This window comes from Anopheles gambiae, chromosome X (assembly GCF_943734735.2).
Source record: "Anopheles gambiae chromosome X, idAnoGambNW_F1_1, whole genome shotgun sequence".
NCBI lineage: Eukaryota > Metazoa > Arthropoda > Insecta > Diptera > Culicidae > Anopheles > Anopheles gambiae.
Genome location: NC_064600.1, coordinates 547,515 through 804,968, shown reverse-complemented (window position 1 = coordinate 804,968; position 257,454 = coordinate 547,515). Strand labels below are relative to the sequence as shown.

At 49.7% G+C, this 257,454-nt stretch overlaps 6 protein-coding genes across 25 annotated transcripts; 3 read left to right on the top strand and 3 right to left on the bottom strand.

Moving 5' to 3' along the window:
• The first annotated feature begins 24,277 nt into the window (after window positions 1–24,277).
• LOC1272228 (cuticle protein) lies at window positions 24,278–27,099 on the top strand. Its single transcript, XM_311111.6, has 2 exons — window positions 24,278–24,577; window positions 24,825–27,099. The coding sequence occupies exons 1-2, from the start codon at window positions 24,566–24,568 to the stop codon at window positions 25,875–25,877; spliced, it is 1,065 nt and encodes a 354-aa protein (XP_311111.4). The 5' UTR covers window positions 24,278–24,565; the 3' UTR covers window positions 25,878–27,099.
• Window positions 27,100–32,738: 5,639 nt separating this feature from the next.
• On the top strand, window positions 32,739–38,474 carry LOC1272229 (galactose-proton symporter). The gene is made up of 3 exons (XM_311112.6): window positions 32,739–34,039; window positions 36,162–36,611; window positions 36,691–38,474. Exons 1-3 carry the CDS (start codon window positions 33,874–33,876, stop codon window positions 37,740–37,742), a joined length of 1,668 nt encoding a protein of 555 aa, XP_311112.6. The 5' UTR covers window positions 32,739–33,873; the 3' UTR covers window positions 37,743–38,474.
• A 2,825-nt stretch (window positions 38,475–41,299) lies between these two features.
• LOC1272230 (octopamine receptor Oamb) lies at window positions 41,300–136,376 on the bottom strand. 8 transcript variants are annotated; one of them, XM_061652877.1, is made up of 6 exons: window positions 136,254–136,376; window positions 90,063–91,323; window positions 81,110–81,571; window positions 63,253–63,489; window positions 61,632–61,875; window positions 41,300–43,789 (listed from the first exon to the last, which is right to left on the bottom strand). In XM_061652877.1, exons 3-6 carry the CDS (start codon window positions 81,359–81,361, stop codon window positions 42,744–42,746), a joined length of 1,779 nt encoding a protein of 592 aa, XP_061508861.1. In that variant the 5' UTR covers window positions 81,362–81,571; window positions 90,063–91,323; window positions 136,254–136,376; the 3' UTR covers window positions 41,300–42,743. The 8 variants fall into 8 exon arrangements, with proteins under 8 accessions (XP_061508861.1, XP_061508867.1, XP_061508889.1 ...); XM_061652883.1 differs by having other exon boundaries at window positions 136,228–136,339; XM_061652905.1 differs by having other exon boundaries at window positions 90,063–91,375; window positions 136,254–136,325.
• A 14,901-nt stretch (window positions 136,377–151,277) lies between these two features.
• On the bottom strand, window positions 151,278–153,374 carry LOC1272231 (thioredoxin domain-containing protein 5 homolog). Its single transcript, XM_311114.6, has 2 exons — window positions 152,860–153,374; window positions 151,278–152,657 (listed from the first exon to the last, which is right to left on the bottom strand). Exons 1-2 carry the CDS (start codon window positions 153,021–153,023, stop codon window positions 151,547–151,549), a joined length of 1,275 nt encoding a protein of 424 aa, XP_311114.5. The 5' UTR covers window positions 153,024–153,374; the 3' UTR covers window positions 151,278–151,546.
• A 3,143-nt stretch (window positions 153,375–156,517) lies between these two features.
• On the bottom strand, window positions 156,518–232,129 carry LOC1272234 (serine/threonine-protein kinase tousled-like 1). Of its 9 annotated transcripts, XM_061652828.1 has the most exons (12): window positions 231,739–232,129; window positions 228,636–228,706; window positions 228,091–228,272; window positions 227,123–227,187; window positions 226,958–227,043; window positions 166,326–169,198; window positions 165,704–166,199; window positions 165,432–165,610; window positions 165,149–165,341; window positions 164,850–165,055; window positions 164,219–164,438; window positions 156,518–164,123 (listed from the first exon to the last, which is right to left on the bottom strand). In XM_061652828.1, exons 4-12 carry the CDS (start codon window positions 227,151–227,153, stop codon window positions 163,800–163,802), a joined length of 4,608 nt encoding a protein of 1,535 aa, XP_061508812.1. In that variant the 5' UTR covers window positions 227,154–227,187; window positions 228,091–228,272; window positions 228,636–228,706; window positions 231,739–232,129; the 3' UTR covers window positions 156,518–163,799. The 9 variants fall into 9 exon arrangements, with proteins under 9 accessions (XP_061508812.1, XP_061508818.1, XP_061508804.1 ...); XM_061652834.1 differs by lacking the exon at window positions 228,636–228,706; XM_061652820.1 differs by having other exon boundaries at window positions 228,091–228,706; window positions 232,065–232,106.
• A 4,178-nt stretch (window positions 232,130–236,307) lies between these two features.
• LOC3289600 (histone-lysine N-methyltransferase Suv4-20) lies at window positions 236,308–254,882 on the top strand. 5 transcript variants are annotated; one of them, XM_061655004.1, is made up of 5 exons: window positions 236,308–236,615; window positions 236,739–236,804; window positions 243,986–245,166; window positions 245,248–250,578; window positions 250,662–254,882. In XM_061655004.1, the coding sequence occupies exons 3-5, from the start codon at window positions 244,786–244,788 to the stop codon at window positions 250,731–250,733; spliced, it is 5,784 nt and encodes a 1,927-aa protein (XP_061510988.1). In that variant the 5' UTR covers window positions 236,308–236,615; window positions 236,739–236,804; window positions 243,986–244,785; the 3' UTR covers window positions 250,734–254,882. The 5 variants fall into 5 exon arrangements, with proteins under 5 accessions (XP_061510988.1, XP_061510979.1, XP_061510996.1 ...); XM_061654995.1 differs by having other exon boundaries at window positions 236,308–238,272; XM_061655012.1 differs by lacking the exons at window positions 236,308–236,615; window positions 236,739–236,804 and adding an exon at window positions 239,895–240,054.
• The last annotated feature ends 2,572 nt before the right edge of the window (window positions 254,883–257,454 follow it).

The following is a 257,454-nucleotide window of genomic DNA, read 5'->3' as shown; positions in this document are numbered from 1 at the left end:
GATGATCCTGCTCGTCCACCTGAGAGGCTGCTGATGTCAGGAATGACGTCTTGCAATCTGGGTAGAACGTTATTCATAGCAAAAGCAGAAAGAAAATAAAGGAGACGTATTTGCGTACGGTAACGTGTAAAGCTTCTGTAAACTAGCCGTACGAACCAAGCCGTCCGGTCAGGTCTCCGGCACTTGAGGCAAAGAAACAAAATGGAGAGAAAGGATTTTAAAGTTGAAAAGCGCACGCCGCGCCACGCTAGAATCTGCTACGCTGAACTTTGCTCATAATTTATTTAAATGACCCGTTTGTCCGTTGTTAATGGACCTTGAGTGAAGTTTGTGTGTGTGTGTGTGTTTGATATCCATGTCGTTGTCCTGTGATGCGAAAAAACGGTATGACTTTTCTATGCCTTTTTTTTATTATTTTGGTTGAGATAAGTAACGGCGTGCGGACTGACGGCGGGTGAAAGAAGAGTACTCGACTCGCTCAGGTCAGCGATGTTTACCGAGCGGCTAAGTGTAGAGCTTTTTGTCCTTTTTTTTTGTCTCCCCCGAGTTCTCTGGACTTTGACTCAGGGCTTTGGTGCTTTCGAACTCCACTGAAGCAGCGCTCAGACACTCGTACCTCGCCGGAGCCACCTGGCCCGGGAGCTTCCCAGTATTGGTGCTGATAATTAATGCAAACAGACCGGACGGAGGCAGCCTAACACACTGTCGCAAGTTACCACCAACCCACCGTACATTGTGCACATTCTATTTGCGGGCAGGAAGGAACACTGTTCAGGCGCAGTTCCATCTCGCCGGCTGCATTGCTGCTGGTTGCAGGCGAAACATCGTGCACACTCTAATTCAATAATTGCATGTATGCAAGTTTTTAACCACCCGATGGGAGTGGGAGTCGTACGGGTCGCCCCGCCCAGCATCATCAGCCGCTCACCGCTCGTGTGGGGTGTCCATGCGCCCAGTGCCCTGAACTTTCTAATTAAATCAATCGCGCGATGATAAATTGACATTGATTAACGGAGATTGAGAGTGCCGGTGTCTATCGATCGGCCGCCGGGCCCCGGGGAGACCGACCACCGCAAAAGTACACACACACACACACACACGCACAATGTGCATCACGTACCCGGCTAGGCTAGATGAAAGGACAGTGTGTGCCAGATGGTTTTAAGGAACCGAAGGGCCTTTGCGCCTCCGCAACTGGATGTGCCCGCAGGCACCCACGGCGGATGCCGGGCTAATGTCAGCGCCCGGCCAGGGAATTCAAGCCTGCAAGGCAACGGCTCAATTAGAGGCGCGTTTGTTTGGTTAGAGCAGTGCTGGGCCTGGCTCGGAGGTGGGCGGAGCGGTGTCGGAAACGGCAACAACTTTACCGGCACGGGATGTGTGTTGATGTAAATGAAATTAATTGTGAGTAGCAGTGTGTCGACTAATGAACGCTGCATACTTCGGTTGGAAATGGTTGAGCGCTTTTCAATATCCCTGAAGACAGAAGCCAGAAGCTGTCTTTGCATTCAATTTGAAGAATTGATCCTGAAGCCGTTGGTAGACAGTGCTTAGAGCCGTTGTTGATGTGCCGTTCTATGTGCAGGGATGCCTAGGGAGATGGCATCATCAACTCCTACCGTAGTTTTGGAGGCTAAGGGCATCCTCACAGCAAGGATTTATTGATCAGGGTGATTCGGGCATCAGACGACCTTATGTTTGCGAATGTACTGGTTGGGAACTAACCAAAACAATTATTCAATTAGAAAGGCATTCAAGTTTCAGTACATACCAGGAAGATTCCTAAGTCTCTAAGTAGAGCATTTAATAAGCTTTACCGACAGAAGTTCTCTGCTCTGGATAGGGCCGGTAGTGGTGTGATTGCCAAGTGTAGTAAACCTATGCCACGGGTAGTAGGTAGCAGATCTATCCAGTAGACCACTGGACAGTCGGTGTAAATGAAACAATATTTTTGTTCTATTGCTCGATCTATAATAATCTTGATACCTAAGGTACATTGATGAGCTCAAAAGGTAAAGGTTTAGAGTCGTTTGTTGTTGTAGTTTAAACTACAATGAAAAACTTCTAGGTCCAATCATTTCTGTAAAAAAACTGTGCATTTTAAACCAAACCGTCAAATCAGCTAAAAGTAAACTTTTTTGATAACATTTGATAACAAAGTTTTCGCAAACGACATCATTGTTAAAGTAATGTACTTAACATATCTTCTTAATTTGAGAATTCTAACATTTCGCCATCAAAAGCCCGCTCCGCGTGCCGGGATAACGTGCTAAAGTTAAATTAATTATCGTAATTAGACTTGCTGCCGCCACAGGCACACAGGCAAATGTAAACAATGCTGTACAGTTTGACAGAACCAACACTGGCATTGCTAGCGCAATTTTCTTAAGAACTGAGCTGCTTTTTTGGGTAGCGCTGGGACGATGTAAAAGTTTCAAGCGAGTTTCTCAATAATGTTTGACTGTTTATCACGTATGTTTGAACCCCCTTTGCTACAATGCTTTATCCGTTTCCAGGGAAATCAACCTCAGAAATGATTCCAGATTATCAGAAAAAACATTCAACTGCCAATTGTGCTTTGAGGGAAAAAGTGAAAAGGTCTCTTTCAAACCCCGAATATGCGAAGACCCGAGAAAGATGGCGTAAGATTACAGAGCGAGTGATTTAGCCAGGGGTCGTCAAACTTTACAAGCAATCGGTAGGATTGAAGAAATACATCGCCTGCAGGGTGCAGATTTTCGGCTCATTAGCTATGAGACATCAAGCTGTGGAACAATTTTCCAGAGAAGTGTATCCAGCTGTTAGAGGTCACCATGAGAGCAGAGCAAGGTGAGAGTATCGAACTTGATGTCGTTCGAATCTCACTGGGGTCTGAGACTGAGGTGACGGACTCCCGTCTGCTTTTCAACATTGCCTTGAATGACATGACATCGAGGATGACATCGATAACATCGGCAAGATGACTGTGAAGATGTGTGAGGCCAACTCAAACATGAAGTAGCAAGTATTGGATTGGATAGAGAATCAATGCTAGCAAAACGAAATACCTGCTTGCCGGTGGTTCAACCCGTGATATGCCTAACCTTGGAAGCAGCGTAGTAGTTCCAACGCAACATCCTCGAGATGGAAAAGAAGTTCTGCTATCTTGTGACGGTCGTAGCTTCGAAGGACGTTATCAGCAGTGAAATTCTGAGCCACACTGTGCAGGTAAATTGTGAAAACTACCGGATTCACCATCTGCTGAGATCCAGAAGACTGGGAGATATGTGCGTCTCTCCTTTCACCCCGTTGGTGCCGTACCAGTGTGTGCTCAAACGCGAAAGGTAACATTGTATTTGCTCAAACTCAAATCAAGCAAATCAGTGTTGCCGGTAAGCCGAATGTCTTTGCAAGCAAAACGGTAGTGAGCTACCTCGAGCTGACTGGACAAACGGACGCTCGCCCAAACACCTTCCCAAACACTAATGAGCAGGATCTGTGCTAAACTTGCCGAACTGGTGCATGCCAGTGACAGGTGTACTGCTGTGCGGTGCTGTGTCTCGTTAGCTGGCGTTCCTCGCTTACCCACGGCAAGCTAAGCTTGCAATGAAGCGGCACTAAAAGTTACGCCAAACTTCAGACTGACCCACCCGAGCCGTCTCCCGATAAAGTGCAGCCGTTGCTTGTGCTTGTCTTTTTTTTCGGCAAAAGTTTCTGTAACCGTCTGTTACGGTGGGCGACGAGACTCTAAAAAAAAATTGGTTTACTTATGCAGTTAGCAAAAAAAAAAAAAAAAAAACAATCCACCCAAGTGTTGCCTGTTCTTGTTTCTTGTTTTCATCGCGCTCTGCAGCAGACACTCTAACGGCTGCTTATGAAGGCATAACTTTAAAAGGAAACGTGTAAAGCGTGCGTAAGCGACGAACTGCAACGCACCGAAACGCACCGATCCGCTACCGAAACTGCAAATTGCAGTTTCGTCACAGCACAAACGGGAACTAATTGCCACCACCTTCCCCTCACGTTTTGGAACCAAGTGGTCGTTTGAGTGTGTGTGTGTGTGTGTGCTTTCGCAGAAAACATTTCGGAACGGTTTCGGAAACCGTCGATGGTTCCGGTAGGTTGGCTTTCCTCAGGCTATACGCTGCTCTCTGTCGCGTCACCAAACGGCGCTCGCAAAAGGCGCTTGAAGGCGCCTCCCGCTTCAGGCGCACCCCAAACCCCCCCCCCCCCCCCCCTCTCAACCCTCAACTCCCGCTCTCCAAAACACATACTTTGAGCGACGGAATTAGAGCCTTCGCCGTGTGAGCGAATCGATCATTTAGAATGTAAATTTTTATGGCGATAATAACCATCGGGCGCTGGTTAGTGTAACAAGATAATGGGGCACCATTAAAGGCAGCGTTACGGTTGTTTTTTTTTTGTATGTCCTCGAGACACCTGGCCAACCGTGTGCGGCTCCTTTTTTATGGGGCTCGGGTTAAGATTTATGTGTAATTGCGTCGCTTCTTGCCAACTGCATACGCATGAGCGCTGGGTCGCGTTGAACTGTTCTGCCCGTTGAAAGGATAAACATTACTCATTGTTTGTGTTGGGCTTTTCAGGCAAGTTATGACAACTGAAATCATCGTAAGGCTGAGTTATGCACCTGAAGCATGACTGGAGCGATCGTAAGTGTCTGGAGTATGGCGAGGAGATGCAAGCTTTTAGCATCAGTGCTGATTAGCTTCGCCGCTCTCGGCTTCCAGCAGCTGGTTCTCTGACCAACTGACAGATAGGCATCGTAAGCCTGTCAAGAGGGCACGAAATCGGCCGCCTGTACTGCTCTGGCAACGGCGTCAGTGTTGACGCATTCCATCGCACTGTAAAAGTGTCAAGAGGCGTACAACCTTACAAGCGAATAATTCTTTCCCCAATCTCCAAGTGAGGGGTTGAAGAATTCCCTGTCCCTACCCACGGGAGTGCCGTGCAATCTGGCTGGTATGCAGATGGTCCAGAACGGTGTGTCCCCGCTGTGCTCAGCCCGTCGTCTCAAACGATCGCGCGTGCCTGCGTTACGACTTCATTTGCAGGCGCCATTCCACCAACAACTCACACACTGCCGGTTCAGATTCGGGAAATGATCGAACCCCTTTTTCGGTTTGCAGCGGTACGGGGGCTCGAGCTAATCTTGCCGGCGCCACACTGCCGGTTGCACTGCCGTATCTTTCGTGTGCGATCATGGCCGCGCCCTGGACCAACCGTCCGCGTGACGGGTTGACGCGTGTGGCCGTCGGACGCGTTATTTACCGTGCAGTATGGAACACTACTCCCTCTAGCCCCTCTAGACATTCCAACTTCATCGGTGGCGAATGGAAGGAAACAGAGCGCCGCACATTCCAGCGTGCACACTTGGAAACGCGTGTCGCCGACTTTCGGTTTCGGTTCTTTAGCGCTGGCGCTAGAAAGGAAGGACATTCGGTGCCCTCCTGTCACCCGGGTGCGAAGCCCCGGCTTGCCATTGTGGGGTGAACGTTGGGCTGGAGCTTGTCATCTTACCAGCTGCAGTCATCCTGCCGGTACGACGCAATTCGCTTGGATGGAGTGATACACGCATTTGCGTCAGCGGAAGATTTAACCTGGGCGGGTGGAACGGATCTGCCGCTAGAATTACTTCGCCGGTCAAGATCATGGAACTTTTCCGTACAGCATTTCAATTCGCTGCATTTGTTCTAATGAAGTGGCTAGGAACTGTTACTACGATGAAGGTACAGCTCAGTAGCAAAAATCGCAAGGAAGATGAAAGGTGGCACTCCATTTAGCAAATTAGCCGTAACATTCCCAGCAAGAAACTTCCACACCGGACGACAATAGAACTCGGGCCACAATGCGATTGTAACTTGTTCAATTACATCCATTATCATCAATCAATTTTGAAGTGTGTTAGGGCATTAGAGCGATAAAGCGAATTAAATGAAGTTTCCCTTTAACCGAGGTGAGACTCAACGAAATGGGTGAGGGAATCAATTCTAGATTAAGCTGGTTTTGCGTCACGCTCAAAGGTTGTGTTTTATGTTTGAAACGATTGCTAATTGCATGAAGAGTCCTGCTACACATCATGTCAAACTAACATTTCCAGTGCAATTAAACTATGCCCAAGTATAACCCCGGATTCATCAACCGTTGTTTGCTTGAAATTCTCGGGCACAATGCAAGAAGCAATCGTGCCTAGCTCCTCGACTCGACTCAGAATTTCTACAAAATCTCTTCAATAAAAAAAAAACACTTACACTTTAACACAACAACAATCTTTTGCTCATACACCCTCATACACTTTCGTGTAACATTTATTGAAGATCTGTGGACTAATCATTTAAATGTCATGCGTCATTATGTCATATATCGAAATGTTCTTCCTAAATTTCCTAAATTCTTCGTGATTGTTAAGAAAATGTTTCAATATCGTGTAGAAAACCCGAGCGTTCATGGAAAAATAGCTAGAGTTGAAGCTCCTGCCGGGCACCGGCAACGGGACTATCGATTGATTTTTTGGCAGGCTCTACTCCCAGTCCCTCGGCCACTTCCGGCAGGTGCTCATGCACGAGCATTCAGCCTCCGCAGCGCAGTCTGTTCCTCGGTGTATTTTCGTGTGTTACTTCCGACGAATGCCGCCGCGCAAAACTAGGTGAAGCGAAGTAAGAAAATATTCATGTGCCGGGCGCTGTGCCGTCATTTTTACCTTTGCCGTAGCAGGCACGTCCCACTGACAGGCTAATCAACTCGCACCGAGTCGCTGCCAGCACCCGGTGGTGCAACCCAGGGTGCGTGCGAACAAAGCGGTGACGCAGCTCGAGCGATTTGTATAAGTAAATTAAACTTCGCTTAATTTTATTTCCGCTTCGGGGAAATAAGCCAACCATCTCCTTTGCAGCCACCGCCGCCCCCCCCTCCCCCCCAAAAAAACCACGCACGAGCACACCCGCTAGTGGGAGTTATTTTATTGCGCGTGGTTTTCTTTGGCCGGGTTGCTGGAGTGGCAACGGCACCGAGCACCAACTGGTCGCTGTTGATTAAGGACGATCTTTTTTTTTTCTTTTTTTACCGTCCCACCGTTCCGGTACCGAACATTTCTCCCGGGTGACATCCGGGGGGGGATTTTTTTTTTGGCTGCAAAGATTTCCTTCCTGTGCACCGTGCCGGAAGTTTCATTCGTCCGTAGAGCGATTGAGCTTTGTGAAGCTGGAAGCTGGAAGGAATGGCAAGTGGTGTGGGCTGATGTGTGTCACCTGTGACCCTCTTCTGGGGACTTGGTGGCGGTTGGAGGACTGTTAGCTTCACTTAACTGCACTTCACTTGGCGTAGGAACATCGTCCTCGTGCCTTCGCTCGTCCGCTTCTCCGGCGGAGATCGCTAAACGAGCTAATTTAGGTGACAGTTATATCTAGATCAAAAATGTCGGCACGAAAACAGATGACAGGGAGTGGATTGAGGATTGACGTAAGCATAAAGCAGCGGAAGGTGGAAGAAACAAAAAAAATAAAGTCAAATAAACGTTTCTACACGTTGAGTCAAATTTCTTAACGCTCGCTTTGCTCGCTCGCCCATCCCGCCCAAGAAGACGCAAACGTTTCAATTTCTCCGGCAAACAAATATTAGATTACATCCACGGAAAGAGCCGCCCGTTCGTTCCGGTGGGCGAGAGGTTGCAAAGGTTAGCGTTGCGGGGCGGTTTGGGAGCAGCTCGAGGCGCGCGAGCTAACGATGGATTTTATTTAAACTTCTTCGTCTCCTCTCCAGCGCCATTCCAGCCAGTTATTATTATTATTATTGCTACACATCCCTTCACTACCCTTCAAGATGCGCAAGGGACACCGCGTTCCCGGCGAAAGACTGAAAAGGGTGCGTGCTGTGCGGTGCTCTTCCCACCGCCAAATCCTCACAAATCCTTTCGCGCTAGCAGCGCCGCCCACGGGAAGTGAAAACATTTTTCTTAATTAAAATGACGAATGGGGGCCGCCCTTCGTCGGGTGCTTGCACGCTGCAAAATGGCACCGAGTGTTGCCGTCTGTCGCGACGGCGCTGACGGTGATGCTGATGCGTTCTTCTTGAGCCTTCGGTTTGGGGATTGGGGATGAAAAGACGCGTGTTCTCGCGCTTTCTATTCAACGCGCTTTTCTTGCCTTCTTGCCTTGATACCCGGGCGCCAGGAAGCCGTCGCTTGAAGAGTGCACTGCAGTCAGGGCTGCCCGAAGAAGGACGACAGCGCCAGCAAGTAAGCTGACCTTTCGGAGGGCCTTTTGAAGGAATGGTTCGTCGCGTGGGTGGTTTTGGCCGCGGTTGGTGGACGCATCCATTGGCGACTCACACCTCGCAGTCCGAGTATGGGCGAGCATTGGCTGCAAGTTGCTACAGGTGTTGGGTGGGGAACTTTTCTTCAATGGAATTAGGCATCAGGGAGTCAGGATGATGAAGGATTAGTGCTCGATAGTGCTAATGGGATGTTTTGACTTTATGCAGTCGTGAAGAAGTCCAGACCGCTGGGAACTTGGTGGAACAATGGGAGGTTGGACTTACTTTTTCTGTTAATCTGATAGTAAATATCATGAATAGAGATTAATCAACAAGGGTAATGAGGGTTTCAGGAGCATTATAGGTGGAACACAAAGAAGGTAGGCGTAAACGAGATCTTTTCTACTGCGGACGTTAGAGATGGACAACCGGCATGAGATCTTTGTCGTTTTGTATGTATTGAAGGGTTTCTCAGTGGTTCCGTTACACATTGAACACTTTCTGACCAAAATCTGACATAAAATCGTATCATTTGATGTAATCAAAAGTCCAATATCACCTGTCAACTAAAAATATAGACAGAGAGCGACTCATGCAACAGAGTGAAATCGATTGAGACGAGGTTCGGTCATCATAACGCCTAATTACAATCTCTGGTCGCTGTTTTTTTTCTCCAAAACACCTCTAAAACCCTTAATCAGGGCTTATTATGTGACACGGGTGTTGGAGAAAAAGTGCCTAACTTGTTGATTGCTTTTATGATGCGTGTAAAGCAACTTAATTTGTCCGTAGTGTGACGTCGCTAACCTCTCTAACGAAGGATTTCGCAAGCGCTTGTATTACTTAACACCTGGTTTGTCAGATCAACGCTACGGACAGGGTTTTGGTTTTCCGGGCAATGGGTACTGCTTCAAGCTGCCAAACAATCAAATAGTTGTGCGTAATCTATGGACGACCCCGTTTCATCACTGAATCATTACGAATGACTTACCTTTTCGTGGAAATTGTTGTAAACACTCTCCAGCAGATCTAGAGGACCTTTCCAAAAAAAAACACCGAAGCGCATGTAGTTGGTAAACATTGTCCCACACTAACGATGCGTAAATGATTGATTCACTAAATTTGGAATGCAGTTGGCCAAACAGTTGCAAACGAAGCGGCGTCGTAACACGCTGCCAATGCCGCGCTCTCGGGCTTGAGGTTTGGTTTTGCTCGGGTGCGTAATTGTATCGACCGGGCGTATTTGCATCGTACGCTAATCGATTTCCAGCGCCCGAGAGCCCGATTGGCAAACACACACACACACACACACGCACATGGGCTCACACGGGCTCGGTTGCAACCCGCTTTCCGGGGCTGGGCGCTGGGTTCGACGGCCGCGAAATGGCAGACCTTCGCCGCCCAAAACTTACACACAAAGAACGGCACCCCCAAGCCCGCCCTCATCCCGCCGGGCCCCGAAAGAAAAGAAACAAGTTGGAGCCCCAGAACCACCCACACGCCGAGCCGCGACTTCCCTTTCGCAGCCAGTTCGGGGCGCCGCATCGTCGGCCCCAAAGGTGTTGGGATACGATTTTGATTGGTTTTGCGAGCGCCCCACAACGCTTGGGGCCCGCTTGGCACGCTTGGCAGCCGCGCGGCACGTTGCATTCCAACCATTTCAGCCATTCGGAAAGCGTTTTTGTGGGGCGAGTGCAGTTATTCCTACACCCTCCCTGCCCGCGGACAAATAATGCGGCCAGCAGTGCTTTTTTTTTATCTCGTGTGGCTGCGCGCGCGCGTGTGTGTGTGTGCGTGCATAGTGCATTTAAGGTAACACCGAGCGAGCGCTTTAGAGCGCGCGATAATTACGATCGATTGGATGCAATCATGATAGCGCGGCGCGGACGCACGACTGGCTGCCCGAAACTAATTTCAATACCAGGCTCGGGGTATGTGGGGAAAATGGTTCGGGCGTTTCATTTTCGGAGGTCTGGTAGCTTGGTAAACCGTTTTACAACCTTGCTGGTGGCACGCGAAATCAAGCGATGAACGTTATACTTTTACCACAAAGTAGCTGTTGGGTTTTCCAACAATAAATCAACTGGAAATATTTTTTGGAGCTGGAACTCTGTAAAAAAAATCGTAATAAAATAGTGATGCATAAATATAAAATATGTGTAGCCAGTGGCGGATAATATTTCACCAGACCATTCCATATGGTTACCCATGGAAATTCAGATTTTTAAGAAGTGTTTTTATGTTTCCTGAAATTGTAATTTTTGCTAAAAGTCGTTTTGGCTGATAATTGTATTATATGCCTAATTTTCTACGCAAAAAATTTTGTAGAATCAACTGCCAAACAACTTACCAACAATAATTCACTTTTGATAGTGATAGATGGTAGACACTCAGAGGAATACACAAGATAGGTATTATAATAAAGGTAATGTTTCAGCCAGTAAATTCAAGCAGTTTGCTACGGTGAAGGATTCACAAGACTGCTTGTGTCTTCTGCAGGTATTAAATGTGGTGTCTTTATAATGCCCTGTACTTGTTCTTCCAGGAATGTCGTGTTATTTCGTTCGATAGGACTAGACAATCATTAATCTTTAATCACATCATAGACAACTAAACTCTAGAAAAAAGTCTTAGCTTTGGATCCCAATTTGAATTCGTGATATAAAGAGCACGCTACGTTCCTTGAGCGTCTTCGGTTAATGTAGAGAACACAAGTTTACTGTTAAGAAATTCATGGAGAACTTGTCCGATGAACAAATGAGCTCAATTAAGTATGGTTTCCTGAGCAACTATACATGGATTTGAAGCTATTAAACAAAAAAATTCGCGTATACTAATTATGCGTCTTCCTTAGTCACGTAGTGTCGCCTGTCCGCAATATAGAACTAGCTGTTTAGTATTTGGTTGACTGCTCTTTTCTATAACTTTGTAAGCTCCACTTAGACCCAGATCATTATTAGAAGCTGGGTTCTCTGCCCCTGCTTTAGGTTCTAGGGACACACAGGCCAGTATCATTTAATCTTATAACGATAACGATAACGATAGGTAATAGGAATGATTTTAATATTAATATAGAATATGGCGTTATATCCCTCAACTCTTGACAGGCTCAGTTCCGATTGAATTCTGAGATCCCTGCTCCAAGGTCCCCATGCGGGTGTGCTTTGTGTATGATCCGCTGTTGGATGCAACTCTAGATAGAATATAGAATAATTCAATACTATATGGCGTTACATCCCTCCATTCTTGACAGGCTCAGAGATCCCATTGAATTCTGAGATCCCTGCTCCAAGGTCCCCATGCGGGTGTGCTTTGTGTATGATCCGCTCTTGGCTGCAACTGTTGAAAAACATCTCTGGAGATGGAGCAATCCTCCAGAAGCCTAAAATGTTGACACATTTGTCACATTTTTATTGCCTTAATGACAATGAATTTGAGTGCATTTGAACATGTTTTCCCCTGTACTCATTCGTTTCAATTATTTGTGGCCGCTTATCAGATCAAAGCAAGTTCACTTTTATTACTCCCTGGACATTCTTTCACTTGCGGTACCGTGTTCGTCCGCATCCGTAGCTGCGTACATTGGCTACATCAAAGCACATGTTCGCACGTTCGAAGCATCAGCGCTCGACTCACAATGACACTTGCACTAGCTGCCCAGGCAGCCTCTAGACCACTTCAATGCTTCAGTGCTTCCTGCCTGGCAGCACAGGCGACGGACGCCACAAACCATTCGCACACACACACACACATACATACAAATAAAATAAACGGAAAAATAGCCCACCGGTTCGAACATTTACATTCGCTTTTTCGCGCCCAGACCTGGAGGCCGCCCACTAGCCGTCGGCTGACCGTGTACGGGGTATGGGTACCGATATCGGTATTCGGCAATCTATTGGAGCATTTTCCGCGTCCTCCCACGGGCGCTTGTTTTCGCTTTTCACCAACGTGTTTGCTCAACTGGGTTTGGCCAGCGAGGGAAGGGTCCGGGGGAATTTAAGGGTTAACTCAACGCCCGTCCCGATGGCGATGGTTCCGAAAACCTCTTCACAAATGAGTTATGTGACCGCAAGGCTTCGCTCTCTCCCCCCGGCATTGTCGCGCGAGTTTTCCAGGGCCGCGCGCATCGCGTATGTAGTATGTTGTAGGTGTAGGTGCGTTTGTTGGAAATCTGCAAATACTCTCCCAGCCCTACCTTCCTGGGAGCCGTCGCTCCCTCTCCTAGATGTTGCTGCTAGTATATTCGGTGTCCGCCCGGCCGCTGCCAGCAGCACGGCGCGGTTAGCGCGGTTGGTAATTAATTTTAACAGGCAAAAATAATTGGATGCCAGCTGAGCGAGCTGAGCAAACGCGAGAAGCGGGAAGCTGTGCGGGCGGGAGCGTTGTGGTTGCATCGATTGCGTTTTATTGACAGTGGCGCGGTGGCGTTAGAGCAGGGCCAATTTTCGAATTTTCGAACACGCTCGTTTTCACCGCGCCTATCGCAGGGAGTCGCTGGGGAGGGCTTGGTGGAGAGGGGGTTAGGGGGAGGGTTGTCTGTGGAGGAGCAAGAAGAGAAAATTGTGGCAGTGAATTTGACAACACTTGGCGCCATCGCGGTCCCTTCCCGCTACCGCTGCAGCCTTCCCAGGCGTCCCATCGCAGCGCGCTGGTTAACGTGCTATCGCTGTCGCTTAATAAGCTTCCTTCCTACGCTGCACCATTCGCTCTTCCTCGCCGGCCTCGCCGGCGGCTGCTTGCCGTGCCGCGGCATGTCACCAGCGCACGCTGCCAGTGCGATATAATGCTAGTTAAATGAGCGTTAAATTGATACGGTGATTGAGATGTTTCTTGCGCGGTTGCCTCCGGGCGCGCTCCGCGCATACCTTCGAGCCCTCGCGGTGGGTTGCGAACAGAAGGAAAAGAAAAAGTGAAGCAAAAAATGAAAAAAAAGGTAGTCGTGGTTGGTAGTTGCGCCACAAAAGCCGGCAATATCCCAAGACCGTGTACGAAGCCTTCTGGTATCGAAAATGTTAACGACTTGTTCTCATGCCAGCTGTCACATTTGCGTGAGCCGTCACCGAGGGTGGGGTGTTCTGTTTTTTTTTTTTATTCATTTCACTGGTTACGGTGTTGCCGAGTGAAACAACGGCAACAAAAAAAACCCGAAACATTTCAGGGGAATTTATAGCGCTCATCCGCTGTATTGACATTGAACTTGTCCTCCTGCTTGCGGGTAATGGGAATTGCACGGTATACACTCCACAAGCCGCAATAGTGTGCTGCACGCTAAAAGTGAACAGGTTGCCCGGGTGTGCTGATGTTCCCTTTTTAGGAACCAATCGAAGTGGTCCAGCTGGACCTACTCCGGGGAGTCGTATTTATTGCGTGATATTTAGCGAATGGAGCGGCTCAGCAAAGTGCACCACACCACCGCCCCGGTGCTGCGTTAAATAAACGCCAAATAAACTAAGGCGCAAGGAAGGTAGGTGCAGTGAAGCGAAGAACGGACCGGTCACGGCTGCTGCTCGAGATCGATTTTCGGTTGCGACTGTAAATTCGTCGAACTCGTTAATGGGACCCACTAGCGCTGCTCGACGGTGGCCAAATTCAGCTAGCGTTCAGCATTCTGCTTTTTGTCTTTGCATTTGCTTCGAGGAAAGTTCGACTTCCCGACCATTTCCATGTAACTGGCGGCCGTCCATGTTCTACTTACTTCTTTGCGCCGAGTTTCGGCGAAGTAAACGGTCCTGCCAGGGCCAGTGTGGTCCGGTTCGTGTGAAAACTACAGCTTGAATGCAAGGATAAGATAATCTTCTGTTGCTGAGCATAGCAGATACTAGTGAATTGTTTGCGTTGTCGCTACAGTTACATTCCTAGTCTCACAGATACTAAGATTTCATGGTAGAGATGTGCAAATGAACTTGAGAAGCGTGAAAGTAAAATAGTAATGTTGCTACGCCTATAAGACATGTTGATCAAAGATCATTAATAGAGATCTTGATTCCAAAAAAACAATTAATTTATGCAAATCTACTGTTATTGAGTGTGATTGATGTAAAACAACTTCAAGAATTTTGGTTAAAAAAAAATAAAAAAAAGCTTGAAGTTTGGTTATGAAATACTAAGCATTTTACTAGGGCTCTAACACATTTGCACTACACTGAGTTTTTGAGTCACAGCGTATAGGAATGCTACCATTTGTATGTTAAACGCTTTGGAAAAGGTCAAACATTTTAATCTTTTTTTTTAATGTTTTTCGCAAGAAACGTGTTTTAGTGCACTACAATCATCAGCTAATCGATAACTCCTAATATTCTCTCCGTGATGTGATATAATCACTTACTTAAGTAATCAATTATCTTTTCTTATTTTTTTCCGCGAGCGAAGCTACTATCACTACCGACAGGCAATACTGTATTCTTATTCTAATTAATTAAATACACAGAACTCGGCAGCTCCGATTGCACTACCGTGGAAATTAAATCCTATTCGCGTCGCTCGAACGCTGCCGGGAGGTTGTGGAGGGATGCTAATTGATCCGAGAGGTATAAATAAATCATCATTTACTATTCGTGGAAGGGACGAAGCCTGACACTCCCAGGAACCGACGCAGAAGCGACTCCACCCAACATTTCACCCGAAAGTGCTCCTCCAAGCGCACCTGTTCGAGCAGCGCGTTTCCGAGCGCTTCTTTGACGCAACACTGTAGGGGCACCAACTTCATCCCTCAAGTTCATCATTAGCACAGCTGCACCGAGACTGTGCGACCATTCGAGAGTGGAGAATGGGATTTGCGGTAGTGTAGAATAATTTAGCTGTAAAAAAAAAAGATTGTAGCCCATCGGTAAAGTCCATCGAACCGTGAAAGCTGCGGCAAAAAGTGCAGCAATGCAAGTCCCCATACCTACCGAACTACACACAAAGAGTCTATTAAAGGGATCAGTGTGAGTTTGTGTGTGTTAGAGAGAAAGGGCGAAAGTAATGGAGATAGAGGGTGTTTACGTTGCGGTGTACATTAACAAGCCATCGGAGCCTCTAGCGTAGGGCGTTCGTGTTCATACTAATTACATCCGGTACGTGCGAGATCGGGTTATTGAATTTTGGAGTTCCTTTCCACCGCCGTGTATTCCTCCCTTTGCCCGTCAGCCGTTTCGATTTAATTGGCCAGTAGCATGGGGACGCTAATTAGATGAATGAAAATTCTACCTCCAGGAAGCGTGGGCACAGTCAGCCTCTTTCTTCCATATCGTAATTGAATGCCCCGGTATCGGATACTTCTGGGTATCGGGTTGTGTTTCAGCAAGCATGGCGAAACCAGGAAGCAAAAGTGGCGCGTTCTAGAGCGTGCGAGAACGCTTTGACAGCCACCAAATGGCTGTGACCCTTTTTTTTTTTTTTGGGAGGATTAGAACGCACTGGTACTAGCCCGGCCCCAGGGACAATGTAATCGAGAGTATGCTACGGTGGCCTTGTACGCTAGACGGCTAGAGAGTGTCCCAGCAGGGCCAGATTGGCGCCTACGATAGCAACCGCAACGAGATAAAGTGCCGGACAGAAAGGGCAACATGAGCGAGTGATAGTCAATACAACGGCGGCACGGTATAATAAATGAAGTTCAGTTTTCATCTCTCTGCTGGTGGCCCCTTCAAGGTCCGGCTCACACGCTACTGGGAGCTCTGTCGTCACAAAACAAAAACAAAAAAAATCCTTCTTTTTTGTGCGTTTGACTGGGCTGAAGGAGAACCAGAGCTAGAAGTGCCCGGGCCGGCCGGCTACTGCAAGTCTGTAATTAAGAAAACAAACCAAAGCCCCCTACCACCCCCAAGGCGGGGATAGAAGCAGTTCAATTCAGCGAACCGTTCCTTACAGATAATAAATGACAGCCCGCTAATCTCGAGCCGCTTATCTAGATTTCAAATCACGCGAACGGATCTCTTTCAGGAAAGCCTCGAAACCTCGCGAACTCCTCGAAAAAAAACACACACAGTCATGCCGATGTCCACGGCCACCATCGCGCGCGGTTGACAGACGCTGACGGGCGTACTGACATTGATGAATTGAACCTGATATCTCTCTCTATCTCTCTATCTGGGCCGGATCTTTGGGCCGGGACTTTCGGGGCACGGTCGCGACCAACCTCAATCTCCGCGCTTGGAAAGGTACACACGCATGCTCGAGCCGATCGGCTTTCGAAACCGAAATGGTGCATTGTTTGCAAAACATTCCCGGAAGGGGTGGAGCCTAACCTAGAACGACGACTCCTCCACCATTTGCTCAGGTATGGAGCGCTCGAGCATGGAACAGAAGTACTGCGTATGCATACCAGACACAGGCGCTATTACACCTTCACCTTCAAGCGGGCAACCGTCATTCCGGCTCAAGATCATCGAGCCAACGCGGCCCTGTCAGGTTGGCGGCAGCGTCACGTTGGGGCCCCGGAAGGTGACACCTGACTCTTCTGACAAGTCAATCTGCTGACGATTACATTCAAATAGCACCGCGGGCTGTATGACGGCGCTGCAAAACTGAAGGGGCTCTTGGGATTTGAACAGTGCCACTACATTCCCATGCGAAGCCTTGGCTGCTCCGTGACAAATAGAAAGAGAAAGAGAGAGAGAGAGCGAGAGAGAGAGAGATAGGTTAATAAAAAAGGACGATGTTATGGAAATGCTTCCAATATGTCACTCCGAATGCGTTACCGATGTCAGTGCGCGTGTTAACAACCGCAACATCGAAGCCGGCAACGTAGCAACCGAACCGACCGGGGGTTAGGGGTGGGTTCTCGCTTTAACCAAATTAAGTGCGCCGCTTTTTGTCCGACCCGACCCTCACCCGGGCTCTCGTCCATTCACTAGTGGGCAGGCATTCTAGAAAACACGCAAGCGCAGATCTCCATTCACTAGAGTACTGTCAGTTTCGTCCCCTGGACCTGTTGTGCACTCGCGAGGTATGCAAACCGCCACCTGACCACCGGCCATACGCGGGGTCCAGATGCTTATGATTGATCGTGCGAGATATACCCACCTGCCTGGGATTACGTATGGGGATGGGGAGGTAGAAGTAGCGTGGGCGTCATAGCCGGTCTACTTTCAAATAACTTCGAAACCGCGCGCTGGCGAGAACGATATCACCATACCCAACACACACACTGGATGCCTTACAATGTAGTGCGAAAACGCCGTGGCTATTAAATTCCGGGATTAACCTTTCGATGTGGAGAAGCGGGCAACTACAATGTAGGATCGGAAGTGGACTTTGGCGAGCGTTGGGAAGATGTTGGGCTTGAAGATGTTACTGCACCGAAATTGACGACGAACATATATCCGTAGAAGATACTACTGCGCCATGCAATTTTCCTGAAGTTCTACTTCAGAAGTACATCATCCAAGGTTTCATCCAAGGGTTAAACGGTACGAATTGATTGTAACAACTGGTTCACGGGTGTCGCGGGTGATCTGTCGCTCTAATTAATCACTAACATATCACCCCTTCCCCCACTCCCCCACCCTCACTCCAGAGGACCTGTTGGCTTGCATGTGGAGACTAATATTGATCTTATGCTAATTGGTGATAGATCGTTCCGCTGCCACATTGCAAACGGTTATCTGTGTGGTCCAGCCATCCTCTCCCACTCTGTTTTTAATGTACCCAGTACCCTCTCCTTCCGTAGCCCGCTTTACTCCTCCGTAATGTCATCACATTGATCGCCCGAGCGAAAGGCGGCACTCGATCGCGCGAGAAGGAAGTCGGTTAGGCCGGCCTTTGATGGTCCCAGCGCCTGTCAGAATGAAACATAAGCGAGCCCGGCCAACTTGCCGCCCCGAGACCGTGTCACCGTCCCTCACTGGATCCAGTTTGCTACAGCGGGAGAGGGTGGTCCGTAAACATTCCTAAAATGTGTCTCAAGAAGGGCCGGTTACGGTTTGGACATTAGCCTTTTTAACGGCTCTGCGTCGTTTCCTGCTAGCAACTGGGCAAGTGCGCCTTTGTGCGCCCGGGGCTTATGCTCACCACTTATGCTCGCTCTCCGATCATTAAATTGAGCACTGACACACACACACAGCACAAGGCTTCTTTGTGGACAGTAGCGGTAGGTCTCCTTCCCAACTCCGGTCCCACCTCAGGGCATGGGAAAAACGCCAGGTGGAGGCTGCGTGTTTAAGATATTTATTAAATGAAAATTTACTGCTTAAATGTTAGTGCGCACACTCCCTGCCCCCGGTTGCTGTCAAAGGGGGTTTGTGGTGCACTCATTGCAGCTCGAAAGCGCGTTCTACGTAAAATGGGAAGTGGGGTCAGTAATGGTAGGTGGGCGTGGGCAATGCACCGCGATCGACACGACCGTTTATTGATTATTATGTGTTACGGAATGCATCGGAATTCGTACCGAGTGCAACATGAAAGGGTGGAGGCAGAGTTACGCAACACACAAGCACACTCACACACAGCAACGTGAGAGAGAGAGAGAGAGAGAGAGAGAGAGAGAGAGAGAGAGACGACGACGACGCGGAAACTGTGGCTCTCATAGACTCGCGTGGTGGTTTCCCTGCCCTGCATAACCCTTTGGGGCGGGCGAGCAGTCGCAGCGAACCGGCAGCGACAGAAATTCCATCACTTTGGCGATCGCTTCCGTGCCCAAGGTCACGGGATGGTAGTGTGCGTGTGTGTGTGTATATGCTTCTATTTGCAGCAACCGTTAGTGATCCCACCTTCACCCCCTTTTCGGAAAGGAAACGAACACACCGACACACCGACGGACACGGTATGGATGGAACGGTTAGGCGTGGGTTTCCTTTTTGTTTCCAGTGCATTTGCATTTCCTTTCTCCACGCCGAGCGCGCGCTCCCGCCCCGATACGTGCACCATTCTTGGTAATGGCTTAGGTTTACTTGTTTTTGTTGTTGCTATTGGAAAGAATAATGGTACCTGGTTTACGCAAAGGGGTTTCAGAAGAGGGAAAACACGCGGTGGATCGGACCAGAGGACTTAGGAACGATAACTCGAAATAAAAAAAAAAAAACATTTACAAAGCATCCATTCACAATGACATAACGAGTGTAATCCGTCTTAGTGAGTGCCTAGAATAAACATTCTTTTTCAATCATAAAACGTAGAAAGTCCTACTACGATGTATTTTTTTAAATACATTTAGCAAGCTATAGTCTAAAGTGTATTGGAAAAAGTCAAAATTTCTTCCAAGAATGTCAAACAAAAACATGGGAAACTTTGTAGGACTTCAATTTTCTTATAAATCCAAGATACAGTATTATAAACTCAGAAACATTTATTCTGTTCATTAAATGTCTCCACAAATACGACCTAATAAAATCCTTGAAGTAAGTTTTTTCCAGGCTCGAATGCATTTTCGTGCGGATTCGACAATTACTGCACTTACATATATCTATTTCTTCCTTAGTTCTCCTGTTCTCTGCTGAATATCTGTGTAAACTATTTAGTGATAGTCATCTCCAACAGAAGAAATCAAGGTCACTGGTAAGATCTGAATACGGTAAAACTGACTCCGGAGATATTCCACGGGATGACATAGGTATATGATGATTCTGATATGATCTTCTACTTTGAAACAACAATCATAGTTGGTCTAAGTTGGTCAAAATTACTTTTCGATATCTCGGGCTGAGTGGAGTACCTGGATTTCTTCCCACCAACATAGGCATACGAAGAATGTTGGTCTGGAACCAATCATGGATATGTTTTTAACTTGTATGGTTTGGTCTTTAACATGAGAGTTTTTAAATCTATACTCCCCAAGGGCCTAAAAATCTGATCTGTACTTACATACTTCAAATGACACAGTTATTGTTTGAACAAAGACAATTGCACGAGAATTAAGCCTCTTAGCAAATCTCCTTTTTTTGTCAAATAATTCTTTCCTCACAGGTCCAATCTACCCTTTGCCTTCACACCTTCGTAAGCCGCTTAGGTCCACAAAGATCCGAAGGGTGGCGACTAGAGTTTGTAATGAATTTCCGGAAGGATAAAGGTACAATAACCGTCTCCCAACGAGCGCTTCCGCAATCACCACTCGAACCGCACTGGGCCTCCGTCAATTTGAATTCAAGTTGCATGCAGAATACAGAAAAGCAGAACGGAAACCACTCCCCCCCCCCCCCCCCCCTCTTACTCCTAGCCAAAATTGGAAGCCAACCGCGCCCCAAAAGGGCCCGTATATTGCCAAATTCCTTCTTAAAAAAAAAGTCCAGCACGAAACCGACTCATCTCTAGTCGTGCATGAAAATCTCCTACCCTGCCAGGTGTTGTCATGCTTCAGGTGTGTGTGTATATGTGCTTTGTTGGTTTGGCTGTTCGGTTTTGCAAATTCAATATGGTGCCGAGGTGCCGCCACGAAATTGGGTTCGCTTTTCGGTTGGAAAGCGACTCGGCTTTTGCACGCTTTCCTTCTTCGTTTGCTCACGCATCACCGCCTAGTGCTCAATTAAAATAATGAACGAAAGAATAAAGGAACAAAAAAAAAGCCATACACATACACCAAAAAGCGCATACACCATACAACTTGACGCTTCGGCTTCGGAAGGACGGAGGAGATGGTAGCAAATTAACGCAGGTGCTGTTTCACCAGCGCTCTCCAAACCGCTTCCAACTTTGGATACAGCTCGTCCCCCACTATCTCTCTCCGTTGCATTCGCATTTTAATAAATCGGTTTTCGATTGCTGGAACGAAATAACAATAAAAAAAGAGATTGAATCCGTTCCACTAACTTGTGAGCAGATCGCAGATCTCCGCTCGGCCGAAGCAGGAACACGCAGAAGGTTGATTAGTAACTGTATCACCTTGAGCGGAGATGCGAGGGGAACCGCGCGATGACGGCGATGACGCTGCGCTGACAATAACGGCCACCGGATGGATAAAGAACTTGTTTGCTGGTTGATTAATTTCTGGTGATTTCTTGCGTACCAGTTTCCACCGCGAGTGGAAAGGGGAAGCGAAAACGAGATCAAAAGTTGATTTGTGATCCGCTAGATGCTCGAGCTCGTCCACGATCATCTGGGTGACGTTTGAGCGCGTAGAGTACAGCTAGTAGCCAGCATGTAAGGGTGCCCTCCTCAGCCCTCTGCCACACGCATGGTACTCACCGGGCGGAATGTGCACGCCTCTGCTGTCCGTCATCCGCGGCCGGCGCTGCGTCTTCAATGCGCCGCAAATGATAAGGAGGACCTCCCGATGGATGGATGGAATCTGGTTCTCAGCACTCGAGGGGAGGAGCTCGTCATGGGCTCAAGGTTGAGCTAGTTTGAAGCAGCAGCCGCAGCAGCAGCCGTAGTGATGGGAGCGAAGGTGGCGATTCAGCATCGCCGGGTTCGCGTTTCCGCGTACCGAAAGCGAAAGCAAGGCCACACGGCTAGGGCCGCACAATTTCCATACTCACCTGTTGCGATTTATTGCGGGTACGCAATCAAATGAGTGCAGTGTCAATTACGGCATAGCTATTACTACTATTTAATATTACGAGTAGTACCGGTGTTGCTGCTGCTCCAGTTGCTAATTGCAGCGTTCGCGATGTATGCAGGGTGGAAGAACACGTGGGAGTTCCGGGCACGCGAGAAGAGGCGGAGGCAGATGCGTCGTGATGGATGCAAGATTCTGACTTCCTTATTGCATTATTAAGTTATCTTCAGTAGAATAGAGCTTCTTCGTTAAAGCTATATTCAGAGTACATGTCAAGAAGTTGATGATGGCTAGAACTTATTCGGCAGCTCGGATAAACGAGCTTTCAGAAATTCCTAGCTAGATCTATTGATTAACCAAAACAAAAAGACATGTTTTGAAATTATATGATCCCAAAAAAACTCCTTTTTCATGATCTTAGTGGATATCAGCATACATTCAAATGATTGCCTATCCAAACAGGATTTGGACTTCTAGTCGTGTACTACTAATTTATAGTCCTACAGTCACAATTGTCTTATATGTCTACTTCTTATGGTTCTGAAGTTTGAATATCACAATATCAAATCTCAACTAATTCGTCTCTTGATTAAATTTTATTATTTGATCATCATTCCCGCTTTGTCCATCGACTTTGCTCTAAATCTTTCGTCTGTAATGCTTGTTTCTTCTACTATAACATATGGTGTTTACCGGTTACAGCTACTTCCCACAGTGTTGAGACAAATCATGTCCAGATAATATTACAGTCATGATTTCTGATCTCCATGTTCGTGTGCTTGGACATACATTTTAGAATGATCTTCAGGTGATTGCGCTGCAGGTATAAGCCTAGATTGAAGAACTGTCTCACCGACTGCCCAATTATTGAAGAATGCACGAGGATCAGACATCTGTAGCGCAGAAGCCATCATCACGAGGACGAGACATCAATTCTTGCTCGGTCGAGCTTCACGTACTGTATGTGTTCACTTTCCAGAAACTGTGAATCAATTCTGTAACCCCATCTCCCACCCACCTGACATTCTGCCATCGGGAGCTCCCAGCACAGAACCACACATCATCCAATTATTCGCCTAAAAAAAAAAATACTCCCCTTTTACTTTCCCGCGCTCGATTTTTCCTATTTCTAAATCGCTGTCAGCGCGCTGCAATTCCCACCGTGCGCCGCGCGATGCATTCCGTTCCGCATACACCACCGCCTGGTCGCCAGCGACGAAAGGCCGTCCAAGAATGGGCCGGATAATTCGATGCACACATAATGGCACCGGCAGCAACCGAAACCGAGCAGGCGGGAGCGCACCCGGGGTGCAGCGTTGCATTAAATAAAGCCATTCGTCGTACCCTCGGGGGTCCCTGTAGCGGCCGGATGGGGGAGTAGTGGCCGGGTGGTGTTCCTGCCTATTGACACTCGATTGCGTTGCGCAGACCCGTTCTCATTACTGCAGCGAATGCACCAACAACACACACACACACACAGACACACACGCTCCGTTCTGCACCGGCTGGTAATTCCTCCCTGGCCCCTGGAGCCGTGTTGCTATGCCCCACCAACCACACCACAGCGTCTTCCAGCTAACCCAAGGCGAGGTCCGAACTTCTGGAGCTGCGTGCCGTTTTCGAAGCTTTCAAATTCTTTCGAATTCTTGCCCTTCCTGCTTGCGGCGCCCGGTTTTGATCACCCCGCTTTTCTGGCGTGTGAGATTGCGAGCTCCCGATACACCTCCCTCTTCCGATGCACTCTCACAGGGGGGGGGGGGGGGCCCTCACTGTCGTTGGCGTCCTGCCGTACAAAACCGAGCTTGCCTTCCGTGTCGGCGACGACGCTGTACGTAGTCTAACTTTTTCTTGAAAGAGGGCGAAAACAAGGGGTCGGGTAGTGGGGGGGGGGGGGGGGGGGGGTGGTTACTGGCACCTGCATTAGTTCCATAATTTTGCGATCCCCTAAGTGCGAGCGGGACGGCACAGCTTGAGCCCATGTTTTCCCTTGTACCACCAAAACAGCGCTCATTTTCAGCACTCTCCCCCAATCTCTCTCTCTCTCTCTCTCTCTCTCTTTCACTCACTCTCACGGTCGTGGCCATTTCTCGGAAGGCGACCGGGCCGCCACATGGCGCAACTGGTGCAGTACGTACGAGCGAACCTAAAAATCGCACAAAACCAATACGCCTCGATCGATGCCGTTCCTCACGCACACTCGCAGCGGCCCTTCGTCGTCGGTTGGCATCAAGATTAGGGAGTAATGGTAGGCTGGCCAACTCAACACACCCTCTTCCCTCGCCCCCGCCCCTTCCGCCCCATCCCTTCCAGGTGCCATTGCACTACCGGGAAGCGCGATCGTCCCCCTTTGTACCTCGAGCGCGCGCGCGCGCGCGTTGGAGAGGAACTCCAGCACGGCAGAACGGAGCGCTAGCCTGGAGTGAGCGGAACCGATACAGCGGCGTTACAGGCGAGTGCGCGTTTGGCTTACGGAGGGAGGGCCGCTCTTCTCTCTCGCTCTTTCGCTCTCTCGCTCTACGTGTGTGTGTGTGTGCCGGTTGGTTGGTGTTCTGCGGGCGAGTGCTCTCTTGAGTTCGCCTTTCGGATTGCCCGAACGCCACCGTTCGACTATAAAACCCGGTCCCGACGCATTGTTGAGGCACAGTCCGCAAACAGTCCTAGAGTCCTACGCTCCTAGGAGGTTTCAGCACTCAAAAGAAAGCGACTAGCTCCAAGCGACAGACGTTCGACGTCATTTCCGCCCGCAAAAACAGCGAAAGAAAAAAAAACAACCAACGCACCAAGTGTCCGGGGAAGTGTCCAACCGGAAGCAATCAAAGACAAACAGTGTGTGTGTGTGCCACAGTGTGTGTTTGCGTGTGTGCAGTGTATTGTTAGAGTGATCTTTGTGAGGCGTCAATCACAATGAAGGCTTTCGTAAGTAGCAACCACTGCCGGTCGTTGCACGGGGAAGAGGCTAGCTCCGGGAGGTGACCGCTCCTCCACCGAACCGCTCTCCAATCAACCGACTTCCCGGCCTGCCGGAAGCTCCACTTCCTCGGATCTGGTCCTCCACCTCTGCAACACTCAACCACCATAACCCCCCCCCCCCCCCCCGGCCTGCCCAGGATAGTGACTGATTGTGCCGTGTTTCCCCCTCTCTGTCTCTTCCTTTCCGCCGCAGGTTCTGGGATCTGCCGTGCTGCTGCTGGCTTCGGCCGCGGCTTCCGGCTCGTACCTTGGCGTGGCGCTCTCGTCCCAGTACCAGGCGCACGACGGTATCGGCGGCTACTCGTACGGCTACGCCGAGCCGAACTCGCAGAAGCACGAAACGAAGGATGCGCACGGCATCACGCACGGCGGCTACTCGTACGTCGACGCGAACGGCCACGTGCAGAGCGTGAAGTACACGGCGGACCCGATCCACGGATTCCAGGTGTCGGGCACGAACCTGCCGAAGGGCCCGGCCCCGCATGCCGTCCCGGTGCCGGCCTGGAACGCGTACGCCTACGCCCCGGTGGTGCTCGGCCACAACGGTGCCCCGCTCGAGACGCCCGAGGTGCAGGCCGCCAAGGCAGCGCACTTCGCGGCCCATGCCGCCGCCAAGGCCCGCCTGCACAAGCGCTCGCTGTACGCCCCGTGGACGTACGCGGCCGCCGCCCCGGTCGTCCTCGGCCACAACGGAGTCCCGCTCGACACGCCCGAGGTGGCGCACGCCAAGGCGGAGCACGCGGCCGCCCACGCTAAGGCCCTCGGACACGCGTACGCCCCGGCCGGTCCCGTCCCGGACACGCCCGAGGTGCAGCACGCCAAGGCCGCCCATCTGGCCGCGCATGCCGCCGCCCGCGCCAACCACCATGCCGTCGCGCCGGTGACCACCGTCGCCCACACGCACCACGCCGTCCATGCCGCGCACTACCCGCAGCACGTCCCGGTCATCAAGAACGGCGTGCCGGTCGAGACGCCGGAGGTGCAGCACGCCAAGGCGGCCCACTTCGCCGCCGTCGCCAAGGCCCAGGGATACGCGCCGGCCCACGCCCACTCCTACTACCCGCAGCACATCCCGGTCATCCACAACGGCGTGCCGGTCGAGACGCCCGAGGTGCAGCACGCCAAGGCGGCGCACTACGCCGCCCTCGCTGAGGCCAGTGCCCGCGCCGGCCACGGTGCCTCCTGGGCTCCGGCCGGCCACGAGGACGACGGTAGCTACGATGGCCGATGGGACAACCATTACTAAACCAGCCAACACGCTTCGACCAACTCTGTCTCACTCTGTCTCTGTTTCTCTCAAACACAAACACACACACATATATAAGCTAACCTACCAATACTCGAACCAAATACTCGAATGCTCCTGAATCGAACTCCGTTGCGACTGCACGGCTCGCCGTGCTGTGACGTCACTCGAAACGCTTCCCCCCCCCCGCCTTATCTTCCAGTATTACTCAACCGCCCCCCCCACCTCTGCCTGCCTTCCCGCTAAACACTGCATCGCTGCGGTTTGCTTTTTATCGCTTCTGGCCAAACCGGAACACCAACCGCTCGCTCCCTCCCCGCGAAGGGTTTTCTGAGCGCAAATTTCGGTAGGTCGCCTGCCGCAGGACCACGCCAAGATCTGTTTCGGCGATCCATCCGACCAACCAGCTAGTTACCATTTTGAGTGCATCCACCATCCACCGTGCGCGCCGATTCGCGCTGCAACCCAAGGGATTGTCCCACCTTCCAGGGCACGGAGTTTTCCACGCCTTGCGCCAACGGAATAGCCGTACTGCCTGCAGGAAGGTGCCAACGGAGAGGAAATTGGATGGATCGCCGCCGAACCACTGCCCCACCCACACCCACGGCTGCAGCAACAGCAACAGCTGCCTCGACAACAGCGGGCCCCGTTCCGGCTCCTTTTTACTGTACCAATCACGCAGGAAAATAAAAGGACTCCTACTCGCGCTCAAAACCCCCCCAAAGCCCGGAGCCCGGCGGGTGAAGCTGCAGCCGTTTGGGTCGAGGCCGCATTCCAACGCCCAAGCGGGATGGGCCGTCGCTGCAGAACCTGCCCGAAAACGTAACACCCAAGCACCGTCGAGCAAACATGGGAGGAGGGTCGATGTTATCGACATGGCACAAATGTAAACAAACACGCAACAACAACAACAAAAAAAAGCAAGCAAGCATGCGCCTATGTTCATGCACTTGTGAACAGGGCAACAGGGGGAGGGAAGGGCAAGGAGGGGTGAGCCCGTGAGCCGGGTGCATGTAAAATAATGTCTTCACCAACTCCGGCCCGGCTTACACTCCCCCTCCCCTTCCATCATGCGCCCCATTTGCCCGCAATTTCTCCCCTCCCCCCCCCCCTCCCCCCTCTACGTGAAATGCGTTACGAACTTGACCAAGAAAAAAAAGCAAAAAAAAAAACATCAAGCGACGAACCGATTTGCTATAATAAATGAAATCAAATGAAGTAAGCCTTGTGTTTGTGTGTGTGGTTTGATTTGCTCGACTTGTTTGTTGCAATCCGCAGCCTAGCCAGTCGTGACATAATCGTGCTATCGTGCAGGAGCGACCGGCGGGGGGGGGGGGGGGGGTTGGCAGCACTGCAATGTGTTCACATCATCAGCATGTTTGATTGAGCGCGCTCCATTTCCTGCATGTTGCATGGGCTACCACCGGCGGCACACGTAACTGGTCCGAGGCACTTTCCCGCAGAGTCGTTGACAGTTTCGGCAACCTGCCGGGGTTGAACTTTTCCGGACAAAGTTCTCCGGCAGGGTGAGCCCAGCAAGGCCATCCCCAACATGGTTTCGGGAACATTCCAGCGAGCCTTTCAGCACGTGGGAGGCTTTTGGATTGTGCATGACAGCCTCTCCCTTCCTATAACTTTCTCGCACGCAAAAGTGCACACATGTTCGGTGAGTTTTTCTAGGTTCAGTGGTCGGCAAACTGCGGGCCGGGAAAAGGAGCCAAATTTCGTAGAAACAATCGGGAAGAGCCACACAGGATCGGTTAGCACAGACATTTATTAGGCGAATCGTGCTTACTACGATCTTCACTCAGTTTCAAAAGAGAGAGAGAGAGAGAGAGAGAGAGAGAGAGAGAGAGAGAGAGAGAGAGAGAGAGAGAGAGAGAGAGAGAGAGAGAGATCACGAACTTCCCTTTTCTCCTTTGTTAGTACATTTTAGGGTTGAGAGAAATACTAGGCGAGAGCAAGATAACGAGAGGAAGAGAGAGAAAGAAAGAGAGAGAGAGAGAGAGAGAGAGCAAGATTATGAAACACTTTTTATCGCTTTGGAACAAATTTTAACGCTACAAAGTAACTCCTTCTTCTTCTTCTTCTTTGGCACAACAAGCGTAGTAAGCGTAACGTAACTCATGGATGGACCCCTGTTCGAGATTCATTTCGATGGTTGGTTGATTATTTCACACGTTTCACACATTTCCCACACAAACGCTCAAATCGAAGCCTACTACCTTATGTTAAGTTCTGTCTTCTTTTCCATGAGCCTTCCTGGGCATGGCTTTGACTAATAATCTCGATTATTTCTTCATACAGCTCTAGTTCCTACTGGTTGCTGTTTTCGCTCACAATTCTTCATCGTTGCGCGCCTGTTTGTGCCGGAAACTAGGCACTAGTCTGGCGAGTTTTACTTATTCTACGCAACTATTTCTTGTCTTTAAATGGCTGTCCTATTCATGAGCACGTTCCTACCTTTTTCAGTGGCTCGAAAGGGAATCGTTTTGGGATTCAGCACCGTAATCCACCAATCTACATACGGCTGCCAGGACCGCACTTTGTTAACCACTGGTGCAGGAGGATAAAGAAAAAAGAATGTACTCAACGAGCAGTGGGCAAAAAGGAACCCTCACTGCCAGCAGGCCACCAAACTCCTTCCAACTGTCCCCGCTGTGGTGGTGCTGTGCAGACCCTCAAACCCTCATCAGTGTGAGCGAGTGGGCACGGAGGGGCGCAGACATTGGATTTGCCTGCAGTTGACATAACATTCTTCTTCCGCATGAGACATCCGACCGGCTCCAGTGAACTCCTCGCCGTTTACTTCACCTTCTCTGTGAGTCTGCCGCTCGCCGGTTGTTCCCAGCACCGGTGCTGCCGGGTTGCCCGAGAACACTTGGCAGGAGAAAAGTGAAATTCGATATCATTCTAATAAATGGTCCCACTCTCGGCCGACAACTGTCGACTGATAAAAGCTGACCGAAACCCGACCGAGGAGAGGGGTGCGGTCCGGGTTTTGCTTCATACATATGTACTAACTCCCACACCCACTGTCGCTACCATCCTTCCATCCGCTCTCGCTCCGATGTACAAAGGCCCTGATGGAGCCCGTTGTCCGAAACATGTTCCAGCTAATTCCGGAGATGACACATTACACACCCAGAGATATGGACATACACACATACCGTCACACATCATGAGTTGGCTTTGCGGTTTAATCGGTTTCCGTTTGTCGATGACACTGACAGAGATATGCCCGGGGCGAGGACACTAAGGGCTGTTGGGCAGATTGTGCCCATGGGGCGGAAGGCGGTGCAGCCATTGTTCGGTTCGGGTGTGCAGTGCCGAGCAGTGGGTCGACCCAGGGACCCTCGATCCCCGGGTACGAGCTCTTAATCATGGCTCCAAAACCCGCGTCACCGTCAGCCGCGTACCGGGCGCCTTCCAATCGCGTTGCGTGTTTGCTCGACCAGTCGAGAGGTGAGTGCCGTTTCGTTGGCGACACACACACACACGTGGATTGGGGGTGGTTCCCGGGTGGTGTTTTGGAGCGGCAAACTCAATTTTGCCAATCGTTCGTACACGCGTTGGTGAGCGCGAGCGCACGCGGGCCGGTAATGCTGGGTCCAGTTAAGAAGTGCAATGCGTGTTGCATACCGTGCCGGGCGCTTGCTCGCCTCGAAGCGTTTCTGACGGGCTTCCACACACCAGCTACAAAGCCGGCTGTTTGGGATGCTGCGAATTCATCGTGCGCTTCATCGTTGCATCCGTTTCCCTTTGCAACCCAGCCGCACAGATAGTGCTTCGCAATCTAATCAAACCACACATGTACACAGTCACAGGAACACGCACCAGACCGCCAGGACCGACAGGGGTGGTTTGGTGGTTAAAAATAGATTTCTGCTCGCTTGCAGCTTAAATGCAATTGAATAGTGCCGGCCGTTCCTCGTGCCCGCTGCCCATTGACCGTGCCGCACACGCAGCAGTAGCTTGCTGTCAGTGCTGTGCAGGACAAATTACTAGCACACATACACACACACACACACACACACACACACACACATACACACACACTTGGTGTGAGCCTCTGAGCCACTGAGCTTTCGCTTCCGGTTCCAGGGGCGAGTGCTAGAGCAACAGCTAGCCGCCAAGGCAACGCTCTAATCGCTCATCCCATCCCAGCGTACCATTGTTTCGACGCTATTAAGCGTCGACATGAAGGTTTATGGTCCTCCCGTTTGCGCCACACACACACACACACACCGAACCAGGTGTTGCGCTTCCGGAGTGGCGAACTGACAGCTGGATGGATTGATCGCCATAATCACTGTCATCGCGGGAGTGGGAGCGAGCGCTAGCGTGTAGAACAGGCCGTCCAAACTTGGAGATTGGCATGAATGCAAATTGTTCCCAACCGTTGGGACGTCTAAGCGAGCTTGGGAAGGGAAACACGGAAGGAAATGAGCTGGAAAACTGTACACCATTCGGGGGGAAAGGGTTCGTTTCCTCCAACCACTCAATATTGTTTTCGTGTGATTTTTTTGCTTGTTTGTCGCTGCTGTTGCTGCACCGAAAAGGATATATGAGCTCCCGGCGGAGGAATTGTCCCATGGGACAATGGGGATTGCTGTCAATACACCTATTTTACATAATTTTGGAGCTCGCGAGATGTTCCCCCGGGCAACGCACGAAACCTCGCAGCCGCCGATGCGAATGTGTGTCCGATAACACGGCACAGATTAACCGTGACAGGTCCATTAGATGCTGGCATGATTCATCAAACCCTGACGGAGGGTACAATGCTTCGACGGGCAGCTCTGTGCGTGTGCGTTTGTGTCATTATAGGCGCATTAAGCTGTTTTGCATTGATAGATTGATACTGTAATCATGAAGTGTAGTACGATGCTGTGACACAATAAAGTTTGTCGGGTACATGTTGGCGAGAGGGGGGAGTTTGGGGGGTTTATGTCGCGAGAACAGTCGCAATTTCGCAATTTCGCGTTCCGTTGAGACAAGACGCAATTCTGCATTCTGGTTTCTAGAACATGGGCTTGTGGCCTGATTTACTTGCCTCGTATTTACATGCCATAGCTATGGCACTGTGCGTTCAAGAGTGTTAAAGAGTGTTCTCTTGCCTAATCAAACTAAACCCGTTTACTAGTATGATTTGAAAGAGTTTAAAGTTTCTCTTAACTGGAGACATTCTTTTTCTTCTTTTTCTTCTTCTTCTTCTTCTTCTTCTTCTTCTTCTTCTTCTTCTTCTTCTTCTTCTTCTTCTTCTTCTTCTTCTTCTTCTTTTTCTTCTTCTTCTTCTTCTTCTTCTTCTTCTTCTTCTTCTTATTCTTCTTCTTCCTCTTCTTCTTTAAACAGTAGAAGTAATGGGGTCGGATGAGCCATAGCCGTTGGAGCATATGATTCAAGTCACTGGAGTATTGACTAATCAGTTCATCTCAAATAACCTGTCGCGACGGACGAAGGTGGGACTATATAGCACCTATATAGTACCGGTACTCACATACGCCTCTGAGACATGGACACTGTCCAAATCTGACGAAACCCTCTTAGAAGCGTTCGAGGGAAAGATGCTCTCAAGGATACTTGGCTCCGTATGTGTGGATGGACAATGGAGGAGCCGCTATAGTGATGAGATGTACGGCGACCTCACTGTCGTGTAGGCGGTCTGAAAGGTGCTAGAGATGCCGGCTTCTATACCACACTAACATATTCCACCAGTGACCGCACAAAACTTCAGTAAACAGCCTTGACACTAGTTGGCTTAGAGGCACTAGTTGGTTAGAGGCGAAACTGCGTACCACCAGAGATAGGAACATATGTCAAAGGATTTTAATCAAGTGAGAGCTACTGGAGGGAATTTTCGTAACTCTTTGCACGATTCAATACAAAGCTCGTTCGAGTATATCATATATGCAGTCCAATATTTGTCAAGTAGGTTAACCTTTGCACTATAGCTTACTTCCTTCTAATTTATTTACATATTGCATAATTTGAATAAAATAATTCCATTCCAAATCCCACTCTAGTGAGTAAGAGTGAGTAAGAGTGAGTTGCCTACTGTTTTTGTTACAATGAAATGAACAGTCATGAATACAGCACGTCGGCAAGGATGGCTAGTGCGCATTAGAACTCGCAGCTGCAACAAACAAATAAAGTCGTCAGCGTCCATTCATATGCGCCAAGCGGGATGCGTCATTTGCGTACAGCGAATGGCAATGTTGTAATATGAGCATGCTTGTTTAGCTTCGCAATCATCAAACTCACAAGCAAGATCATACGACTCAGCGGGTGTCGTCACAGAGCTCTCGAACGATTTGGGAATCAATTTTTCCGAATTCCAGGTCACTCAAAATGGGGAACGCAAAGTGCATCGGGAACGCATATGTAACGCTCCGCACTGTGCGGGACATCCGACCATCACGCCAAAGCCCGTTAATCTTTCCCTCCCATTTCCGACACCTAATTAATGTTTGTTTAATGCATCCTCTGTTACGCGCAGGTTCGCCGCCAAGGCACCACCACTGTGTAAACCATGTCCGTGAGTTGTCAAACAGCCCATTTTTATCGCCCCTCGCACGAACCCTTATCGGTAGGCGGCACGGGCAGGCTCGGCAAGCGCGGCAGCGGACCGGTACGCGGGCGGATAAACATGTCGGCGGCCGTTAGAAGTTTCGCCCCTCCCGACGCACAGAAGCAAACAAAAACATTGACCAACCAACCGACCGTGTGCCTAATCACGCTCGCGTCCTGCATGCTGTCCGCATTCGGATCACATGTTGCGACCAGGTTCGAGCGTTGTTTGCTGACCCGTCGGGCTAACCTTTCCGTTCTAAAACAAGAAACGGCAAGCAGAGCCAGTGCCAGTGCCAGTGCTAAACGCCGCGGTTTGCAAACCGTTTTGTTTGCGTTGTTTTGTTGTTGTTGTGTATAGCAAACGACGGAAATCGCGGTTTCGGATGACTAGCCCAGCCTAGTGCGGGCTGGCACTGCCCGAAGGTCGCCGATCAGTAGGCAGTCACGGATTGGTCAGAACATCGTACGATGCTAGTGTGCCCCGCCAGATCACCCCCGCCGCACGCACTCCCACATGCTTCTACGTCACCGTGCGGAGGAGCGGGTACACACCAAAAACACCGTCACCCGAGCGTAAGATCTTCTCCGTCCGGCGCGATAAGAAATCGGAACGCTCTCGGCTCCGCTGTCAGTTTGTTCTGGAGCTGTTCCCCGCCGTAGAACGCTGATCGGAGCGCGTGGGGAGGGGGTTGCATCATGTGCTCCTTCACCCATCTTCCCGCTTACCCCCTCCCGAAAAAGCCCACCCGAATGGCGATGGACGGATTTTTTCGTGTTATCGCAGCGCGCGCGCCTCGAACTGCATAACTCAACTAAATAATTTATTATTGACAGCTGTCAGCCATCCCGCCCGCCCCCACTCCAGCAGCAGAACGCGTGATCCGAAGATGCGAGAACTGTACTGTGCGCTGGGTCAGCGCCGGTGGCGTCTACGGGCAATATATTGGGCCTGCCCGGGTCTTATCACCAGCGAGCAGCGGCCGAAAAAGAACACGAACCACTGCCCTCAGAACCACGGCACCGTTTCAAACGATCTGGTTATCTGGCGGGTGGGCAGGACTTTCCTAACCATCTCCTTGCGGCGCAGAAGGGTGTGCGAGCGGCGGGACCAGGAACTCGGGGCCCGCGATAACCTTCCCTGTACGTACGAACGATTCGGGACCGGCATTCTTGCTGCAGCGTGCCGCTGGTTCAGTTCAGCGTTGCAGACGTGCCTGCCTCCTTACGGGAAGGGAATCGCGCCAAGGGGATTCAACCTGCGTGAAGTTTGCAGCATTGCCACCGATCAGCCTCCAAGTGTAACCGGAATTCATTACAACCCGGGAGTGCAAGAAGGAAGGCGGCTCAGAAATATCGAACTTTTGGAGTGCATTTTTCAGTGTGTAGCTGTGTGAGTGTGTGTGTGTGAGCAAGTGCTTAAGTTATGGCCCGGGAGGTGGGTAAGATACAGCCCCAGAACTCGTCCCGCCGCATCATCAGCAATCAAAGCAGCAGTGCCAGCAACAGCAGCGTCGACAGCGCAAATTCGGACAAAATGCGCAAACCACTGCTCGACGAACGATGGACGTCCATTCTGTACACCTTGATCGGTAAGTGTGTCGGTTAGGCTTATGTGAGGTGGAACAGAAAAGATTGTTGCACTGCTACTGCAACTCAAAACGTCAGGGAGCTCAAAAACAAAATCAATGCAATCATGTTCAACTCAAATTATATTCTGGTACTATAGTGATAAGATCCTCACACTACAATAGCTCTACTTTTGAGTATTCTTGAGATCTGCTGCAATCCGTTACTATGAATGGTGGGATTCTGTGATATAATCTAAGGCTACTTTCTACTAGTTGGTCAAACTTTAATTCTAGCTCAAACTTCAAGAGCTAGTGGTCTTGGCAGTCACTTTTTGTATATTAGTTTCTGTATTCACTTTTTGTGTACTAGTTTTGTGTACTAGTTTCCAAAAGATTCTGTTCTAAAGACCATATTGACAGAGTATCTCTGGAATTTGTAAACAGATCGTTCGGATATAGAAGAGAGTCAAAAGTTTGGAAGGCTGTGTAGAAATAGAATGAAAATATTGCTCCACTTCCGAAGTCATAAAGTTCCTGGTCATCTGGGTTGCTCTTCAGCATCGCTTTACGTACACTATGTACATTGTAAGCTGTAAGTTTGTACAAATAGTAATAGGAATCTTCAAGATTCTATCTACCAGCTTATCCATCTTATACCTATAAACAGGTCTTTAGGATAAAGAAGAGGGAAATGATTCACTCGACTACTTTTCCTACAAGCATTCCAATAGTTATCCTTATTTTAAAATTTTCTGTAAAGGACTTTCACACACGTTGATAGAGTTTACGTTTGACAACAAATGGCCGGAAAGGGGGAAATACGAGTACACTTTACGCCTTTTCCATGATTCTATCTATTGTCTGTGTGCCGCTCATATCTTGCCAGCCTATAACATATAAAACTAGACGGCTTCTTCTGGGTTTGCAGTCCTTAGAGAGACGAACGGAGGTAGCACAAGCAGTGTTTGTAGCAATTTTAATAAAAGGCAAAATTGATACTCCCGAGCTTCTTCTTAAGATCAATTTGTACACTCCTGATCACGCACTACGTCTTCAGAATTTCCTGATCAAAATAGACCGGGCCCGTACTTACAAAGGAGCTCATGATCAATTTACCTCAATGTGTAAAGCTTTCAATAAGTTCTAATGCTTTTTTGTCTTCAATATAACCGTTGCCACGTTAAAATTCATTCATTCATTATTCATTTCTGAATTCAAAGATATAGCAAGTAAGGTTATCTTAAGTTTGATTTTATTTTTAATATTGCAAAGGCCCCTGCGCACGCCACGCAATCATCTTCAATAAATAAATATCTGTAAATCTCCGATAAAGAAGAGAGCCTGTACTCTCTTGTGTAGATCTGCACTGAACCATAAGGAAGTAGTCAATGAAGGCTTTAGCACGAAATATGACTCCACCACCGAGCTCTGGCGCAAGAAGTTCCTGGTCAATGTACACATACCTGTTACTGTGCCCCCTGGCTGATAAACTCTCCCCGTCGATCCGTCGATGCCTTCATCGATGCACACACCCGGGTCCGAGGGATTACCCCGAAATGGTGCGTGACCTCGTTTGCCGTGCGATGTTGAAATTGTGCCGCTAATGGGCGCATGGTCGATGGAATCTGAGAGATTCTAGATAGTGCTAGGTGGTTACATGTGGCCGACACGGGGCCTCTGCAGTGAACCTTTGCGCAAGGAGGTTATGTTTGTATCAATAGCAGTGTGAATGTATGCCTTGCTATCTCGCGACTTACGACACGTGAAGTAGGTTAGTCGGGAACGCTTATTCCTGCAATAATTTCAACTAGATTTGTTGACTAGGGGATAGAAATGTATATTTTTAACTTTATCATTGTTGTTAATTAATAAACAAATCAAAAGGTCTTCCAAGATTGTTTGTTCGCTCGTTAGAATCAACTGAACGGTGTTAATCTTCTTTTTGTATAATTGGAAGCAAGAAGCGCTGCCCAATCCACTTGTAGACTTTACTATCTGGGCCTGATTGGTGATACCCGTATCAGGTCCTGCCTACGCCCTGTTCCATGCTTTTTCTCAATATTTTCGCGTAAAATTTCTTGCTTGGGAAATTTTACAATGAATGTTAAACCGATAATAATGTACAGCTTACCTTTAATTCCAGTTTCCCTGCTGTACGTCACCGCCGGCACGATGGTGGGTTGGAGCAGTGGCACCTTCCGCCGCTCGCACGGCCCTGGGGCCGAACCGCTCGCCCTACCGCTGCTAGACAACTGGAGCATCTCGCTGGCGGCCACACCGGCCATCATCATTACCGTGACGGCTTGCGTCGTCCACCGCTGCTACCACTGGATCGGCACCAAAGCCTTCCTGCTGACCGCGTCCCTGCTCGCGATCGGTTCCAGCACGCTGGAAGCGTACGGTCTCACCTTTTGGAGTGCCAGCGCCGCCCGCATCCTGGCCGGAATAGCGGCCGGCATCGCCTTCACGCTCGTGCCGTCGTACGTGGACGAGTTCGGGTCGGCAACGGGCAGCAACGGTCCGCATCGTCCACCGCTCAATGAAATCCTTGCCACCGCCTTTCCGCTCGGTGTGCTACTCCGCTTCGCCGCCGGTAGGTGTCTCGCGGACCTTTCCCTTCGGCGGTAGAGATGTTGCTTTGACCACTGACTCTTTTCGTTTTCTTTTTTCAGACTTGCTCCCGCTTCCGGCTGACCCAACGGTAAGCGCTTTAGTTTGGGGCGCTCTGCCAACGTTCGCCTTCGTCGGGTTGCTGTTTCTGCCCGATTCGGCCCGCTTTCTGTGCGCCAACGGGCGTGTAGCGCAAGCGGCCGCCATCCTGCAGCGCACGCACGAACCGGCCGCCCAGCCCGCGCTGCAAGAGTGTCTCGCCCGCTGGCAGCAGCCCGGCCCGGGCCTGGTGGAAGCGCTGCGGCGCCAGGCGAACTTTACGCTGACCGTGCCCCTGCTCGCTCTGTTTGCGCTGCAAGCGTTCCTGGGCGTGCTGCCCATGCTGTTCTATCTGGCCGGGCTGGTCGAGCTGGCGGGTGAGCAGGCGCAGTCACCCGAACGGGTCGCCACACTGCTGGTGGCACTGTTTACCCTTGCCGTACCGGTCAGCCGCTATCTGCACGCGAGTCGGCTCCAGCAGCGGCCCGTCCTGGTGCTCAGCGCGATGCTCATCGCGCTGGCCACGCTTGCGCTCGGCTGGCACTGTCACGAGCGACGAACCCGCAGCCTGGACCTAGCGGAGCTCCCGAGCGAGTGGCCCCTCTACTGCTTCGCGCTGATGTTCGTCGCGTACGCGGTCGGGTTCTACCGGCTGCCCGGGACGCTGCTAGCCGCCGAGGTGGCGGACGAGAACCTGCTGGCCCTGCGCACGGTCGCCACGGCAGTTGGCTGGGGCTCGGTCTATCTCGGCGTGCGGCTGCTGCCCGTGCTGCTGCGCACCATCGGGCTCGGCTGGGTGCTGTGGAACGTGGCGCTGGTCGCCCTGTCAGCCGCCGGGCTGGTGCTGCTTTGCCTGCCCGCCCAGTACGAGTACGCCCACAAAGCGCTGGCCGGCGGGGCCTGCCCCAGCTCGATGACTTCCTCCGTCTGCTCGACCGGGTCCAGCGCGTCGCCGGTGGCCTCGGCCTGCTGGCCCTGCTCCACCACCGACCAGAGCTCGGACGCACCGCAGCACTACAGCTACGCGGAACAACGGACGCCCGGCGAGGTCCTCCGAGGACCGGAACTGGTGTGAGAGCGACTGGAATGTCCCCTAGAGGGGAAAGGGAAATGAGCGGGGGGGGGGGGGGAGTGGGAGGGGGAAATCGGGAAGAAAAAGACTGATCAAACCTTAGCAGCGCTCTGCTGATAACGGTGTCACGAGGCCGGCCTGCCAGCAAACTCTAGAAGGAGGGCCGAAAAAGCGGCTTCTACTCTTACTCTTGCTGGGCAGGCCTTTTTTTGTTGTTGGTTGGCGTGTGTGTGTGTGTGTGTGCTCTGTTTTTGTGACCATGACAAAATTACTCTTTACTTACACACACACACACACACACACACACACATTGGCCACCATTCGGCGCCGTCGCTTCATTAGCGGCCGTGGTTGGCGTGGACGCGAACGATAAGCGCGAGGGGAGCGACTTTCTTTCTAATTAAAGAACGTTGGAGGCACGATTACGACCAATCGAACATGGCGCAGTAGCAGATAAGACGTTCGAGCGAAAGCGGAGAGCGAAAAGAGGGACGGCGGAAGAGGGGAAGAGGAATTAGTTTGACGCTTGCAGTAGAGTACGACGAGTAGGCTTTGATATTGTAATCGGTTGATAAGTAGTGTGTAATGTGCTAGAACGTATACCAGTGAGGCTGGAGGGGTTCTTATATTTATAGCAGAAGGCAAGGGCAGGGGATAGAACGAAGAAAAAACAACAAAATAATAATAACGCACACACCCAGGAGGTTTCATATACATATGTTTGAACAAATTGAATCTATTTATCTGTGGTTTATTGGAATGTTTTTCTTGTTGCACATTTGTTTTCGTTTCTTCCTTCCCCATTACACTGCTGTTTTGCTTTGTTTTTTCTTGTTGTATTCGTTTGTTTGCACATGAGTATGAGTCTGTTTTGTTTGCTCCTATCTTCTCTTCTTTTCCTCTGTCACTGCATTCTGTTGCATTGTGTTTATGCTTTTCTGTTTTCCTTTCTTCCCCCTTTACCCCATGATTGTGATGCTTTGCTTTGATGTGTTTAGTTTGTTTTATGTTTGTTTCTGTTTTGTTTCGCGTGTATGTTTCTCTGCGTGAGTCTATTTGTGGCCTTTATAGCTTCCCATCCAATGCAATGGGAAGAGGAGGAAACCTTAGTGACGGAAATGTGTGCAGTTTTCTTGTTTTATTTATCTTTTAGTTTGAAAATGATGAGGAGTGTGTGGTATGTGGAAACCTTTCCCCTGTTCAGTATCTGAAGACGAAGAATTGGACAGTAAGTCTCCCCTACTGCCGCTAGCCTAGCTCCCCATGACATTGCAAGAATCGCATGATGTTTGACTATGAAAGAAAAACATAACATTGCTATGATTATATTTCAACTATGAATGATTTCACTTATGTTGCTCTTTTTTTTTCTTATGGTGGTTTATTACGAATCTCTTTTTTCTATTATCTATATGTTTCTCCCTTTTTCATTTAGTTTGCATCATTTAAAACATAAAACATACCTTGCTATGTTCGTGTTTTTTTTTTGGTTTTCTGCATTTTCTGTTTGCTCACCGTCTCTCTTACTATATTGTTTTTTTTTGTTTTGTTTTGTTACCATTTCTCCATCACCCACCTGTCTTCAAACTCTTACCGTCTACTGTTGCTAGCAATTCATTTGCCTTATTTTCTTTTCCCATGCATTTTCGTACGTTGTGGGGTTTCCTTCACACACTTTAATTGTTTTTGATAAATGTTGTCTGTTGGCTGCTTTGTTGTTTTGGGGTTGTTTTTCCCTGTTACATTTGTTTGGTTTTATTTTTTTTTATTTTTTTCTTCTTCTTTGAATTGTGCTACATTTACATTTGTTTAACAGGTGTTTCACTGACACTCGGTTCCGCTGAGCTGCCTGTTGCAGCTGCACGGAATCTTCCCTCCACCAAAGCGGTGTGCGCGGACGGGAACCTTAGCCCGTACCAGCCTTACACCCTAACCGCACGTAACGTAACGTAACGTAACAAGACGTAACAGTCTGGAGCGAAGCGTTTTGCATCCTGCGCGCACGTGCGCTGAGCCCGGGAGAGGCACAATCGCACATCAGCCCGGCTCTGTTTCGCTCCATACCTGGAAGCATGTCTGTACCCTAGCATTGGCTCACCGGAGCTAACGGAGCATGTAACGATAATAAATGTTGCCATAAATAAATGTGTGTTTTCTTTTAAATTTTGACCCCATCTCTCGCTATTGCCCGCTTTCAGCATCCATCCTCTCTTCATCTCTCCATCGATTCGCAACTAGACAGCAAAAGGGGAAGTCCAGCTGCCGCTGCGGTGCCTCGGTGCGTTACACAGCGCTCTCGCCGATTCATGCTTCATCGTTTAAAGGCCAGCACGAAACGGGAGATTTGGGCCAGCTCTGTTTGGGAAGTTGCATTTTATGCATGTACGACACGACAAGAAGATCAACTAGACAACAAGAAACAACAATTAGTAGGCGCATATTGTACTCGTTTTTCATTCCTCTTCTTCTGCTTTAGCTGGGTACCGGTGAATGAGTGTAAACTCGGTGTGTATCGGTGTATATATATATATATATATATATATATATATATATATATATATATATATATATATATATATATATATATATATATATATATATATATATATGTGTGTATATGTATGTATATGTATAAAAGTTTGTGCTTAGAAGAGGTGACAGGGAGTGTTAGTTTGCCATGTCGCAAAATTTAATTTACCATTTCTCACTATCGCTTGTTTTTGTGTGGTGGGGCTCTGTGTGTGTGTATATGCCTCCCGTTACTTCGTGGTCGCGTTAAGCGTTTCAGGGGCGACCGCGCTCTTTACCGTGCCGGGCGGATAGACTACCTTGCAGGCGCTTACAGCACGGCTGCAGCAAAACGCTACGCCACCCAGCCGGCGCTGCCCCAAGCGACAGCTTTGATCGAGCTTGTTGCTTGTTTTGTTTTGTTTTGTTTTGTTTGTTGTTGCAGCTTCTCGTAGATACCAGAAGCAAAGCAAAACACTCTCGCACGCACCGTGTACATTTGCTTCTGTTCTGCTGCTTGTGTGTGATGGGATAATAAGGGTTTCTTTTTCTCTAGTATTCTATAATCGTAGTGTAATATGTGTTACAATGTTTTTTTCTTGCTTCACTTCAGCCTGCTCCAGTTCTTTTTTTTTTTTACACATTTTCTCCATTTTTTTCCAGTTTAATATAATGGTATGACACACGAAAGTGGAACGATTTTAATTTACAAAAAACAGCGGCAACTCGTGAGCGTAGCCGCCTTCTATTAGCTGGTTCACGTGTTTACACTGACAAAACAGCAAACTTCTAGCAGCATAATAGTACAGCTGCGAGAACGTTGTGCTCGAACGGCTCCACTCGCTTACACACTTGGCGTGCACGTGGCGTCGTAGGCTGTAGGCTGTGGTGTGCCTTAACGCGGTGACTGAGAGAAATGCAACGGGGTCGTGGAGCGAGCTTGGCTTATCAAACTCAACCCCTTCATGTTCCCTTCTATCGTCCCCGCGCGCTGGAGAGGAGGAAGAGGATGATGTTTTAAAATTATTGTTTTCATTGTTTTGTTGTTACACTCCCCCCCCCCCCCCCCGGTCGACTTCGAAACAACCTAATGATGGCGTTGTTTGCGTGTTGTTCTATCCTTTCGCTCCCCGTTGCTTTCCAGCCATTTTCACTGCTCTTCCCCGAAGAAGCTTCCTTAATCGAAAGCAGAACACACGCCCATACAGTGGTTCGATTGTGCTGCTTTACTTTATTTTACCCTTCCCTCGCGGTTCCACAACAGCCCTTCCCCACCCAGACAGCTTGTTTCAGTGAAGCGTTTGTCCTGCTAATTAGCTGTAATGGTGTTGTGATTTCTGTCTCGAGTGAGCGAGACCATGCGGGGTTGCGAGAGGGATGGCTGTGCAAAGTGTGAGGAGTGTGTTGGAGTAAGAATACCCTCCACGACCCACTTCAAAGGCCTGCTCGTTCGGAGTTGCTTGCTTAGGATTAGCAGGACATGGGAAGCTAACAAGTATGTAAATTGGGTCTTGTTGTTTTGTTGCTGCTACTGCTGCTGTTGTTGCTGCTGTCAAGGAGCCGCTTTTGCAGAAGCTACCCATCTTCCACCATCTCGCGCTGCTACCACACTACCTTGCTGGTTACCCGTATACAATACACATTTACACTTACAATGCTCTACCCTAGTTATCGTGACGTCAAGTTAAGGTAACAAACACTTCCAAACACATGCGCACACACATGCACTCATCCACACATACACACACACACACACATACACTTGCTTATTATTTTCTTTTGCTTAGTTTTTGGGGGCGGCAAAGAGCATGTGAGTGAGGGAGAGAGGCAACACAAACAGTGATATGCTGATGACGTATGGCTTGACGACGTATGTACATGGGGGCTGTTTGCGTCTTTCCATCATTCACTTACATACACACACACACACACACACGCACTTTCACACATACACACATACACACACACACACCGTCCCTGTAGCGTTTTGTAGCGTCCTCTCTAGCTCTGGTCGCAAAAGTGCCAGATGGAGCGCTCCCAAAACGATCAAATGTTTAGCCGCCGCAGGCTGCGGGACGAGTCCGGCTCGAGGCGGCTGCGCAGCGGCGGCAGCGGCGCCAACGGGTGGCCCTGCAGCGGCCCGAGACCACCCCCGCTCGAAGCGGGACTTTCCATCACGAGCGGGTGGCAGATGTCGTACACGTTCGGGGCCCGCACCAGCGTCCCTGTACAGCCGCCACCACTGGCTCCACTCGAACCGGCCGCCGCCCCCAGCGGATGGCTGGCGGCTGTACCGCCCACCGCACTGCTCGTGCCGGCCGTCGTGCCCCCACTACTGATGCTGCTCCTGCCCCCATGCCCCACCTCTCCGGTGGAGCCGCCGGCACCACCAATCCCACCGCCCCCGGCGGCAGTGGTCGCGAGCAGCATCATGCCGCCGCCGCCACCGCCCCCCCGGCTCGAGGTGGAACTGATGCTCGGCGCGTACGACGTTCGTCATCTCGAGTCGGACAGGTCGCCGCCGACTGGATCGCTATCGTCGCACAGCGACTGGGCGGCCGCACTCGGCGAAATGCTCGGCGTGCGGCCCCCGTGCGCCCGCATCTGCGACATGTCCGAGCCGCGCCTGCTGCCAACCGCGCCGGCGAACCGGCCGCCCGAGCAGAAGCAGCGGCAGATGATGCGCTTGAACGCGAACCGAAAGTCCTTCGAGAACAGGGCGTAGATCATCGGGTTGATCGCGGAGTTGCAGTACCCGATCCAGAAGACGATCGAGAAGAGCAGCTCGTTGATGCAGTCGTCGCAGAACGGGCGCACCAGGTACATGGTGAAGAACGGCAACCAGCACAGCACGAACAGCCCGACGATGATCGCGAGCGTCTTGGCCGCCTTCGTCTCCATCCGGAAGCGCTTCACCTGCGCCTTGATGTTCCGCTTGCCCATGCGCTTGCTCGCCCGCGGTGACAGGAAGCTGCTGCCCCGCTCCCGGTGCGACTGCTGCTGCTGCTGCTGCTGCTGCTGCTGCTCCGACACGGTCAGGTACTGGGTGGAGCCGCCCAGCACGCTGCCCATCTGCTGCTCCTTCGACGGGCGGCGGAAGATCTGGGACGCGTTGCTGTCCCGCCCGTTCGCCGACGAGTAGTGCACGGCGTACAGCAGCTTGGTGCCGCCGCTGCCGCCGCCACCGGTCGACGAGGAGCTGGTCGCCATCGCACCCGCCGCCGCCACTGCCGGCGAGGATGGGCCACCGCCCGCCTCGGCATGGCAGCTTTGAGCCACGTTCTCGGTCGACGGGTACGAGACGGAGATTTTGATCTTTTCGTGGTGTGCGGTCGGATGCGGGACCGTGCCCCCGTGCCCCACCAGCTTGCCCCGGGTCGAGTAGCGGGACAGCCGCTCGGGCGACGCGCTGCCGATGCTGGTGGTGGTGCTGTGCGTGCTGCCGTTGCTGTGTGGCGACTCGTGCAGCGGTGCGCTCGTTGACCCGCGCCCACGGTGTATCCGCAGCGTTAGCCGATTGTCGTCGAACCGGTTACCCATGCCTGTGGGAAGTAAAGAGGGGGGTTGAGGGAATGGGAAGGGGGAGCAAGAGGAAAGGGGTGGCCCACGAGCAGCACGGGCCGCAGCAAAGGGGCCAGCACAGGGAGGGGATTTGAAGGCGCGACAGCATCATGACAGGTTCGGACCGGGAGCAAGGATAATGCGATTGAAAGAAAGAGAGAGAGAGGGAGGGAGAGCGAAGGAGACGGACAGAGAGAATAAAAGGGGGGAGGGGGGAGGAAATAATCGGAACAAAGTTTAGTATGAGTATGTATGGAGAAGCTGTTTTGTTTATTGTTGTTGTTGTTGTTGTCTTTTTTTTATTATTATTTTGGCTAGTTTTGTTGGTTGGGAATCAGCTGCAACAGTTTGCAATCGTCACCTGCCGACCCCGAACACAAGATTGCCTACACTGTGGGCGCAAAAGAAGGAAGAAGCTTTCGCATCGTCTGCTGCACCAGCTACTACGCGCAGCTCAGCAGAAGATTACCCGGGGGAACGGCAAAATGATGATAATGTTCTCTTGCAGCTGTTGCGTGGACACTCCGTTCGTTACACAGCAGCATAAACATAAAAATAAAAAAAAAAAATAAAAACCCCCCGGCAAGTGTTCGTTCCTATGCAAGCCGGGCGGTTGCTTCAAAGCCCGGATAAGGGAGAGTTTTTGTGCAACACAAACTGGAAGGTGAAAGGGAGAAAGGGAAAATGGAGAAAGGATCAGGGAGCATACTTTGGTCTAGTACCAGGTGCCGCGTGCTAGCCGCGAGTGTGCGCTGCAGTGTCTGTCAGCTGTACGCGCCTGAAATGTATGCACGCCCGCGGAGCACGTGCGCTGTTGCGGGTTTTAAGCAATATATGCTAGCTCGCGCTGTAGCTGTAGCTAGGAGGGAAAATGCGGGATAAAGAGATAAAAACAAAACGTGAAATCGATGGAACGCTGTCTTTCGTTTACGGGACGGTAAGGACAAACGGACACGTACAGATAATTTTAAATAGTTCTAAATTAATATGAATACGGCGTTCGTGCAATGTGCGCAGGCCATTTTCCCCAGCCACCTTGCATTCGGAAATCTGTTGCATCATGGAAGTTTATTATTAAGTATTGATGATTTTGCAAAGTTTTTTTTTCGTACAATGTTCCGTGTGATGTTCGGGAAAGACAGGCACCTGACATGGGAAGGATGGTCACTGATAGAAATCGTTACATATTGAAGAAATTAGTGGGTGAATTGTGATTCACCACGCTCAATAACTCTCAAGATTGCTGAGCAGAGGCATTATTGAAACCTCTGGGCGCAAGTATCTGTTGTTGCGGCACTTTGGGAGAATGCTTGAAGTAGGTGACCCCAGCAAATCAGACCAACAAGTCTTTGAAATCCCGCCGAAGCTCCTGTCTATATTTCTGCAAGGTGTCGGATCAGTTGCTCTTAGTAGACCGATTCCAAAAAAAAAGGTTGTCCGGCGTGCTCTCCTTCAGACTCGAAGCTGTATTATTAAAATGTGAAACAACTATTTTATCCTTCAATTATGAAACGTGTCCATCTTTCCCAGAGTGTCCGTCTTTCCCTACCTTCCCGTTTTACGTGAGGTAGAAAGCGGCCGCGAGCCTTAACCTCGTAGCTGGTGCGGAAGTGCTCTCGTTTGACCGTTTCGACGACGTTGGCTGTGCACATCCGTCCAATCTTTATGATTTCATTTGTCTCTTTGGGCTTGAAGAAACGCTAAATTTTCTCGTCCATTTGCACACGGGAAGCGCATTTGGTGGGCCAGATAGGAGGGGACTTTAACGTACCTTATGAAGGTTCTTAGTGCAGGTCGTAATCGTTTCCACCTGGCCACTCCGCGTGCTGGAGTTCTGCGTGGAACGAGCACAAAAACTGGGGCACTTACACCCGAACAGTTGCTCCGGTCGAGTATTGACGCGCGGTTTGCTCCGTAAGAACCCAAAACGGCCCAACTTTTGTACATTAAATCTTGCACCGAAAACCCACCGACTGGTTCCTCCTCCTTTGTCTCCTCCCCTTCCCCTCCCCACGCCTGTCGGGCTGTTATGGAAATGCTTTCCCCGACCTCGTGCCAGCTCCAAACAGTGGAAGCACGCTCGCTTCGGATACCACAGGCTCATGTCAGACTCGTAAAATTCAATAATCCCACAACCCCGAGAGCCCGTAAAAATATCGAAACGACTGCGGGCGGTGGGCTGTTTTGCGGTGGGTGGAGAATGACTACAACAATGCAATGCAATGGGGAAAGAGCGTAAGCTCTCGGATAACGCGGCTTATTTACCGCCGGGGAAGTTCTGTTTCCGGAGAACTTCCAATTTCTCACTCCAGCGGGAAAACAAAACTCATCAACCGCTGACTCATCCCGTTGCGGGCTGGAGTGTAGGCTCGGGTCAGCCAACAATATACCCACCAGGCTCGGACAGGTGAGATTTGTTTCGGGACAGCTCAGCATCTTCCCGCGGCCCCTCCCCCGGGACATTAATTTTCCATTTCCCCAAATTTCGCCACCCAAAAATCCATTTAAATGCAGCTCCAAATTCGTTACGTGCCCGGCATTTGTGCGAATGCGGGGAGGGCCGGCAAATGCTTGCCGTGATTGACAAAAGGGTGACAGCACGGTTGCCTACGGTCCACACCGCCGAAACACCAAAGCACAACGAGCCGAACGACAGGAATGTCAATTAGCACGTGGGCAAACCTGGCAGGCCGCCGGGAGCGAGCACGCAGGGCGAAACTGAAGCAACAATCACGTCCAGCAGAATGTGTTTGTTCCTTTCCAGGTCCGATCCCACACCACACCTCGCTACTCCATCCATCTTCTTGGCAAGGGAGATTGTGCTTGGGAAGAGTGTTGCGAGGCAAGGATGTGGATGTGCGGTTCCGTCGGTAGCCCGCTTTCTGATTGTCTGCGAACGATTAGGTCGCTTATGGCTGTACTGGAAGGGTGGGAAGGGGGGGGGGGGGGGGTGTGGTGGCCATTTTTTATCGTTTTATTCACCGAACCGTCACTCGCCTCGCACTGTTTGCCAACGCACTGTTCCGCGTCGCTTCGCTTGATGTAAACAACTGCCAACCATTTTGTTTCCAACGCCGACTGCGTTCGTCGCTCTTGCACGCGTGGTCGTTCGGTTCGTGCTAGAGGGCGCCAGTGTTTACAAATATAGTGGTGTTCCCGCTTTGCGACCCCGCGCTCTTTCCCTGAAACATTGCTCCTCACGACCGACATGGATTATGTGCGCTGGCCGCGTGTGCTGCTGCTTTCGGTTGCAAACGATTATTTCTGCGGCAAACGGGGTGATTTGTTTTGTGCTAGTTTGTTTGTCCGCTTCTACCCATTCCCTGGCCGCTTGTTGTTATATTTTCACCTCACCCTTCCCATCCACACACGCTCTCTCTCTCTCTCTCGTTAGTTTGTTTTGTATCCTCTTCCTTTGCCACCAGTTCTAACGATCTGTTTTTACTAAATAGCGCACCAAGCCGGAGGTATGGCGAAGAGACGCATATACGACCAGCGTAAGCTTCTCCGAAACCAAAATGCAGAAAAGCTAAAGGCAACACAGGAACGACAGGGCAGGAGGGTAACGGACAGCTTGGTACGTTCCTTCCAGCCCGCACAAACGCGCGCGTCGCTTTGCGATGGAAATGGCGACGTGTTTGCGTAACGGCGTGTCTGTCAGCAATGGCCGCCAGTCGTAACGTGTGGTGGCGTCACGATCGGCTGCCGGAAGCCATAACGAAACGAAAAGAAAAACACACACAAACATACGTAACTGCAGACAGCACGGAGGGATGGGGCAAGGCCCCTGTTCTGCTTAGCCGCGACGGCATCACTAATGAAGAGTTTGCGGTTTTGATTTGTTTGATTTGCGCAACAGTACGGCGCCATTTTGCGGAGCAGCGATGGGAAGGGGGGGAAGGGGGGCATGGCGGGGCATCACAATGGGAGCGCTTATCACATCGGCTGATGCGAGCGGCGATTGTACGTGCCCGGTGGACTCGTTAGCCTACGCAGAAAGGAGGCTCAGCACCGGTTCAGCAGGTTCACTGCACCGTGTTTCTTCCAATTTGTCAGAACAAAAGCAACAACAGCTACAACACAAGTTATGCCATTTTGTGTCAATCATTAGTAAACGCCGTTTGAGGAATCGCTCACATCAGCTGGAACAATCGATGCGCAGTTTTGCTCATGCAGGCTTACGAAATGGAACTGCTTTTTGCTGTCAAATTTGACAGTCGTTAAATGCAACGAGACGACCATGTTTGTTTGAAAACTAGATCATTAAGATATGTCGAAAACTATGTCCAGACGATAATGGATCCAGTTCTGAGTTCTGAATCGAGAGCGAGTCGAGGAACAGGGCATTCAGATTTTGTGATGTGCTTGAGATCTTTGAAGATCCAGGCCGTGAAGATAATGCCATCGGGATAAACATAGCTGCTTGGGAATAATATCTATAGGGTGAGAATTAATTGTTCGAAGATGTCTCATTAACAAGAAAGATACTTGTGTAGCAGAATTCTCCACGTTTCCGCACAAGTTTTTTAGCCGAGATAGGAATTTTGCGTAGGAGATACTACAATTTAAGAATTTGTATGATATTAGATATTCAAGATGTCGACCATGCATTACTGGAGAAAGGGTTTCTATAGCATTTTAGATAGCCTTTTTTAGATCACATTTCGATTGGAGTGTTTAAAAAAATCAAGATATTCATCCTGCAAAGAATATTGCAGAAATTCCACCAAAAACCAATCATCGTTGGTTCGAAGTCGCTTAATTGCTTTCGAAGAACTCCAGCATGATCTGTAAGCCGATTTACAATATGAACGACACGCAACGGGACAGCCTATTGCGAAATTGAAGATAAACCGAGCAATCACTACGTACATTCGACAGACGAAGTATTAAATCAAAATTTAATTTCGTGCTTTAATATTTCCCTCGTTCCCGTGCTTTATATTATGACTCTCCCTATGTTTCAATTTCACTAGGAAGAATAGAGTAAAAGCTACAAACGTAAGTATCCCATTTCTAATAGATCTAAACTTCAGTACATCAAATAATAGTTGATGCGTTTCTCTTTAGAAATTTGCGATTCTTCCCTGAGGTTCGATATTCAGGCGGAGGTTTCCCTGATTAAGATACAAGTTTGTCTATTGAAACAGATTACGCTAGTTCCTCAACGTGGAATTCAACAACATTCGTAACAATATGCTTTTATGCACGACTACATTTCAACTTGAGCAATAATACGAGGAACGAGTACCTCGAAATTGTTTGTTTTGTATAAACATTTTACACCAAAATTTCCTCAATGTTGCCATACTTCTTCACCACATAGGCATACGAAGGCATACGAAGTTGTGAAGCATGTGTTTGCTCAACAATTTACTCCCGCTTTCCCATGAACGTTCTTCTCTTGCTTAAATGTATATCTTCACTACGCATAAAATGGGGAAAGCTGTCCCGCAAAGTTCTGCAGCAAAAATTAGTTAGTATTAGCGACTAAAAAATGAACAAAAAAAAAACGCCAACAAAACTGTACTGCAAACAAATGAAACAAAAAAACATACACTTAAAAAAAGAAAACAAAAACAAACCAAACAGAGCAGCATAGATAAGCAGTTGGCCGCTTTGCCAGTGCGGCATCCTGTGCGTTGATTTATTTATCGCGTAAAATGGCAATCGGGGTTGATTGGGGGAGGGCGGGTGGTTTTGTTTATTATTAATATTACTTTGCTTACTTGCTACGGGGATTTTACGCTGAAATTAGTTGCTAATGTTATTTGCTAGTATCCATTAGCCATTTGCGCGCTACGATTATTATTACTTCTTTGTCAGGATTGCTAGAATATGCTTCCGCAACCGGGCGTTTTGCCGGGGCCGGAATTGGTGTACGCCCGTGCTGTGCGGCGTTGTCTTCTGGGCGCTGTTGGGCGTCCGTGCAGGACCTACCGTCGCGGGGGCGAGCAACACCCCTTGCACGCACTCGCGGCAAGAAAATACTGTTTTACCGTCCAGTCGGCTACTAAATAAACACACTCACATACACACACGCACTCACACACGCACACACACACACACACTCGCACTCACAAACGCGGCTGTTACTGTTTCTACTGTCCAACACGATCCACGGCCAGACTGTCGGCAATGGAGGGCACGGGATCCATTGTTGCTGTTTACCGTGCTAATACCCTGTGTTGCTGTAGTTGGCTTTTGCTATATGCTGATTGACATTTCACTCACTAACGTGTTACTACTACTACTACTACTACTGCTACTGCTGCCGGGAGACACTCTGTTCTGTGTGGGCTCTGCTCCTCTGTGATGATGAAAGGTTGGAAGGTGAAAGGTTCGTCGCCCAGTGGCCGTTTCGATACCGTTCGAGCTTCACAGGAACGTAATGGAGGAGTCGCTCTGACGCTGATTGTCACGGGCGCGTTCGTCGGCGGTACCGATCGGGACTGTCGGTGAGATGTCATGCAGCAGTATGACGGTTCGCTCGGAGCTTTCGCCGCGGCTCGGTACGGTCACCTGGCAGCGCTCGAAGATGGCACTCGGCCTGCTCTTCTCATCATCCTTCCGCTCTGTGCCATCGTCATCGTCGTCCTCGTCAATGCTGCTTTCGGTTGTCTGGTCACCCCGGATCGGGGGCCGTAGCCGCATATCATCCGAACTGCCGGAAAGTCTACCGATGCTCGTGGTACCGGCTAATCCTGCCAGCGTCGGTGAAACACTTCCACTGTTTCCTGCCGACGTCTGGACCTGTAGCAATTGCTGCTGCTGCTGCTGCTGCTGACCATCTGTACCGATAGCTGGACCAACCCCACTTCCCACCGGGTGGCTTGCGCGTCATCTGAACACACCACCGACGACGCCACTCTCCGCAATCTCCGTCCGGGGCGTCGAAGCGATCGGCGTGAACGCCGACGGGCTGTACGAGTGGTTCGTCGTGTTGTTGTGCGCCGAGTTCTTCTTCAGCAGCAGGTTCAGCTTGAGCCGCTTCGAGCAGAGGCACCGCAGGATGATGCGCTTGAACGCCTGCCGGAAGTCCTTCGAGAACAGCGCGTAGATGAACGGGTTGACGGCGGAGTTGCAGTAGCCGAGCCAGAACAGCACCGAAAACAGCAGGCTGTTGATGCACTCGGCGCAGAACGCGCGCGTCAGGTACATGGTGAAGAACGGCAGCCAGCAGAAGATGAAGCCGCCGACGATGATGCCGAGCGTTTTGGCCGCCTTCGTCTCCATCCGGAAGCGCTTCACCTGCACCTTCAGGTGCTTCTTGCCGAGCTTCTTGGAGGAGTTGGGCGACAGGTCGCGGGACACGCCGACCGGTGCCTCCTTGAACACGCTCTTGCGCCGGCTGCTGCCCTGGTGGTGGTGGTGGTGGTGCCGGCCGCCCGATGTCTGCTGGGACGCCTGGTGCTGCTGCTGCTGCTGCTGGGAGGGGGCGCCACTGCCCGGCGCCCCATGGTAGCTGTGGTGATGATGATGGTGGTGATGGTGATGGTGGTGATTGTGCAGCGATATCTGCAGGCCGGTCGCGGTCGTGGTCGTGGTCGTGGTCGGCCGGGGACAGGGCAACACGACCACGCTGCCGCTCGAGGCACGTGAGATCGAGATTTGAGGATTCGGCGAGGTGCCGCTGCTGCCACCGTCCGTACTGGTGCCACCGTTCTGTGCGTCGGGCGGCGTCGGCGTTGCCGGTGGCGGCGGCAACGATTGCTGCGTCGGGTGAGACGATGGTGGCGGCGGTGCTCCCCGGCCCGACCCCTCCAGCGACATCCGGACCGCGTTCTGGGCCCGTATCGTCGACTCCATCAGCGAGGCGACACCTTTGCCGCGATGCATCCGCAGCGTCAGACTGTCGTCGAGATTGTTCTTGCCACCTACAATAACAAACAGGGAACAGGCGCGGGGGTATGGTTCGGCGGCGGACATGGACATGGAGTGTAGGGAAGCGGCGGGGAAGGAGGTGCGATGATTTGGCAGGGATGCGCGGGGCGGGCAGGGATGCCGACCGTTCCATCGTGGACAGGGCCAAGCGGCGAACCCCCAGTGGCCATCATTCATCGCGCGCCCATTGACATGAACGCCCACACACATACAAACACGCACACACAGCGCGCGCCCACACACACACACACACACACACGTTCATTTGACGTACGTTAGCGGGCGCATCAAGTCAATCACACATTGGCGTGGGGCAGAAGAGAGAGAAACAGAGAGAGATAGAGAGAATTTATTGTATCGCAATTTGGCTGTAAATCGGTCATGGTGGGATTCAAACAAAAAGAACTGCAGCTAATTATACGTTTTATTATTATTATTATTATTATTATTATTATTGTTTTTTTTTTTTGGAAACTGTTTTACAATGGTAGTAGTGGTGAGATATGGTGGCGATGGTGGTACTGGTTGGTGGTATTGGTTTGGTTGGTAATGATTGGTTGGTTGCGGTAGTGGTAGAGGATCGTATTGTTAGACACGTTTCGGTGTGAGCGTGTTTGTGGTAGTGGTGAGCGGTGTTGGCTGCTCTTGTTAAATACTTCGTCTAACAGGTGTAGTTGGTGTTAGTGATGTAAAGATAACAACGTGTAAAGTGCACACTGTGACACACTGTAGTACTTGGTTGTGTTAGAACGAAAGCGAGAAGAGAACGAGAGAGAAAGATAAAATGAGATAGGATGTAATGGTGTTTGTGAGCGCGATCGGCAAGGAGTGGATCTTTAGCAGACTGTGTGGATTTTCGAGCTTTCTGTCCGGTTGGTCGCCATTACGGGGGCCGCTTCCTCGTACAATTATGGTTTTGATGGGTCGGCTGTGTATGTGTGTGAGTGTGCATTTTACTCCAGAGGGCTGGCAGCGGGCACTGTTCACCATTGTTATTGTGCCGCACATGTGTCAAGTGTCACTTGAGTTACTAAGAAGTGTGCCCTACACACGCTACCATCTCTTGAGCTTGTGTCCCCGATGTGGCCTGCGTATGTGTGTGTGTGTGTGTCTATTTATGATCAATATGTAAGTGACGCGTGTATGCGTGGGCGTGTCCGTGTGTCGCTAGCTCAAGCTAACTACATCCTACAACGGGAGCGTTACAGTGCGGCCGCTACTTGGTCCTGTCAACTTGCACAAGTTTGGCCGACGCAAGCTGCCCGCAGCTTCCGTCCCGTCCCTTGCAAAGGCAGCCAGGCAACGCTACGCGACGTTCCAATAAAAGAAGCGAACAGGCCCGGGCATCCTGCTGCTCGCATGCGACAACACTCTACAGCGCGTCAGCGTTCTATTGTTTGCTGTTAGCTGGTGTTGGTGTCGTGCGTCGTGTTTTTCGCCTCTGACTGTGTACGCGTGGGATGAAGTGTGTGTGTGTGTGTTTGTGTATCGGTTCTATAGTACACGCATGTCACACTCACAAAAGGAAGTGAAGTGTAGCGCAGAATGCATAATTTCAGGCGTGCTACTGCGTTTTCCGAGGCGCGCGCGCGCGCGTGTGTGTGTTTGTTTTGGTGTGGTGGAATTGAGTGGTAATTCTGTTCTGTTTGATGATTATCGCTGTACATGGTGCAGTGGTGTTGACATGTTTGAAGATGCTTTGATCACTAACACTTGCCATAGTTTAATCACGATCTTGCTGTCTGTGAGGTTAAGGTGAGTAGTAGTAGTAGTAGCAATAGTGTAAGCAGTGATAGTAGTAACAGTAGTGGTGGTAGTAAACAAAAATTGTAGAAGTGTTGGAAATGGTGTTTGTTTGTTTTATTGTAACATTAGCTGAAGCTATTTACTACTTGGATTTGACATCTGTAGTTGAGCATGTTGTTGAGAGCTGTCATTTTTGGTGGATTCTGTTTTTCTGTTCTGTTTTTTTTCTTTGTTCTGATGGTTTGTTTAGTATACATTCTGTTGTAGTAGTTGTTGTTGATTTTGATGTTGTTGTTATTGAAGTTTTGTTTTTTTTTTGTTTTTGTTATTTGGTTTCGGTTCATTCTGGGAAACATAAACACTTGCCATACACATTCGAAAACTCAGTACGCTAGATATATATATAAATATAATTAAGGTTTTGGATGTTTATATACATTCCTCATCCGTGTACGGGGCCCATGATGAAAACACATGCACACAAAACACCGCGCGAGCGAGGGCCGCTCCCTCGGATGGGCGGGTACGTAAACTCAGCTACACACATCATTGGCACGTTCCGTTTACTTTTTTTTTGTTTTTTTGCTAGATAAATTTGCCATTTGGTATTGACAGGAATCATACAAAATCATAACACACAGCCTGGCAGTTTAAAAACCCGAGCATAACACCGGTTCACAGGTGAAGTGTAAATAAACGGGTGGCGAATAAAGGGGAGGGCAAACAAAACAGAGAGCAAAACAATGCACGACAGGTAGTAGCGCCCCGTTAAAACAAAACAAAACAACCGAAAACAAAAAGGTGGTAAAGGACACAGAACGAAACAAAACAACCCGAACGAACGAACGAACGTAAAAAAAAAAAAAAACAAACATTCGATACGGTGACGATACTCGCGGCATCATCGCATATATGTAAACGTTCTTGCACAAACACAGACATATGGAAAACGGTTGCAGATATGTAACTGGTTGATCGCAATCATGTAGTAAAACATACGATTATAGATATAAATATTATATATATATATATAAATATGTGAAACACAACTTTCCTTCATTCCAAATGCAAACGCAAACTCAGCAAACAGCATTCCGTTATTTGTTAAAATAGAGGGTTGGTTTTTTTTCAAACAAATTGTTGTGGAAGGATGGGGAATTTGGGGGTTTTGTGGTTTGATTTGGCACGCATAAAACTTTGGTGGTCGGTAAAGATGTTTCTATATGTATGTATAAATTGGTAACATTGCTCCTCATTACTCATGATGGAACATTACCTTGGTGGGTCAAGGAGTCAGGGAGCAAAGGGTAAGTTATGGAGAGAGAGAGAGAGAGATAGCAAGAGCGGGGGAGAGCACATTGAAATAAAACAATAACACTTGGGTTTGAACAGGGGACATTAGCGAGCTAGGAGGAGCCATTCAGTGACGTTGAGCCGTTGCTTCGAACCGTATCGGGTTCGGTTCGAATTTACTGCACAGCGTGAAGGATCTGGATGAGGAACGGGGAAGTAAGGAGCAGAGGGGCAACAAAAATAAACGTTCCAAACGGGTACAACAAACCAAAAAACGGAGCAACTCTATCATAATAACCAACAGGCCAACCAGGGATGTTAAATTGACCAAACAGTTCCATTCCCTCTAAAAACAACCCCCCCATCACGTTCCCCCCCGTTACCCGCAAACAGCCAACTACACTTCTAGAAACGGAGATGGAAAAAAATGAAATATACATTATTACTAGCAATCAAGGTAACAACAGATAGGGACAGGGTTGCGTTCAGTTTGGGAGGCGGGATGGTTTCGGGTTCTGTTGTTGCTTGAACCTTTGGGTGTGTTTAAAAATGAAACAAAAAAAAAAACAAAAATCAAACGAATTCATTTGCCAAATTAGTAAAACGGCCGGGTAGAAACAAACGCCAAAACAAACATTCCATTTTTTTTTTTTACTTTTTTGCAGAAGAAAAAGAGAAAAAGAGAGTAAACAAACAAACTACTGCCGAATAGCAAGAAATGGTATCATCAATTACACGCAAGAGCAGCTAAGACGGGCCGGAATGGGATGGATGGAAGGCTGGTCTGGAGCAGTGTAAGGGAAGGCAATGGGAGGGCCAGGTGGAAATGCAATCCTTACCACAGCTACAGTACGAACATGAGCACAAAACAAAAGGAAGAAACTGGCACAATGGACTGAATGATGGGACAAACAGGCAAATGGTGGGATACTCAGGGGGGGGGGGGGGGGAGGCGGGGTTAAGTACTGAGCATGAGAACTAAAGAAAAACATATGTAGAAAGTTCTAAAACGGGTAGCGCAGCGTCAGAGTATCGTGGTGGTGGGTGCACACTGAGAGGGGTTTGAAGAATTCGGGGAAACGGGTTCAATGGTGGTGGTGAGGTACGTTTCGGCCGATCGATGAGGTTACGACCGGGTGCTACAACGGTACTACGACATGTGGGCGATGAAAAGGGAACGGCAGGGGAAGATGCAAACAGGAACGGCTTATGGAAGGAACAACACAGAAACTTTGATAAGAAAATTAAACTATGGACAGACACACACACACACGTACGGTGGGAATGAGTGCAAAGGGGGGCATGTATTGTGTGAGATGATCTAATGTTTTCCCGATTTAGTTCCCCTCAGCTGAAGAAACCAAAAACTGTACGAGCAATGGTTGAAGATTTGAGGTGGAATTTGTGGAGGAATTCGGAACACGAACGGATCCAACAGTTGAATGCAGAAGTCACAACACGAACAAAGATGCAGAAAGAGAGGGATAGAGATAAGTATAAAAACGAGAAAAAAGAATTAAAAAAAACGTCAAAACGACGTCATTGGCGTGAGTGCGTTCAATCCGCCACGAAGGACCAGCACGATACAGACAAAGCAATTATCAGTTTTCCCCAATGAGGCACTGATTTTTCGTACCGTCTGAGCAGCGAAAAGCTACACAACAGACGTTTGGCAACAGTTCCAACACTGTCCATTCGTATGTAAAGAACGACCAGAATCGTATGAGCATTGAACGTCTGCTGGACAAGAAGGCTTAGCGATGAGTGGCCCCGGCAGGGCGAGCATTCTTTCCCGTCGTTAGCGCCTGCTGCCAACGCCAAGCTGCAAACGAGCCACTTCGATCCCGCTCTGGACACCGGTGCAGGCTTGTACGCGACACTAATCACCTCGCTTACTGATTCATTAGACGCGTTAAGCCCCCGGGGACGGCAGCTAGCCGTCGCGTTGAACTCGGTGCCGGCACCGTGCGGGATTTTCTCACTACGTGAGTGGTCATCGATCTCTTCATCTCATCTCCCCAAGTAGTACCGGGAAACCGAACGTAACGTTGCTCCCGGATTAATGACGATCGAATATTTGATGCACAAGAATACGGAAAGAGGTAGCAAATTCAAAGAACGAAACACTAGCAAAAAGTAGCCGGAAAAGGAGAAAAAAGAAAGAGAGAGAGAGAGAGAGAGAGAGATAAAAAACAACACCATGCAATCATAAAGGAAACAGAGCAAAATCGCTTTGAATAGAATTGGAAAAAGGATAAAAAGAATAAGAAGAAAAAACAAAGGACGAAATGATGCGAAAAAATGCTGAACCCAAAACTTTGGAGCGTAAGCTCAGCGAAGTTTTGGTGCGAACGGTATGGGGGCGGGAGGAAAAACAAACAAATCAAATGCAGAAACACACAAACACATATACACCCACACATACATACACAGTGGGAAACACATCGAGAGCAAGATGCAAAGTCGAGCACTAACGTAAACAGCTCGAATAACTCCGGCAAGACCGCTGGGAGAACAGGGCAAGATAAACCACACGAAGCGAAAAAGGAAAGAACCAAGGCAAGCAAAAACGGAAAATCCCACAATACTAACAGACGCAGTTGGATGTTGGACACAATCCGTTCACGGACAAACGAGGCGAAGGAAAAGTAACAGTTGTACCACGTCGAATAGTTTGTTTGCGTGTGCGTGAGCGGTGTGGTTTGTGTGGGAGGGATTTCTCCCTCTATTTGCGTGTAGCGACGGTGGGAGGGGAAAATCCTGCCTTATCTTGCCATTTCGGCATTGGCGAAAGGTTTCCCATTTGGGGAAGGCACACTACTGCGTGCTCGTCTCTCTCTCTCTCCCTCCCGTTGTGTATTGTGTGCCGTTTTCCAAACGGCACATTCCGAACCTTGTGCCAAGCGATAGCAAATTGTTTTCTGTGTGTGTTTACGGACCGGTGATGGGGGGGGGGGGGAGGTTAGGAACGTTTCCAATGATTTGGCATGCAGGGCTGAGAGTGTTACATGATCGGGCTGGGGCGTGTGTTTGATGAATGTAACGTGTGTCCGTACCCTTTTCGTGACGTTCGGAAGGCAGCTCGACTTGCATTTGCGCGGAGAAAGGCAAGACAAGGAGATGGGGAAGAGAAAGCGCAATCGACGTGCAATAAACGGAATCCAGACGATTCAATTTGCGATGATGGCAACAACGAGCTATTTCGATTTCGGAAGACACTGAGCACACCTGAGGATCGATTAACCGGGGAACCATCGCAGGAAAAGATCAGCCCAAAAGGGAGGTTTGGAGCTTTCGAGCGGCAAAAGGCAGTAGAGAGGGGCGAAAGGGGTGAGCGAGGGGTAGTTTAGTTTTGGTGGCGTTTGTGAGAACACATCCTGACTCGGAACTGACTTGGATGCCGTTCAATCGCAAAGCAACCATATCCAGAGCACCCCTTTGCGACGGATGCATGGTGCCGTGACCAGGATTGTCATTCGAAAAATCATTTGCAGAGTGCTCGGGCTTTGTTTGCCGGTTTGATTGGCAGCCAACGAACAGCTGGTTTTATTATAAATTGTTATGGCAGGCAAGATCGGCAAGGGTTGCATGCCTTCGTCGTTGACATTATGGAAGCTTTTCTCGCAACGTGGTCCCTGGCCCCTGGTTACAAACGTCACCAGCGCGCATTCTTCCAAAAACGGAAAGTAATTATTCGACCCTTTTCGAAGGGGGGAGTGATCGCAATAGAGGTTGCGTCAAAATGCGTTCCAGATGTCAGCAAAGGTACCGAAGTTCACTATCATTCTCTCTCTCTCATGGGGCAATAACGAAGTACCACACTTCAGTGCCATTTTTGACGCCCCAAAAGAGTAGCAAAATCGACCGGAGCCCAGGCCCAGGCAAGCGGCAGCAGTGTAGCAGTCAAATTTAATTACAGCAATAACGTCGACCCCAAAGTGAGTCGATTAGGGAACCTTCGCCGCCTCCCAAAAAAAACCCGGAACGCACGGAAGCGAAAAATGAAGATGCAATTCAATTAGTCTCGGCGGGGCACGGACTGCGTCCATATGTCCCGGCCCCGTCCTTAATCAGCAATGCAATGAAATTGAGCAGAAAGTATGGGAAGCCCGTTCTGCTCTGCTGCCGGGTTGCGTTTTATGTAGCTGCGACCGAAGCACAAAAAAAAGCAGCTTGCTTTTTCGCATCCTAGCAACGCCTTCAGCAGTGTGAATTGATCGCACAAACTCCCGTGCAACGTCCCGTGGCCAGGGTTGATAAATGGTCGTGCGGCGGTGCACAGCGAACCGGCATTTCGAGCACACGTACGAGAGAAAATGAGTGTTCGTGTGAGTGCTGCTGTTCCACTGTCTGGCAATTCCCGCCTTTATCTAATTACTGCAAAGGAAGTGACAGTACGCTCCGCATGGGAAGTGGACGACCAAACGACGGCAACAGCAACAAAAAGGAAGATCTGAAAGCGACGCCTCAAAAACCATACGGTGGCCATTACCGACGCAATATGGCATACAACGTAAGCGGGACAAACGGGACGATGAGCTACCGACGAGATTTGGGCTACCACTAAACAGGTGTCGCTGGACGCGGGAGGAGAGTTTGGGAAGTAGGTTCCGAGTTCTGCAGGCGAGTTTATTCAAACCGTTGCTCGATCAGGCCAGGCACAATGAGAACTCTCGAGAACGGGTTTAAGGCGTACCTGGGGGCCGAAACGTTCAAGGAGAAATTTGAACCAGCCAGGCACCGGTTATCTCCGGTGCCGGTTCACTAGCTACGGTCAAACATATCTAGCAACTTGCTAGGCACACGCCCCCACACTCAACGGCACACGCTGGTGGTGCACGGCACTGCCAACACAAAAGCACATCATCAAGGAGGTGGCGCCCTGTTCCTCAAGGCTGTACCGCTGGGTTCTCGCGCCGTTTCCAAGGCGGCAATTGGCAATGCGGGCGGTAGATGCATTCATTATGTTTTGATTATTCATGACTGCATCTGGCAGCTTGCTGGATGCATTACTCGCCCCTCTACAGGACGCTAGTGCCTGACGCAAGCGACGGAAGCACACGCAGACAAACTTTTACAAACCCCTCAGCCAGTTAGCTCCGTTCCTCCGTTTCTTTATCCTCTAGTCATCTTGCCTCTCAAGAGCACCCCGGGCTGGGCTTGCTGATACTTTCGCAACATTGCTGCAGTAATGTTGGTGCGTTAGTGTTGCCGGCGCGTGTGTGCTGTGCTGTGCTAGTGTGCAATCAACCATGGGACAGGACGTATGGTGTCGCAGAAGGATGGTGGTTGGCGGGCGTTGTTGAATGCATCAGGCAAATTATTTCGAGACGACACCCGCTTTCGTCACGCCAACGCCGATTTGATAAAACAACCTCGGCAACCAAAAAAAAAAAAAAAAGCCACATGTCGCAATTCATTAAGCAACGTTATTCACTCCACTCCGTACCGCTGGATGCGTTGGCGGGCACACTCTGGCGGGCTCAAAATCAATACCACTTCGCCGTTTCGCTCGGGCGGCGATATTTGTACAAACATTACAGACAAGACTAATTGTACGATGGATGTCAATTGCTATTTACCTTGTGGAGCTGTTGCAATGGAAAACATCTACAATTTAATGTGAAGAATGCAAGATTTCCCTAATGTATGCGAATATCCTGATGGCGACGATGGCTATCGCACTACACCGACCCAAAACGCAAACTGATCGGATCTAGAGGACGTTTGTGTTGTTTGCTCGAGTGAAGCTCTCTATACGTTTGATCGTGTCTTGTATAAAGCTGACAGAGCGCTGCCCAAGCGCTGCCCAAGCGATTGCGTTCGGCGCTGGTCAGTGTGGGGGTTAGCGACTGGAGGACTCGGTACAAAGGGCACGGCGAAACGGGAGAAGCGAATGCTAGGCGATTAATAGGCTCGCGCTACCACCACCTGGCTGCGGGAAAGGAAAGCGTTTTGCGACCAGCGGAGCCCGGACACCGACCCGGACAAGCGACACTAAAAATAAACCCGATGGAGCAGCCTGGTGCGCGGTAAGGTTTGCACGGCGAACTTTTAGAGCTTGTGTGACTGTGTGTGTGTGTGTGTTTCTGTGTGAGTGTGTGAAGCCCCCCCCCCCCCCCCTCTCAGAATGCTAGTAAGGTTAGTGTGTGAGGTTAGCCGTCTAAGTGACATATGCACAACACGATGACGAGCGAATGGGAGATCGGTGGCAGGATGTAGTGTGCGGAAAGGGGAAACAGGGAGATATGCGCAACGTACACGACCAACATGAATTCATCCACAAACCAATAACAGAGAAACAATGCGAAAACATAAACAAACAAAAAATGTTTCAAACCAAAGGGTACACGATGCGTGGATTGAGGTTAACAGACACACACACACACACGCACACACATGGTGAGATATGGTGGGAGTGTGTGGAACTTTGTAGCGATGTGGGAAGGGGGGAGGAGAGTGGTAGTGTGATAGTGGAGTTAATGGTGTTGATTGATTTTGTTTCTTCTTTGCTACTGCTGCTAACGGGAGCGAGTGATGGGGAGTGATAGGAGAGAGCGAGAGAGCAAAAGAGAGAAAAAGAGTGATAGAAAAGGGGTGCACCGGGGGGGGGGGGGGGGGGAGGTTAGGGAAGGGAGTACGGTCGAACAGTGGGTTGGTACGGAAAAGGATTAATCGGGCACCCAGGTAGCACCCAACGATCGACAGCGCGATAGAGAGAGACAGAGAGAGAGAGAGATAGAGGTAGATGAAGAGCGAAGAAGATAGAAGAAACGGGGAATAGATGGAACCTGAGCCTGGTTGAGAGTTGGGTCAGTTTACGATGAGGAGTGGAACGATGGGTGAGTCAGGGGGGAGGGGGTGGAGGAGGGTTGGGGGGTGTAGGTTGCTATTGCTTACCTTTGGTGGTGCGAAAGCCCTGATTGATGGCGCGCGTCGTCCGGACGGCCGCCCGGTAGATCCGCCAGTAGAAGAACAGCATCACGAACATGGGAATGTAGAAGGAGCCGAGGGCTGAGTAGACGACGTACCCGGCGTCGTTCGTCAGCTCGCACGTCCAGGGACAGGGAAGGGGAGGCGCGGGGGACGGTGTCACCGACACCAGTGTGTAGTTTCCGTATTGATAATAAACGTTCTCTTTCACCTGCAAACGGCACCCAAGAGGGGTTAATCAGGGTAACGAAATCATGCGCAATCAGGGTGTGGGGAGAGGCGGGGGTGAAGAGTGCCCAAGGGTGGTGTTGCCCCCCCTTTTGGCAGGGCACAGTGGCGATAGGTAGTGTAATTAATTTCGCTAAATCGCTTGCAAACAAGACATGGCCGTGGCGGCTGGCCTTCGCCTGATACCCGGTTGGTCAGCAGCAGGGGGCGTGGCTTCCCGCCTAAAGCTTTACGACGCGAGCTTTGCACGAGCGATGAGGCGTGCGAAAAGGTAATCGGTTTAAACTATCCGGCCCACCCGGACACACCGCTCGAGTCCGTCGTTGCATCGGCGGCTCCAGCAGGCACCCACCCGCTACGTCATGTCCCGAAACGGTTGATTATTGATTTAATCGAAGACCACCGCCGTCTCTCATGTTGTTTGTCGCTTCCTACTCCGCTCGTCCCGTTCTGCATGTCAAACAGCGCCGGCAACCGCTTCCGTTCCGTTGCTGGCTTTTCCCGCGAGAAACGGCACGCTGGCAGGAAATTAATCTTTGGTGGTGGCAGAGGCTGCAAACCGCAGCGGCGGACACCACGGGCACTGTTGATGATCGGTGGCTGTGCCGGACCATCAAGCATCAATGTTTGAAGTAGAGCGGGGCTGGCAAAATAAAAAGAAAAGCCCTCCGCCGCACGGCGTCGTGTTCGGGGAAAACTTTACTCCCGAGCCCGAGAAGGAGCTCACCTTTCTCAACCGCAGCGCACGTGTAAATACACACAAAGGGAGGCTAGCGCTAGCTGCCCGGCTTCAAAGCTCACCACCTCACAGCAAGCATTCCTGAGGGATTAACGCAAAGCAGCGGATAAAGGCAAGCGAGAAGCGCCCGGAAGTGCAGCCACAGAGTGGGAGAGAGAGATAGAGAGAGAGAGAGAGAGAGAGAGAGAGAGAGAGGAAAAAACACGGGAAAGAAATCCCCTCAAAGTAGCCACAGCGTTTCAGGGAAAGCTAAAAATAATTACTTTTCCCCATTCTGTTTGTTCGCATTTCGTTGATTTACCGTTGGCCCATTGCCAACACGGCCACACAACGGGCGCTATCGAGGTAATAGAAATGGTTGGAGGAAGAGAATGAGAGAGAGAGAGAGAGAGAGAGAGAGAGAGAGAGAGAGAGAGAGAGAGAGAGAGAGAGAGGGGAATCAAGCGACGACGCCCGCGATGAGCCAAGATAGGCAAAGGATTCCAGGCGGCCGCTTAAGGTCATCAGCACGGTGCAAAAGAGTATGGGTGGGGGGAGGGGGGTGGGGGGGGGGAGAGGGGGTAGTGAATCCGGACATCGGCAGCTCATCTCCGGACATCCGCGCCGCGCGCCGATACTTACTTTCTGTTCCTTCCACCCGACCAGCGGCGGAAAGCAGATCACGAAGGACAACACCCACAGCCCGGCGATGAGCGACTTGGCCCGCCTGGTCGACATTATGCTCGGATAGGTGACTGGCCGGGTGACGGCAACGTACCGGTCCAGCGAGATGGCGCACAGGTTCAGGATCGAGGCCGTGCACATCCAGACGTCGACCGCCAGCCAGATGCGGCACCAGACGTCACCGAATATCCAAACCTGCGGGGAAGAAGGGCACGGAGAAGCGATTAGGTTAATGAATGGGGTTAGGGTAGTGCAGGGTAAGTTGGGTGCTTTATTCATCTTTTGAGGCAATTTCGTCCGTATGCATTTTAGATGAGAGGTCGCTTGGAAATCAATCTCTTCAATCTCTGGAGATTTGGAGCGCTTAGGGAAACATTGAATTTTGTGGAATTCGTTGGGTAGGTTCATAACTTATTTTGGGGAGTTGAAGGTTGAAGGTCAGCTCTGCAGCAATCAACCACGATTCACTCGTAGTATGAAATCGGTACCAAGTTCGTTTAATACAAAGTGGATGAAGTAGTCGATTTGCACCTTCCAACGCCTTTAATCTAATGATGGGGCCCTTTCCGTTTTAAGTTTCTTAGCTGTTTGCATTGTATAGCATTTTTCGAGCAGATTTTAAGAGTGTTTTGTGTATTCGTCAAGCCTCCAGAAAGCTTGTTCGAACAAAACTCTTTACCTATCCTGTCAAACAGTGATATTCAAATTTTGTAACAAAAACATGCTATGCGACCATCTAGACTACGTACACTTTGATACTGGATTTCATCACCAGATCTCTTGAATGCACCTTGGGTTAAATGTAAACACCACCTTGTTTTTTTTCCATTTTTCGAGCAGGTACTCGAATCTAATTCTAGCTTTGAGGCTGGGAATAATCTAGACTGAAACTTGCAGGCTAGTTTTATGTGTGGTTTTGTATGGAGTGTGTGGTGGGTAGCTTGCTGTAACATGCACGATCTGGCTTCTGTATCCGTTCTGTATGTGTTCTGACTATCTGTCATTGTTATCAGATTATACCGCGCTCTAGCAAGGAGCGGAATCAAGCCGAGCTCTTACAACACATACCACAGAGTGTTTACATGATTTCAGCCTCCAACTGTCAAACTGCATACAAAACACTGACTAGAATCGTGAAGGACCCCAATGTTTATTTATTGTTGCCCAAAGTGGTGCTGGTTTGGTGAATTCCTTTGCGACTAAACCGTAAACAGACGTTCATTTTTGTAATGGCATATGATGACAGATGTAATTGCTTAGGCTTCATCCATCAAATACATAAATCATAAATATGCAAAATGGTAAAAAAAAACCAATAGGATCGATTAGGATAGTCCAAACGAACTCGGCATCAAATAGAAAACGCGTGAAGCGGTAGGTCGTTAGCGGAAGCTCCGAGCAGGAAACACTGGGTTATCTGGGCTCGCTTGGTCATCCTCTTGAACGGTGAACGCCACACTAAGCGGACGTGTTTTTAAACCTACCTACCTTAAACCAAACGAATCTATGGATGATCAAGAGAATGATTGAACTATAGTCGTTTCTGATGGTAATGATGCAATTTGCAACAATTTGATGGGAGGAGATCGAAAAATTGCAATTTAAATGCTACGTAATTGATGGATGAAGCCTTGTAAGTTGTCCTCCGCTCCATAGATCGAGTTGATGGATACGTATTTGGAGGAAACTTTGTTTAGAATTGTAATTTTAACATAAAAAATATGCATACACATCCATTGTTCGTCACACTGGAACAATCAGAGCTGAAATAGTAACACGTGCAAATAATTTATTTTTATAACTTAACACAAGAAGCTTAGCATGAATATCAACAACAACACTGTATTCATACGGTAAGCATCGTCCTGCGAACGTGTCAGAGATATCATCAATCGTCCTGGCCATGTTACGCAAAAAGTGAGTGAAAGTAATCACATGCATGGGGTCTCTTTTTTGTATCGCTTTTCAGTGCTTTTTCTTATCCCTGCTAACTACATTCATCGATTACCTCAGTGCGGCCGGTTTGGAACAAAACCGAACCAGAAAGATTAAACGTTTTACCCGGAATTTAGTAAGTATCATCATTGCCCACCGTACTCGTGCCGATGCTGCTGGGTAAAGCCCGGGTTAAGAGGACGAACAACGAAAAAAAAAACACCCTCCCCCAGTACACCCAATAACTGCCACCTCCGTCTGGAGTGCACCGAACCGACCGAGGCCAGGCACACGACCGGGTACAGCATAATCTCATTTGCACATAAATGATGTCCTTTGGCAGACGGGGACCGGGGGCTGGTTGCCGCGCGGGTTGTCGAGTGTGGAAAACGAACGTGAAAAGCCGGCAGTGGTAGAGGGGCGGGGAACGCCGTACCGGATGCTCCAACACGAGCAGCACCGTCGGAAAAGGTGAGTGTGAGCGCACTTGGGGGATTTAAAGTCCGTTCCACGGTCGAGCAAACCTTGGACGTTCGACGCGCCCGGTTAGTTTAAGGTTCAGCCGGAAGGATGTGCTTCGATCGAGAGGGGTGGCGGGCCGGGTCATCCTGTCAGGCCCGTTGGGCGATGGGCGAGAGAGCCCATTTAAATACCTTCCATTTTCCGGCTCCAGAATAAACACTTTTCCCGCCGAACGGACGTAGCGTTCGCAGCCCGGGACGTTCGAAGGCGTACCGAAGCACAGTACGCAAGCAGCACCACCAGCCGGGGTCAAAACCACAAATAAACACTGTTGCGAAGTTGGCTGGTGTGCGCGCCGGACTGGTCTGGGGGGGGGGGGGGGAATATTTACCAAAGCCAAGTTGAATCTGCATTTGCGCCCGCGTTCGGGTGTTGATTTCCCCGACGACTGCCCAAAAACACATTGCCCCGACTAGCCAACGGAATGGGTCCACATGGAGTGAAAGCGAACGGTTTCGGTGAAAGGTTATCGAACGATCCCGGTTTGCCATGCCGAACGCACGCTCGCTGAACAGCGTGTTGCAGGGTAGAGACACCAAAATTCATCAGCAAACGACACTCGAACCCATTGTGATCCTGCTTTGAAGTGATCAAGCGAGTCACTGCGATCATGCCTGGCGTTTGTGCGTCTGTGTGTGTGCGTGTGTGTGTATGAGACCAACATTTGAAGAGCAAAACACTGCGCATTGACAGCGAACCGCTCGAGAAGCGTAGTCAATCGAAAGTGGCCACCAAGGATTGGGAAGGTTTGGGTGGCAAGAAAAAATAAAAACCTCAACGTGTAGAAATAAAAATACGACAGCAAACGGTATCCTGTGCCCATACTGCTCTCCACATCTTCCTGAGGGGGGGGGGGGGGGCTGAGAGGGTGTAGGTGGAGGGGAGGTGGGATTTTACCGCAGTTGAATGCACTTCACCACGCTCAAGTGTGCCGCCGCTGCCATTGAAGCCGGCGGGGACATCCTCGGTCGTCTAAAATCGATACGAGGCGATACGCAATTTTCACCCCCTCACCACCCCCCCCCCCCCCCCTTCCACATCCCTCCCACCACATAACACCAGAAGAGTGAAATCCTCTCGAGGGAAATGAATTGAATATAAAGGACACGAAAAGTGGACAAGAAATTATGCTTTGCGGTCAGCCGGATATTACTCTCTGTGTGTGTTTGTGTGTGTGTGTGTGAGAGAGAGAGAGAGAGAGAGAGAGAGAGAAATATTCTTCTTTTTTCCTTACCCAATGCAGGACTTAAGCGGCGAGGTGTATGAGCTGGGAAAGAAAAATAACCCCCCACCCCCACCCCTTCTTCTTCGTCCACTTCCCTGCTCCTTCTATCCCCCCAAAATAGTCTCTCAAGCAGCACAAACAGTCGATAAAGCTCTTTTTCGCGCGACCAACATTGCACCACGACACTGCTGGCGGGACGAGCAGGGGGTGGGGGAGGGGTAAGGTCGGAAAACTCTTTCGTAACTGCCACCACATGCCCCCTTTCTTCATTTCCCCCCCCCTCCCCCCCTTATAGGGGAAGATGGTTTTTGGACCGAAGTCAGTTGGGAAATTTAACTGCTGCGTCTTTTTGTTTTTCTTTTTTGGTCGTCGCTTTTCCTTTTCCCTCATTCCCCACTGCAACAAAAGCAAACGCAGACTGTGCGAGTGTCACTCACTCACACACACACACACACGACGCTAATAACGTTGCCACGCAATAAATCTAACGAAGCGGCAGGCGGCGAACCCCGCTAGCAGACAGGAGCCGAGCCGAGGAGTCGGCTACTGCAAATTACTCTACTTCGAGCGTTCTCCCCTCTCCCCATCCACTTGGCTTCAATCTCTTGGGCAGTGGTTGGGTGGTGGTTCGTTCGGGCTTTTTCAAAACCGCCCCAAAATGGCGTGCTTATCGTTTTTTTTTTGTTTTTCTCTTTTACTTTTTGCCGGAAATGGCAAAAGAATTGCACGGATCTTTAACGTCGGGCAGCGGCTGCTTAAGCAAAAAAAAAAAAAGCAAAAAATCCAACCCCACACAAACACGCGCGCGCACCCACACGCCCACAGTGCGCCAAACAAAGGCACACTTTGCAGGGAATGAATTATAAATTTTCAATTATCACCTAATCGCATTATCACTTTTACACAAAACGTGTTTTAATCACAGTTGGTGCGCGTGTGGCGGCCGGGCGAAGCGGTGCGAAGTACGTGCGAATAAACCTGTGCTGTGTGGTTAGTGGCTCTGCGCGTGTGTGTGTGTGTGTGTGGTGTGAATTTGTGTTAGCCAGGCGAAGCGCGCAATGGACAGGGAGCAAACAGGGCAGGTTTACTGCTTGAGGCCGCGTGTACGTGTGCACCGGCTTAAACCCCGAGCCCGAGAGAAGCTAATAAACGACCTCCACACACACACACACACACACACACACACACACACATACACACGTCGACATTCTACAACACCGGCAGACGTGAGTGAGTGCGCTCTGCCGGCCCGAGTCCTTCAGCGAAGGATGTGCTATGAGTGCTTTTATTTGTTTAGTCTACCACACACACACACACACAGCAGTATATTCCACTTGCAACACTCCATCGAACAAAATGGAGCACTGAGATGGCGGTAGGGGAGGGGGTTGTATGGTACAATCCTCTGAAACTCTGCCAAATAACCCAAACTCAACCTAGCAAAGCGGTAAAGGGTTGCCCATGCTCGCTGGGGGTTCGTCGTTTATTATTTATTCGCTGTTGTTTTTCTCTCTCTCTCTCTCTATCCCTATTCATTCCTCGCTTTCTTTTTCTCCGCCGCTTGGTTATTGTGTGTTGAGGTTTTTGAGGGTGTCGTGTATTTTTGTCTTCTTCTTTTTCCTCTTGCTTTTTTTTTGCTTGGGGAGGTACAAGAAGGGTGAGTTTGGCTGACTCCCGCCTCCAGAAACACTGCCACCGGCCATTCCATACATCATACCGGGGCCTCTCCTTCGCCACGCTCGTCATTTGCTACCTTCCGACCGCACCGCAGGGATTACCAACCTCCTCATCCCCCCCCCCCTCTCCCTTGGGCACATGCTTAGGTCGCGCCAGCGGCCTATTTCTTTTCCACTTGGTAGCGTTTAAATTCATGCATAAATAGTCGTGTTCTGTATATATGTGTGTGTTTTATTTACAGCTTACCCCTCCCTACCGCTTGGTCTTGGCCTTCTTCCCTCCTCCGTCTGTCCCTGCAGGAGCTAGCTTTCGAGTGCGTCTTCACGAAAAAGGTTTTCCTGCCGGGCATTACATCACCGGCTATGGGGGGGCAACGGGCAATTCCGGCCAGCAAAAGGGCGCGCGCGCGCGCGTCCGCTCGTGCCAGGTGCTGGCAGCGGTTTTTGTTAGGGTCAGATTTATTGCAACGCTTCTCAGGGGAGCTTTTGGGGGGTTTTGGGTTTCATGGCAGGCCACTAGCAGGTGGCCGGGAGGCGTTATCCTTTACGATCTAGGGAGCTGGTCGTGTGGTCTCTATCAGCGGCCATACCATGCTTCTCGGGGCACACGCACACAAAAAATGGAAAAGATCTTAATGGACGACTCCAGTGTGCTTTGCCGCGTTCAACGCGACACACCGACTAGGGCCGTTTGTCTGGCCGCCAGCTGGCTGTGGTTCTCACGCACCGAGAACGTTCGTAACGTTCAGAGCAAGCTTCGCTACAGCGCTGCACGGTTGAGCGAGGTGCCTAGTACACCGTCCACAAACGTGACGTGATTATGATGGCTTGCTTAAGTTTTGCATGGGCACGCGAAAGGCATACCTAAAACTCACACACACACACACGCACACACGGTGGCGATAGTTACAAGACGGAAGCAACTAAGCTTACAATGTCGCTTGTTACTGACTTGCTTGATAGATGGTGAGGAAATGTGAATAGTTGCCAGGGAGAGGGGAGAGAGTTGGGAAGAAAGACATTAAAAAATGGAAATACTTGAGTGGTGTCAGTGTCCATCAGTGTCTTGCAAACGCTTCCTAATGTTACGATATTTCCGTAAATCCCATGCTAGAAACTGCACGTGCCAATGATCTGGGACAAACGCAAAATCTTTTGGACAAAAACTGAGTCTTCATTTCTGGGCAAGTCTGGTGGTGCGAATTTTTGGACAGAAACATCAGGTTCAGATAGAGATGTTAAACGAAAGGCAAATCGAACTGTCAAGCAGACTCTGGCACGATGTCCGAATTGTTTTATATAAAAATGATATAAAGTATTATAAGAAGATGTGTAAAGATGACAAAAGTCTGGAGTCGACTCCCATCCAACTCTGAAAATTTTGGAACCGACTCGGAAAATTAGGTTGGACAGGCATGAAAGACAGAAAAAAAAACACATTTGAATAAGCTGAAATGTCACATTTAAACCGTAAAGTGAGGACACTTACTGGTTAATTCCGTCTAGCAGCGTTTATCTTAAAAAGATTTTTCCGGCGCTATGAGACAAAAGAAAATTAACTCAAAATTTTGTTAATGCAAACGGTTAAAATAACGCCTGTTTTATAGCCTCAAACCATTACCGCTGGACCTAAAGTATGGTTGCGATGTGCTGATACTTGTTGGATAATAGTGTGCTAGCAGTTGCGGGTTTGAAAGACCACCCGTCTCCACTCAATAAAGCACTCTCCATTGTGTTCCTACCTTCAGCGAAACCGTTTAATCTCTCATCGTTTTTTCGTGTTTGCACTGACTATATCACCCGCTATGCTGACAAGCGCTGGCACCACTTTCCCCGAAATACCACGCAAAGATCTTGCCTGCCTTTAAGTACCTTGCAAGGCTCCCACACCCACACACACACACACACACACACACACTTGCAAGGATTTCTCCACTCTCCGTAAGGTAGATGAATCAAAACGTCGCACGTAAAACACACTGCCCCAATCGATAAGCCGTATCGCGCGCTGTCAAGACGGCGAAGCACGGCGAAGGTCGAAACCATTATTTCTGAACCACTTTCCCGAACCCCCGTTCTAAGTTCTCCGCTGTATCACACACACACAGACACGCTTTCGCTGCGTAATTAAAGTTGCGCCCCCTGCTTGCGCAAAGGCGACCGAAGGCCAAAAAAGTAATGGACATATGCAGCCGCGGCAAACGGATGCGACCTTCTGCTGCGGCAAGGTGGCGGTGGTGGCTTACGAAGAAAGGGCGAATCGAATGCCCTAATGATGCACGAACCGCTGCCCGCTGCTTATCCTTGCGTTTGCACCGGCCAGAATCAGCACGGCGAGTGTGCCGTTGGTGTGCTAGAGTTGGTGGCATAGCGCAACCTGTTCGCCCAGAGACAGTGGCACAATGGCCGACCAATGGCCCCTCGGGAGTTTGGGGACGAAAATGGGGACGCACGAGGTCGCACATCAGGCAGAACGGGCAGAAAAGCCAAGCAAAGAAAAAAAAAAAACACACACACAAACTTGCCCGCGAACAACAAAAAGCGAGCTAAAAAGGAAAACTATTGTAAAACGGGGGAAAACTTTGACTTTGAGCAAAAAAGCATCGGCTCGGAATGGCAAAGTTGAGCAACCTCCGTGAGTGCGAGGTAACTACTTTAATCGCGACCGGTTGGGAGGAAGTCGGGTGGGGGGGGGGGGGGAGTGTAGGATTGGTCCCGAGTTTCGCGAACTTCTCGCCGTTCGAGGGAAAGATGGGGCGCACGATTTATTAAAACCGCCAGCACACTCCAGCAGTGTCCCTTTGGCCCGCGGCCCAGTGTGCCGGCGAAGGACGCGGCAAAGCTTCAGTTATGAAGCCGGCGCCGGCGGTGCTGCTTTGCATTCGCGCTCCCGAGCAGGCTGTTCCTTGTGGCGCGGGAAAACAATAGCAGCCAGCGGGATGTGCGCGGGCAAAATGGGGACAAAAGAGCAAAAGAATAGCCACACACACACACACATACACACACACACACGCATACACACACTTGCCAACAATACATTCGACTTCGGTGTGGCAGTTGGGTGATAAATGTGATTAGGCTATAATTAGGAACAGTCGCAAGTTTTGTTTCCCGATCCGTTTCTCTTTCCCGTTTTATTTTATTTTTCTTTTCAAACTGGTAATAATAAAATCAATAATTTCACGCTTTGGCCGTCTTCTTTCACAATTTTCAAATTTCAACTTTTAAACCACCGGCTTGCTGACTAGCTGTATTTCTTGTCCTTCCGAATGGGCTCTAAACGGGTACGTCCAAGTGGCAACGAAGCTTATCACGTACAAAACGGTACGTACAGCTGACGTACAAAGCGAGCACTGTTGCTGGTTGTTTAGTATTAAATAAAACTTCTGCTTCCGCCCACAGTCGCCGGAACGGACGGAACAAACATGACCGGGGTTGTTCGCGCGGTAATGCAACATTAAGTTAACTGCAGCTCGTCTTGCGGGGCGCGCTCTGAAGCTCGTCTTAAGCTAAAAAAAAAAGAAAAGGCAGCACTACCGTACGCGGTGCCAGCCAGCCAGCACGCTCTACCCTATGGAAACTTTTGAACTTTTGCCTTGTTTTTTTTTTTTTTTTTTTTTTGCCGCGACCGTAAGTTGTTCGCGCCCTTTGGTGGCGTTTTCGTACTCTGCTTAGCCCAAAGGCACTGCCACGGAAGGAGCGGTAGAGCAGAGGGGGATGGTTTGGGAGGAAGCATTAGTGATCATTTTTATCGGCCAACTTCCCGAAACCCGCTCCGAAATGGCACAGCAGATTATGCACGAAAACAGACCCCCCCCCCCCCCTCCCCTTGCGGTCGTAAAACACTGCGGCAGACGACGAACCCTTTAAAAGCTTCAGTAAGCCGTGCCGCTTTCAACGGGACGTCTTGTTGGGGATGTTTTTTTTTGTTTTGTTTTGTTTGTTCTGCTCGTTGCTAAACATTCTAGATAAAAATAAAACCATCTCCAACCAAAAAGGATTTTCGCCTCGCCATGGGTGAAGGAAATCGGCGAAAACGGGGTCCATCAACTGCACATCTAGCGTGCCCTGTGTGTTCGCCTTCAATTTCGGCGAAGTCATCAGAAACACATTTGCACAGTGTGCCCCGTGACAAAACCGCGACAAATGATGGCGACGGTGGTGCTGGTAATGGCGACGATGGTGTGTGAATGCGCTCGAAGGATAAAAGAAAATGGTTCACACGAGAGCCTCCCATTTCCCTCGCTTGGGGCGCGGAGAGCTATGATGCGGAGAGGGGGGGTGGATGTGCAGGGGGGGGGGGGTGTAGCACCAGATAAAATAAAGAAATCCCGCCACCCGCTACGCACCCCCCGGGATAATGGCCGGGCGAAGGAGAGCGAGCGACGCGAAATGCAATTTAAATGATTCAACAAATGAAAAGCGAAACTTGGAAATCCCTCCAAGTGTCGATGACTGAGCGCAACCGGCAGGGAACGAGTGGCAGCGAGTGCTGCTATTGCCCTCTCCCCCCTGCCTGCCTTGGCCTGCACATGGGCGGCTAACTTGAAATAAGAAGCGGCCAATCAGCCGGGGCAAAGCGAGGGACGCGAAAGCTCACTTCAAACTTAATTAACCGACGAAGTGAGCTGTCGGGCTTGCCGTCGCCGCAACCGCACCGCGAAACCCGTGCAACCGTGCTGATTGAGGCGTTTTCATTTCACATTTACCTTGCAACACTTTTACCCATTGCCCTTCCCGTGTTCGGTCCCCCGTTTTGCCCCGTGCGCTTGTATGTCCTCGTGGTGCTAAATCGAATTGGAATAGGGCACGACGACGAGAACGACGATGATGATGATGATGATGACGATGGCTTACCCGCTCCCACCGTGCCACCTCGCACTCACCAGCGGCGCGTGGTCTATCAGGAGCGCTCTCAGCATCACTCACCACCTCGCCGACCTCGTCCACTCCTCACCAGCGGACGCGGGAGCGATTCGTTTTATCCTTGCGCACCTTTTACACCTTCGCAGAGTGGAGGCAGAGGGGGGGGGGGGGGGGGGGTCGGATATTGAATGAATTTGCAGACCTCGAAACTGATACTCGCTTTCTTCTACTCACGCACCCACCGGAACCCCCACCCCTGACGATGCATCTCAAGCGTAAGCAGGGCGTGGGATGAAGAAAACGGTGACAATGTGACCCAGAGAGTTTGAGCTAGGATGGGGGGGTTTTTTTTGTAACAGAGCTGGAGAGGAATGTCAGAAAAAGAGAGGTGGGAGATGGTAACGTTCTTATCTGCTGCTCGGTGGCCTCACGGTCATGGGTCATCTGCAGGGAAGGGAGAGAAGCGTGGAGAAGCAACAAAACAAAACCAAACAAAAAAAAAACTCGAATTCACGCAAGAAGGCGCGCTGTTGTGGGGCAGGTGGTGTACTCTTTTAGCGAAGAAAGCTACTTTCATCCATTCTCGCACACCTTTCTACCCATGTCTGAGCGGGTAAAGGGCGGGATTGAACGGGGGTGGGGGTTTTTTTGTAGCTTCTTCTTTACTCGGGCGACAGCGGGAACGCGACACCGGAGTACTCGGAGCACGTTTTTCCCATCCGCTCTGCCACCTCGGGCGTCTGTGTAGCCTCGGAACGGGACGGTTTAGCGTCGAGTTGTTTTTTTTTTCATCGACGCCTTGAACGTGTGTGTGTGTGTGTGTGTGCAGCTTTTGGATGCTTTTCAACACTGATCGCTCCTAATAGTATGCATATTAATATCCGTTTCAAACGGTTATTGCGAATGAAGGACGAGAGCATTTCGAAAGTGAATCCGCTCGACTTGGAAAGAGGACTGGACTTCTATCGCCAACGCTACCGGTGGATAGCAAAACCAAAATCGATATTACATTCTCACCTACAACCCAAGCAGCAGCGTAATTAAAAATCGATTCCCAGCAAAATGCTCCATTTTAGAGCGTTAGCTGTGCTGTGCGTGGCTTAACAAGCCAAAATAAACGCCCTCAAGTATGCAATATGCTATTCCCGGTGACGCCTGGCGGCGCACAATTTACCTCACAGAAAGATCTTTTTAAGCAGGCTTGTTTGTCACTGTTAATACAGGGGTTTTCCAGGGGTTCTCATACTTGTGGGACACTTCCTTGACGCTTTCCTATTAGAAGTGAACTTGATAAGTTGGAAATTGAACTCGATGGCACCCTTGTTGGACTCGTTGGAAATTCCTATTGGATTTGTCCACAGCTATGAGAACTCCTGGAAAACCCTGTAATACTTTCGGCAGGAGGTAAAAAAAGCATTATTGTGGGAACAAAGTCCTACGGCACAACATATCCCACTCCCCCAGCACCTACTTAAACCTCAATCAGGTTTTTTTTTGTCATTGACACACACGCACACACGCACAACTCTGTCAGCCGCGTGCCACCCTCGCGGAAGGATATGCTTTCTGAAGAAATGGAAATAAGGCCAGAATCTGAGAGAGATACAAAGAGAGAGAGAGAGAGAGAGAGAACAAAGAAGACGAAATAAAAAGTCCTCCATCAAGGAAAGCGACTAGATGGAGCAGCAACACACGCAGCAAACAACGGTGCAAAAGTGCGCCCGTACTAGCGTACAACCCCTTCTCCCCTTCCCCTGGCCCCACTCACAGCGTGCGAAGCACAGATGAAAAGAGGCGAAACAGGGTTACGCAACCTTTATCAGATAAAATTATTGGCTTTCATAATAAAGCCAATTTATAAGATAATTCAATCTGCAACGGTACACGAGTGATCCGAGGCGCGCACCGAACCTCGGTGGGTGGGTTCGGGTATGGCTGGCCGCCCTAAGCACGCTGTCGCTGGCGGACGGACGGTGTTGTGTGCAACTGGGGCTCGCACAGAGGCGCGTGAAGCCCCGAGCAGCGGGATGATAAGGATCGAAATCCTGCAAAAGCAGTGCGACGATGCGATGGGCGAGCATCGGCAAGCATCGTTCGGGCTTGTTCCCCCCCCACCCCCCTTCCCCCCCGCTGCACGGCAGTCCACTGTAGCGATTAACCTTTTCCACGAAGCGAGCAAGATGGCGCAGATCATCCCGGGGAGGTTCTACACGGTGTCCGCTTTCGCTATGTGTGTGTGTGTGTGTGTGTGTGTGTGTGTGTGTTAGAGAGTGTTTTTCTCTTTCTTTTTCTCTCTTCTATTCCGTTTTTTGTTGTTGTTGTTGGTGCACATCTTCCAGCGTATCGCTTAGAGATTCGCGCGTACTTCCCAGGCTGTTTTGCTTTCTTCTAGCTAGGGCTCGCGTACTATCCATCCTCGCACGATGCCTCCCCCACTACCCCGTTCCATTTGCGCTGCGCTGAAAGGGGGCCAGCAGTCAGCCTGGCGGGTTTCCCCCGCCCCCTTACCAAGGGCTTGCTCCTTTCATGTCTACTTGGTATTCGTTGAATTTCTGATTCGAGAGCACGGCCACCCCCCCATTTTCACCCCGTTCGCACGGCGCCCGATTGTTGGGGAGCGGGAAGGTGCGTGGAGGGATATTTTTGTTCGCCATATTTTTCTAGCAACACCCCCCCCTTTCCCCTTTCCCCTTCTTATTTGCACCCATCCCCCGCGCTGTGTGCGAGTGTGTTTTTGTTCTTTATTTTCCGCTCAGTTTCGATCTCCTCCCCCCCCCCCCCTCCCCATCCTCCGCCCACCAAGTCACGGGTACGTGTGCCTCGAGTAGCTCCTTCGCTCGCATGGAGCGTCGACTGTTGTGTGGAAAATTTCCATCCCTCTCCCCCCCCCTCCCCTCCCACCAACCCCCCCATTTCCCGTGCACTCGACCTTTGAAGGGAAACTCATTTTCCGAAAAACCGAAAAGAATGGCATTTTTTGTTGTTGTTCCAGTAGCTGTAAATTTATGATTCACATTGCCTGAGCGGGCCGAGCCCAGGGCTGCCCTCCCGGGACGGTGCTGCAAAGGGAAAAGTCTGGTGTGGAAGGGAGGGGGGGCGCTGTTGGGTGAGAATGGGCGGCTCAAGGAGCACCAGGGAGAAGGTGATTGTGAGAGCTCTGATTTTTAATACAGATTCACACACCCACACACACACACACACACACACACACACACACACACACACACACACACACACACACACTTGAAAAGGAGAGCAGCAGCAGCGGGACAGAAGGATTGATAAGAAATCTGAATAAATTTGAATGAATATTGAGTTTGGTTTGGCTGGTGTGGTGTGCAGCGCTTTGCTGTTTTATTTTGTCCGCTTTTTGTTGCCCTCTTGCATGTGTGTGTGTGTGTGTGTTGATTCTGCATACATTTCGGAGTTCGCCACTTTCTTCTGGGTCGCAGCCGGGGTCGTACTGTTTTCTTTCTCTCCCTTTATTTCCGTAGCATTTCCATTTTTCCTTCCCGCACAACAGTGTTGGTTGGTTGGTGTGTTGTGCGCTTCTGCCTTTGACCGCCTCCCGCAGCAGTAGCCGAAGCTGAATCCAAATCGCTACAAGCAGAAGCATATGCCCGCGCCCACCGATTCACACCCGTTCATCCGACAGACACGCCGATTGGGCTGTAAAATGAAACACTGATTCACTCTTCATTCCCAGCTGCTGTGGCAAACTGCAGTTTATCGTCTGACAGTCATCCAGCCAACCGAAACCGGGAGAGTTGGGATGCGGGAGGGTTGCGGAGGGTTTAGATCGAACGCCCTGGAATATGCCACGCTTCCGGTTTGCGGTTACAGGGGTGCGGGGATGGCGCATCCCGGAGGGATGGGGTGCTGCGGTTTTTCGATACAATCGCATCGCACACACACACACACACGTATACACATAGTGCTCCATTCGGTAGCTGGGTTTTGGAATAGCAGCCCAGCAATAACCTTCTCCCCTCCCCCCCCCCCCCCCCCTCACCATTCCAGTCCGGGCCCGCTGGACCACTTCGTTATTGTTCTTTTATGCTGGGCCCATTGAAACCCTATCTGGCAGCACGGGAAGATAGCACATCTTGCACATCAGAATATATGTATACTAAGCACACATACGGTGTGTCTGTCTGTGTATGTGTGTGTGTGTGCCCCGAAACGCCAATCTCGACCTGCATCGATGCGAAGTGCGGGGGCCGGCCGGAATGGTTTTCGGAATTAATAATCTCAATCAACGGCCGATCACGTAGTGGCCGGGGGCCTACCCCACCGTGCACATTACGGCGATTGGTGAGCGAGAGCGGAGGGCCCCGGGCACATCACTTCGGCCGTGGTGTGTAAGTTACACTCTTTGGCACGATAACGATAACGGCTGGTTTGGTGAGCGCTTGGTGAGCGACGGAAAATCAGAGAGAACGGGGAGGGGGGGGGGGGGGAGCCATAAACATTTCCCAGTGCGTCATTTGTGGTTTTCCTGGCCGGTGCTGGGGGCTGGCAGGATGAGCATTTCGGGTAGCTCGGTACAATTTAATTAAGCGGCACGCATTAAACGTATGCAAACGGATTCGGCCGGATGGAATGGGAGAGGGATGGCGTGGTAGTTTCGTTTAATATTGCACCGTTACCGTTCGACACCTGACGCAGATGGACGGCTGGGGCAGATACGGCTCGTGGGAACGTTTGTGACCATGCAGAGTTTGAGGGACTGAATTTCTTGCAGCTCTTGCGCAAGGACACGTTGTTTGTCCCGTCAAGCAAAAGCGCTTTGCTGTATCTGACAAGAGGATGCATCCAAAAGGGGGGAGTGGGAGAACGAGCTTACGCTTATGCAATCACTTGCGGAGCACTCCTTCTCCAAGACCAAGGGTTATTCTGGCTTGTCAGTATGTCTGCGCACGAACTTCTGCGATGTAACGCGTGTGTTTGCAACCTGCAAGAAGTAAGACGTCCTACACGGAATACGCTGGCCCTAATGTACTTCGTTCATATTTTTTTTTAAAGAAACAACCATGGAATATTACATGTACATCCATCAATGTCAGTGATGATTTAAACAAAATCACTAGGATATTGAGCGATGCCTAACCTGGAACATTAGTTTTAGGTAACAGCATGTTCAGGAAAACAATCTTCTTCTTCTTCTTCTTCTTCTTCTTCTTCTATTAGCGAGGTTGTATACTCCGATGCCTTCAGTCTCCCTTTCATAGTTAGAGTCATGCCCACTCTGGCTAGAAACTAGCCTTAAGCTGTGCTTAGAGATCTGAAGTATGACAGTATGACACACTTCATATGATCTCCAAACGCAGCTTACTCGTTTAACCTGACAGACTCTGTCGTATGGTTTGTATTCTCAAGTTTGTTCATGGAAAACAATCTTTTGGAATCAAAGTTTACAATAATAAGAGATTTCGCTAAGCTAAAGTTTCAATCTGGTCCTCGATAGGACTGGAGTTGGACTAGTTCTAATTCAAAGTTTAGTCCTCCCCAAGCATTTGCATTAACTGGTTAATTTGATCCAGTTACAGGGATACGCAACGCAACTACGGAAAGTACTCTTTAACTCCGAGACTTACGTCAAACGAAACGGCTCCCAATACCAATTCTGAAACTGATCTGGAACCTATATCTCCTGAAACTGGCACCCCAATCCGTATTGGTTTTGGAACTCATGCTTAGTTCGTATTGCTCCTAGAACCCATTGCTCCCGAATCCATAGCGAACCTAAAACTGGTCCTGCACATATTCCAGTCCAGGACATGCTCCAGGACTCACTTCAGTTACGAAACTGGTCCTCTTACTCCTCCAGACCCCGTATCGGTCCTGGAACGGATATGGAATCCACACCAGTCGTTTCGAAGTCAACTCCGTTCTTTTATCGGTCCTGAAACAGCTCTCATTTTTTATTCCAGTTCGTAAACTGTACCTGGTAAATAGCTGACTCTAATGACGTAACGGCGTTATCACACCAAGGAACCTATAGCGGATAATGTCTACTAAGAAATAGCATTATACACACAAATGGTTCGATACAGTCTGGTACGTGGTACTAGATACAGATACCCACCTCAACATTCAACGTTTCCAATTGCATGGGTTTCTATGACGGTATGACACATTCTCCTGTCATGTGACATTCCATTAAGAAGACGAAAGCGAAACACTAGTAGCTGCCTAGTTACATGATCCCTCTGTCGGGCTGTTTTTTTTTTACATTTCATCGTGCTTCTTAGTCACTAAATAGCTCTCAACATCGCAAGCAAATCGTTCCAGCAGCGTCTCCCGTGGCAGGGCTGCTCGTTCGAAAAAGCTCGATTATTGGAAAGCATTATCTCGCCACCAACGGCACGTGCCACGGCCGACAGACTTCGTGTGCTGCTCAAAATTGACGATCATTTGCAGCGCGACTTCAATTGAATGCCGTTTTAGAAGTTCATCTTCGCGCAAAAAGAGGCCCTAATGTCTAACTTTTTATCCACCCGCAGGGAGGGTGACACACGAACACACACACACAGAAGTAATACCCGCCCATAGCGGCGAGCAATCGTGAACTCGTGCAATGGCGGAACATAATTGCCATTTCGTGGTTCACAGCCAGTGCACGTTTTGCCAGTGCACTAGTCGAGCTGGACGGCACAAGCAGGGGGGAAATGTAAATGCATCAGCACCATCAGCACCGCAGCAAGGTGGTAGGCACCCATCCTCCCCACCGCCCAGTACACGATGCTGGCGAATGCAAAACGTGTGCTGCGACCAGATTTTCTAACGCGCGTGACTCCGATGCGACAGGTCGGCCGAGCTTAACCGCAGCTTAACCCTTAAAGCGGTACGCCTGCACGACTGGCGGTGCCAATTTTTTTTGCGGAGGAGGTCATTGATCAGCTGTACTGTGGACGGGCTTGTTGCAGATGTTGCTTTTTGTCGGTCGGTTCTTATAATGCTTTTTGTCGGTCGGTTCTGCCGCTCTCAGTCACCAACATCGATCTTTTAGCTTTTCATTCCGCTTCATTTCACTCGTGGTCCAGCCCACCAAAGGGTTGAACCGCACGGAGGACCATTATTATTGTCGCGGCATGTCACTATCGTTATTACCACCTTGCATCGTGCTCGGGGTGGCTGGTGAGACGGCAAAGTATAGTGATAGAAACGATTGCACTTTAGATTTGCATAGAAAATCGGCGTCCCCGAGATCCAATCGAACGGGCTCGGGTGCGCGCGCGCGTGTGTGTCTGTCTGTGTCGACCGACCGGTAAAAGAGCGCTGGGAAAGGGGCAAACCTTACTCGGCAAGGCGAATGGGTGTAAGGTGCGTGCCTGTTTTGCTGCCGCTGTTTTAGCGGAAGGAACGGCAAAAAAATGAAGGGGGAAAAAACATGCAACCCACCGGACACGCCAGCGTGTTGGGCCAGCTCTCCGATCACTCAAAACGATCCACCCCCTTGCGACCCAATCCCCCTTTTTTCTCTCAAGGGTGGGAAGCAACCCCGAAAGCCCGCTCCTGCCGTCGTTGTGGAGTGAAGAGAACGAGAAAAAGCAAAACAGAACCAAACAAACGCAGCACGCAAACCTACCTTAAACACCTCCCAGGTAGCCGAAAATGGCAATACAGCTAATCCGACTAATAAATCAGCAACAGCTAGACTAACGATGAAAAAATTGGTAACACTGCGCAGCTTGTGCGAGCAGAGCACGGCCGCAATCACCAGACAGTTGCCGACGATGACGAGCACGTTGATGAAGGCGAGCACCGCCAGCGAGACCAGATTGGTCGGATCCGTCCACTGTACGGACGCGAGCAGGCTGGCACACTCCGACTCGTTCATGGCTCCGGTCCGGGCCGTTCCGGCGGCTGGTGACGTGGACACAACGACTGACGGTGACGGCGGTGGCGACTACGACGCGCCGATGGACAACACGGCCTGTGGGCGTTCGGCGGGCTCGGGTGCGGTTGCGGGTTGCTGATGCGGGAGCAGCTACTGCGATGTGGCGGCGGCTGCGACTGCTGCTGCTGCTGGCGTCATGGCGTCTTTCCCCTGTGAGACGAAGAAGAGAGAGAGAGAGAGAGAGCGATGTCGCATTAGAATGTGAGAGGGCGCAATCGAAGAAAGTGAAGTGTTGTACGCGGGAATGGAGGAATGGAAGCTCAATCGATCGGTTCCGATGGCGTCTTGGGTGGTTTGGGGTGGGTGTATTAGTCGCCTGTCACCGGCAGCCAGCTCGATCGTCTCGCTGACAGGTTATCGCAGCGCTGGGCCCTCTTGTGGGAGCTGTTTATGGGTCGCGAATCGCACCGGGTCATCACTAACCCAATCGCTTACCAGCTGTCAGCAGTCGGGGGCAGGCGAAACAACAACAGCAACAAAACCCCTGCCCGGGAAAACCAAACCAAATGGTACGATAATTGGATAACTCGATTTAGTGGGGCTTCGGTCGGGCGCGCCGGAAAGGGAAGGCCGTCGAGCAGGCTCATCTCGCTCGCCGATCGAGCCAGTGGATTGACTCACAGTCCTCCCAGCACATCCCCCAGTTGCTCAATCGCAAAGTGCATCCAATTCCAAAGTTGCCTGTTGCTTGCGCCCGCACACCGCTTGCAACAGTATTAAAATCGAATTGTAAAATAATCGATCAGTGCGGCCGGCCTTAATGCCTTTTTCATCCCTATCTCGGCCTAACAAACTACCCCCAGAGCAGAGTCCCGTGAGCAGTCAGGTCAGGAAGGGTGTGAAAAAGAGAGAGAGAAAGAGAGAGATATCCAACTCTCAATAATGCATTTGACACCGGGGCTTCGCTGCAACTCCTCGACCCAGGAGGAATTGGTAGCTCAATTGCGTCGATAAAACCGGAGCCCTCCCCCCCCTAACGCCTGTTTTTTTTTTGCTTCTTTCGATTGACTTTTCTTCCCGAACCCGGGAGCGCAAAATGGCTTACTCTGCAGCTACAACGGTGCACAGTATAGCGCCTGCAGCAATTGAGCCCAGGGAATAGGCGCCCGACGCGATACACATTAATTGAACTCGATTGCGAGCAAGTACCAATCAGCGAGCGCTCCCCCGTCCTGGGGACGCGCAGGATACAGCGGTGTGCCGTTGCGGGAGAATCTCCCCGGGAGTTCGACCGAAACCGGGAGTGCTGTTAGAGTGCCCTGCCCTGAAGTGGTTAACGCTGCACAGCAACCGCGTGCAGCTTATCGGCCAATCCGCCTGCGTAAGCTTTCACTCTTCTCCATAACCACCCTGTAACCTCTGGCGGTCTTCCGGGGCTTTGTTACGGGCAGCCAGCAACCGAACAGGTGCACCACGAATCACATTCACCTAGGGCTGACCGGGTGTTTAAAGACCGAGTGTTTACCCCCGAATGCACCTTTTCGATCGTACGAGCTGAGAGAGTGCTTGAGTTGGCCGTAGGATAGAGGGAAAGAGAGTAAGAGAGAGAGATAGAGAGAGAGAGAGAAAGAGAGAGACAGAGAGAGAAATGCCAACTCTTCAGCGTATGAGAGCGATTTGTGACCATCCATCGGGGATGGTTTGGGCGAGGATAAACTGTTTCTGGGTTATTGCTATTTTGAAACGATCGACCACAATACGCAATATGGCGGGGTAGGACCGGGTAAGAGTGGAGCAAGGGGAGTTCCGGGAAGTCAAGCTCCGCTGTTGTACACTGGTAAGTTGGATTCGAGCGGTACACGAGATGGATTTGAGGTGGGATTTTGTACAGAGCAGCAATCGAACACAGCGTCTCCGTGACGTAACGCCCCTACATTTGGCCCTTCGAACCGGATTGGTTCCACGCTCTGCAAGCGTGGAACCGCTGTCTCGAGCCGAGCAAGCAAGTTATACGCTTCAAATGCTCCGTTTTTGTGCGTCCAGTTGTCACAGTGGCCTACGGTACTACGTACGGGATTGTGACTACTTCCGGGGCGCTTAGAAAAGAGCACCTCCATTCGGCCAGGCCAACTGAATGCGTGATTTTATATAGAGGAATAACAATTACATCCCCGCTCCCGGGTGCTGTCATCGTTCGGCAGTCATCCCTCCCCTTGTACCAGAAACGTTGTACCAGTTGGACACACACACACACACACACACACACACACATACACACACTGGGAAGTACGCTGTGCTACCCACACGATGTGTACGGATATGCAAACGCATAAACCCCTGAGTGTATTTCGAAATGGAGCGCCGAGCCGTGTGTGCCTGGGAAAAATGAGAACGGGAAAGTCTGCCTGTTGTCTCAGTACCATTTCCCCCCCCCCCCCCATTTGCAAAGCGTATAGCGCTCCGCTCGCCCCTCCACCACGCTTCGCTGTTTCTGTTCCGAAGGATACCGTAGTGAATCCTCCGTGTGGGCGATGAATCAGCTCAATTTGTTTTCAAATATTTATACACCTACTTTGGATGGGAGGAGGTGACTTACTGCAAAGCTTGCTTACAGTGTGCGTTTCGATGCGGTCTAAGGAAACCAATCAGCAGGTGCAGCCAGTGCTGCAGAACTACTGAAATGTGTAGTTTTGTTTTCAAAGTGGGTCGTTTGAGGAGGGTTTTTCCTGCTCGCCGGTTGTGGGAAGCTTCGGTACCAACCTGCATCTTGCTATTGATTTGCACCTCCACCCTGCCTCATTTCGTATGTGCAAGTGTGTGTGTGAGTGTAGCTGCATTCTTCCCACATCGAAATACTTCGCAGTCCTACACTCGTGGTAGTGATTAAATTTTTTTATTTTCATTTACATATTTTATGGAGCTGTTTATTTCGCGTTTAAAGTTATCTCAAATCGCTGCTGCAGCGGAACGAAGTCCTGCCCGGATCTATGTGTCTCGTGCCCGGAGCTGTGTGTCTCCTGCCCGGATCTGTCCTTTCCCTAAGCTTTAACAACCAAGCGGACCAACAATCGGTACAGATCGGCAGGATTGGTAGGGGTTTCGCCAATCCGCAAACCCGTTCATTCATTAGCATCCACTTGGAACGGTGGACGTCGCCAGTGCTGTCAGGGGTTTTTCCTTTGGACCGGGTAGCCGGGGCAATGGTGGAAAACTTGCGACCATTCATTCGCAACCAGCACGGAGGGGGAGGCAGGAAGTTGGGGGGCAATAATTTATAATTTATAACGTTCGATCCCACTTTTTTGGCGAACCGGTCGCGCTCAGCGAGTCATTTGTCAATTTCCCCGCAATCGAGTAGGAAAGTGCGGTGGGTAGTGGGCGAGCTTCACTGCTCCACTGCTGCCACGCCATCGCTCTTGTGCCACCCCGCTACCGCCCGAAGGATAATGAATAATGGGCGAATGCAAAGTGTACTGCGATTGATAACCCGTTCGCTCTTCCTAGCCCCCCTGCACCAAAGACGCCAATGACGCGACGAGTGGTTCAAGCTCCACTGCACGACAGCGACCAGCAGCGGGAGCAGAATTTTAATGACGTCTATATACAGGCTTCTATTTTTGTGCCCTATCTATCAAACATGTCGCAAGCTGAGCAGGCCGCCGCCAACGGAAGGATGGCGCTTCAGCGTGCCGTCCAATAAAAAGGACATAGAAAAAGCACACGAAGCGATGAAGAAGAAAAAAGCAAGAAGTACTAATTAAATGTAGCAAGACTTTTCGGCTCGCCCGATCGGGCTGCTGGGGTGTGAGGAGGGGGAAAGGACGGTGAGGGGGGGGGGGGGGGTGTTAAGTGGAGCTTAGGCTTATGGATTGACTCGTAAAGGGTGATTCGGTACAACAGTTGGTCGAAACCGAAAACCGAGCTGTAGCGAAATCGATCTGTTTATAGACGAGGGCAGTTTTTTTTTTATTTGAGTTAGAAAACTTAAGCGGCTCGCTTGCGTCAAAGAAACATCCTTCCAGAGTGATTGCGTTTCGCGGTGGTTGCATTTGTACAATCGTATACAAACAATCGTGCAAATTTCAAGATCATTTTTGGGGTTTTCAATTGGAAAAGTGCTATTAACATTACAGCCGAGCTTAGGATATAAACTCTCAAGATGTTCTGATTTTCAGAGTTCTAGATTCTTCAAAAACGGCAATATGTACAACGTCTCCGGGTTATTAAAAGTGTTTAAAAATTACTTTCCTGTAGTAAAGAGAGGACGATATCTTATTTATAAGACTATAAATTTCGTTTTGCGCCCAAATATTTATAATGATCTTAATAAATCTTGAGTTTTAAATTGACCAACATCGACCGGAAACGCCCTATTGCAGGATGAATGTTTTTCGGGAAGAAAACTCTCCACTAGAACAACCATCAGCGCCGGAAAGGGGGAATGTAGTGGGATCGGAAAATGTAAATTGAATGTTTAATGCCGACCTTTCACTTTCTGGGGGGGGGGGGGGTGTGAGGGGGTAGAGAAAGCTGAGGAAAGTTGAAATGAATGATTGCCGTTGCCTTCTTAATTTCTTCGGGCAGCAACCTCGCAATGGGCGTTTGTGCTGTTCCTACCGACGAGCGACGAGCTGAGGACCACAGCTTTTTGTATTATGCAAACCAACCCCTGCTTCTGGTGAATGTGCTAGCGAGTTTGATTGTTAAGCTAATACGTTACAATACAGCTCACCATAAGAAGCGGCAAAAGAAGAAGAAGTAGTTTCCTGTTTTATGCGCAGTAATGTTAAACGTACAATTAGCCAGCACAATGAATCCGGTTCGAAGGACCAAAAACGCTTTGCACCTCGAATGCTGGTAGTAGCATAAATCCAGACGGTAGGTAGCTTACAAGGCCAATGTTTGTTGTTTGCTACACCTGTGTTCTATCTGTTGGTGCCTGATGTTGTGCCTAGCTAAGCTTAGGTGTGGCTCTTTAGCTCGCAGCGTAATTAACACTCGCTACTTCGGTTGAGTGGAATTGGGCGAGTTTCGAGCGTGATGTACGAATTGATCGTAGCACCCGAACGGGGGGCTGGCGCTACTATCTCATGTGCACTGGTACTCTAATGGATTTTTTGCACCTTCCATTCCTTAGCTGCCAACTAGCACCTACTCGTCGGTATGACGTCGCCACGCTGATGTGTGACGTAGAGCAGTGCTCTGTTGATCAAATCGAAGCATTGCGAGGTCTTTCGACTGCTCTGATACGCCGAGATGATTGCATGATTTTTTTTACCGTTTTCTTTAACGATGTATCACCATTTTGCCATAGCCTGCTACCGCTTGGTGTATCCCCTTCCACACCACCAACATCGACATGCTTATCCGTCGTGCTGGAGGGGTTGGGAAACAGTATCGTTTTGTGGTGTGAACTTTTTTTTTTTTTTTTTTGAGTGACTCTTCTGCTCCCCGCTTAGTGCTTATCTATAGCATCCAATGATCCTGCACCCTTCTCTCCACCGAAAAATCGTTGCGCGCCATGTCCGTTCTCGTCCTCCAGCGCAACACTAGCGCAGGGGAATGGCACGATAGGGGACGTTAGTGAACGAGCAAAATTTATCGCCCCTTTAGCGTTTACCACATCCTGGCGTATTCGTGGCACCTCCTCCTTGTCGATTCCTCTAGCAGGGCCCAGGGATTCAAAAGCTGGGGAGAGGGAGGACTAAAAGCGGGCGACCTTGCTACACGCTCGATCGAATCGATCAGGCAAAAGCGAAGCGACACCACAACAATTCGCCACCCGCATTGCCTAATGATGCGAAAAGCGATTTTGCTTGCCATGTACTAAAAGGATGTATGCTTGTGTGTGTGAAAGAAGGAGAGAGAGCGAGAGTGTGAGAGAGAGAGAGAGGGAGGGGGTGGGGGATGGTATAGCAAAAGGAATAAATCCCTGAATCGGGAGCCAAGCAAACGAGCGCACACAAAACGATTCAATGGCGTTTGCCAAACGGGAATCGCTTTTTGGTGGAAGCTTTGCTGTATAGCCATTGCGTTGTTCTTTCCCTATGCGATGTCCCATCCCCACCCCCATTTCCTATTTCCAATCGCTTCCACCTCGCTTTACTATACGTCATTTCGTTTGATTCCAACATTGTCACGTGTGGGGGCGCGTGGGTAAGACTTTATTTCTGTTGCACCGTCGTCGCGCCCCGTTCTTCCTCCTGGCCAAGTACTTCCGGTTACTAGCGGTTACTCGCTCATAGTGCTGTGTGTGTGTATGTGTGCAACATCGCCGGTGTCGTTTAACGAGCCGTGAGCGAAATGGACCGTTCCCGATCGACGAATTTTATCGCATGTAATAATGGGCCACGTGTGCGATTTGCTTTTTTTTTTGTCGCGCAGCAAACCGAGGCAAAGACAGGCACAGAAAGACAAAATGGAATGGAGAACAGTGGAGGAAACGGTTTTTCACGCTATTGAGAAGGTCGTATTTTTTCGGTTGTTGTGAGCGACAGGACGCTAAATGCCCTGCAGATGTTACACTGGTGCAGCGGCTGGTTTTGGATGACGAAAGAGCAGCAGCAGTGTAACTGCCCAGACAGACACAAGACAAGTTTCTGCGCTTTTGTTGGGTCGTCTTAACGGTTCGATTAGAGCTATGCTTCAGCTGTCATTGAAGTTTGAAGATAAAGTTATGAAAATATTGAAAAAGAGACCATTTTCCAGCATACTTCAGCGTTGAACATAATACTTGTTGCGACTATTTCAAGTGCCGGCTGTTACATGGCGTGAAATCCCGTTTGGAAGCTTTTCTCATGATTGAAGTAGAATGAAAATAGTTCTTTCTTCGGAAATTATTCGATTCAGAGAACAAATTTCATCCATACTCCACATCTTTTCAGAAAGGCATGGGTTTGATATAAATTATGTGGAAAAGGGCCTTCCACGTAAGGAGATGCTTGCCTGATGCTCTGGAACGGATTAAATTCGTTACGTGTGGACCCACTGTAATTCCTTTCTGGTGCTTGAGTACAACATTGAGAATTGCTAACAGAAAACTATATTTATGCCTCCAGTTAGAAGAGGATTTCAATGTGTCCGGCGATTTTAGGCCGTGGCTTCCATCCATAAAGATAAAGTACTACGTCACATATAGTGCAACCTTGCTCAAACGTGGAAATGTATGAAATAAATCAAAAAAGAGGTAAAACGTAAGTAAGATCCTTGTGAGCATGTTAAAGCCGGCATAAACAGCTGGCACTAGAATGATACGCTGAAGAAGAAGCAAAACAAATGAAATCTATATCATTACATGTTTATGAGCTCAATACTGGTGCACGATATCACCGTTTACGACATCCCAGTAGCAGATATTGCCTTCGTCTTCCTTGGCCATAAACGCGCTTTCAATCTTATCCTGTCGATCTTTAATCAGTTGGTTATCCTTGGCCTTCTGCCTCCTTGCCGAGATTAACCATGGGATGGGTATATATCTTCGCATTACGGAACTGAACCAATTCCACAATGGCAAGGTCCCATGTTAAAGCCGCATAGGTATAAGATAAAATAACGTTAAAAGTCACTGGCATAAGATTGCGGTGGCATTATCTCCAAGAAACTAATCGCACTAGCTCTCTTGCTGTTGTTAGTTAAGAAGATAAATACCCATCTAGCCTATGTCACTAGACATATAACGGCGCCAACGTTCGTGCTGTTGTACTAGATACTAGTTGACGAACAATTCCAACCAGTAAAAAGGCGTAATAGACAGACCTCCGTCTGTGCCCTACGGTACACTACAATCAAAACAATTTACAGTTCGTCGCTGTCGTTAGTTTTGGGAATAGTGACGATTATAGGATTTGACTACTGTATGGTATTCCGTCTGGCACAAAAAGGACCTTATTGGGGATATTCTCTGTCTGTACTTAGTTGGAAATACAACTCCACAACTTTTTGTATGTGTCCGTACGGGCCTGAAGTACTTGGTAACATTACCACCAAACGTGTCGTATTCTATCAATTTCTAGCTGTCAAGGCTTACTAGCTCTTAGTTTGTCAACATGAATCCATCGATCCTTCTGACAAGAAATTGCATTTGGTTGAAGTACAAATTCTGTGTAATTATATTTCTACTACTTCAGCAAGGTCAAATTTCTATGAAGCCCAACTCCATGTCCAAAATCGGGCTTTGCTGTAACTCTGTGAGGAAAGAATATCGACGATATTACTCCGAAATCTTAACAAACGCATCAAAGTTGACTTTCTTACCAGTCGGCTAAATATTTATCATTCAGCAAGAAATAGCAAACGATAAAACCTTTTACCATGAAAAACGATTTTCAGGAGCAGAAGGGGGGGGGGGGGGGAGATGTACCGCGAAGATGAGATTATCCGATGCGAGACCTTTCTGGCTGGCTGGGCGCAAAGAAATTACATAAATCACTAGCCCAACCTGATCAACTATTCATCTCAGCCAACCCGGTCCCGTCCTCAGTAGTTTGGTTTGACAGCTGTCAGGATGACTGTTTCCTAATCGATCGTACGTCGGCCGCCTATCGATCGATAAAATACGGCGAGTTCCTGAGCTCTTCTCTATCTCTCTCTCTCTCTCTCTCTGGCACTTTGCTCAAAGCTCTACAAAGGGATAAAATAATCATAGCGCAAAACAGGGGGACAAACCCCTTTCGCTAACAGCCGCACACACGCGTAAACCTACCTTCGATCCAATTGTGAAACAGTTTGCCGAATGTAGCCGTCTGGTAGAATCTAGCCATTTTGTGGTCGTGGCAGCAGCAGCAGCAGCAGTTGGTTCACGCTCGCCGTACTCGCCCCGTAAGCCATTCAAACGAGTCTAGCAACGGCAACGGCGGCGGCAGTAGCAGCAGCGCTGGCAGCAGCATACACACACACACGCACACTTACTCACTCACGCGCGCACACACACCCTTCCCACACTGCTAAGGGTTGTGGCTGGCGAACGGCCCGGAGAGTGGACTTCTTCTTCTGCTTCCGCTGCTGTGTGGGTGGGTTGAGGGTGTATGTGCGGGGTGGGGGGGGGGGGGGTGGGTGCGGTAGCAATCGAACACAGCAGCGCAACAAAAACCGCTGACAAATCGGAAGGAATTCCGACACGGAAGCACTTTTCGTGTTCTCACCCCGCCAACAGTATCCCAGTACCACGCCGGCCACCCGTTTTTTTTGGCACCTTGCTGGGAGTCGGCTGCTGCTGCTGTTGTTGTTGTGTCGCCGAACGGTGTTGTTTCACTCGCTGGCAGCACTCCCGCGCGTACCCGCGCACCCACCGTGAGCACTCGCACTGATCGGTTCCTCTACCGAATCTTGCAAATATGGCAGTCACTGGACGAGGACGGTTCTGGCGGCTGACGCTGACAGTTGTGGGACGCGCGCGCTCGCGCGAGAGTTGCTTAGTGCAGTGTGGCGTCGCTCTTATGAGTTATGAAATATTTCATCGATGGTTTGCTGCCGTCGTGCCATCCTCTTCGCCGTTATTATTGCACCACTCGAGTTCACACTTTTCACTCCAACCGTAAGCCGTTATTGTGTGCGTGTGTATGTGTGTTTTGCTGACTTTGACGCCACTCGTAAGCCTGTGTCAGTGTTTTGTTTTTGTTTGCCTTCTTATTGTTTGTCTTATATTATTGTAGTTTGAACAGTTGTTTTTTTCCCAAACATTCTTAAGACCATCACCATTGGACGCTCTTCTTCCGCACTTGGAATCACTGCCACGGATAGTCACGCTATATTTCACTCTGCACTACACCAAAAGGGTCTGTCACACTCAGCCCTCCCAGAGCTGTCGCCTCACTGTGTCGCTGGCTTCCCGTGAAGCCGCTAAAACCATTCCCCTTACACCCAAAGTCTTTGCACCTGCACGACCTGTGCGATCCCACCTACCCAAACAGTTCCAAAACTCGGGACGGGGGACGAGTTCATTTAGCACTAGCTGTGGGAGAAAGCTGCACCAGAGCGAAAGAAAATTCACAATGAAGGTAAAATAAAACTCACGGGCTGAAAGACACACAAAAAACCGTTATCTCAAGAGTATCCCTTGCTCCCCGGGCTCCCTAACAAAATGGGCTCCATTGGCCGAACGTGCCTGGAGGATGTGCCCGCGCGCTTCTGGCCGATCCCTTCTGGCCGGTATGCTTTTGAGGCGTGAAAAATTCACTCACGTCCGCCTCTTACGCAGCAATTTCTGCTTCCTCCGGTGTGTCCTGTAATAGAGAGCAAGAAAAAAAAATGAAAAAAAAAACGGTTAGACAGTTTTGGTTGGTTTTTGAGAGAGAGAGACAGCGCCACACTCTTTGCTAGCGTGTAGCGATCGAGCCGAGTGGCAAAGAGCCACGGAAGTGTTTCGTGCGAAGCAGTTGCGGGACACTACGCTAGAAGTGCTGAACAGTCTGGGGATTTTAGCAAACGATCCATGCTGCAAACGGTGTCTACCACGCGGCGGATCAACTGCTGTCCCGGGGATTTGGTGGGTGTGAGATTCGAGAACTTCTGCTCACTTAGTTGCTGGCTCAGCACAGAGCTCCTTTTTTTTTTGTTTAACTCGATATCCAGCCATGATATGCACGCTGGAAGCTGTCAGAACAAATCCGGGTCACCCGATAGTATGCTAACCGTACCTGTACCTGAAGCCGTTTTGCAGGATGTCGCTGTTATTGGAGCTCAGGACTTCACGCTTTATTGACAGCTTCGATCAGGAGTTTTTTTTGCATTTTTTATCACACAAGATACTCGGCTGCTGTGACAGCTGGCGCTGGCACCGTTTGAAATTGGTTGCTACCGGCGGCCCTGTCTACTGTCAAACTTTTGATAAGAAGATTTGTACAAACAAATACTTAGATCATCCCGTGCGACACATCAACCCAGCAGAACTTCATCCTTGAATCTCCCGAACTATTTCAAGCGAACCAAAAACGTCAAGAACTGCTCGTCTGATGGAAGTCACCGGGCGAACAATGAACTCCTGCTCCCTCTCCAATGTTTCTTCGCACAACCCCTCAACCAGCCAAAACGCGACCAGCTGACTGCTCGTGAACTGCTCGTGGGACCTACCCGGTATGAATTTTGAATCCCAAGCTGGTGGTAGCAGGGCGGTAGTGGTTCGGGAAGCCGAAGGGAAGTCCTTAAAATTCCCGGCTGTCCCCCCCCATTGCAGAAAAAAAAACCCTTTTTTGCACCTACGCGTGCGTTTGTTACGGCTGTTTACATGCAACCAAAAATAACATAAATCGAACGAGCGCGCGGGCAAGGCAACAAAATATGCGAGCGAAACATACATTTTTCGACCAGAATTCAAGGGAAGCGGCAACGGAGTTTGTTTCCTTTCCTTTTCTGATGTCACCTCAGCCCAGTTTACATTCACCCTTCCACAATGTCACCCTTGCTGTCCAGGTGGCACGTAGCGTCGGTGCTGAAAAATCCCAAAATCCGAACAACAAGAAGCAAAAACATGCCAAAAATCATGAATATTACAATTTGTGCGGAATGTGCATGGTGTAGATCGGTGTTGGGAAGGGGGGGGGGGGGAGGGGGAGAGGGTGATAGGAAAAAAACCACCCGTCCCCGACGGCGTGTCAGGTGTGCTGGTACGAGCCCCATTCGCCCCTTTACTCCTGTCGTGGATACCCCTCCAACCCACTTACGAGTACTATCAAAGAGGGGCAAATCACTAACCTGGGAGAATTTATTTTTCCACCACTTCAGCTCCAAACTCCCGCTTCCATTCTTCTCCCCCTCCCCCTCAACCGCCCCACCTTGAAAGGATTGGGCACCCGGGACGACCTTTGAAACCCGTCCACAGATTGTCTATTTCCTTTTCCGTTCACATCTCCGAGTCCCAGGACTTGCAAAAACCCCAAATACAACAACCTGATGAAGGTGGGGATGAAGTCCACCTCTTCCCCCCTCCTCTCCCCTACCCATGTCAGCACCCTGTGGGGACAGTTTTTATTCGCGCTTCGTGCTCCCTGCGGTGTCCGACGTGATTTCGAGCGAGTTGCGCTGAGGTCCTTGCCAATACGTTTATTCTCGAAGGGGTTCGGGGCTCGGGTCGTGCTATCTACCTACGCCTTCGTACGTGGCTTCGTTGCAAATGGAGCACACACCGAGCCGAGGACATACATTGCCTTGATTAGTGATGGGTAACGTTGGCAATAGTCTGGCGTCCAATGCGATCCAATTCCCAACATTTCGGAACCAACTCCGGAAGATAGGTCCGACCCCTCCGTTAGTCGTTAGGAGTCATCCGGAGACGATGTCGACCGGCTCAAGGCTGTTGTCACAAAGCATTGCTGTCGTCTCTAAGCTATTCTTAGAAACTATGTCCTGTTTACTAAGTGCACGTGCAAAAAAACGGAAAACCCAAGGGCGACTCCAAGCGACTCCGACTTCAGTTTGATTCTGAATCCGGCTGACTCTGACTTCGGACGACTTCTACTTCGAACGACGTCTATTTCAGACAACTCCGACTCTGGATGACTCCGATTTCGACGCCGGGAGAAGCTAGTGGTTCCGGTTTGACAGGAGTTGCGGAATCGGACTAACAATAACCGGAGTTGGATCGGAGTCGTGTATGCGCTCCAGAAAGCACCTCTCTAGTCTAGATAGAGACTGCCGGAAACACACGCGAAACAACAAAGCGTTCCTTCATATTTATTATTTAGTTTACATTTTTGTTTTTTGTTTACTTCCAACACTCTTTTCATATCGCAGCAAGAAGCGCTAAAGTAAAGGTGATGAAGGTGGGTGACGAAACAAGCAGGGGATAAAAAATGATTTTCCACCATACTTGCCTCGCACACACACACACACACGTGCACCTCTCCTTTAGCCTGATTTCCGGTGACCGTGAAAAGCCTTCGAAGCGTTTCCAAGGGCTCGTTCGTCGTTGGGCTCTCGTCCGTTAACACATCTCGGTCGGTACAAATCTTCCCGCGTCGCTCCGTTTCACCGATGAGGAAATACGTCTTTCTAGGCGAAAGGGACGGAGCAGCGCAAGCTAGGAAAGGAAGGAAGGACATACGGCTCGCGGGTACTGCTGCTGGACCGATGACAATGATAAGGATAATGGTCCGGGCCAGCGCTAGCCAAAAAAATTATTTGTGCCCATGTTTTTCCTCCCAACCACCTTCGTCGTTCTTCCTGACGCCGCACCCCGACCCCAGCTCTGGTATCATTCTCATTTTCTCCAATTGGAAACTTTTTTCCCTTTTTCGGACCTTTTTTTCCTTCCTTCTTTGCTGCTGCTGCGCCCTTCCTGTGCCTTGCTGTAACAATGTGTCCTAGAAAAATGGACCGTATAATAACGTTTCACCCCCCCCCCCCCAGCACAGTTTCCCCACCCCCCACAGCTGCCTCCTTGGGAACAAAAAAGGTGCGCAAATGCACCTCTCTCGCTCGCTCTCTCCGTGCTCCTCCGAAACCGTTATCACACCGACCGGTGCCGGTGAGTTTGAGTTTTCTTCGCCTGCATTTTCTCGCGTTTCGCTGTCTCGAGATAAGGGTCGGATGATTTATTTTCCATTCTCTGCCGTAGCCGCCGCAGCCCCACTGCCCCTCAGCTTTCCCTCGCAGTGTGGACTGCCACGTGCACCGGGGAGGGCCAGCGCCACGCTGAATCCATCAGCCCGGCGTATACACCTCTGCGCCTGCTCTCCGCTGTCTGCCGAAAGCCCAACGGTATCAATTATCATTAGCTCGGGTGCTCGAGATGCGAAATCGCTGATGGAAAACCGACACAGCAGAAAGGCTGCACTCTAACCCCCCCCCCCCCTCCTCCCCCGATGCGACCACCCCATCCCGCTGACTTGTCTCTGTGGGTGATGTAATGAGCGAAGACGAGCCGAACGTATCGCCGCACCAGGTCGCACAAAGCGATCGCGTTAAAATTGTCCCAGGTTGTCTACCTTTGGCTCCATCTACGTCATACATACACACACACACCTAATGACCTTCGTTAGGGGGAAATGGAGGTTGAAGGGGATACACACATACAGAAGAAGAAGAAGGCACAACGTTGTGACGTGGCGGAGGTGAAACGAACCATCGAAAAGAACTGATAAGAAACGGTTTGATCGGCGCAAATAAAAAGAAAAGCCAGCAAGCACCGAAAACGGACCACTATGTGACATTTCTTCCGTCGCCATGCACGATTGAAACCTCTAATCGGACCCTTTATTCTTTTTCTTTTCCTTGGTTTACTGTAGGAAGAGCCCACGCCACGAAAATGCCGCTAAAACCCGGTTTGAAAGCGGTTAAACCCATGAAAAATGCCGTTAAAAGCAGTTTGTTTGGATCTGTTTTTGGAAGTCGTTGCGCCTGCAAGGTATGCAAGCCGCAGGTAAAATGTACCTTGTTAAGAAACTTTTCTAACCGGACGCTCCATTTGTGTGCCCCCGTTTCCCGTTTTTGCTGGCGAAAAGGCTGCACTGTGCCTATTCTACCTCTTCCCCTTTCTTCTTCCCTGCTCGTAACATAACACGCATTGGAGAATGCGCGAGAAGAAACAATAATGTTCCATTCCATTGCACTCGGCCGCCGCTAGCTCACAGGGCGTTTTTTTTTCTCTCTCTCTCTTTCTTTCTCTATTTCATTCCCTCTGTGCATTCGCTTGCGTTGCTTACTTTGCACAATTTCGTTCGACGCTTTGTGTTCGGCGAACAGTTTTCCATCTTCCTTCCCTTTCACAGCGCCGAATTCTTTCCTTATGGGGAAGCGGAGCAAACGGGAGAGGCTCCCTGCGACCAGCGACGTACTACAAAGTCGATGCTGGCGGCGGACCGTGTGGCGAAGCTTCGGGCGAAACAGCTGGCAGAGCTGAATCTATTTCTCGCTTCGGTGAGTAGCGGGTGGTGGAGGGGAAGGAGAAGCGAAGGAGGCAGATGATGGTGGTGTAGGGAGGAAAGGGGTGGAATGGGGTTTCAACACTCCTACCCCATTAAATTTGCCAATTCTTTACATTTTCTTTATCTATTTCTGAAGCTGATTATCGAGAAACGCCCCCGCCACAAACCGGCCCTCCACACAACTCCACCCTCTACCCCCCCCCCCCCCACCCCCCTCTCTCAATCACCTTCCCTAGTGTCACTGGCAGCACCTGCTTTCGCCTGCTGCCTCCGGGGGGGAAACAGATTGAATTTCTGCACCACCGCACCACGTTCCATTTCCCCGTTTTTCTGCCCCGACTGGCACACGGCTTTTGCTTAAATCGAATGTATTTGCGTCTGCCGATGGCAGCCTCCACCAATCACCACCAGCAAACCAGCAAGACACAATTAAGCCGAAGAAAGCCACAACGGCCCCCGCTGCCCGATTGCATTGCCCAATCCTCCTTTGCTGCCGCTGCGTGCGAACGGCTGGAAAATCGGCTGAAATAGGTAGAGAACAAACGGATTTTTCCTCCCCCCCCCCCCCCCCATCCCGGGGGCTGCAAGCAACTCTTTATAATACGTAAACCACACACACACACACACACACGCGCAGGGTGTGACACATGGCCAACCGTAGGAGCAGCAGCAGCAGCAGCAGCAATGGCTCTGGAGCTGCCTTTCCTGGCTTAATATGGGAAAACGCAAAGAAAACGGAACCGCTCTGTGCAAAAGGAAAAACTCATCCGTTTTCCCTCGTTTTTTTTTTTTGTATTGCCCACTTTCCTTTGCCATCGGTACCGAACGAAAGATTTGGCAACGATTGCTTACTTGATTTCATCGTGTGTGAGAGTGTTGCCGTTTTTTTTGTACATTTTTTCCATCCTTTTTAGACTTTTGCTACGTTTGGTACTGTTTTTTTTTTCTTCTTTTGCTGCAATTTTCATCAATTTCAGTAAAAACTTTTAAACCCGCACTTCATGCATTGTTTACAGGGTTTTCCAAGCCATGTCACTCTGACCTTTAAGTTGTTGGTTTCGTTTTACCGCCCTGCAGCAACAGTGAACAAACCAACGTTTGACACTCAGAATTGACCCGGTTTAAATGATTAGTTGACGTTTAATTATGGCCTGTACAGTCCTATTGCTAAGTATATTAAACGAGCTATGGTTCCAATGATTTTCTGCTTGTAAAGCTCAAGTCCTCGTACCTAATACACATGGAAATCTGTAAACCAAATCGTTTGCAGCCGTTTGCGTTGTAAAAAAAATACGAAGCATGCAAATCTGCCTGGCAAAGTGAAATTAGTCAAAATATAGAAAATATTGCCGCACGCATCGTAAAAATGACTCGCCTGACACCCTGCGCCCGTTGCTTTTAGCACACGTCAATTGTACTCATTTCACAGTACGCCGGACTCCCCGGGCCAAAGGGGGGGGGGGGGGGGGGGGGGAGGGGGGAACTGATGACGTCGGTACGCTTTGCAATATTTTCAAATACCTCCACAATTGAATCAAAAGCCAAACCAAACCCCCCGAACCCCCCACCCACTGTCACTGGGAAAATTTCACCCAGCTGCGATCCCCGGTGCGCTCGGTGGTATTTGACGAGGCGGGGTGGGGGGTGGGGGGGGGGATTTTTGAGGAGCGCAGCTAGAATAAACAAACCGGGAACCGGGCGGCTCGGAGCGAATACCAAATCTCAAGCCTCCCTCACCTCGTTTTTCCGCAGAACCCTGCACACCGGAAGCTCACGCACGCACGCACGCACAATGGTAGACCACAATGGAATCGCTACGCAAGTCGGGAGTCGCTGGCGCAGGCAAAATCGCAGACAAACGTTATCAACGGGGCCAGATGATAACGATTGTGCCCGGCAGCTGGGTGGAGGGCGGTGTGGAGGAAAGCGAAGAAGGGTGAGATGAAGGGGGGGGGGGGGGGGGAAAGAATTTTGTTTGCCCGGCAGGAGAATGCGGCAGGAGTGAATTTGTCGTTCGCACTGTTTGCTCTCCTTCCCGGCCCTAAACCGACCCACCCCGTCCCGCCAAGGGCGAGCAGAAAGCATGAAGATTGTCGGGAAATTAAGTTGATGAATCGCGATATAAACACGACGCGGGCGGGAAGGGAAGTTGGGAGGAGGTGGATCTGGATTTTTCTAAATTGGTTCCACCACCCACACCCCCACCTCTCCGCATTCTGCCATGGCAGTGAGTTTCGCCTGTCGGGGTTCTTTCATATTACTTCACATCAATCGCCAAACATGCTGTTGAGGGAAACGCTTTTTGGGGAGCTTGCTTTCTTCTTCTTCTTCTTCTTCTTCTTCCTGTTTCCTATGATTTTCTTTCGCCTTCTCGCTGCCCTCCGCTAGCTCCAAAGCGCCTCCGAAACGTAGGCAAACATATTCTTGGGATTTCTTGCGAGTCCGTGGTCCGCCGTGCCACCTGTGCCCTTGCCGATCCCTTTGGGCGCTTTTCCTCCCCAAGTCGTTCCAGGAGTGGTGATTGATTTTCACTTGAAATTCATGCCAACCACGCGCCACCCCTCCACATTACTTCTGCACCACTGGTAAAGCACCGATGTGTGTGTGTGTGTGTGTGTAGGCGGTGTGTAGCAACATCCGATACTTTCATCGCTCGGATCGGATATGTTGCCATCAGCCCGCCAAGGATTCTAGAATGCTCGCTTATGCTGTATTAGGGGGGGAGGGGGGGGGTTTGGGCAGGAGATGAAAATAAAACTCGGCACGCTGTGGTGAATGGAAGCGGAATTTTCCTATGCCGAACAACTACTTTCCTCGTGCCTGTATTGACGCGCTCGCTTCGATGCATGAGGCGTTGTGGGACTGATCGGTATTTATTTGCTTGTATTTTTACCTTTTCTTTTTTCCCCCCTCTCTCTCTCTCACACACACACACACTTTATCACACTCTCCCTGAGCCACTCTCAAGATCAATTCGATATTACTTAGAATTATTTGAAAACTGTCCCGAAGGCTCATCTGCTTCAAGCAGAAGGTAAAGCGCGGGCTGCATGTTTTTCCCTGAAATAGAGTTTTCCTTTACTTGTTTCTGGCTCTACACGTTTGCATGCTGTCGAAAGCTTTGGCTTGTATAGTCACTTGAAAGCATGGGCTGGGAAGGGGAGAACCACATCGAGGATTAAGCTGAACGGAGCCGCTGGCGGCAAACGGTCAAGCGGTGAAGAGCGCCTGACCTTGCGCAACCGAATCGACACTCGAGTTCGAATCTCCGCTCACGCTGCGGGCGCGCCGGGGGGATTACATGACCGTAATCTCACGAAGGGCGCGCGCGCCGGATTTACTCCTACACGCACACGGGGAAGAGAAGAGGGATTTGTGTTACAGTAAGTGAAGCGGCGGCAACAACAACAACAGTGTAGCCACAGAAGAGTGTGGAGAAGGCGAGGCGGAAGGTTCGATTTACTGCATCACACACAAAAGTGCTGCTTATTTGGAGAAATGTGATACCGATGCCTATTTGAGAAGAATCTTCCAACCACGCACACACACACACACATAGAAGGGCAAACGCGCACGCACACGCCAACTGCTCAATGGCTCCTTCCACTTTTGTATGTTTGACGGCCGGAGCGAAGAAGCAACATTGTGCGTTCGCCTCCTCCTGCCGAAGCGTTAGCACCATTTGCCCCATACCTGCAGGCCAGCGAAGCGCAAAACAAGAGCATTATTTATCTATTGTGATAAAAGATATTTTGTGTGAGTGGGGGAGGGGGATGGATTTTGGGTACAAAAAGCCATCGTTTCTGCCGGCGCTTTTCAGACTCTGCTCAGCGATAAAATCTGTGCTCAGCTTAAAAGCGTCAAAGATGGCAAAAAATGTTTACATTTTTTCAATACCATGGCCAGAAATCTCTGGCCAAAGCAATCCAACACGATTCAGCGACAGTATATGGAGGTGACCAGGCCCTAATAAACGAGCGGATTCGAGTAAAAAAAATATGACGAGCTGTGATTTGACGAGTTAACAAAAAAAAACACATAATACGTTTTAAAGGGTGTTCCGCGCTCAATGGCGCTCAGTTGTTGTTCGATTGTCAGTAAATTAATCGGTTAGTTCGCCCGTAAGGAAGAGGTGTACAGCGAAATGTTGGTTTTCATTTTATTATACGTCATTATCTGTTGTTTTACGTGGCTCTCGATATGCTTTTATTAAACTTATTTGTTCTTCTTATTTGATGTATCCCATTGCCAAATACAAATGTGGACAAACTCTGTCATGTAAACCTTTTAAAGGATAAATAAATAACTTTTCAAGGTATGACAAGTGCGTTTTTTCAGACTTACTTCCTTACTTACCTATATAGGTCTTACATAGAGAAGGTAATGTAAAGAACAAACGGTTACTTGTCCACTACTAACTAGTTATAGTAACTAGTAACTGATCGTCAAATTGACAATACAGGGTTTTCCAGGAGTTCTCATAGCAGTGGGACATTTTATTGACTCCTTCTTACGAGAAATGAACTTAATCTAACGAGAATTTGACTCTATAGCTCCCTTGTTGGACAAATCCAATAGGAGTTTCCAACGAGTCCAACAAGGGTGCCATCGAGTTCAATTTCCAACTTATGAAGTTCACTTCTAATAGGAAAGCGTCAAGGAAGTGTCCCACAAGTATGAGAACCCCTGGAAAACCCTGTAAAGAGCAAACATAATTAGTTATCTGCAATTGGCATGGGTAACTAGTAAGACTGGCGTATCATTACAAGTCATGTTAACAAAGTGGACAGATTGAAATGGTTCAAATAATTAGTTTTAAGTTTCAAGTTACTGGTTATTAGAATTAAGCGATACATGATAAAAAGGACGACAGCAGTTACTAGTAACTCTGATGTTTTGCAACTTGTTATTTACTCAGAGTAACTGATCAAATGTGCAAATCACTTATGTCACCACACTTTCACTTCGTCTCGCCTGTTTTTTTTTTTTTTGTGTCTTGGCAACAAAGGATCAAATGAAAAAGCTTCACAGGATGCAAAAACGCATTATGAGAATAGTGTCATGAGTGGGCTGTCATCTGCGTATTCCGTCTGTAATTATGATGGATATCGATTTTCAATGGATGTCGGCAGAGCGGAGGATTGATGTATCGGACCAAAATCTTTATATTGGTTCTTTTAGGAGGTTTTTTGCGCGGGTATCTGGGAGATTGCAGCTGAGATTGGGAAGTTGACATTCGTCGGTACTATATACACAGAGGATATGAACCAAAGGTTACCAACTGCCTCTTCTAAACTGTGAGGCTCCTGCTGTCAGGGTCCTGCTTCGGAAGGGAGGGCCCTGGAATCTTCCGTGGGTACCAGTGGAGCTGACAATTTTGCATGTCGCAGTTGTGTCCTGATAAATGGTGCGCTAGATTCATTAGTTAGTTCTCGGCCAGCTGTGAAAAGGATGCTAGGGAATACCATTGTATAAGACCAGTTTTTCTTTGCTGGAAATGTTTTGGCCGTTTTGGGGATGTTTGAGAATGCCATACAGGTGTTTAGTAGCTAATTACTACAAATATTTCGTAATCTTCCATAGGCCGAATTCCAAACGGAGCACCCTGTACCAAGAGAAACTTCCCCGCGATAAAAAAAAAACAAACCTGAATTACATCAATTAATTCAATTACAACTTTAGCGCACATACACATTCTACCTGTTAAAGGATCATTTTAATGAGCCACTGTACGGTACAACGCAGCCGCAGTGACTGCTGTACAAAAGAACAATTCCGCATTGGACCAACAGAGCCCGAAAAGCGACCGACCTCGTTCTATTGCGCTGTTTTTGCTGTTTCCACCAAGTCGCGCCAAAGCACAGGCAGTGGCTTCGATTGCATTCCATTCCGGCACACCTTGGCGCAAAAAACCGAAAACCTGCACACACACACACACACACATCACCATTCCACCCCATCATATCCTTCCCGAAAAATCCTCACCTAATCATGGGGTAGCTCAACGACAAAAACCGTTGACTCCCCACAGGCCATTTGCTAACGCGCGCGCCCAATCGGTTGCTTTGCTAATTACAGCCTACCGCCGTGTTCGCCCCACAGCTTCAGAGCTTTTTCTTCACGCGCGTGTTGCTGTGTGTGTGTGTGTGTGCATTTGAGTGCGCAGTAAAGCAACGGATAATTGAATACCACCATTCCGATGGTCGGCACTCCCGGTCGGCCGGTCCGGCTGAACACTCTCCCGCAAGCAGCAAAGCGGGTAATAAATGAGTAATCAATTACCTTTTCGGGCAATATATTACCGAGCGTCTGCCGCAAGGCACCGTTGACAGGCCAATGATCTACCGAACAGGCCAGAGGTGAGCGAAGATGCGGCGCTAGGAGTTAGAAGACGGTAAAAAAAAGGTAGCATAAATCGTCGCAGTCTCCACGCACCTTGCGCAAAAGCTCCACTCTCGGTAAGTAATCCGTTTTTCCGCTCCAACAGGATGGTGGTGGGTGCACACACACACACGCAGCTCATCTTTCGCACAAAGCAAAGGCTCCACACACACACGGTGCCCGAAACGCATTCCAATCCGCAGAGAGAATGCCGGCAAAGTGTCCGAATCTGCTACGTCGTTTATGATAATGCCGAGGGACGACGGTTTTGGGAGCGCCGATCGATGCGAATTGCATAAAACATCGAGCGAGTAAATGGTTCGTCGTCCCGCACCGCCGCAAGTCTCCCCACCGGGGTACCGGCGCACCAATAGCACGTACCGCCTGCCCCTGAGCCCGGGGCAGAAGTGCTAGTGTGCTCTAGTTTCGGGGTTGCGATAGTTGTCCTTTTCAGGGAGGGCGGCTGGGCGTCGAGACCCAGCCTGCTCCGTGCCATTCCGATAAGAGGATTGATTTATGTTAATGCGATACGATTCGGTACGGTACACTCACACGCATAACCTGCAACATTTTGGGGAGCCCTGTACTTCGCACCGGATCGCTTCGCCAGGATGGACGCATGGTGCCCTCCAAATCGACACATGCCAGAACGTTTCGGTGGATTTTGTCTTTCTGTGTTTGTGTGTGTGTGTGTGTGTGTTTGACAAGCACCACGCTACGATAGCACACCGTATCGACCCCCCCCTTCCGGGACCTCACCTCAACCCCACACACGGGTCTACATAAAATCGCACGCATACAAACACTCGCTTTACGCTGTGTCATCGGGTCAAACGCAGCGCTACAAAAAGACGGGCCTCACAGGCCGTCCCAAGTGAAATAATCAATACAGGCAAAATTATAAACCACACGGTGCAGAACCGGCGGGTCCGGTGCCTTCCATTCGCAAGCAGCCCAGAGAGAAGGAGAGAGAGAGAGAGAGAGAGAAAAGGGCGCTCGCAAGCACACTGTGTAACCATCGTCATCGTCCGAATCATTATCACCGTTCCGATCCCCAAAAACCGATCCGATGGCGATCGATGGCGGCTAGCTGTCATCGGTCAATCCTCTTCCCTCCCCCTTCCTCCTCTTCCATACTACCCACCTGCTTTCCCTGCAGCCCCCCCCCCCCCCCCCTACATGTCAGGCGGGCTGGCCTTCTTTAGCCTCGCAAACGTGCCGTCTTAATTAACACACGCATCCGCGCAACTTCTAATGCGCCGTGGGCCGGGTGCGCCGATGGGGGTGGCCCCCCTCCCCAACTCTCCGTGCCTCCGTGCACGGTGACTTGTGCATTCTTTTGTTTTGGCCCGACCGGGTGTCTATGTGTGCTTTGTTTGTGGTGTTTTTATTTTCTTTTTTTTTATTTGTTGTTTTTTGTTTCTAGTTGTTGTTGTTCTCGCCGGCCCCCGTCATGTGCCCGGGCTGACCGATTCGCGTTATTACTATTATTATGCGGACGCTTTTCTCGCCCCCCCAGCACACAACTGGCCGGCGAGACGCACGTTTGCGGCTTGCGCACACGTTTAGCGGGAAGCGCAGGGGCCGCTGGTTCGCGTGAAAACTGTGACTTCGATTGAAGCTTATTGAAGGTTGCTGGACACTTTCGAAAAGCAGGCAAGCCAGGGCTAGCGTACCTGGCAATACAACAACAACAAAAAATGGATCATAAAACAGCTTGTAACTATTAATTTTAATTCAAATTATAGTGAGACCTCTCCACAGTGCAGCTAGCTTCCTAAATTTTACATTCCATTGAATAAGTACAGCTTTGTTCCTACAAATCCACACTGCTTCGAATCGAATGTGCTGTTTCCGTATTTGGACTACATATTAGCGTTAGTTTACTCAGAGCTGATGAGCTGGACTAGTGAGTTAATTCTTAAACTCTTTCTTACTCTCCATTTTCTCCATCTATTTGTACGAGGTTGGAATACATCTTCCTATGAAAATGACATGTAGTTTCGCTTTTATATCCAGAGGCTTACTAGGCTCTATTTAACTCTTCTACTTTCTCGGAGGCATGAACGAATCAACTCTCTCTCTTCAAAAGTTGTAAAATCAGCTAATGATTCGTCAATAACATCTTCTAAATTCGCTAAAAAATCGTCAAAATTTCACTCACTCGTTCATTTCAATCCATTATGGCCATCGCTAGTTTTAATCTTGTAACACATGCACCTCCTCGAAGCTCACACAGTCCTATCTGCTTGCACACATTCGTTAGTGCTTTTGATAAGTTAAGTATAAGTATAAATAAAGTAATTCAATGTAATTAAAAGCAACATTTTCGAGCTCACACTATCCTAAAGATATTAAATACCCATCATAACTCCCCATAGCAACAGAAAAACCCCTGCAATGCACCCAGTTACTTTACCAGCGCACTCACATCCACATCAAGCGTGTGCAATAATGTGTGTCTGTGTCTGTTTCTTGCACATGCCAGCCAACCAGCCCCTTTTTCCCCCCCGATCACCTTCGCCAAAGTAGGGACTCACTCACTAATGCGATGTTTATGGGAAACCCTGCAGGACGTAGCGCGCGCGCGCTGGAGGAAGCGTAACAGGGAGGAACAAATCTTAAACCATCAAACCTCTCAATCGCAGCTCAACACGTACACACTCACACACACAAACTGTAAATTCAAATGAAACTAAGCGTCGAAAACAACGGAGAAGCATTCCCGTCGCACCTCGCGTCAAATCCACCGTCCAGCGGTGTGTGTCCTCGCTTCGCCAGTTCTCTTTCTCTTTCTCTCTCTCTCTCTCTTGTGTATAAACAGGTCCACCTGCTACCCACGGAGGAGGGACAGGCTGTGTGGCGTGTGGGGGTTTAGAAGCTGGACTTGTCTAAATCGTGCTGCTAAATTTGCGTTTGACCGCGGCGCGCCTTCGCACGAGCGCGGCGGCTTCACGCGTCGGTGGCAGAGGGCGCGATTTAGAGTTTGAAACTATTATTGGTATGGCTATTGACCGCGCGTCGCAGGCCACCCCTCCCGCGTGTGTGTGTGTCATTTTGGGGTGGCTTTTCATGATCACGCAAGCTGACGCCGACGCAACTCTCCGATTGAAAGGTCCAGTGTGGCAAGAACCGGCGCGAGGTCACCCGTCGACCGCTCCCGATCCCAAGTGCAAAGTGTTGGTGGAGTGTTCGATGATTGACTAGCAGCTGTCAATAAGTGTGCGAGGGGGGGATGATGGGTGGGAATGCTGGTTAGTTTCATAAGCGGCAACCAGCGAAACCAGGAAGCCTCGGCAAATCAGCGCCGAGCTCCACACACACACACACACACACACCACCAAATCAGGGGAAACCAACAAGGGCAATCGATCGGTGAGCTCTTCTAGCAAGAAATTCGAATGTTTGCGAAACGAACTATTTGTTTGAAACAGTGCAAATGTGAATTACAGCCAAACATGCGGATGTTTTGCACAAAGCTACTCACCGATCGGTAAACACCTAACGCAATAATCTTGTGGTAATTGCAACGAAACTACAACAACTGCAGGCAAATTAGATGTAGCGCGCTGATACAACACTGGCTGCTTGGGAGCGATTCCATCCTTCTCCTCCGATCACCATCTGTCTAAAAGTGAGCTAGCGATTAATCTAAACATTTCACCGGCCTCATGTCTGCCAGCTGCAGCAGCACGCTCGAGGCAGGCCCCGTGAGCGTCCCGCCGATAAGCGCGGCCACATTCAAGCGCGGAGTGCGGCAGGGACGGTTGAGCACGATGTCTCAACTCACCCGGTAAACCTACCGCTAGCTCGCACGACAGACGACCTTCACCAATTACCCCCGATGGAATCGCGGGAATCATCCGGTCCGGTGCTTAACACAGCGGTCGTACAAAGTTCTTCCACACAGGTCTGCGAGAGGTGCCGATATAGAAACCGAAAATAGGATGTCGTCAAAAACTGAGCAACCCTTGAGGCATTGCAGCACAGCGACCATACGCATTCAACTTGGCATTCCACTCTACTCGGTACGGGTAAACCAAATTGAGTGTAGAGGAGGTTAGTTTGAGGTAGAACACGTGGAGTGCGGAACTTTAGCGAAATGAATCACTATTTGACAAATAGTCAACTCCATTTGCAGTTGGAGAGGTGGGTTTTTATCACACATCCAGTTCGTTGTGTCTTTAGACTCCCAATGAGTGTGAATGTGGAAAAAATATGTTACGAGAGATATTTTGCAGCATTAATGCTCCAGAAAACGTCCTTTCTTTGTGATTCAAGACATTGGTGATAGGACATGCAAATATATGCAAAATTCGGGTAATGTTCTTCTTGATAAATCTGGCGAGATGAAGAGCCAAGTTACTGGAATGACTTCGAATCACGAATCACACGACAAATTCAATAAATCCTCACGTAGAGTTCCCTTCCAACTTGATAAATCAATTAGAATGAACTACAATGTTTTGGATAGCTTGAACCATAGCTTCCATAGTTAATTCCTCTTTCAAGTTCCAATTCCTAACCAATTCCTCTATAAGGTTCCAAATGAAGAACCAAGTTACTGGAATGACTTCGAATCACGAATCACACGACAAATTCAATAAATCCTCACGTAGAGTTCCCTTCCAACTTGATGAATCAATTAGAATGAACTACAATGTTTTGGATAGCTTGAACCATAGCTTCCATAGTCAATTCCTCTTTCAAGTTCCAATTCCTAACCAATTCCTCTATAAGGTTCCAAATGAAGAACCAAGTTACTGGAATGACTTCGAATCACGAATCACACGACAAATTCAATAAATCCTCACGTAGAGTTCCCTTCCATCTTGATAAATCAATTAGAATGAACTACAATGTTTTGGTTAGCTTGAACCATAGCTTCCATAGTCAATTCCTCTTTCAAGTTCCAATTCCTAACCAATTCCTCTATAAGGTTCCAAATGAAGAACCAAGTTACTGGAATGACTTCGAATCACGAATCACACGACAAATTCAATAAATCCTCACGTAGAGTTCCCTTCCAACTTGATAAATCAATTACAATAAACTACAATGTTTTGGATAGCTTGAACCATAGCTTCCATAGTCAATTCCTCTTTCAAGTTCCAAATCCTAACCAATTCCTCTATCAGGTTCTAAATCCTAACCAATTCCTCTATAAGGTTCCAAATGAAGAAGCAAGTTACTGGAATGACTTCGAATCACGAATCACACGACAAATTCAATAAATCCTCACGTAGAGTTCCCTTCCATCTTGATAAATCAATTAGAATGAACTACAATGTTTTGGTTAGCTTGAACCATAGCTTCCATAGTCAATTCCTCTTTCAAGTTCCAATTCCTAACCAATTCCTCTATAAGGTTCCAAATGAAGAAGCAAGTTACTGGAATGACTTCGAATCACGAATCACACGACAAATTCAATAAATCCTCACGTAGAGTTCCCTTCCATCTTGATAAATCAATTAGAATGAACTACAATGTTTTGGTTAGCTTGAACCATAGCTTCCATAGTCAATTCCTCTTTCAAGTTCCAATTCCTAACCAATTCCTCTATAAGGTTCCAAATGAAGAAGCAAGTTACTGGAATGACTTCGAATCACGAATCACACGACAAATTCAATAAATCCTCACGTAGAGTTCCCTTCCAACTTGATAAATCAATTACAATAAACTACAATGTTTTGGATAGCTTGAACCATAGCTTCCATAGTCAATTCCTCTTTCAAGTTCCAAATCCTAACCAATTCCTCTATCAGGTTCTAAATCCTAACCAATTCCTCTATAAGGTTCCAAATGAAGAAGCAAGTTACTGGAATGACTTCGAATCACGAATCACACGACAAATTCAATAAATCCTCACGTAGAGTTCCCTTCCATCTTGATAAATCAATTAGAATGAACTACAATGTTTTGGTTAGCTTGAACCATAGCTTCCATAGTCAATTCCTCTTTCAAGTTCCAATTCCTAACCAATTCCTCTATAAGGTTCCAAATGAAGAAGCAAGTTACTGGAATGACTTCGAATCACGAATCACACGACAAATTCAATAAATCCTTACGTAGAGTTCCCTTCCATCTTGATAAATCAGTTAGAATGAACTACAATGTTTTGGTTAGCTTGAACCATAGCTTCCATAGTCAATTCCTCTTTCAAGTTCCAAATCCTAACCAATTCCTCTATCAGGTTCTAAATCCTAACCAATTCCTCTATAAGGTTCCAAATGAAGAACCAAGTTACTGGAATGACTTCGAATCACGAATCACACGACAAATTCAATAAATCCTCACGTAGAGTTCCCTTCCAACTTGATAAATCAATTAGAATGAACTACAATGTTTTGGATAGCTTGAACCATAGCTTCCATAGTCAATTCCTCTTTCAAGTTCCAATTCCTAACCAATTCCTCTATAAGGTTCCAAATGAAGAACCAAGTTACTGGAATGACTTCGAATCACGAATCACACGACAAATTCAATAAATCCTCACGTAGAGTTCCCTTCCAACTTGATAAATCAATTACAATAAACTACAATGTTTTGGATAGCTTGAACCATAGCTTCCATAGTCAATTCCTCTTTCAAGTTCCAAATCCTAACCAATTCCTCTATCAGGTTCTAAATCCTAACCAATTCCTCTATAAGGTTCCAAATGAAGAACCAAGTTACTGGAATGACTTCGAATCACGAATCACATGACAAATTCAATAAATCCTCACGTAGAGTTCCCTTTCAACTTGATGAATCAATTAGAATGAACTACAATGTTTTGGTTAGCTTGAACAATAGCTTCCATAGTCAATTCCTCTACCAGGTTCCAAATCCCAACACATTTGAACTTCACAGAGGCTATCAGATTCAAAGAATGCTTGCCATACTCCCTTTATTCCTGTCCGAATATCACATGGTAAACACGGATGTGCAGTTGTCATTCTTAGACCAATGTCTTCGGGACTCGTGGGCTAGCCAGTAAGACTGGGAAGTAGGGGAAGTGTACCATTTATGACATGCACGAGCAATTGTTTTGGCCTTAAAACAAGTCACAGCGACGGATTGGGGTTTGTTTTATTCAAAAATGAGCATTTTAAAACATCGTCCATTTGTTGAGAAAGATTGCCAATCGCACTCACCACATTCCATACCTCCCGCCCCATGTGCTTACTGTCCCTGTTCCTTGCCTCTTGCACTCAGCCACCTCTCCCAGTGCTTACGTCGTTCCTACTGGCTCTACCTACAGCATCGGCTCGCACCACACGCCACCATCACCGTCGGATCGATTCACACGCTCGCAACACCGGTCGACCGAAATTCGCCAGCCCGTCGTACGCCCACCCGCGCATTATTTCCGCCCTCCTTGCCTTTCCTTGAGCCGCCTCCCACGGAGCGGGCAGCACTTTTTGCCGCGCTCGAGATGACTTTATTCGGCGACCACGGCGACCGCCTCGCCCGCGTAGCGCTCGCGAATGGGCGGGAGTGCTGCTTCCTTCCCGCACCCCCCCCCCCCAACCCCTCCCTCCCGCTTCCCTTTACCTTCCGGCCTTCAGGGTCAGGGTCGTGCACGGTTGCAGCAGCCGGCCAGCGCTGCACCACCGGTGCGTGTCTGCGTTGCACACGGTGCGACCAGCAGTAATCCGAACTGCGGAAAACACATTTCGCGTGGTGCAGCACCGCCCTACCGCCCTGGAGGGAGAGGTTTTGGAGAAAAACAAACGAAAAATCGCTTCCAAAGTGGTGCTTCGCCCGGTCGCTTAGATTACATCGGCTACAGCACTAGGGTGATTCTTCTGCTCCATGCGCAAAGCAAACCGCGTAACGCGGTTGGCTTTCGCAAAACCCATCCCTTACCCCGTTCTCGTCCCAGCCTAGGGACCGACGGGCTTCGGTGTCAGGTTGAGGAGCACGCCCGGTGTGCCCACACACTGTCAAGCCGTCGCTGTGTTTTGTTTGTTTGTTTTGTTTTAAAGTGCGACAATAGACGGCCGACGAAAGACGATCGCCGTGGCTCGCCCGGGGAGCTCTCGCGTGGATGACACGCATCATAACGCTATTAATCGCATGGATGACTGCGGCTATCCACTGTGTGTGTGTGTGTGTTATTCGATCCAGCTCGGTCCATGTTGCGACAACTTCAGCGCACAAGCACACTACACAGCAAGGGAGCGTAACGCCGACCGGTGGGCCAAGACGAAGCTGGTGACAGGCCCTGTAATAACTCCCCAGACATTGCTCACCCACGTTCGCGGTCCTGCAACCTAGTGCGGGGAAGGCTAGGAGGGGAAGAGGGAATGCAAAATAAAGAGATAAACTTTCCCTCCCTCCCTCCGGAGGTGTCGTGTGGCACTAACTGCACCGATTGAGCAACGAAAGTGACGTTTGCGGAGGCCATTTACTCGCCAAAACCACGAGCTGCGGGTAGCAACAACAACAACAACAACAACATGACCAACAACAGCGCCGACGGCAAGCCGTACAACAACAAAAACAGTGGCAACCTCAAAGTCGGGCACACTTTGTTGCCCGCCCATCACCAGACCAGCGGGGCAGGCCGCTCCCTGCGTTTCCCCGTTTGCTCCCTACTGCCTGCAGCGATCGTTTAACCGCACGGAGCGTTTCGGCCGCCCCCCCCCCCCCCCCCCGGCCGCCCCAACATTCCCGCAACAACGTGATCGGTCCTTGCCGAGCGATCCGCAGTCGCTGAGACGGCGCGTGAGATCTTCATCGCCCGACCAGCGAGCCAGCGTGCCAGCGTACATTGTACAGACACACGTCGGTTCGCGGCTCACAACGCACACACCCGCACCCATACCGCCCCGCGTTTTCCCTTTTTTCACCGGCCACCATGTCGGCTGTGGGCAACACTATTAATTCGCTGCGAACGGATTTGAGTGATTTGCGCTTGGGAAAATGATTCTCTCTTTCTCTCTCTCTCTCTCTCTCTCTCTCTCTCTCTCTCTCTCTTCATAATTCCATCTCCACCGCTAAGATTAAGGGTGTTATGGGCGGCATATTTAAAAAAAAAACGCGTGGCAGACCCCCAACACCACGGGGAGTGGGAGGGGGAGGAGGGGCGGTTGGGATGGAAGGGGGTAGATGATCACAGCGAGACAGCTTAATTGATGGTGTCATGTTTCGGATCGTTATGAAAACGTATCCCACAGCCACACGCTCTAGCTTCCCCGAACCACCCTCCTCCTCTTCCCTCCTCCCCCCCCACCCCCACCCTTTCCATCCAGGTGTTTCGCGGCTTCCTTCACGCACGCGTTCAAATCATTCCATAACTGCACCCCGTTTTTTTTGGGGGGAGCAGGAGCGGAGGTGATGGCTAATTAAGTTTCCCACTCCACCCCTCCCCCACCCCTATCATTGGGTGCAATTTTTCCGGAGCGAACTTCCGGTGACTCACCGCTTATCGACCGTTCGATCAGCAGGAAATTTGATTTCATGCACACATTGACGAGCGTTTGCGGTGGTAACAATACAGAACGGAAGGGGTGTGGGGGGGGGGTGGCGTTAGAAGGGTGGATTTGTTTCGTGGAAAATCAAATTGTTTACAAGTACACACACACACACACATAAAACACATAATTATTTGGTGGAGTGTAGGGTTGGGGGTGGGGGGTGGGGGGGGGGGGGGTGAAGTGGGAAGGGGGTTCGTACGCTCGCGCATACCGACGACGGGGGACGAATTCCCTTCTATTGCCAAGTGAAGGAATTTTCCACCACCATCGCAGAGCGGGCTTATTCCGCCAACGCTCCCTCACTATAAACACCCCTCCAATCCTTTCCTCCCCCCGGGGCTCTTTGTCCCGGGTGTTGAAAAGTGAGTGACTAATTTTCCACCTCGCGCACCTCTCCCACCCGTCGCAATTGGCCACCGGAAGCCTCGCTTCTGTCGCGGGGTCGTTTTCTCCCCCCCCCCCCCCTTCCCCCCCTGTTCTTGGGAGGTGCCAAATAACCTCAATCACGGCTGCCAGGACTTGTGACAGCAGCTGGAAACAATACAGCTAATCGTCCTTCTGACATTCAATTGCAAGCAAGCCGTGGGGAGGTGGGGGGGGGGGGGAGGGCTGGGGGGTGGTAGTGGGTGGTAGGAGGCGAAAGGGACAGAGCAGGGCATGTTGAGTCGGTTACGGAGGTTGAAAAGTAATAACAACAATGCTGCCCGCCTTGAGAGGTCATTAAGCAGAAGTGGAAAGGAGGAAGGGGGCGGATGATGGCGGCCTGTCCAGTTCAGGGAGCAAAATTGGACGCACACACACCGAAATTTTCCCCTTCCTAGGGGAAGCTAGGAAATGACAAACGCTGCTTGCTATTTTCCATTTCCCTTTTGTGACCTTTTGTTACACTCCCCCTCGGCTTCAAATGCCCCTTCTTGCCATCCCCTTTTGGGGAGGTTTGTTAGTTTGGTTTTTGTCAGGCTGCAGGGTGGCGGCACCTACCTTTTGTTTGCTAAGTGGATTAATGCGTGTAAAAATGTATGCAATCTGCCGGCGCCGCCACCGCAACAAACGCCTGAAGTTAGGCAGCGCGTTTGACGAAACTGTCTTATTAGTGGGATGTTGGGGTCGGCTTTAACAAAACCCTTCGAAAATGGGAAGAATGTGTGTGTGGGGGGGGGGGGGGGGGGGTGGCTAGAACACACAACAAACCAAAACACACACACACGCACGAGAAACAAGCAGCGAGTGGAAATGTGGAAAGTTCTAGCATGGAATTTCAACGGAACATTTCCTCCCTGTTCGAGCTTCCCTTTGCTCCGTGTCGCCACCGGATGGCATGCGGGAGGGAAACCGCGGGCAGTACGCGGGAGCAACGAAAACACGTCCGAAAAACTTTTCCTTTCGCTTCTCTAATCGCTTCGTGCGAACTGTCCTGGGCCCGGTCCTTTTGGGGTGGACAGGACTTTTCTTTTCCTTTTTTTTTGGTTTTTTGTTTCGGGCTTTCCGTATGTCACCTTTTTAGATTATTAACCCGCACCACCGGCTTCCTCTTCTCTCCTCCCCCCCCCGCCTATGCCACCACCAATGGGCTCGATTTTCCCTGCCTTTGGGAGGGGGGAGGGAGCGGAGAGGTTGGAACGGGGGTAGGCGGAAGGCACATTCGAGCCACTGGTGCACGAAAGGCAGCACCGGGCTGCCGCGAAGGGGCGAAAGATAAAAAGGTGTTTAAGCTTTTATTTCCGTTTTATTTCACACCGACAGAGCCCCGAGCCCTGTGACACTGTGGCCCATTGCTTTTTCTCATTACTTTTTGAAAAATAAATTGCTTCGTTGGACTTCTCCACCTCTGATGAAAATCCCGCCAAACCCAATGGGAAGGGTGGTTTTTTTTTTTTTCGTTGCGGCCTTTTTCCGCCTCGGTACCGGATGCTGGTGGCCGAAGTTTTCCGCTCCGAGCCTCTCTCGCGCTTCTCGTTTTCGTTGGAAAATTTTAAACCTTATTATGTGTACGTGTGGGTACGTGTGTGTGTGTGTGGGACTGCAAATGATGATGTTTGAAGCGTTTAACGGAGAAAAATATAAAACATAATAAATCACAGCCAGAGACCGGCTGCTAGAAGAGCGCCCTCAACCACTAACACACTATCACACATACAGACACACACACACACCTTGCTCTAACAATTAAGTCTTTACCGTCCCCGTAACCGGCCCTCGGCATCGGTGAAGGCACGAGGCGATCGTAAACGCTGACCATCGGGCCGATTGCATGCGTTCGCAGCACGTTTCGCTGTAAACGATCCCTGTTTGAACGGTGATGCTGCTGCTGCTGCTGCTGGTGATGCGAAAACATGGTCGAAATTGCTTTCGGGTTTTTAATTGTGCATTTTCCTCTCGAGAACAACCGCCAGCTGCTACTACTACTCCGACTGGAAGGTTGGGGTAATGTGGTGGTGGTTAGTGTTTTATGACAGTTGAGTTTTGATATTATGGTTGTTTATGGTTCACATTTTAACTGATTGGCAAGACAAGTGGCCTTATCACCGGCAAATAACTTAGCAGAGTGTACATTTTTCAATCAGCTAGCTAAACGTGGAGTGCAATAATTTAAAAAATAAACCCCTAGTGAACATTAGTGTAGGCTATTGACAGACAAAAACACAGAACACTTATAATTGATTCTAGCCAACGGCTCTGGTGAATTTGATGATGCGTTTCCATCGATTCATTGAGTTACACAAAAAAGAGAAAGGCTTCGAACGCACATGTAATTCTTTAATTGTGTGAATCGCGTTTGGTTCGTCTCGGTGATATTTCTTCTTTTTCTTCATCGCATTTTGCCACCTATTTATTCTTTCTTATTTTCTTCTTAGTTCTTCCTCCTGTTCTTCGTCCTCTTTTTCATTACTTCTTTCTAATTTTTTCTTATTCTTATTCTTCTTCTTCTTCTTCTTCTTCTTCTTTTTCTTCTTATTCTTCTTCTTCTTCTTTTTCTTCTTCTTCTTCTTCTTCTTCCGCTTCTTTTTCTTCTTCTTCCTCTTCTTTTTCTTATTCTTCTTCTTCTTCTTCTTCTTCTTATTTTTTTTTCTTCTTTTTCTTCTTTTTCTTCCTTTTCTTCTTTTTCTTCTTCTTCTTCTACTTCTACTTCTACTTCTACTTCTACTTCTTCTACTTATTATTTTTCTTCTTCTTCTTCCTTTTCTCCTTATTCTTCTTCTTTTTTCTTCTTTTCAATCTTATACTCTTAGATGTTCTCTATTTTCTTTCTATTCTTCTTCTTTTTCTTCTTGTTTTACACGTTTATGCTCACGTTTATGTACACCTTTGATTTCACCAAATGAGCGTATAATTATGTTCATTAGTGTAGCATTGTCACAGTCAAATACATGGAGCATTCCGTTAAATCCTCTGGTTTTTTAATTCGTTCTATGCTACAGACATACTTTTTCCTCCCTCCCTGCACAAACGTTCCCAGGCGCTAAATGTAAAATGTTTCGAGTTGTATTGCGCAGCTCACAGCACAAAGCTAGCCTTGCTGCTCCGGGGTGGCATCGCATTTCCATCGAATGGCTTTCCCCGAGCCCAATCCAAAGCCACGCCGACCACCTCATACCTGTCACGGCTATCTCGAACACTTTACAATCAAACCTTACGCCACCCCACGGGCGGCAGCTTTTGCTGCTACGGCGTAACGACCTACGCCGGGCCCGGGCCAGCCGAACCTTTGCAGGCTTCCAGGAAGCAGCAGCTACTGCTTCATCAAAAAAAGGTAAAACCGTTCTAAAATGTCCCGGGCCGCCTTATCTTGGCACCCTGCCCTCCATGAATCTCCCCTGCCTCCCCCTCCCCCACCCAACCTAGCGGAATCCTCGAGGGGACGTGCTTGCGGCAAGGCCGACGCAAGCCAAGCAACGACCACAGATAGAATATCCCATTACAGAATGAAATGAAAAGAAGGTGTGTATATATATATATATATATATATATTTATATATATTTATTTATCACACCCGATCCCCGGCACTGAATGTGAAATAAAAACTCCCCATCCTGCCGCGCCTGCCCGACCACCACCACCTCCTACGTCTGCCGGTCTTGCGTGCGGCTTCGCCAGGACTCGAGACCGGTGCGCAGGGACAATAAAAAGCGGCAATAATAATATAGCGCGCCCGCTCCAACACCCACGCCCGGCGCGGAATGCGTGCGAAAACTCGTCAAGAATGCCCCGGACCGTCCCGGCGGGCGGCGGCCGAGGTGAAAATACGCAACCGATACGCATAGCTGGCGGCCGTCAGCGCTTCAGCGGGCAGCGCACTTCAGCAGCAGGGCGATAAATTAGCTGCCGGCCTGCTAGGAGAGCCCCCTTGCAAGCCAACGTCTTGCGGCATCGAACATTCTTAGCAGCGTTCGGGGCAGCGTAAGAACAGGGTGCGTTTTGGGGGCGCGCGTATTAAAAACGGGCATTAATTAATGCGCTCAGCAGCTTCCGATTTTAATACGCAACGCGTAAAGGTGTGTAGCAAAACTCGCCAACACTTTCCAGCGCCAGAAGCATCGTTTGTCGTGGGCTGTCCATCCAAATTATTTTATTGCGCTTCGTTTTTGCGCCTCTTCACCACTGTGTGTGTGTGTGTGTTCGTGCCCATTTCAATGGTCAATTAAATCGTAAAACAGAAAATGGTAAGGCTTTACCCTACCTTCTCGGAATGTAAGCTGCTTAAAAACATTCTGCACTCCAAGCTATCTTTCTCTATGTCTCTCTTTCTCGTTCTCTCTCTCTCTCTCTCTCTCTCTCTCTCTCGGATTTTTGAAGGACTTTTCTCTGTTGCCAAAAGAAGGATATTTTTTGTGCTAAGGCAAGGTATGAACCTCAGCAGTTCCGCAAAACAACTTAGTCCCGAAGTTTTACTTTGGTAAGGAAGGAAAGTAAAACTGTTGCCATCGGTTTCTCTTTTTTTTTGTACCCATATTTCCTCCTGCTCTATACACAATTCAATGTGAAGCAGCAGGTGGAACTTTCTCAGCCTGGGAGTATGGCTCTGCTGATGGGTTTATCAAGTCCAGGAATCGATATGACTTGCCTCAAAACATGAGTGCTCTCACATATTCGTTGCAGTGTTGCTATCTGTAAAAAAAAGATCCAACTTACTCACTTTTAACGCACGTTCATTATGCAACACACACACACACACACACGCAAACCGCACAACCGGATGCACTTGCTGCACCTTTTGGTCCATTTTGCTCTCTGCCCTGTCACGAAGGCAACGTTCGCCTGCTCGCAAGACGTCAAATCCTCCAACGCGACCCATCCAAACTTAATTAAGAAGTAAAACCTTGCGCGCAAAAGCCTTGCGCTCCCCGCAGACAGCCAGCCGGGGGGGCGCTCGCTTGGCGTTTTCCATCCACTCGCCGCCACGGGACCGGTGTATGTGTAAACATTTTCACTGCTCGTCATCGCACCGTGGCCGCGTTCTGGCACGACAGAAAGGCAGGAGGAAAAACAATTTCCCACATTCGCGGCACCGGTTTGGCCACAGTCCGGAAGCCATCAAACGCTTTTCGACAGGGTTTTATATTTTTTTTTTTTGTTCGGGTTTGGTTTGAAGGAGAGCGGGACGGCTTTGAGCTGACGAGCAAAGCATCACGGGACGGGCGTGGTCCGCGGTTCACAGTCAACCCGGGCCCGGGTTTTAAGGCCTCGGGCAGGACAAGCAATCAGATGAAATGCAAACAAACAAACAGTGCGGCCCCCCAAAACCCCGAACTTTCCGAAACAAGTGGGGAGGTTGAAACCCTAAAGTATAAATCACTTCACGCGCTGGGTGGATACAGGGGACGGAAATGGAGGGAAGCGAGACCGAACAGTTTGGGGCGTTTGTTTTCTCAACTGTCAGATTTTTTGTTTCAGATGGCTTGGTACTCCCCCTGCCGCGAAAATGTATCCTTTTCACTGTCTCCTCGAAAGCGCAAACAAAAGAGCGCCGGCCCCGCAGACATCTTTGTGCGTTGTGCGGCTACGGGCCGATTTTGTTTATGTCCAGCTATTGACAGGCCGTCCTAAGCCGAAATGAGGTTTCTTGCCACGTGCTTAGCGCCGGCACTCGCTTCACTTTTCTTATTTTTTGTCATTTTGTCATTTGCCGCAGCAAAAGAAAAACACGACCAAACCCCTTGACCTTGGAAGGTTTTGTCCGACGGGCGGAAAAAAAGGTCCTCCCAAAGAATAAGCCGTTGGCCGGCCTGCACGCGCACCCACGTCATGCGCGCGTCCCCCGTGGACCCCCGTAGAAACATACACCGTAAGTGGCCACCGCCATTTTGGTGCTCGATGGAATGTCACGAAACATCTGCATCGGACCGGAACCGGCTCACTCGCGGGATGCTACAATGCTCACGATCTGATTACACTCGGCAGCAGCGCCGGTTGTCCACACGCCGTAAGCCGACACGCCGGATCGGGCGTCCTGTTACTGCCGTCGTGTTCAATCCGAGGCATGCGATGCGCTTTGACTAAGCAATGCGCCGACGGTAACTGTGCCGCGAGTGGTGGATGAGGGGAGGGGACAGGGTAGCAGTTGTAGTTAAGTAGCCAAGGGAAGGGCAAATGCCTGCGTTAATCTTAGTACTTCGTGGATGAAATCTACACAAACCTAGCCTGTAACTGTCATTTGTTCCAATAAAATATGTGTGAAGTTAGGTTTGGGGTTTTTTCTTCTTATTGTTATTCGTCTTCTCCTTCTTCTTCTTCTTGTTCTTGTTCTCAATTACAACAGAAATTTGAAGTTTGATCAGAAATAATTCCAGGCTTACTGAATATTGGTGCAATACATTGTCCAATGGTGACAACAGATTGAAGATCGAGGCCAAAGAATCGATCATTTGTTCAGAAATAAGTGCACTCGTAGAATAACTGGATCTTGGAGCAGCATTTCATACTTTGGTGAAAATATTTCGGTCTAGGCTTACTGAATATTGGTGCAATACATTGTCCAATGGTGACAACAGATTGAAGATCGAGGCCAAAGAATCGATCATTTGTTCAGAAATAAGTGCACTCGTAGAATAACTGGATCTTGGAGCAGCATTTCATACTTTGGTGAAGATATTTCGGTCTCTAAGCATAATAAGGAAGCTAATACAGTTATTACTACCGATTGTATGTGGCCAATGCTATTATTACCTATGCCAGTAACCCTACCAATATCTGTATTCTTCAACTGTACTGAGTTCCCGTCATATTACGACGATTTACTATTTGCTAACAGTTTCTAACAGCAAGTATTTCAATAGTTACAGCTACCAACAATCTGCGAGCAACTCAAAATCAAACAAGAGCTCAGAACGTCGGAGGATCAGGTCAGTTAGGAAGGAGTTTGGCAAACAGCTTAAACAGGCGAATGAATTAACCGGAAACTGGAGTGGGCGCTAGGCTCGAAGCTCCCACCGTAACCGCACCCTTCGCCAGCCGTTTCGAGAGCCCATCGAGCCGCTAAAGCGTCACACAACACCTTGACCAAAGTGACCGTCCGAAGGCCCCGGTCCGAAAGCCCGATTTTTAATTTAATCTCCCTTCGTTAGTATGCCTGGGACGAACGGGGCTCTGGCCTGTGCGCGCTCCATTCCTGCAACTTCGGTAAGGACTCCGAAAAGGTTGCGTTTCTTTCGCATTTGGCAGTGTGTTAGCCGGCGGGCAAAAAGGTACCGGAACTTTGCATCCCAAATCCCCCCCCCTTCCCCCCCAGCAGGAACGCAGGAGCAGGACTAGCGCATCCGGAGCGTGTGAACAACACCCTGCGCCCGTCCCAGCACGGTTCTGACTTTTGAATTCAATTTTCAGAAGGCGCGGCAGCGGAGCGGAGCGTCCACCGATTTGATTTAACACACCGACGCGCGTCCCAAAATTAAACGACCGAAACACCGACCGAAGCGGCACGGCCCGAAGGAGGTGGCGCCGAAGTTTGTACAGGTAATAAGGGCAAATTATTTAAATTGAGCACGCCGCCGCCACCGCCTCCATCTAGGAGTCCCGGCCAGTCCGACGACAGTCGTTCGCGATGGACTAATTTGTCGGAAATGGGGCAACACTTGGCGGGCGGTCGCACTGGAATAGTTTGATTCGATTGTGTCGGGCCCAGGGATTGGGAAATTAAAAGTCCCTCCATTCCGACCGATGCCACTTCAATTCGGGCGGCGAATATTAGGTGCGTGTCGCTTCGGGGCCATTCGGTGGAGATTGTGCGTTGGAAGGGTACTCACGCTGCAGTGCTGACTGACTGGCCCAGCAGCGCCCAACAAAAACCAGGAATATCCTAAGCACATCATTGTGCGTTGCTTCCGGCTCAGGACGGGTCTCTCGGTCCCACAAACCCGCAACACTCCCGTAACTCAACTGCGTCACGTTCGCTCCCGCCCACCCAGGCCATGTGTGTGTGTGTGTGTGTGAGACTGTTCGCCCATCAAACCCTGAAAGGAAGCGTTAAATTTGTTACAGAAAATGACATTAAACTATTCAACTGCCGCTGTGCCATTTTTACACACCATCTTTCTCACACGTCTGCCTGGTCTAGCTGTGTTTGCAACATCGTTACGTGTATGTGTTGCATGTGAACAAAGGACGAGTGATTGTATGCCGGAATCGTCAGACCCCGACACGTCCTCGGCCGGATGTACGTCCGAGAGCTGGCACGCTCCTTGTACCATGTTGTGGCGCAGCCACACGTTAGCTCCAGCCGGTCTGCTGGGAGACGACGATGGCGTACATTTTCAACAACCAACATCTACACACTCACACGCTCTCCCTGACGCCCTCGAGTTAGCTGAAGCTCGGTTTCGGAAAATTGACATCCGACGCGGTGTGAAACCGAGCAAATTCTGAGATAAAATACAGAGGACGGAGCAGTGAGACACCGCGCATCCGGACAACCCGAGGCCATGGCAGATCATTCCTCCTCCTGCAGATCGGTGTACCGCGGAATTTGTCGATGTTTTTGCAGGCTTGGCTCAATTAACTGATTAGGTTTGGGGAAATATGTTCACACACACACGCCTCATCTGCTGCTACACGCTCATCTGTCATCCGGATTTGACGGAGGACGTTCCAGGGAATATATGACAGGGCTACGCAAAGTGTGCGTATGGTGTTTTTTTTTTGTAGAATCATGTTTGTATGCCTCGAATTTCCAGCAAGGATCTCACTCGACACCGTTGTCTGGCCCGTGGTTCTAAACTGTAGCCAGTGTCTGGCGGTGCCGGTAGCAAAGATGCGGGAAATTATCTTGATATCATTATCTAGTGCGGGTCATGTACACCCCCATTCAACCGTCGCTTTCAACAGGATTCTCCCCGACCGAGGGGGAAAATTCTCATAAGTATCTACACATTACCGCCCAAGGCCAACGGAACTCCGAAGCAGTGGGACTCGTTTACACTCCTTAGTTCCAAAAATATAACCCACACTCGTCCTCTTCCATTACTCTCGCCTCTTATTTCAACCCCTCAGGGGCGGTGGAGGGGAGGGGGTAGGGAAACGCATCACAACATTACGGTCCTCCAATGCCCTCCCGGCCGCTTTCATCGCAAGATGGCGACCGATTTAATTGAGTATGTCGAGCCGCCAAATTCCACTGCTAATCTGCTGCTAATGACGTTCGAACGTTCGCGTTGGGAAAGGCACCGGCCGTGGCATATGTTACCCGGCTGGCGCCATCGCCCCCGTCGCTACCGTCCCGTCAGCTCGGGCACACCAACTAATCCTACGGGTGCGGAAGGACGCGCGCGCGTGATGGTTTCGCAGGATTAGGATGACTTTGCCGAACCCGGGCGTCTCCGGATGTTGCGCGTGTGTATTTTGGGGGTTCACTGAGCCCCCCCCCCCCCCCCCCACCTCCACCACTACCTCCGCAAGCACTATGAAAACGTCTCCTCCTCCTCAAGCACTATGAAAAGCGTTGAAGGGACTTTGGCTGGAGCCAAGAAGCAGTAGGAGAGAGTGGGATCCTACATTCGCGGCATTTTGCTGTTTTGTTTTTCTTCTTTTGGTTCAAATGTTTGCCTCTGTCACACACAATATCGTATGCAATATTTGTTAGATGGGAGGGTAGCAGTAGTAGTGCGTTTACAAAAGAAAACATACAAACCTTTACCGATTTCAGACGGAGGGCAGATTGGGGAGGTGTTTTTTTTTCTCAAAAATCCTTGACATTGCTTTTCACACGGACACCCATCTGTACCGGCACGACAGCACGACACGGGACGCGGGAGCGAACACTGACAGCAATCTGCCAGCTTAACACGCGGCCAGGCGCCGCGTCGTGCAGATCTCAAGTGTTTGCCGCGCTCGCGCCATTTTCTTTTTTGCTTTTTGCGTTGCCTCCTACGGCATTAAACGGTTTCGCATGAGTATTGCACATTTTCACACCCTACACCCTTGTAATCTTTACCGCGGGGGGTGGGGGTTTTAGGGGCGTTGGAAATCAAGCAAGGTGAAATTTGCTCCACAGTGTGTGTGTGTGTGTGTGTGTGTTATACCGCTTCAAAAAGGTAGGTTTAGCACTTCTTTTTTTTCATTTCATGTGCCAGCTTCCCGTCATTGTCCTGTTGTTCCTTTGCCTTGCTTTGGAAAAAAATGCTAATACTTTCAGATTCTTTCCTCATACACAGAGGATTTCAGTGCTGGTTTAGCATTGTTTTAAGCTTTGTTAATGCTACTTGGTGTACCTCGAACGAGGCGATGTCTATCTCTACCACACTCAAACTCGTTTACAGTGTACAGGGCAGAAAATTCCTCTAAGCGTACCTCCATTTCTTGCCAGTGCTACTGATTAAACTTCACATTTTTGGAGAAAACCAAGATTTTCAGTTAAAAACAGTATCACCACATGCTGTGCCTTTAAGCTGTGCTTTCAGGCAGTATTCAATAAGCATGTTTGTTCCCAGTAACGGACGTAGTAACGGACGCTCTTTCAACCCTAAAACTGATTCTGAACGTATTCCTGCTACCAGATACCCAGATAAAGCACAAAGCCTGATGCACTGCTGATTTTGAGGTTATCTCTGCCTCGGTACAAACCTCAAAAACTTGTTGCGGGCTCAGAAAACAATGCCGAACCTTTCTCCGTCTCGACTCAGGAAACCGACAAAGCCCCTGCCTCGGTTCAGGAAGTTTGAGCTCATCTCAGGTTAGAGACTCTACTGAATGTTTAGCAATGTTACAGCAATAGTAATAATTGCTTTGTAAAACGCGCGTACAGTGTGAAAAAGGAGGTAACACAATTAAGGAAAAAAAAAAGACGAAAGTAAACCTGCTGAGACTGCCCGCACTGTGCGCCAAGTGGGTTGCTTTTAAAAAGCTACAAACGGTACAAAAAAGTCACTCAAATTTGTCCACAAGCGAAACAAAACTCAAACCCTTTCCCCTCTCCGCCTTACCATCCATTCCCTGAAACCCTTTTCCCTCCCCCCCCCCCCCCCCTCCCGCAAACACTGTTACAAAACACTTTAAAAGCAGATTTCCCTTTTGTTTCCTAGTCTTGTTCATTTTTTTTTCTTGCTTTCCTGGAAGACAGTTTTACAATCTTTTTACCCTTATTAACGCAGCAGCCGGCGAGCTCTAGACAATGCTCAAAACTCCCCCCCCCCCCCCCCCCGGGGCAGTGGTATTTTGCTTCTACCTTCTACTTTGATTCCCTTCAAAAATAAGCGAAAACAATGGTGGTGGGTTTTTCTTGCTCAAAAACTATTCCTTCAATCCCCTTCCCTCCCCTCCCCCCACCCCTCCCCCAGCCACCACCACAGGCCCCACCTTTACCAGTTTCCAGTCGGCACTATTCCGATTGTTTCTTGGGTTTCCTTTCAGCAGGGCCAGCAATCCACATGGGCTTAGCTTTGGTTATACAGTAAGTCCTTCAAGCGGATGAAGAAGACGAAATTCAAAAACGCAAAGACAGGAAGAGATAGAGAGATAAAGAGAGCGAAAGAGAGAGAGAGAGAGAGAGAGAGAGAGAGAGAGAGAACGCCGTGGCTTAATAGTTGCACAAAGCTCGGATTGAATTGTTTCATTCGGCAATGTCCCGGCACACAAGCACAAAACTAAAGCTGCCCTTCGGCAACCCTACCAACCCTGCCGACTTTCGTTCTAGACTACCCCACTGCACTTTTTATTTTATCTCCCCCCCCCCCCCCCCCCACACTCCGCAAGCTCTTTCCCTTCCCGCAAAAAGCTTGGCTGTCTTCAGTTTGGCAACTCCCTGGGGCGCTTTCCGCAAGACGCGTTTTCCGAGCGTTGCGCCCGCAGTGGAGGATTATCGCAGCACACAAAGTTATGCTTCCCTTACCGTTCGGTTGCCGCCACCTGCCTGCGCTTCTACAGTTTTTCTTCTGCTATAGCCCCCCCCCCCCACCCAACCCGATTCTATCTATCTCTCTCAGACACTATCTCTAGAGCGTTTGCTTTCCTTTTCCCATTGCTCGGTCGCACTGATAACACAGGTTTCCGACTGCGCTAGTGAGAACCAACTTTCCTTCCGCGTGAAGGGCAGTGCAGGGCGCACCGTGCCGGGCGTACCGCGGTGCCGTACTCGAAAACTTCGCCATGCTTGCCCAACCCTCTCAGAACCATAGCCTCCGTCACCTTTCTCTGCCTGTTTCGCAACGTGCAGATCGCTGTCGCTACAAATCAGAATAGTTTCCCTGCAAATTCAGACAGGGAAGCGCACATTAGCAGCAGCGAGGGTAACGGTGCTTCTGTGGGCAACATGCCCCCTCCCCCCCCCCCCCTTTGGCTTGTTCCTCTTGCGCCTCGTTTAGTCCCGTATATTCCCAGTTCAATGGATTACTTTTAGCCCGAAAGTTTCGAAGATTGTGATTGAAGTTTCGTAGCACGACCGTATCTCGGACGACATCATTCCAGGCAGTCTTCTTCTATCGCCCTCAGTCTCCCCCCCCCCCCCTCTACTACGTTTCCCTTCTCTAGCACCCACAGAAATACCTACAAACTTCCTTATTTGTTCTTCAAGATGCTGCTTTTCTGCAGGTTTTTTTTTTCTCTTCTCTTGAACAGAAACCATTCGTTGAAGTTTGTTTTCATTATTTTTTGTAACCATCTCTCCCAATTCCTCGAATCGTTCTTCCTTGTTCAAGTTGATACACACACACATACTCGCCCAATTACTTGAAAATGGGTGACTGTTGCATGTTATGCTATATTTTCTTCCGAAACCCCTCCAAAAAGCGTAAATTTTCCGAAACGCGAGAGAGAGAGAGAGAGAGAGAGAGAGAGAGAGTAAGGAAGAAAAAAGCAATATCTAACAGAAAAATACAAAGTGTGACCAAGCGCGTGCAAATTTTATTTGTTTTTCTCACTTCCTCTGCTTCTTCTTTCTTTCCGTCCCTGCTTGTCCAAAAAACGATACGGTACGAGCCCGGGGCACCACCAAGATGCTGCGTGTCACCGTGTATATAGATCCGTTGCGCTCCTGCCACACCCAAATCCACCCCGTCGGGAGTTTATTTGTTGCTTCTTGGCTTCGCTGCTGGCGCTGTGTTGTGTTTTTCCCTTCCGCTGCACGGTTTAGCTCCTTTAGGATTGCTTTTCCATCACTTTAAATTTCCGTCAGCTAATCGCCAAGTTTTGTAAATCGAACCGGCTCCCTGGCCTTCCTGGGTGCTACCCACGTGATGTAATTTTACGTTACGTACGTGCTGTGGTATATGGCTTTTTCGTTTATTTTTGTTTCGTTTTTGTTATTTTCTTTGCTTGCTACTGCTTGTTTAGTTTTACTTTTTACGTTTTGTTCGATGATATTCGTTAACATTCATTTAACTTTCATTGTTGTTGTTATTCTTAGTATGGCTGTCTACACTATCACTATTAATATTGATATAAACTCATCAGTATTTTAATTATTTGTATATTTCTCTTCTCTGTTTAATGTTATTATTAGTTATAAACAATTTCACTTCCCGGTTTCCTCACCGTAGTTCCATCCTACGCTATTTCTTCATTTCGTGTTTCGTGATCTTCCTTAAACAAAACTGCGCCGGAAAATAAAACAAACAAATAAACCCCGGGCGAGATTTTCACAGCACCCAACCCGCAAAAACTCCCGCTGGAGCGCGAATTACATCCGCACGAGCAAACAGCGAAACAAAGTGGCGGGATGATAAGAAAAAATGGTACGCTATTTACGATCGTTAGGGTACCGGGTTAGGGCGAATCCCTCCGCAAATGTATCGTTTGCCTTTCTGTCAAGGAATGCCCCTCCTCTGCTGCTGGGGCCGTCCCTAACGATAACACGACCATCGCGATGATGGCGGGCTGTGTGTCGAGTTCAATGCCGGGGGGGGGGGGGGGGGGGGGGTTTGTTTCGGTCATGGTCCCGGTTCGAGCTCACGCACACGGCATAATTTTCGCCACTGGTCCACGAAAAGTTTGAGGAAAAGTTTCTCCCATCGCCAGAAAAAATCAAGCTAACCAAATAGCATCTGAAACGCACGCTTGTACGCTCGCGGGATTAAGCATTCTGGCGGGCCGGGCGCGGGGTCAGTAAGACCCTCGCAGTGACAAACAGCCGGCCGTCACACTGGAATCAATAAGCGAGCGAATAATCCGAACCGACAATGATAATGCTCGGGGCATACAGAGGCAAGCGTACACGTTCGCGTTCTGCGCACTGTTGAGGTTCCTGTCCTTCCACTCCCCCCCCCCCCCCCTCCCCTCCCCGACAACATTTTAAGACACAAATTGGTGTGTAACACACACACACACACAATGTTGTCCGCCTCGTTTCGGCAGCGAAGCGTTTGAAGGGTGCCAACACGAAATTCCCCTTCCGACAGGAGTTTTGGCGCACTCGCAGGGGTGGATTGGGGGTGAGCGGAGGTGGCTGCGAGGGTCCCTGTGGGTCTGCCCCGGAGCACCGAGAAGTAATGGCTGTTAGTCGCCAGTGGGCACAGTGGGCCGGTGGGAGGGGAAATAGAGGGAATGGACGGAGCGCGCAAGTGCATAAATTTATCTTTATCGCTTTTTCACACGCGGTACAAATATTGGTCATTTCGCGAAACAACTTTACGAGCTTCGCGCGAGCTGTCCCCCACCCTCTTTGCCAGTAGCGCCATAAAACTCCACACTGTGCGTGCGAGTGTGTGTGTGGGTGTGTGGGTTGTCTTTAACCACATTTTAGTCACCGACCGTTGTCGGACCGTTCGCTGGCCGCTTTGGAGGTTGGCGATGGTCGCCCGGGCCCGGGCGTGTAAATTATCCCGGGGACGAGCGGGCGCGTGAGCCGTTGCTGAAACGACACTGGTCCAGCACCCACACAAACGGATAAGGGATCATGGGGCAAAATGGCCATGTTTAAGATGTTTCTCCGCATCTCGTTGTACAATTCACTAAACATTGACGTCTAGTCAGTCACCGAATTTCAATCCTAAAACTGAGCAACTAAATCTTCCTCAAATGCCAAAAAAGTTTTGTGGTTGTAGTTTTCTAAACGCTTGGCTTATTGCCTCGGGGACTTGTGAATATTCTTCCTCGTTCATTACCAGACTATTTTCCGAAAAGCGCATCAATTGTAAGGCTTTATCAACAATAAAAGAGGACATTCAGTGTGTGAAGTACTTGTTTGTGTCATTTTCCCAAATGAGTGCTAGAGTGTTATTCCGTTGTATGGTGTGCCTACCTTTTATTTTGGACCAAGAAACAAGAAAATGTCCCCAATTCAGATTATCTTTGAGTCAAAATCCAAACACAATATATATACTCTATGTAGGCATCTGGCAGATGGCTGAATACAGACACGACACATACCATCTTTTCATAGACTTCAAAGCCGCATATGATAGGAAAGCCAGGGCAAAACTGTATGCCGCTATGAGCTCTTTTGGAATCCCGGCCAAACTGATAAGGCAAGTTCGAATGACTATGACCAACATCACATGTCAGGTGAGGGTAGATGGAAAACTCTCAGGACCTTTTGCTACCACCAAAGGTCTGCGCCAGGGAGCCGGGCTTGCCTGTCTCCTATTCAACCTGGCGCTACAGCGGGCCATCCGCGACTCGAGGGTGGAGACTACGGGAACCATCTTCTATAAGCCAACCCAGATCCTGGAATCCGCTGATGATATAGACATCAGTGGTCTGCGGCTCTCCTATGTAGCAGCAGCCTACCAAGGGATCGAGCAGGCGGCAGAGAACCTCGGTTTGCAGATAAACGAGGCAAAGACCAAACTGACGGTGGCAACATCAGCGGGCCAACCTAGAAATCCTATCTGGGGTCAAAGGTCACGACAATAGCATGGAAGCTGAGTTACGCACAAGGATGCTGTCTGCCAACCGGTCATTCTACAGCCTGAAAAAGCAGTTCACTCCAAAGAACCTGTCGCGACGGACGAAACTGGAACTATATAGTACCTATGTAGTACCAGTACTAACATACGCCTCTGAGACATGGACACTGTCCAAATCTGACGAAACCCTCTTAGCCGCGTTCGAGAGGAAGATGCTCAGAAGGATACTTGGCCCCGTATGTGTGGAAGGACAATGGAGGAGCCGCTATAATGACGACCTATACGAGATGTACGGCGACCTCACTGTCGTGCAGCGTATCAAGCTCGCCAGGCTCCGGTGGTACGCATGGAAACGGACGATCCAGCCCGTAAAGTCTTTTTAGGCCGTCCACAAGGACAGAGGAGTCGTGGTAGGCCCAAATTGAGGTGGCAAGATGGCGTGGAGGCGTCCGCCATCAAGGCCGGGATAACGGACTGGCAGACGAAGGCGCGAGACCGTGAGCGGTTTCGGACACTCCTGAGGCAGGCCAAGACCGCAAAGCGGTTGTAGCGCCGGATAAGTAAGTCAGTAGGCATCTGGAGACACAATGAACACCTCAGTAGTGACCGTTCTAGGCAACTTTATAGCTATAATGATCCTATGTAATGTTGGTATTAAAAGAATGGACAATTTCCATGGGTTTACCTTCAACTGCACCAGAGAGCAGAGTTGGAATTTGAACTCCATTTGCTCAATTCTTATGAAAGCGGGTTATAAAACGTTCCTGGTTTTTGATCGTTTAAAGTTTGAAACGTTAACCACTTCGCTCCGCCCGACCGTTTCGCTCCACGTTCCCCTAAATACATTGTGCTTGATGTGAAGGAAAACCGTTGGTTTTGCGGAAATCTTCGAGTGCGTTGCGTTTTTTTTTTTTTGATCACCCAGCGAGAGCTCGAGAGTTTCGATTCAGGCACAAATGGTTTAATCGTTTATTGTTTTCCACTTTCAAACGCTTCATGAAGCACATCACTTGCTTGTACCAATCGTTGCCATGCACGTCATTAAACATTGCCTCGCACGCATTTTAAAAGGCTTCCCACCTACACACACACACACACATGCCCGCGCAGCCCGGTCTTGGAATGGCTGGGTATCGTTTACCACTGCAGCTCCGATTTTAACCCACCGGCGGCGCGTAGGAGCTGGCTTTCGCCTCATCAGCAGCTCATCTCCCGCAAGGATGTTCCCCGAAAACGCTCCCATTCAGACCTCACCGTGTTCGATTCATAGCAAACGGGGGAAGAAGAACGAAACACACACACACACAGAGAGATATTTGCATACAAGCAGGCGTTCAGCTATAAAATATCATTCGATCCATTCACTCATGAAATCATTTCCTAGAATGTGTTCGGAATGTTAAACCTTTCAGCACACACACACACACACACACACACAGGTAGACAGTGAGGGATGTATATGCTGGAATATTCGCACACACAAACAAGTGTAGAGTTTTTCTCGAAATGGAAATTCGATTCAAACTTTCCCACTCGCTCGGTGTCCCCCTTGGTTACGCCTTTTGTGTGCCTCTTACCTTTTGTTATGTTTTCATCTACCCCCACCCCCCACACACCCCCCCCACCCCGGCCCCTCCACACCCTTCCCGCACAACACCCTTCACCGCTGCTCGTTATTTTTAATTCCGCACCCGGTGGACCCCCGGAGCGCTCGAACCCCCTTTCGCCGAACTGACCACAGGGCGCAGCGGCAATTATATTATGTTGAATGGCGGAATATTTTAGCATGCATAAATGGCTCGTGGGGGTTTTCGTACCGAATTCGCACGAAACGTGGGCCGCGTTCTCCCACGCCTGTGGCCAAGCGAAAGGGACGGTGAGGAGGAGACAAATTCGCCTAGAAATGGAATTTTCCAACCCAGTGCTCAGGGGGGCTTTGCTGCGCCTGCCAGGGATGACTGGTGGAAGACACCAAAGCGGGGGCACGTGGAATGAACGAACAAGGGGGGGGGGGGGGGGGGGCAAATATTAAAAAAAAAAACACACACACACACCACAACGATTTGCCACGCTTGTCCTTCGCCCCCGTTTGCTCCACTTTGGAGGACACCGACCAGCAATGAGCGAAGCAAAACTGCACCGACAACCGATGCAATTGCAATGCTAAGCTGCTGCTGCAGAGCGCGCGTGGGCGAACTTCGATTTTTCGGCGGATTGCGAGCGCCGAGGACGGTCGGATTTCGGAAACGCCGGAAGATGAAAGCAAATCGATATCGCTAACGGCACACGATTGCCAACTTCTTACTGCTCCGTGGCCGATGTTGTAGGTCCCTTTTCTAGCTCCCTGTATTGTTTTTGTTTTTTTTTTTTCGTTTCGTTTCCATTCGCAATCCAATCGTCCTGCACTAAATGCTCAATTTATGCACAAAGGAGAGCTCGCAGCCCTGCTGACGGGTGGAAGGATTTACGCTTACAAGCTACAAACAAGTTTGCTAACAGGATCATGCAAGCTGTCGTTTTGTAACGCAAATTGCATCGGTTTAGGGCGCCCTTTCAAGGAGCATTTGTCTGTGTGTGTGTGTGTGTGTGTGTTTGTTTGCTTCTTTTTTCCTCTGCTATACACAATATGCTGTACGAAACGCGCCTGCCGCCATGCAGCAGCCCAGGCGGCGCACAAAGCAACGCCGTTTTCGAAGGGACACCCGTTTGGGCTTTATCTTAGGAATCTGTCAACGGAGCTGGAAAAAGTGTTAAGCTTTCTGGACAACCCAAGGGGACGAGGGTTGCGAATTCCTGGGAGACAATGGTGTTGGGGGAGGGTGTTGTTTTTCCACACCAGCAAAGAAGCAGTCCGACATAACACTAAGCAGCAGCCAGCAAAAAAAAAAGGATCAGGGCAGGGTCTAAAAAAAGCAGCGTACAAGGGCTTTTTTAGTAAGAGAAAACCCTCGCTCATACCTCCCTCCGGACCATCCTTCGTCTCTTGTTTGCCTTTTTGTTTTTTTTTGGCCGTCGGAAGGAACTATAAAAAACAGCAGGCCCAACAACCGACAAGAAAGCATGAAAAAGTAAAAACAAATACAAACTACACCCCTTTACCGGTGATTTTTATTCCACCCCGGTTCCCGCCCCGGTTCGGTGACATTTTCCGCGAGGCGTGCGAGAAAAGTGCCAGCGCCCGAAACCATCCCTTCCCCTCTCCCGATCGGTTTCGGGATTGCCAATGCTTGTTGTTGTTTTTATTTTATTTTTTTTTTGGTTGACGCTGGTTCCTTTCTATTAGTGAAATTGTGCCCCGGATTATATATTCATTATTACAGGCGATCGTTTTCGAGCGCCGCCTTCCCCGTCGGTGTGGGAAAGCGAACCCCCTGCCGCGGGTTTAAACCTTTAAACAGCAGGCAGAGGAAAGCTTGGCGGTGGCGCACACACAAGCCAAAACTCAGCAAACCATGTCACGCCCGCAGCCTACGAACGGCGAAGGAAGCCGTCTTTTGCCTTTGTTTTTTTTTTGCGCTACGATTGCCCTTTAGGTTGCTCTGACGCCGGTCCTGGAGTGTGTCGGCGTATGGTTCGTTGCACGAGGACGCACGTAAAATCCGTAAAGTTAAGACGGAAATATTTAAATCACCCCCGGTTCGGGCGGAAGGCAGACATCAGGTGGTGATACTGTGTTTTTGCAATATTTATACCATCACAACGGTATGCCTCAACTCCTGCTCCAGCAAATAATAATCACGGAAAAACACACACACACACACACACACACACCTACACCCACACGCGCAAAGATGCAATTGTTTCTATTTCTTGATTGAAAGGGGCGTACTAGAAGCGGGAGCAGAGACGGATGCGGCGTCACAAGACATCCGCGTCGGTAACGGTAAAGGTCAACAGGGGTCGCCGGGCGATGCTCTGCCTCCGGCTCGGGCTTTCGGTTCGATGCAACCTACGCTCAATCATACTAATAAAGCACGGTTTTATGCGAACATAGCCCTTGCGTGCGGACACGTGGTTGGCTTTTCCCCGGTACCAGGGCTGGTGGAGCCGGGGTGGTGCGGGTTTTGCCCAACTGTGCCAATTTGCTGCTCAGGTGCTGCTGGCTTTGCTAAGCGTTACAGCCGCACTATTTTATGAATGGGAAAGCGCTTGCCGCGTGGGTGCTGCAGGGGATGGCGCTGAGCGCGCAGTAAGATGTGGGAAAATGTTGCAAACAGGGCTCAACTTGATTCCAAGCAATGGGACAGTTTCCAAGCATAAATAAACAGTGCTCGGTGCTGGTTGCAATGCTGTGCAAATATTACAAAAAAGTGTGAACAACATAATGAAAGTATTAGATAACAAGCTCCTTCCAATATTTCCGTTTGCGAAGATTGGTAAGAAAAGAAACGGCCGCTCCCAACGGTCTCTGATCGGTCAACGACGACAAGGGAAAGCCCGGTGACAGTCGGTCGGGAGGATTTTTGTGACTTAATGACGCACGTTTTTTGTGTGCCTTCAAATGACATTTTATGGCACAGCATAGTAACGACCCAAGATAGAGTGCCCCAGTGGTGAATTCAGTGGGTAAAAGACGGGTTTTTTTTTCGCTCACACTCCTGCGGTATCTAAAGCTCCAAAAAATTGACGTTCTGCGGTACACGTGCATCACTTACTTTCCTCAACCCGCATGGTAGCTGATACGCTCGTTAAAGGTGTGTTGATGATTAAATTTACTTTGGAGTGCAAACCAAAACCATTCTATTTAAGGGACAAATATTCAGCTATAGACAAAGAGTTCTCTGTACGAAAATATATGAAAGTTTCAATAAAAAACCTAATACCAAACCATGATGTGTGGATGCAAAAATACTTATCACTCCAATCGATTTGCGTTGAGTATTTTAAACCAAAGGAAAAATGAGTATTTCTGTTAGAGCTGTATTTATGTATGATTTTATTCTTGCGATATTGGAACAATTTGCAGCTAGTAACGTTTATCCGGACACATCGAGCCACTAGAGTACCGCCATTTTTGCATATGCAAATAATGAAATAAATGAAAACTTCCAACCCAAAACAGCCCTCTACAAATTGAATATTTTGGTATATTGCTGCACTTCCTAGAATGAAAACCGAACATTAATTGCCAATGGTAATTAATACGCGAACCCAAAACGCAGCTCTGTTTGCTCTGAAAAGCCAACGAAATGAGCTTGAACAACGTTTCAGTAGCAAAATGGTTGCATTGCAGCCATCAGGTTCAGTATTTCAATTTTAACATCGTCTTGTCTTGTGTTGAGCTTATTTGCTTCCTACCCTTATTTATATTATTTTCCATTTCGCCACGGATTTGTAAACTATTTTGGAGCGATTTAAAAGGACAGACTAAAACCAAATTCCCTGCAACGTAGTCCCTAAACAATGTAAGTTCAGGTGTAATTTTAGTTCGAAAAGTTTACAAGTTTACCTACCTTTACCGCTCCATGCCATCCGGTTGATTGTAGCGAAATGGAGCCGAACCCCATCGGGACCGTAGGGCCCTGGCGCGCTGCCGCTGCCGTTGATTGCGCTGGGGTTACATTTTCGGCTTCCGCTTGCGTTTGATTGGTTTGATTGAAAGGCACGCGGGGACGGGCGAAGTAGCGAAGGAACACAGCCGACGGTAGTCGCCAGGACCGACACCGGATTCTTATGTGTTCTTTCCACGTACCACGATCACATTCGATCAGGTCTGGTCAGCTGAAGCCACTGAAGGGATCGTTTAATACACACGCACACACAACATTAACGTCCACCCAAATAGCACATAATCACTTAAAACACGCACCAGAAAGGTCACACGCACAGGGACACAAGAGCACAGGGTCAACAGCGGGCGGAAAAAAAAACAACAACAAAAGCGCACCGCAAATTTTCCCCCCTGGAGACGCCTGGTGTTTGACGTCAGTGGAAAGTTTTTCTATTCTTATGGAAAGCTCTTTTGTTACGCGCAGTACTTATACACACACACACAGGCGCGCGCGCGCCCGCTCACTAAAACGTTGGATTTTTTTAATTCTACTTTGCTTAACTGTTTGTAGAAACAAACGAAACCCAAAAGGCAAAAGTACCGAGCCGAAATAAAATAATTAAATCTTTCCCCACAATTCACATACAACAACAGCAACAAAGCAGACACTCCCAACCCTAAAAGACCTTCACACCACACGAGTACTATTTGCCTTTTTTTGTGTGTACATTTGTGTGTGTGTGTGTGTGTGTGCCCGCCGTGTGGCGGTTCTCGTTGCTGTCAGGCACGCCACATTCCTTCAAGCGCGTCGGATCGGAAAGTGAAACAGTTTTACAAACAGAGATTTGCCTCTAGTTTTTGTTTCTTTTTTTCTCTTTTTCTTTCTCTTTCTCTCTCTCTCTCTCTCACTCGCTTTTCGGCCGTGTACGTGTACGCACCATACCCGTGTCCCGCGATTCAGATCGAAGAAGGCGAAGATTTCGGAACGGTTCGAAATTCCGATCGCGTCGATCGTGTCGCGCGTGCTGTTAGAAGCCGGATGGGGAGAAATGTGTATGTGTTTGTGTGTGCGTGTGTGTGTGTGTGTGTGAGCACAGCAACATCAGCTGTCCTACCCTAGATCGGGGCGACCGTGTGATCGGGTGAGCGGCAAACCCCACAGCCACAGATACAGATAGAAGAAATGGCAGACAAAAAAAAACGGTCTCTAACGACGCGAACACTTTCACCGATAAGTTCAAGGCACACCGGGTCAGCCGGGGAGTTCAGGCCGAACGAAACCATAGCGTAACCGATCAATCAACCGCACGGGGGGGGGAGGTGCCGTAGATCGTGAAAGCGCACCTACGGTCGCCATGTGTCTGTGTCTGGTCCCGTCTAGAGTTCGAATCCGCCCTTCGAGCTCGCAAAATCGGCATAAAATGCTGTCGAACTGTGTCAGTAGAGAGAGATTGTGAGCGTGTGTGTGTGTGTGTGTGCTTGAGAAGATCGATGATAAAAGGTGAGTTTGAAAGTGACACACACGCACATACACGCACGGCTTATAATTTGCACTTTGCTGGCTCGCGTACCTGTACAGGACCGCGCACTGGGAAGGTTGACACGAGGCACGGCAGCACGCGTAGCACGAAAGTGAGTGAGAGAAAGGGAACGGAAGGGCCACATCAGCTTAGCAGCAAGCCCCCCTGCTTTGCGTGTGATTGCAGCAAGTTTCGCGCGCGAATCTAGACGCATTAGACTGCCATTTTAGGGGCTTTTGCTCTCCTAAGCCTAATGCCCGCCTGTACGTCTGTGTTAATGTGTGGGGGAGGGTGGTTTTCCTTTTCTGGTGCTGCCTCACGGTAGTGTGGTTGAATGTGCTGCCTCCTCTCAACGCTCAACACACACACACACACACGCCCTTTCCACCCTTGATCTCACGTCCGGTTCGGCAAGATCGCCGTTATTTTTTTTTCGCTGCTTGATTGTTTTCAAATCTGCTTCTGCTAACTGCTTCAACTGCACTTTTTTGTTCGCAGGCAGCCACCTCTCAGGCTGTAGTTTGCTTTGAGTTCACCGTTGTCGTTATCGTTGGCAGTTTCTTTTAAACAAAATCCTTCCGAAACTAACCCTTCCACAAACTGTCCGTCCCACCGCGGGGTGGGTGTCACTGTGTGTGCCACTGGAGGCTGTAGCTGTGTGTTGGCCGTAGCCACTGGCCGCGTGTGTGAAGTTCACGCGATCCACAAATCGCTGCTGCGATGTGTTCCGCACCGATCGACTCCCGGACTGCTACTGAAAGGTGCACTGCCGTGCGTTCGGCGTGCCGGGCTGCGTGGAAGATACAGAACCCGTCGTCTTCGTCACAGCCGAAGACATTTCGGCGCTCGCAGCCCCAAACCCGACCGGGGATCCTCTACGTACGCGCACGCTCCGGCCGGTCCGCTTACCGGTCCGCTGCCGATTTCGCTGTGGAAGGGGTGCCTGTGTGCTCGCACGCGGAGCTCTCCAACCGTACTGAACGGGGACGTTGGAATGCGAGCTGCACGCGCTTGCAAACCGGGCCAACCGGCCCCGACCCTGAGTGTGTGAGTGGTTGCAACGAGCGGCTTCGGCCGTCTTCGGGGGCGGCGATTCCCACGGCGGCTGAGTGCCGCTGGCTGCACGATGGTAGCTGGGCGCGCGTTCGATTGGACAAAATGGGCGCCCCTTTGCACTGCCCGCCATTGGGGATTTCTGGCACGTGCTGTTCTGCTTACAATAACAGTGGAATTAATGGTGAACGACTGGACCAATCGCACTGAAGTTTTTGTAAAAACTATCGAAAACAATGTTTTAAATGTAAAGCTTGACGCAGCGCAAGTGTCAATGAGATAGTCCTGTCGTAGAATATTTCACCTAAAAGGCGCCCTTTGATGGTTTAGGCTGGAAAGCTGGATTTTGACTGGATAGACTTTCACCAACTGTGTGCAAACAGTCAGCAATGGAAGTAGTACAATTTGTCATCCGGGTTGTATCAATTTGACAGTTACGTTAGTTTTAAAATTGTTTTATTTTCTTTTTGTGTGTGAAATAGGTTTAAATATTTTTTGAAAAGTATTACATTTAAAATTATTGAACGGGGTTTAACCTTTCTTCACAAAATGTATCTATTTGTTTGATAAAAAAAATCATTCAAGAGCTAAGAACAACATTAAAACATCGGAAAGATTAGAGCCGGTGCTTGTTAGCTTCTTTGTCTGTTCGTTTCAAATGGTTTTGTAGGAATTTTCGCAGCTTAAACGTAAGCGAGCTACGGAACCGCTTGATATTTGACCACAGAGCGGAAACCTCGACAAATATGCAAAACACTCGCTGAGCGGCACCACTCTTTGACAGTTTGCGCTGCTTGAATCACTCACTTCTAAACCACAAAGCTAGCAGCGTAGCGCTTTCGTTTCGGCGAACAAAAAAAAACCCAAACACCATCGGATATTTATTGTTCAAATATAAGCCCATTTAGCAGAAACTTTGCCTCGTAAAACATGTATTACAATGTACAACCGTACCAGAAGGTGGGCCGAAAACGTGCCTTCAGTGCATCCGATCCGAATAGAGCGGGCCTTATCGGGTCGTTCGGATGAGTGTTTCGGCGTTTCCACCCGGATGAGTGTCCGTCGATCGGGCTCGTGCCCGTTACCGCTCGGGACCCCCATTCAGCGGCCACTAAATATATGCAGCGAGTGCTACGACGAGCTTTAAAACCCACGGGAACTATTGTAATCCCACTCTTCTACGCCAACACTATTACCCCAAAACTTATCATCGTCAAAGGTGCAAATGTTTTGCAAATCGTTCGCTAGCCCCATTTGGCGGACGAACTAATGCACTCTACACGAACAGTTTATGATGGTAGGAACAGCTTTACAAGCTGTAAAGGAGATAAAACATTTTATATTTTTTGTATAATTATCTCTAAGTTTACAACCAACCGCTGATTATATGATAAAAATGAGCAACTGATAGCAGCTGCATTTACACAGGAATCTTCCTGCCGTGCTTGGCGTGATGACGTCATTGTGCTAGCTTTCCACAAGCATATTATAGTCAATTTTACTACGCAATAAGATAGAGCCAGGTCGTTTGTTGTCTACATAAAATAAAGAAATACAAAGTCTATCTTTTCGTCCATTTTTAATGGTAAAACAATAACAAACTTCTTGTAATACTACAAGAAAGCCACAAGCTCCCCATTGCCCAAGAATACTTACACCAACGCTGCAATGTTTCTACAACAAAACATTATATGACCTAGGTTGCATCATTGAATGTTTTGCTCATAATATTCTCAACAAATCCTAACACGAAAAGGTGAAGCTTTGAAATACGTTCTTGAAAAACTTTTCCCCCAAGCAGCTTAAAAGGGTGAATTCGATCACTCCAACTAGTTTGCAGAAGCTTGTTTCAGAGCCGGGCCTACGCAATCTGCCTAGATATCTTAGTTTGCACCTGAAGTACCTCGAATGGGTCATGTTTTTGTACCCCAAAAAAAAAAAAACAAGAAAAAAATTGCCCCAACATTTGCATGTGTACGTGTGTACGTCCGTATGTGCAAGAGCGGATGTCCAAATTTATCAAAACAAAAACCCTTCCCGGCTACGTGCCCACGAAGTTCGCTCCTGTGCACACGTCTTGCGAGGGGAAACGGTTCACGTGCGCGCAACAAATCACTGCCCGGACCGGGCCGACACAGTGCACACGATAGACCGAACCGCTCTGTCGCTCATGCAAACCCACCTCTACTCCTGCTTTTTCTCCTCTTAATCGTTCTCATTGCACTACCGGTGCACTCAGCGCTTCTCATGCTTTCGGGACGGGGGCGAGCAGCGCTTAAGCCGGCGTGGCAAAGTGTGTGCGGGAAGAACATGCCGTATAAGCGTTGGTCCACTATCATGGGCTAATTTCGACCGGTGCGGCACTGCCCCAAACACCCCCATTCCCACCCAGCTCGCGCGAGCAACATCAATCGACGGATGTGCCGCACAGGTCAGCGGTACCTGATGCGGGCTACATAAATTATGCAGGCCGGGCCACCGGGGTTTACTTTCCCTACACAAGCACCAGGTTCTAGCTATTGCTTGGAACATTGGAACAAAATCGCGCAAAACACTGAGGGGCAGAGCCCTTTTTTGTCTTGGTGTTGCTTCCAAAACATAACCTCAGCTCTCCGCCATTTTTTTTTCTGTTCTACTTCTGTCCCTAGCCGAGCTGCAGCAAACCGGAAGCCGGGCACTGCACAAACCGGGCAGGAAATATTGATGAGAAACGAGCTTTCCTTCGTTTGCTGTCCGTTAGCTACCCGGTTTGGGCGGCGCAAGGGAAAGGGCGGGCGTAAAATGTGTAAACAGTTGCAGCATAAACCTCGCTACCAGCACAGATAAAAAGTTTGTCCGCTTGTGCACACTTTGTGTGCCACGGTGGGGATGGGAGCTGTGGTGGAATTACCGATCCGCAAACAACACGACGCAAACTTGATAGCTTCCACGTAATGCCCGGTGAGTGATTCTGCCGAATGGTCACCTAAAACTGCAGCATGCTGGAACATCTGAAATGGTTGATCATGTGAAGGCAATTGCCTATTGTGCATTTTAGCTTCGCCAAATTTTTACGTCCGATGGTGTACCTCAGAGCCTTCTGAAATCTGTACAGTAATCTTGCAATAAGTCCACAGAACTCGTCTCTGTATCTATGTTGAACGTCGTGACTGTCGAAACTGACTTCGTAGACTCATACACATAGAATCTTAGGGCCTCCGATAAACATCCCAGGCAAAAGCAATGCTTTTGACCACATCTCGATCTCTTGAAATAACAGATCCAATATGTCTAATCCATTTTAGAGAGTAGCTCAGTTCTTTTCTCCCCATACTGTGACGTGTTTACGGCTAGGATAGAAAGCATACAGCAAAGATTATCTAGAAAAGATAGACAAATAAACAAACAGTCTATCCTGCTATGAGCATACCAACAAGTCACAGATAGGCTAGCGACTAAGTGGACATAAGTGACTTAGACAGGCCTAGACAGACTAAGGTTGTTGCGCCAAATAAGATGAAGAACAATCTACTGAGATCAACTGTACCTATTAAACGATATATTGTGTACATCTCAAAACAAACGTAGCATGTCAGAATGCCAGCATGAGCAAATACACGTGAAGTCACCTGATAACCAGTTGCGTATAGTATGTAGAGAATAAGGAAGAGTCTCTAAAAGCCATTGCGTAGAATAGAAGTGGTGATGATGATATGAACCTAAAAGGCCTGTCTGGATACCGTGAAAAGACGACTAAGAGTTGTCAGGTCATTAGTCTCTTAGGAAAAGATGAGTAGTACACAGTATTACCTTGCAATTGCTGAATAATGCTTACAAGTAGACCAGCAAATACCAAGATTTGACACAAAGTAAGATCCAAATTGAAGACGTGCAACGATCAACCTCATATTTCAGCTCGGAGGAAATAACTCACTTCCTAGAAAGTTCATTTAGTAGGTTAAATGAAGCATTCTGGCACTACCGAAACACCTTCTCTTTAGTATCTGCGCTCTTGCTAGCCAAATTCCAACACCGATGCACCGTTTACCGCCTATCAGGTCGCAAAGTCCCATGAAGTCTCACCGGGTCGTAACTGGGACATCAATTCACGGGGACGCATCCAGCAGCAAACCTCCGATCCCACATCACCAAAAACCGCTCCTTCGGGAGCCAACAACATCAGCAATAGGCCACACGAGGCTATTCTGCCAGTTGTTTGGTTTTTGCCTCATCCTCTGGTTCCTGCTGCCTGCTCTGGTGGTAAAAAAAAAACACCCACACGGACCCGTACGATTGTGCGCTCCCTGCAGAGAGTGGTTTAAATATTTAAACACCAACAAAGGCGGTTAATCGGGTGCGCTACCCGTAAATAGACTGTCCTTCTGCTGCATTGCCTTTCCACTGCGCTTTTCTCCCTCTCCACCAAAACACACACACACAGACTTTGGGAAAGTACACGGTCAAAAGGCACCAGCAGCAGCAGCCAATCTACATCCAGTAGCGGTATGCGTACGCGATGAAGACTGCAGCTGTACATGTACTACTACTACTACTACTACTACTACTACCACCAGTGCCACGTGTTGCAGGTTTCGTGAGGACGTACGGTAGCATCGGAAATAATTTTCTCCCCCTTCCTTACACACTTTGCTCTATTTTTTTTTCTTCTTCTCTACTGTTTGTTGTTTGGTTGGCGTTGGGGCTGGAGTGGCAATGGGCACCACAGAGGACTTGTGCCGCCCGCAGTTTACAAACATACACTCTAGCCGTCAAGCTCGCTAGGCTTATCCTTGGTACGCGAAAAAAGGGTTGTGTGTGTGTGTGTGTGTATGTGTGCGTGTGGACACTAAAACGATGATGTATCCCTTTTTATCCGACCCTTTTCCCTTTCTCTCTTCATCTCTCGCTCTCTCTCTCTCTCTCTCGCACGCGTGCTAGTTTTTTTTCCTCTCTCCCTATCTATCTCTCACTCTTTCTTTCTCCCTTTTCATGTTGCATGCTGCCTCGCCAGTGTTTATTTGTTGCAACCAAAGGAAGATCCTGACAAATGGACGGTGATGACGGCGACGGATGAGATAGAAGTTGGAGGAGAATGGAGGGAGGGAGGAAGAGTGGTAATCACAGTAAGGTAAGTGCAATGTGCTAGTGGAAGGGATGGCGGAGAAGGGAGGGGGATGCTGCACCGGGTATTGCATTTCTGGCAGCTATTCATCTGGTTAATGGATTCCCTGGCATGTCCTGTTTGTCCTGTTGTCCTTGCACTCTCTCTCACACACACACACACACACACGAAGGAGCAGATTCGCGACACACTTTTTATCTGTATGGGTGTGTGTGTGTGTGTGTGTAAGTGTATACGTGTGTGCTTTGTTTTGTGCAAGGTTTGTTAACTTGCCGTACCTTGTGGGCCAGCTTTTAAAGCACCTCTCAACCCCCTTTCCGCCCTTCTCTTCTCTCATCCTCCTCTCTCCCATCCTGTTCCTGCGGATACTACACGTGAAAGTGGGTTTAATACCCCGTCCCTGCCTCCCTCCCTCCCCACAACATTGCTACAGTGCAAACGCACCCCACTCACCCCCCCCCCACCCATTCCCGTGTTCTTGCACCACCCTGTGCGTTCGTTCGAGAGGTTATGGTTATGGAAAATCGCTCTCCATTTGGCTCATTCATTGGCGAGCATAATACAGCCCGCCCCGCGCAACCAACCCACCCACTCAACCCTCTTCACCCCCCCCCCCCTCCCCCCCAATTCACCCACTTCCTGCCCGTCCTAGAGGAGGGGCAAAAAAGCGCGTGCTGCATAGCTGCATGTGCATTCTGGATGATTTACCATTTTTTGTTTTGTTTTATTTGCTCTTCTTGTTGCTGTTGTTGTTAGTTGCCCTTGTTCTCGTTTCCTCCCTTCTTTTTCCTCTCTCTCTTTCTTTCTCTTCTCCTTATTTCCTAATAGTGCGCCCGCTACTTTTAAAGCTACTTTCGCTACGTTGCGCTTCGGCTGATGCTGTGCGCGCGGGAACGCCTTGGGAGAAATGTGCAAAATGAAACCATCCCCCGTTCCCGGATGGACGGGTTTCTTGATCAAGCAACTGACAACAGTTCGCCCTCCCCCCCCCCCCCCACCTGCCACCCTCCCCTCGGTGCACATCAAACGGTGACAGAATACACAGGCCGGATGCGTTGCGTTCCAGCAAACGGCCACCAAGGGAGAGCAGCATCGATCGCACGCGCCCGAGCGCTCTGGGTTGGCATATCGCGTCGTCCTTCGGTCGGAAATGCCGCCTCCGGCCGCATCGGTGGGAAGATCCTGCCCGCGATGACAGGAAAGGAGATGAGGAAGGGAAAGGGAAGGGGAGGAATGAGGAAGACGCTAGTGATGTGGCTTCCGGAAGTGGGGAAGAAGAAAAAAAAAACGTCCTTCGGGCAAGTGCAGCTTTTCTTGCATTCGATCGCTTTCGTGTGCACCTTGTGGACCCACCGGCCCGGCGATGATGACGTGATGCACAGCGCAGCTTTTCATTTTTATGCCCCATGAGTGTGTCAACGTGTGTGTGTGTGTGTGCGTTTGTTTGTGTATTATTCATTTTTGCCTTTGCATCTCGCACATCACTTTAATGCTCTTCCGATGCGACTTTTACTACCGCCGTGGGATCGGGCGCTATTCTTATCTTTCGGGGGGGGGGCAGTGGTTGGCAAGCTGGTCGCCGAAACGGATCGTAAAAGCGAGTCAATCATCGTCATTAACCGGAAGGGTTGTAAAATTCCTTCACTTTATGGCGACCGTCCGCGGCAGCACTATTTGCCGCACTAACGAGATAAGCTCCCGTGTTTGTTTGGCTTTTTTTGTCTGGCTTTCGTGGCGTGTTTTGAATCGCTCGACAAATTTTTAGTACGCTGCATGCAAAAGGACTCGCTTTGGACGCTGCAAAAAAAAAAAAAACCCCGACCGAACTCCGAGCTGCACACTATGCGTTTTGCTGGTGTTATTGCTGGTGTGCCTTGGCGTAAAACTATTCCATTCAGCAGCTTCGGCTGCGGTACCGCTGATTTTACTGCACTGTTCGCTGATTCTGCCGGTGTGCGCTCATGGCCATGTGCGCCGTAAAGCTGCTGAAGTAAACCATGATTTGGTCCGCTGTCCCAGATGAGTCATAATCGAGCAGCACAGAGTTACGAGTGGATAAGGAACTTCTAACATCCAACTACGCAAAATGCACTGGAAAAGGACAGCATAGTTTTTTATGTACTTTCATTCTCATTTTCAACAGCTAAACACTTGGAGTGTGCCTTACAAAAGGATTCATCTACTTATTGAGGGCTCATTGTGGAGCTCATTTTCATTTCTGGTTACTAAACTGGACAGCGAGCGAGGTAAAAACGATTTGATGCAAATAGGCTGCTCCAGATTTTGGGTTATCTGAGCGCTTTGCTTGAAAAATGTGCCGACCCCTGGTTTACACTATAACCGGTAATAAGCCGATATAAAACAAAAAACAGCAACCTTTGCAACGAGGTTGTTGTTGTTGTTTATTGTATCACTTAGCCAAACAAGCGGCTTTATTAATGAATTAAAACTAGAACTTAAATAACTAACACAAAGAGCCGGTTTAATGCAGTGTACAATGACAAGACGGATCAACAGAATCTTGTAGGTAGGTGCCAGTCAAATAACATGTAACGCTGATTAAATTTACGGGCCATCGCAGTCATTGGGTCGTTCTCGCTGTATGCACGTCTTGTAAGGTCAGTTCTTATTAGTCTGTAGTTACGGAACACTCTAGGAGGGACATTTATGTTGACTCTAGCCAGTAGTTCTGGCGAATCTATCTCACCGACAATAAGCTTGGACAAAAACGTACATTGGGCATTATCACGTCTCCTAGTAAGTGTGTCCAGACCAAACAACAAACAACGAGTATGATACGATGGACGAGGGATTACATTACGCCACGGAGTGAAATGTAGGACAATACGAGTAACTATCTTTTGGACAGCTTCTATTCTATTGGACCAAACACTAGAGAACGGACACCAAACTGTAGAACTAAACTCGAGGATGGAACGAACATATGACTTATACAGAGTCAACAGGCAGTGCGGGTCATTGAGTTCTCTCAAATGTCGACAAATAAATCCTAGCATATTGTTAGCTTTGTCTAAAATATCACAGTAATGTTGTCGGAAATCTAGTTTGCGATCCATGGTGACTCCTAAACCCCTGACCGTATTGCACCGCGGTAGTTGTGTCCCTGATATGCTATAGATATTCTTGAGGTTCTTGAAAGATACAAATACAAACTTGAAGCAAATACTACATATTCCACCGTACGTCCATCAACGTGGGTTCTTTTCCACTTTCAAATGATTATGCTTTCCAAACTACCGCACCGATAGATCACAAAAGAAACTCTCTCATCACCGTTGCCCAGGTACACAGCAGCTAGCAGGCAGCAACATTTGCTCAACGATTTATTTATTAGTTTAGGATCAATTTGCTTGCTGCAGAGGCAGCCAGCAACCAGCGCGAAGCACGGAGCGAGGTAAAATGGGGAGATTTCAATAAACAAAATAAAACCCTTCATTAGGCCCTGTAAAGGCTCGGCTAACATTTTGGACAGAGAAGGTAATTACCACCATGATAAAGACGTGTTGCTACAGTACTCCTTTTTGAAGTCCAGTTGAACCAGTTAACCATAAAGAAGGCCTCTGCTCTAATCAACAACAACAAGATAAGGTGCGAGTACCTGGGGATGCGTCAGAAAACGTTCAGCTACAGGTAAGATAGTACTGGAATTATACATTATACCTCAATGTTGTGATAGTTTTTCAAATTCTGAAGAAAATCAAAACGAGTAGACGAGCCCAAACCAAACCGAACGATTTGAGTGCAGCAAGTCGGCACAGTTTAAGGCACTTTGCGACACTGCATAATGAATCAATTCTAATGGAGAAAATCAGCAAACGCCCTTTCAGCAGACTGATTCCGGCTCCTGCCATACTTTCAGTACTACCAAGTGCAAACCAGCACTACTTAAAACTGAAGCCGTGGTGGTAAAACCGGAGCTGCTAAAAGCACTTCATACCATCGATTACAGGCCCTTTGCCGCGCAGACTGTTGAATCGGCACACCGCTGTGTAAAGCAGAAGTGAAGCACCCACAGCAAATGCCAGTTCGTAGCCCCACACTTGGCGAACCAGCAACAATCAGCAGCTAAAAGCAACCCTCCAGAGTCAGACACGCCAGTTAAAAGCTGCAATTGTCCGATGCCCTTCGTTTTGATGGGGCGGCCACCCTAGCGTTCGCGGTAATCATTCATTGCCCTTTTTTTTTTTCCTCTTTTTTGTTTTGTTTGTTTGCTGTTGCTGCTGCTACATTCCCTCGACTGATGGCGAAAGTTCCGTGGGCGAAAGGAATGGAAAAAGTTCCAGCGGCCAAGTTCCAGCGAAATGGATGGGCATTCCTAGCTTTCTTGTTTGCGTTGCTGGAATTCTTGACCATTGCGGAGCGCGACATAGAGGGAGAGTGAGTGAGAGAGTTACATGCGGACGGGGGCGGAAAAGGTACACAAACACCCCAATCATCACAGCCACTTTGGATGACCGACGACCCTTGGGCATTCCCTTGGGCGCGCCGCGCCGAGTGTAGCTCTCGATCTGTCTTCTGGCTGCTGCCGCCCCTTTGATGGAGGTGGACGTATCCTTTCATGCTTTATGTTGCTCTGCATGTACGCTTTTAGTGCAGGTTCGGTCAGATCCTACAACGTATGTCAATTTAATGATGTATGTGTGTGTGTGTGTGTTAGTTTGCAGTTGCATACGATGTAATTGATTCGAGTAGCAACGGCACACACACCCATTCCGTTTTGAGCATTCTAGGTCACACACCACTGTCGTTTCTGGCAACGTCGAGCAACAGAAGCACACGAGCAAAAACACACGAAAAAAGGACATTTTTCTTGCACGTTTCACCAGCACCTCCCTTCGTCCCAAAGCATCACCATCTGAAGCGCAAGCGAGTGTTCCAAAACGGTGCCACCTAACAAAACCCCTTTTCCACGGTGGGCAGGGTGAGCGTAGAGAAATTAAATGAAATAGCTAATCAATTTAGGACTTCAAAAACGACTTCCAAAGTGAGTTCGGAAGACTCTCATTCTCTCTCTCTCTTTCTCTCTCTCTCTCTCTCTCTCTCTCTCTCTCTCTCATTCTCTCTCTCGGAAGTGAATGGAAACTCAAAACACACAACAACAACAACAAGAACAACAACAGCAACAACAGTAACAAAAAAAGACAAACAGTACGAGAAGGACACAAAAAGGACCTTCCGCACGTGGCACGTTGGAAACGCGCCCAGTATCGGTGTCGACGATCGAGCACGTCTCGCTAGTGGCCTCCAGTAACTGGGAGAGGGTGGTGTGGTTTGAAAAGTATGCAAAGTACGCCCGGTTGCCCCGTTTGCCGTGGCGTAACCGTCGAGGAAGGGCGGCAAAATTGAATCAACTTGCCGAAACATGCTCGAAAACGCACTGCACATGACGAAGATGGCTGTGGCGCGGTGGCAGTAAATAGCACTGACAAGTGAAGTTTGACAGCTCCCGGTGCTTGGAGAGTGAAGGAACCCCGTCCAGCGCGGTGTGACTAATTGGCTAAAAGCATACCGGAGTATAGAACTAAACAACACCCCCACACACACACACACACGAAATCACTAAAAAGAAATCCCGAGGTGCCCGATACACTGCCGTAATAGGTTTAATGACATTTATTACTGTGCGCTTGTACTGCAAGCGTGCGTCCTTGCGCTTGTCACACGCAAATTCATTTAGCCGTTGGTACGTTAGCCGCCGTAGCGTAGCGTTACTCGTACCGTAACGCACAGCGAGGGCGAGGGACCGTGCCGGATGGGTTTGTTTTGGGTGGCTGTGCAGTACCCAGAGCTCTACACCGCTCGGTGCAGCTCTGCCACACAGGGTCCGTTCTCCTATGCCCCTCGCGCTCTCTCCGGCAGTCATCACGCTTCTGGCTCGTTTGGGAGGTTGGGAGCGTATTTCTTTACGCCAGCGGCTGGCTTACAAAACGTGCTGAGAAGAAGCTAGAAGTACTTTGCATTACACCTTCTGTTAAACCTGAGGCTAATCGGTACCTGGAAGCAGTGGCAATGATACGCGAAGACCTGTATTGATTTACCCTGCAGCTGCTTCTCAATGCAAAATGAACGGGTTTTCGGATTGCGTTTCAAGTGACCGATGCTGGTAGAAAAGAAGAAACCCTTACAAAAAATTACAATACATTTACACTCTCGGTAATGCACCCAATATCATATGCATGCTTTAAGTCAGAATTTTTGGATTCCATCCATGGATATTGAAAACTATTCGAGGAAAATCACTTTAATTGAGAAGTTCTTCTGATCGATTACAACGTTCTTCTGCAGACTATCGTAGCTTCCTCACGCAGTAGACCTTCCGGTTGAAAGTCAGCATCCTTTCGCCCAACTTAACATTCACGTTGTTTTCGGTGTTTTTTACCTAGATGGGTTGTATCTATCGGTACAGCACATCTAAGTAGACTGGAATTTAATTGAAGGGCACTGGTGGTCCCATCCTCAATTGGGATTTCATCTTGATTCTTAGTTGGACTTTAGCTAAATACGTGAGCCACAGACCAATGATGTCTGATATCATCAGCGTATGTCTGAGTAACTGATCTGGAGGATAGTGCCCGAAGTTGGTTCCTCCGAGTTCTTCCGAAAGATACTCGCTAGCTTCAAGTTGTTGGTGGAGCCCATGTCCCTGCCAAATACTATTTGGTAAGCATTTCAACCGGCTCAAATTAACTAGTGAATCTATAAAATTTTGGTTTGTTTACAGCACAGTGAATACGAAGGTCGATTTACTGAACGGTTGCATATGTAGAGCAATACCAACCATTCCAAAAAACTAACAGCTACATTTAACGCTCCCAATCATCGATGTATGCGCTCCCATACCAAGCCCCGTTGACCATACGGGGAGAGATTGGTGTTCCAGTGCGCACCTGTCAAACATGTGCATATTGTTCAGACAAGATCACCTTATGGAAAAGCGCCGCAACACGACACACCGAGGTACACAAAAATCCCTCGTGCCCCCGTATGTAATTGGCGCCGCAAGTAACAAACACGCGAACACAATCGCAAATCGCCGATCCGATGACCCAAGCATGGTCTACGCGTGGTCTAGGCAATTGCGCTTTGTCAACCACAGCCCTTCGACAGCCTTCGTGCTGGGCTCGCCTGCTGACAGATGCAGGAGAAACAACAACAACAACAACAAAAAAAGGTTTAAGCAAAGCTGAACGACAATCGACGAAGCCTGCGACGACAATCGAGCACTTATTTGGCGTCGAATTAATTTAATTGCGATAATTGGAGGATATTATTTACATTTGATGGGGCCTGCTAGGGTCTCTTGGCTATAGCTGCGGCCCTCCCTTGCCAGTGTGCAAGGTTAATCCCCTCCCTGGCCCCCCCTTGATCTGAATCGGATGATCGGAAAACAAAAAACAAAAAAACAACTACGTTGCAATCCGCGAGTGAGCGGGAAGCGTTCCGAATTCCGCCAGTTAGGGCGAGGACACACGGCCGCCTGCTGGGCTCGCTGGGAGGAGCGACAGGCGGATTGACAATTGGCGACAAATCGATCGTCGCGCGTTCGCGGCGATTGGCGGCGACGATTTACATGCACACAGTGTTCGGTTCAATTATGTGTGCACATTTCTTGCCGTGTGCCGGTGCTGTGGATGAGCCCCCTGGGACGGAGTAACCACACGTCACTTCGGCGCAATTGTTGTGTCTGTTGGGTACCATTGGGGCATTAGGGTGGAATCCGTAGGTCTACGCGAGTCAAAAGCTGGTGCGAGGTGCGTTTTTGTTTTGTTTTGTTTGAGTGTACAAACTGTTCGTAAGATGCAGGTCGTTGTTAGCTCAGGTCCAGATGACCCGGAGTGACTCCTATCTTAAGTAGGGGGACAGTTACAATTCCAGGACAGCTAATTGGAGCACAGGGGTAAGGAGGGTCACATACATTTTTGTTTTCAAATATTTGTATAGACCTTTGGTAACCTTTACAAATTCAATGCCGCTTATACTCACATTATCATTGCTTTTATATGATCTTCTTCTATTTGGCGTAACGTCCTATGCGGATGTGCCGGCCTTTACAGGCTTTCAAGAGTTAGTTCATTACCACGCAGCCGGATAGTCATTCCTTGCTACGGGGGGACGGTCCATTTTAGGCTTGAACCCATGAGACGGGCATGTTATAGAGTCGTTCGAGATGACGACTGTACAATGGGACCGCCTCAGGCTTATATATGATATAGGCTTTCAAAACGTAAAACCTTAGTATTTTTATTTAGTAGAGGGTTAGTTAGTTTCATTTGGAGGTCATTGTGTACAGCGAAAAATACGTCGAAATGCAACGCTGGTGAAATATATTTCAACATTTTCTAATCGGGTGCATCTCTTAAAACTAGAAGGACTCCATACAAATGCTAGCATACTCCAAATTTGGACGAGGTAGACTGCAGTAGAGAGTTCTTAGGCAGAAAAGATCTCAGAAAATCAGATGCAGCCCGGAGTTTAATTTGCTTTGGTTATTACATCCTTCAACTGTTGTTAAACTGGCAATCAAATGTTACGCCAAGGTCAGGAATAAAGCTAGATAAAGATACATTGAACAGCTTATAATCAAAGGAATGTGGAGAACGAGAGTGAGAAAAAAATAGAACATTTATCAGCAGAAAGGCACAAACAAATAGCAGAACACCATTGAGCGAAGGAGTTTAGGTAGAATTGATGTCTTTCGCAATAGGTAGACGAAGAAACAGAAACACAGACAGAAAAAAATGATTTCATCCACATACAGAAGGTGACCGTTAGGAGGTAAAGCGTTATTCCGAACCCACTGTCACTCACTCCCGTAGTTAGGAGTGTTTTCCTGGAATCCTGGAATACGAGTCTGACGCCGTTCTATGCAATTCAGCAAGTACAGCGTGGCAATGTTTCAGCTACTTTAGTAACTGCAGCTCTGCGGCGATCAATCAAGATAAACAATACAACTACAAGATACAATAAGAGGAAGAAAATGATACCTTCTTATATTTTTTGGATCTGCATGTCCTAGAAATGTAACATAATAAACTACAGGCTTGCTCAATACAGCAAAGTATTTTGATTATTTTTTACTCTTCGTAATTTCTCAACCTCTCTTGTTTGATTAGTGACCTCTTCTAACGTACAGGAATTTCCAAAGCAAACTTTCGAATGTGCACATAATTATTCACAGGTTTCAAGATGTTTTTCAACACCTCTCAAATGGTGTATTTGCTTCCTAATGATATTTCAATTTAACACATGATTTTCAACACATCACAGAAAACTTTCAAACTCGATCCAGCTTGAGACTCGTGTTGAAAATCATGCTGAAGAAATGATTATGATGATGGAAATGAGATACCAGATTGATGTGCGATAACATCTTGCACGAGGTGAATAACAACGTTTACATTCGAAACTGATTTGGAGAACCCTGCTAAAAAAAAATAACAAAAATGAATCAACAGCTTCAGATCGGGTGCCAACCCCTGCAATATTGAATCCGTACAATACTGACATCTAGATGGCGCTGTTTCCATAATGCAGGGTTGTCTCTGTGTCTGGAGCAGCTGCTTGAGCGTAAATGGGGACAACTATTTCTTCATAATACGATATGAATGTTATACTGTACAACTTTATACAGGGTTAGAGAGAACTAGTACACAAAAACAGGAATGTTATTGATGAAATTAAACCGGGCAAGTAGTAAAGTATCTGTGGGCTTTTTGTTTGGGATGTTTTTTTTAAAAGCAATTGTTACCCAAAATTAATTATCATTACCCCGAGCGACGCTCACTAAGGGACAGCACGCCTTTATTGAAGTTTAACGAAGTGATAGACCATTATCTGACGTACACTCACACACACGCACACACAAACACGTACACATTCGTGTCTTTATCGGTTTAAAAAATAAAAGACGGACCCACTGCCCCTGCAAACTCCGCTACGACGAAGTAAATGCATCGGAACATCGGAATCGGATAGAACCTTTCCCTCTACTTCTCTCTCTCTCTCTTTCTCTCTCTCTCTCTGTCTTTTACAGCTCATCGTGCGGCCCATTGTCCTGCAGATGCTGCATCACGAACTCGTGCAGATCGTCGAGCGACCGGTGCCCGAAGTACTCGGTCACCTTCTCGCCGTCGCGGTACAGGAAGACGGTCGGATACCCGTTCACCTCCTGCTCGCCGCACAGCTCCTTGTTCGCGTCGACCGTGCAGTCCACCTTCGCGATCGTCACCCCGTCCCGGGCGGTCAGCTTCTCCGCCAGCTGCTCCCAGGTCGGCGCGAGCCGCATGCAGTGCCCGCACCAGGGCGCGTAGAACTTCACCACCGTCACGCCCTTCGCGATCGCGTGCGCGAAGTCGCCCTCGGACAGCTGCACCACCACCGACCGGTTGTCGTCCCGCTCGGCCCCACCCTCCAGCGTGCCCTCGCCCTTCGGCTCGGCGCCCTGGGCGCCGTCCTCCTTCAGCCCGCCGGCCATCCGCGCCACGTACTGCTTCAGGTCGGTGTGCGTGCGCGGCCCCGTGTACTTCTCGATCTTCTTGCCGTCCTCGATCCACAGCAGCGTCGGGTAGCCCTTCACCTCGAAGTCGGTACAGATCGGCCGGTACTGCGTGCAGTCGATCTTGGACACGCGGATGTCCCGCTCGTGCTCGAGGCTGCGGGCCAGCTCCTCCCAGGTCGGCGCGAGCTTGGTGCAGTGGCCGCACCAGGGCGCGTAGAACTTGACGAAGTGCTTGCCGCTCGAGACGTGCTTCGCGAACGTGTCCTCGGTCAGCTCGGTCAGCGGCGAGACCGGGGCGGGCGGGGCGTCCGCCTGCCCGCCATCCTCCTGCGCACCGTCCTCGCCGTCCCGGTCGGCGCCCTTGGCCGGGCCGTCGCCCGCCGCCGGTGCCAGCTGCTCGTCCAGGAACGCGTTGAACTGGGCGAGATCGCGCGCCCCACGGTACTTGGTGGCGCCGTCCGCGCCACCATCCTTGCGGAACAGCTTCAGCATCGGGTAGCCGGTGACGTCGTGCTGCGTGCAGAGATCCCCGTCGGTCGTGCAGTCGACGCGCCCAATCTTGACCAGCCCGTCCGGGTCGCCGTTGCGGGCCTTCGCCAGGGTGGCCCAGGTCGGTGCCAGCTTCTTGCAGTAGTCACACCTGCGCGGGAGGACGAGAAAGGGGGTGGAGGATGGGGGGGGGAGGGAGGGGGCGGATGAGGAGACAATGAGAAAGCGGTTAGAGAGACAAATGAGGGGCTGCTTCTTCGCGAGAGCGCCCGGCTCGCAGCTCGCCATTAAAACCGGTTTTAAAAATAAATCACCTCCGGCGGGGTCTCCCGCGGGGCTGTGCCGGCACTTACCAGGGGGCGTAGAACATGACGAAGTAGCTGCTGCCCTCGAGCTCCGACTGGAAGTTGTCCTTCGTCAGGTGGACGCTCGCCGTGTCCGCGTGACCGCTGGCCAGCGTGGCCAGCAGGGCGGCCGCCACCATTAGGCCGACGATGGTTCGCTGCATTCCGGCCATTTTGCTTTCCACGCCGGGTGCTAGGTGTCTCTGTGTGTGTATATGTCCCGTGCTTGCTTTTAGGTCTGTCTGTTCCTTATCTTGCCAACGCTCCGGGTCGCTAGCCCGATGGACTGTCTTTGCTTTGCAGGGGCTGTTTTATCTCACTAAAAAACACTTGACTGTGCGTTTGATTGCAGCGGGGCCGCCTTTGCTTTGCCGATGGAAAAGGGCTTATCGTGTCACACACATACACACACACACACACACACGTCGGAGGCGGAGGGAACACACAACTGCCACAGCCTCCGCTTGCACAGTCAGCTCTGGTCTCTAGGGGGCAGGGGCCCGTTTTGTGACAGCTTGCGGCCACTGACAGGCGGCCGCCGACCGGTTGCGTTTGCGTGTGAGCGCCGCGAGTGCCATGGCAGGGGTTGTGTCGATTTTGACTGTCAAATGTGCATGTATTTAAACCGTTTTTTTTTTCGTTTTTCGCTTTAAAATGGGTTCAAGTATGATTAATAAATTTGAATAACTTTCTTGACAAAATATTTTCATTTCAGTCGCAAAAAAAACAATCATTCACGGGGCTAATCTGACCAAACCGCTACCTGCCAAACTCTATATAAAAATTCAGGCTGGAATCGTAAAACCCTTCAACCATTGCATTTTCAGAGCCATTGCAATAAACTTGTTTTTATTGTTTCTTGAATTGACCGTAAAAAAGGCGATTTGTTTACAGTAAATTCCAGCTAAATTCTGTATGTGTAGGGCATGTATCATTCAATCAATCGGAATGACCCTAAACTACCGTACTGCCTGGATCCAATACAGTAAAGATGGTCGTTCAAAACTCGGTACAACGTCAACGCCTTTCTCGGAACTTTAAATGTCCGGTTAAAGCACTAATTTGACGTCAGCGTTTTTGTTGTAGCCTCAGTTGGCCAAGATATTGGTGAAGTTTGGTTTCAATTGATTGCAGCCTATACAGTTTCCTAGAATACAATCACAGCAAAAAAATAATATTTACCACAAACTTATGATAAGGTCACATTTATAACCGAAAACACATTTCAAATCAACGGGGAAAGCAAAACAAAACAATCATGATCATGAAAAAATAACAATAATTGGATACAAATAAATATGTAAAAAAAAACACACACACACACACACATACAAACGTAATAAAAAATGTTACAATTATGCCACACAAACAATGTTGGAAGCATTAAAAAAGTGATTGCTGCTGTTTTATTTTTTTTACGGGACATTTTGTAGCATTGCATGAGCAAGAGCAAAAGCGAAAGCTGTCTAAAACGTCCAGCAATTTCTAATTGCCTTCCTTTTCATGCAGGGGTTTCCAGCGGTTCATCCCAGGTCTGCGCGACACTTGAACGATTGCGTCGTGACAGGCGGCACAGTTTCTCGATACGTCAAAATTGCTGGTGCGCCGAAGGTTTGACAACGCAACAGTGTCTGTGTTTCGCAGCATTGCATACACACTCCGCCTGTCATCTATCCTCTCGTATGATGAGAGCATGTGATAAAAGAGAATATATATGTATCTTCTCCCACTAGTGAGGGCGAGACATTGGTGAGAGTGTGGATCGATAGAGCTACCTCCTGATTTGGATGATCTCCTGGTTACGATTAGTGATGTGCTGTATGGAGCGCACCCACGACTCCGATCCGGCTCCGACTATTGTTAGTTCGATTCCGACTCCGGAAAAATGGAACCACTAGATCCGCCCGGAGTCGGAGTCGTTCGGAGTCGTCCGGAGTCGACCGGAGTCGTCTGGAGTCGACCGGAGTCGTCCGGAGTCGACGACTCCGAACGACTCCGAACGACTCCGAACGACTCCGGACGACTCCGAACGACTCTGAACGACTCCGAACGACTCCGAACGACTCCGGACGATTCCGACTCCGGGCGACTCCGGACGACTCCGAACGACTCCGACTCCGGGCGACTCTGGGCGACTCCGGACGACTCCGAATGATTCCAAACGACTCCGAACGACTCCGAACGACTCCGGACGATTCCGACTCCGGGCGACTCCGGACGACTCCAGATGACTCCGGTCGACTCCGGACGACTCCGAACGACTCCGACTCCGGGCGACTCTGGGCGACTCTGGACGACTCCGAACGACTCCGAACGACTCCGAACGACTCCGGACGATTCCGACTCCGGGCGACTCCGGACGACCCCGAACGACTCCGACTCCGGGCGACTCTGGGCGACTCCGGACGACTCCGAATGATTCCAAACGACTCCGAACGACTCCGAACGACTCCGGACGATTCCGACTCCGGGCGACTCCGGACGACTCCAGACGACTCCGGTCGACTCCGGACGACTCCGAACGACTCCGACTCCGGGCGACTCTGGGCGACTCCGGACGACTCCGAACGACTCCGAACGACTCCGAACGACTCCGGACGATTCCGACTCCGGGCGACTCCGGACGACTCCGAACGACTCCGGACGAATCCGACTCCGGGCGACTCCGGACGACTCCGAACGACTCCGCCGACTCCGAACGACTCCGACTCCGGGCGACTCTGGGCGACTCCGGACGACTCCGGACGACTCCGAATGACTCCGGACGACTCCGAACGACTCCGAACGACTCCGAACGACTCCGACTCCGGGCGACTCCGAACGACTCCGAACGACTCCGAACGACTCCGGACGACTCCGAACGACTCTGAACGACTACGAACGACTCCGAACGACTCCGGACGACTTCGGACGACTCCGGACGACTCCGGACGACTCAGAACGATTCCGACTCCGGGCGACTCCGGACGACTCCGAACGACTCCGCCGACTCCGAACGACTCCGAACGACTCCGGACGACTTCGGACGACTCCGGACGACTCCGGACGACTCCAAACGACTCCGACTCCGGGCGACTCTGGGCGACTCCGGACGACTCCGAACGACTCCGAACGACTCCGGATGACTCCGACTCCGGGCGACTCCGTACGACTCCAGACGATTCCGAACGACTCCGGATATTGCAGCGCGGACCTACCCTCTGGAGTCGATTCCGAATTTATCGAGGTGGGAGCGGAGTCGACTCCGGATTTTTGCCAATTTTACCTATCACTAGTTACGATGCCTGGTATTTTGGTCCGCGCTAGAAGCGTTTCGATTGGTCGCAGCATCCCTCAAAGGCAGCAGAAGGCGAGAGAGAGAGAGAGAAAAAGGATACACACTCCACCCGTCATCCTTCCGCTCTTTTATTTTTCTGTTGGCTGGTTTTAGAGAAAGAAAAAATGCTGTTTTGCAGCCGTGTGATTAAAAAACAAAACTCCAAAAAGTACACAATCGAAGGCAAAACTACTTTAGCCAAACTTACTGCACAAAAAAAAACAAATCATCCAAACTCAACATAAACACAGACACACAGGCAAATAAATTTGAAAGTCATGTTTTTTTTGTTGTTTAGATTTTTGTTATGCATTCTATTGCGACAGAATTTTATCCTTTTTCTCGCGCGGATTGGTATTTTTTAAATATTTATTTTTTTTTATTTCAATTTTTTAATAATTAATATTACATATAGAAGATTTTTTCATATCTTAAATAATTTATTATAATTATTTATCTGTATTCGCTTGTTTTCGCTCTCCATGCTTCTCCCACGCTGTGTCTCTTGTTTTCCGTTTGCCTCCCTTCTCCTGTGTTCTCCTTGCGCGCTAGCGGGCGTATCTGTCTGTGATTTTTTTCCTCTGCTTGTTTGTTTGTTTGTTTGTTTGTTGCTTCAGCTAATCAATAGTTTCCTTCTCTTTTTTCCATTTTTTAATATTTATTACTTTAAATTTATTAAATGTTGTTTTATCTCTCTGTCGCTTTCTGTCTCCCCACTCTTCTTCCCCTTTCGCCGGCTTTCACACCGCGCCTCGCTGTTTGCTGAGTTTTCTTACGCATTTTTGTTGCTTTTCCTGCCCTACCTCCCCTGCACTGTGCGGCTTGGTTATCCGCATGGCTTCGTCCCTTTTTTTGCTGCAAGTGCTGGTTTTTGCCTTTGTTTCTGTTTCTTTTTTTTCGTTATTATTATTATTATTCCAACACAGCACAACTTTCCTTCGGGGATGAGTAGTGTAGTAGCGCCCCGTCACCTAACCACTGCTCTCCCCACTCCCATCCCCCACGAAACGGGGGGGATAGGGCGCATACACACACACACACACGCGCGCGCTCCATCCAGAACCGCGGTATTTACTTAGCTGAGTTAACATTAACACTGCCTAGTGCCGAACAGAAAAGGGTGAGCGGGGAGGGGGGCGAGACGGGGCGAGTTACCCCACTCACGGTCCCCCCCCCCCTCCTTGCTTTGCGCACGGTTTCCCCGCCGTACGGGTTTTGCTACAGTAATAGTTTATTTATCATTATCATAATTTCTTAAGCCTGGTTGGTTTTTCTTTCCCCCCTTTTTGACTTCCTATTTCGTTTTTTTTTTTTTTTTTTTGCATTCCAATCGGCCGGTCACCCGCGCTTAGGCGCTCCTCTTCCCGCTCTCGTACCCCCACAGCTAGTCTTGACAATTTAAATATACACATTTAAAACTCGCTGCGTCTTCCCTTTTTCCTTCCTTCTTAACGCGCTCTCCACCCTTGCAACGATGCCCGCAAACCATTACGAGGGGGGTTCATGTGTGTGCTGTGTGTTTTTGTGTCATCTCTTTACACCAGAGCCGTGCCTCGCTCTCTTGCCCGATGCATTGCAAAACAGTTTGGAGCAAAAGCGCAGTGGCTTACTGATCGGTGCCGGCCCGTTACCCCAACATCGGCAACGTCCCTCTAAACGCATCTCCCTAGCTATATAGCATCATCGTTTGCTTCATTCCAGTCGTCCACGCGTGTTTCCCCCCATTTGCCTACAGTGGGGGCCATGTGAGGGGGTTTCTTCTCGCTTCGCGGTACTTGTTTTTCCTTAAGTCTTGCTCTAGTTGCTCTGCCTTAACCAGTTTTTTTTTTGTTTTTGGCCCTTTAGTGAGAGTGCGGCATTGTGTGTGTGTTTTTCGATCTTGCCCGGTTTTGGGTAACGATTTTTCCTAGATATTCCTTCCGTGTGTCCTGCTTCTTTCTCTCTCTCTCTCTCTCTTTTACTACGCTACTTGCCCTGCAGACCCTTGGTACACGCGCACACACATACGTATTCGCCAGGTTGAATTTGTTTCAGATTTTTTTTATATGTTTTTTTTTCACTTCTTTTTGTTGTTGTGTAATCTTCCCACATTGAATGTACTATTGTGTGTGTGTGTGTGTTGTTATTTTTTTTTTGCATTTGATTGTAACCACTAAGTTTGATACTTTCTTTATTCGCTAAGGTAAGTGAGCATGTTGTGATTCCTCTATTTCCTACAGTTCGGCTCTGCCCGTTGCGCATTCGCGTTCGCCTCTTTTGCTTAGGTTTTTGTTTTTGTTGTTGTTGTTGTTGTTGTTGTTGTGTTGTTTTGAGAAAAGATTACGCGCAATAGTTAATAGGCTGTTGTTGGGTGTGCTGTGGTGTGGATTTTCTTTTCGTTACTTGCTTCCCCTTATAAATCTCCTGTTGACACTAACGCAGCCTCTACCAGCCTGCCGCTCTGGTACGTTTAAGTTTCCGTCTTTGATTAAGCACACCCTCCCGGGTCGCCCGCAAGGGGAATTGCCCTTTACTTGTTGATTTTAAATGTATGTGTGTGTGTGTGTGTGTGTGGGTGTGGGTGTGACACGTGATTATGTTGCATTTCGCGCATTTGCCTGCTGACGCGCGTCGTGGTAATTTGGTTGTTGTTTTCTTTTACTTATTTATTTTCACTTTCGCCCCTAAACCGCCACGTGCTTATGGGTACAGTAAACAATGTCAATGTGCGCGCGCGCGCGCGTGTGTGTGTTTGCGTTTCTACTGTTTGCACGTTTGGCTAGCGGGAAAGCCCTCCAACAACGAATGAGCAATGCCGAAATGCGATGCAGATGACACCGCTTTCTGCAGAAAAAAAAATATTTAAAGCAAAAGTCCCCTAACGCATAGAGTTGAGATCGTGAAACATGATTTTGCGTTAAGAAGAAAATGAATCGGGCTAAAAAAAAAAAAAAAACATTCTTTTCACCTTCCCTATGAATAGATTTTTTTTCCCTTCAATTTACAGGTAATTTTCCCGTGCCTATATTAAGCTCACTGTATGCGGGGGGGGAGGGGGGGTTCCATTGCATTGTTTGCTAAAGCTGCCAATAGACCGCCCTCCCCGCTCGACGACGTTTAGAGCGCGCCAAGCGAGACACGACAAGCTAGCCACGTTGCCAAGACGTGAAAGAGGGGAAAAGAAAAGGAAATAAAATGAAACAAAAAAAAAAAACGTTTTAATTTCGCTATCAAACAGAGGTTTCGCACACGCTGCACCGGTTTCTCGAGTGTGTGGTAGTGTTTAACAATGTTTCGAAACATCTAGCCCGATTATTGCTGGCCGAAAAGCGAAAGTTGACCAGTGGAGCAGTTGAAATGAACAAAATATCGTATTCTTCGCCGCTAGGTGGCGGTCAGCCTGTTCAATAGTTTACGTACCACGCCAGCGAGTGTACGCGCTGTAAGGCAAAACAAACTACGCAACTACGCAACAACGGCCAGGCAGGGCGGCTGCTAACTTATTTTATTCTATTGAGCCGCGTTCGCATATCATAAATGCCGCTTAGTCGCTACCCTATATGCGCGCAAGCCCTTCAAGCAAGCGTTCAACCAACCATTCGACCAGCGCAACGCAAGAAAGGGGGAAATGAAACGCGCAGCTCTGTGAGCGAGGGAATTCTAACTCCTATTGCTTTCGTGGTTTTAGCGTAACGTGTCGTTCAAAATGGATTAAAGCTCGTGGGACAACATACTTCCACTTTCGGACTGGCGGACACATTCTTGTGTGTGTGTGTTTTTTCCCTCCCTTCATGACATTGCTCTTGCGTTTATTTCCTCTCTCTCTCTCTCTCTATCTCTCTGCTTGCTTTTTCTGTTCTGTCGGTTATCAAAATTGCTTCAATTTTTGTCACGTTTGTGTATGCGCGCGCGCGTGTGTGTGTACGTGTATTTTTGTAGGAAGCATGTAGCAGCTGGTAGTTAACACCACACAGCCCTCGGGCTTGGACATGCAAGATGATAAGAGTTTTTTGATTTTTTTTTCAATCACGGAGAAACCGTACCGTAAAAAACGGCAAACAAAATTTCACATTCGACCGAGACGATGAAGACAACCCTAGCAATTCGTGACCCCCCCCCCTCCCCCCCTCGTTTGTATAGGGACGCTGGAAATGCACGCAACGTGTCACGCGTTTAAATCACTCACACGGCTAACGTTACGCTAACCATTAGGCTGGGCAGGGGCCAAAGAAACAACGGCACCGTCGCCGTCGTCAAACAGTGGGAAGCAATGTACGGACTAATGGCGCGCTACACTAAAACATCAGGCGCACTCCCCTTCCCTACCCCACCTCCCCCCCAAGAGATTATGATGAACCTGCTGGGCTGCTATTAAACGAATTTATATTTTAATATTAAAAAAAAAAAAAGAAGTTGCATAAACGAAAAACTGTTTTATCTCATGCGCTTAAATTATGTCTCGTGCAGGTTAAATCGCTATCTCTCGCTCTCTCTCTCGCTCGCTCTCTCTCTCTCTCTCTCTCTTTCTCTCTCTCTCTCTCTCTCTTTCCTTTTCTTTCTCGCTTTCTCTTTTGCTAGGGAACTAATATTCACCCCCTTTTCCCTCGAGTTTCCTTACATACCTCCACTGTGCTTTGCTATTTTAAATCTGTACAATTTAGTAGTGGAGTTTGTAGAGGGGTGAGATGCGTGAGAAAGAAGGTGTGTGTGTGTGTGTGTGTGTGTGTGTGTGTGTATGAAGAAAGGGAATCGCGGAAGGAGGCAGGGATTGGACAGGATACAGGTTGGCGGCCCCTTCGGGAGGGGTTCAATCACGTTTCAATTTATACAAAGAAGAAGAAGAAGAAAAAAAAACCCTAATTCCGAGTAGATACTTGTCGTTACATTTAATTACTTAAAACTACACCTTTCTCCTGCGGCACACCGCCCGCTGCTTCTGTACACAGTGCTATGAACCGTGTTGCACGCACATGCGTGCGTTCCGTTCATACGCGAAACGCTAAAATTAATTCTTCCTAACTTCTGGAAAACAGTTCCGCATCCTACCGTCCCCCTTTTGCGGCAGCGAAAGACGTGTCCGAGACGTCCCCACCCCTAGTCCAGCAACAGGTTCGTTGCTGCTTGCCTACACTGCTTGCCGCGGATTGGCGGATTCATACGGTCATTCCGTCGTCATTCCCCGAGCGGGTTCGTGTGTATGTGCTGGTATGTTCGCGCCACCCCGCTTATCCTATCGCCAACCGTTACTGATATTGTGTGAGCTTACTACGGCAACGATCGTATCCTACCGCTACAAAAAAAAAAAAATACGCGTGTGCAGTCGAGTTTCCTTCCGATGCGCGCGCGCGCGCCCATTTCAACCAGCGTCAACGGGAACAAAAGCGAGACAAAATAAAGTGCATCTCGCCTAACTTATTGCTTTGCCGGGGGGGGAAAGGTATATTAGTTCAACACAAACATACAACAAAAAGAAGGAATACATGTTTAAAAAGCTGCACAAAACGGCTGCGGCTTTACATGAGGACCTCCCGCACACTCGCACTTAAAAAAAAACGATGCAAAACTATCGCCTTCTCAATGCCCTGCTATCGTTAACATTACCAACACCGTAGTAACGTGTGTGTGTGTGTGTGTGGAGTGGAAAAGTAGAACAAAAACTAAATGCGGCAAACTGCACTTTGCGCAACTGCCGGAACACTTGTGGGTGTAAGATACAAACACGACGGTTTAATAAAAATAAAATAAAAAAAGAAGGCAAATCAAGAGACAGGCCGTGCTCCACGAAGAACGGTACCTCATTTGGATGAAAAATTGAAAAAAGAAAAAAAAAATACACTCCTCAACACATTCTATTGCTCGCGCAGTCGGAGAAAGGTATAATAATGTGTGCGTGTGTGTGTATATGTATAATTAAAAGCTCTACGCGGGTCAGGGCGGGGGTTTTGGCACTTAAAGGCGATTATGAGATGGAGGAGGGGTGGATGGGGAGACACAGGATCGTCGCTCACCGTGCTCACGGCCGTGCCCCCTCCCTTCGAAACGACATTCGAAAACGTGCCGCGGCTGTAACGAGAATGGGTTAGGATAGCTAGTAAGCGTGAGTCTCACCAACACCGACCCCAAGCGATACCATCACACACACGCCGGGCAAACGAAACTATTTACAAATGGGTTAGAGTCTAGTCTAGGCGACGGGCAGCCACCTACCATCTCGCTGGGTCGCTGGGTCGCATCTGTAATTGGAGTTTGTGTTCGGGTGGGTGAAAAGGGGGAGGGAATGTGTGTTTTTGTCGCTCTCCTAACAGTCCTACAAATCTAAGCTCGCTCTCACACACACACACACACACCAGTTGGCGCGCCTGGCGGTTATTCCGTTCGCCAGTGCCGTCGGCCGGCGAGCAGGGCATGGGCGGCGGCGGCCGCCGCTGCTGCCGCCGTCGCTGCCGCCACAATCGAGGACGAGCTGGTGGAGGGCGGTGGCGACGAGGAGGGAACCGGTGGCGTCGCTGGCGGCAGTAACATATTGCTGCTGTTGGGCGTGCTGGCCCCACCGCCGCCCCGCAGCAGCAGTAGATGCTGCTGGCGCTTCACCACCCCCTTCGCCACGGCGAGCCCCGCGAGTTGATTGATGCTGTTGCACTGCAGCAGAACGCTGGTGGTGGTGGTGCTGGCAGTGCTGCAACCGTTCCTGTTGCCGCCGCCCACCTGATAGTGGTTGGACAGGGGTTCGTCGCCTAGCGGTTGCAGCTGTAACAACGGCTGCTGCTGCTGCTGCTGTTGCTTGTTCGCGTTCGTTTGACGGCGCAGCAGGAGCGATTGATTGGTGAGGTTGAGCTGAGGATGGCCTGGCTGCGACTGCTGCTGCTGCTGCTGCTTTATGATGATGCTTTTGCGGCCGCACCGAGTCGGCACTGCCGCCGCTGCCTGGTGGTTGAACGATGACACCACGCTGGACGCAAGCTCCTCGGCGGCGGCGTGCAGCAGACGCCGACCGTTCGCCGCGCGGCTGCCGAGGGGCGACGGAATGATGATGCCTTTTTTGGCGTGCACGCTGAAAAAGCTGGCAGCCGGTGGTGCGGCGGCGGCCGATTCGGCCGCCGTCATCAGTACGATGCGATCGTTCGTCCGGTTCGGCGGTTGCTGGATAGCGTCGCCGCCGCCGCCGCCGCCGCCACCGTTTGTCATCATCACGCGACCGATGGCGGACGACGACGATGACGACGACGGGGGCAGTGGCGGTGGTGGTGGTGGTTGCGGTGCCGGCGGTGCCGATGGAACCGGTGGCACCAGCAGCACCGATCGATGGTTGCCCTCCCCACCACCCCTTGCCTTCGGTGGCGGTTGCGTCGAGCCCGGGGACAGGTGGGTCGGGCTGGCGGAAGCACATACAGACGGGACCGTGGCAGCGGTGGTATTGGTAGTGGTGGTGGTGGTGGTGTTGTTGTTGTTGTTGTTGTTGTTGTTGTTGTTGTTGTTGTTGTTGTTGGTGTGGGTGGTGGATGCGACCACCGCCGACAGAGACGAGGGTGAGATCGAAGAGGCGCCCGACACGAGGGAGGTGGAAGGTGTCGCGGCCGCCGCCGCCGCCACCGCTACACCGGGTGGGAGGGCGGGACCGGCGGTCCCACCGCCCTTCCTGCTGCTGCTCACACCGCTACTGTGGTGGAAAAATAGCTAAGACGAGCTGGACTGGTTCATGTTGCCGAACATGCCGGTGGAAAAGGACGTCTGCTGGCCGATCTGATTGCCGCCGGCCCCGCCCGATCCGCCCGATCCACCGCCACCGCCGCCGCCGCCGCCGCCACCCCCACCGGCACCGGTACCGGTGCTGCTGCTGTTTTGGCCGCCGGCGTGCGCATTCTGCGCATTGGAGGACCGGTTGTGCTTCGACACGGGCGGCTGCAGATACTCGTGCTTGGCCAGCGCGAACACGTCCATCCGGTCCTCCTTCCGGTACGCGAGACACCCCCGTATAAAGCTCTACAAGATAAGCAGGGAGCGAGAGAGAGAGAGAGAGAGAAAGAGAGAGACATTAGCCGCCGGGAAGTACATTAAAGCGGAAACGAAACCTACCTTTGCCTCGTTCGACACGGTTGGCTTGTTGGCGAACTGCACCTCGGTCGCCTTGAGGATCGTGTTCTCCTCCAGGATCGTCGCCTGTGACTGGTTGTGCCCGAACGGCTTCTTGCCGTACAGACACTGGTAAAAGATGACGCCCACGCTCCACACGTCCACCTTGGACGAGATTTTCGGCGGATTCTTGCCGACCACGAAGCACTCCGGCGGCAGATACCTGGGGCCCGCCACACGATACAGGAAAGAGGAGAAGAGAAATGGGAGCAAGAATTAGCGCACTTGGAAGGGGAGGGAATAGGCTGCACCGCCATACACTACACAGAGGGTGTTGCGAACAAGTTTGCCTACAGCTCAAATACTGGAGGGCTATTTTCACTACTTTGCTGTTTCAATTACACACATACACCTCTACCTCAACACTGCTACACATTTACTGCAACTTGTAGATGAATCTAAAACTAGTTCAACACCTGCAGAACAATGCTACCGGATCGGTTGAACGAGCTAATTCGAATCTATCCAAAAGAGAAGGTTCGTCGTCTACCGAAAACTACTACCACCACACAATAGGGGAGAGGGGTTTGCCATTGGGGGGGGGGAAGGAGGCTCACTGCGCTTCGTTGCTCACCAATAAGTTCCAGCACCTTGTGACGTAAGGTCCATACCATGGTCCGGGTTATAGTTCTCTTCGTCCATCACCTTCGACAGACCGAAGTCGGTAATTTTGATCTCACCGCACACGTTGCCCTCGGTGAGCAGGATGTTGCCCGGCTTCAGGTCGTAATGGATGATCGGCGGCTTGATCTCGTTCAGATACTTGAGCGCCGACACGACCTGCACGGAGCGAGATGGGAAAACAATAACCAAAAACGGCATAAGTAAGCGATTTTGGGTGGCCAGCGGGTTGTTGCTCGCGTACGCACGCACCTGCATTATGATTGACCGTGCCTCCTTTTCCGGGATGGTTTTGTGCTGCTTCAGGTAAAAGTCCAGATCGTGCCCATCGCAGTACTCCAGCACGGTGCAGAACGAGTTGGCATCGATCTCGAACACGTCGTACAGCTTCACCACCCGCGGATGGTCGAGCGCCTTGTGGATGTTGTACTCCCGGAGCGCATGCCTGTGCAAGAGGGGGGGAGAGCCGCGGGATTTTTAGTAGTGTTGCTGCTGAAGCTCACCAAACCAACCAACAAACAACACCGCCACTTACTTGATGTAGTTCGCCTTCTTGTCCTCCTTCCAGTCTTTGTTGAGCTGGTGCACCTTGCACGCGACGTACCGCTGCTCCTTCAGGTCGAACGCTTTGTGCACCTCGGAGAAGCCGCCCTTGCCGAGCAGCATCAGCAGCAGGTACCGATCGTTCAGCACCGGGTGATTGTTGAAGCGTGACTGTTGTGAAGAAAGCAAGGAGAGGCACACCAACGTTAGCACACCAACACGCTGCACCACCCTGCGGAACGTCTCCCCGTACACCCAACCCACCTGATCCTCGTTGTGTATCCGCTTCAGCTCGCGGATGTGCAGATTCCGCTCCCGCTCGAGCTTCTCCATCTCGAGCTGCAGGTCGGCGTCCTCCTTCTTCAGCGCGCTCTGGCGCAGCTTCAGTATCTCGTCGCACTCGTAGTACTCCTGCAGCGTGAACGTGCTGCTGCTGCTGACGACCGGGTCCGGCTTCAGGAACGTGCTGTCGTTGCCGTTGTGCAGCGCCGACCCGCCGCCCCCGCTGCCGACGCTGCCCGCGCTGGCACCTACCACGCCGCCGCTGCCCATCGCCACGACGGCGCCGGTACCGACGCCCGCACTGCCCGGCCCGGTGCCGCCCCGATCGCCGGCCCCGCCCGTCCCGCCCGCACCACCGCCCGTCGCCGACGAGTTGTTGCGCTTGCGGCCGCCCTCGCTGTTCGTGGGCCGCTTCTTCATCAGCAGCTTCTTCTGCCGGTCGATCTCCTCCCGCTCGGCAGTGATCTCCTCCTGGCGTCTGCACGATTGGAGGTTGAGAAGGGAAGACAAAACAAACAAAGCAAGCTGGTTAATGACACTACTCTCCTTTTTGCGTTTTTTTTTTTTTTGCCGGGAGTGGGTTCACCGCAGCATGTGTACTTACTTGGCCAGCTCCTGAAACGCGTACCCGTCCGTCCAGTTCTCCTGGAAGGTGGCGCCAACCCGCTGCGTCACAAACTGCCCGAGCCGCAACCGGTTCTGCATGCACTTCTGGCGCGCCTCCTTCTTCTCGATGTTGCTCTTCTGCTTGAGCAGCTTCTTCACCACCTCGACGCACTTGCTGATCTGGCTCTTGTGCTGCTCGATCGCCTTCTGGTGCACGCTCAGCTGGCACTTCTGCTCGTCCGACAGCCGGGACAGCTCGTCCACCCGCGTCCGGCTGCTCTCGAAGTCGTGGTCCCGCTCGGTAATGTCCGCCTGCGTCAGGTCGGTCTGCACGAACTTGGTCAGCATCAGCGTGGTCGGCGTGGTCGGGGCCGTGCCGGTCGAGGCGGATGCGCCGCCCGGCTGCTGCTGCTGCTGCTGCTGGCCGAACTTGCTGCTGCCAAAGTTGCCGCCATTGTTGCTACTGCTGTCGCTCTGCTGCCCGCCGGTCGTGTTGGTGGAGGAGGAGGAGGAGGTGGTGGTTGCCTGATGCTGCTGCAGCTTCTGCCCAATTGACTTGGTGGTGGTGACTACCGCACCGCCCGGTAGCTGGAGTATGGAATTGCTGTTCTGGGCGCCGGCCCCGATGCTGCTGTTGTTGCTCGTCGTCGAGGTGGCCGCGGTGGTCGTGGTCAGCGGCACGTTGGTGCTGCCGATCCCGCTGCTCGTCAGGTCGCCGCCGCTGGGCGTGGTCGACCCGGTCGCGGCGACGGCGACGGCGGCCCCGCCATTGCTGCTGCTGTTGCTGCTCGTGTTGCACGACACGAGCGTCACGCGCTGATGGTGGTGGTCGGCGGTGGCGGCCCCCGCCGCATTGCAGTTGCTCGGCGCCGTCGTCCCCGTTCCCGGCGTGGAGGCGTTGCACGCCAGCTGGTGGTTGTTCGTCGCCCCACCGGCCGACTGCTGCGTTTGGGCCTGAGAATCTCGCTGCTGCGTCGAGCCGGCGGACGCCGGTTGCTGCTGTCCGCCGCCGGTTTGCTGCTTCTGCTGACCGGCCGACGCTGCCGTTGGCTTCTGGTGCATGAGCGACGAGGTGGTACTGTTGTTGCTGGGCACGAGCACGATACCCGACTGGTACTGCTGCTGCTGCTGCTGCAGCGAGACGCCCGAGCCGGCCGTGCCGGTCGTGCTGACCACCGCCGTGCTGACCAGCGGCGTTATGATGGGCGACAGGACCGTCGTCGCCGACGGGGTGGAGGTGGCGGCCGCCTGTTTCGCCGCCTCGACTGCCGCGGCCGCCGCCGCCGCCGCCGACATGGCGGTCGAGACGGATGGAGGAACTAGTACGGAAGCGTTGTTGCCACTGGCCGGGTTGTTGCCCACCGACGGCGAGGAGGGCGCGGACGAGACGGCCGCATTGGCCGCCGCAGCCGCCGCTGCCGCCGCCGCCGCCGCCTGCTGCTGCTGCTGCCGCTGCGTTCGACTGCTGCCGCCGGTGGTGAACAGGTCCGACGCGGCACCAGCGCCGCCGGCATTGTGGCCGTTGTTGTTGTTGTTGTTGTTGTTGCCATTGCTGCCCACCGGCAGCAGCGGCGTCGTCTGTGGACTAGGGGGGTACATGGGATACTGCGGGTTGGGGCTTTTGCGGGCAGGGCCGGTACCACTGCCAGCGGTGCTGCCGGTCGTCCCGCCGCCACCCCCGGGATCCACGTGCGGCGAATTATTGGATATTGCTCCTAACGCGCTACTGTTGCTGCCGCCGGCAGTGTTGCCAGCGGCGGCGGCGGCGGCGGCTGAGGCGGCACTGCTACCACTGCCCCCGCTGCCGACCGCGGTGATCGTGGTGGTGATGCCACCGACTAACGGGCTATTAGTGCTACTGGACACGCGGGGGGACGACGCGGCGGCCGGCAGCCCCGGGTGTTTAGAAAAATAATCGTTTATCTTCTTATTATCACTGAGGGGCGGCAGCGTCAGCCGCAGACCCTTTATATTATCTCTACTATCACGAAAATGACCTCCGCCTCCCGCTCCCGCCCCGACGCCGCCTCCGCCCGGGCCGCCATTGTCGTCCGGCGCCTTCCGCTTGCGCTTGCGCTCGGACGCCGCCCGCGACACCTTCTCCGAGGGGGGCGTCGACCCGATGGCCAGCCCGGCCGCCACCGCACTCATCATGATCGCGTCCTGCTCCTTATCGCTGTGGGACGAGCCGGTGCTCATGTTCGAGTCCTGATCCTTGTTGTTGTTCTGATGGTGTTGCTGCTGCTGCTGCTGCTGCTGCTGCTGGTGGTGGTGATGGTGTGTGTGATGGGCGTGATGCTGCTGCTGCAGTCCGCTACCGACGGGGATGGGAGGATGCAGGGCGGGCGTCGTCGTGCCGCCGGCTGTCGCTACCGCCACCCCGGCCGTCGTCGTCGTCGTGGTTGTCGTCGGCTGGGCCGCGTCCGCCAGGGAGCCGCTACTGCTCTTGGCACTGCTGCTGCCCGTCGCCGTACCGCCGTTATTGCTGCCCGCTGCTGCTGCTGCTGCTGCTGCTGCTGCTCCACCACCACCGCCCGCACCGCCGCCGCCGCCGTTACCGCTGCCGCCACCGCCCAGGACAACGGCAATTGCTGCCGCGGCGGCAGCCGACGTCTGCTGCTGTTGCTGCTGGTGCGAGCTCAGCACCGTTGCCACTTGCTGGTGCTGCTGATGATGCTGCTGCTGATTGCCACTGTTAAAGTGCTGCGGATGATGATGATGCGATTGTTGCTGCTGTTGCTGCTGCTGCTGCTGCTGCTGCTGGAGATGATGCGACGTATGGTGATGGTGTGATGCAGTTTGGTCGACTTGGCCAACTTGTTGTACTATTGTTGTTTGTGGTGCCATCTGCAGCTGCGTACCGGCCGACATCTGCTTTGGCGGAAGCGCCATTTGCAGGGCAGGACAGGAACATAGGAGAGAAAGAGAAAACACGATCGAGAACGTTAGAAGAGCAAAATCATGAAGAGGAAGGAAAGAGGGCTGCTTCGATGAACTCCCTCCCTCGCTGCGTGGCCCGCGCGACCATTTATCCCAATGGAGGTGTCCCTGGCGCACGAACGGTTACGTGCACTAGTGTGTGTGTTTGTGTATATGTGTGCATGCCAGGATGCGTGCGAACGGTAGTCGAAAGAGGAAGCCGGAGCAATAGGATCATGCTACGGGCATGAAAACGATTCCACTCAACGTTCAACACTTTTCGTATCGCAGAAGAAGGAAATAGAGAAATTACACATTCTTTATTTGTTTCTATTGAGTAACAAGCATTGATAAACTAAATACCCAAACATAGAAAGAATTGTAATAAATGCAGTAGAACTTTCATTAAGGGCGATATCGCTATCGTAATAAATCATTTCAAATTCAGACGAAAAAAAAACTGTAATATTAAACTCATTTTAATTCAATGCTTTGTTAGTACTGTTCGAATGATTCCATTGAACATGTCAACTGTAGAGCTTGGATGTTCATTTTTCCACGTGTTCCCCTAGATTGTAAAACAAATACAACAGTAGCCTTAGGAGTAGAACTTGAAGTCGTTACGAAATCGATCTTCTCTTAACATGTACAAACAACAATTAAAAAAAAAGAAACATTGCACACACACATACACACCAACATATACGTATACAAACGGTGGTAAAAATAAATGATGAAGAGAAATTAGACCAACACACGTGTGCATGTGCAGGGAAGCCGTTGGGAGTAGGCTAAAGCAGCAGAACATGCACAACACACCGTTCCGTAGTTTCCCCACTGGTTCGGCAGAGGGACTCGGGGCAAGAGGGGAGTGTTGTGACACACGGTTATGCGATTATGGATTTATTTCGATCGACCGTGAGTCGAAACAACAAAAAAAAAAACAACAAGGAAACAGGCGTTCACATCATGGCGGCCGGATAGCGATCGGCAAACTGAGAGTGCTGGAGTTCTCCATTGAAATGAGACGGCAGAAAAGCTATTCCGTCTTGTGTGACTGCATCTTTATACACACAAGCGCGCGCGCGAACGCTACCGAAGCAGCAATTAGTTTGACAGCTTACGACCAACAACACAACACAACAACAAAGCGAACGAGAACATCCTCACGGAAAGCGAAGTGAAAAGTTATCGCACTCGATCGATCCACACACACACACACACACACACCCTATATACATTATCCGCAAATGTGAGTGCCATCGAGCACACGCTAGGAGCTGTACGGCCGCAAACGCAACACACAAATAAACACACAGTACCGTGCACTCACCCCTGAAGGGCTCCTCCCGCACACGACCTCCATCGCACCGATTCAGTGCTAGCAAACACACATCTTCCCCCCACCCCCCTACGGAAACAAACCCAACTGACAGTTTTGCAGAACCAGTGAGCGCCCGAAAAGGACTCACGCTACTCTCTCGCTCGTCACACAGCTCCGCGCGCTCTGATTCGCAAAGCATCGTACCCTTGCCATGTCTTCTTGTTTTTATTTTCTATTCTTTTTCTGCCAAGTCTGGCCCTCTTGCTCTCTTGCTCACTCGCTCTCTCACTCTCTCTCTCTCCCCACACATTCTCTCTTTCTATTTCTCACTCTCTCTTTCTCTCTCTCCCCCACATTCTCTCTCTCTCTACCATCTGTTTCCCTTTTCTCCGAAAACCAACATAAACACACACACACGCGCGCGCAGCGCACGCACGCACACACACAGAACAGGCGAAACAATTTCAAACACTTTTCTATTACCGTATGGACAACATGGCTCCCTCCTTTTGCTCCGTGCGCTTCGTACGCGACCAAACGGTAACAAACGATTTGGCCGGGTCGATGTGGAAGCGACGCGAGCACGATGATCGAGATTCAGAGTCCTCTGCCTTCTCGCGCTCTCTCGGTTTCGGTAACGTGACGCGGGTTCGAGATGAGGCGCGACAACTACGTCAAATAGCGACAAAGCCAACACAATACACACACACGCACAAAATCGTTTTCCTGCGGTTCCCCCTACCGCCGCCACCACCTTCACACCCTTTGGTACTGGTTGCTCCCGTGGTCTCGAGCTCGACACCACACTAGACGTTCGTTTGATTTGACAACTGCGGCTACCTACATGATACGCGTCTATTGCACCCACCAACAAACAAAACCTAAAACGGCCTGTTCAATGGCGACAAATTGGCGTAGCATGTAGCAACACACACACACACACAGCATGCAGTAGTGTACCCACTTGTACTTGTCGAGCGTGTAAAGCCCGCGCAGACAAGAATTTTCACACAACCCCACATAGACACAAGAGATAACGCGCGCGGTGTGGCAAAGGGCGAGAGAGGGTTGCTGGGTGAATTTTCTCGAGCTGCACACTAGTCCAAACACCTCTCCTCTGCCGCACTGCTGCTTGTCGATTTCTTTCTGCTTCTTCTTTTTTTTTCATTAAAGTTATTTGTTTGTTTGTTTGTCTGTTTGATTGTTTTTGACACGAGGTACTACACCGCCGCACGGACGAGAGGAAGCGGGCCGCAAGCTTCCCAACCCAGCTGGGGGACCGGTGGGGGAGTGGGGGGGGGAAGGCAGGAAGAGCTGAGCTGTGAGGCTTGGATGTATAAAATCGGTGCCCTTTCGTGCCCGACCAGCCGTCGTCGTCGTCGTCGTCGTCACGGGCAGGCTACACTTCAACACTGGACTAACTGCTTCTCTTCTCTTCGCACACCGAGAGATCGGGACGAGACTGACTTTACACACAAACACAACAGCACCGAACCCGGTTGACAACGTGTGCGGAACCACACAACCGTCATTCTCTCTCCCTCTCTCTCTCTCTCTCTCCTTTATTGTTTCTCTTTCTTTCATTATAGCAGGCTGTATATTTTTATTTCCCCTGTTTTTTTTTTCCTGTGTATGCGTGTATACGTCTGTGCCCTATCCCTGTCTAGCTCACGCGTGTGAATGAGAAAGTAAAACGCAGAGAGCGGCGAGCACGCAGCGACGCAGGCGTGCGCCTTCACGCGTACACCAACACCAGCATGGTACGGCATTTGGCCGACTGGTCAGTGGCGCTAGTTTGCTCACACTAAGGGCTGCTTCCATTTGCAATCACACCTCACCGAACAAGCAATCGAATATATACAAATTTATAAATTTATGTCATTTCGATAAGATCGATAACGAGCTGTTGATAAGGCGCGCCCGTTGGGAACATGGGAACTGTCAAAACAAAATGACGGAAGCGCATTTGATGATGGCTGAAAAATAAACCGATCACAAAAACTCATTGTATGTGCCTAATATGGTTCTATTAAATACCTACATTATCACATTTTAACACACAAACACACAGTTGAACTGCATCGTTCGGCTTCGATTTAGCTCTGTGTGTGTGTGTGTGTGTGTGTGTGTGTGTGTGTGTGTGTGTGTGTGTGTGGATTGTGTATGATGTTTCGCGTACTACAATTTCCCCTTTCGATCACTGTTCGGGACAGACGGCGGCAACGGTTCGCTGCTCAATTGAGAGAGAGAGCGTTAGCAGCGTACACGCACCCGCCGCAGACGAAACACGTCGGCAGTATAACACAAAAAGAGGCTCTCTCTCTCTCTATCTTTCCATCGTACAATCTCCTCGCCGAGACCTTTTTTATTGCCCATTTTGCTCGGGCCATCGCTTTGATCCTTAACACTTTGCGCAATTTTAATCTCCATATGTGTGCTAGGCTCTTTCGCTTCTCTCCGCTCCAGAGAGAATGTGATAGAGAGAGAGGGAGAGCTCGCGGCGGTGTGGAGCGATCGTGGCGAAACCCCCAGTGAGCCCGTGAGCAAAACACTATCAAACCTATCTGCGCCGGACACGGGCCGCCCTCCTCCAGTTGGCGAAGTGTAGGCACAACAAACTGCCGCACACCGAGTGCCCTAACACACACTCGCACACTGAAGGCAGTGGTTGGGCCCATTTGCAGGGGGGGGGCCACCACCAGACCGAGTGAATCAAACCCGTGGTGTGTGCGCTTCCATATTTGTGTCGCGTTTAAAGAGATACTTGTGTGCTATAATGTATGCAACGCGGCGCGATACGGTTGCGGGGACGCAAAAGCACAAACAATTCAATTTCCAGCCCCGGCAGGGCAAAGGTGTGGCAGCAGCGGAGGCGATGGGGGGAAGGGGATTGGATAGAATGAAAAAAAAATAGCAACAGAAGGCTACCCCGAAACGGAACACGTTCACCATACCCTACCGTGGCGATGATGATGGTCGGCCAACGCAATCGGAAGCAATATGGCTGACGGAGGCACAGACGCACACAACACAAACCGCGACAAGATGGCGAACGAAGGTGGGTCGCGGGACAGGGCTATGCGATACAGCCGGTCCGCCGCTTTCTTTTCGGCCGATTTGTGGCCACTTCGTATTTTTAAGTCAGTTTATAATAGGGAAGGGGGTGGAAGAGGCACACGATAATGGCCACTTTCATTACGAACTTTCTTAGCACTATTCGTACCGCCCCCCCCTCCACCCCATCGCTTTTGTTGGGGAGATTTGGGAGGCTGTCCGCAAAGGCGCCGCCACAATGCATCACTGACAGCTGTCACAGGGGCTACAGCTCCCACCCGCTGGCCGGAAGTGTCCGCGTCTGTTTCCAAGGCCCATCCTGAAACTAAACAGCCCCCACCAGCGAACGATCCGACGACGTGGCAAAGGTTCGTCGTCTCCTTCGGAATTCGGAAATGGTGGAAAAATGGCAGCCGCAAAACGGTAACTAGGGTGGTGAGCGAGTACATGCCGGCGTTTTTGGTGAGCGAAACAACCGGTGGCGAAGAAAATAGGTTTCGAAAGTCGACGAACTCTCGGCAGGGAAAAATGCTGCTTCAAAAGCCAAATCTTCCATCATTTCGTTTTGCGGTTTCTAAGCGCACGTGTGCCTAATGTGCATCTTGTAGAAGGTATATGGCAGCTCTGAATCAAACATCGCTTGTGGTCATTTGGAATCAATGACCTTCGTGGCTTACCAGTGATTAGACATCAAGGAAGCTGTATGGCTGCAGTTCCTAATTCAGATTTGTTTTAGCTATTTGATTGTATGGAGACATTGAGTTGATCGTTCATCATTGGACAATTGTCATCTGCGTCTTAATGTCTGGTACATTATCATTAGCAATGTATTGGCTGCTAGACTGCCTAAATTATATAAGAAGAGTTAAAGAATATCAGAGCTTGAGTTGAACACTTGGTGTTTTGGATGTTCTCCAATGTGTTACTTTGATTTAGTTTCCAAATGACAAAGGTCTCTCTAACCTGTAGAATCCCAGGAAGTTTGACTTCACTGTTTTATTTCATTAACACTGTTCGAAACTTATTCCAGAGTTCTGGAATATATCAAGAGATGAAGAATAGAAGACTAAAACCAAATTACTGTTTAAACAGAACATTAATGCTGTTGCCATGCCAAGGTTGTCGCTATCGGAATTTCCATTATTCAAACATCCAGAGAGTGTGTGAGAGAGAGAGAGCATCAGCTTATTCGCAAGCGGAGCAAAGTACAACCAAATGGAGCCTACACTACAGGCCTCTTAAAAGAAAATCTGCTGCCCAGAGATCGGAACCGCTACCTATTGCTTTATCAAGTGTACCATCAGTGTGAGTACCCCGTTTGCTGCGAAACTCCACGTTGCGAGGAGAGCAATGAAAATCGAGCTCTGGTCACTTGATCATTTGGTGCGGGAGGCCGGCACAAACGACGCACACGCAAAACACACAGACACAATTGCGCAGAGAGGTGGTGGCAGCCACACGGATCAATTGACGTCCCATTTTGCCGACCCAGCCCGTACGTGCGCGTGCGAGAGCGGAAAAAGAGACACCAAACATCGGTATCGGCTGGAAAGTTGTCCAATCTGTTATAAACCTTCTAGACCCGGTTCGCGCACACACACACACACACATACACGAGCGGAGCGGCCTACTACTAGAGGATGGAGGCCTTTTCTGCCTTAGTTTTTCGCGTTTTTTCCCATGCAACGAGTGCTGGCACACACAGTAAGGTTTCCCGGGAGGGGGGCTTGAGCGCTACCCAACTGTAGCTGAGAGATGTAGCGGTGAAGCATACCAATGATTACTTGTGCAACAATCCCTGGTGGGACCATATACACACTCCCTCTCAGACACACGCCGCCGCCTCGATCTAGTTCCTCTTCTTCAGGGTTTTTTTTTTTTTCTCTTCATATCGATCAATGCTCTCAGACAATCGATCTGATAGTGTATGTACGGTGGAGACTAGCGAACTAACCCCGAGCAGTTTCAGTTATTGCTCTTCATTAGACGGAGAAACGTTAGGAGTCGTTGAATGACGGTGAGAAAACATTGACGTAAAACGTTTTTATTGTTTGCCATCTTCATTTTGATTATGTGATTGATATTCAACTATCCACGCTATCACAGTGTTTAAGAGGTTCAAGACTTGTTAATGACATGTAGACTTCCTACCAACTACTTCCAACAAACTCTTTAGTCTACCCATGGTACCTTTTACACTTCCTAACCTCCCGAAGTCCTACCGGAGCCAGGTCGGACGTAAAACCATCCATTCTTATCTGGTTCCCGACAACCTTTATCGTATCTTGAGTCACCACCCGCTGTCGGTACGCACATGACTTTCCAAATTCCATCCGCCGAAACAACCGAAAATTGTGTGCCCGAGGAATTCGATTCGACCCTTTAGGCACACTCAACACACACGAGTGTCTGTGAGTTTGAGTGTACCCAACAAACAGTTACGGAGCTGGGGGGGGGTTGACCATCAGGGTATGAATTGTAAATGCGATTGAAGGGAGCTGTAAGACCCACCGCACTGCTCAGGGGGTGGCGATAGCTGTGCTCTCGATACATACTTGCCGCGCCTGATTGCAACTTGAGCGTCTGCCCCCCCGCCAACCCACTTACGCGCACACACTAGTAGGACAATCTCGGAAGCAAATATTGGAGATTGCAGCACCACCACACCAAACCACCAGTGAAAACCTCCAATCCACACACACACACACACACTCGCAGGCAGAGCCAACTAGGCAATTAATTTATGGATCGTTATCATTAGCTTGATCAGTGTGCTCGGGCACGAAATAAACTCTCCTTTCCTTACCGCTCCTCCTCAGCCAAATCTCAAAACCCCTCTAACGACCAACGACCACGGAACGAAACGTCCCCACCCAACTCCAGAGAACATCACCCGGCAAGGGGTGGGGGAAGTGGACGAGGGTTGCTCTTCCCAAGCACTAGCCGGTCACAGCGGAAGGCACTAATAGTCTCACCTCGCCGTGAGTGTTTGTGAGTTTGTAGTAGGGTGCAGGGACTGCGACTACGCCTATCCGACGAAAAGGGCGACTAGGGGGAACATTGGGGGAACAGGTTGCGGAGGTTCGGCCGCAGCTGCATACACACAGCAGCAGGGCAGCAGGGTGTGCGCACGGCGACCCGATGCAAATGAGCGTTAGTGGGGAAGCTTTGTCTTAGTTATTTTTTTTTTTCCGCCCCTCAGATATACCGCGCGTACGTCGCTTACTCCACCGTCACGCGCCGGTTGTGAAGCAGCGCTGAGCACGAGAGAACCCGAAGCATTCCCAAAACCTGCACACACGCACACTGCTATCTGGCTAGCCTATTAGACGGAGACATACACACACACTCTCTCATTGCGCCTCGCAGCTCCTTCCGCTTCCGCCGAGAGGTGGTTTTGCAGGCTTTCGCAGCGAAGATGGTCTCGAGAGACACGCGGTGCAACGATTTTGCTGCTTCTGGACTCTCAAAGAGAGCGAAAAAGAGAAAGAGAGAGAGAGAGAGAAATTACCGCTGTATGTCTGTGTGTCTGAGTTGGTACTTTTTTGGGCCTACGGGAAAGGGGTAGGAGTTCAAAACAGTCGATTTGAGGCACTGCGAATTGTGCGAATGCAAACTAGCATCGCGATAAGCGACGTAAGAGCTAAAGGAGATATGGTTAAGAGACATCCAACCATTTCAAAACCAAATGTTTCACCAAAATTCGAAACTCCAGCATTATCATGAAGATATACGTGCTAAAAATACCATTTCTCAAGTGAATTGGAGAAAAAAAAAACGTCCACGATGACGTCGTCTCCGGTAACGGGCAGGCCCATCACCGCTTGGCAGATTTGCGCCCATTAAGCTGCCAGAGTTACAACCAATTAAACGACCCAAACACAGGCGGCGGTGTTATTATTTTCGCAACGAATGTGTGTGAAACCAATCCGCGCGCGCTTGCTGCAAAACCCTTCCGTTTTCCTTCCGCTCTAGTTTTAGTGTAAAAACAACCCCCGTCGGGTGATATAAATACCCTGCGGGGTCATGTCGCCACCATGATCGATCCAAAGGAATGAACAAAAAAAAACAAAAAGAAACAAGCATGAAACGCGAGTGCCGTAAGCTAATGCCATCATTATTCAGTAGTCACCACCACCACAACACTACTAGCGCTGCTTTGCGAGATTGTATCAAAATGTGTTGCAGAAGAAAAAAAAAGAGAGACAAATTTATACACATACACACAAACAGAAAACATCAAGCGAAGCGCACACATTTCTTTTAAGGTCATGTTCGTAGCAACAGCACAGCAGCAACGGACATATACCCAGCGATCCGCTCCGTATCATTCCAGGCCCTTACACGCAGCATGTCTGAGCCGATATATTGGTGTTGGTGCAAGCGAGCTACTATTTTGCTGTCAAGAGTGAGAGAGCCGCAGAACGAGAGAGAGAGAAAAAGATAGATAGCGAGAGAGAGAGAGAGCGCCGCGCGTGCTTCAGTGAGATCAAAACAAACCATAAACGTTGGAGACCAACACAACACAGCACACGCACCGGCGGCACTGGTAGCTCTCTGTCTGCTCGTGACTTCCCCAAGGCACACCCGGCGACACCCACTGCTGCTGCAGCTGCTGGTTTGACCGGTGTGTGGGCACCAAAGGAGTTACCCACCATGCGGAGAAGCGCAACACCAGTATGATTATTCGTGTTTTGGGAATCCGCCATACATTGCGCACACGGAAAGAGGTGCCATTTTATTACTGCCATCTTGGTCCGGACGTTCTGTGTAGCGGGGGCTCTGCCGTCCTTGACGGGCGGAGTTACGCGGATTGCTATCGCTACCGACACATCCCCGCAGGGGAGGGATTTCGGTTGTCTAAAAAGGTGAGTGACTACAATCACTGGACACCACGAACCCTCACCTTCGTATAAACACACACTTTGGCTTTGCTCAGCTGTGTACAACCACCGCTGACTGTCGATCTTATTACAAAAAAATGAAACAATAAAATCGGTCACCAGGAACACTTTGAGGTCCTCTTGTGCGCCTCTACAAGCTACTGGAACAAGGAACGCGAAGCGTGTAGCGTTGATTCGCCTCGATAACGAGAGGACCTCGTCACCCACGGAGATCTGCCGTTATCAGATGGCAGATGACGCAAACTGGACTGCGCTTCAACAAACCTGGAAGTCACTTCCGCGGCCCCTTAATCTACCACAGCATCGGTAGGATTTGTACTCCGCTGCTCACGCCGCCATCATCCCACCCGCCTTTTTTATTCGGTCTTATCGTGCCTAATTACTGGCTAATGTATTGCAATCATCATGGCGCCCGCCCGATTCAAAGGGGACAGCCATTCCCCTCTCACCTGATGGACCACCCTCCTCCCTCTTTCGCCCCAAACAATCTGTGGTGTGGCAAAAAGCAGTGATCCTTTCATCGCCGCCATCGATTATCGCGTGGTATGTAAAAAAAAAATAGTAATAATGAAAAATAAAACACACACAACAAGCGCTTCCACTCTTCGCCACCCCGAACGAGTCCCGTAAACACACACACACACACAAGCACAAAGCAGAGAAGATGGGTGCTAGTGGTGACACGTGGAGACAGGAGGGAGGGGTCGCTGAAGAGGCATAAGAAAAAGGTGATTTATTCGATGGCGTTCGGGAGCGAGCGAGCGATAGTGCGCGCGCGCTCGCTCCCACCGCCATGCTTTGCGGAGACGACGAGCGCACACATCAGTGCGCACTTCATTTGCTGCTGGTGGTTAGTGCCGAGCCGCGGTCGCGTTAAATGATTGAATGCGTAATATATACACACAAACTGAAACTGGGGAAACGAAACGGGTTGCGAGACGGAGGAAGCAAGCGGGCATATGGGAAGCACAACCCGGCGGCGGCAGATGCTACTCGCGCTGGTTAAGAAAATGGAGAAAAGCAACAAGCAAAATGTAGGGGGGGGGGGGGGGAGCGAGGAAGAGAAAGATTGAAACCATCGAGGTAAGAAAGGAGGAAACCGATGAAACCGACCAGCTCTTGGATAACAAGAACAGGGGAAGAATTCTAAAAGACTAAAAGAAAGAAAACGGCAAAGAAAACAATGAAGAGAGAGACACACACACAACCGACGAACGGGAGCGAACGGCCATATTTGGTAAAAACAAAGTTCTGGTAGCTGGAAAGCACCTCATGAGATCACCGGCATCGGGGGAGGGGGTCAGGTCATTAACAAACTGCTAAGCGCGTGAGTCAACTGTACAGCTCATCCATTTTGTGGCAGATTGATAAACGTGCCCATACCGGCCCTTCAGTATATCGTTCAATTGATCTTGTGCCGGGGCTTGTGGTTTTAATTTGCCAAATAATTGCACGTTTTCTGTCTCCTGTTTTGCTGACTAAAATTTGCGACAGGCAGCAGGTTAGGCGACTTTACGTTCCATACATAAAACCCTGTGCAAGATGATGGCAAATTCGGTTTTACTGACAACCCCCACACCCCTCGCAGCAAGATGAAAGGGAAAGTTCGGCCGGACACCTCACCCGACAGCATCATCATCATCACGATGACGCGGATCTGCAAGTGGGCGCGCAAAAATCTGCCGCTTTGTTTAAGTTACATGCTTTGTGCATGCATGTGTGTGTGTGTGTGTGTAAACCATCCATTTCCTTCCATTCGCGTCACAGCGACCCTTTGCCGACCAAAAACCCGACCACTGACGCAAATCTCGCCGCATGTGCGTGTGTGCGCCTGTGTGTACGGAGCAGAGAGGCATGGGGGTTGTGAGGAACGAGGAAAGGGGGGGGGGGGGGCGAAATTGTGTGTGTTTTCTTCTGTTTGTGTTGCCCCGTTCATTTATTAACTGCGCAAATGTGTGCGTGTGTGTGTTGGGTTATGCTGGTGAGTTCCAGATTTTGACGTTTCTTCACTTGCTTTTTCTCCATTTGAGTGATTATTGCGGTATGGTAGTTTTGGTTTTCTTCTTCTTCTTCTTCTTCTTATTCTTCTTCTTTTTCTTCTTCTTCTTTTTCTTCTTCTTCTTTTTCTTCTTCTTCTTTTTCTTCTTCTTCTTTTTCTTCTTCTTCTTATTCTTCTTCTTCTTTCCATTAGTGTGGATTCCACATTTGAGCCAGAAAACCACCCACCTACACCGCCATCACCTGCCGATTAACAATCGTGCGGTTGACGCTTCTGCCATCAACCGTGGAGAGTCTAGCCGAATTGAATAGTTGCAGCGATTATGGCATGCCGTTGTCCTACTTACATTATGTCATCATCCTACTTAGACCAGCACGAGCTCTTATTCGCCTCCGCACATTTTACTTGGACGGACGGAACTTTCTTCACAAGAGTGTTTGAAGAAAAGCAAGATGAAAAACTGCACTACGCGAGGACACTAACATATCCTTGACACAGACACACCGGATTCTCATAGTTGTCCAGGCTCGGGAAGACGTATGTGTTGACCATATCAACCACCCCCCCCCCCCCCTCCGCACTGGGCGTCCACCATTTCCCATATCTAGAGGCATTGTCGGTGGGCTGTTTACAGACGTCACTCATCAGATTGCTCTATTGTGTTGTTAGCAGCAATACGACGCAACAGTAATAAGTAATAAGGGTGATACGATATTTTTCATCTAGAATAACAAGCATATTGTATTTTGACAGCAAATTATTCTCTCACTGACAGCTGTCATCGATCATGACACGACCACTTATCCGAGTGTTTATTTAGGTGACATTATAAAGCTCTCATCATATTTTATAGCAAAGGCCGCAAACTGCATGAGCGTGTTTTCCCATAGAAAGAATTAAAACGACGCGTTGCCTGAAGTATGAGCACGATTTCTCCATGTCGAGCCCGCCAGTGACCAAATGGTAATATGCATAATCCGTTCGCCTGTTCATCCGAGCCTATTTTTCACTCCTTACGTAACGACAGCCATCACCCAAAGGTAGGTAAGCACACAATCCCTAGTACGCCCTGCTTACTCGGCGTTTATTTGCGCTATGAAACAGCTCGGCACAGTGGGCGCAAAAGTCGTTCGGCAGCAAGCGGGCAGGAGGGATGAACCCCTCCCTTTACGCATTAAATGTTTGGCCAATTTTCCCCGCCGCCCGAACGTCGGGAAGCTAATGTGTGCAAAGGCATTGTTCTAATCCAGATGGCCTCCTGCCGCTTCTGCGTATGTACGCACGCTTCGCCCAGAACCCACGGGGCAGCAGTGCAATGACGCATGCCGGAAAGGGGAGGAGGAGAAGCATGGTGACCAATTTCTGGTCTATCAAAATGCGAGGGGAGGAGGAGGGGTCGGGGAATGTGTGGGCCCAACCAAAAACGCATCGCTTCACGCTAGACACACGGGAGCTGCTGCTGCTGCTGCTGCTGCTGTATATACGCGGTGGGCAGTGAGCGCAAGAGCAAAACTTTGCCTACCTCCTCCAAACACCCCAAAAAACCCTTGGAGGTTCACCCACCGACTAGCTTTTCGTGTCGACCGTCGGCGAGACGACAGTGAGAGCGCAGATAAGGTTTTATGCAAAAAAAAAACCCCCAAAAGTACTTGATTAAAACGCACAAGAGGCCGTGTTCCGTGCAGCTTACCGAGAGGACCGAAAGAGAGAGAGAGGGAGAGTAAGATGAAGAGACAAGAGAGCGAAATGTAGGCCCTGTTTCGATGGCGAAATCAAAACGCATTAGTTGCCGCTTCGGTAGCCTGGTTGGAACAAGGATCTGTTTTTTTCAAAAAGAAGATAAAAGCATAAACAGAGGAAAACAGAGCGCAACAACATCCTTCTTCCTTCTTCAAGAGCCCGCACATAAAATGGTGGCATGTTTCATATGCAACAGAGAGAGAGAGAGAGAGAGAGAGAGAGAGAGAGAGAGAGAGAGAGAGAAAAAGATAGAGAGTGGAAGAAATGACATCAAGGACAGCGAGGACACAAAGGGATGACGGGCGAGGCCAAAGAAGCAACCCCCGGGCAGAAGGAAGGCAGCGAGCAGGAAAAGAAAAAAATCAGGCACAGCGTAAACACACACACGAAAGTGGCCACATGATTTTTCCGCCGTAGAGAAGAAACAGGGGGGGGGAGGGGGGGTTACACTGACCGGAGGGAGCGAAGAGAGAAAAAGAGAGAAACCGGCCGTGAGGTAGAAAAAAAAATCGCACAAGGAAGGAAACGGGACCGGTATATCCTGTTTTCGTAGGGGCGCGCGCATTTTGCGGGCCTTCCGAGAAGGATGATCATGATGATGCTGATGATGATGATGATGATGATGAGACTGCTGACGCTTGCTGTAGCGGCTCGCGCGAACCATAACCATTTTCCCGACCTTTTTTTTTGTCATTTTCCTTCTTGTCGCCCTTCCCCCCGCGTGCCCACCGCCCGATCGCTTCGGTTCTTCACCGCAGTGTGCGACTACCACCACACACACACACACACAGACAGAAGAAGCGTTTGCTTGTCCAAACAGGCCCACGCACACCACGTCCGCCCGGGAATAGGTTGCTCTAATTTTTATTCAAAGAACCAGCTTGTTTGTACTGTTGGTCGCAAAACATCAGTGGCTACCGAAAGCCTTTCAGGATAGCAAGAGTGAGAAAGAGAGCGCAAGCGATAGAATGAGCGATGAACACTCGTTCTCTGTTCGTGGCGCTACGCTCTTCCTTCAGCGGCATTATGTACGCACACACATCTGTCGCATTGATCCTTTGTGTGATCCTTTACGCAGGAAGAGAAATGAACACGCGCGTACGTACCAACAACAACGCTGCCACAACGGACACACAAGAAGGACACGCTGTCGCTTGCGCTTTACATGCGTTTCCGGAAGGGATATGACTTTCGTGCCTTCTTTAGATGAGAGAAAGAGTGAGAAATAGAGAAAAAGAGAGAGAGAGAGCGAATTATAGAGAGAGAGAGAGAGAGAGAGAGAGAGAGAGAGAGAGAGAGAGAGAGAGAGAATTAATAGAAAAATTAGAGAGCAGAGAGAGAGAATCGTCCTTAGAATGAGAATGAGTCTGAGACAGGAAAAAGGAACACCATCATCACCTTTGCATACACCACCACACCACTCTCTCTTTCTCTCTCTCTGTAGTTAGCAGCTTTCCCATGCTCAAGAGTCCTTTTTCCCGAGAGGGGTTCGCCGTCTCATCGCACCGCAAAGAGAAATGTCCATTTACGCTGGGATGTACCAAACAAAGGAGAAAACACACAGAGACATTTTTTCTTCCTCTTCCTTTTTGCAGTTTTTCTGCTTTAAGGCGACCCACAAGGATTGCTTGTAAGCTGTTAGGGGTGCTGTGTACAGGGATTTTATGTGTGTGTGTGAGATACACATTTGCATTTTTCTATCATTTTCTTACCTTTTTTCAGTTTAAAAAATAAAACTAAAAAGTAAAAAAAGTAAAAGTAATATAAAAATAAAGAAAAAAAAGTTACACACGTTACGGTTACACGTTACAGCACGGAGCACACAAGTTGCACACAAAAAAATAAAACAAGCGATTGCGCACCTCTCCTAGCTCCCGCTGGAAGTTATTTTAATAACAAAAAATAGAAAGGATACACCTTCGTTAAAGAAAAAAGAGCAGAGAAAGAGAGAGACAAAGAGAGAGAGAGCAAATATGCCAAGGATACACAGCGTGATATCCTTAAAGCAACGGATGCCGGAGCGCTCACGGTAAGGTGCGCTTTCAAAACAGGGATATAAACCCAGCAAAACGGGCCGCTCGTAAGGGTTTTTTGGGGGGCGCGAGGGAAGAGCAGGGCACTTGCCCTACCGCCGGTTCCGCTACTTTCTCGAGCCACTTCGCCAGACACAGAGCCCATCGTCCGTATCGATTTAATGTATGCATGTATAACACACAACACGCCGCGTGTTTCGCAAAAAAAAGAAATGCGGAAGCCACTCAAATTTTGACCATTTTGGCAAGCACACACAGCGGAGCACACACTTCACTGCATGTCCACTGGGAAGGGAGGTGGAAATGAGCATACACATATATACACGCACATACAGACACACCGAAACGGTATAACCATTTTGCAAAGAAAGCAAAATATGGATGCAGCAAAGTGAACACAGCCATAGAATGAAAGCAATGCTCCGGGGACCGCACGGCGAACATTCCACGCGCGCGCTCTCTCTCTCTCTCTCTCTATCTCTTTCTCTGTATGTCTCTCTCATTGCGTACATTGGCCACCAACCCACACACCAATCTTACCCTAAATGCAGGCAATGAAGCGTGTAGCCAACCAGCGGCAGCAAAGAAAATGAGAATGAAATATAAAATACACACACACATACACAGCAAAGCAGCAAGCACAAAATATGCAATTCCGCTACTGCTCTTCCCGCTTTGACGTTGATCCCGATCACCCACCTAGATTGAGCGGTTCGGGGGAGAAGGGGCAATTCCTTTCCACCCTGTTTCGCTCCGGACGAATATCCGTCCACCTTCAGACACTCTGTTCGGGCTTTTCTTTTGTGAAACCTAACAACCACTTCACGATTGCCGCGAGTGAGTGAGAGAGAGAGAGAGAAAAGAGGTCTGCCCAAGGAGCATTTGGGAGGGGGCGAGGTTTCTCATTCTTTGGTTTTGGCGTGTCCGTTTTCAGCAGTTCACCAAGCGGCAACAGCACCTTTTTTCTGCCCTTGCTGTTTTTCAGTCTGCTTGTATTTGTGTATGTGTGTGTATGTGTGTGTGTGTGTGTGTGTGTGTATTTATATTTCCAGAGTGCGGCGCGCGCGGCCATGGTAATATATATACAGGCGGTCCCCGAGATACACGGTTAATGGGGACCGAAAACGGCCGCAAAATACCGCGTATCTCGAATTTCCGCGTAAGTCGAATCTCGTAATTTTCAGCCAAAATATCATTAATCTTCGTGTAATTTTGCAAGTAGGGGATGGTTTTAGCCACAAAATTAATTATTTGATATGTTTCTAATGAATTGAACAGTTTTAAACCTTTTTAAATGGTATTTTACATTCGATCAATACGGAAATTATTTGGTATTTCACAATGGATGTGTCAAATCAGTACAATTTGCTCAAAGAACTGTCAAATTTAGAAAACCGCGTATCTCCAAATCCGCGTATAAGAGGTACCGTGTATCTCGGGGACCGCCTGTATATATATATATTTTTTGCTGTCTATAACTGAGCTCTGTTGGTCGATTGCTTTTGGGCTTTTAAATCTTGGCGTTTTTTTGTATGTTGTTGTTGCCTTTTTTGCTTTTTTTTCCTGCTGCCATTCCCATCTGCAGCCCATCTTCTGCCCACACCGAGCAGGTAGAGCAAAAAATAAAATAAAATAAAACAACCAGAGTATTTCGTGTGAGCGGTGCTTCTCTCCAGCTAGTGACCCTCGCACCCCGAATGTCCCCCGCCCTGTTGTGTGTAGCCGCACACATTTTCCTCTTTTTTTTTGTTGTCTTTTTTTTTACTTTCCCGTTTCTTAGTTGCGTGTCTGCTTAAATCTTTCCATTATTTTTTTTGCCCTCTGTTTTCACAGTACGGTTGCTTGCTATTTGTTTGCTATTTAAAACACGTACAGAGACATATAACCTGCTGCTCTATCCGCGTTCTCAGTAAGGTGTATTTATTTCGTTCTTTCTTTTCTTTACGCTGGTTCAAATCCAATTTTATCGATGCCCACACACACACACACACACTCTTGTGGGGTGGGAGAAGTATGGTGGTGACAGAATACTGCCTGCTTGCTGCCTGCGCTCACTAGAGGGCGCTCTTTAAAGCACTTTGATTTTGTCGGGGATTTTGTCTATCGTTTTCGTGTCTTTCGCAACCAGCCGAATCTCCTGTTGCGGCAGCTTCAACAACGTCCCCCGGGGGGTAGTATCGACAGCCAATCCCATCGTCAACCGGAGCAGCGCCAGAGTTGAAAGGTCGCAACAACAAAAAATCGCCTATTAGACCCTTAACCGACCGTTATTAAACCCGATCACAATCAAGAACTGACCATTTGAGTTCCCTCGTTTTCTTATAGAAAGAGGCAAAAACGAAGCATATGGATCGATGTCCGACACACATACACACACACACACAGTCGCGGACATCGATTTCTAGCGTCAATATGCACAACACGAACCCAATTGAGCTCTCATAGGGGGAGCTTACGCCTGTCGGTTAGCATCGAAGAAAGAGTACGAGTTTGTGTGAGTGTGTGTGTGTGTGTGTGTGTGTCGCTTTCCATAATTCTATTCCCCTTTGCCAGCCCTTCCTCCCCCTCTCTCCACTTCCATATTAGGGTTTATCAAGAATTTATTTATTTGCGTTCCAAAGCGGCCCGAGAGACCGTCAGGCGAGGACATTTGGGTGAATCCCCCTTTCCACCCTTCCCCACTGCCAGCCCCGGGAGCCACCGCTGCATCCCACACACACACACATACACACACATAGACACAATTTATCTCGTCACACGGACCAGGGAGGGAAGAAAGAAGCACGGGAGAGGTTAAAACGCGCCCTGCTAACGCGACCCTGCTTTCTTTAGGGGAGGAGGGTTGATAAACGCGCGGCCAGCAAGCGCGGGGGGGGGGGGAGGAGGGGGGCTCACGCGGGCTCACGAGATACACAGAGCGCGGGCATGCTTACCGCGCGGCCCGAACCGGGCAAGAGAAGGGAAGGGAGGTGCATCGGGCAAGGAGAAGGCGAAGCTAGATAGTATGTGCTCGGGCACGTACCTATAAATATTAAACGCTATTCGCTTGAAGTTTGTGTACACGCGCGCGCGCGTCATTTTCTGTTCCATTTCTACCGCACATCGCACCGCCTCACCCCTCTGTGATCCCCCCACACCCCCCTCGCTCTCCTTCCTGCCTGTTTCGACACGGGTATGACACGGCTTCCACGAGACCCAACAACACCCCCGTTGGAGCAGCGAGAGCTCCCCGGGGGAGGTGCCGACGAAGGGGTGGGGTGGAGGCGTGCAGTGGAGCAGTAGCAAAATGGCAAACTAATGGCACGACCGACAGCACACTCACAAAATGGCCGTCATCGACCACTGGCGCTTTTCTACTGTGCTTACCTCTCTCTCTCTCTCTTTCTCTTTCTCTTTCTCTCTCTATCTGGCTCTCTGTATGCCTCAACCCCGCTCCCTCCCCCTCATCATACACATCCACGTGATCAAATGGTCGTCGGCACCGGCACCGATAAGCGCACACACAACTCCGAGGGAAAGGCGGAAGAAGTGGTGGTGAAGGGGCGAGGGGTCGGGGAAGGGTGAGAAATGCAGACAACAACAACAACAACAACAACTCACCAAACTGAAAAAACAAAAAAAAAAACAAAAAAGTTTTTTTGGGGAAGGAACGAGGAGAGATGGATCGAGAACCGAAGAGCTGAAAGCGAAAAAATCCACACCAGAAAACAACACAGCACACACACACACACACATACACTCAAATTGGCCCACCAGCCCATGAGAGGAAGCCGAAAACAAAAATCGATGAGCGGCAGGCAAGGCAATATAAACCCCCAAAAACACATACACCGAAGAAGAAGCAAAAAAAAAGGGTTCTTCGGGCGCCTCCTACTGCCCCTGGGAAAGGTCCCAAGAGAGGGGAAGAAGGGAGGAGAGGAAAGAAGGAAGTACAAGCTGCTCCAAAGACGGCGGATTTCAAACTTGAACGGAAAAAGGGCACCCAACCCCCCTATCCCCGGGGCCTAGGGTTTTCAATTTTTCGTTAGGTCATGTGTGCGCGCAAAATCACGCGAAGAAAGAGATGGTTTGACAGACGGGGGGGGGGGGGGGGGGCGGGTGGTTCAGAAGAGAAATTAATAACCCCTCCGAGCTCGGAGACAGGAGGCAACCAGAGCAGTTGGTGTGTATGTGTGTGAGAGCGCGCGGCTGTAATTCCCTACGGTGCACACAAAAACCGAATCTAGAGGACCCCACAAACACGGACGCGCACACTGACACTGCCAAGCAGCAAAACCAGTCACCACACACCGGGGGACGGCTTTCGTCAGGCCGGCCCGGCCTACTACTACACTGCCTGACACTGCCTACCTGGCCCGCCGCTGGGTCTGATTTATGCGAATTTTCACCTTCGTATTTGAGATGGACCGTGTTTTTATGCTTTGCGCCTCGTGCCTTGCTGCTTTGCCTTGACGCTGTGCTCGCTCGCGGGACAGCCCTTGCGTTTAGGGGGAAAGGGAAGGGGGAGATGGGGGGAAGGTAGGCAGGCACGCAAAAAAAAAAAAAAACAAAAAACAAAACTGGATATTTCAGCAACGCAATGTCGAGAGGCGCAAATGGCAGGATGGCAGAGGGCAAGTTGGCGGCTGCTGCTGCTGCTTGGCTCTGATCGTTCAAGGACAGACCGAGACATTATTGAGGTGAGGTTATGATACAGGTGTGCAACAATGCGGCTTGTGATAAGGCAAGCCAAGGGTGTGTGAGAGAGAGAGAGAGAGAGAGAGAGAGAGAGAGAGAGAGAGAGAGAGAGTATGCATGAGAAAACAAGAAACAGAGAAGGAGAGAAAACAGTTCGAAATCATCTCCTTCCTTTGTGGCCTTTCGTTTATTGATCCGTTTGGGGAGAATAGAAGACAACGCACCGAGAAGCTACAATTTAATACCAAAAAAAAAAAACACCAATGCATCGCTACTTCTTCTCGCCACCTTTCTCCTAAGCAAGCGCCGTGAGCCGCCATCTTGGATCGGGCAGCAAAGACACGCCGGTGTATATCTCCCGAAGGTGGTCGCTGGAATCGTTTTTTGCTGCTGTCACAACAATCGTCCAGGGCTGTGACAAGTACGGCAGTTACGTCACACGTGAGTACTAGTAGTAGTAACACCCCTGTACGATGTGTGGACAAACATTTCCACACAAAAGCGACTCGACTGGTAAAAGGTCATGTTGTCCAACGACACTTTTGCACACACAAACACACACACACACATAGATAATTGCACAATTTTGACAGCTGTCATGTTTGGCAGATTGCGCTATATAGTGCATTGACGTTCAGGGGTTTGTTTACAATTGTATGAACAACCCAAAACCCACTAATCAACTTTCGCAATGACGTGGGGATTGCGTTGGTACCGTCGCATTGCCTCTTTCTTCCAGTTTCTGCCACGTTCCCTTCCCTGACAGCGAACTCGACTGGAATGCGTGTTGTACTCTTTTTTTTCTATCAGTTTTCTCCTCTTGTCTTCCCCCTGCGCTCTTTCTATTTCTCTCCATCGCTCACCATGAGTATCTCTTTCACTTTCACACAAATGCTCGGGGGGGTTCATCTTCCCGGTTCAGTGCACAGCGGGCGAAGCACAACGCGCCTAAAGCGAATGTCAAATTTCCAACTCTCCGGTAGGCGTAAAAGGCGGCCCTCGGTAATAAGGGTCTTTGCCGTTTTCCAACACCGTACTGTCGGTACTCGGACCCCCCCCCCCCCTCCCTCCTTCTCCCCATCCCCATACCCCATATCAACACGCGAAAGGGAAGGGACGGTGGAACATCGGAGCTAAAAGCCCATGGATAGTCCCATTACATTCACCACTGCGCTCCCGCAACACCTTCCGCCTTCGTCACCTTCTTCGACTCCCTTCGACACTCAACCACGAAAAACAGTGTTTGCCGATGGAAGTTGCCAGTGAATCGAGACTCGGCAATAATTAATTCAAACCTTTATACACTTACACGCACAAACTGAGAACTGTGCAACGTGTGTGTGTGTGTATGCGTCCGCTTACCGGAGCTAGAGATTGGTACGGACCGTTCGGTGGGACTGTTTTGTGGTGTGTCAGAACGTGAAGGTAGGATGATGCTAATTTCGCTTCGTGGCCCTCCAAAAACGCATTTTAGTCTACACCCGTGTCTCTCACCCAAAACAATAGTCACATCGAGATGGGACTTTTGCCGCGTATGGAACGTGTGCGAGTGTGCAAGTCTATGCTGCAACAACGCCACAAACCACACCACAGAGGACAGAGAGCACTAAAGCATGCCTTATGGAAGGCAGAGTACACTAGCAGTTCCTAGCGAAAAGGGGAGTCTGTAGTACCTAAAAGCAGCACCCCGGACACACACACACACACACACTCGCGCACGCACTCGGTTTACAGATTTGAAGAAACACACCATGCTACCACGGATAAAGTGGACCTTTCTTTCGCTCTCTCGCTATAAACATCGTTGATGTGAGCTCCAGTTTCCTTCGGCAAGCCCAAGGGAAAGAGGAGAGAGGGCGGGCAATAAGTTCCTTCGACTGCCGATCGCGACACTCTCTTCCACAAACGAACCTTCTCGCTGGGTGTTTGCTGTATCCGCAGGCCTTCACTCTATCACCTAGCCTCAAATCGCCCAGACTCTCTCTCTCTCACTCTCTCTTCCTTTAGGTCCGTCTTTCTTCGAGCAGGTACCGCCACTGACAGGCTCCAAGAAGCTGAAAATAGCAACGGTATGGAAAGTAGCGATAAAGTCCAAAGATCTTTCGTTAAGCTTCACTCGTATCTTTCTTTCGAATTCAAATCACATGAAACTTTCTTATTCCATGTCAAGATTCTTTCATATGAATCATTCCTAGTGATTCATTCACAAAAATGTTTCGTACGGATTCATTCTAATGGGATTTTTTCGTCTTAAAGATTCACAAATCCAATTCTTCAGGATTTATTCATACGAATCTTCTGTGATTAGTGTTTTGAATCACGAATCAAACATCCAAAGATACATGATTTTGAAATCATCCTCAAATCTCGTTAAAGAGTTAACGTTTGCAGTAACCAATCGATTGCCGAAGGGATCCGATGTGATTCCTTTGAAATTCATGAATCTTTTGAGCATCACACTTTTGATATTCAGGTCTCTTTTGAAATTAATGAATCTTTTGAGATTCATGACTCTTTTGACATCAAGGACTCTTTTGAGATTCATGACTCGCTTGAGATGCAGGACTCTTTTGAGATGCATGACTCGTTTGACATACTTTCAGAGTCACAACACTGTAAAACAACAACAGCAGCATTGCAGATTCAACAGCATTGATCCTCTTTGAAGATTCATTTCAATTCATGAGTCTGATTGCCAGATACCCATCCCTAGCCGAGCGATGTCTTAAAAGCTCGCTGGCTGAGGGTTCGGAAATGAAAGGTATTTACGCTCTTTCTCTTTTCGGTTTGGCCGAATGTTTTTTTTTTCTTCTTCTTCATCTACTTCCTCCAACACATCCGCTCCCCCCCCCCCCTTTAGGCAGTTTCCTTACGTGTGCTTAGTTTTCTCGTTCGAACGGCCGCTTGCCGCCGATGCAAAATCATATGCCTCCCCCTTCCGTTCCGGCCTCGCCTGCACTTTCCAAAATGGGTAGGGAGGGTTTGGCGGTTTCGGACGGTCACACCACGAAAGGGCAGGTACAAGAACCGATAACCACACTTTATAATTCACTCGCTGGAGAGAGAAAGAGAGAGAGAGAAAGAGAGAGAGAGCGAAAGACCATTGCAGACGTGCGTGAGAAGGAGAGAGATAATAGCAGAAGAATTGGGCAGCGGCTAGAAGAGGTCCGCGGTGCACCGCTTTGCTCCAACCCAATCTCACGCAAAGCCGCCCAGGCACGACCGTCGTGATCCCGGGGGCTCGGGCACCATTTTTACCAGGGCAACGGGAGCAGCAGCAGTAGAAGAGGGATCTGGGAAATGGGGTGCGAGAGGGGGTAGGGGTTGTTGGTGCGGCTGGTGGAGTGCAACGAAACCCGTGAGAAACGAAGGCGCACAGCCGACACAGAGGAGTCTGGGATGATCCACAAAATCTTGTTTCCCTTGTTTCCCCGTTGTTCACCGGCGCTCTCGCTTGCTTGCTCGCTCTCTCTCTCTCTCTCTCTCTCTTTCTCTCTCTCTCAGGCTTTTCACACACTGAAGCAGCCCTGATTTTGCGTTCGCCGGGCACACAAAAACCGCTACTCTAAAAAACACCCCGAGAGCCGAACGCACTACGAGCGGGGAACGGAGTGGGTGGGGATGGGGGGAGGGATGGGAGTGTGGTTGGTAGAGCAAGAACACATTTCACACAAAACCGGGCGCGACAAGCGATAGAAGATGCCGCACGTCGATGAAATATGTACCAAAAGCCCGTACAGTGAAGAGGAAGGGGTGTGGGAGGGGGGGGGGGGGGTTAGGTAGAGGAGGTTGAGGTGGAAGTGTGAAGCATATAGCCGGACCCAAGGAAGGTGAAAAACGGGAAAATCACGGAGAGGGGAAAGAGGTGTTGGGGGTGGGTTGAAGGGGTGTGGGGCGGATGACGGACGTGGATTCATCCCCTCATCACCCCTCTCTCTCCCTCCGCCCTACGTCTGTTTCGAGCGCATATGTGATTAGGCTTTCGGTGAAGTCCACCCAACACCCCCCTCCCCTCCCCCTCTCCACACAAAGCGCTTTCGATCTAGCCGCGATTCACCACCCAACAATGGGGATGTGTTTATATATATATATATATATATATATATATATATATATATATATATATATATATATATATATATATATGTGTGTGTGAATGTGTGCGTGTCTGTGTGATCGGCTGTATGCGAGCCCTTGTATCCACCCATCCATCCCCACCGACATTCGCTAATGGCCGCAGCAATACTTCACTCCCAGAGCCATGCCCCACTCCACCACCCACTCCACCCACAATTCGATGGAAAAGCTCGTTTTGTCTACAATCAAACTAGGCCTCGGAAAGATCCAGCCCAGTGGTAGGTGGAAAGGTGCCGGAGCGGGAAAGGAAGAGAAAGGCTGCTGTAGGCACCACCAACACCGTTTGGCACCACACAGCCATGCGCACTCGGGCACACGGGGTACGGGCTCGTGTGCTGCTGCAAGTGCAGTTATTAAAAGCCCCCTCCCGCAACACACACACACACACACACACACACACACACACACACACACACAGACACGCAAAGCCTTGCCACAAAGGCCCGATGACCATCGTCTGGCAAGGTATTGGTCCGTTCCGCCTCGGTCTGTGTAGGAAGGATGGCTGGGACGGACGGGCGGGGGTGCGTGGTGATGGCTTTTCGCGATTCAAAAGCCCAAGAGCACACAAACAGAGCCTTGCGCACACGTACTCTGTAGTCTTTTCCGCAGCACCTACGCGGCGGTGAACCTCTCTTAGAGTAAAAAAAAGAAGTATGCGCCTCACAAACACAAAAAGCCCTACCGAACTCTCTTTTCAGAAAACGAGTTGACAGCACGCGCCGGGCCGAACTCTGGCAGGATGTGGTTAGGGTCTTCGCTCAAAGGATACGAGTCATCATCGCCCAGAACGCTATAGACGTGTAGAATTGGGGCACTGGAAAGACTCGAAAAATTGTGAAAAGTTTCACCAGACATTTCATGTTCGAATCATTTCACACTTTCGACAACATATGGGCACCTAATATGTGTGCGCTGCACCCCAAAAGCAGCGGGACTATAGCAATCTTCACTGCTAAGTGTCTAGACTCTAGAGTTTGCCAGTCCGAGCCGATTACAACGGAAGTAGGGAAAGCCTGGATGCTCCGGTTGCTCCTTAACGGATGCGCTGGAGAGGGAGCTTTAAATCAGATGCTATCGCCGCAGCTTCTCCACTATATGGTCCGATGCTATTTGTAATGAAATGTTTCATTTTATTTTTATCAAAATGTTATCAAACTCAATCCAGGGAACCGTAGTTTCTCGCACATAATGCATCAAAAAAGCTTTTTCAATGTCTACTAGTAAGTTTACATTGGTGAACGTATTGCAAGCAGGGGAAAACCTTAAGGTGTCGAAACTACCCCAGTTCCCCCGGCTGGTAATGTGGTGCCTTCCATCTGCTTTCCTCACCACGATTTTCTACGCCTGCGGAGAGGAGCGGGTGCTAATAACTTTTTCCCGTCTAAGCGCATAAGACTTCCCCCAAAAAACACACTGTTGTACTGCGAACTTCGCTGACGTCCACGCTTGGTTGCTTCTTGTGCTCCACAAGGGACCATCCCCACCATTTCTAATTGAATATCGCCGTCCGCCCTTAGCCATACCACATACACACACACACACACGCACACACGCACACACGCACACACGCACACACGCACACACGCACACACTCAGCCCACGCGACACTACCATCGCTGACGTCAGCGAGCGACAAGGAGCGCCGTTTGTACCGATGGAAGACGATACGGGAAGGTGTCTGAAGCCGAATCATACACAACACCCAGCGACCCAAGGACCGCGAGCGAAGAAGGGCAGATGAGATGAGTGGAACCGTTGGCAGTGTTGGTGTTGGTGGTGGTATGGATGGCGTGTCACTGCCCACCTCATTTGCCTTTTGGTCCTATTTTTGGACAGTGTAGGAAGACTACATTGTTTAACACCTGGCAACGAAGCGAAACTTCACTGTCCGGCTTATGTGTGTGTGTGTGTGTGTGTGTGTGTGTGATTCGGAACACTCTCTTTGCTCTCTTTCTATTGCAACTTCCGAAACAAGCACTAACAAGCATCATCCGCTAGCGCCTATCGCTCGGATGTTGTTGGAGCATCCAAGATTCGCGGAGATTGGCGCGTCTCTCAGCAAATTCAAACGTTCCAGAAACGGGGCCATTGCAATGAGACAGGAGTGGAACCTACACGAAGATGGACCTAACCGTGGTGGTGCTACAACATGTTGTCCTTCTGCCCTTCTTCCAGCTCTCTCTCTCTCTCTAGCACAGACGTGCATTAAAAGCATGACGGATCGTCAGTATCCGGGCCTAAATAGCTTTTTCCCCTCGCTAACCACTGCCTCTATGTCACACTGGTTACTAACGGTTCGAGTGGAATATTCCAGTGTACCACCGCCGCCACCGCTCCCACAACCACCACCAACACCCACCACCTAAAGGGTGGAGGGGGGAGGGCACATCAAATGCAGACCGCACCAACAACAAGGCACGAAAACACACCAAAACAAAACAGCAAAACAATAATGACCCCCGTACAAGCGAGCAGGAAAGAGAGAAAGAGAGAGAGAGAAAGAGAGGGAGATGTAAATATATACAGTGCATGTAAGAGAGAAACAATCGCCCCTCTTCGCATGCGATGATCCCCCGTTCAGCCACCCCTGTTTGATTTATTTCTCCACTCCGGCCACAGCCGGTCTCCAACGCACACACACACACCCGGTCGATGATGGCCCCTGCGCGACCCCAGGAGAGAGAGGAAAAAAAATGGAGATTGCATGAATGGTTTGACGACCAAGTCCCCAACCAAGTCGACGGGACAACACACGCTTCTGCCCCTACCGCACCCACACGCACACACGCAGTGATTTCACATTCCTCGCTAAAATACCTCGATCGACACAGTGCTTGCCTCCCAACCCATCGCTCTCGCTCTCTCTCACCCCCCGTCGCTTGTGACGCGTTTGAGTCTCTGCGTGTTTTGCTAACAGCAGCCCACCGCGAGAGTCTGTTGTTTCAGCCGCAAAAATCTATTCTTATCGTCCACTCCACCACTCCCTCCCCCCCCCCACCTTTCGTTTTACCCAACTGGCTCTCTTCCTACCTGCTGCGTGTTTGAATCCCCTCCTGCGCCCATGCCCACACCAACCACCAGCCCGCTGGGTAATCGATCTTGTTACCGATTTTCAAAAGCACACAGGCACGAAACCGCGACCATTCTACACTACCCATACTACGGCTGTCTTTGTCTCTTTCTCGCCTCTATACCTTCCTCTCTGTCTCTCTCTTTCACTCTTGCTCTTTTGTTTAGCGCGCTGGAGAGTGCGACCACTGTTTGCAGGAAAATTTCTTGTAGGACGCACAGCAAAAACGGGCACAAAATGGTGAAAATAGACCACCGTCATCGCTCTTTCACTCACACACTATTCACGCTTCTTTGCCCCCCCCCCCCCACCCCCCGTTCCCTTCCGTTGACTACTCACATAGATGTAGTACGAGCTCAGCATGATATCGTCCAAGCTTCTCTTTGGCAGCGGTTCTTGATACTGTTGCTGATAGTAGCGTGATGGTGATGAGCGCTGTTGGGCCTGCTGCTGCTGCTGCTGCTGCTGCTCCAGTTGTTCTTGGCGCTGCGTTTGCTGCTGCTGCTGCTGCTGCTTCTTCTGCTTCTTTGGTGGCGATGGTTGCTGTTGCTTGTTCTTCATTGAAGCAGACTAGCTGGGTGGTGGATTTGATCGCTGTGCCGACGACCGCTGACCCTCTCTGTTCGCATCTGGCCCCCCTCCCCACATTCAAAACGTCTGGCAACCGTTTGCAAACCGAAAAACACACCCAACACACACACGCACGCACGCACACACCAACACCACCTATTTGCCTATCTATCTATGGGGCTTTAACACGCATCGCGGGGCGGGGGGGGGGGGAGGGAAGGGGCTAGCTCTACTCCTATCTGTCACTCACACGCACGCACGCACAAACACACAGCCACAAACACGCACCAGGCGCACTCTTGTTTCTTGACCGACGCTAGGACCGCTACTGGCTGCGGCTGCTCCCGTTTGATAGTTGAACACTGGCCCGATAACAGAAGACGGTTGAGGACGCACTCGCGCGGACGCCCGCCCCCTACACAGGCTTCCCCGTTTTTCTTCCAGCGCTCCAGAAAGCTGATCTCGCCCGCAGCACACAGGCGAGAAACCCTAAGACAATTTCCTCTTCGGGACTGCTGCCCTCCCCCTTTAAGCTGCACTGTGGCTCGACCCTGGTTTTTTGTAGGCCGCACACCTCTGCCGTACTTTTTTCTCGATTGCTTCTCCACCGCCACCGCCACCAGAGTACACCCGCCCCCTCTGCTACTGGCTGGGAGGTTCGTGCACACAAGAAACGCTCGCAGCTAATCGCAGCGAATCTAAACGCGCTGTATGCCGATGTGGGGAAGTCGCACAGGGGTTGTGTGTAGGCGCGCGGTTGTGGTACGCGCTCCGTCTTCACGTCGCTCGGAACCGGAACCTTTGGGCCCTTGTCAAAGTTGCGCAGGCTACAACACGGGCTGCTGTGCTGTTCTACGCCATCCCGTGCCTGCCGGATACGAGACGATCACGGATTGCGGCCGTATAGGGTTTGTAGAAAACACCGAGCCACGGACACACGCACACACACACACAGACGCGGAAGCACCTCGCGATCGCATGCCGCGAACGCCCGAACACCAAGTGATGCACCGTCGTTCGAGCGGCGGACCAACAACGTGCCAGTGTCTACACAGACGGGCTACTCCCAGACCACCCACCCCTTTCCAACACTTTCTTTACTGCCTAGTGCGAGTGAAAAAGAGAGAGAGAGAGAGGGGCAAAGGGAGAGAAAGAAGAGAGACAGAGAGGGAGAGAGAGCGATATATAGAGCATAAAAAACAAAACTTAGAGAGAGAAAGAGAGATTCCAGGGAAACAGTTTGCTCAACTCACCGCCAAAGACACTAGCCCGTACAGGGGAGGGGGTGGGGGAGGGGAAGGAGAGGGTTTGCGGCTTTTCATTCATGTCTTCTCAGATGTTTCAGACACACTCGCTCACCAATCTATTCTCACCCAACACGCACCACTCTCTTTCTCTCTCTCTCTCTCTCACACACACACACACTTAGGAAGGGGGGTTGAGAGTGTTTGCCGGTCTTGGCGCAACGCTATCACCACCAACCACGTCCCAGGGGGTGTCTCTGTGTGAGATCCCTCTATCGCCTCTCACACAGGTTGCTCTTCCCTTCTCCGGGAAACGGGGGGGGGGGGGGGGGAGGAGGATGATGTTGGATGTGCAAGCGACGAACCCCGCGCGAGACCAAAGAGAAAAATTGAGTAGAAAAGTCTTCTCCTTCTGTTGCCACTCACTGCACATACACACACACACACACACACACACATACACAAACATAACAGTTCCCAGTACTAATGCACTCTCACACAGGTTTTTATGAGGGATTGGTTTAACACACATACACACACCAAATCCTCCACGCGTCACCCGTTCATCGCGATAGAACGATGATGATTTAATCCGAGCGCGCCCTAAACCACCCCCCACTCCCCCCCCCCCCCCCAATCCCATTTTAAAGCATTATTCCCTAAACTCCCGCAAAAAGTACGATGGGACAAGAAGCGACGAACGTTTTTTTTACAAGGGGTCCTTCCTCCAGGGTCCAGTTGAAATTCGCGAATTTCGCACTTCCGTGCGCTACAACGGCGGAATGAAACGGCTAACACAGCAGTGCCCACTCAGCGGAACAAAGCGACAGAGCATAAATACACACCACGGGGGGGAAGAGCGAACCACAAAACACTCTAATTAAAATAGCTATAAAATGGCGACCGGCGAGGAGGGTTTGGATGTATGGATAGCCACCACACCTTGCAGAGCAAAGAGGAAAGCAAAAAAAACCGAACGCTGAAAATAAGCAAAGCAACGGGGCGAGAGAGCTGTCGCTGTAGAACGGGGCGCATGGGAACCTGCATATCCGTCCCATTGCAAGCGAAATTGGAGAAAGAAGCGAGCAAGGCAGACACCGTAACACACACGCAGACCCCCCCCGTCAGGCCAATTGGATAACGCGCCATTTTGAGTGCCAGGTACACTCCTGTAGGGTTTTGTGTGGAAGGTCATTCCACATAATAATGTTTCGGAAAAGTGTGCATCGCAGCACTTTGCATACGGCGCATTCTAGCGCAAAGATTCGGGGGGAAGTTCGCCGCCTATGTGCATTCCTATTTTTTTTTCTTGACGTCATTCGGTCAAGAAGTAGCGGTCCATCCAAAGTGGATTTTTTTTTTGTTGTTAACAATGTCTTCCCACACAATGTGCACCACAAGACAGGAACAACCAGCCGCTCACCAACGACCATATCACGAGATGATAAGCGAGGAACGGACGCTTGAGCTTAGACCAGTTGAATGCACTCACGGCGTCACACAGCGAGGCGACATATTTGCGGCACCGAGGGAGAGGTTAGGTGAAAGTACGCTGCACCAAACCAGCGAGAGTGGCACACACCGGATGCTCGATTTGTGTCCCACGCCTCCCCCATAAACAAAAAAATACCAACGCGCGGCTACGTTGCTATCGATCGTCTTCAGATCGATGGGCGACACGAACGAGATGCTTTCACCCTTCGATTTTGCGCTTGTCGCTTTAACCTCATCGCAACAACACACACAGAGACGACAGGCAGCGTCGCTATGCAATCATGTGGAGCATAGAGATGAACCCATTCGGGCTCAAAACCCGCTACCCGAAACCGTGTGAAGGACAGAGGGAGGCGCCTGGTTAGTAAAAGGAAAGTGTAGTCAGCGGTTGGCGGTGAACGCATCCCTTTTTCACGGGGTGAGTGCCACCGGTGGACACTCTCTCACACACACACACAGCGCAATCTTATCAGAAACGACCGTCCGCAGGACTACTCGGTGGCGAAAGTACAAGACAAAGACAGGCCCTATCTGCGGCAAGCAACCGCTTTGCCAACGCAACACGTTCGATTAATCCTTAGTGCGAGTGCCCCTGCCTGTCGGGATTTTACCTCCCCGTTTTAGTGGCATCTGATCGCTGTTAAGAAACCATAAACACACTCTTTACAACAGATCGGTGTGTACGAGCGGCACTAAATGTCAAATGACTCATTAGAAGGCAACCGATCTGCCAACACCGTGTGTGTCGGGGGGGTAGAGTTGTGTGTCTCTCACATAATTAAGAACCCTGCACCCCCCACAACAGCCCTCGACAGTCGTGAGTGCCACCCTTGCCCTAGGTGGTGGTGATGGAGCCGCACGCATTAACTGGCAGAGTTCGGCAAAAACAGCTGCTAGGCAAAAGGAGATAGAGGTTGTTACACACCCTTCTTCCCTTTTCCGAACCGCCCAACACACACACACACACTCAATTCTTATCGAGGGGTTCTCTCTCTCTCTCTTTCTCTTTTTTCCGTTTCATGCAACGCCGCGCTTCTGTGCGACTGCTGTGTGCACACGCGCGTTTCCAATCAACACAGCGCGAAACACGGATTTTCAAATAGTTGCTGCTTCTGAGTTCGCTTAAACCAACTGTTCGTTCGCATTAGCGCCACCACACTCTGCTGCTATCGCTGTCTCGAGCACGTTCTCTCTCTCTCTCGCTATTTTTTCACCCCTTTTCCACTCTCGTTTGTCTACCCTTAGTTCCTACAGAAGAATCGCTTTTCCATTCTCTCTCTCTCACTCTCGCGCGCGCTGTCTGTTTCTTTCGTCCAAACTCGCCCCCCTTTTTGCGTAAAGCAGTTGACCTCGTGGCACGGTAAGAGAGCACCCCAATCTAGGATACACACACACACACACCCACATACACACCGGGTGGTGATGGTTGGTAAGCGAACCAAACACGATTTGCGCTCGGTTCTCGCCGCTAATAGCAGCATTGGGGGCAGATATTGTGTGCATTTAAAGTGCATTGTGCTACGAACGAACCGAGGCGAGGCAATTTCTTTGCAATGGAAGCTTTTATGAGGGTTGGAACATTCATTAAACATAGGTCACACTTGCATTCGCGCGTGAAGGAATCTTCTAAGTGAATGCAATGAGCCCGTAATGTTGAGAGATGAATGATTCTTCAAAGATTCTTCAAAAATCGGAAAGATTCAGGTTTTTATAGCTCAAAAGTTTGTTTAGCCTCTATAGAGCCATGAATCATGACGTCAGAAAGAGTTGACTCGTTAATGATTCATGAAAGCGTAGATATTCATGACTGTTTAGAGACTCGTGACTTTTTGAAGAATCTTGATTCTCCAATGATTGATGAAACTTTAAAATTCATGATTCGTTACGTTAAAATAAAAACATACATATTCCACATATTGGTCAAGTCTTCAAACTGTGCTTGGAAGCTCTAAAACTAATGTTACAGTCAAAATTGCATGAAAACACCCTAAGAATATCCCCAGGAATCTAAGGGCAGATTTGCTCTAGCCCTGGAAATGTGCACCTACACCTTTCCTTTGCTACATTTCAAGCCGCCGTAAGCTTTGTGCATGTTTTTTACTTGGTTTTTTAAAGTGTAGAAAGCATCCTCAGCCACTTCTCTCCCTTCTTTCTAGCAACCATCGCGAACACTGCGCGCATACTCCTCAACAGCCCAACAAACAGCGTACTGCGGTGAGTACTCACCAGAGAGTTCACCGCTTTTGACATCTGCTTCCGAAGTTCATAACATGAAAACTAGCCATTTTTTTTTCTAATTTTGCTGCTATATACTATTCCTGGCTGTTGTAATAGACTGAAAACACTGAAGTCATGCACATTTTGTGCGGTTTGCCTGTGTGCCTACGGGATCTTTCTTTTCTGCCATGATAAGCGCACTGTGTTGGATTGGCTTTTACCCTCCGACACTACTCTTGCCTGGTTGGTATGTTTGTTTCGCAACAGTGATTACACCAAACGGCGTTGTGAGACTACGAGGGACGGGAGATCTGAAGCAACGTAGGCAATAAAACAGCACCACACACGACGAGGCTAATCAATGTAAGGGCCAATTACATTTTTGCCCACGCCTGTATGTGTGTTTTGGCTGCCATTTGGTGGCTCTGACCTTGGCTAGATGGCTCTGTCGCCACTCTGATTACCCGTTCCTGCTGTTTATTCCATGGAAAAAAAACACCTTTTCTATTAGCTAATACCAAGCCGCATCGCAATGGAAACGGGTTCAGCGCTAGTGCTGACATATTCTGCATTCTCGGCAACAGTAGAAACAACCAAGCAAATCGCTTCCCTGCAAACATGACATAACGCACGCACACAATTTGTCGCACCCCCCCCCCCCTCTCTCCTCCTCTCCCCTCCCCTCCCATCCACTAATTTCTCGCCGCTCTCTAAAATCGAATCGCAACACTTCACACAACTCTTTCTTGTTGTATGCACCTAAAGGTAAACCGAACTATGTACGGTGACGGAAAAGCGGCAGAGGCATTGCCCGGACACACAAGTCTGGCGCGCGCGTTCCTTCACACACCAGAAAGACTCACTAATACTAGGAGCCCCCGCATCGTATCAAGTACCAAGTGAGAGAGAGAGAGAGCGCGCATCGATATACGCACCACAGCTGACGCGCTGAAATCGAAAGGTGTGGAGGAAGAAATGTTTGAGCGAAGTGTTGGGAGGCAGCAGCAGTATCATTCACTCTCTCTCTCCCTCCCTCTCTCTCTCGCGAGCGCTCGTACAAGAACGCACATGCACACGAACAGCAGCAGGAGGTGCTGTGTGGTAGTGGTAGTAGTCTCCGACCTCCAATCCAATTCCAGCAGGAATCGAGAGGAGCGTGAGAGCATCCCATCATCCGAGGGGGGGATCAATGGTCGAACATTGACCACGACCTGCACCGACAGGTAGCGATGCGCTAGCCGACTTAGCCACGGCGACCCGTCGCAAAACGTTCGCTTATTGTTGGATTTCAATGCAAGCAGAGAGTCAAAGCCAAAATCTTACAGCCAAACAGTCAAGTCAGCGTTTGGTTTTGGGCGTTTTGGTAGCGATAACATTTCGCAAATTGCAATGGGAAAAAGTCAGATGCCTCAGAAGTCGTTGGGCTGTAGTTTCTATGGATCATCAGAACAAAGAACCTCAACCAGTGGTGCGCCTCTGGTACGTTTGGCAAGGGAATTGTTATTGGCTGATGACGAGACAATGGGGCAAGCTAACCTATTTCGATTACAGGTCCCTCCCAACTCCAAAACACACACACACACACAAACTCTTCTGCAGCAGCCTCCAAACCACGATGCTTTGGCGTTAGCGTTGGTCTCGGTTACAAAAATTTACTCTCCTTATCTTTCTCTCACTCTCTCTCTCTCTCTCTCTCTGCTTCTCTCTATCTACTTCTAGCCACCGTTCTTCAGGCACGAGACGTCGGTGTGCTTTCCATTACAAACATCTAACCATGTTTTGCTTCCTATATATTCCTATATATTATGCATCGCAGTGTCGAACCCCTTTCTGTTCAATATAGCGCCCCGCGGCACGGAGAGCAAGGACGCAATCCCGAACAACTGCCGTGTTTGGGGGCCTCCAGATCTTCCCTCCCCCCTCCAATCCATCAAGTACTTGACCAGTTTTTGACGCCCCTTCTCCACGGGCATTTGCCGCCTCACGCAAGATCCGTTAGGCCCAGAGCAGTATGGGCCGCCCGGGCAGAATCCTGCACGGGAATTGCAGGACCCAGAGGCTCATAACCTCCCAAAGCCCCCCGGACGCTCAGATCGATCACTGTGTGATCTGTGATGAACGCCCGAACCATGGGCGGTAGGAGACGTGGTTTCGCAGCGTTCCAATTAGTTGGCTTTTTCCCGAATGCCTAGTTACCCTGCTAGTGCAAACTACCCCTCCCGGCGAGCAGCAGGTTAGTTGCGCCCCAGTAAAGACAACATCCGGCAAACTAATACTACCGTTTGATTATGCACACACACACACACACACACACACACACACACACACACACACACACACACACACACACACACACACACACACACACACACACACACACACACACATACACAGATAGTGCCTGGTGCATTTGTTTGCAATTGGCAGCGAAATCGACCAACGCGAGCGCGGTCTGGCGTGGGCAAAGCACCGTTGTATGCGCAGAGCTCGGGCAGAAGGAGATCCACACCATGCTACGCAACCTCTCTCAACATCTCGCCGTCCCCATCCCATCCCCCATTATGAAACAGTTTCCCAGGGAAATGCATCGGGTTGCACAAAAACCCCGCAACCGGATAAGAGGGTGGAAGCGGAGGAGTACGGAGGCACAGCGATCTGTTCGCTGGCGGCGTTCGGCAGGCTCGCGACGAACCACGAGCAACCCGATTTGCCCAACCGGTTGACCAAGCGCGGTTGGTTTCGCGGCGGTTCGTCGTCCCCTGGCAAGGCATCGCGGCAATAGTGCGAGAGTGTGAGAAAGAACCACTTTTGCTCATGGCCTCTGTGTGTGTGAGTGTGGAGGGGAGGGGGGAGGGGGTGGATTTTTTCCCTCAACTGCTTCTGTATGCTTCTGATGCACTCTCCGCAGCCGCATTGCGAGTGCATCGGAGGAAAGTGTGCGTTCGCACCCGCAAACGCCAAACCCCGGCAAAGGACGAAAGCGGGCAGCCACATTCGGCTGTACATAGACGCACGCCGTGACGCACAGACACACGCAGTGTCTGCTTCGACCGTACACCACTCCACCCCTTCCTAAGGGTTATTTATATCAGATTCCATCGTGCAAAGGGCGAATTGAATTAGGCATCGAATGGCTGCAACGGCATGCCCACACACACATTGCGTTACTCCTGCTTTTTCTCTCTATCTCTGTCTATTTCAATCTCGCTGCCCCGAGTCACCCGATGATACATGCAGCAGCCCAGCTGCACCAGGAGGGGACGATGCGTTTCGGTGGGAAGTTCGGCAGACAAGATTGACAATGCAGCGCACGCGACCACACCGCGACGACACGCAGATTATGGCACTGGCCGGAGAAGGGACAGGCGGCTGCTAGACGTCCACATGTCTGCGTGTGTCTCTGTGTGTGTGTGTCTCGGTAAGGGGGCAGAGTCTTGTCTGCACCGAGACCTAGATATATAAATGCAGTACACATGGCCCGGCGGGGTACACGATCGTACACAGTAGTGCAGCACGCAGCGCGATGGTGCAACAAGCGAACCTTGGCAGACGCAAACGCAACAGAAAGAACAAACGGTGGTGGGGGAGAGGGGATGGTGGTGAAAATGGTGATGATAAGTGCGCTGCACACTATTTACTTTCGCTCAGTGTTCAATTAAGTAATGACAACAACAAAAAGCACACGAATACATGAAATGCTTTCGACCTGGTACGAACTACCCATGGTGTTGGTGCCGTGACCAGGATTTTTACCATTAAATTGCACCACACTGTGTTCCGGAAAATTCACAAAAAAAATTGCAATATGTATTTTTTGTGTGCAAAACACCCATTTTTATGTGCAGCATCCAGCTCAAATTATTCGAGAACAAATTTGTTCTCGCAACAGAAGCAAAAAAAAGGGCAAACTCCTAACGATGCTTCCATCTGAACATAGGCTACGTTCTTCCACTGCTAGAGAAGTGAAAGAAAATAGACACACGCTTCCTTTGCATCCCACCCCACCTTGCCGGATCCGAATGTATGCTCTCTCTTTACATTGTTTACCGTTTCTTTACATCTTCACCTGCATTAGCTTCATTTCGGGCAGCCAGAACTGCGCCTCCTTCCTAGGGCTTGCAGCAGGGCAGCACAGAACCGGCTCCTCCCGCAAATACATACTCGCGCAGTGAAAAGCTTTATGTAACGGAAAGGCGCAAACTATTTTAACAAAAACAAAAACATCTAACCAAACATGGCGAACTAACCGGAGCGACAATTTTAAAAATAAATCCATTGAAGAAACCCTACCACATAACGATGCTGCCGGCGGGCACGGCACCAGTGAGAGAAGAAAGCGCCCACCAACAAGAGCAGCGAGGGTAAAGGGAGAAACGAAAGCAGCAGCAGTAGCAGGCGGCAGCAGCGCCAGCAGGGAAAACAGTGAACCAGAATGGTTTTCCATTGGAAGACGCCCGCGAATGCGTGTTGCAGGGTTTTGTTGCAGCACACAAAAGGCTGGCAAACGTTTGGGGAAAAAAAAATGTACAAACCAGTGTGCAGCTGAGGGAAATGTGTTTTTTTTTCTGTCCTTTCTTTTTTCTTCTTTCCCTCATTTTGCCTCCCTTTCTCGCTCTGCTTTTTATTCTTTCAGCCGCATTTCCACCGCGCCACACTCTGCCCTACGACACCGCCTCACCCGCATTATCTTTCATCTTCTTCCCACTCTCTATCGCTCCGGCTCGTTCCTCTTCAAATTGGCAACTCTAGCGGGCGGCCGAGAACGCCGCGGCTGGGAAAAGGAGTAGCACTTTTCTGCACATAAGGCTGCCTCCTCCTCGGCAGCCATACGTACATAAAGCATATTTATTCCGTTATGTTACTCCCCCGGCTACAATTGCTCACCCTCCTGTGCCGTGCTGTTCGCGCTGCCGCGCGATGCGCTACGGCGCACCGAAACCTTCTCCTTTTGGTCTATCCTTCCCCATTGGCATGCCGAAAACTTTGCTTCAATAGTTCCAGCCCGATCAGTAGCACAAAGAATGTACACATAACACAAACCACCATCACCACCAACGAAATACCCCACAAATGGGTTCCTTCCCTTTCCTTTTTCCTTGCTTTTTTTTTGTTGCAAATCTCATCTTTTTTGTTGTTGTGCAACGTTACCCACTGGAGTTCTTGTCCACAACAGATGGCAAAAATGGTCGCACTCGGGGCGCGAACCAATCACGTGACCATCCACCTTGACTACAAGTATTTTAGGCTAACATGGGAAACTGAATAGTGACCCTTTGTATCAGGCGCTTCCCTCTTCAAACTCAATGCAAATTAGAGCCATGACGATAACAGATATTCAAAATGTGTTTTCACTTCACGCACACCACACCACATATATTTGCTATTCGATTCAGAAGTCAAACAAAGATGATAAACGCAATTCTTCATTCTATTTTAGAGCAACAAACCCGTAGTCGTTATTTCATAGAGCCATAGAGCGTCATAGAGCCAGTAATGGAGATTAAATAAAGGAACCACCGCATCCTTCCCTTCCTCTTCCGTCCGTGAAACCCGAGAATCGAACCCAGACCTGGCACAGGGATATTGCTAACACCTACAGTGCGCTTATCAACGCGACCATCAGAGCGCTCCGTGATACAGCGCACAAATTAGCAATAAAAGTGTTCGCTTCGGTATAATTTCGCACTCCCAAGCGCCGAAAATAAGTTCATTTACCTAAGGTAAGCCGATGAATTTGGGATAAATGCTCGGTGTGGGCCTTTCTCGTTTCGCAAATCGATACATACCTGGAATGGAAAGAAGAAATCATAGTTTTAATTATTCATACAATTTTCTCGACTTGAATAAAACGAATATTGTGCTTTCCGCGGCCAGCGGTTCTGGATGGCTGGAGCATGGCAGATATCCCACAGCATCTCGAGAGCAGGAATAGGAAAAAAAAGCGCTCCATCTCGTTCTCACCACTACCCCCGCTTCGGTACCGTATTTCAGCAAACGCACGGGGAAATGGAAATACAATGTTGCGCATAAAAACGAGAGAAAAAAACACACTTCAAAACGCTTTAATGTTAACCATGGGGAGAAACCGTAGCGCACCACGCAGTGTCGGTGGCAATGAGCGGACACAGGAGTTAGTTTCTTTCCCCGTTGTTCTTCACCGCCTACCAATTTGTGTGAAACCCTCAGCCACCAACTTCCCCGGCGCGTTGGATAGAAGGAAGAGAGAGAGAGATAGAGATAGAGAGAGAGCGAAGAAATAACTAGCATCGTTGCATAAGCGTACCAAAGGTGGGTGCGCGCGTGGGTGAAGACACTGCCCTCACTGGTCGCGCTTTCATCGCTCCTCTCCTCTCCGCTGCCTCGTTCGCCCTTCCCATCTCTTGTATTGGCTGCTTCTATGCCGTCACATGGCAGCGGCCGCTGCTGTGGCTGCTTGAGAAGACAAAACATCACCAACATCGACCACAGGCGAGTATCATGCCACAGATTTTAGTGCTCATTTTACACACACACATTAGATATACTGCTGTGAAATGCAAAACAAAAAACAACCAACAACCTCGGTACTTTGTTCAACGTGAACAAAGAAAAGCAACATTAATTGTATTTTCGCACAGAACTCAAAACCGCATACTTCTCTGTTTTTCAACCTGGAAAAAAAATCCAGACTCTTTTCTCTTTTCTTTCGTTATTCTTTCTCTCCCTCTCTCTTTCTCTCTTTTCTCTATATTGTATGTATTCTTCTCTTTCTCTCTTTCTCTTTCACTCTTTCTCTCCTTCTCTCTTTCTCTCTTTCTTTCTCTTTCTCTCTTTATCTCTCTTTATCTCTCTTTCTCTCTCTTTCTCTCTCTTTCTCTCTCTTTCTCTCTCTTTCTCTCTCTTTCTCTCTCTTTCTCTCTCTTTCTCTCTTTATCTCTCTCTATTTCTCTATATTTGGGACTGATGTTAAAGGTTTATAGTGACGCCGGAAGTGAAATTCCATGCGTGCCCGGACCGAGCAGCGGAATTTGCAGGAAAGCAAGTGCCACGGCAGGGCAAGAATCAGCAATAACCTCACAACGCAACGGGGGCAGAGGGAGGGTGAGGGGGAGGGGCGACGCGGTCAGGGTGTGCACCAGCGCGGAAGGCTGAAGGGGAGGAAGCGTTTCGGTTCTAATTTTCGATCGATTTTGTGACCGATAACGGGACTGGAAAAGCATCTGGGCGCAAACAGGGTCCGTTAGCAGCATATGAAGAAACAGGAAGTGGCGGCGGAGCAGGGAAGCAGAGAGGGAGTGTTTGCTTATGAACATAATCGAAGTGTGTGTGTGTGTTTTGAACTCTACCACGAAAAAACCGTAAAGCGTACTCTCGCTGAGTTTCCCTCTTTGTTCTGGATGGGTAAATGGTCCAACAAATATTCTGCCAATCGGTTCCACACACTCTCAGATATCGATACGAGGCATTCTGATTGAAGTAGCAAGTCTGTTTAAAGTCGCCAACACTAAAACCCAAAAACCAAAATTTACCAAACACACGGGGCCAATGGCTTTGCCCAGCCTGACACTCGCTGACTGACGAAGACACGCCTGGATTCCCTCTTTAAGGTTTTTCGGGGCAGCAAGACTACTCGACTGCAAGTACCGCCCCACCTATCCCATCATCATCACCCGCACCCAGTAAATATTGTGACCAAATTTTATTTACTATTTACATACTGCCGGATGTCCTTTGACAAAGCCGAGCGGCAACAGCGACAACATTCCAGCAAAATAGTTAACGAGCGCATGAGCGCAGCCCCCAGGAGCACCATCACCCAAAAAAAAAAAAAAAAACGGAACAAAGGGTGACGCCGGCACGGGCGGAAAGATGCAAATGGCAAAACGACGGGCCACCTTTGCTATCACTTTCTTTTCCATCAGCAGCAGCAGCAGCAGTAGCTGCACACCGTCACCGTTCAAAATTCACACGGCACCACACGGTCCTTATCTACTTCGCATCGCGACTATCGGGGCCCAGAGACGCGGTGAGATTGGTGAGATGAGGGGTTCGTCGTCTAGCGCGAGTGTACATAATATCCGGTAAAAGGTAAGCCTGGGCCTCTGCGCGTGTTATTTATTAGAAAATGTTGTGTGTGTGTGTGTTTCGCTTAACGATGCTTCACTTTCCCACCGCCAGGAGGATGGATGCTCCAAAAATCTCTGTGAGGAGACACACACACACGCAGAAATCAGAGTGAGATGTAGAAGAAAGCCACTGAAACAACCAAAACGTTAGTTTAATGCATTGTCACAAAGAAGACAGAGGGGAGGGGATAAAGGAACATGTTTTAAGGGAAGATTGAGGGGGCAAAAACTGAGAGCAAAGAAACACACATAAACCAAGAGAAGGTCTAATATGGTCAACATTGTAATCACATTTCCTTGTGAGTTCGGCAAGGCCGGAACGTTGCTTTAATCGTTTTTTCACTACCAATGAAAATGGTTCGACCAAGCCTAGTAACTATGGCCACCTGTACTAGTACGCGGGGCCCTGCACAAATTTGACCAATACAGTTTGAGAGAATGAAGAAAAACACTGGAAGTGTGAAGTATGAATAAAATTAAAAAAAAAACCCTAACAGGAGCACCAGAAAACAGAAAAACCAGCATGAAAATAATAGATACAGTGAGAAAGAAACACATAGAAAGAAAAGGAAGCAAACCAGATAAAGAAAAAGAGGGAGAGAGAGTGCGAGAGAGAAAGCGAGAGAGCGAGAGAGAAAGAGAGAGCGACAAAGTCGTGGCACAGACCACAACTTTTATTCCGTTTTCCGCGCGTTCCTCTCACTACAAAAAAAAGGAAACACCATTTTTCCCAAGGCTGTCTGTAGAGGTTAACATAATTCCCTGCCAACCCTGCCCCCTCCCCACCCCCTGCAACTCCATCCCCACTCGCTCCCCACCCAACTCGTTACTGGTGCAAGAAAATGGGCCACTTTTCCGTGAGAGCCGTCAGGCCGAAAGAGAGCGTCCGAGAAAGGAAAGCGACACCCACACACACACACACACACGCAACGAAAAGTGAAGCAAAGGGAAGGGGGCAAATTTGGAGCGAAGGCCAAGGCTATTCACCGCACCCCGGGGGAAGGGGGGTGAGAAAACTCCAGCTCCAAGAGAGATCCGCACTCGCCATCCCTTTTCTACCGTCTGAGTGACTCTGGGAAGGGGAGAGAAATGTGTGTCTATGTGTGTGTGTGTGTTTGTGTCACAGTTACGTATCATTTCTACCCGCCCCACCGCTGACCATCAGCTGCACCCCCGTGCGGGGAGGAAATTGGAAAAAATGAACACGAAAAACCAGGCGCCTCCATTCACACCCAGACAAGCACCACAAGAGCAACCAGGGTGGTAGCTAAGGGGGTTGTGGGCGCTCACGAGTGACTTTTCCAGCCCAGCGTGGGTGGTTCTCTGCTTTCTCGCTCTGCTCCAGACACACGCTGGTTGTGATGTGAGAAAATCGAAACCCCGCCAATACGTTTTCTTTGCGTGTTGTATTCTTTTCCTTCTCCTTCCCTTGGTGGTTGGGTGGTTCCCACCCACCCGGAACTCCGTCAGAGCATCGCGGCGATGGTGAAGCGGAGAAGGCGAGGAGGAAGGACTGGGCGGACCATCTCTCTCACCGGAGGCAACAGATGGGGCAAAAGAACAAAAAACAAAGGGCCACCACTCTTCAAGAGCGGCTCCACGGTATGCGAGAACCGCAAGCGGATCTGATGATTTCCAATCTTATGATCGCAAATTGTAGTTGCGAAAACAGCACAATCACGCTGGGAATGGCTTTCGATATCCCAAATGGGACACACCATTACCGGTCTTACCCGGTCATTGCAGGGTTCTCGCTTGGCTTATCGCAGGGCTACTTTCCCGTTTCCCAACTGGTTGTACTTTATAAGATATTAAATGGAAAGCTTCCTGTGCTCGATTATGTCATACAGAAATTAGCCACGAGGATAAAAAAAAACGTTTCCACCATCTTTAAATTACACATAAAATATAAAATATAATCCACAGGAAGCAAACGCGAAAAGGCACTAGCCAAAAATAGCTAATCGCTTTCCACGCACATCAGCAACGGAAAACAAAACGTAATAAAAGCACACCAATACAACCCCAAAAACACACAGACCCCCACCACACAAAGCCAGCAAGACATTGCGGGCAGGTAAGGAAAAATGGACGCACTGCTTTGCTTAAACCCCACCCTGGGCCGGCGGCAAGCGGCAAAAGGCAAAAGAGTGTAGAGAATATCGATTGTTTCTTGCGCCCGAGGGAGGATATTTCCCCCCTCTCTCCCCCCCCCCCTCCAAACACCAACGTGGTGGATGGGTGGGGCCGGGCGTCCATCGAGTGTCTAAGATGAGGCGATCTCATCTAACGAACAGCACCACCAGCCACACTAGAAACGGTGCAAAGCCGCGCGAAAAGCTGTGTAGTGACACCGAAGCAGATTACACTTTCTTGTGTCTCCCACAACTGCTTGCTAGCAGCAACGATGACAAAAATCGATGCACCATGTACACCGTGTCGCGCTGCCATTTTTTTTTTTTTTTGCAAACGAAAAGTCTAGGGAAGGATGGAAAGATGGAATGAAAAGTACGTAGAAAGCAGCGCGGTACACGGTCTCTCCGCTCCGGGTCATTACCATCTCATTCCGAGTTCTTACATTTCAACCCCTCCCCCCTTGTTCTGTTGCCCTGTAGCACACACACACACACACCGACAGTGGGCGGGTGAAAAAAAAGAAAAGAGAAAAATTAACAAGCAACTTGAAGGAAAAGCAAAACCCGGAAAACCCGTCATTGCCCAACGCGCACCTAGAACCGTACGCCTTTCCATCTCTCTTACTCTCTCTCCTTCTCTCTCTCTCTCTCTCTCCGGTGTGTTTGCATTAGACAACTTCCTTCACTAGCCCCCACCCACCCCTCTTCTTGATGCTTTATCCAGTTCTAACGGGTATTGATTTTATGTTCCATCTTGTTCTTCTGTTTCTTCCATTTTCTACGCCACACTTCAAGAAGTAAATCAGACCACAGTACCCTCTCTCGCTTTGGAAAAGCAGCACGAGCATATTTTTAAAACCTATTTCCAAATGCTGCAGCTGTGCAGTCAACAAGCAGACCGTGTTTTGGTGGGATAGAGTGTTCTGGTGTTCGGGTGTTCTTTTTTTCCCACACCTACACAACAGCTACCAATTGATCTATGTTTGGTGGTCTCAGATTTGTGATTGGGTTGAGCAATGCTATGTCCACACATTTTCCTGACCCTCAAACATGTTAATAAAGTCAAGTTCCGAGAGTCCATCATGCATCATCCACGCGCCGGACACAGCAACTCAAAATTAACCTTATCTTTGCTGTGGAATTGATTCTTTACTGGCGGGCAATAGCCATGCAAATGGCAACTCGACACACACCCACACACACACGCACGACCTTTGACTTGAGGATGAGCAATGGGAAATACAATAATCTTGGCATGATAATGCCAGTGGCATGCAATCTTCATTATACGGTGGAAAGAATTACAGGAACTCTTTTTGTCTTCTTCAAGTTCAATAACTGAATGCTCCAACAGAGCTACCGAAGGTGCCGAGATAACCGACAGTGAAAGTGAATTGTAGGGTTAAGAATGTTGCCTACGAGAAGAAAACAAAAATCCATTAGAGGCGAAGACTGCAATCAAACGCCAACAACGTTGATTCGTCATTAAAATTAATTTGCTCTAGAGCTCCTACAGTTGAGCACTTGGAACGTTTCCGAGAATGTGCCATTTTTGTTATTCAAGGAGAGTTGTGGTTGAAATGCGTCTGTCAATAAAAATTTGATAATTGGAGCGCCTTGATCAAGAACATGGGTTGTCCTTTGAGTGCAGTTCTGAAGAAATGATTCAGCAGAAGAGGCAGTTTGGTGACGAAATACGGCAAAAAGGGCAGAGAGTATCTAAAGACAACTGAGCAATGAATGTAGGATGAGGAGTGCGGGAGAAGATCTTGCAGGAATGTGGTGATCTACCAGATGAAAGAAGCACTAAGGATGCATCTCAGCAATGAAGAAAACCTGGGAGATATTCCACACATTCTGCAAGGATTCAATTCCCAAAAGCTGACAACATGGGACGTAAAGGAGCACTGGTTTAGAGTTTCAGCACTCTCTCCAATTCCAAGCCTACGCTAAAAGAGAACAAACCAGAGTAGCTTCTAGCAGAGCTCCCAGTCCTGAAACAGCAACAGGATCAATGAAATCGATCGAGAAGCCGAAGTTCTTATCCAGGGCTGCCACCAATCGACATTCCAGGAGAGCCAACTTCTGTTGGAGCATCTTTTCGCAGTTCCGACTTGGCTGATAACGCGGAAGTCGTAAAGCTGCAACACCATGGAGAACCGCACGCTCCCAGTCGCCCGAATTCCGAAGGCATTCGGTCATCCCACAGCTTGTCAAGGTCTCGAAAGGGCACCGATCAGCCCCAGAACCTATGCAATAAAATAATAAAACTGAACTGCCGCGGAACGAATTCAGGCTGAGCGCTTTGGAGCGCCCAGTGCAAGTCGTCTATTGTCGCCCGTCAACATAACCTTGCTGCATGCTAATTGCGGACGGTGCCACTACAACAACTGCGAAAAAAAAAGAACGATTGCAATTATTGGTCGCGCGCGTGTGCCCCTGGGGGTGAAGTCATTCTTGGGGTTTTTTTTTCCTGTGTTGCCCCTTGTTCTACCTTCTCCACGAGCGGGAGGACCTTGTCTCCTCTCCAGGAACGAGATGTGTGTGTTGCTTTGTGAAGCGTGCATCACGTCATCCTAACCCCGGGCTCCCTTCCAGAAGCTGGGCAGTGTCTTAGTATCGAGTGAGCGCAACGGCAGGCCGTAAGACGGAGATTAACCCGAAACGCATGATGATCTCGTCATCGCCGCACATTTCCACCATGATCATAATGCGTCGTTGTCTCGTCGTGTGGTCGTTGCCACTGTGGGTTGTTAAAAATACACCACATGCTCACACACGCACTGGCTGCGGACAGACGATAGGCTTGGTCGGGGTTGGGGTTGGGCACATGCTTCGGTCCCGCCGTTGATCGCCCTTGAAGAGAATGTGGTTTTGTGTGTGTGGGGCAATTCGTTGCGGTTTCCTGCCGATCGACTTCTTGCAGTAGCTCTCCCGACCGATCCGTGCCCTCACACTACGGTCCCTTCACCACTTTTTCCCCCGTTTCTTTGCATGATTCAAGTGGCAGGCATCGCGCACACAGCTGAATCCGTCCGCTTTAATGTGTTTGAGAGCGCGGATGGCTAAAAATAGCGCCACTGATTTGAAAAGACGTCTGGCCGCTTCTTCATCTTTTTCTCTCTCCCCCCCCCCCCCATTCTACCCTCCCCCTCTCACCTCCTCGAGGGCAAAAGGGATGGCACGGTGATGGTGCTCGGGCAACCAGCAACAACCGCCTGCCCCATTTACTATATATTCTCCATGAAGTTGTTGCGCGCAAATAAAAAAAAACACACACACACACACGCCCGCTGTGTTTTGCAAACATCGTTGCAAAGCCGAAGAAGCACCCTTCTAGATCCTCCATACCCCCCCCCATGCCACCCCGTGAATCGGCGTGAATCAGCAGCGTTAGCTGTTCCGAATGCAGAGTGCTGTTACGGTGAAATTTTGCAAAAACATACAAACAAAACGGTTTTACTGCACTTGGCGAAAATGTCCAATCGCCGTTGGCCTTCTACACGGGTTGATTGAAGCTCTCGGCGACCCTTCCCCGTCCCCCACCTCCCACGGACTGTTCGTTGTTGATGGAGTCGCGCTTCACTAATTTATTTCTATTTTTTGTGCTGCCTCTGTGTGTGTGCGTGTTGTTGTTGTTGTTGTACGCGATCTACACACACACATATACACCGCTCCCCGCCAACAGTGCGCGGGCAGCAACATAGCACGCAAGTAGGCGCACAACCGATTCCAGCACTAATTGAATGGCGATAGAGAGGAGGGAAGGCAGGGACACAGCGAGAGAGCGATAAAGAGGCAAAGAGCAAAACACGGGAAGCGGTGCGTGAGAGGTGGCGTTGCGTTTTGGGTGACCTACCCAGACCGAAGTGGGGTGGTTGGGTGGATGGGAGGGAGTGACGGGTGGTCGGCAAAGATGGGTACAAATCGATCATTAGCCAAGCGCGAGTGAGTAATGCAAAGGAAGGAAGGAGCAATAAAAAAAAACACACACACATACCTAGACACACCGACTAGTAGAAGTTAGTGTGCGTTTCTTCAATGCCACACCACCCCGTGATGGGTAGGAGAGAGGGTGGTGAGATTAAGGCCGGAAAACAGGTACCGTGTTGGGCAGTGTAACTAAACGCTAAACAGAGAGACATTGAAAGAGAGAAAGACGGAGAGAGAGAGGAAGTGAGAGGAGGGGTGAGAGAGAGAGCGAAATATCACAAATCGGACTGGACAACCGGACCTCCGCCAGAGTCGCCAGCGTATCAAATAACTAAATCGAACGAGAATTAACCCTTGAATACCTCCCCTAAATGTTTATCCCCGTTTAACGATTCAAGATTGTGTTCCGCCAGCTAGAACAAAGCAATATGCTTAGTACAACGGCAGATTTTAATAAAAAAAATTCTGGTCCTTCGAACCGGATTCACCGATTCTTACGTCAGTCTAATCTACACAAAAAGCCCGATTCAATCCCCGACGCTGTGGATCGGCGCGTGTCACATAAATTCAAACGCAAACTTGGTCACTCCTAACCAGCAACAGCAACCGATTGCAGCAGTGTTGGTGCGATGCCGGCCAACCAACCAACCTTACCCGGTGTCCCTGCAAGGGTTAATTGGGGGCGCGCTGCGCAGCTCCGTGTCACGCCGTCTCGCTGCTTCCCCTGGGCTCGCTTGAAAGCACCACCCGGCCGATGCAAAAATACACACCCTGACACAGGGCGGCGGCGAAGCGCTGGCGAAGAGACCGAAAACAGTAAACTCGTACGCGCACACGCACACACACACATACACCAACACGAGGCGATTGTTTAAAACAAAACCAGCCAGTAAAGGGCAGGTCAGAGGGAGGAGATGATGTGCCCCACTGGGTTTGGGATGCGGCACTACACCACCACCGATCTCCCCGTTTGCTGTAGGGGAAGGAGGGGGCAAATACAGCGCTAGTGGTGGTGAGTGAGCCCACAAAACACAGCAGCAGCAGCAGCAACAACAACCAAAAAAAACTCGCGCATGGACACCTCAAGCGAGGGTGGGCAGTGGGAATAGGAGACGCACATGCCGGGCGAAGGGGGATGCGCGTGCTGAGAATGACACTACGCGATAGGCGGAAGGGGCAGGAGAAAGGAAGAGGAGGAGTCGGGGAGGACGCGTAGGCATTCCGGCGTCTTGTTGACCGTTTGCCAGGCCCACTCTTCCTCGCCCACCAACCCTCCAAGCTCTGCACAGCACGCCCGAATGGCAGACGCAACCGTTTCATAATCGAGTCCGAGACGGTGAGTGCCACCCTGTACGGGCACACACACACACACACACACAGTCAGAGCGCGCGCGGGGGGAGAAGATTGAATGAAAACACACCAATAAGTTTTGGATCACGCCAGGCGCCACTCACGTCCGACGCGCTTGGAACGCCGATCTCACACACACCGAAAGGGTGGCCAGAGATAGACACAGAGAGAGAGAGAGAGAGAGAGAGAGAGAGAGAGAGAGAGAGAGAGAGAAGTACGGGAACAAGGGGCACCATGCGCACCCTCCTTCTAATAAGCAGTTATTCATTGGTTCGTCTTCATACTAAGCAGAATGTTTGAAAGGTTCTAAAGAATTCAGTTTGTAAGATATCACTCTTCTACATGACTCATTACAGTCAGTCACGATGGCTCTAAGGTACCAATTATACTATGTGTACTAATATTGACTTGTATTGCTACTATTTTCATCTATAAATCAGTAGTTTTTATTTCATCACAGTTAATGAAATAAACTGACAACTTATGACCTTAACCATGTTAAGGTCTTAGGTTTGTAGCTAGGGCAAGACTGTAAATTGAGGATTAGAATAGTTTATAGGTGTAGAATGAAACGAAAATAGAACTCTCTTGTTGGAATGACACTCAAGCGAGTAATAGCTCCGTCCAAACGCTACAACCTCTTCTTCTTCTTCTTCTTCTATTTGGCGTAAATTCCTACGCGGACATGCCGGGGCCTATACAGGCTTTCGAGACTTGATTCATTACCACGTAGCCGGATAGTCAATCCTTGCTACGGGGGGACGGTCCATTCTGGGCTTGAACTGGGGTGTCTGCAGAAACATAGAACAAATCACAACAATCCCGAGCATGCCCGCCTTGCCCCAAGTTCCCATACACAAAGGCTCGCGCAGTGACTTGCAACTGCGGCCTTGTTTGTACTGATCGGTTCAGCGAAAGTGCAACGAATCGAACGATAAATATTGTGTAGATCTTACACCAGTGCGTGGCGAAGAATTAGATCGCAATTCAAAGTTCTGGCGTGACGGATAACGCCACATCGGTTTGTGCTGGAGTCTCAGAAAGAACATCAGACCGAGAGCACCTTCCTTAAAAGGGTTATACAGGTACGGGGCATCGGCACTGTACCGATGCGCTGACCGACAGTACACTAATCAACCCAGACGAGGAGTTCCAGCGCGTTCCAGCCGGAGAGCGCATTCCAACCGAGCCGAGACACTCACAGCCAGCTCAGGCCGGGCAACTTTGTACGCAACCACCACCACCACACACGCCGAAGATGACGCAAGGCACCTCCAACGTCACCCACATAGACGGCCGGCCACAGACTTGGACAATTTCCCAAACAGGGACAGTTCAGCAACTGGACAACACCAACATGCATACTTTTCTCTCTCTCCCTCTCTCTCTCGCTCTCTCTCTCTCTTACTCTCTTTCCAGCAGCACCCCTCTTCTGCGCCGTCACAACCCCACACGTGACCTTCGTAGTCGAAGAGCCGGGATGTGCTGCGCACACAACACACACACACACCTTGTCTCGACCGCAGCCAGCATACCAGTTATCGATTTAACTTCCTCCTTCTGGCGGAACGGGGTTACATGATCGCGGGATGATTTCAATAACCAGTTTTAATGGCACCTTCTTTTTCTCTCGCGCCGTCTCGCACACTCTGGTGCGTTCGGTGTCACCAGAAATCGTCCAATACACTGCTGGGATAAGGGAAGCGAGCGGCATTTTGCCCGGCATTAGCTCTCGGGCCGATTGGCCGCGTTCAGATTTGCGCCAGAGAAGCTGGAATCAAAATGCCCAGCTTAGGCGGTAGCGCAACGTCTGCAAATGGTGACAAAGTATTATGGGGACACACCATTTTTCGAGGACAGTAAGTTAGCGGACGATTAAAAAAAGATGTTTTTTGCGCTTCTTGTTTTCCACCCATCTATCTCTCTCTCTATCTCTCTCTCTCTCTGTTGACAGACAAGACATTGTCGTGGTCAGGTCAAGGCTATGCCCGACAGTAGCAGCAGCAGAATTCTGGTTCTATAAAGCGCCTTCGCCTTCCTCCTCTCTCTGATGACATATTGATATGACCATAATCGAGTGGTAATATAGATGATAATCAGGTTCCATATACACAGCGATGCGCACACACAAGCATAAAAGCCAATTTACGACACACGTGCGCGGGCATCGTTTCTGCTCAGTTGTGGTGTTGCTGAATCAAGAGTTGAACCAAGGTCGAGGAGAGCGCAGCGTACGCCACACACATAGCGCCTGCCAACTACACTATTGGACCAGCCCAAGCGGCATAATAAAAACCCCGTATTAAAAGACGAACCAGTTGTGCAGTAGTGCGTTTCGTTACTTCTTGCACGCCTCTCTCTCTCTCTCTATAACGCACGCTCACACCGTTGTTAAATTCGGCTCGCGAGAGCATGGTTGATGAGCAGGGCTATTCGGCGGGCTCGACAATAGCCCAGCTCCAGCAAATGCACTGCCGCCACACCACATGGCTACGTCGCCGAAATTCCCGGGGGGAGAGCGTGCAAAACCCCGGCGGAACAAAGCGAACAGCACAGGATAATACTTCGCTCGGTCCGCTCAACGGTAGGGTTAAGCTTCCGTGTGTCCCAATCACTCCCGCGGAAGCGTGTAAGCAGCAACCGCCAAAACCCAGCCGTATTAATTCAGTGCAGTTCAGTGCGACGGGAACATTTCCGACCGAAAGCCCACTACTCCGAGATGGTCAAGATAAAGCGAGACGTCATCGATTTTACAGTGTTGCCACACTTTTGCACCCCATTGCGGCCGGGGCAAGTGAGTGTTGTTAGGTTGTCGCGCGCGGGCGAGCGCGGGGAGGGGTTTTTCCGCTTCCATTCCCCCCCCCCCCCTGTGCCTGCTGTTTGTGTGCCTCGCGTGCGCTGCCGTTCTTCGTTCTTCGTGTGCGCCGGCTGTCTGCCACCGTCTGTATGCCTATCGGTATGTTCTTGGACGCGCACACACACACACACAGACACACGCAGACACGCACCAAGAGGGTACAGATGCAAAACGAAGAACGAGAGAAAATGGTATAGAAAAGGAAAGCCAAAGCCCCTCCGTGCGCGGCACCACACGCACACACACACACACACTCACATACACAACACAGGGGACCGGGGGAGCGAGAGAGAAATCATTTCGATATTATGTTCCATATCACAGGCGGATCCGTGGCCCATACACAAGAGCAAAACCACCGTCCGCAGCGACTCGCAAGGTGGAAGGCAACGGGACCAAGGAAAAGGAAAAGGGCGAAATACACACACACACACACGCATTTGGGAATAAATATGCTCATCGTGCGGTCTCCTCTCGCTTCCAATCTCTGTGCGCTGTTCTTCATTTTGAGCTGCTTCCAAGTCCAGCCTTCTCTTCCATCCACCCCTTCTCCAACGTGGTGCGCTGGGTGTGCTCGTGGTAAAAGGAAGCAGGAAAAAAAGGGAATGTTGCGCGCCGTTTTAAACAAACCAACAGCAACAACAACAACAACAACAGCAGCAGCGGCAGGAAATAAACGGGGCGAAAAATCGATGTGCACTTCTGTTGATAGAAGTGTACGTTTGTGTGTACGTAAAATTCAAAATCCCGTGCAGCCGTACACCGCTCTCGCTCGAAGAACTCGCAATCAACCAGCTCTGTACAGGCTAACAGGGGGCAACAAAATGGGCCTGTCAATGTGGTTGGTTTGTAGCTCACTGTGACACTTAACATTTGACAGCGAACTTCTTTCGATACCAGATTGAGCAATAACAGTGTAACTAAAAAATCTAAGAAAAAAATAATTGGAGTGAGTCTAATATTCTTAAAAATTGAAAAACCGGTTTCAGTTGTTTTCCCTTTAATAGATTTAAGAAAAAAAAAACAAACGCAAGATGAGAACTACACTTAGCAGTGAAAACACGACAAAAATCTGTGTTCGGAATCGTCTGGAGTCGTCTGGAGTCATCCGGTGACGCCATCATTCTGAGTCGTCCAGAGTCGATCGTAGTCGACCGGAATTGGAGTTGGTTCGGAGTCAAAAGGAGCGGAGCCAACAGATGCAATATGCTTGTGATCAGGCCTTTCATTTCGTTGGTTCTGGCCTTTGTTCTGAAGACCGACTTCGGCCTACTCCAAACCGACTCCGACTTCAACCGATTTCGGTGGACTCCGAACGATTCCGAACGACTTCGAACGACATCAGATGAATCCGATTGCCGACGACTCCGGCCGACTCCAGACGACTTCGGATGAATCCGATTTCCAACGACTACGGACGACTATGGACGCCTCTGGACGACTCAGGCCGACTCCAGACGACTCCTATTCCAAGCAATTCCGAGCGACACTGACTCCAACCGATTCCGGACGACTTCAGACGACTTCGGATGAATCCGATTTCCAACGACTCCGGACGACTATGGCCGACTCCGGACGACTCTGGACGACTCTGGACGACTCTGGACGACTCTGGGCGACTCAGGCCAACTCCAGACGACTCCAGACGACTCCAGACGACTCCAAACGACTCCGAACGATTCCAAACGACTTCGGACGACATCGGATGAATCCGATTTCCGACGACTCCGGCCGACTCCAGACGACTCTGGACGACTCCGGACGACTCCAGACGACTCTGGGCGACTCAGGCCAACTCCAGACGACTCCAGACGACTCCAAACGACTCCGAAGGATTCCAAACGACTTCGGACGACATCGGATGAATCCGATTTCCGACGACTCCGGCCGACTCCAGACGACTCTGGACGACTCCGGACGACTCCGGATGATTCCGAACGACTCTGGATGACTCCGGACGACTCCGGACGACTCAGGCCGACTCCAGACGACACCGACTCCAAGCAATTCCGGACGACACCGAACGATTCCGAACGACTTTGAACGACATCAGATGAATCCGATTGCCGACGACTCCGGCCGACTCCAGACGACTCTGGGCGACTCAGGCCAACTCCAGACGACTCCAGACGACTCCAAACGACTCCGAAGGATTCCAAACGACTTCAAACGACTTCGGATGAATCCGATTTCCAACGACTACGCACGACTATGGACGACTCCGGACGACTCTGGACGACTCTGGACGACTCCTATTCCAAGCAATTCCGAGCGACACTGACTCCAACCGATTCCGGACGACTTCAGACGACTTCGGATGAATCCGATTTCCAACGACTCCGGACGACTATGGCCGACTCCGGACGACTCTGGACGACTCTGGACGACTCTGGGCGACTCAGGCCAACTCCAGACGACTCCAGACGACTCCATACGACTCCGAACGATTCCAAACGACTTCGGACGACATCGGATGAATCCGATTTCCGACGACTCCGGCCGACTGGAGTATTAAATGGTCAGCAAAATATGCTGCAAAAAGTGCCCGATATCAAACCGATGACACATCGAACCCAAAAAAGAACATGAAATGACCCGCAACATCAGGCAATGCAGTCTAAGATGTAGACTACATTGGGGCCTTCTCTTTGCCATGCTCAAAAATTGGTAAAACATTGTGGTATAACGAATGGGGTTTTTTGAGTAGAAAAACAGAATATTTTCGATTACAAATCGTTCTCGAACGACACACAAAACACTGCATCGCATACCCGTCTCTGTATTGAACCGTTACAAGTTATTTGAACACAAAAAAGTGGTTTCTGCCACTACTTCCGTGGGTGAGAGCCAAAGTCGCTCGGGGACACCGACCGGTGCGAGTTTTCTTTTTTGCTGCTGCCGGTTGTTTTCTTCTTCTTCTTTCTTTCTTTTCTCTGGTTTCTAATATCTTCTCCTCTCGAATGCACTCTCGAAATGTGACCCTCCTCTTCCCCTTTCCCCTTGGCATAAACAGTCAAGCAAGTCAGCAGGAAAACGGCAATGTAGTGATATGTGTGTGTGTGTGTGTGTGTGTGTGTGTGTTTGTGTATGCGCTCCTCTGGGCCTTGTGTCACACCACGAAACGGTAATGATAACATGGCCTACACAAACGCCATTTTCCCCCGCTCCTTTACTCCTTCCCCACTGTTCAGAGAGAGCAAGAGAGAGAGAGAGTGAGAGAAGACGACAAAGATCGATTCGCCATTATTTCTGAAGCGTCTTTTCGCATGGGACACCTCCTATTACGTCATGCGTTAAACGACATCAGGCAAATATTTGCTTCGTACGTCTGTGTGTGTGTGTGTGTGTGTGTGTGTGTGTGTGTGTGTGTGTGTGTGTGTGTGTGTGTGTATGTGTGTTATTTTATATGCATAAGAGAATGCGGCACAAGATAGGAGTATCGTGTTCCATTATTCCCCATAAGCAGCACACTATTCGGGAGAACCTGTTCCCTCCACCCACCACCAACCATCCCCAACAACAACTCCCCTCCCCCCTCTCATTCATCTTTCACTTATGGCGCTCGGGAGGATTTTCGGTTCGGACGCAGTCTCTCCCAACGAGTACATTATAAATAAATCTATATATTTGCGCCCGTCCTGGCGCGAACGCGCCCATGATAGGTGGACTACCCCACACCCGCCGCCGCACAGCACGGGCGCGGTTTACTCAAACATCCTGGCCAGGTCAATGCGCTTGGCCGCACACGCTGCTTGGAGCTGCTGGTGACACGGGGAGCGGTGCTGCAACTATTTTTGGCAGAGGGCAATGCCAAAATCCGTTCAGTCACGGCATTGCCTCGGCTGGCTCGCTCACCGGAGATTGTTGCGGCTGGTTAGCACCGAACGAAGCTGCCAAATTCGAACTCGCAGTCTGTGTGTGTGTGTGTGTGTGTAGGTTTGGGTGAGCAAAATGGGGAGGGGGTGAGGCGGACCCGGAAGCAACCACACAAACCCAGACAGGGCAGGACGGTGGGTGGGGCGGTGGTGGTTAAAGAAAGGCACTCACTTGCAAGAGACATGCGCCGAACGTTCTGACACACACACACACACACACACAGTAGCCCACTCGCGAAACACTCGACCCCCGAAAAACCTGTGGAGGACACGACACCAGGTGGACCAGAGAGAACGAGGAAGAGATAGAAAGAGAGAGAGCTCTACCGCCGCTTACCTGCCGTCATTGCGGTCGTCTGGTGGCACCGCCGCGCCGGCCCCGGCTTCCGGTTCCGGCAGGGTTGCACCTGGGCCTTGGGACGACCGGAGTCTGCAGGATGACGCGCGGCCCGCCGCCGGTGGACGAGCTGCCGGTCGTACCGCTACTGCCCGGCATCAGCCAGCAGGCCGTCGACGAGGACGAGGACGAAGATGACATTCGGTGCGCAACACCACGAGGCCCCCACGATGCGATGATTCCACACACTCACAACAAAACACACTCTCCAAAAAGGCACAACGCGCTCCGCTCCGAAAGGAACTCGGCGTCCACTGCAGCAGCCAGGGGGGATTGCTGCTGGCGCTCGGGCGTGTACCTAAGCGTATGCCGGGATGTACGCAGCAGCACAGCGTTTGGGCCACCCAGGTTCACGATACATCGCGCGCGCGATTCTTGCAGTTGCGTTCTCTCTCTCTCTCTCACACACTCTCCCTGGGCTTCTAGTAACCAAACCAGACCAATACAGGTTGAAGGAAAAGCACTCCCGAAGCGGCCCCGAAAGGATGCTTTCGCTCCCTTTTCTCTGCGTTGCTGCACCGGCGACATCCTGCAGCCGGGAAGGGAACAACTCTTTGCTGCACGAACGGCCGACCAGGGCTGCTGTATCGATCCGGCCAACGGATAAGAAGAGAAGGTCCCGCGAGCAGTAGAATTACAATGAGCAGGACACACTTGCGTCCGATCTTTGTGGGTGCCATTTGTAAGAAATTATGTTTAATAGGACAATTGACAGGAGAACATTGAAGCGAATCGCTCCGCCAACTGTACGGTAGCCGCTTGGCACTTTCCCACTGTTTTTTTTTACGAGCGTCCCACAACGTCGGGGCAGGCGGAAACGCAAAGCTGCGGAAGAATTTTCCTCTCCAATTGATTCTCTTACTGTTTTCTTGTTTTCGCTTTGCGACATAATTCTGCACATGAGCTGTGCTACTCGTTTCCTGGCAATGTTACAGCCCGCAGCGCTCAGTGGTTCTCAAAGTCGACAGCAATAATGATTGCATGAACAAAATCGTGTTGAATATTGCTAAGGAAAATAATTACTGAGCAAAAGCATATCTCGATAGACGTTCAAATGCAATTCGCTGGTGAAGATGAAATTAAAATGAAGATAGCTAATGTTTAGTCAGCATAGCTAACCGTTTGCACAATTCAGATTCGGGAATCGAACGTTTCCGTTGAACGTCAACTGTTTGCATACGGTTGGAGAGTGTTTCTGAAGGCTTTAAAAAAGAACTGTTTACTACTGATCGAAAACGGTGTACCGGCAGGGCAGCAGTTACACCCTGCCCTCCCGATAATGTACAATTGAAATACGTTTGTGTAAAGCTGTCGTCGATGATTGTTGTTGTAGGGTTGTTGTTGTATTAAATTAACTTCATTTAAATACACAAAATAGATTGGAAAGCACTGTAGTTGCCACAGAGCATAACTAGCGAAAAGCACTTTTTTTAACTGACAGCTGACCCCTTATCATCATCATCATCATCATGAACGTTGTCCAGTGCAACCAGCGAGAACTGGAACTCTCTACTATTTGACCATTTTTTTTAATATTTCTCTATCAACTTTTCAATGCCTTTTTCTAAATCGGCAAGAGCGATGTTACAACCATAAACCCCGATCATCGTTCGGTTTTTTTTTTTTTTATTTGCCCGAGTGGGTGTGCTATGTGAGCGCAGGGCCGCATCGAAAAACGGTGAGGGATGCAAAACTCTCGCTGCATCCATCACGTCACGCATTAAATACCCAACCGACAGGAGGAGCGGAAACAATCCGCTGTTGTTGGGCAACTATTTTTAGCCTCACGCCCCACCCACCCAAGTCTCCTGGCGTGGGCGATGACGCGAAAGCGGCGCGCACACACACACACAAAAATAAACCGGCCACGGGCCTATCGCGCGAGCTACAGCGTCAAAAGCAGCAGCAGCAGCAACAACAGCAACGAAAAGCGGCCCGACACCCCACACTAATCTGTACGGACACTGTCCGATTCGACACAATTTGGCAGCGAACGGCGACTCGGATTCTCGATTTCGCTCGGCGGAGGCTAGCAACGCGCGGAAGGCAAACCCGCGGGATGATAAGCGCGTTGCGCGAATGTGTGTCGCGTGTACACAGATTGATAAGATTGACCTCTTCTCCTCTCTACCACATTCTCTCTTTCTGTCTCTCTCTCTCTCACACACAAACACACCCATGATCTTGAGGGAAGAATTTGGAAATGTTCATTAGCGGTACTTTAGACAGTTGGCGGCAGCTTAATCCAACACCCAACGCAACAGAACGGCCATTTCGTACATCCGTTCGCTGCCCCGTGCTCGTACTACAGCTTACCCTTTCCGGGGGGTAAATATGCAATAAAAAGTTTAGCTTTTAGTGGCAAGAAATCGCTTCAGTAGCATCGATTTGCTTTCGGTGACTTGGGACCAGCAAGCAACGAACCGGTGAAAGCATGCCTTCTCAGCATGTTTTGCGTATATGAGCTCCTCCTCCCCTTGTGGTGGACTATCTCTAGCATTATTTCGCTCAGAGCAACCATGCCACCCAATCACGCCGTCCAGCACACCGATCATGCTGTGCGAAACGTCTTCTAATAGGCAACTTGCTTACCCGTGCGCCGAGGAATCGTGCCTCCAGTAGCTCTTGCTTGCGCGGATCAAGCGCGGTATGGAAATGGTCCATTATGGCCGCTGCACCTGCAACAATACGGGACGGAAAACATGAGGTAAGTAGCTGGCAGCACATTAAGCGAAGGCTCACTTCATATCTACTTACCACCCAGAGAGAAGCGAATCGGATCGGTCATACCATTGATGACGGGGCTATTGTTAGAACGTCATCTGGGGGGGGAGAGAAAAAGTAAAGTAGGGTTAAAAAAATTGCAGCAATTGCTGTTACACCGGGTTTTCCAAGTCCGTTTTCCACAGTTTTCCATTGCACTTTTCGAGCCTGTCGAAAAATGTTTGACAGTTGTCACATGTTCTTGTTCTATTACAATAATTCGATCAGATCTTCATCGTGTTATTTGTATTTGCGAAAATCGTATCGTACGAAATTGCACTTTGCACACAAATTAGAAACTGGCTTGGAAACCATTGCAAGGCATGCTTTGTCGACACACAGTTTTCTTGGAGATTTGAACAATCTAGCCAGAACCTATATCACCTACAAATCACCTTATTGATGCTTGAAAACTTCAATGACGGTATTTTTTCATCCATTTTCGAGATGTTGGCATCCTTTCTCGAATCGTTGTGTCGTGAAATGTCGCCGCAAAAGTGACGTGATACTATTTTGAGATTAGGTTTAAAACTAGGGCGTTGATCCCTATACAGTAGCACTCTTGCTAGAATAGGTGAGTCGTGAAGCGCAAACAATTGACTGCAGGTTTTGACATTTCGACACAAAGATTCGAGAAAGTGTGCCGCTATTTTTAGATACGGTAGAAGAGTTGTGCCCTTATCACGAATAACGGGTGGAAACGTCACCACACAAAAAAAAATAAACAATTTAAACCCGTGTTCAACATTCCTGCACAACGGTTCGAGAAAAAGTGCCACCGAATTGAGTTGTGGGTTTAAAAGCTTCGGTAAACATCGTTCAATTAGAGCCTTACAAACACAGCACGGATTGTGTGTTGATTATGGTTTGGTCATGTCTGATATGTCAAACCTTTACCCCCCCCCCCCCCCCCCCCCCCCCAACTCCTTTCCCCTATATTACACACATCGAGGCATACTTACTCGTCTGATAGGGCAGCACTATTGGAGGGCTCTTTATCCTTCTCGTTCTCGATAGCGTTGCGCGCTTTCTTTCACTCACTGCACCTCTCGTTCTCTCGGCGTGGATGGTGGTGGTGGTGGTGGTGTTTCGGCTGCTTTCGCGCTTGTTGTGCGCACGTGTTGGGCAAATTGTATATCGGTTGCTTGAAGAAAAGGATTTTTATTGTAGCCGGAACGTTTGCCGTCCTAGAAACACTGGTGCATTTCCACTTTCTCGCGCCCGCACACACACATGCACTCATACACACGCACACACTTTCACCTTCCCACCTTCCCGCCCGTCACACGTCACGCCCGTAGGCGCGCACACACACGCCCTTCACCATAGCACAGAGAGACGGGCACAATCGAACAAACGCACACGCGACCAGAAGGAATAACTGCCCCCACACACACACACACACAGAGAAAGCCACACAAACGCACACACAGGCGGAAGTGGGCGCGCGCGCGAACAACGCCGACGACAGCTGGCGGTGCACACCCACACACACACACACACTCACACAGATGGCGGAGCACACGCGCACACGGGCACCGCGGTGGGGAGTATCCTTTTCGGTGTCTATCTGCTTACCTAAAGATAATGCAGGCACGGCACGTACGCGCACGGAAGAAAAGTAAAATAGTGAAAAAGGTTACATTGTATGTTTATCACTTTTTAATATTAACTATTTCTCTCTCTATTTTACTAGCCTATCGACTATGCCCATAAAACACTTTTACTGATCTTCTTCTCCCTACCCACACCGTTAACGTTCTGCTACCGGCCATTAGGACAACCATTTTACCCCGGAAGAAACCGGGATCGATCGAAAACCGTGCGAAAGAGGGGATTGGCCGAAAACGCGCAGTACAGGGTGGCTCTTTATCGCTCGTATAAAAAAAAAACAGACAAACAAACCTTAGAATATGTTAATGCATTTGAATGGTTTTAGAAATCGTACCGTTGTTTGTCTCTCACGTTTTAGTTGAACTGACTGAAAACGTGTTCACCCGTTTGGTGGAAAAACGGTTTAAATCCAACCCAATTTGCATTTCATCATCAAAGATAAATTGAAACATCTGCTCATTTCACGTAATAGCTTATAAAGAAAAGCAAGTGCAACTTAGTGCTAACTTAGTTTGGAGTCTGGCGAAATCGTCTGGAGTCGGAGTCATTTGGAGCCTGATTGTGATCAGGCCTTTCATTTCGTTGTGTTTTTTTGTCTTCCGCTTTGCGCGTGCACTTTGTATGCATGCCATTGTTTCGAAGGTCGACTGCAGCCGACTCCGAACGACTCCGAACGACTCCGGACGACTCCGGACGACTCCGGGAAGACTCCAGGCTTCTCCGGACGACTCCGGGAAGACTCCAGGCTTCTCCGGACGACTCTGGGCGGACTCCGGTTAATGCTGGGCGGTCCTACCTTTCGGAGTCGGTTCCGAAATTGTCGGAAATGGATCGGAGTCGACTCCAGATTTTTGCCAGCTTTACCCATCACTAATACAGCGGTCGAGTCATCCGAGCGGTCCTCCGTGATACAATCGTCAACTACGTACGACTTAATAACATGCCCGTCATGGGTTCAACATGACGTATCACTTCTACGATCCCACCCTTGTAGTCTTGCAGCTTGCAATAAAATGTAGCAAAGCGTCATGATATTTAAGTCATTTTTAAGTCACAGTCCAAGCCAAGCCTTGTCCGGCATCGGTTGTTGTGCCCAAAGACGAAAAAGAAAGCGTCATGAGCAAAAAGTACTCCGAACCAAGAAGAAAAGGAAAATCTCCGTCCGACGGTTGGGTGGTAGAAGGGTAATTCATGCAAAAGCGCGTACTAAAATTGTCCGCTTAATCACTTAGCCCTTGGTAAGGTGCTCATAAAACCATCCCAATGAATCAATCAATTTATAGTGGACCACCTAGGAGTCGCGCTGAACAACGTACAAGAGACTAGTGTTGGGTAAATCTGATTCAGAATGATGAATCTGAATGAATCTTTGAAATGATTCGATGAATCTGAATTTCGGTTGCAATGATTCATGAATCTCCAAAGATTTATGAAAGCAATTATTCATGAATCGCTAACACTACAAGAGGCACCGAAAGCGACGCAACTCAGACACACAAACACACAGCAAAACCAAAAAAAAACCCCCAAGTGGAAGCCGGTCGTTGTTTGCGGTGCACACGCTTTGATGTGTGCGTGATGTTTGATGTAGTTGAGTGTAAAAACGGCCTAACACATCTTCCCTTTTTGCGCTGTTCCTCTGTGTCGGTTTCGTTTTTATTTCGACGCATCTATTTCGATGCGTGTTTGTCTCTTTCTCTCTCTCTCTGTGTGTCTGTGTCTGTGTGTGTTCAAGTGAAGATTTCGGGTTGATTGGAGTGGTTCTCGGTTTCACTTTCCGTGACCATGTGCGTGTCTCTTTTCTGTTCGAATTGATTGAAGAATGAAAAAAACACACTCACAAACACACACACACACACACACACACATATCTGAAAAGGATACGGGCACACAGGATTGAACAAGTTCAGTCAAGAATCCACTAGAAATCGCCAACAACTTCGCTTTGATGAAACTATATTAAATCACGCTGCTGAGTGTGCGGTATTTAAATCGTTCATCACAAGGCGCACACACACAGCCTCACTCGCTGTGCAGACAAGTGACATCTAATTATCAACCAGCTGGGGTGGCGCACACACCCACACAGCGAACAGAAGATAAAAATCCGCTCGTCTGATGCATCAATAAACGTGTGTGTGTGTGTGTGTGTGTTAATCTTTAAACAAATGTGTAAAAGATAAAACAAAACGCGCACGCACACAATAGAACGCAGAACATGGCACGTATACGTCATACGCGTTTGATTTTCGATTGTGCGTGCGTGAGTGTGTGTGTGTGATTTAATTCTCGTTTCGCACGCATTTCGTGCAGATTTCTTCCTTGGAGAGATTTTTTTCCTCCTTCTGCACACCAAACTCTCTCACACACACACACACACACACACACAACCAGGCATGCACGCGCGAGCGCGCGCGCAAATGGCTCGTGCACGCGCAAAAACCGGTGCCATTTTTTTGGCTGTCGCTACCACCGGTTAACACTGCAATATGGCGCTGGTTTGAACGATTTTTCGCAATCGTTTTTTTCATCCCCCCCCCCCCCCCGCCTCCCTCCCCCTTTGTGCTTCGTAACTGACAATGTTTGCGCTTCCCCTCCGTAATGGTGCCCGCACAATAAATGGTAAGATGCGATTGCGGGACAGCAGCAACCGATTGTCATCAAAACCGACACACTCCCGGACGAGCCCAACCATTTCCCTTTTTCTTTTATATAAAAAGGGAATTTTTCCTCTTTTTACCAAACACATTCAGACACACACGTACACATACACACAAGATGCGCGGGCTTCACCATGCGAGTGGTTGAAAGGTTTGAAATTGTTTTTGATTGAAGATTTAATTGGCTTCCTGTGCGTGCCGTGCGTGCGTTAATGTGCCCGCGTGGATGTGTGTATTCGTTTCACCGTCCTCACTGAACACACACACACACACACACACAGTACAGACACAGATTTACAAACGAAGAAGCCGTGGTGTGAATTAACAATTACTTACTGCCGAGGTCGCGCTTGTACACCGATGGAAACGTGAACACGTTTCCCGCACCACCTTAACACTGTGAAGTTTGGGAACTGGAAAAAGCCGCACCACTAACTGGACCCAAACGAGCTCTGTGGCTAGTAGAGCACGAGTCGAAATTGTAACGCTTGTTTGTTGCTCTTTTTTTTTTTTTTGTTTTCGCTCACTCTTTCCTCCCCCCTTCGCTGTCCTTGCTACTGGCTGCGGATGTGTGTTAGAGCGAAGCCCAAAACACGGATCGGTTTGAATGGCAGAGGAAAAAAAAACTGCGACGGCACACGGGCTCTAGACGACTCACTCACCGTCCCGCGTGTGTACGTCCACTCGCTTCGACGATTACTTGGCAAGTATGTTGGTGGTCGAACGGGCACTCGTACGGTCGCACTCACACACGTACTATGTGTGTGTGTGTATCTTGTGAGCAACGCGCTGGCAAAGGTTGGCGGAGATGAGAGGAGGAAAAAAAGAAGGAGAAGCCCAATTGTGGACGACTGCTGGCTGCTGTCCACACGGCGCACATATTTTAGTTTGACCGTTTTGGGTGGTTAAGGTTCGCTAACTTATCAGGGTAAATTTTAAATCTTTGATGTTTTTTTTGTTTTTTTAATTGTTATAAAAATAACTAAAATAATTTGGAGTTGAATCAAAAAGGTTTTTTCGATCCTTTCATTCCTTTTATTAGTAATTCCTGGTAATGAGGAATTCATAGATATTTTTATTATTTTTATTGATATAAGAAGATTCAAATGTTGATAAGACAGTGAGCTTAACACAGTGGAGCGCCGTTTATCCGGCCAGCTCGGGACCGGACGGTTGCCGGTTAATCGATTTGCACGGATAATAGTTAAGGTTTAGGTTTAGGTTTTAGGAACAGGTTTAACAACTGTTCATGAATTAAAATGGATTTCGAAAATACCACTAGACACTACAGAGCTGCACAAGAAACTGGTTACCCAATTGACTATCGCTGCAAACTTTCGCCGTACGTATGAACAGCTGTCAGATTTATGCGCACGGTTAAGCCGCCCGCCGGTTAATCCGTCCCCGGATAATCGACGTTCTATTGTATTGCAGTACAGGGCACACCTTGGTGCCATGTAAACATTCAGTATTTCGAGAACACAGTTGAAATGTAGGCTTTTTGCCACTGTTACTGGCATGTACGACGAATAAAAACACTACTACCTTTGTTTAGCTACCTGTTTGAAAATGTATCAGTTGTTTACCGTCTGCTAAACAGATTCTTTCCAGATTCAGTTTACATAGTTTTTACACGATTTGTTGGTTGGTTCCCCTTATTCTTTGGGTTCATCTCATGATCTATTTACCATGTGCGTTTGGGTCGCATGGATCCTCTAAAAACTGCTCTTCATTGGAGTCTTTGCTCCATTGCTTGTAACTACTACGCACGTGCACATGTCTATAGACAGACAAACGATGCGATTTGAAAATATGTGATATAGCAACAGCTATGTGAATAACATCAACAATAGCACGCAATTGGACATGGCTCCAGAGTGACCAGTTTGTTTCGGGAGGTATGAAAACATACATTTTATCGGTATTATATAGTCTACTCTCGAGATACACGAACCGGGTGACTTGGGAATAGACTGACTGTGTATTCGGTGACTTGTGTATTCGTCAAGCCTCCAGAAAGCTAGTTTGAACAAAAAGTTTCACACATGCTGTCAAAAAGTGATATTCAAATTTAGTTATAAAAAACATGCTATGAGACCACATGGACTACAGACACTTTGATTCTGGATTCCATCACCAGATCTCTTTAATGCACCTTGCGATAAATGTAAACACCACCTTGTTTTGCCATTTTTTCGAGCTGGTACTCGAATCTAATTTTAGCTTTGAGGCTAGAATAATCTAGACTGAAAATTGCAGGCTAGTTTTGTGTGTGGTTTTGTATGGAGTGTTTACATGATTTCAGCCACAAACTCCATACAAAAAACTAACTATTATCGTGATGGGCGTCATTATCAGATTTGTGGATACGCGATTTTCTAAATTTGACCGACCAAATGTTAAGTCAATACAATTAACTTCAAGATTTGTCCAATGGAGTAAACATTACATTTTTCCTCTCTCAAAAAAACTCTTAAAATCCAGACGAATCAGATTTTTCTGTACGAATCGTATTAAATGAATCATAAAAAGTATAAAGTACTAAATTCAATCAAAAATCCCGAGAAATTTGCTTCCTAATTTGTCAATGCAATTTCAAATAAAACCAGTTTCAATTGAATTTTGGATGAAAAAAGTGACATTCGGCACACGTGGATGTTTACTTAGCAACACTCAAATTAACAAACCAATCGGCCATTAACAATTCTTCTCGTAAACCCCATCTGATGCATAACGTTTCGCAAATTGTTGATAGACGCAGGATAAATTCAAAAAATCGCTGCATATCTTTCGATCAATGTTCGGAAAAAAATCCATAATTTTCTGTAGGAATTACAAACAATCGAATGTTTTAGGATGCCCGTCTGTAAGGGATTTATATGAGATTTGACAGATAACGTCGGAGTGCGATTTCGTCGTCCGACGTTATCTGTCAAATCCCATGTAAAAAGTTGACAGGCCGTCCGATAAAATCGCATGGGAAAAAGCGTTTCCACCGCCCTAAATCAATAGTCTGCGATAAGACATGACATGACAGACATGTAGGCATTTCTGGTCACTCTGACATATGACATAAGCTATCTCTGCATTTGATTTAATTGACAATAATAAACATACAGAATATTTTCTTGCAATAGGTGCGTGTCCACGAGAGTGAACAAATACTAACAAGTGTTTCAAAACGGGAGCTTTTTCACCTTTTTTGTATGTTTTATCACCCGGTACAGCCAGGAAATAAAGTTGATAAAGTTGGTAAAAAAGATAAACTTTACGTTTGTTAAAAAGCGTACACAAACAGTGTCAATGAGAATATTTTTTTAGTTGGTTTTTTGCAGTCGAAATGCAATTTTGACTAAGTTAACGCAATTTTAATTATTTTGTCACTCCTCATAATGATGGCCGCACACCTAATTATTCCTTGCTGGAACAATTGCTCCTGATGTGGAGATGGCACGATGCGACCAACAATACCACATCTATACGACAGTAGATAAATTATATATTTTATTCATAGGATTATTAGACCTCAAATACATAAAGCGCGTTTCCGCGCCTGCTGAAACGCGTCTAACAATACAACCCTAGAAAATAAATGTCATTCGAACGTGCTGCCACGAATGTTCGTAGAAATGCTCATGCTGGGTATTTCTGAGGAACTTAAGGCCGAAAATTCACGGACCGGAATTTCGCGGCCGCGGAATTCCGCTTGCTGAAAAATGTATGGATATGACAGTTCGGGAAAGTTGCTGTTGACACTTTGTATATGGGTTTGACAGCAGGCGGAATTCCGCGGCCGCGAAATTCCGATCCGTGTATTTTCGGCCTTATACGCGTTTCTGCGCCCGGGGAAACGGGATTCGTGTATATGAGCCCTTAGGGTGGTGGCAACGCTGATGCGATTTTATCAGACGAATTTTACATGGACGAAATTTTCGCGTAGAACAGTAGAACAGTTTCTCAGGGATATCCACCATCAGCATTTTTTCGTTTCCGCGGTAGCGCAATCAAATGACATTTCTTTGCTAGAACTGGACAGGCAACCGTGTTAAAACGCGTTTGGCCGTGGATGGTTGATGATATTTGATGGGGTGTTGATATTTATATACAGGGATTGACAGATATCTCCCACAATGCCGGCCAGCAGAAGCGATAAAACTCAATCTTCTAAATACATACACCTTGTTCGGTGTTGTGCGTGCGATGCTCGCATCAAGGTGGATTAAAAATATCAGGTGGTGGATAAGGGCCTTTGGGGGGTCGCCATAGTTGAGGGACTTTACGTCATTTTAGAACCGTTAACCATTGGTTTCCGCACACAGAGCTTAGCAAATAGAACAGATTTCTTCGTTATTATGTGCATTTTTGTGTGTCTATTGGTTTTATAGAAAATATGAGACATATTAACAAAAGATTTGATGATTTGTTTATGCACGAAATTTAAAATCATGTGAGTAAGAGTTCTAATCTCACGTAAATTGTCCATGCGGCTCGTAGATAATGAGGAATTCATGTGAAAATTGAAAAAATAATGGTTTCTTAATTTTTGTCATCAAAAATGTCGAAAACACAATGAATTATAGAATAAATTCACGGAATAACACAAAATAACACACTTTAATCCATGTTTTAATGTTAAATAAGAACTCGCGAAGTCCAAAATATATTTTTAAAGAATATTTAATCGAAAAAATGGGGTAAATAAATTATATGAACAAATTTAATAAATGTAAACAAAGTTTGAATCCTGGGGACCTTACGTCAAGTGACGAATTGTCAAAATGCACTAGAGTCCACCATCTGATATTTTTAAATCCACCTTGGCTCGCATACACACGGTTGGTCCGTTGCCGCACGTGTAAACGCCACTGTATCAGAGCCGTATCCGATGACAGAATCGCGCTGCGAGCCCCCTAGCTCCCAGTGTGCGCAGTCAGTCGACGGTGTTGTTTGTGTGGTGGTAGTAAAGAGAGAGGACACAGAAGTTCTGTACCTGTATTTTCGTTCGCTTCGCACGGCAAGCGCAGTCTCGCAGTGCTACAATCGAATGCGTAAGGGTGCCCCAGCACCAGTACCAGTACCGTACAACCTGTGGTGGTGGTGAAGGCCTATCGGAAAAGCGAAAGAAAACGGTAGAACGGGCTAGGAGAAGCGTATCAAGAAAAAAAAATAAAAGAACAAGATACCAAACTGACACAGCGTGAAACGGCAAAGGGGTAAGGCGGAAGAGAGCGGCCCCGAGATAAAAAAAAAACCCCAGGCAGAAGCTCTTCAATCCAAAAACCCACCAAACTGTCTCAACTGATCGCAATTGCCGTCGAGTGTGGTTTTTTTTGCAGCAGCAGCAACAGCATCAACAACAAAAATCCAATAATGGCTTCCTTTTCGCTGCCGCTCCAATATTCGTAAGTATTCGCAAGCTTTCCTACGTACCGAGCGAGAAAGAGTTAGAGAAAGAGAGAGAGAGGAAGAGGGTGGCCCTAGCCCAAACGAGACGAATTGTGATGGCAAGGAGAGGAAAACCACGAAGAAGAGGGAGTAATATAGTCTTGGTTGAAGGGCTGTTTGGGGGGAAATAACGGAGTGTGATCAAGGAAAAGGGGGTGAGGGGGGGGGGGGAAGCCAAGATGGCGTAGTGTTCGTTTGTTTGGTGCGGTTTTTGCTGGTGTGTAAGAAATGCGTAGAGCGCGAGCCTACGTCTGGATGGGGCTGGGTGGCCACCGTGTGCATGTATATGTATGTGCGTGTTGGTGTGGTGTGTGTGCGTTAGATGCGTATGGGATGGTTTTGTGTTGCTTTTCTCGAAGCAGCCATGTTGGAAAGCTAAGTTGGTAAAACGCCTGTGCCTTAAGTGTGTTTGTGTGTATGTGTATACATGTGTGTGAGTGTGTGCGCTGGTGTGGTAAGCAAATCTCACACAGTGGAATAATTTTGGGCTCTCTAAGCAAACAGTCGATTTTTACGATACATTGTGTATGTATGTGTCGTATATTGATTGTAGCACACATTGAAACATCAACACACTTTCAATATTGGTAACTAAAGTCGAAGATGGCTTTATATGAGCTAAACTGCCTTTTAAGCAGTCAAGAATAATTTTATAGAAGGAATCTTAAATGAGCAGCGAGAAAAATACCAGTTGTTGGCCTTTAGGCAGAGAGAGAGTGCGAGAGAGCATCAAAAAGAAGGAAAAGAAGAACGTCTAGAAGAAGACAACGCACAGCAATCGTAACAAAGGAGAAAGCGAAACGTATTACGATCGCTCTTACCTGCTCTAGCTTGTTGTTTTCACACTCTTTGCTTGCTTTGCTCTCTTTCTTTTCCACTCTCTTTGAACAATAAAAAGCTAGAACGGCGAAACCGAATCAGAACGAGAAAGAGCGAGAAAACGCTGTCGGTGAGGATCTCTCACTGTTTGTGTGTGTGTATGGCCTCTCGCTCTCTTGCTTCCTCACTATCGGTACTGAGGAGGCAAAAACGGCTACGGCACACCAGTGTGTGGCACAAGGAACGGGGCACTTATCGTTCGCTACGGCACGCCACAGTGTGTGTGCGTACGCCCGGCAAGCAGAAGCTGCGTTTAGAGGGCTCACAGTACGCGGCTAGTTATTAAGGTGGCTAGTAGAGCAGCTAAATCGAGAAAAAAAAAAACGCTAAAAGGGAAACAGTTCGAGACGAGAAAATCAGGCAAAAAGAAAGAAACAAAAAAAAACAAATCAAAAAGTAGAATGACGAGACCGCTGGCGAAACGAAAAGACTGATTCGATGCGTCGTTATAAACGCACTACTGTGTTGTTCTGCCGTTTGTGTTGTTGGTGTTTCTCCCCCCCTGTTTTGTTGTATTGTGCGTGAGGAATTTCTTCGCAAAGAAAGGTAAAATAAATGCGTGCGTGCAAAAATTGTGTGCACACACACAGACACACACATAATATATATGTGATAGAACGATTGGGTTTCGTTTTCTGTACAGTTTTCCTCCGATGCCTGTCTCTCTTTCTCGCGCTTTGTCAGCGTTTTTGCTTTGATATTTTAAAGGTGTGCAAAGAAAACGTAACTAAAACTGCACGCATCAGCACACCCGAAATAGAGCGGCTGTGAGAGAGAAAGAGGGAGTGAGCGGGATAGCTACACTGTGTGCAAGAGAGCGAGTGGAGCACGTAGCCGCCCTAGCCCCAGCACGCACACATACACGCGTACTATCAGCACACGGGAAGGCAGACGGCAGTGACAATTGAGCAGCGCCGGCGTATTCCCAGTTTCGTCTTCGTTCGGAGAAAAGTGAGCACAAAAGTGAGCCGCTTATGAATATAGAGGCAGCCGCCCTGTCTCTGACTGTTTTTTTTTCGTCTCTTCTTGAGTGTGCGGTGCAATTTCATGCCGACCAATGTCGCATAAATGGTTTTTGTGGTGTAGCTTTGTATATGTGCGTATGTGTGTGTGCACGATTGAATGAGTGTGAAGCAAGAGAGGAAGGAAGCAGCAGTGGGAAAAATGGCACAAATGAATTTCTCGCAATCGATTCACGAAACACACACACATACACATTTTCTAAAACCGGCGGCTATCAACGCGACAGACAGACGGTGTTCTCACTCTTTCGCTCTCCTTCTTCATCTCTCTCTCTCTTTCACTCCTGCTCTGACATTTCCACAAGACGTCTAGGACGGCATTTAAATGTACAAGGGAGAGAAAGCACCAATCGGTCGCTTCTCGTTCCTTTCTTCCCTTCTTGGTGGTTTTGCCTCTCCTGCGTTTGCTCGGAATATGGATGAATTAATTGGGGAGCCGCCTTGCACTTAGAAGCCTTCGCTATTTCTTGTTTATGTGACTGTGTGTGTGCGGCTTGCATTTTTTCTGTACAATTAACAACGTTTCGTGGTAATGTGTTATTTTTTGGTTTGTTTTGCTTGGTAACCGGGCTGGAATAAAATGTTGTACAAACGCTTTTCCCGAATGTTTGCCGCATCGTGTGCGAGTTGTCAGTGCTCAGTTTCTCCCTGTTTCTACGTAGCGTAATATACAATCGCCATATTACACGATCAACAGCAGCGTGGAAATTGTTCCCACTTTTCCAGCGATAAAAATCAATCCGTTCGTGCGCTGCCGTCGAAATCCATGCATCGTCCATATGTGTCGAATTCCGTTCTAGCTTCCCTGCGTTCGCGCTCTCTTTCGCTCGTTATCGTTCTCTCTCTCTTTCTCTTCTCGCTCTCATTCGCTCCCTGTTCTCACTCACAGCTAAAGCTGCTGGCCGTTAGTGAGCCGCCCGTGTCTGTGTCCGTTCGTACGTTCGTTTCTTTTTGACAACTCTCCGCACACAGATCGGTCGGGGTCCGAGAGACTTTTTTGCCCGAGATGGCAGACAGCCGCTTATCGATCGCTATCTCTCGCTCTTGCCATATACCATCAAAGCCCGCACCAGTGATGTGTTCTAAATTTTGCCAATAGGAAGCTGTATTTGGTGGTCCCGTGGTTTTGTTCGCGCGTGTGTACGTGGTGCATCGGTGTGTGGGAAGGGTGGCTTTTATGGTGTACGTGTGTGTGTGTGTCGTATATCCATTTATGTACAATCGAAGAAGCCGTTTTTGCTCGACTGAAACAATTTGTTTGTGTGCTTTACACGGGGGCCGTAAAAAATATCAGCTCGACCGAAAGGTAATATGGTGAAACCAAAGCAAAGACAGTAGTGTGCGTGTGTGTGCGAAAGTGTAGTAAATTTTAGCTGCAGCGATCCGTTGGGGGGAGAGTCGAGTTTTTTGGACGAATAACGGCGTAGTGGTGTGCGTGTGCGTACGTGCGTGTATCGGTAGTGGAAAATCAAGACGTGAAAAGAGGTGCTGTTGCAGGAAGGTGAATCAACACACACACACACACATACATAGCCAAACACACTAGCGCACACATACATTTACACGTGACGAGTGCATTTTGTGACGGTCCTTCGATGTTTGATGCAATTCTCATCATTTTCTGCACGCCCTTCCCATTCCCCCCACCGCCCTCCGTCCCTCCTACCCTGCTTCCTTTCTCTTGTCTCCACCCAAAGGCTTTCGTGCGTGTGTGTGCGCGCGCGCGCCTGTATGCGTATCGCAATAGTTTTCTTTTTTGGTTGTGTGTGCGTGTACGTGCGTCCGTCGTGCTACCCTTGTCCGGGTATGTGTGTGTGCAGACAATCAACCAATTAAAACGATCTAACAATCAGTAAATCAATCAACCGTCTGCAGCAAAAACTGGAAAGATAAACCCGCACCTTCATGGAAAAGTGGAACAAGTAGAAGAAGCGGTGGATGCAGCTTACCACAATAACCATCTTCGTGTAGTGGTGCACTCGTATCACACACACACACACACACACACACACACACACGTGCGCGATTGCTTGATAATGGAATGAGTGTGAAGAAGTTGCGTGAATGTGGTTTTGGCGAATTTTTCACCTTAAAGACCCCCCCCCCCCCCCATAACAAAAGATAGGGTAAAGGGGCAGGAGGAGTAGGAAGAAGAAGGAGGGTGTACTTTTCCGTCTCGAACGACTCTTCTTTGAACGCACACACACACACATATACACACACACACACACACACACACACACACTTTCTTACACTTGTGGCAACACGAGTTTGTGTGTGTGTGTGCACAATGTCCTAACCTCCCCAATACCACACTATGCAATTGCGGTGTTAGTGTTAGTGTGGTGGGGGAGTGGGTTGATTTTGAAAGCTTTCAACCATCAGGTCGCCTACCACCCCTCCTCCCCAACTGTTCGCTGCAGCATTGCAATTCGCATCAATAGTCAATGAAGCATGGGGCCATCAACCCCCGTCCCTCAAGGGGGGCCACCCAGCCACCCACCCACACCGACCATCAAACGCACCATGTGAATGCACCCGCTGCGCCTACATGTATACATTGGCTCATTCAGGCAAAGGGGAAGGGGTGGTGGTGGTGCTGCTACATCTCCCCCTCTCCCCCCTCAGTCAGCTATCCAGCCTGCACCATCTGGCAGAGTGGCTTTTCCGTGCGCTCTACCACTACCACCACCCACTCCTCCCGCACCTGCGACGTAGATGCGAACTTTCCACACCGATGTAACACACACACACACATACCACACGGCACTGGTTGCGCATGATGCAGCAGCCCACCGTCTGTCTGTATGTGTGTGTGTGTGTATGTGCTTTTGTAATGTAATGCGTCTGGTTCAGGAAGGTGTTAAAATCATCTAGAAACAAGGGCCCGGGTGGGTGGGAGAAAGAGCGAGAGAAGAGGCCCTAGATCGGTCTAGATCGCCGCCCTCTTTCACTCTACAACGCTTAACCACTTCCTCCTCTAAACTTCTTGTTTTGGATGCAGCATCAGCATCAGGCAGATTGAAACAAAGAAAGATATTAGAAGGGGGCCTACCGAGAGAGAGAGACGAGCGATCGAAGTACACAGAAGCGAGAGTGAGAGAGGGGAGAGGGAGTGGATTTTACGAACACACAAAGCCATAAGCGGGGTGTGAAGCTCTGGTACAAATCTTGATCTATGGAGCACACACACACACATACACGCTGGTATGCGATGCATTTGGTTGGGGGTGATGAACGGAGAAGAAAATATAACGATGCACACAGGCCGCAAGACAAGACTCTTTGCGAAACAAACCAAACACGACATCGAATACAAGTCGTTTGGGCAGGAGTCGCTGGATCTGTCATCTTGACATTTTTCGGGCAACTTTCTTGCCTGCTTCTTGCTTAGTTACATGAAGCTTTGTTTGATTGCCATAGGGACATTTACAGGGTTCTCCGAAGTCAAGTTGCAATGTCTACAACATTTTTCATTGATTGCGAGATGTTTTTCAACAGCTGTAAAATGTTGTATTTGCATCACAATAACGTTTCGGTTCTTCCGCATGATTTTCAACACGTCTCAAGCTAGATTGTGTTTGACGGTTCTTTGTGGTGTGTTGAAAATCATGTGTAAGAACTGAAATTTTATAGATGATGCAAGTACACCATTTGACAGCTGTTGAAATACATCTTGGAGGTGGTGAATTCATGATGTGCACATTCGAAAGTGACTTGGAAACCCCTGTATGGTACCGTCATTCGCCATGTCTTGTCAACAAGTTAAAACAATATTTATTTTTACTTATTCACTACAAACGGCTTCGGCCGTTTAGCTCTCCCTTTAATGTGGTGAACGAAATCAATACTTTAAATCCAAAAAATTTCACATTTATTTCAAATCTGGTCAAATTGTAATAATGTCATGTCTTTGTCTTTTAAAAAAAACCGTCAGGCAACCCCTGCTTTTACACGCAAACTGTTATACACTGTTTGGGGGATGTAGTGTGTCTGTGTGTGTGTGTGTCGGTGCGACGCACCGTTGACTATGTGCTCGATGAACCGTAATTAAAACGCTGACATTCCTTCACCTGTGTTGCGAGCAGACGAGAGTGCGTTTACCACCTGTGCTCGAGTACTCGAACAGTTTCGTTGCATTTTCCATTTTCTAAAATGAGCGAGCGGAGTATAACAAAAGCGATCGCATGCATCGATGCGTTGTTTTGGTAACAACACCCTTGACACCCTCAACCTCTCCCTCTCTTCGCCGCCGCACAGGCTGGATCGAATTGGAAAACATTGTGCAGAGCTGCGGGGGGATTGAAGCGCGCATTTTATTATATCTATATTTTTATATCTATCTATTTTATATTGATTAATGCAAACGCCAACTGACTGTCCACGCCACTCTGTCTCAAGGCTCAACCAACACCCCCCCCCCCCCCCCCCCCTGTGCCCGCTGCTATCTGATCAAATAGAGTAGTTTTTAATATGTAAGCGGGACCATTTCATTTGGTGTGGTGTGCTCAGCAGCGGTTTTTCTTTTTGAGTATTGCCCTGTATTGTAGAGCGGGCTGGGGCTTCTTTCTCGCTCTGGCATTCCCCCCCCCCCCTCTCGCGAGGAACTTGCAGACACGCTGCCTGCTAAAGCAATTGCTTCCGGGTGGAATTTTCCTCTCCAGCACAAAGGCAGAATGTCGCTGCATCTTCGGCATTGGTTTCGGTGTTGATGCACGCAGCCGTTTAGTTGATTGCAGTTTTATGTGTTAAGCTACGCGCTGTTCGCATGTGCCATTCCCCCCATCCACGCACAGAGGGCACTGCGAGCCATGTGAACTTAATCTAGCGGAAAATGCCATAAAAAAAACACCAAACTATAACCCTCGGGTTTGGTTTTATGGCTCCAAATGGGTGCGTTCTAGCACTGCGCGAGGCAATGTGATGACGGAAAATCGGACGAGATATGGAAATTGCGTCTTGAGCAGCTAGAGCATTGTGGAGCATAAAAACCAATTGGAAACTCTTTGGCACCGTTAGTAGCAAGGGGATATAAAATGTAAGAATGGCTGTTTAAGAGGAGGCAATGGTTATGCTCGCAAGCTCGCAAATAGTGATCGCCATTTTAATCGAATTTCTGTTTGCAAAACTTGTCCCGTTTGGCCAAAATTGTTTTTCGTTTGTTTTTGTTTTGCAATTGCATTGCAACCAAAAGAATCAACGACATTTCACCAATCCTTTCTTTCTTCTCGTTTTAGGCAAAGGAAACGACAGTAGTTACGCAAATGTTGCTCAGAACATCGTCGTAGGCAGCCAAACCGAGCCTCCGGACGCGTGTGTGCCTCCCGTGTACCGATTGCCCCCCGACACGCTCGAACGAGCCTCCGCGGTGCCGGTTGCCAGCAGCCAAATCTGCCTGCGGAAATAACCAACAACCCCCTTCCCTTCCGCTCACTGCCGGTTCGGACGCGCTCGCACACGAACACACAGGGCACTCGCTGCAGCGCCGGTGCCGACAGCAAAACGGTCAGTGGTGGCGGCTGCGGCAGAGCAAACCGACGACGACGGTGGTGCACGCAGCGCGTCGGGCAGGCGGCGGACGGCAGCGGCGAGCAGGCGGCGGACGGCAGCGCAACTGCACCGGCGGCGCACGGCAGTGACGGGCGTTGGCGGGCAGCGTCGTGCCGCTAGGATTGCCGGTCCGTCCAGCAGCAGGAAGCAGCAGCGGCACCACGCTGGAGCAGATACGAAGGCGAAACCGTCGTCGTCGTCGTCATCGTCCTCGCCATCCCGAGCAGCAGCAGCAGCAGCAGCAGGCCCCGCACCAGCAACAGCAGCAGCAGCACAGTCGGCTGCGGGTGGCTGCGTAACAGCGGCATCATCCTGTTGCGCCGTCATCAACCCGCCACCACTACCACCACCACCGCCACCCACACGACCCGCTGGAGGTGGAGGAGGGGGAGGAGGAGGAGGGGGCGGAGGGGGTGCGACCGAAGCGTCGTCCTGTGACGACGGTACAGGCATCACCAGCAGCAGCAGCAGCAGCAGCAGCGCGAAAATGGTGGTAGCGTCGTCCGGGCACGCATCGGGCAGTGCCGCCGGCGGACAGCAGGCCCAGGCCCGAAGCAGCAGCCAGCACCTGCACAAGCTGGCCCAGGTCGCCAGCCCGGGCACGGGCATGACGCCGAAGGAGCTGTCCGACAACGACGATCTCGCCACCGGGCTGGTGCTCGACACCATACTCGGCTTCCAGACGCACAAGATGAGCCTCAAGTACCGGCCGCTCAAGGCGAACAAGGACGAGATCAAGAACATCATCGAGGAGTTTATACGGACGCAAAACTACGGCAAGTGCTACCAGCAGCTGATGAACGGCAACTGGATGCCGCGTTCCGTGCTGAACAAGAACAAGCTGGCCCTGAAGCGGCTGGAAGCACACGTAAGTGCTGTGGGGGGGCATTGCGGGGAGCAAGCGTACATTTTCAAATTATTTATTTTTGCTTTTTGTTTTTTTTTTCAGATCTATCGCTACCTAAGGGTGTTTGATCAGCATTCCGGCTTCGTGATCGAGGCGTGCTACCGCTACTCGCTCGAGGGCCAGAAAGGTGCCAAAATCTGCTCCACCCGCCGCTGGATGAAGAACGAAAAGATCGAGTGCCTGGTCGGGTGCATCGCCGAGCTGACGGAGCGCGAGGAGGCCGACCTGCTCTACCCGGGCCGGAACGACTTTTCCGTGATGTACAGCTGCCGGAAGAACTGCGCCCAGCTGTGGCTGGGCCCGGCCGCCTACATCAACCACGACTGCCGGGCGAACTGCAAGTTCGTGGCGACCGGGCGCGACACCGCCTGCGTGAAGGTGCTGCGCGACATCGAGGTGGGCGAGGAGATCACCTGCTTCTACGGCGAGGACTTTTTCGGCGACAACAACTGCTACTGCGAGTGCGAAACGTGCGAGCGGCGCGGGACGGGCGCGTTCGCGGCGCGCGCCCGCCTGCTGGAGGAGGGCGGCAGCTCCGCCCTGTACAACGGGGCGGGAGTGGGCGGCAGCGCGGGCGACGCTGGGTGCGGCGTGGTTGGGACCGGCGCAGGAAGCGATGTGAACGGGACGGGCGCCCGTCCCCGCTACGATCCTTGTCTGGTGGGGGGCGGTGTGAACGGGCCGAGCGGCGGTGTGGTGGTGGGCGTCGTCGGCACCGCCAACGGTGGCGTGCGGTACCGGCTGCGCGAGACGGACAATCGGCTGAACCGGATGAAAAACAAGCGCAACAATGGGGCGGGCGGGGGCGAGGCGGGCCCGAAGGCGGTGACCGCGATTGGGAAGGAGCCGCCCTCCGCCCTCAGCCTGCTGACGGTGCGCGAGCTGCGCGACAAGGGCATGACCAAGTACGATGCGGAGATGCTGCTCGCGCAGCAAAAACCGTACTGCACGAATGCGACCACGCTGGCACCGGCGCTGCCACCGGTTGCTGGTGGTGGTGGTGGTGGTGGTGCGGTTGGTCGTGTGCCAGCGGGGACCGCTGCACCCGCTCAGCACAGTGCCGACACGGCGGGCGAGGACGAGGCGCCTGGCAGCAAGAAGGTGACGGAGAAGAGCGAAGCACAGATGAAGCGAGCGACCCGGTCGTCGACCTGCGGCAGCACGAAGCCACTGATAGTGCCAGGCGGCTCCGCCGCCGCCGCCAGCAAGCCCGAGGAAGGCGCGAAAGCGCAGGAAAAGAAGCGAGACAGCAGCGCGCACGAGGGGACGAATGGGAAGGTGGCACCGCCGGGCAAGAGCAATCCCCGCCGACGGTACAGCAGCTACAGCAGCGCCAGCACGGAGCTGTCGAGCGTGTCGACCGAGCGCAAGCCGCAATCCACGGACCGTCGACAGCAGCAGCAGCAGCACGAAACCAAACGCAAGCGGAAAAAGGAACCGGCGGAGCACGGGCAGCGGCAGCGGGCTGCCTCCGTAGCGCCGGGGAAGGGCCGGGCCCGCTCGAAGGATCCGGCCGACGAGATCATCGTCATCGACGACGAGTGCAGCAACGGCAGCAGCAGCGTGCAGTCGGGCACGGACGCGCCCCTGCCCTTCGGGCGCAAGCGGCGCGCCAGCATGTACACGAGCAGCAGCCGCAGCATCTACACGTTCCACGACGACGCGCTGGACGGTGCGCCGCCCGCGCACAACGGGTACTACGCGCTGCGCAACAACCCCGCCCAGGCAGCGGCGGCGGCGGCGACGAGCCGCAAACGGCCCCGCGAACAGACACCGGACGAGCAGCATCCGGGTGTCGCTTCGGCCAAGCGGCCCGGTGGGGGCAGTAGCGCAGCGGACAGCGCGCCACCCCGCATCATGACCCGCTGCATGTCGTTGCGCTCGGGCCATGCCCCCCCAACGGCGACGGGAAATGCCGAATCGTCGGCGATGGCCGCCGCCGCCGCCGGCAGCAGCGAGATGGAGGAAATAAGTCCACGGGTCACGCGCGGTATGCTGCGCCTGCTGGAGGACCACGAGGCCCCGAAGCCCCCGTCCCGGGGCACCTCCGCCGAACCGCCGCCCGGGACGCTGAACGGCGGCACGTGTGCCGGGAGGCCTGGTAGAAGGCTATCGACCGTCACTACGACCACGGCGCAGCCGGGCGATGAACCGCACGCCGAGCGGGCGCAAGAGTGGAACAGGGGCAGCCGGCGCAAGCAGAAGCTGCAGGTGGCGCGCTACGGGCGGAAAAAGGGGCCCCCCCGGGAGGGTGCGGCCGACGACGAGGAAGAGGACGACGACGAGGACGACGACGAGGAGGGGGAGGAGGAGGAGGAGGAGCACCGTGTAGAGGAGAAGGGTGCGCTGCTGAAACGGCTGCAGCAGGAGGAAGTGGGGCCGCCGGTCGCCCGTTCCATCACCACCACCGCCACTGCCAGCAATCGTACCCGCAAGCAGCTCTCGCCGACAAAGCGGACGCGCGGTGCCCGGGAGGTCACGCTCAACGGAAGGCAGGTGGGCGGGCAGGCCAGCGAAAGGAGAAGGTACGATTTCGGCGAGCAAGACCAGCACGGTGATGACGGGGAAGAGGACGAGGAGGACGACGAGGAGGAGGACGACGACGAGGAGGACGAGGAGGACGACGTAATATGGCAACATCCGGCAAAAAATGGCAACAGAAGCGGCAGCAGCAACAGCAACCTGCCCACCAGCAGCAGCTCGGCCAGCACCTTTCTGCCGCGGGACGGAGCCGGCCCCGACGGCGGCAGCCCCGGCGTAATCGTCCTGTCCAGCTCGTCCGCGTCATCCTCCTCCAGCTCGTCCGCGTCGTCCGTGTCGTCCGTGTCGTCGGTGTCGTCCGCTCGCCACAAGGCGACGAACGCCGCCGCGACGAATCAGCATCGGCTGAAGCTGAAGCTGCGCATGAAACCCGTCTCGACCACCACCGGCGGAGAGGAGGAGGACGAGGAGGCGGAGGACGAGGAGGAGCACCGGGACCGGTTGCGGCAGCAGTGGCGCACGGGCGGCGTGTCCTTGGCGCAGTCCAAATTTACGTCCCACAGTCGCCCGGACGCAGCTGGGGCGCGCAAGGGCAGCCGGCGGGACGACGGGCAGTCCACCTCGGTCGGCAGCACGACGCACGGTCGGGGGGACGAAGCGGAGCACGGCAGAACGCCCGTGACGACCGTTTCGGACGAGGACGACGAGGACGACATCATACTGGCGAAGATACTGCAGTGTGGCAAGCAACAGCAGCAGCAGCAACAGCAGCAGCAACAGCAGCAGCAGCAGCAGCAGCAGCAGCAGCAGCAGCGAAGCGGCACGTTTCGGCACCGGGAGCAGGCGGCGACACAGCAGCACGCGTCCAGCAGCATCAGCAGCATGGCGATCAGTTCCTCCACCTCGTCGGCCAAGGACGGTGAGGCGACGAGCAGCAGCAGCAGCAGCAGCAGCAGCAGCAGCAGTGCCAAGCGGTCGCCGTCGTCCACCGCGTCCTCCTCCACGCTGCCGGCGGGCGAACCGCTGATGAGGACGCCGGAGCGCCGGCTGAAGCTGACGCTGCGCATGAAGCGCAGCCCGGTGATAGACGAAATCATCGAGTCGGGCAACAGCATGAGCGATGCGGACAACGGGGGCAGCCCGGGTGCGTTTCGGCGCGAGTACGAGATACTGCGCATGGAGGGTTTGCGCGAGCACGACGACGAGGAGGAGGAGGCGGAGGGAGCGCCGGACCGTCCGTACGGGAGGTGTCGCGGCGGCGGTTTGCCGGCCCGCCGCTCCCTCACGTACGACTCGTCGGCAAGCAGCAGCACCACGCACGGCGGCAAAGCGAAGGGCCGGCGGCGGGACGGCTCGCCGGCCGGCACCGAACCGCCGCCCCCGTTCCTTGCCCTCCCGAAGGACGACAATGGCGGGCAGGGGGAGGAAGAGGATGAGGAGGTGGGCGAGGAGGACGACGAAGACCTGACGTCGTACAGCAGCAGCTGCAGCAGCTTGGTGTCGCAGAAGCGGAAAAAGCGCCACAAAGCGTCCAAGGAAGCGCGCCGGCTGCGCAAGGAGGCGAAGCGGCAGCGCCGCCAGCAGCAGCTGCTGTACGAAACGGTGTGCGCGGCGGAGCAGCGGCATGGCGCGAACGAACAGCTGAAATCAAAGTATTACGCCACCTACGCGGCACCAGCAGCACCGGCAGCGCTGCATGACGAAAAGGTCGGTGGACAGGGGGAGAGCAGTGTGGTAGTTGCTGCAGGAGCAGCAGTAGCAGCACCACCACCACCACCACCACCACCCCCTGCCAGCTCTTCCACGGTGGCGCACGAGCTACCACCGGCTGCCTCATACCAGCGCGCACATCCTCCTCCGCCTCCACCACCACCACCACCTCCTGCGCTCCCAGCGCATCAAAACAGCTACTCGCATCCGCATCACCACCATCACCACCAGCACCACCATCCCCATCATCATCAAACTCATCAGTCTGTGATACTGCAGCCGACCGCACTGAGCGGGATGCGCACGGAAGCGACCGGTGGCGGCGGCGGCGGCCGGGACGACTGGTACGAGATGGGTCGCCCGAACATCCGGTGGCCGCACCTGATGAATCCCTCAGCGACCGGTGGCGGTGCAATGTACGGCGACACGGTGAGCAGTGCCGCCGCCACGGCCCCGCCCAGCGAGGGCATCGGGAACGGCGGTATCGGGCTGCCGATGAAGCGGCTCCGGCTAATCTTCGGCAACGAGACGCACACGCGCGACATTCCTGCGGTCGAGGCGGCGCCGAGCGGCAACACCGGCCCCAGTACCGCCACCATCGCCACCCCCAGCCCGACTGCTACCGACGAGGGGACGGTGGTGGTGCTGTCCGAGGCGCTTGCCGCCGCCAGCTCCTCGTCGACGCTCGCTGCCTCGCCGGTTCGCTCCCCCGGGCGGAGCGTGCTGCGGAACGGTGGCGAGCACACATCGACCACCCACGGCAAGCTCCACCCGTGCCCCGTGTCGTCCAACGTGATCGTGAGCAACACGCCGGGCGTGATCGTGAGCCCAACGCGACCGCCGCCGCACCAGACATCCCCGACGGTGCTACGAAGTAATGGGAGCGATGGCGTCATCAACAGCACGACCGGTTGCGATGTCGGTGGCGCTGGCGGACACCTTGGGCTGCTGCAGCGTCCCCAGCAGCCCGCGCACCATCCACCCTCGGCTGGTGCGGGCGGAGGGGGCGGTGGCGGTGGCGGTGGTAGCAATGGGTTGTTGCTGCACGCGCAATACCACCTTCAGCCACCACCGTCATCGACCATGCCCACCGAGGTACCGTGCGGCGGTGGGGCCGTCTACCCGCCCGTCTCGGGCGGAGACCTTCAGCTCGGCAGCAGTGCCGGCGGGCTGCAAACTACCGTAAGTGTTACCCTTGGAAAGACAGGCCAGTACAGTAATACGTTCGTCGATTTTATTTGTTTTTGTTTCTCTTTTTTTTGCAGAGATTCCTTCTTCTCTCGTTCCCGCCGACGCTCGATGTGCAACCGTGCTCGGGCAATGGCACCAGCTGGTAGGTGGTTGGGGGTGGGAGAAACATGCAGATGAAGGATGATGCTGTTTACCATCGCGTGATTAGTATCGTTAGCATTACACAATCATTAACGCGCGTCCGGCGGGAACTGCGCGACGCAGCACAAGTGTAGAGGTACCGCGATCCCACGGCTCCGAAGCTCCACTGTAGACGCTGGTCCACGACCTCGGCCACGACCAAATCGAGAATCGCCTTCCGGGCGGGAAGAAGAGGGAGACCGTTTACGTTCGCACCCCTTCTGCCTCTTTCCTTCGAATGCCAGCTCCAGCTAGGTTCTTGTGTGTCGTCAAGTTAGACGGGATTTAGTTGGAAGTTAGAACGAAACAGCTCGTCACATCGTTCAGCTACGCGCGCAATCTATTTCATCAGTATGTTTTATTTTAAATTGTTTTAGCAGCGAGTTACACGCGTCTCACCGATGGCGCGATGTCGGTCGGTCGGCAGAGTAGGGAATAGGCGGTAGGCAAAGAAATTAAAAACCACCCTCCTCACTTCATAGCAAGGAGGAAGAGGCAGGTAAAAGGGCGAAAGTGCACAGTGAGCGACTGTTCCAGCGCACGCGAGGAAGAAGCATTACTGCAGACTATATCTAGGTTACTATTGGTCTAGTCGACGATCTCAAAAGAAGAAGAAAAAAAGAAAGAAAAAGAAAACGAAACGTAAGAAACAAACACACACACGCACGCACGCACCCAAACACGCGGTTAGGTGTGTTTGTTTGCGTATTACAAAGCCTGAGGGATAGATAGGAGTACATTTACACTTCATTTTCGGTGTCTCAAACCAACAAGAGAAAAAGAAAAAACAGAAAAGATAAACAAAACAAGAAGAAAACAACGACAACAACCCCCGTTAGTCCAATGCGTCGCGCAACTGGATCGCATCAAACTGTGGGGCAGGAAAGATGTATTAGTTGCTAAGGTAGGGCGTACAATCGCCTTTTTGTTGACCTGGGTACATCCTATGTTGTGATGTTTCTCGCCAGGATTTTTTTTCTAGAGCAGATTTTTTTGGTTATTTAATTTGTTCGTTTAGCTGATGATTTGGTACTGTACGGAATCTGCATGATCTTTTCTTTAACCAGTTTAACTAAAGAAAGTTAAACGCATGTAAAATGTGTTTTCTTTTCACAAAAAACACAAAAAATCTTGGCTTATCTGGCTGTATCAACACAAGCAACACGCGTGCGGTTAGAGTTGAATGATTAGAAAATGAATTAGAATTGTATTCGAAGAACAGAAAAGCAGAAAAGCAACAGCAAGGATTCAATTTGTTTATTTTTGAGTAAAACTACCTCAAACAATCCTTTCCTTCGATGGTTCGGCCACGTTTGAGGATGCAAGAATTCCAGTGGCGTGTCGCAGCTCAAGAAGCGTTAGCCAACCGTTTAGATGAATTATTCAGCCTGCCAATGTTTATTTTTTTTTTCTTTCATATGTTATGTTGTGCAACATTTAGAATTTTTTTTTTGTATAGTTAAAGCGGATCGTTTGCAACACGCAGGGCTAAATCGGAACATTGTAACTTCCCTTTCCGGAGATTCGAAAAACGCAGCAAGCGATCCAGAAGCGTTGCATTGACTGTATGTGCGTGTGTGTGTGTGTGGGTGTATGTGAGTGTGCGGGTGGCACACACCGTACACACAGGTTCAATAGTGTCAGTAAGCAGCTCGATACTTACACTACTGTGCATTTAGATGTTGAACACACGTAATGAGCTGAACCGCGGTTGGTCAGCTGCGCTACTAATCATTCTGAAGTGAATATGAAAACAAGAAGAAAAAGAAATCTGAAAACAAACCAACAAACAAACATGTGTACACGCTATACCAAACGGTCAACGCGTATAGCCTCTCGTTCAGCTCCGCTACATTAGCCAGAGCGCCGATTGTTCTTATGATTTATTTTTTAACGTAAGCTTAAACTCCATATTTCCATATACGCCCGAGAAAATGTTGTCACGAGAAAGCCGAAGAGAGATAGAAATAGAGAGAGGGAGAGAGAGGCGGAGAGAGAGAGAGAGGGAAAGAAAGAGATATAGAAGGAAATAAAGAGACAGAGAGAGAGAGAGAGAGAGAGAGAGAGAGAGAGAGAGAGAGAGAGAGAGAGAGAGAGAGAGAGAGAGAGATCGTTTGTTTCGAAATGTTTTTTTTGTTTTGTTTTTAATATAACAGAGTCTTTAGCTAACGATGGCCGCGCGAGGAGCCACAAGCGCTAGACGATGAACCCGCCTCTCGGTATAGAGAAATGTGTAGTAGCATGCGGCGAGGTTCGCCTGTTTTGTGAAGTAAAGTAAGTGTGATGTAAACTCAAGCAAACGGAAAATTTTCTAATGTATGCGTTCGTTCGTTTCACGTAACTGTATGTCACATACACTCTCTGGTGCGCTCCAACGTATCGCGCCGGCCCTTCATCCGCATCCTGCATCCGGGGTGTTTTTTTTTTGGTGGGGAAATTGTCTAGCGGTTGTTTAGCGCAGCGAACGAGGAAAAAAACTGAAGCAACAGCCGGAAAGATTAAATCCCCCGAAAGAAAAAAAACAAAAGATGAGATGATTTACACTACTAAGAGGGACAGATTGCTAACCCCTGCCAAACTGGGGCAAGAGTTGGGCGATGTAATACGGCATAATAATTGTACGATACTGAAGTGTAATTTAGATGTAATAAGCTCGTAGACTGACTGGAGTCGGATGAATAAAACGGTCTCATCACGTACTGCCATTTCATACTGCTGTTTCTCGCGCTCTCTTTATCTCTCTCTCTTTCCCTCTCTCTCTTTCTTTTATATCTACATATGATTGCCTTTCCTTTCATAGTTTCTTCCTCTTCTCCTCCTTGAGATTCGTTCACTCTACTCCAAGTCAGGGAGATATATATATATATATATATATATCTTAAGATGCGCTCTAGTGTGTAATGTCCGCATCCGTGCGGAAGGTAGCAAGATAACTTCGAACAATTTCGAACAAAACAACCCATGCCATGGCAGATCGATGTTAAGTTTTAGGGGAGTAGTAAGGGATTTGCGTGGGAGGAAGAGGTGGGGGAGCGGGAGCAGGGTGCTGAATCGTACGGTTTGGCACGTTGACAGGGTAGTAGGAACTAGTTCAACTGCGGCGTTGAGCCGTCAAAGGAAGTTAGAGCGATTGCGCCGGCGCCGATTTAACGGGAGCAGTACTTCTAGGGACGGATGTATTAACTAGTTAGGCAGCGAACGGCAGAGCGAGGTGTATTAATGAGGCATTGAACTGATACGCTTGAATGGTGCAGGGGTGTCGAAAATCACCAATAATATAGCTACGGTTGGAGCAATTTCCTTTCTGCGCGATTGAGACGACGATCCGCGATTGTTTGCGGAATCCTTTCGGGGTCTTCTTTTAGTATTACTGTGCGCGCCCTTCTTCCTGTCCCGAAAAGCTTGCGGAGGAGGAGGAGGAGGAGGAGGAAAAGGCGCAAAAGATGGCTAGAAACGTATTCCAAAAATATTTCCCTGAAGTATTTCCCTGTAAGCTCGGCTAGCTATTATTCCAGCAGCAGGCTAGACGCGGCACGCCATTGCTCCGCGTTTGTACGCGTCCTTGCTGATAGACAGCCTATCGGGAGCGTTCCCTTTTCCCTGCTCGTGGCGGCATTAACACTCCGTGTATATTCTTCGACTGACACCTGACGAACAGGTAGAGCTTGCTTGGAGGACATGAGCAGATCATTAGATTGCGCGTGATGGATAGGGCCGACCGAATGGTGCCCCGTATGGCGTAGCCGGCATGCGGGGAGAGTGCGTTGCAAACCCGGATGTATGAAACAGCAGCAGCAGCGCAAACTAGCAGCGAGCGAAAGATGATTGTGATAGTCAAATCGGTGTGCATGTAGCTTACACAGAGAAGCATGAAGTGTTGTGAATACTGCGACTAAAATTGAATGTAACGATTATAAACCCTAGTTTAGTATCTAACTTGAAATACAGCCAAGAAAAGTGTTGAAGCAACAGGAGCAGGGGGAAAAGATATTAGCGTTTGAGCGAGAAGTAAAGTGGAACATAGTGTGCAGCCAGGTATAGTAATCATAGTAATCGTAAAAATAAAAACAAAAAAAAAAGATAATGCTAATAAAAACCACATAAATAGAAAGCAACCCTGCAATTGCGGTACTGATGTAAGTAGATAAGTGGCTGTGGCTAGTTCCTTGTTAATATTAATATCACTCCTACCTTCGTCTGTTGTTGGTCTTTCCCATCTATTGGGACAAGTTTTGGTAATTGTGCATAATGGCAGGTTCTTACTATCGCCTTGTCTCTAATCTCAAATTCCAAATTCCAAATCTCCACCAAATCCAAATTCCTACGCTAATGCCTACTCTGGATTATTATGCTTAGTTGCTACGGTGAACATATACTACGGAGAATGGTTCGTCAACCGGCGTAATCAGTAATTGGATCGGATTAGCTACTGTATTGGAACAAATTCACCTGTTCCCAGTACCGGACCAGGCTCACGATTCGTTCCGGAATCGGAACTGGAACACTCCGGTTCGTTTTAGATCTAGTATCAGTTTCAGGACCGGTATGAGTTCGAGATCCAGGACCCCGTATGAGTTCAGGTAAGGTTCCTAGACCGGTATAGGTTTAGTATCAGATCCAGGACCAGTAAGAATTCAGGATCAATTCCAGAATCGGTAGGGGCTCAATATCAGTTTCAAGTATCCAGTAGTCGCTTATGAGTTCAGTATCAGTTCTAGGATCTATATTGAGTTCAGGATCTATATCTATCAGTTCTATATTGAGGTTCCAGTTTCAGGTATACTATAAGTCAATTGATTATTGTTTCTGAATTAGTAATAATGATTTTATTTCCTGAACTTTATTCGGGGTTTTGAGTCGTTTAGTTTTATCTAGGAGTTAAGGGAAATCTTGAAATTAATTTAGTATTATTTCCATGTTCTTACTATATTTACAAATTGCGAAGAAATTCCGTATCTTTTTAAAATGATACCCTATGTGTAAAACTTCCACGCATTCTTCAAACATGCTGGATATGTTATACTCAGAATCTTTATCGAAATCTTAATAATTATCATAATTATTCAAGAATGCTAAACTCAAAAGGGGGACCCAATTTTTGGGACGCCTCAGGACGGACTTCTAGACCAAGTGAGCTTGTTGCACCAAATGGGAAGAGGAAGACGTCTTGCAATGCATTCTATAATATTTAGTTTACAACCAGCAGATTTCAGAAGCATTCTGAAGGGTTCCACTTGGTTAGCAAACGATTTTAAACGTAATCAACGAAGGAAACGAGCTCGTTAAAATGCATGAGCCTCGATAGTCCATCGTCATCGGATTTACGGGCGGTATAATACACGCTTGGAGTACGCAGGAAAACCGAGCAAACAAAGCCCTCCCCGAAACGCTATCAACGTTTTTAAGGCCAAATCGTACGCTACCGGCAGTAAAACGTTTTTTTGGCAATTGGAGTAGTTTTATCCTCGGAGCATGGTTTGCTTCGTTCTGCAGGGCACCAGGACCTCGAATAGTTTCCGTGCGTAGGAAAATCCACGGTCACATACACATACACAACAAACACACACAGGTCGGAGCGTTTCGGTCGACTTGAAGCGGTGGTGATGGGGTTCCCTGCTGCCATTAATAATAAATGGCAAGCAAATTGAATTATTTTTATACGACCAATAATCAGGGCCCGTAGTGCGCGGGCTAGGCCCGGGCAAAAGTTTGATGTTGCGTGAGTTTGGAAATAACTGTTTGCCTACCGTGAGCCTCCTCCCAACTTCGACCTGAATTTCAGGTACGCTTCAGGTTGTTGTTTTTTGTTTTTCTTTCGTTTTTCAACATCGTCAGTTTCGCTGTTATCAAACACAGGAAGGTTTTGCGAGACTCGTTTTCGTGTACTGCGCGTTGCGAAACCGCGTGCCAGAAGCAACCCCACCCCACGGGGACAACGGGGTTTTTGCTGAACAACTGATGCCTGGTGGCGGACACATAAATTTCAATCATTTTGACAGAACGAAGCAAAAAGAACTTTCCGCCGTAACGACGTCCACGTCGGTGGAGTTGGGCGGCAGTGGGTCGGGCGCGGCAACCTGTGTGTTTGCGAGCCAAATCGATACGAAAAAAACCAAATCGTACCGCCCAAGAACTCGGCATGATCTGGGAGGAAAAATATAGCCAGGACAGTCGGTTTTGGCCGGGCTGGCTGTAGAGTGCTGCCAGCGAGAGAAAAATGCAAATCGTGGTGTCAGATACCCCTCTTTCCTCCCCCTTCCACAGTACCGTCTAGCTGAAATGTGAGACAGATCAGGCGATCGATTTTGTGAAACAAAATCGGTAGCCAAAAAATCTGTCCCTTGTTTCTAGCAGCAGCTAGGCTTCCAACGTGTCTAGCGATGAAATCGGTGTCACGTTTAATCAAAAATGTTACTAGAATGCGCGGCAAAACACGTAACACATATGCTTGCGAAAAGATCAGATGATCGGGTCGGGAGTTTCGGACCCGTTCCGTCCCTTCCCCGTCCCTTGGTGCGATCACCGAGGAAACGGGAAACGAAATTTGGACACGTGTGCGCTGTGAAGGCTGCCCTTTGATGAACTGCACGGAAACAGATTTTGCCGTGATATTTATGGCGTTGGTTGGTAAACATCGAATCCTGTGCGATTGGTGGTGAAACTACGACACATGGTCGGTGATGTGGG

Bases quoted from the DNA above. Each gene is read 5' to 3' on its own strand.
- LOC3289600 (XM_061655004.1), top strand. From the start codon at position 244,786: ATGGTGGTAGCGTCGTCCGGGCACGCATCGGGCAGTGCCGCCGGCGGA. The intron at 245,167-245,247 runs GTAAGTGCTGTG...TTTTTTTTTCAG, and splicing joins TGAAGCGGCTGGAAGCACAC to ATCTATCGCTACCTAAGGGT. The intron at 250,579-250,661 runs GTAAGTGTTACC...TTTTTTTTGCAG, and splicing joins CCGGCGGGCTGCAAACTACC to AGATTCCTTCTTCTCTCGTT.
- LOC1272230 (XM_061652877.1), bottom strand. From the start codon at position 81,361: ATGAACGAGTCGGAGTGTGCCAGCCTGCTCGCGTCCGTACAGTGGACG. The intron at 63,490-81,109 runs GTAGGTTTGCGT...TCTTCCCCGCAG, and splicing joins CTACCTGGGAGGTGTTTAAG to GTTTGGATATTCGGTGACGT. The intron at 43,790-61,631 runs GTAAGCAATAGC...TACTTCCCACAG, and splicing joins GGGCTTTCGCACCACCAAAG to GCATGGGTAACCGGTTCGAC.
- LOC1272231 (XM_311114.6), bottom strand. From the start codon at position 153,023: ATGGCCGGAATGCAGCGAACCATCGTCGGCCTAATGGTGGCGGCCGCC. The intron at 152,658-152,859 runs GTAAGTGCCGGC...CCTCCCGCGCAG, and splicing joins GTCATGTTCTACGCCCCCTG to GTGTGACTACTGCAAGAAGC.
- LOC1272234 (XM_061652810.1), bottom strand. From the start codon at position 196,748: ATGAAGAACAAGCAACAGCAACCATCGCCACCAAAGAAGCAGAAGAAG. The intron at 165,342-165,431 runs GTAAGTGGCGGT...CCTCTTGCACAG, and splicing joins AAGAAGGCGAACTACATCAA to GCATGCGCTCCGGGAGTACA. The intron at 164,439-164,849 runs GTGAGCAACGAA...GGCGGGCCCCAG, and splicing joins CAAGGTGCTGGAACTTATTG to GTATCTGCCGCCGGAGTGCT.
- LOC1272229 (XM_311112.6), top strand. From the start codon at position 33,874: ATGGCCCGGGAGGTGGGTAAGATACAGCCCCAGAACTCGTCCCGCCGC. The intron at 34,040-36,161 runs GTAAGTGTGTCG...CTTTAATTCCAG, and splicing joins CATTCTGTACACCTTGATCG to TTTCCCTGCTGTACGTCACC. The intron at 36,612-36,690 runs GTAGGTGTCTCG...TTCTTTTTTCAG, and splicing joins GCTACTCCGCTTCGCCGCCG to ACTTGCTCCCGCTTCCGGCT.